The 288,358-nt window shown below is 38.3% G+C and overlaps 1 protein-coding gene across 1 annotated transcript; it reads right to left on the minus strand.

The window, feature by feature from the left end:
* Positions 1 to 9,713: 9,713 nt before the first annotated feature.
* Positions 9,714 to 214,582, minus strand: LOC5568187 (zinc finger protein 420). The gene is made up of 10 exons (XM_021848223.1): positions 214,175 to 214,582; positions 178,743 to 180,009; positions 161,883 to 162,222; positions 30,993 to 31,853; positions 30,453 to 30,933; positions 21,671 to 21,763; positions 21,273 to 21,602; positions 21,118 to 21,209; positions 11,089 to 11,493; positions 9,714 to 10,992 (listed from the first exon to the last, which is right to left on the minus strand). Exons 2-10 carry the CDS (start codon positions 178,748 to 178,750, stop codon positions 10,612 to 10,614), a joined length of 2,991 nt encoding a protein of 996 aa, XP_021703915.1. The 5' UTR covers positions 178,751 to 180,009; positions 214,175 to 214,582; the 3' UTR covers positions 9,714 to 10,611.
* Positions 214,583 to 288,358: the final 73,776 nt, after the last annotated feature.

Genomic DNA, 288,358 nt, shown 5'->3' on the forward strand with positions numbered 1-288,358 from the left:
TTTCGCCCCCTTGCACCTGAAAATCGCCCCCCGGGGGGCGAATTCGCCCACTTTGGGAATCACTGTTTTAAATCATTCCGTTGGTTAAGGTATGGGGCCGTAGCGATGAATAGCTGTGCTATTTTGCAAGATTAGAACATGGTTAGCGTCGTAGGTTCAAATCCCACCGGTAGAGTATTTTTCCAGGTTTGACATTTTCTTGACTTCCGCAAGGCTTAAAGTGTCTATGAGCAAAAATATGTTCTCAGTTAATAACTTGAACTGCTCATAAAAATATTAAGTTAAATAGCAAGCTTTTAGTTAGTTGGGACGCAACCCTACAAAAAAAGGGTAAAAGCTTGAGGTACTTAGGGTTTTAATTCATGTTTTAAAGTTTAATAATTCTCTTTGTATTAATTCAAGTTAGATGTCCAGAGAGTATAAACAGCTTTGGAAGAATACTATTTTTTTATAAATTATGGAACATTTTGAAATAAATAAAAGTCATTAGTCAGTCAAGTATTTCGTTTGAGCATTGAATAATGTTGGTTTCAAAAACAATAGTATAATTATATTTTGGAGACAAACCAGTCGTGGGCTGAAAATCTTCCTGATAAAGATAATAATAAAAATATACATTTTCGGCTCAATTAAGAATATTTCATACTGAGCATGAGCATGAGCATGAGCATGATTGACCGCCCGCAGATGCTACTCCGTTATTGCAAGAACAGCTGTACTTACACAGGGAACCAACAGACACTACTCGGGATCAGTAGCATCCTCAATGTGTAAGTACTGGTGCTCTCATTATTATAACAAACAATAACGGCGCCGGCTGCGTCCGAATGCAGGTCAATTTGGGGATGGGAGGGAAATGTTGACGTGTTACTTGCTTTATAGAAGCCGAGGAGTCCTCTGCACTTCCACAAGTAGACACTGGGAGTTTGGATATGGGAAAGGGTTGGGTAAAGGATTCGTTTTGGTAAACGATAAGTACATAATTTGAAATTAATACGCCTAACCGGATTCGCGATATTACTCAGTAAACGCATTGAACGCCGAACAAGTGTTCGTCGCCCGCCCCCATAGGAGCAAGCAACAAGATCAAAAGATCAAACACTACTAACGCGATCCGCGATACTATTCCACCGTGGTACGCTAACGACGCGCGACATGTTTGATCCTGCCCTCGTCGCGCGCCCTCGCAAGAGCAAGCAACCAGGTCGAAGGATCAAATAATACTCAATTAAGAATATTTCATACTGATATAATAAACACATTAACATTGATAAATTCATCAAAGCACGCAAATCGTTAGGTCGGCTTGAAATAGCGATAAAAACAGAAACATTGAAAAAGCAATAGAATGCTGAACAGATTTTACGATAGTGTTACGACTTTATCCCGATTTAGCTAAACGTATTTATTATTGGTCTTTGAAGTGATTTTCATCATAAATCATCACGTTATATATGTAACATTATCCGCATATCAAAACGATTTTGTTAGCTAGCTTTTCACATTAAGGTGTTTTGAAATTACAATTTTCTTCAACTTGCAACCACCAGGAAGATCTTTTTAGCAAACCAGTCAATCAAGTAGATGTTTAAAATCAAGGTAAAAGATATTGTGATACAAACCACAATATGTTTTTTTTTTCCTATATTACGTGAAATTGTGTGCATAAGTAGAAACATTGCAATAATAAACATATATTGTGAAGTTCAGTGAAATCAGTTATTATAATTTATAAAAAATGAATGTTAAGTGCGAAAATGAAGGGAAAAAGAGGAGAAATGTGATAAATCAAAATAATAATTCGAGTAACTACCCTACATGAGTTAAAGCAATCAGGTGGAGTTGGATATAAAAGAAGAAAATAAGAGAATGCCAAGACGCGAAGTTAAGTATTGCAAAGCATTCAATTATGAACAAAATAAATCTCTTTTCCCATTTACAGGTTTCATGCTTATGGAATCTATTTTACGCACTGAGCCTTTGAATCCACATCATATTAAGGTTTTGCGGTGTAGAACTATTTACATGAAGACCAAAAAATATGATGAAAAGAAGGAGTTGTACGATCGGGCACGTGCACAAGTTGGGTACTGATGACATCATTGTGAAGAAATTAGTTCCAGTATGGAAGGATTCTATTTCGATGCCGTTCATATCGTTCAAAGTTGGAATCAACGCACACCTAAAACGAACAGCATTACTCCCGTCCACATGGCCTTGCGGATTGCATTTTAGAGAGTTTCGCAACAACTATTGTTAACCTCTGCTCGCGCGAAAGGAATGAGATTTATATTTGTATCGATCAAATTTTGTGCTACGTATTTTGTGAACTTGTCATTTTGTAATTATGAATTCAAATGTGCTAATTTCGTAATTAGAGTTATTAAATGTATAATAGGTTATTGATAATTTAATTAGACCAGAAGAGTTCGTTGAATTTAAGTTAATAAAGTTGAGCATACTAGAACAAGAATGCTATTTGTAATGTCATAGATCATAGTAGCCAAGAAATATAAAAGCTCATGTTTTGATATTCGATTCAACTAGACAGACGTGTTTTTAATAACGCAATCCGACTCTACAAACATGTCTGGATCCGTGTTCACTGCCGCTTTTAAGACAACATTCGGGATACCATCGGGTCCCGGTGCCTTGTTTGACGCGAATGATTTCACGACTTCTGCCAGCTCTTCATTCGTCACTCTCGCTACTTCTTCTCCTTCATCTGCCGCATACAGCGCTGGGCGCCACGGGCTTACGGGATGGTTCGGGAAGAGTACATCGATTATCGATCGCAGCAACTCGGGCGACTTCTCTTGGGGCGCTATGGCACCTTTGGTCTTAGCCATTACCACTCTGTAGGCGTCACCCCATGGACTAGAATTGGCACTCTCGCATAGACTATCAAAGCATTCCCGTTTTCGACTCTTGATTGATTGGGTCCGATAGTAACACCACGTCAGTCTTGGTTTCCGAGACTGACTGCCAAAGCAGCTGCTGGGCTGCATCACAGTGTCCTTTGTTGCAAGTAAAAGTTGAAGTGAGTGGTAAAATTTATCGGGTGTTGTTAGGATAGTTCATTCAGGATCTTTTGTGGTACTCAAGGTACTCCGCCATTTTGAACTCCAACTAAAGTTGGTGAAGCACACGATTCGGCATAGTGGTCCTTAGTTGGCCATCACGCCTAATAATAAAACAATAACACCGCTCTGGTCTTGCGAGGCCATAACCATTAAGGAGGAATTCCTCGGACCCAAAGGTGCTCTAATCGTAAAGGAGGACCTCTCTCGGTAGAGTCAATCCGGCCTTGTCCTGGGCTCTGTCGATGCTTGACAAAGAGAGAAGTCACCAGGAAGACAAGTAGATCGCGCCATTCCGTCAAATCGATCTTCTCACCGATCCACCAAGTTGGTTTTTCGACTACCACCACCACCCTGCAGGGAAATCCACCGGAGGCCCATCCAGTCGGCCGCAGAAACATCGTCGGCGAGCGCTCGTCCATCGGCATCGAGACAGTACGGGTACGTTCCAAAGTTTTCAATAAATTACCTGCTTTACACCCACAATCATAATAGTTAATTCAATGAAGTCAACCCACACCACATAAGCAATAGTTTTACAATAAATTTCACATTATTTTTCATTTTAAATCACACATTTCACGTAACCCAAGTAAGGTGACAATATCGGCACGTTGTTCGCGAAGCCTCTCCGATTGCGGGTAGCCGACCTTGAGACCCAGCTCGAGGGGTCCCTTGCTACTGGAAGTTTACCGCGAGCTTTGCTAGGGTAAAATACTCTGCTTTTCTTTCTTCAGTCTTCAACGCCAGGTCTTGATCTATCTGGAGCGCAGCTAATCGTTTCTCAGCCAGAATTTTGTCTCATTCGATAGACGCCTTCAGTTCATCCTCCTCGATCTGCTCTTCCAACAAAAGAACCTTCAGTTGGCTGTCTGCTTTGCTGATACGAGAAGATAGGCTTTTTTTGAACGCTTTTCAAAATGAGCAGCCCCCTTCGAGATGCGAAAGCCAGAAACAGGATCGTTCTCCGCGCTATTTCCAATCGTGGCCGAGACAGTTTGCTGGATTGATTTGTTTGCTGCTGTTCCCGACCTGGGAGGGAGGCACAGATAATACACACAAAATTTGAAACAAAATTTTTCCAAACTGCAAGATAACTTCAGTTTGCCAACGACAATCAAGGCAGGCTTGGCGAAAATCGCTAGTTTTCATTTGTTGTGTACCTTCGATCTTTCTGGACAAACATTAAAAAAGGGCCACAGTTTTCTATACGTTTTTTTTCAGTTTTATTAAAAACAGTAAAACGAGCCTCATTCCAATACGTTATATTCAATTAGAATAAACGGTGCTCTAGTGAGGTTACTTTTGAATGTGCATGAATTGATTCTAATACGATTTTTGCTACTTTTGATGAAATGCAAAAATATGCATTGGCTAATTACGCGCTTTTATTATGTTTGTCCATTGTTTAAGATCCGGGCTCACATTGAAAGTTCGTGACAGAAAAATCTCGGCTCACTGTGACGTAGAGAAATTTTGTATTGGTTGCTCCCTCCCAGTTCCCGAATAGCTTAAGGTGATTATAGAACAAAGCCACACCTCAAATTTTCAAGAGCACAAGACTTGAGAACCTAACAGCGCTCTCCGTTGAAAATTTATCCCATTGGGTACCATCCATATCTCGATGTGTTTCTGTGTGTTTTTCGTTCTCAATTTTCTCTCCGTATGTCGATATGACCAATATCGAAGGTTACTAGACCAAAGTTTCATAATTCAAAACAAATTAGGAGCGCAAAATGACGTCTGTTTGTGTATTACTTTCTTGGCAACGGAGTGTTTTTGAATCCAGTATTCATCAAAAATTTGTTCTTTGTCTCGATCTCTCCCTATCTCGATGGTCCCTTCGATATCGAGATGTGGAGAGGCGACTGTAACATATTTTGTTATAAATACCGCTTTGGGTAAAAATCAATTGGAGTAAAAACCATGTATTTTACTCATTTTTTTGGGTAAATGTTTTTAAGTGTGTAAGTCTATTTTTGGAAAATGACAGAAATTAAAAAAAAAGTTTTTTATTGTTTTTAAAAAAACAAGTAATAAACCGAAATCAAACCGAGACATGTACTTAGCCACCGGAATGGACCTGACGCTCCTACCGTTAAGGCTATTGGTACACTGGAACTAAAGGGGGCCTTCGTGTCTGTGCTGTTAGTGTTACTAAGTCAAGGGGTGTAGATTCGATTCCCGCTTCAGCCCGGAAAACTTTTCGTCAGGAACGTATTTCGACTGTGCCACTGGGCGTTGCATGCTTTTCCGTTGTCTAGTGTGGATAGAAGATAGAAGACAGAAGATAGAAGATAGAAGATAGAAGATAGAAGATAGAAGATAGAAGATAGAAGATAGAAGATAGAAGATAGAAGATAGAAGATAGAAGATAGAAGATAGAAGATAGAAGATAGAAGATAGAAGATAGAAGATATAAGACAGAAGATAGATTTACCAGCTCTATTGTCATATCGAACAGTGAAGGCAAGAATTAAGCAAAATATTAACGGATCCTTGTTTTATAAGTATTCATCAACATATCATTGGGGACGGACCTGATGTAGGGGTTAGAACACAAGGCTCTAACGCCAAGGGCCTGGGATCGAATCCTATCCCCGAAATAGTCACTTATGGCAAAAAGGTTATAGTGATGACTTCCTTCGGAAGGGAAGTAAAGCCCAAGATGAACTAGCCCAGGGCTAAAACTTTTGTTAATATAGAAAAGACACACTATTTATCATCAAAAAAGTTTGAGCTAAATTTACGTTTTGCAGTAGCTATGTACATCGATAAGCGGGGTACATTGATTGGAATTTCCCTCCTAGGAAGAAGTTCGAATTATCATTTATCTATAGAATATGCTCAATGCATGAGTGGTGCTTCTCAATCTTATATTAATGTGCTAGCAAATATTAGGGTTTATGTGAAAATTATTTTTTGATTATTGGTAAATTTTTCAACTTTTCGAAGCGATGATTTCCATGAGTATGAATGACACTACCAAAGATTTATGTCTCATGTAAGTTCTGCAAATGATACAAGTAAGGAAAATGTGTTGTTTACCTAAAATAAAATCGAAAACGAATTCTGTTGTCAGAATTATCACAAGTATTTGCAATTCTGCCAAATTGACGTTTTACTATGATGAATAAAGAATCTCCTTAGGAAATTGCCTACCTTTAGGCGTATTCCGTGATTCGAGTTGATATTTATTTTAAAATTACTCAGAAAAATACGTAATTTCTTGAGAGAGTGCGGAATTTACATTCGGCTTTGGAAGCCATTATTTTAGTAAGTAATTGAAAATTGAAACATTTTCAATCTCACCGATCATTGCATGGGTGATCAATTTTATCCCATATCCTTCAAATGAAAAAAAATCACATAAAACATTTTTTTAAACATGCTTATAACTTTCAGAAAACAAAGTACGGTGTATAGTCACGAGCAATGGTTGCCAGTACTTGTTTAAAAAATATATAACTTGCGACATTTGTATATTTAAATGAAAATTCCAATAAGTATTCAAAAACTGATCATTCACACTTAGATTAAATTACTGGGGTCCGTAAAATTTTACTGGGTTTTGGAACTACTGAAAAAGTCAGCAAAACGAAAATTGTCGCCACGCGTAATTGAAAAGCAAATTTCACCATGTTTTATTTTTTATTGATATATGATATAAAAAGAAAGCTCTCTGCAAAATTTCAGTAAAAAAATCTCTGTTTTTCGATTTCTGACATATTCTTTAGTTTACTGACTTTTTCAATAGTTCCAAAACCCAGTTATTTTTACCGAACAGATTGAGTGTGTTGTTACCCCCGGATTACGGTAGGTTAAAAGCTCATATTGCAACAGATATTACTTTATTTTTTAAGGTGGGATTGCACTAACTTCATATTTTTCAACAACACGTTCTAAAATGGTTGTTTATTTATGAGCGCGAAGTGAAGGGGACGCATTTAAGGTGAAGGTTCATTGAGCACGTAAACATAATGTTGCCACCCACACGAGCCCCCCGCTAAAGCACCCTCTCGAGCCACCCAACAAGGTGGAGCACAATGTTATGTGCGTCGGCCAAAAATAAATCATCATGTTTAATGTATACCTCCACCAACAAAATTATGTAGGTAGTGTTACTTGCACTATTTGCATACGTTTCATACGAAGGTATTATTGTCGATATGAATTCATCAACAACTTCATAAAAACTCAAAATCACAATTTATTTCATTTGGTAGTGAAAACGTTTTTTGATCAAAATTATAAGCATTTTTCACACCATGCGTGTGTTGTTTACTATTTTTGGCAGTTTTCTCCTCTCTTCTCGCGCTTCTCACGGACGGAGAAAGTTGCCATCAGTATGCATTTGAATTCTACAGTCAATTGTACTGTATAATATCTTATATTCATTTTTGCTGTTAAATTGCGTCGTACATTGTTTTTCTCACGCATAAAAATGTTTTGCAACACTTGTGACATTGTACACCTTTTGAGTATTATGAAATTGTAAAATACGTGGTTGTAGCAAGTGTATGAATATCCAAACCATTCTAATTGCAAACATAAAAACTGGCATCACTTCCAATCAGTGAGAGCAGCGGCGCATCCGAATCATAAACAATGTTGGCTCAGTGAATTCGCGTTCCGGTGCTGTTTTCGAGCACAAATTGATCAATATAAGTGATTTATTGCTCCAAGGAGCATCGTGCGTGAATAATCAAAGTGTTTCAAGTATCGCATTAGATTTTTGAATTGCTACGGTGAGTAGAAATACGATTAAAAGTGATTTTTAGAACGGGCACCGAAAAGCCAGCAAACAATATCTCGGTGCGTGAAGAAGAAGTGATTGGTATTTTACAACACAAATCACAGCAATAACTACGTATTTGCATTCAAAAACTGGTGATTTGTGAAAAACATATTATGGAATGCTTTCAGTTAAGAAACCACCGTTCTACAATAAGGTTAGTAACTTCAAATAATCTTTATTTGTGATCGCTCTCCAAAACACTGAGAGAAGTGTGGGAGGAGGGAGCGGAAAGCGAAGGGGGGAGTAAGGGGCCATATTAGAGGCCATTTTGGTACTCATGGGGATATGTCCTTAAGCAAATATTGTGCTCTGCAAGATAAATCCACGTAATGCGATTATCTGAAAATGTCGATATAACGTCGCAGTGATAATGGAAATCACCAAATGTTTCAGATTTAGCAAATTTGAAACATTTGCGTCCTTGAAGAACGAAAAAATCCAAGCCTACTTGAATTTTGACGTTGCGTTTGAATTGCGCGCATATCTTCTGCGCGTTACCGCCGCCGCTGGATGTGGATTTAATATAAGCGCCGCAATATGCGATGTAAACAGGTGTTGGCTCGATAGTCGATATGGGATGGTAATGCTGTATAGGGTCAGAATTGGACTAAGACGGGGTTGGTGGTCTGATGGCTACCGCTTCTGCTTCATATGCAGAAGGTCATGGGTTCAATCCCAGGCCCGTCCCTTTCCTCGTACTTTGTTGTTGTGTATCTCTCACTTGCTTCTATCTTCCATTCTAAATATATCACACTCAAACTATTCGTTCATAGCAAACGCTAGAACCCGAGACGGACAAGAAACCGTTTCCCTAACGCTTCCTACTTCCACGCGCACGCCTTTCTTACGCCTGATACATAGGCAGTCTGCCATGCCTTTCCCCCAAGCCATACACTCCCGCATGAACTGGCGTGGATACAGTGGAATATACGGTCTACGTGGGAGCCAGTTCAATGCATCATCAATTCCTCCCCCTTCCCCTCATTGGTCTGCATTCTGACGTGGCAGGTGCCATTGTTGCCTAAAAATAGAAGATCACCAGCACTTATACACTGAGGATGCCTGTTAGTCCCAAGCAGTCATTCGGTTGGTTCCTTGTGTAAGTGCAGCTGATCTGGCGATACTGGAGTGCATCCACGGGCGGCCAATCAAGCTCAAGCTCAAGCTCAAGTATAGGGTCAGAATTGGACTATTCATAATTCAATTGTGTTTGGCACAAGCACAGAAGTCTCCAATCTGCAAATGTAGCTTGAATTATTTTTTTTCTTTATTTACCACACCTTTTATTCAGCTTGTTAACACATCACGTTGTAAATTTGTTTACCCGCAGAACTTCGTATCTGTATCGTCATTGCGTTGATCCACATACAAAAAGCAGCAGAACGAAAACCACCTACAGGCTTCCTACCGACAGTTTGAAATATTTTCGCCGCAATTTTTTTCGGTTGCTCTCACCTCCTCCTCCAGATCGCAATCGCTGCTCAACAGAACGACCAACTCTCGCAGCAAACACCGTACGATGGACAGACCGCGAGCGAAACCGGCCGCGCCGTCCGTAATTGATTGATATATGGGTTCATTCGCAACATTGCATTGCAAGTACTTACAGCGAAAGCAAGTGCACATTGCGTCGAAAAAAAAAACGAATCGAAAGAAATGCTACCACCAACAGGTGGCTGAACGAAAGTCCGCATGTGCCAACAGTTTTTTGTCTTGTTTTGTTTTATTGCTTATTAGATTTCAGTGAGAGGATAATCCTCGTGGGGTGAATCATTGATTTATATCGCTTTGATGGCTTTCAGCTGGCTTCGTTTCTTTCGCATTGAAAGTCGGGGTTCGTTACATTTCGTTTTATTGTAATAAATTAAAAGATTTCATAATTATTCTACACTTAGCCGTACTTTGGTTTAGTTCGCGGATTCACTTCTCTCTTTGTTCATCTTGGTTTCTAGGATACTAAAATTAGTTTAAAAGTCTTCAAATAAGGAACGATTCTTTTGTTTTCTTTTGCGCGGTATTCTTTTCTTTGACTTAGTTTACACTTGAATTGTAAAATTCTAACGGTTTTAATGTACAAAGTTTTATTTTTGTTTCACATCCATTCAACGATTTCTTGTTTTATCTTACTACTTTGGTTACTAGATCACTGCATTCGAAACTTGGAATCGCAAATTCATAGCACTCTTAGATTACTCTATACATTCAATACTGGTCTGGTTCTATTGTTATTAGGATTGGATTACACAGTGACAGATTTCGTCATTTTAGCGTTTTTAATGAATATCGTTTCAATACTTCTACATGCGTTTTGACATCTTTTCAAACGTTTAGTCAGTGAAGCCCTTCTTTTGAATTATTCTTTCTAAAAGTGAGAAAGCATATTTTTTGTTGGGCCTTTTCTTCACAAAAGTTGTAGAAAATGCTGTTTTGAACAACTTTGTCAAAGACACTAAGCTCATAGCTTAATTACTTTTAAATATATCATTTTTTTTAAATAATACAATCAACTCTCCATGACTAGAACTTGAGTTAGCCATGAAAACCTACTGCACTATGGTTCTTAAACTCTATATCAAGATACGAAATATCGAGTAAAGGAGTGCTGACTGTACCTTTAAAGTAACATATTTTCCAGAAAATACCATAATTCTTGAAGCATAACTAGGGCCCTATTCATTAAAAGCGCTAGAATCACGTTTTTTCCCACTGTGGATTGTTGAAATAACTACATGTCTAGTTTAAAATTTCCTCCGATTTCTGCGGATAGCTTTTTACAGTTTCTTGTCGGTTGACGTGCTGCTTCAGATGATACTTCAGTGCGTTCTTCTGGGCAAACGACCTTCCGCAAATGTCGCACTCGAACGGATGAACTCCGCTGTGGATCCTCCGGTGGACGATCAGATTGCTCACGCTCGAGTAGGTTTTCGAACAGGTCTCGCAAGGAACACGGATTTTCGAGTGGATCGATCGACTGTGTTCCTGCAGGGCCCGACTGTCGACAAATGCTTTGGAGCAGTCCTCATATGGGCACTTGTACGGTCGCTCGGAAGTGTGCCGCCTTCGGTGGATGACCAGATAGCTGGTGGTGCTGAAGTTTTTGCCGCAGATCTCGCACTAGAAAATTTCACACAATTCCTGGTTGATTAACATTCTCTCACAGTCAGGGCTTGAAATTTGCTGTTCTGTGCTAAAAGCAGATCAGTGGCTCACCTGGTACGGCCGTTCGCCGGAATGGGTCCTACGGTGCCGTGCCAGATATTCAGCCGACCGGAAGTGCTTGTTGCAGACCGGGCACTTGACGTGATCCGGTGTTGGTTTGGTGGTAGACGGTTCCGGACTGGTGGAGGATGCGGTGTTGGTGGATGGGGGATTCGATTGGTCCGATGAGTGTTCCGAGAAGGAACTTGAATCGATGGTTGACGTTTGCGGGTTGCCGGTGGTTGTGGGCAAATTGGCGGCGTCATGTTTCTTGAGGTGATACTTTAGAGCCGTCGATTGGGCGAAAGATTTTGGGCAGTAGTCGCATTTGTAGGGGTGTATGCCAAGATGGATTCGTCGATGAACTATGAGACCAGAACTGCTGGCGAAGGTTTTCAAACAGATGTCGCATGTTACCTACAAGCGAAAAGGGAAAAAAATCATAACATTGAATATTTTTCAAAACCTTATATGTTTTCAAAAGTAGCTTTAGATTTTTATCAAAATTAGGAATAAAATGTCAATGCCAGATCGGTTGTTGGTTTGTTTTTGGAATTCTTTACTATTGTTTGTCATTTTTGTGATAAATTTGAGTGTTGCCATGTTAAAACTGACTTTTACAAACTAATTTTATAATAAATTTCCGAGCTGTTTAGTGGAATACCTATAAATCTGAGAGAGAGGAGACAGCTGGCTTAGTTTGCGAGCTCCGAAAAGTCAAGGGAACCTGTCATCCACTGTCACGGGAAAACCGCACATTCGAAGGGCAGAGCGTGAAAAACCGTTAAAATTTGATCAAACTTAAACTGGATGTGATTGAATATTCAGGTTGTTTTTCTGTGCTCTCGCATATAGAATCGTTGATTATTTAAATATTGTCGATTGGACTCAAATTGCTATTGAAATTGTTTAATTTTATGATCTTTTTGATAAGAAATAGGATATGAAAATGGTTTTTGCCCAGTTTGTGCTCTCCGAACCATTGTGCGCAACCCAAACATGAGAAGAAGAAATCAAAGAAGCCAAGAAAACAAGCCAGTTGTCAGTGAGCTGTCTCCTCTCTCTCAGCTATAAATAAACGCAAAAGCACGTTTTTTGAATAAATATATATATTTTTATGTCGGAATTGCTTTGTTGATTTTCAACAATTTTGCCTCATTTCTTAAACTGCCCATATTCGCATATTTGTAACATTTGACAAAAGTATGTATTGAAAAAAATGGAGTACCAAGTGTGTATTTTTGTCAATACTGGAAGGAACTATTTTTCTATTACCTAGAGGAACAAGGGATAAGGGTGGTCTAAGCAATTGAATTCATGTGTCAAAATCAAGAATCAATTATGCCTTCATCGACGCAGCATGTTGTACAGGTGTTGTATTGTGGATTTCTTTCACTAATGGGCTAACTTATAAGTGCGAAAATTTGAAGAAGCGCGGGATTGCTTCGAATTATGTTGATGCCTTCTGTTGGAGCCACCCTAGAATTAAGAGCATAAGTATCTCCTACTCTCATATACTCTCACGTACTCACTGTTCTAAAATTATCAGTACCAATACCTATCTCATTTGTTCCTACTATAAGTGCATTATTATCAATCATTCTTCCTTATCACTAGCACTCTGCTAGCGAGAGAAAAGTGATTTCGATCTTCGGATAGGCCTTTTATCAGTTTCCCTTTTGGACTCAATTTATCATATATTGCGATATGAAAACTAGTACCAGTTAGTCAAATACAAACTACCGAACAGTGCGCATCTACAACAACACATTACAACTTTTATCATTTCCCGTCGAGAATAAATCTCTGTCCGTAGTTAGTCCGTATAGTAAACGTGACGTGTGTGCTTCGCGAAGTGAAAGAACAACTCCCGTTTAAAAAGGGTCTCCCAAAGTTCGCCGCGGTTACACCTTCTGACCACTTATTCGTTGGATTACGGAGAATAAACACCGACTCGATTAGCGTTTCCACACTTGTAAAAACTTGTGTGATAGGGTGATGTGCTAGTATCCATCGTATTAAGCATTGATCAGTGAGAACTGCAATTTTCCCAGTATTGCAGTGAATGATGCTGATACAAACCGATGCCAAACAATTCTTTCTCAAGACGGCTTTAGCATTGTACAGTAACATTTTGATAAATCTTGATCTCTTTTTGGAAATTTGGAGAATATGCATCTTACCGTATTCTCAATCCGTCGTATCGTTTTCAACTCCGTCGCAATCAGTTGCCAGATTCGTCCCACAACTTACGGCTCACTGTGATGTATTGAGTGGTTAAAACACAATATATCAACGCTATAATAAAATGTTTTACTAGAATATATAGATCTACGGGCATCTCCCTTTATTCCTTCAGCATGATGGAATATGCTAATTTCCTTTAAAATTCATTGTTCGTCATCAAAATTCAGCCCAAACATATGAACACAATTCCTTTTGACCGTACAATTATGGCATTTGCTCACAGTACAACGAAAACAACACAATCAAGGGAACCGTATTTTTACGTCGAGCGTCGCGCACACATTGATGCGCACAAGCTTCTTTTTCTCAGTACGACGGATTGAACTTTGTTTACATTCTCAATGATACGCGGCGGTTTGGGAAATTTCGTAAAATTTGGTGGTTTATTGAAGTTTTACGGCGTGTGATTGGAATGAAATCCTTCAGTGAAGAAGTACGAAGGTTTTCCATAGTAAGTATCGGCGAAGTAAGTCACCCACGGGGGCGGGAAGAAACTTGTGTTCGAAGGTGGTGTGACTGATGTCGATCGTTAAGCATTTCTCTCAAATCGTGTTCGTCCCTGCGATTTCGGTGAAAAAGTGAAAAGTGGATAATTGAACTGAAGTTATTTATCGAAATACAGTAGTTTCATTGCATTTTTGGTGTACAGGTGGACGAATCATAAAAGCTTTCACAAAATTACATTCGGAAAATGAATTTATGTTGCAGGTAAGTTGGAATACCCACCGTAGTGGAACATTTTAAGTTTGATACGACGAATAGTAGCTCTTACGACGAAGTAGAACGGTGAAAGAAATGCGCAATATTTGTAAAATATATTTATTTCATGAAGCTTGAAAAATTGATTTCTCATCACAACTATTTTTAGCGCATAACTATATCAATTCATTGTAATTATGAAAAGTATAATGTTTAATAAATTCAACAATGATTAATTATTGATGAATTCTACAATGATTGATTAACTTGACACAATACTATTTTGCAAAAATATGCGGATTTGGCTTGCATTTTTAACAAAATTAATTTCATTTTACTTCAATAATAAGGTATAACGGAGTTTCAACTTTCAAAATGATTGAGACATTTGATTTGGTATTAATTAGGGGTGGCGGTCTAACCCCATCAACAGTGATCGGTTTTACCGGTTTTTTTTTGCGCAATTTTCACAACTAGGGCCTTATTTCAAAGCTAATTATTTACAATTCATGTTTCACTTCACTGAAGTATATTCTAAATTTCTGGTAATGCATGGACGGGTAATTTGTAAAATTATGACAAAAAAAAAATCGCTTACGAAATACTTAAATGAGCATCTGTTTGATGTAAATAACACCCTTTATGCTTTGGAATGACAAAAATATTGTGCTTAAACAAAGTGCTTGGTGAACTTTAAAGAAAACCGCCATTTTCATGCCGAACTGAAGGTATCCGTCTTACACCGGCGGGCGTTCTCACCCCGTCTTCCCCTAGCATTCAATAAAAACATATTCGAGGCTGAATTTTTATACAGATTATATCGCATATATCCCATCTTTAGTCAAATGCACAAAAGCCAATGAGAATGTGTACTAAGGTGTGGATAAAAAAGCAATGGCCATGTATTAGTGAAGAAAAAACGTAAAAAAATAACTACGTCACTAATTTACATGGCTTCTTACGAGAGCTTACTCACTTGTAGTTGTGGAACATTTTGCACCGTACACCAAATGGAAAAGACTTCCACACCTCGGTATAAATTCTCATTGGACAAAAGCTCTAAAAATTCATCATTTGTTTATGAAGGATTTATACATTGTGTTCCAATGTTCGTTCTAAATATGAAATACGAACTCTAATTACAAAATGTTTCGTATAAAATAACAATTGTTATACTTGTTTTTAATTATGAATCGTGGTTTACGGCTAACCAGCCGAGTGGAAGTTTAACAACTACCGAAAAGTTAAACATTACATATAGTTTGCAATTGGATTAAATGGACAAATTGATGTGAAGTTTGGATTGGATATATATATACAGCCATTCCATGAAAAACCGATCTAGTGGGTCTCCGAATTCCGTGCAAATTTGCTATTTTGTTCCTTATCCGAAATAAGGATACACGTATTTTTGGATTTTTTGATTAGGGTGACCATTTTCGAAATAGGGTGACCAGAAAAATCGCGATTTTGAAGGCCTCGGGACCAAAGGGGCTATTGCTGCTCTCATTTTTTCTTAAAAGTTCAGAAAATTTTACGTAAACAGTCAAATTTTCAGCGATGTATGTTTTTTAGTTTTTGAGATATATTTTTTTGAAAATAAAAAATCAGTCATTTTTCATCGGCACACACTGTAGATCTCATCGCATTAGATTTGTAATGTTAAAAAAAATCATAACTTTTGAACAGCTCAAACGATTTCCAATCTTTTTTTATGGAATGAAAGCTTAAGGTCAAATATATATATATATATATATATATATATATATATATATATATATATATATATATATATATATATATATATATATATATATATATATATATATAATATATATATATATATATATATATATATATATATATATATATATATATATATATATATATATATATATATATATTTTTTTTTTTTTTTAGAAAGCGTTGTGTTTGGATGGGCATCTAATTCTTCCGAAAGAGGTGCACTTTGCGAAAAAGGACCACGTAATTATTGAGCTGAAATCGAATTCAGATTAACTTCTGCGTTCATGAGTCCTCTCATGGCGTAGGGGTTACGCGTCCTAACTAGAGATCAGGGAGTCGTGAGTTTGATTCTCACTGAGAAGACGTGTAACATTTTCGCAAAACTTCACATCAATTTGTCCATTTAATCCAATTGCAAACTATATGTAATGTTTAGCTTTTCGGTAGTTGTTAACAATTGTTAGTTTTTACCTTCAAGATTGAATTTTATTATGAAATTTTCGTTATGAAAATTTTGCGAAAATTTTCGGTTACAGAAAACAGTGAATGATCTCGTAATCGAAACGAACGATTTCATTATACAAAACGAAATTCATGTGTAGTGTAGGAAATATGATCTTGCTAGTGATTGCTTATTTCAATTGTAAATTGTGGTCACACTTGTAAGTTCTTTTCGAGCATAAAACTCAATGAAACATAGATAGATTTCTGTTATTAGATTACTTTCATCACCATACTTCAAGTAGACATGTGTATCCATCATTGCGTGGATTGTTCTTGGCATGGAAGAATTCCTTCTCAAGCTAGCGAAGAAAAACATTGCATCTGTATCGGTTCATGATCGGCCATGTTTAGCAAGTTGTAACAAGCTTGATGAACAGCAGCAAGAAGAAGAGACCCAAAGAGAGAGCGATGATAAAACCCATTTTTCTCGCTCATTTACCATTACCATACCTAAGCTTTACTCTACCAAGGTATGTGTTTTACTGTACTGGTATGATGAACTATCCCCTAACATCTATTAGGAACAGTGTCACCCCGATATAATCAGAGTTGTAGCAGTAGTAGGCTGTTTATAAACTCTCATGAAATTGATAAAATGCACTTCTTATCTAATGTTAATGAAATAGACTGAAACATAAACCGGACTCTTCTTGGAGGATGTCGGTCAAGATACAAGAGAAGATTTTTAATTCAAGATCTTTTGAATATGTGCACACTAGAGGGTGGTTGAAATCGCAAAAAAAACTGTCTTACAATACTCATGATGCCAATTGAGTACTGTCAAATTTTCATTCATTTTGATCAGGATTTCTAGGTGACCCAAAGGATTCTATAGCATTTCCCAGAAAACCGTTTCCCGTAATGCCGTTTCCTGGAATTATCTATTTCCCGGAAACCCAATTCCCGGAAACCCATTTCCCGGAAACCCATTTCCCGGAATGCCACTATCAAGAATGTATCAGAAGTAAATCTTCGCGGATTTTTTTTTGCGGTTTGAATGTCAGAACTGAATTCCGCTAGTAACGATCTTTTCGGGTTTTTCTTCTTCTTGGCATTAACGTCCCCACTGAGACAGAGCCGGCTACTCAGCTTAGTGTTCTTACGAGCACTTCCACAGTTATTAACTGAGAGCTTTCTTTGCCAGGTTACCATTTTCGCATTCGTATATCGTGTGGCAGGTACGATGATACTCTATGCCCAGGGAAGTCAAGGAAATTTCCTTTACGAAAAGATTCTGGACCGACCGGGATTCGAACCTTCAGTATAGATTTGCTTTGTAGCCGCGGACTCTAACCACGGACTAAGTAAAATTCTTATACTTTCGAGAGCATAGAATTTCCTTGTCAATTGTCGAAGAATATTCTCAGATAATCCTTGTGGGAGTGCTAATTTGAACATTGAACCGAGAAGCAGGCTCTGACTCAGTTGGAACATCATGCCAGAAAGAAAAAGACGATACCAATTAAGGTCCCTATTCTGTAGGGGAAGACAGGGTAAGACCGCCCGCCTAAGCAATTTAATTCATATGTCAAAATCAAGAATCAATATATCCTTTTTCGACGCAGCATGTCGTTTTTTAAGCCTTAGGCATGATCAAAAAATATCACAGGTGATGTATTTCTAAAATATATTTATTTTTTGAAGCTTTAAAAAAGTGATGTCTATTTTTAGCAACGGGGTAAAACCGCCCACCCACGGGGTAAGAGCGACCACCACGATTTTCGTTCACAATTTTGCGAAAAAATATATCAGTTCCCTGTGATTCTAAAAAAGTATAGTTTTTTATGAATTCTACATTGATTAACTTGGATATTACATCATTTTTAGGGTTAATTATTTCAAAAAAAAAAAAAAAAAATAAAAATATACTTATTATTTTTAAGGTAACCCATGTTTTGGAAAAAATATGCGGATTTGGCCTGTATTTTCACAAAATTGATTTAATTTTACTTGAATACAGTACTGACCCGATTTTGTCAGCCCCCGATTTTGTCTGCCCCCGATTTTGTCTACCCCCGATTTTGTCAGCTTTTCGACCCGATTTTGTCAGCCTATTTTAAATTTGTCAAAAAATTGTTATCGTCATGTTTTACCACGTTTACATTAAAATTAATGATGATGTTTGATGTCATGCACGCATGAGCGTAGCCAGAGGGGGCAATGGCAATGCTTTTTATTAAGTGTTAAAAATCTATATTACCAATATAAGGGAGGGGGGAGCCCCTGATAAAAAAACTGGCTACGCCCATGTCCATCGCCCTCCTAAAAGTCCATGTAACCATGTAACACGTCAAATTTTGAAAAACAGGACAAAATAAAATGACCCGATTTTGTCAGGTTCCCCATTTTGTCAGCCTAAAATTCATCGAGGGGCTGACAAAATCGGGTCCTTACTGTAGTAATGCACAACTTTTAAAATGGTTTATATAGTTATTTTGCATAAATTAGGGTTGGCGGTCTTACCCCGTCAACAATGGTCGGTTTTACCCCGCTTGCGCAATTTTCACAAATATGGCCTTATTTCAAAGCTTAATATTTACAATTCATACTTCACTTCACCGAAGCATATTTCACATTTCTGTTAAAACATGGACGGGCAATTTGTTATGTTTTTCTAAAAAAATCCCTTCCTAAATCCTTAAGTGAGCATCTGTTAAATTTAGATCAAATTCAATATCAACACGCAAAAACTTTGTTTTTGACATTTGTTATGAAAAATTTAATTTAAAAATATCATACTAAATGCTGCGGAATGTCAAAAATTTTTTGTTTATGGAAAGTGCATGATGAACTTTCAAGAAAATTGTCATTTTCATGCCAAACTGAAGGTGGTCCGTCTTACCCCGGCGGGCGCTTTTACCCCGTCTTCCCCTACATCGATCAGATTCATCAGACGAGTCACTCTCTGGAGTCACTGTCGATCAAAGTAAGCTTTCTTATTTCAGATGTCAACCATCGACCTCCATAGTAACTTCAGTCATATACACACCACGGCATAAAAAATTAAATTAGTTAATTTAGTACACCACTTAGATTTTTTCACGAGCTCGGCTGTGCGAATCTCGGTTTCCCGATTTTAAACGAGACTCAGCTAACAAATGGTCCAGTTGCTTAGCAACGAAGCACGATTTACTGATACTCGGCTTTTATTTGCTGAGATCCCAAGAAAGTTGTTTACCAACTACTCGGCTGTGCGGATCTCGGTTAGCCGCCAGTACCCAACGTTTTAAATATTCGTATGTTTCCAAATAATGTTTTTTCAGAAATGTGCCTTTTCAATGTGCTACTAAATTTATCAGTAAAACTACGTTTCAAATCAGAACAACAATTATAAAGTTGAAATCACGTTGTATTACTGTCGTGTTTGGGTTTGGGCCTAGGAGGTTGCTTTGACTGCCCTTTTCGATGCATCTCATGGCTAGCACGAACGACAGAAATCTAATAGGTATATGGCTATTTAAAAAGTTTTATTGAAACTAGCCACATTGTTTGCAAGATTCTGATATTACTTACTTAGTGGTCCAAAATCACTCTTATGGTCCAATGTCACCCCCAAACCACGGTACATCATTTGTTGAAAAGTTTTTTTGACGTTGATTATTTTAATTTTTCTTAAATGTCTTTCTGGGAAATGGGGACTCTGCACTGTTTTCAATATACATGGAATTTGGACGTTTATTGGCCTTATTGTTTACAAATTTTGTGAACGGGTGAAAGAGAGAGAGAGAGAGAAAGAATTTTATGCAGAACCCCATTCCGGGTAATGATTTTTCAGGAAATATGTCATTTCGGGAAATGAGGTATCCGGAAAATGGTATAGGACCGATTCAAAGACGATGAAGAATATGAAATATGAAAATTTATATGGAAGAACTAAAAATAAGTCTTCCAACACTAGTTATACTATCATACCTAAGTTAACGCTAGTATACAGGTCATATCAAGCCTCAATAAAGAAAGTTGCTCAAGAAAAAATCCACTTTGAGCTAATTTTGATTGGGGTTTTTGCAGAAGTTTACAGGACTACAATCTCATATGGAACAAAATAGTAACAAATAAATTGATGGATATCGGATTAGATTGCTTTTTTCAGCAACTTCCTTTATTATGGGTTGAGCTTCCAATTTGAGATGATAACGTGACCAGGGGATCACAAAAGAATTGTAACAGATGTTGTTACTCAGTTCGCATGTTTCTTTGAACAAAATATGCTATAATGTTGACCATGATATTCAAACAAATATGCCATAGTCTTAACGAATTTTTATAAAATTGTGATACAATTTTGTTGTAATCAACTGGTCGGGAAACATTAACATTTATATTTTTCCATAGTGATTGCCTTATAAATTTACATCGTTACTAAACAACTTTAAATTACAGGGCCCGTTCAATTTAAGCACGGTTCTATTTTAGCAAAACTGAAATGCATATACAAAAAATGAACCATGAGTCAGTAACCGATCCTATTAATCTCGATGTTTCTGTGGGATTTTTAAGGCTTACCATGTTCAAAATGAAAAAAAATCGTGGTTATTAAGGATTACAGGAAAGATATGGAATATTGTATTTCAAACCGTCTGAGTGTAGTCTGTAGACGTCTAGTTCAGTAATGTTAGTACAAAGTTATTATCTGAAGAGAAAATAACATACCAGAACACATTTATGAGTACATACAAAGAGACATTGTACTCTCGGAGATCGAGAATATTTACAGTCTCAAACTATCCTCAATCGGGCGTAATTCAAATTTGAAATTCTCGTAATGTCTTATACACCCACTCTCGCTGTTAAGACTCTTGAATCAATGAAATATTCTGAAAATAATTTGAAAACGTTACTTACCCTTTCACCTGTATGAAGCCTCGTGTGGACGGAGAGAGCTCTCGAATCTACGAATGCCTTCTCACAGTATTTGCATTTGAAAGGTCGTTCACCTGCAATAGAAAAAAAAAGTTATTAAATCCTAATCCGCCATACCCCAAATGTGTATTACATACCAGTATGCCTTCTTCTATGAATAATCAAATGCGACGACCGGGGAAAAACCTTGGAGCAAAATTCGCACTGATTCGGTCGATCCTTGCAGTGCTGATTTAGGTGGGTCTGAAGTTCCTCCGATGTCCCAAACGTTTTACCACATACGTTACATTTGTACTCGTGCGATCCAGGAGATCCCACCGAAGTGCCAGCTGGACTGTTCACCTCTCCACCACCCACACTGCTAGAATTAGAATTACTGTCCAACAGTGGATGTTGATCCGATTGAGGGTTTTCATGCTTCTTCATGTGGTGTTTCAGGTTGTTGTACTGCGGGAACGTTTTCTCACCTATTGCGAAACAGTTGATGTGTGATCTAAGATGTGACATATTTTTATCATATTGATTAGATACTTACAAACTTCACACTTGTACGGGTGGACTCCCGTGTGCAGTCGATTATGCACCGTCAGCGCTGAAGCGCTGGAGAAAGTTTTTTCACACTTCATGCCTGCGGAGTTGAAAATGAGAAATTGTGATGAAGTGTCTATTTGGTCTTAGAGTATGTAATCTAGATTGAATCTGGATTATTAAAGTATATTCTTCTTATGATCAATAACGATACATGTTCAATCATGTTCTATAAGTAGATGAAAAAACCGAATTTAGTACTATACCATTTAATTCTACTAGAGTTTGTATCCTTTGACAGATACGCGTATTCCGACCTCAACTGTAAGGCCTACTTCGAGTTTAGTACACGACACTGAAGACGGCCTTACATTTGAGATAGTGGAATTAAATGGTATAGTACTAAATTCGGTTTTTTCATCTCCTTATAGGTATTCTACTAAACAGCTCGAAGATTTATTATCATGTTCTATAAGCCATAGTAAATAAACTCGTCATTAAAAATAACTCATATGTATATAACATGTTTTAGGTCCGTCTGCTAACCAAGAGTTTAAATTAGATGATCTACTCGATCTACCAAGGCTCTAACTATTTTCTTTTCAAAAGTATAATTCCAACCACGTTCTGTGAGTCTATGTGCAGCCCTGACAATTTGTATTTTCACATACTTGATGTTCAAAGGTCTCTAAATCAACTAGAAGCTCTAATCATTTGTTCTTCTCAATTAACCATGACGTTGATGGTGTACTCGAAAACTGTAATTATTTAATCAATGCCTAGACGTATTTATATAATTTATTGTTTTGGACCGTTTCCATACGCTACACTCCATATTTGTATTTCGATATTAAAGTAGCCACTGAATCGGTACAGGGGATATATTCGGAACTACGGTAATTTCGAACTTTCGATTGCAGGAACAAGAAGGATTTTGTGGTTTGACGAAATTTCATATTGTTTAGCGATAATCTGTTCAATTTTCAAGTTTTCTAACAGTATTTGGAAGTAATATTTTCATGAAATAGAACAAAACAACAAATACAGTTTTGCATACATATTGTATAAGCACTAGACTGATGCAAATTTTGAAATTTTCGCTCCCCTATGCTTAAATGGTGTCAATTATAATAAAAATCATTCTCCCAAAATTTGAAGTGATCTGGAAGAAATTTGGTTGTGCACACGCCATTTGAAGTTTATATGTAAATTACCATGAAAAAGACAAAGCTTTTGTGTTCAGTCCTTCGACTGCTCGAAATAATAATCTATGAAAATGTGAACAAATTCTTCTTATGTGAAATCTTCCCAGCTACAACTTTGCCGAAGACCACATTTTGATGGGACGTAAGGAAAAATTTGTTATTATTGATAACAAAGTCTAAACCATGCTGAGATGATCATTCAATTATATTCAGAGCAACACTGCTTTTTTGCTGTAGAACATAGTAGCCTGGATTACTTTGATCTATTCTACCCACCAGGAGCACTACTGTTGCCTGCCGGGCAGTTAGTTCAGCATGCAAAATGCATACCGTTTTGTCTCATATTCCGATCACTCAGTTTTTGTATGGCGATTTGGTTGAAATGTTTCTCTGAAATATGTCATTGAATAACCAGGAAATGGCAGTCAATTGTAATTCAATTTTAGCGTCTTCTAATCTTTTTTATACATCACAGTGTTCGGCATTTGAATCAAAATGTTGTTCCATACTTTTACGTAAAATCAATACTAAACAAGTTTAAATAAATATTTTTATCAGCACACCACACAGCTAACAGTTAGGCTTTGCGGAGAAATTAAAAGTTTTACAAATATCAGCTAATGTATGCCTGCCAGAGTCATTTAAAGTCACTGTTGGCCTTAAGTGTTCGGAATTTGAGTCAAAACGGTACCCAGTTTATGATTATGAATAGCAATTTATCCTGACGTCCAATCAAAATGTGGCTTCGGCAAAGTTGTAGCTAAAAGGATTTCACATGAGAAGATTGTGTTCACTTTTCCATCAAACATCATGACGAAGGGATAGAGGGCTGAACATAAAAGCATGGCGTTTTCCATAGTAATCTCCATATAAAGCCTGTCCACGATAAATTTCGGACACGGATGGCGGGTGTACCACAGAAAGTTCGAGAATTTTACAGAAAGAAGGATTAACATCCTTGTCAACTGTTTATTTTGTAGATATAACTCTTTTATTCTGAAATAAACAATTGTTTTTGTTGAATTATGAATAACTTTTTTTTGCTGCCATTATTTGGGTGTCCGAAATTTAACGCGGACAGGCTTTAAACTTCAAATGGCCTGTGCACAGTCAAATTTATTCCGATACATTTCAAACTTTGGCAGGGTGCTATTAATCATAATATAAGTCGTTTAAGCATAGGGGAACAAAAATATCAAAATTTGCATCACTCTAATAAGCACGGCATAGCATAGCATAGTTATAGACTTATAGTACATGTAAATGATATTGAATTGCAAATCAATCAAAATGAATGACTTTCCGCTTATTTTCGAAGTGCAAATTTTATCAGCTCTGATATTATTGATCAATAACGGCGCCGGTCAAGTCCTAACAGTCAGTTGAAATGGGAAAGAAATATTAGTGTGTAATGATTGTTGCTTATAGAAACGGCGAATACCTTTGCACCTACAAAATAACCACGGGAAGGAGGCTTATTAGTGAGGGAGGAACAAGATCTGGGAGTCTTTGATTTTTATCTCGCGGTGAAAAGATACTGGTAGAAGATTAGAAGAAAGCACGTCGACATTCATAATGTCGAACTTTTAATTGTTATTTTTGAAAAAAAAAACCTGAATTTGAATAGCCGCCCGATTTTATGCAACTAGGGTTGTCATGTCTATTAAGGGTCAAACCAGCCGATGGTGTTTTGAAAAAAAAAACCGTTTTTTTTTTAAACACAGTCGGCTCAGTTAAGCCGTAATTGACATGACAACCCTTGGTTATTTTGATTATGACGGAAAAAGGTAAATGTATATTTCAATTATATTAAACAGAATTGATTGCTTATGCCGAAACTTTAGTGACGAACTATCCACAGTTTTTTTTTTAATTACAAAGATTTAACGTTGCCACGATAAAACTGTGTTATTATTATAATAGAACGAGCTCACCAGTGGGTAATCATCATCGACTGCACACGAATATATTTTCTTCTGATTCTGCCACCCACCTCACAGGACCATGCAAATTAATCCAAATGTCACACTGTTTTCGAATGCCCGCAAAAAAACAATCCCAGTAGATTGGGCCTTCGCAATAAACTCACAGTTTTGCATACATATTGTATGAAATGGAAATCTGCTAAACATTTTCATATTATCTCAAAACTTAGTTTTTGACGCTCAAACTACTTTGCTTCCAATCCAGAGTTAACTTCTGTTGCAACTATATTACACACCGTCACACGTAAGGTTACTGAAAGTGCTATTAGGAGCCCAGATATCCTATGAATGAATAATGCATGATAGGTTTTAAACTTTTTTATTCACTTGAATATTTTTTGTTACAGAGAAATACCTTTCAGTTCTTCATTGATCTCGTAAATCGAATAATCTGAACTCAAAGACAATTTGATACACTTTCTAAAAATTGGAAAAAGATTGAATAGTATGAACCCTTCAAAAGTGCCATGCTAATGCAGATTTTGAGGCTTATAGAGTATTCTTATGGCAAAGGGCATATATGAAAATTCCTTTCCTTATTATTACCTGTTTGCAATTACTTGGCCGGAGTCGGCATTGATCCAGTATAAATTGATATGATATGATTATGCACAGTGAAGAACAACATGGCCACTTCCAGCTTGATTTTTTGTTTATAGTCATTAAATCGATCAATTACGAAGTAGCAACTATAGACGTGTGCAGTATCTTATTTTCTTTAAAGTTATCAGAGTCAAAATTTTGTGTTCAAATCACATGAAACGATGAAAAGTTTGAATTTTAAATATTAAGATTTAAAGGTGGCACAAGCGACTCAAAAATAAATATTCAAGTTGTTTCGAACAATATTGTCATTTTTCATCCAGTTCCAAATGATTTAGAGAAAGTGTACCAATTTGGCCATAATTATAGGAAACTCTTCAATACTTCTGACCGTTTTAACATCAAGATATGTTTGATATCAAAGTACTATAACACACACAATGATTAAAATTTTGAAAACAGTTAAATTATCACGTATGGCGAAATAAAGAACCATAATGTCCATTAGGGTGGTTCAAAAATTGTTTTTGCTTCACACCGCTCATTCGATTCTAGATCGAATTTTAATTGTCCTCCCAAAATTTGAACTCATTTGGATAAAAATAGAGACTGCACAAGCCCTTCAATGTTTGTATGGAAATTACTATGGGAAAAGCAAGCTATTCATTCAATAGATCATACACACACTGAAAAAATCATGTGATTTTACGTCTTTTGGATGCACATAAAAGATGCGAGCCGAATGACGTGAATTTATGCACATTTCAAATACCATAGCGTTTGATTCTGGAAATGCCGATCATAGTGCCATCGTTTTAAAATTACATGTTTTGTTCAATACATCTTCAAGGACACATTTTTGTGTCGTTTTATCATTTACATCATGTGTCATTCATTAATACTATGAATAACGTCCACAGTAATTACCATTATTTTTAAAAGTGTAGTGTTTGCCAAGGGGCTCTTGAGGGTCGGTACAATGCAGATTTCGTTAGACAAATTCATCAGCTACAATTTTGCCAAAGATCGTTTCCAAATTGGACGTCACTATGACTTATTGAATGAATTACTCGCTTTTCCCACAGTAATTTCTATACATACTTTGGAGGGCTTATGCAGTAGAGTGCGTCCTAATTTTCGAAAGATCTCAAAAGCGAATATCCGTATACTTTTCTGAATTCACATCCCATAAGAGAGAAACCTCAATGTTTGAACCAAAAATATTGATATTTAGAGGTGGCGCAAGTGACTTGAAGATGAATTTTCAATTGTATCTTTGTTATTTACATTCTTTTCAAAATTGAATTCATTAAAAGTTTGTAGAATATAAAATTTGTCTAAAATAAAAACTAGTCTTAGTTGAAAAAACCTACTTTCAACTAAGACTAGTTTTTATTTTAGACAATTTTTTTTCTATTTTTTATTTTATTAAAAGCTCATCTTTGTTTGACCATAACTCTATGAATACTTAATCGATTTCAAACCTACTTTTATGCTTTTGAACTTAATTTTGTTGTTTTTGAATTGTGTATACAACACATTCAATAAAAAAATGATTTTGCCTATTTATTACCCAAAAACTGTTAAAATACACGATTTTTAGGTAAAAAATTCTTTGGGTTTTTTATTTTGTTTGTCGCCGGAAATTACATATTTACCATAAAACTTTATAATGCATCTTGTTATGAAAGCGTGTTCAATAGTGCTTATATTATTGAACACACGCAAAAATATATTTGTAATGAAAAAAAAAAATAAAAATTGTTGCTAACAGTGCTGGCAGTGGTCAGACAGTAAAGTAATAGTGACTGTAGTGACAATAATTACCAAAAAAGTTACTAAATAGTGACTGAAAAGTGACGTCATAACTGCAAACATTAGTCAAAATTAAAAGTTCTGAAATGAAAACATGGTCTCGAGAATATTAACAAGCCTACAAATTATGTAAAATTTAAAATAAAATTACAGAACTAGGTATAAAAAACAACTTTATATCTCGAATTTCAATTTCAAACAAATTTGTAAACAATTAGCCCATACGCCCATGTGTGTTTAAGCAACATCTGACATAACCAGGTCAAAACATTGTTCAACTTGATTTGTTATAAACACAATTGAAAAATTATTGAATAAGTTTTAAAGGCATATAAAAAATATTTGAAATCTGTTGAGTATTCATGAAGTTATGGTGAAACAAGGATGATTTTTCAGTAAAATAAAGAAAAGTTGAGGAGAAAACTACTTTAAACTAAGACTAGCTTTTATTTCAGACAAATTTGATGTTCCACAAACTTTTCATGAATTCAATTTTAGAAGAGAATTATGCTAAAGCTTTAAAATTGGTTAGTAAATAGCAAAATTTTGAAGTCTTTACTGAAGGTCATATTTTATAATCCGTAAATTCACCTTCAAGTCACTTGCAACATCCCTAAATATTAATATGTTTAGCTCAAACTTAGAGGTTTCTCATTTTATGTGAAGAGCACTCGAGTTTTCGTATTTGAGAACTGTTGAAAATTAAGCTGCACTTTGATGTGCAGTTTAAATTTGTATTCAAATGAGCTAATTTCAAAGCTCATTTAGGAGGACACCAATAATTTGATCGGTGTTGAGCAAAAACAAATGTTTGAACCACCTTAAGGTGAAACATCTCGGAATCCAAAGATGGCCGCCACAATGGCCGACTTGTGCCCCTACTCACGTTTTCAAAGGCAAAAAACTGGAAACATAGTTAGCAAACGTTTCTGATCTTCTTATTTTAAGCTAGCACTAGCTGAAAGTGCTCAAAGCCAAAATAAAAAGATCACTGTTGTTGGATGCTTTCTTCGCGAGATTTGTGCCTTTGAAGTTTCAGTATAATCTTAGAAAATGATTCCAAACTGTTTCACCTTAATGTCCATTGTAATGTACGACATCCAATTTGTCTAAAACTATGAATAGTATTGAAGGTTTAATATAAATATTTCCTCGTGACAAGAAACAAATAATCTTTTTTGATCATAACTTTTTCAAAACTCAAACGATTTTAAATTTATTTATATATCGTCTTGTTATAGCTGTTTTACATTAACTATCTAAAATTTTTCTTTTTATGAAAAAAATAAAACAAGTCCAAAAGAAATGTCAAGGGTTTTTTGGACCTGAAATTGCGTTTTTATTAAAGGCAGGCAGAAATATGTTTGTTTTAAAATGAATTAAACAAAATACAACATTGGCTTTTGTAAGTGCATCTTAATCAACGTTACAAATCGTATGGCGAGTTTCATAATTCTTAACACTTGTCATACGATTTGTAACTGTGCTGAAGATGGCCTAATCTCACGTTTTTACAAGCACTCAACTGAAAAAATAATGAGCAAACGAACCAAATCTTTTAATTTTAAGCTTTTGGGTGGTGCATAAAGTTAAAGCAAAAAATTTACTGCGCTTCGATGCCACCTTTGCGACATTTGTATTTTCAAAGTTTTGGTACATTATTGGATTTAGATTACAAGCTTTTTCGCCTTAATATTGAGCTTCACAAAATTGAAAAACATGTTGGTTTTTTGATGATGGTTGAATAAGTCAAAACAAATCAGTTTTTTATTCACATTAAGCAATAAAAATATTTTAAAATCATTGGTTTAGTGTTCATGAAGTTAAGATCAACGAAGATTCTTTTTTTGTAGAAAGAAAAAAATAAAAAAAAACTATTTTTAACTAATTTTGGTTGTATGGTTAGACAAGTTGACAGATGAGATGTTAAATCGGATGAACGCACGTGATCTGGCGGACCTGATGAACAGTGCTGCCGAATTATTAAAAATAACCACAATAACTTTTCATAAATTCTATTTTAAAGAGAATCGTACGAATAGATCCAAAATTGTTTGAAAATAAATTTTCTGAACTTCACTCTAGGTCATATTTTTCAACTTGAAAACTCACCTTTGAATAAACTATGCTACGTTTAGTTTGAACACACTTCCGTGAATCGCAAGTTACTCCCGTCTGTAAAAAGTAGGCATTGAGAAAATGGGCTGTGAAGTTTCCAAACTTGTTTTCCATACGATTATTCAAAAAATTCCAGAGAATTGGAACATGATCAAAACTTAATAAAACTTTCACAATTTGCTATTTACTACAATATCTTTCCGAGAAAAATATAAAGATGATCAAAAGACGGTTCATTGTTAAGTTATACGGTGCGGAAGTCTGTAGTGGGACTGATATTCGGTTACTTTTCATTATGGGACAATTTGACTTGCTGGTTTTTCCTATTTTTTTCTGAACAAAACATATTATCTCATTAGTGTAGCTAAAAGAGCATTGAAAGATATGTTGAAAACTGAGCTCAACTTATTTTCGACGAAAATGCAGATGGGACTGACTTGCGATTCAGGGCAGCACAGTGCACTAGTAATAATGGCCATGTTTTGATTCAGTATAGAACATCAATCAAGTCTTGGATGCAATGATAGATTGAATTAATGAACTCAATGAGAGTTTGGAAAACAAGTTTATTTAATTTCCGTCCATAAAGTAAATGCAAGCAGTTGTTTTAGAATTTTAAAAATCTTAACGTTTTATTTCTTGTGTGTTCTAGTAGATTAAAGGTTTTGAACTCCAGAACGATGAGAATAACCTGAAATATCATGATTTCATACTCTGTTCATGCGTTTGGAATGTAACATATGTTTCTTGTATTTAAATGGGTCTTCTTGGACATGCTTCGGAAAAGGGAAATTGTTTACCCATACTTTATTTATACTTATATTAACATCGATATATGATATATCTGAATAGAAACATTTCTCGCATAATCTGGGATAATGCCTAAATGCCATTGGTAACCACGTGTGTAGCTCGTTTGTTCTGAGCAAATGAATGAATAAGCATCCAAACCAACAACACTGGCAGGTAGAGAATGATCCTTTCTTCACAAAAGCGTTGTTGAATAACGTGTAAATCCATTCAACTTCTCAGAAACAACGAGTTACACACATGGGCGAGTGCATTCGTTGAATGTCTATAAAAAAGTTGCCCTAAAAAGTTTTAATGGTGAGGCCAAACTTACACTTTAACCGGCTGCCCGGCGTATGAAGCCGAGCATGCACCGACAGAGCTCGACTGTCCACAAAAGCCTTCCCGCAGGTCGTACACTTGAAGGGTCGCTCTCCGGTGTGCCTCCGCCGGTGAATCACCAGATAGCTACTGCCGGAGAAGTTCTTCCCGCAAATCTCGCACTTATTCGCCCGGATGCCCTCGTGCGCTCCCTTGATGTGGGCCTTGAGGTTCTTGTGGTTCCGATAGGATCGCTCGCAGATGTGACACTTGAATGGACGATCCGGTTGAGGCGCTGGGTCTGGTCCTTTGCTGGACGAATCACACCGGCCTTCTTCCTCGTGGGGGACTATGGAAGTGAAGGCGGCCGAAGACGAGGACACAATGGACGAGAACGACGGAAGGCCCACATTGGTGCTGGTGTCCACGATCGTTTCTTGGATTGGCAACTCGGTTTTGGCTTGCTCCTGGTTGGGCGATTTGGCATAGGGTTCCTGTAATTGAAACGTACAAATTAATATTAGGGGTTCGGTGGGTGCAAGGGCATATTTACTATTGGAACAATAGCTTCATCTTCTGACATCGATGAGTAGTCTTCGTCCTCGTATTGGTCGTATTGATGCAAGCTAGTTACATTTGATTCACTACTGACTTTGGCATTCTGGAGGTAAGATCCTCCCGTCGCTACGGCGGCTGCCATCTGCTGCAGCTCTACATTTCCCAAGACAAAGTAGGTCTTCCCGGGAAGCGCGACTTGCTGGGTGTCCAGCATCGGAGTCGATTCCTCCGTTAATAATTCACTAATACATTCGCTATCCGATCCGAACGGTTCAATACTGCTGAGGTCATGTTCCATTGGACTATCTACGACGGAAGCCTTACTACTACCGGTACCACTACTGTTGCTACCGTAGCTATTGGCTTCCGCCAGGGCAGGCCGTCCAACCTGCCCATAAAGCGTTGTTTCCGTCCCCACTCCCTCTCCCCCCACCACCGTCGTCGTCGTCGTCGTCGTTGATTGCACATAGTTTCGATTGCAGATATCACATTTGCTCCTCGCTTCCAGCCCGTTGATGCTGGACTCCGTTCTGGACGTCCCGTACTCTCGTCGACATTGCTCACACCGGTACACCTGAATGTCCGTACTGCCGCAGCGATGTCGATTGAAGCTCCCCTGGCTGGCGAATCCTTCTCCACAGAACTCGCACTGGAACACGTGGTCGCCCCCAACTCCTCCACCAGCGGAACTTACTCCGGCCGAGCCACTCAAACTGATCCGATTTGCCTGGAGGTACTCGCAGAATTCACACTTGCACGTCTGCTGCTGCTGTTGAGGCTGGGGCGTCATAGCAGGGGCCGCCACCTGTTTTACATAATCGCTGCCGGTCGCGGTCGGTGTCGTCGCCGTGGACTTCTGAAACAAATTGGGAGAAGAAAAAAAAACGTGATAAACACTTTTTTAATTTAATTTGCTTCAATCTGTTCGCGGCTTCGCGAACACAGCATGAATGTCGACAGTCGTCGTCAGCATCGTTTTGGAGGGATTTTTTTGGCCGTTTGGCTTCTGGCTCAATGAATCGGAGCCCTTGGGATGAGATGGGCACTATAGAGTGAAAGAGCGTTTCCCCACGAAAAAAAAACTGTGAAAAGTGAGTTTGTTTAACAAATAAACGTGGTTTGGGAGGTTTGGTACGGATCGGTCTCGTGGATGCAAGGCTTATTGAGAAATGGGGAAAGGGTGTGAAAAAAATGGACATCGGATGGAAGCAACAGTTTCCCAGTCGTCGATGAAGAAAAAAGTGTGAATGGAATTTTTATCGTTTACGCTTGAGAGGGAATTTGAGGAAGATTATCTTTGAAACAAATTTAACTTTTTACGCTTTTTCACAGTAGAGTCAATGACGAAATTTTTCTGAAGAGCAATATTCGCTTTTAGTCACATAATAATAGTAATCAAATTTTGAAATGGTTCGTGTGGAACAAAACTTTGATAATATCCATAGATCTTTCATCTCTTATGGCAATCAATCGAATTGGACCAACCACTTTCAATTTGTTTGAAGATAGAACTAACTCAAGTAAAAAGTGAATTTTATTTAAAAAACAGTGAAATCCGAATCTGGTTGAAAATTGAGTACAGTCAACTCTTCCTGTCACGGTTTGAGAAGACTTTTGAGTTAGAGAAGTATCAAAATTCAGAACACATTTTTTGAAGTTTTTGTTTATTTGAGAAATTTCATTCGAATACACGTTAAAATAATTCAACACATTGAAACTTTTAAGAAATATTGAGGTTGGAGAGTAAACTTGTATAGGAAACTGAAATAGATAACATAGAGTTAGGGAACATCGGTAATCAACATATAGAGGGGTCAAATAAAACTCTATTGAAGGGATTGACATTCTATAGAGCTAGGGGAAAAAGTGATTTACAGAATATCGAGTAATCAGTTGACTAACTGTATTGTTCTTGGCCGTTGGGTTTTTTGATGAGTTTTGGGAGTCCACCAAAGAAATTATCAGTGCGCAATATATCATGAGAGGAAACTGCTAAAAAAAGTATTACAACTTAAAAGATTCGAGCCAAATAACTGCCAAGTTAAGCATAAACATAAGCATTGATGACCGCACAATTCGTAGTTGCTACTTCGTGATTGACCGAAATAATCAAAATTGTACGGAGAATAAACAGATGCAGCTTAGGAGTACCATACCATCTTCAATGTAGAATTTCGAAAATAAAAACATAGTAATGTCAATAACAGCGCGGGCCACGTCCTCATGGTCATCTGAGAAGGAAAGAAATTTTAGTGTGACGTCCATTGTTACTAGAGACCGAGATCACCTCTGCATCTCCATGGTATTCACAGGAAGGAGTTTTGTTAGGAGTTATCTCAGCGGAGTTATACTCCGGCGACATAAGGCGAACCCGCTTGCTTGGGTTTCACCAAGCGCACGCGAAAACAAAACAAAATTCTTAAATCTCACCAAGCACACTCTTAAGCCAAAGATCTGCCATGCATTATCATAAAACACATTTGTCAAGGTTTTTTTTTTTTTGAGAATGTATCAAAGAATTTGATAAGATCCCCTAGGGCAGTGATTCCCAAAATGGGCGAATTCGCCCCCCTGGGGGCGATTTTCAGGTCCAGGGGGGCGAAAATTTGTAAAACTGAATTTGGGGGGCGAAAATGCTAGAAAGGGGGCGAAAGTTGAATCTATTGAAAAACAAAAATAGATTCAAAGTTTACAAGAAACATTCATATTTCAATGATAGCATATACATCTGAGGAAGAATTTATTTGAACCTTACCATTTCATCGGTTCTTTACTCTAAACGCGCTCGTTTTTGAATTATGATAGAAAAAAATGGCGAATTTGATTGTCATTTAGATCTAAATGGTTTTTGCTAAAAATAATATTGAATGGCATTTTGAAAGCAGAAACTTTTGGCGATGTATGAAATTTATTTCTAAGTAAAAGGAAAAGTTTGGCGACTTTTTGTTAGGAAATGTTAGAACAAGGACGATTAAGTTTCAATTGTTTCTCACACATTCGTTAATTTACTCATTTTGATATTTTGTTGACACGCATACTTATCAGTATTCATAGTACAAATTATTTTATAAATAAATTTATGTGACTTTGGTGGACAAAAATTGGGTTCCAATAAAAAAAAAAAAAAACTTAAAACTTAAACTTAAAAATAGGCCTGAGTGAAATTAAATTGCATGGATCAAAGCTTTAAAAAAATCTAAATTGAACGTTATATTTCAGTGAATGAAGAGTTGAAGAGTTTTTTTTTAAGATTTTGTATAAAGATTGGACTGTTTCCATAACAACCGGTAATGTATTATCCAAAATTTCGTAAATTTATTTCAACGAAGACAAAAGCAGAATGTGAGTCGAAATTTTTTGGATGGCGGTACATTAGCCAGGATAATAGATTTTTTAATAATGCATATGATAAATATTAGATATTATAGATATTAACTTTTTTAATGATATACAAGTAGAAGAAACTCTTTTTGAGGCTATTACACCCTTTAAATTTGACCAAATTTCGGTATACTTATGATGAGATATTGATCAATACTTCAACGTTAGATTAACGCTTAATACAAATGTTTAAATTTCATGCCAGGGGGGCGATTTCAAAAAATATTGGTGTCAAGGGGGCGAAAGTCAAAAAAGTTTGGGAAACACTGCCCTAGGGCCTAGGTGTTCTCTGGAAGATTTTTGTCCGCTCTTTAAGGATTTTTTTTGAATATCCATGTTGGAAATATCACAAAGCGTGGGTTCGATTTCCGCTCCAGATGGTGGAAACTTTTCGTCAAACGAAAGTGTTTCGTGTTGTCCGTTACCTGACGATAGTGATCGTTCAGTCTGTGCAGCCATTGACTGAAGACGATTTAAATTGTCTTTTATAAGTAATTCCTTCATTAGATATTTCTAGTGTTCTAGCGAAAAGCCTATTGAAAAATATAGGGTTTCCCTTAATTTGTTTAAGATGCATTCTTTTGCATATATATTTTTTATTCTTATTTTTCATTGATTCTTCTTAGGGCTTTATACGGATATTTTACAAATTCTGGTTTCTTAATTTTTAAAAAAAAATTCACCAAACTAAATTTCATGTTATGAATCTGAACAAACTACTGAGATTATCAAAGAATTCCTACAAGAATTATTCTGATTTTTTTTGAAGCATTCGATTCGGAATTGCTCTAGGAACCCCTTTAGGGTTTTCCTAAGAAGTTCCTCTAGGGATTCTTCAAAAATTGTTCTTCGAAACTATATAAATACCTTTTGAGTTTATTCAACAATAGTTGGTAAAGATCCAACAATTGTAATTTGTTTTATTATTTTTAGATATTTCCCTTATTATTTTACAAGATTTTTTTCCTGGAATTGATTAGAAATTACTCTAGGTATTGCATTAAAAATTGTAGCAATTTATGCAAAAAATTATCAAGCCAGTTCTATGGGATACCTTTTGATTTTTTACAAGAATATTATCTATGAAATGTCTTCAGCATTTCTCTCCTCATTTCTTGAGGAATTCTCAAAAAGTTCCCCGAAAATATTAAAGAAAATACCAAATCTTCCAAGAGTTTTTCCGGAAAAATAATTTGATTTTAAATAGGAGTTACATCTCTAAAACTAGCTATTGTATTGATTGGTCTAGGAATTTATCGTTTGGTTTTCCTAGGAACAAACTAATTATTTTTCTGAGGACTTCTCCAAATATTCAAACAGGATTTTTTCCAAACATACATTAGGAATTTTAAAGACTTGTTTCAGGATATCATCTTACGCTTACTACAGAATTAAAAATAAATATATCCTTGGACTCCATAAGCTTCTGCAAGGTGTATAAGAATCAAAAATCATGGGGAAATCCATAGAGGACTAAGAAGAAGAAAATGGATATATTTTTGATGAATTATTGTGACAATTAATGTATAAATCTCTGAATTATAAAAAAAAATATCTTGAAGATATCTCATAGCATTTTCCTGTGGAATTATCTGACGAGTTATTTTTAGGAATACTTGCTAGATGCCTAGAAAAATTCGGTAGTTTTTTCAGGATGAAATGCTGATGGAATTAATCTCAGGAAATTCTTAGGGAACTATATGACATTCTAATATTCCGTTTTGATAACTGGCAAGACTGAAATTTCCGGCCAAATAGAACTCTACCAACCGAAACTTTTTCAATCTTATATTTTACAAGGCGTTGAATGGCCAACAAAAGCAAAAGGAGGGAAGATATATTTCATATAACGTTTCTCACAGAAAATTATTGAATTATCTTTCTATCAGGGGGACTTCAACCCCTGATGCAAATCCTGGCTACGTTCATGAAGGCTTTCTTGATCAACATTGAAACTTCTGCAATTTTCTACTATGTCGAAGACACTTTTACGTGTTGAAGCTCTGGGAATAGGCCAAGGATCGTCGAGAATGAGAAGGTCCGGATTGTACTAACACACATTTTGAGATTTTCGAACTAGTTGAGCACAAACATATCATATGTTCAGGCGAAAGCTTAGGCCAAGGGGATTCAATTATAAACTGTAGTTTGTCCGCTGAAGCGGCAGTCGCAGCATAGACCTGTTCCTGAGAGCACGAGGTTGGGCATTTATCTTGATTTCATTCAAAATATACGGGCAATCAATACGCCCCTGAAGTACGTCCGATAACAGTAACGCTCTTGCCGTATCTCGACGAATCGATAGTGACTCCAGATCAATCAATTGGCAACGACTTTGGTAGCCAATCAGGCGAAAAGGATCCGACCAAGGTAATCGTCGCAGCGCATATCTCAAGAACCGTCGTTGAATAGACTCGATCCTTAAGACGCCGTTGTTGTAATGGGGAGTCCAAACAACCGAACAGTATTCCAGGATGGAGCGAGATAGAAAACAGTACAAAGATTTCAGACAGTAAATGTCCGTAAACTCCTTAGCTGTTCTGAAGATGAATCCAAGTACTCTGGAGGCTTTACCAACGGCGTAGTCCACATGTTGTTTGAACGATAGCTGTGCATCCAGGATCACTCCGAAATCCTTGCCTTGGCTGACACGTTTGATTTCTTCTCCTGACAATGTATAATTGTGCAATATGTGCTGCTTTTTGCGTGAAAACGAAACAACTAAGCACTTTGACGGGTTCACTTCCATCCGATTCAGATTACACCAATCCGCAAAGGCATGCAGCTCTTGGTGGAGAAAGTAACAGTCGTCGATGGAACGAATACGGAGGAACAGTTTGAGGTCATCTGCGTACGATAATCGTGGTCCTTCAATTACCAGGTTCACATCATTGAAGTAGATCAGGAAGATCAATGGTCCCAAGTGACTACCTTGCGGGATTCCCGATGCAGCAAACGGAGAGGAACAACAGTCTCCTATGTCTCCATGTATCCCAAGCCGATCAAGTTTAGCGACAGCAACGTTATGATTCAGCTTGTCGAAGGCTGCAGTCAAGTCTGTGTAAATTAAATCGGTTTGAATGCGTTTCGACATACTCTCGGTTATGTATGAAGTTAAACGTCACGAATCCATGCTGATCGACGCTAATGTAAGGTTTACAGTGAGCAAGTAACGGTTCCATCATAACGAGTTCGAATAGTTTTGCAACAGCGCAGAGCGAGGTAATACCGCGATAGTTGCCAACATCATGCTTGTTGCCGCTCTTGTGGACAGGGAACATATGTGCGAGCTTCCATGTGGATAGAAATATCCAAGGGTCAACGAAAGATGACAAACATGAAGCAGTAGTGAAATTAAGTCACGCATGTGCGTTTTGAGAAATGACGACGCACAGTTCGAATGAAACGTGTAAATTTCTGAGACATATAATGCACATAATTGGAGCGTGGAATATCATGGATATTTACATGATATGTCATGTAAACCAGCAGGATCCTGAGTGATTGCATGACATATAACACATTTTTACATGATTTCAGACTTAAATTTACATGACGTCATGTTTACATTGCATGAATGAAGTTTACATTACGTGTAATCCTCATTATTTTTAACTGTGCGGAATACCATCGGGTCCCGTCCCGTTTTCAGTTTCGAGGAGGCTCTGATGATCATATCTTTGTTAATGTCTACGCTGCTCAGGGTTTGGCCGAATTTTGGAACATTAGTGGCGGCGAGTGTGATATGTTCGTCGCTCAATATTTCATCATTGAAAACACTGGCGAATTTATCGGCGAATAGATTGCATATGTCCTGTGGTGAGGAGGCCACGTTTCCATTCAGCGACATACACGACGGCAGTCCAGCTTCACGTCGCTGTTCGTCAACATGCTTCCAAAATTGTTTGGGGCGGTACTTGAGCTTCGTTTGAATACCTCGCTGATATCGAAGAAAGCAATCTTTCGCGGCTTGTTTGTACTCGTTGTTGATCCTCGCGTAGTAGCGTTTAAGTAGCGGAGTGCGGTGTGTGGTGAATTTCTCGAGTGCAGCTCTCTTTTTTGATTTCAATCGGCGGAGCTCGCTGGTTTGCCACGGTGGACGGGAAGAATGATGTTGGACCTTTTTGGGAACATGTCTGTCTAATACGTATGAAAGAACGTTGGAGAAAGTTTGTGCTGCCTCTTCGATATCATCTGAGTCCAAGATTACGCTCTAATCAAAACCCGAGAGCAATTGAGCAATACCGCGATGATCGGCCTTACGAAAGTCGTAATAGACGAGGTGAAATGACATAATCGTGAAGCAGCTTAGAGTCGATGACTAGCAACAATGGTGGATAATGGAGGGTAAGTTTCACCAACGGAACAGGAGCCTCGCATAAAAAAGGAGCCGTGTCCTGTGCGCTCACGAAACAAAGATCTAGGCGGCGATTATTCTGATTAGTTACATGATTGATTTGAGAGAGTGTGACAGAACTATAGTTGTCCAAAAGAAAGGAAGCGTTGGAATGAATGACGGAATGACCGATATCTGGATAGAGGAAACCATTGCACAGTGATTTGTTTTGCCGATTTTGTGATCGAAATAGAATAGCGTCTAAACCGTTAGTTTTAGCGAAAAAGTTTGTTCCGGGAAGTTTCTGGATTTGTAAAAGCGCTTCTTTTGATACTAGCGGCCAGGTGATTAAATCACCTAAAAGTGAGATAAAAAATTTTTTTTTTTATCTGTTGAAGATAGACGGTCGGTGTCTTCAGCAAAGTTGTAGCACATGTTAATTCAAGACACTTTGTCGAAGACACCAAATTTCTATCTCTTACACATTACAAGATATCTCATTTTTTCTTAAAATAACCCTTTAAAATCAAAATTTGAGTACAACTTTTTTCTAACATTTTTGACATTTTTTGTGCCTTCTACAAAGTTGTTCAACTACCAAAACTACATGTTTTTGCTGAACATTGCAACTTGCTATCTCTTATGGTAAAATAGTTATTTCTAGATAATCGATTTTTATGGGGCTTTTTTGGACTAATAGCATTAGTTTGGACGCAGATTGACGCACTTGGCGATTTGTGATTTTGAAAGGGCTATTTCATGACTTTCAAATGACACCAAGAACTTTTGGCCAGAAGCGGTCTATTGATTGTTATGTTTTAACTAGTTAAACCATAAAAATGCATTTAATTGCGGTTTTACGACTTTTTTTTCTCATTTTCATTGCGTTATTTAATATGACACATGCTGCATTTGATACGTTATGGTCATATTCATTGTTTTTAATTTATTCCTTCTTCTACAGACTTCATTTAGCATGGACATGTTTTTCTTTTTTATTTTTGTTTGAGTCATAACGTTTCACCCAACTTTTGACTTTTCATAGAGCGTTACGTAATTTGTGAACGATGCCATTTGTTTGTCACGCAACTTTTATTTGTAAGTAGCTGAGCGTAACATATTTGCTCATTTCAAAATCTCGCGATACGCAACATGGTCAATAAACAATCCTTACTGCTTTCTTTTCCATGTTCCCTCCTACTTCAAGCATCGGTCTGTTTTGCCGGTAAACAAATTAAACAAACAAATAAAAATGATTAATCATTGTAATAAGGAATGGTACAACTAATTTAAAATAAAATTTATAGTTGTATTTGTTAAACTAGACATTTTGAACAGATCTCACTAAATTCACGGAGTTTTTAACAGTTATAACAGAATTCAAAAACATGCACTGAAGTTAAAGTTCTGATTCATGTGCAGTCGGCGCTCACTGGTACGGTTTTATTTTAAATCAGCAAATACTTTGTCTGCATTAGTATGAGTGAAATTTACTTTCACTATAGAAATGTCGGCACACATATTATTCACGATCAGTTTTGTTTAAATTTTGTTCATACATCATAGAAGAATTTGTATAATACGAAAACGATTTTTATTAGCTATGTCGCGTGTCGCGAGATTTCTGAAGGAACAAGGACATTACATAGTAGCAACAAAAATAAAAGTTGCGTGACAAACAAATGGCATCGTTCACAAATTACGTAACGCTCTATGGAGAGTAAAAAGTTGGGTCAAACGTTATGACCAAAACAAAAAAAATCCATGCTAAATGAAGTCTGTAGGTGAGGGAATAACTTAAAAACAATGAATATGACCATAACGTATCAAATGCAGCATGTGTCATATTAAATAACGCAATGAAAACGAGAAAAAAGTCGTAAAACCGCAATTAAATGCATTTTTATGGTTTAACTAGTTAAAACATAACAATCAATAGACCGCTTCTGGCCAAAAGTTCTTGGTGTCATTTGAAAGTCATGAAATAGCCCTTTCAAAATCACAAATCGCCAAGTGCGTCAATCTGCGTCCAAACTAATGCTATTAGTCCAAAAAAGCCCCATAAAAATCGATTATCTAGAAATAACTATTTTACCATAAGAGATAGCAAGTTGCAATGTTCAGCAAAAACATGTAATTTTGGTAGTTGAACAACTTTGTAGAAGGCACAAAAAATGTCAAAAATGTTAGAAAAAAGTTGTACTCAAATTTTGATTTTAAAGGGTTATTTTAAGAAAAAATGAGATATCTTGTAATGTGTAAGAGATAGAAATTTGGTGTCTTCGACAAAGTGTCTTGAATTAACATGTGCTACAACTTTGCTGAAGACACCGACCGTCTATCTTCAACAGATAAAAAAAAAAATTTTTATCTCACTTTTAGGTGATTTAATCACCTGGCCGCTAGTATCAAAAGAAGCGCTTTTACAAATCCAGAAACTTCCCGGAACAAACTTTTTCGCTAAAACCAACGGTTTAGACGCTATTCTATTTCGATCACAAAATCGGCAAAAAAAATCACTGTGCATTGCTTGATTTTTCCCACGAGATCCCCGGCATATTGAAGTCACCTAACACAATAACTTCGCCCTTTGCTTTGGTGGATTCCAATACGGAGTAGACCGACTGGCAATGCGTTTCGATGAGTTCGCGATCACGTATACGATCAGGAGCAATGTACAATGCACAGAGAAACCAGCTTCGATCACCGAGTTTAATCGAAGTCCAGACCTGCTCCAAGCAGACCCAAGAGGGACTTTCGACCTTTTTCGTTTTAAGTCGGCTAACTAATACGCCTCCACCTGTTGTTTTCCGGCTATTGTCAGCGTTCCTGTCGCAGCGGAAGACCTTGTAAGCGTTACCGTTAAATCCCAAATGAAGGATAGCAAAATGGAATACACGGTTTTTAACAGTAGTTTCAAAGTGGAGAAATGCTTGGTTCCTCTACTAAGATAACAGCTAATAGCCCACTCCCCTGTCATAGCTTATTTTTCCATATTCAAAAAAGGATCGTCTCGTCACAATATCTGTTCGAAACATCGGAACAACCATGTATTGCTGGGATTACTGCTAACCCTTTGGGAAATATGGAATATTGCGATCCTATGCGGAAGAGGCGTGTGTAACTGGAGTTGTCAGCAGAAACGCGAGGAACAACAGAATAACAGAAAAAATGGAATGAATACTATTGAAAAGACACGTTTATGGAGTTGCTAAAGTTTTCCAAATTTGCTAAATTTAATATTCTATATCCCATTAATGTAAGAGCGATAAGTGAAACCTAAGTTCTTATATAACTTATTAAGTTACATTTGAATTTGTTGAAATTACTGCTAAAATAATCCAGAATCGTATATTCCTACACGCAAGAAAAATGTGCGGTAAAACTACAATTTTAGGGGGTTAACTTAAGCGCTCGTACCGACAATTTTCAGCAGACCAGAAATGTACTTGATTTTACCATGTCTGTAGTCGAAATCAGATTGTTGTAAATTATTTCTGTCAAATGTACAAGTGATGTGGTAGGATGTACCGTAAACATAGTAAATTGGTCTGATATCCCATGGTAGTTTCATGAACGGGCGTAGTCAGCTAAAATAGTAATTTTTACCACAGATTTTTTTCGCTCAAAAAATTAATAACCTAAAATCACTAGTGACAAAGATTAAATCACAAGTCAATTACTAAGCAAGCTATTACAACTTCTAAATTGATTATATACTTGAAATAACCTAAAGATTGGAAAAAATACGACACTTGGTTTGAGCTGTAACTATTCTATCTCGAAAATCAATAGGGGTATTCACTTAAAGTTGCGTAAAACGTAAACTGCGTATTTAATACAATGAAACATTTCAAACGAAATATTGCTCTTGAACGCTGAAAATTGACACTTGAATATGCAATCTGGCTGTTTATTTCTGCTTGCTATTCTGTTTGTTTGCTGTTTTGTTCTCTACCACATTTGAGTAAATACAATGAAATTAATTGCATTACAATGTCCAATTTGATGTCCAATTTCAGAATTCACGGATTGACGGTGAAAAAATCTGCATAATTTGACTAGACGGGTGATGGTAGAATCTTTAAAAGAAGTCACAATAAAATAGCAGTGATATGAAGGGTTTTTTTTTTCGTGAAAATGATAATTACAAACCAGAGAGCTCATTGATGCTCGATGATTGCATTGAATACCGTTTTCCTGCTGAAAACATGCTTTGTTGAACGAGCCGCAAAGTCTATATTATCTTGTTTTCGTTTGCGCACTTTCCACCTAAAAGCAAAGGCTCTAGGTATGGTCTACAGTTCAATCGACAGTCAAATAAAAAAGAATTATTACAGACTTCCAAATTACTTAATAAGTAATTCAGTAGATATTCGTTTGTAGTTAAACTTGCCAATTTGGTATCTGAATTAAAAATTTGCTCCTGCTTCCACATAGCCTTTGCGAACAGGTCAACAGAATGCATACGACTACACCAAACGACTCAAGTTAATGAGCGAATTCCCGAAGTATTGGTTTATTCTCAAGCATTATCCATTACAGCAATAAATGTAGTACTAAACTGTGATTGCTGAATGTTTAAAATTTTAAAAGCATTTTCTCTTCTTTGCAATAACTGAAAACCAGAAAAAAGTTCGTGATTGTTTGTTGACATCAGTTGCCATCACCAAGGAGCTCAGAGGAGCTCTTGGATGTTGAAGTTCAACAATCAGAAATATTTCAGGCGTTGTCGTGAAATATTTAGGATTACCAGTTTAACACAATTTACGCTGGGATTTACGTTATTTAGTGAATACCCCTAATGAAATTTTGATTAATACTTGTTTAGAGTGTTATGTTTATGTGTGCAAAATTCCTGGTCCGTCGCACAAATGGATCGACAAAAGGCACCATTCTACATTGAAGATGTTCCAGAAGACGAAGACCATCGAAGAAGTGGCCGAAACCCGAAAATAGAATATCCAGAGAAGGCGCGGAAGATGAGGCAATACTTTAAGAATAACCCAAACCTTTCCACCCGAGACGTGGCCAGAAAGATCAATTCGTCGAAGAGGTTCGTCCAGCAGACCATGAAGCGGGCTGGGCTATGAGTTTTTAAGGTCAGGAAGGCGCCAAACCGGACTGACAAGGAAAACACGGTGGCCAAATTGCGTGCGCGGAAGCTGTACCGTGAGTGGCTGGTCAAGCCAGGCTGTCTGGGTGACGAGACATACATCAAGGTGGCCTCGAGATTTTTGTCGGTACGTCCCGCATGGAGGTTCCGAAAAAGTACCGGAAGAGAAAGATGAGCGAAGAAGTACCTGTTGTGGCAGGCAGTCTGCGAGTGCGGATGGTACAGCAAGCCGTTCGCTACAGCCGGCACCATAAGCGGGCAAATTTATCGAGAGGAATGCTTGCAGAAGCGCTTGCTGCCCTTTCTCTGCTCTCACTGTGGTCCCATGCTGTTCTGCCCAGATCTCGCTTTGTGCCATTAAGCCAAGCCTGTAATGGATTGGTACGAAGCGAAGGGCGTTAATGTGGCCCCGAAGAAGGCGAAACCGCCAAATACACCAGAATTTCGTCAGATCTATGTTTTGGGCGATAATGAAGAAAAAGTCTGTGAGCGTGAGAGGACGTGAAAAAATGTTGGCTGTTATTTTTTGTGCAGTGAAAGTTTTTAAAAAGAATTAATTTGGCCAGTATCTCTAAGTTTCTACTTTCTTTTGAGTGTGATTTGTGCTGAATGGTGTTATTGGTACAATTCAAGCTTTGTCTGCATCCTAAGCAGCGGATCTAATGGCGTTTGATTTTGATCCGGTGGCTTGGCTGGCAGTTCCACGTGATTACAATGTGCTGTGCTGGAATGCGGGTGTCCATTATATACAGCATAAGTATGTAAACTAGGCTTTATTTCTTAAAATAACATGCTGGTGATTTCAAGTAAGTATTTGTGAATATCCTTGATTGTTTAACTGTTTTGTCTTTTATTTGTACGTGATTTTATATCTCCTTTGTTACAACAATGCTGAAATAATCAGAATCAATAAAAAAAAAGAACCAGAGAGAAAAGTTATTATCTTTGCAGCTTCATCTAGAAGTAGCGAAGAAGTGCTTGAGGATTTATTCAATCATTTTTCGGTGCGTTCTTCCATTTTTCTAATTGACATTCATTGGTTTTATTAGTCGTTTTTTTTCTTTTCGTCCGCTTCAATTTGGCGTATTTTACTCGTTTTTTTTTTTTCTGGGAGATCAGTTTTTAATATTCTTTGGTTTTGTTGGCGTGGTTGGGAATAGCGATATCCATGATTTTAATATTCTTATTCAAGATTGGCCTTTGGAGCCGGCCTTCTGCTACCTGAAGGTATACTCCCCTGCCTTGTTCATGGGAGCAGCCTGGATGAGATTATTAAAACAGAAACATGAAACATGTTGCTAGTATCCAATCTACGAACTATACCGTAACTACGCTAACGTTAAGAAAGAAGAAGTTGAACAAAAGCAGAAAAACATTCTAAACCGATGAAGCTTTGAAGAAAAACTGGGAGAAATAGTTTAAGAAAGATGGGCAAATCCTCGACCAAGATCTCATGAGCAGTGTTAAGAGAAATGTATGAGCATTCAGCTTGGGGAAGGAAATTCAATAAATAAATAATGCCAAAACATAGCTAATATATAATTATTCAATCGCTGAAAATTTGATCCGATCCGATTTCCGACTTCCGATTTAAAATGAATTTTTGGTGGTAATTTTTGTATGTCTTATTTTTTCCGAGTCCAGTCTTTATTTACTTAGATTATTTCTTAAATCCTACGAACTCCACATAATGATTTTGAATAGAAGAAGATCAATGGAGATCTTTGTTTAGCTAGACTGTCGGCTTTTCGATTCCTTCAATGCCACAGTGGATGGGTACCCAGTATAGTATAACATCGTTCCTACAAGCCAGTTGTTTCAATGAATGAATAGATACACTCATACACTAGCTTTAATTTGAGCCTAACTTTTCTTAATCTCTAATTTTGATACCGAAAGGGATGTAGCAAACTTTCATACTAAGCTCTGGAATTGTACCATCAACGAATTCTAATGCTGATGTTGATCTCTATGAATGTTACTCAATCAGCTGATGCGTCAGCAGCTATACAACCTCATCATGAATGACGAAAGCTACGAGGGTTCAAATCGAGGGTTTTGGTCATTATCCAGTTACTTTTTTTTTTTCAACCAAAATAAGCAACGGCACGCCGCCACACGGGAGAGAAGTCACAGATGTATACTTTCGGCCGGTCGGCATCTGTTTAATATGACCAGTCGCGGAGGGTGCGAAATTTCCGTCTGCGAGAAACGTCCGAAGTCCTCGCATCCGCCGCCTGTCTGGGTTTGCGCTAAATTTGGTATTATGTTATTGGATCGGCGCGACGAAAACGACGGCAGTGTACTTCGCGTGTAGTGTTACTCAAGGGATACAGCGAGGGATAATGCGAAACTTTCCCCGAAAGCGAGGGTGTCAGACGAGAGCTCCCGTTAAAGGTCACGTCGCAGGTCACTAGAGCCCCACGCAGTCTGCCGGCGCAAAAGTTGGTCAAGTGTTTAAATGGGCGCACGCGGAAGAAAGTGCCGCTGCTCGTTTGGGCAATTTTCGCCTTACACCTTCTGACGTACGAAAGCGGTAGGTACAATGTACACGAAACGATGTGGATGTCAAAATTCCGTTGTTTGTTTTGGTTCCAATCGAATGCTGATGTAGGTCAAGGAAGCGGCGCAAATTAGCGAACGGAAGTGTTCTTGTTTTTGGGGGAAAGCGTAGGAAACACATTCTGCGGATGGGTGGTCCAGGATGTCAAATAATAAATGAACATGTGCTACTTTGTAGAGAAATTTTGTTTTGTACGAACTAAGGATATGTGCAAATTTTGGAATATTTTGAAAAATAGCTACTGACTACGCAGCCTGGTTCCGTGAACGTTCATGAGAACGTGACGGTAATTCACGTATTATAGAAAACGGTTTTGCGTTGGTAGAGTTTATCCAGGGTTTTTCAATTGAATTATTAAAGAAATTATTATACGTATCAAGCAAGCCTTAAAAACTTTTTTTTACCAGATATTGATATAGATTTTTTTTACCAGAGAACTATGTATCCTTGGGGGCAATAAAGAACCTCTTGCAAACCCTTTTAAAACTCTTTCTGTTGAACACTCCTAATAATCCCTGATAGTATCTGAGTTAACGCAGATTTGCTTCTCACATAGAAACAACCTGACTGGTGTGGTATCCAACACATTGTCACTAAATTTAGCCTCACCCAGAATGACCAATTTATTATTCAATTAATTGCTTCATTAAACCAATTTCAGAACCCATCGTCCGCAACAACAAACCGTCTCCTCATCCAAACGTGAACGGTTTTTTTTTTTTCAACCAAGCCTGTTGCTAAACATATTTCATCATATTTAGCTTACAGTAAATTAATACTCGCAAATCGAAACAAAAAACAACTCTCCCCAACAGGAAAATGTAAAACTATCATATTCGGTTCCCCTCCCAGCTGTTCGCAATGTTCCGTTGCACCATCAGCCCCATTATTCGCAATTCGGAATTAAATTGTTGCTAAATTTTCCAAAAACCCACACCGTCAGTGTGTCGTCCGTCGTTTGCTTTTTCGGCAGCAGGATTTCCTTTGGCACCATTCTCACATGTTTCGCGGTGGCGAACCGTCCATTCAATCGTCGTCAGAGTCGTCGTTTTTCGACAACTGTTGCACATTGGCGTCCAATATTCGTATGGGAAGGCTACAGAACGTTACGTGGTGCGGTGGGAATGACACACTTCCTTGCCTTCACGAGAAAGGCGAACGGTTCCGAGCTCAAGCTTGAGCCAATTTCGTTTGGGTTTGGGGCAGCCCTCACACTCAAATTGTGGCGTTGCTTCCGAAATGCATCTCGTTCTCAGTCAGTCATTAGGTCAAACGGGTTCTGGCGTTGTTTGCAAAATGTTTGAGCTGTTGTTGTTTTTGTGAAATTATTGAACCGCAAACAAACCGCGAGATAGTAGTCGAAAAGAAAGCTTTTAATCGCATTTAGTTTTGTTCACTGCGAAAAAAATAACATTTTTGCGAGTCTCAAGGTTTAAATTTTGTGTCTCTAGGTAAATTTGGATTGCTGAATCTGATGCCGTTCTCAGAAATGTTCCAGCTCGTCATAATGTTGTGCTACAGGTCGCCATAATTGTATAAAACACTGGTTTTATTGGTGTCCACAAGAAATTTTAAGTATGATTTATCCAACTTTCTAGTAATCTTATCCACCTTGTATGGAAGATAGAACTTCAACTTTCATTATAGTTTGGATGAAGTTGTACAATAAAATTTAAATTAAGTCGACATGCTTGCACAAAATTCATCAAGTCTCTCATATGGAAAAAGTATATTACTTTTCCTTTTCATCAACAAATAACTTTTGAGCAACAAAATGATTATGATTTTTGTTTGAGAAGTATCGTTTGACACATGAAGTATGAATTCTATGACAATGTACGCAATTTATTTGCTTGAATTGTCGGTAAATTTGCAAGCAAATTGACTAAAATCGTAGCTGTGGTAAAAATCTTTTGTTTTTAATAGTTTGTATGCTGCCCATAAAGGCATAACTGTCCCATATGGAAAAGGTAGACATTGAGAAATCTGCGCTCAAAGTTTAAAGTTTGTCTTCTCATACATATGTTCATAATTTTCTAGTACATTTATACATGCCATATTAAATAATATTAATAAATTATTAATAAATATTAAATAAACCGCACACATTACTCATTTTGTTTCCAATGATTAGCAAAAAATATAAACTTGAACACAATTCACGTTTTGCGGTTGCTATTTGGGTTGAAAGTTCACATAGAGACTGTTATGCCTTTATTTTTCAATATGGGACCAACTTCATATTTTTCAACAGCATTTTAGAACAAAGTATATTTATTTTTATATGCATAGTGAGGTATATATAAAACATGGATGTTGCAATGAAAAAAGGTGTTGGTTCGAAAATCTATATGGGACAGTTATGCTTTTATGGGCAGTATGTGAGTGTGTAATTTGTAATTGTAATTGATGTTTTATTGTTCACTCTGTTTTAAGCCATTCAATTAGACTTGAAGTCAGTTGAAATAAAAAAAAATAAACAAATAAACAAATGTTTTTGAGAACGGCAATGGATTCAACGGAATTTTTGTGCTTGAACAAAAAAAGTGTTCCGCAGTGTTGCATTTGGAATCATCCTGGCTGTAACTCGGCCATAGGGCCGATGTCTAGTAAGTGTCTAATATGTGGCAATCACCGTTCTTACGATTTCTTAGTGCTATCAATGAACCGCTGAAATTTAATGAGTTAATTCACTACAGACAAAACTTCAGGTTCTTTGTAGTTCGTCTTTCTAATTTCAGCCAATTCAGACTACTAGAAGCTGAGATAGATCCCTAATTTGTATGGAAAAGCAGCATATAGTTACTGACAGTTGTTACTGACTGCATTGCATAAAACCGAAGCGAAAAAACGTTTACCAGTAAGAGTATTGCTATAGTAACGAAACACAATATAATTTCTAATCCTTAGATGTAAGTGATTTTGAACTGATAAGGAAGAATCTAGTACCGTAATCCGGGGGCAAATTGATCACTGGGGTGAATTTGATCGGGTCGTTACCAAATAGCATTTCCTTTCAAGGATGCTTAATACTTCGTTTCCATCACAAACATTCCATATTTTCTAGTTTATAGATGTCTAATGATGGTTTTAAACTATTTCATTTTTTATTAAGGTCAGTTTTGCATAGAAATATTCACAGTTCTTGAAGGTGTTAGCAATACTGTTGGAAATATCGGCACTAAACAATCTGCTGGTGCTAAGGCTGCATGTAAACTTTGAGTGTTTAAATTGTTGTGTTAACTTCAGTGTGAACTGCTGAAATCATTTTTGAAATCGTTTAGCATTACAAGAATAGTTTTTTTTGCTCATAAAACCGTTTTTGTTGAATAAACTGCTTGTTTCAAGGGAAATTGCATACATTTAGGCGTATTATGCAGATTTACAAAGTTTAATTTTGCAATAAAATGATGACATACACGAGTTGTAAGAATTATGACACCATTTTCAGATTCAGGAGACCCAAATTTAGTAGATAGGGAAATTTTACTTTCTAAAATATGCTTTATTATATAGTGATCAATTTCAATGTGTCATTTTCAATTTTTACATTAAAACTAATTTTATGAAATGTTAAATTTTATTTCACAAAAAATCGATAACATAAATTGATAGAGATCAATGAAGTACTGATTTTACCGAAATAAATTTAGCAATTTTTGAATTCCGAAGAAAATCATGACAAAAAATTGTGAAAAAGTGATCAATTTGCCCCCCGGATTACGGTATTATGTAGGATTATGCTTTTTTTCCCCTAAAATCATTTCCCTTTCATCCGTTTCGCCGAACGACCCTCTTCCCCGATACCATTTCCCCGAATGACTCGTTTCCCCGAAAAATGCTGCAGTTCAAGAAAGAGCAAAAATTGTCTTCAGTGGCAGGGGGTGAACAAGAAAAAACGAGACTCGACTTCTAGTACACGGCACTGCCCAAACAACCAGAATGTACATATAACCAAATCACGTTTTGCGTTATGCGATGCTTATATGTGCAAAGTTTCACTTATAAGATGTTGCGAAAGGGCCTTATACGTACAAAAGTGGAAGCGATATACGTGCATAATTTATATGATGAAACATAACATGCAATGCGAGTGTGTAGATTTTCTTGCAAATTAATCTGTACTCTTATGCGACTTAATTTATGATAACAAAGATCATTTGACAGCTGCTACGGATTGGTCCGACTTACTTTGAACAAGTATACGGGATGAAATGGAATGTACATATAGCGTTTATGCGAAGAAACCCATCGATCAAACGATTGCATCCACCATGTAGTGCGGGAGTGATGCAGTTTGTACAAATAAACGACTTTGTTCGTATACTGTTATGTGACTTCTGGTTGTCTGGGTGAAGACGGCCTTACAGTTGAGGTCGAAATGCGCGTATCTGTCAAAGGATACAAACTCTAATGGAATTAAATAGTATGGCCCGGACAGACCGTTGTTATGAAAAGAAAAAAAAGTCCATCAAATCTGAGCAAAGGGCTCGATTCCTTAGGTCATTCTGCACCAATGAATCCATTTTTAAAAAATCCCTAGGAAGAATCTCGAGAAATCTTCTGACTTAAAATATCCATATAATCCTTATAAACATTTTGCAATAGCACTGAAAAAACTCTCAAAAGTTGGCCAAACTGTTCTCAACTAGAATAAAATTGTTACCGTTGTTATGATTAGAAAAAAATATAACTGACATAGTGGCTATCTTTTTTTTCATAGCTAAAACAAAGAATCTGGGAATAACTACCCGAGGAGGAACAAGTAACTCCCCAATGACTTATGGTATGCATAAGTAGGGGGATTAGGGGCATAATGAACATACGGGGCGAAATGGACACCCTCTCAATATCTGATAATACACATATTTCATCAAAAGTTCATTCACTGCATGACATCTGTAATGCATTTGAAATGCTTGGTGGTAAAACATTTTATTTTTTGCTTCAATTGTTCTTTAAAATTTGACTTAAAATTTTTCTCAGTTTCAAATTGGCATATAAGAAAGACCGTGGAAGAATCTAATTTTTGAGCAAAGTAACGAACCCAGAAAGGTTCTTTTTAGCTATTATGATTGAGGGAGAGTCCTTTTGCATATCGGAATGATTGACAGTAATTGAATATGTTGGAATAACTAAATTTCATACAGGTGTTCATTTCGCCCCGATACCTTTTTACCAGCCTTGTTTTCGACCCAATTTTCTATCTCGCTTTTCTGACATATGATATGATTTTTATCACTATGAATGAATGTGGCACGTCGTACTAACATCAAACTTGAAAACTAGCCGGGGGTAAATTAAAAACATTGCCATTTAAGGGTCTTAAAACGAACATTTGCTTAACGTGTCCATTATGCCCCTAATTCCCCTATCATACCAAAATTAGGTATTGTTGAGTTGTCAATACCTCAAATTGGTATTATAATGGTATTGGAAAACATCTTTGAAACAATTAAAAATACTTCAAGGGGGCAAATGCCCCGGCCCCCCCGATGAATGGAGCCCCCCGAGGAATCAAAATTAGGAACAAAAAACATTTTGATATAAGAGAAAGAACTACTAATTGAACTTAAACACTTAAGGAAAACAATAAAATACTAAAATCACTAGTAAGGCGAGCAAATACCTTTAATACCTGTGTGCATTTGAAACGCAAATATCAAATACGAGAAGAACAAAAGCGGTAAGATTTTTTTACAGGGAAGGAGAAGTCAAGGATTGCTTTTCTTTGCTTGCTTGGCGATGAATTTGATAATGGTTGTTAACTGAGAGAGACTCGCGAAGAGGAAAAATCTCAACGTCATATGCAGTCCAGATTTCGCTGTCACGAAACGTCAAAAGTAGCCCGTCGTTTTTATGGCTGAAAAAGTGAAAAGTATTGTATTCAAAATAAACTTTTATTAAAGCCCTCAGTCAGCGGAGCAGTTTTCTCCAAAGATACTGATAAATGTAAACACAAGACTTATTATTTCTAATGTCTGCCACGTTTGCTGGCATGGAATTTTACTTAAAAGGCCGTTTATGCTTCGGTGTGATGCAAACGCAATAGTTTTTTGCTGAGATGTTCATGTGAGAGTTTGAACGGCATGCGCATCATTGATGAAAACACTGAGTGGATTAAGAAAAAACTCAGCAGAAAAAGAAGACCGTCTCCGCGAGTTTCGTCTCAGGTTGTAAAGTGTCCTTTGATTATTTAAGGGGGCAGGATCCGTCATTGATTTCGGAATTTTCAAAAGCAGTTTTTTCGTTCAAAATCAACAAAATTTACAGGAAAATGTGTTCACTGTATTCTATTCTCCAACTAAAACACAGTGAACACATTTTCATCGAATAAGTTTTAGTTTTGTAGAGAAAAACTGCTTTTGAAGTTTCAGTGATGACGATGATTACGATGACAGAGCGTTGAACGTTAATGTTGCCGCATTTGGAACCCATTTGAAAAGGATTCACACATCAAGCCCAAACAGCAATATTGTACATCTAGCACTAAATTTCATTCATGTGATGATAATGTGCCGCACTGCGTGCGACAATGCAATTCCACAAAGCATAAACATTCACTAGTGCTTTGAGAAAATAACATCAAAATATGCATTTAGGATTGTTCATCTGCTCCTCCTAGAGGACGTGAAAGTGTCAACAATTTTGTCAGTTTTTGACACCCTCCTCTTCCGTGAGAAGATATTTTGTACAAAAATTTGTCTGACATGTAAGAAACAACTTCCTCTCCCCTCAGCATGACTTTCCCCTCCACATAACTTCTTACGTATTTAATGAGCGGCTTCTAATTACAAAAAGAATTTTTGATCATTGTAAGAAATGTACGCCCTAGTTTGAAATTCACGTGCTTGAGTAAAATGTTTTTGAAGTGTAGAGCAAGCAAACTAAAGGGTTCAGCACCGCCGTCCGTCACATTCGTTCTTGATTATGTCCTCTATGAAAAGCACCAAACAAAGCACATTGTGCTTTACTCTAGGAGTTTCAAAGAGTAGAGCTGGAGCTATATTTTGTCTCTCACACAGTTGCGGCAATACTCGCACCTTCTTTTCTGTCACTCAACAAAAGCAGGAGACGCACGCAACAGTCGGGTGCAGCACATGCATATTTTGCACCGCTCCGAGTTTTCTGCCGTTCTCTGCCTATCATTAGTACATATTATTAGCAAATTTTCATTTGGATTTCAATTAAGCTTACCAGCAATTATAATTTTAATTTTTGTGTTACTTATACTATTGTTGGATAATTCACAATTTCAAGGTTATATCTGAGAAGGACAAATTGGTTTAGATTGTACTTAATTTTGTATTAATTAAACCTTACCCTACAAATATTTCAAAAACTGATTGAAAACTAATTCAATATAATTTCAATTAGGCAGGGCAATACAATATTTTTAATAGGAATTAATCTGTTTTCATGTGCACATCACTTCTCTTGCTTCAAGGTTCTCACAATCGATACGGCATTCGTTGCTAGCATCTGATAGATGCAACTTTTTCTTTCGGCATTCGCACTAAATGACCAGCTCACTGAAGTTTGCCTGTTTTATTCGCTCAATAGTTTTCGCTCCTGTTTTCAAGTAAATTTACCTCGAGAGCCGGTGATAAGCGTTTTATACAAGGCAAATTGACAATGATGTTTCGTTGCGGTATGCTTGCTTCCATCGTTGCTCTCTTTGCATTTTTATTGAAAACTTATTTAGTTTTCGAAGCACTTTTCAGTGCTGTACGATAAAGGATCGCGAGGTTTTTCAGCGAAGTTGTTAACGAAATAATGGATGTATGAAAGGCCTTTCTGACGCCTTTATCAGTCAACAGTGTAGAAATGTGGTTTCCCTTTGCAAGTTGCGGGTCCCTAAGCTGGTTACGTAATACGGAAAAGGAGATATTCGCAACCAGAACACGTTTTTATACATCACGGGAAACATTATTATCATACGTCACAAGTGTTATATGGCTCTTCAACAAATTCATCTACATCTCCATCAAGCATTGCTTCAGCACCATCACATCTAAACCTGCCTCCTTCTCTACATGCAACCATATACGTTTGGGTAGAGTAAATGGCATTACAAGCTTATCCTAGTTGTCCATCTTTAACCCCTCTACCGGCAGCTTCATTTTTTACCACTAAAAAAATATTCAAATCGCGATAACTTTTTTGTTCCTCGATAGGTATTTTTGAACCACTTTTTCACAATATCTCAAAACACTCTTCTAATTTGAGAATTCATTTCAATATTACTCATTGGTGATCTAGTTTTGAAGATATTCCGATGTTCCTTGGGGGACCGACATCCTCCATACAAAATGGCTATAGCGACCATTTTGATTGATGGTCAATTTATCAAAAAAATAGAATGTGCACTATACAATGCCAGGTAATAAGGGGCAACTCTGAAAAAAATCATACAAATCGCTTCAATATTGTTGGAGAAATCTGAAAATAACGATATGAGGTTTTTAAGAGTTTTCAAGATCATTATTTGTCCAGCGTGGTACCAGAAACATAAATGTTCATTACTCAAAAACGGCTGCACCAAATTGCTTCTTTTTTTCACAACATACTCGCAATTGTGTATCATTCGAAGGGGTGAATATCCGAGTACGATTAAAATTCTGTAGCCTAAAATATTTACGTGGGTTATGGCTACGCGTCGGTCCCCCAAGGAATTTTGGATTATCTCCGGATCCACATGACCAATTATGAATATCGAAGTATATTCTGAAACTAGAAGAGTTTTTTGAGAGCTTGTGAAAAAATGGTACAAAAATTTCAAGAGTCAAGAAACAAAAATCGCGATTTGAATATTTTTTACCGGTAAAAAATGAAGCTGCCGGTAGAGGGGTTAAAATAGTGAAATCCTGCTTTACTGCACTGCGATAGAGCTACCATTGTAAATTGAAATTAGGGATACATCCCATAAAATTTTGTAAGTATGCCTTGACAAACAGTGACCATTCCAAAAATCCCATCCATCGCGAGAACTAGACATTAATGTGGCACAAAATTCAGATTTTTGCTCCAGTCCACTTTTTGGATTCCATTTTGGATTAATTTAGCGCCAGCTGTTCGAAGTTTACATTGGGGTTTAGTGAGCGGGAGCGTGATAATAGATAATCGTAAAATTCTTAGTTGCTATTCCGTGATTGACCAGAAAAATCAAAGTTTCACAGAGATATAATGAAGACGGAATCACAAATCGACCACGTTCGTCCGATGGGTGGCACTTCTCCGATATAACCGACGTCAGAACCTATCGGGGCGCTAACATTGACGTCATCAACAATGTACAGTATCGACGCCCGCCTCGGTATAATCTAGCGCGACTGGCCCAACCGAACGTTGCCGCCGCATACGCGCTGCATCTCAAGATAGCTTAACATACCCCGAACAGGCTTCGTGCCGAGAGCCGAAATGTGTAGGGATAAGGACGGAAGCATCTTGACGGACGGACGTGAGGTGATTGAAAGGTGGAAGCAGCACTACGATGAACACCTGAATGGCACGGAGAACACAGGCGCAGAGGGTCACGATAGTGGAGGAAGCGACTACATACTCACGGCGGATGAAGGAAACCAATATGTTCCCACATTGAGTGAAGTTAGGGATGCCATCAACTAGCTGAAGAACAACAAGGCAGCTGATAAGGATGGTATTGGAGCTGAACTCATCAAAGTGGGCCTGGAGAGGTTGACCGCCTGTCTGCACCACTGTCTGATGAGTTCGTCTACCTCGGAACCTTGTTAACGGCTGTTAACAACGTTAAGCTAAGTATGCTGTTTCGCTCAAGAAAAGTAAAGAAATTTCTTGACTGAAAGGGTCAAGAAATTTCCTACAGAGAGCCCCCTTTGAAGTGACATTTCTTCTCAACTGCGTACTGCGATCAGAAAAAAGTGATTTTCTCGACCATTTCTTGGGAGAAATTTTCCACGCATCGAGATAGGCGATTCCTTTTCTTGTCAGTAGCAAATCGGCCTTTAGTCGTGAAATATGAAGACGCATCATCAGTGGAAGTCGCGCCTACTATGAGCTCCAGAAAAGCTCCGATAGAGAAAGATTCACCATCTCACCAAATACACGTACAAAACGCTAATAAGGCCAGTGGTTCTCGGTGGTAATCAGTTGCGAGTCAATTACCGCAAGAAAGTTTGAGGTAAATTAACTTGCTGCCCAGTGTATTGAAAAAGCAAATATGCGGCTATGATAGTATGTTCATCAAGCCGTGTTTCAACAGAAACACCCAAAGTTTCAAAAACTTTGTTTTCAAATGATGAATAAAAGTTCTCGATTACTATGTCAAATCGACGTAAGTAATTTCAATACGATTTTGAGTAAATTTTTTTTAAAAGATTTACAATCTGTATTCTAAAAGTGTTTTAAAAACATTCCCTCTTTAATATTTTTAGCCGTGTGCATTGCCTAAATATTGCAAGCAATCAGCTCGCGTTAGAATATTAGGTAGTTTCAATTGCTAACCACAAAAATTGTATTACAAAATGGTATGATAGAATTACGATAAGCAAAAAAGTTCGGATCTCTTCAAAGGTCCAGGTTTCAAATAAGATTCAGTAATAACTGCTATATGTTAGAAAATACAACAGTACGTCCTCTTTGCCATACAAACAACGAGAATTACAATTGAAAATTTGTGATTAAGTATAAAAAACAGAGTGGATTGCAAGGTTTCTACACATTAAATTTGAATGTTTTTTATTGACTCAAAAAAAAACATCCTGCATCAACAGCCATTACAAATAGAGCAAGCCCACAGAAGTAAATCCCTAGAAAAAAAAAATATTTTTAGTTTTCCCATCTACAATTGGTCCGTCCCGAAAGCCCCGTCGGATAAAGGTTGGCAAGCGAGGGGAGCATTGAAATCCCGCCTTTTTCTTTTCTCGTTATTTTTTATCAGCGTCTGCCTCCGGTCTCAAATCACCGCAGCTTTTTTTACGTCCAGAGAAGCTCACCGCACATAAGACGAAACTTGAAGGCAAGGGTTGCGGGGAAAGCAGTTAGTGGGTGTAAAGTTTCAAAATTAAAAAGGGGGTGTTCTGCTGCTGGATCTAAATCTCGTCCTTGTGGAAATTTGAAAAACTCGCAAAAAATACTACGGAAGCGAAACGGAAGGAAGCTCAAGAAGAACGATAGCACTCCGCTCGGCTTTCCAACACACCAACTAGGGTTATATATCCGGGAATGGGCTCAAGTGAGAGTTTTCGCTCGACCGGACAAAAGTTGGGTGGAAAGAAGTGAAAAAAAAAACTCGTTTTCTATTTTAAAATTAAAATAACAGGAATGCCATTCACCGTGTCCGGGGGACGATGATAGTTTTCCGGGATTTTTAGATGAGTGGAAAAAAGGGTCGTTCGATGAGTGAGCAGGGCTGCAAAAAATCCCACTCTCCTCGCTGGCTTAGCCGAGTGCCGAGGGTTTTTATGGCCATTATATTACGCTCGTCGTGGGTCGAATCGTATAGTTTTATTGAATGGTTGGAAAGGTGGGTTACACTTTTACGGGACGGGTTTGGGGTGGATTACCCGGTCGTTCGGGTCTTTGTGTAGTGCTATGGCGGTAATGGCAGCGGGAAATGGGTATTTTGTGGAAGACAATAGATAAATTAAAATCGGCCGGAGTCCATCTGTTGTTTGTTTTTGCGCTATTCATTGGAAATCAATGTGAATGTCCTGTGTAAATGATTGGATATGACAAATTTTCCAATTTCATAGTTTATATTTAGTTTAAGAGTGAATCTTTGATAAATTCTTTGGAAAATTTGGTTCTTAGAATAAGGAAAATATATTTAGCTCGTAAACAAGTTGAAGAATATAATTGTTATACTACAAGCTGTCTGGTAGGACATTATTATCGCTAAAAATGCCAACTTAGTTTTATTTATGTATGATTTAATAAAATATGAGAAAACTGGGAAAAATGTGATATTTTTTTAATTTTTTGTCGGCAAAGTTGTGCAGTAACTCATTAACCGAATAGTTAAGTAAATGCAAATCAAATTTAACGATAAACCAATGAATTTCACTAGGCAAGTTTGTATGAAATTAGGATGATAGCGTTGCTTAGCACATAACACCTAGATATAAGAAATGAAAGTTGAAATCATACCTATAAAGAAAATAAAAACAAATACAAATTTTCTACACCTTGCTAGAAGTTTATTTATCAACCGAAACAATAGTTTCCCACCCATAATTGAAGGCATGATTGCCAAATTCCGTGCTCCAGTGAGAGTTTCAGTGAAGTTCTAAAACAACCGAACCTTGAACCATCCGGCGACGGTAGCAGTCGGTGCGAAACTAGTGGTTACCAACGCCACGCCAACTACGATCACCGAAAGGGATTGCTTTCTTCTGCTCGCTCCGGGAAAAATTTGTGCTGCAAAAAGTGGAAATTTTCCAACCTGAAAATTTTGATGTCGGGGAAAAATCCATGGCTCATGGTGCGAGTGTGAGTGGAGTAGTAATATCCTCCATACTTGTGGAAAACTTTTTCCCGGTTCTATCATTTCGAAATAACTCAAGGGAAAAATGAGCACGAATCGGGTTGAAATGTGACGCTGATGGGAGGGAAAGGTGGGTGGTATTTCCTCTCTTGGGATGGCGAAAAAGTTTGCGGCTTCATTGTGAAACTAAAATGAGTTTTCTTCTTTTCATCTGGCGCGGGTGGTGTCGAGTGGGAGGAGAGTAGGAGGGTAAGACGAACCCGTTGCTAAGGACTTTTTTCTCGCTCGTTGGGAAAGAGTATTGGGGGTACATTTCCACAGGGTTGCTGAGTTTCTGGAGTTTTCCCTCATTTTAGTTGGTGTGGATTGAACGCAGCTATCCCGTGCCAGCGATGGCATTGGAATGGGAAATTTCTATTCACACATTTTCATCAAAGTTTTGTCGTAGTTTAATTATATGTTCGGGGATCTCATGTCTGTTTCTTTTTTTTTGTGTAATTCTTATTGCCGGAGTGTTTTTTTTAGTAAATTTGAGTTCTAACAAATGAATGCAAAAATAAATGATGCCTTTAAGGTAGTAAACTCACCAATGGCAAAAATGTACTATAATATAATTTAAAAATAATATGATTTTTGCCATTTCCGTACATCATGGTGTACAAAAAATATAGTCCTTGCCTGGGGGGTGCGAACTAGATACCAACAAGCAGCCAGGCTGCTGTCAAGCTTAAATTTTCTTCAAAATGATCAGAGTATGCCTAGGAGTGTGCGACCTTCACTTCGTCACGCTAAAATCTGCTATTTATTTTATATGACACAAAACTGTCAAGTGTTGAAAAGACGTTTGCTTGGTCTTATTGATGCGTAATTTTTAAAGAAATTTTGAAAAGTATACTTTCAACTAACAAACGGTCAGAAACTATCTGATTCAGCTAATTTATTGAACTCATTGCCTGCATTAAACTGCAGAAGCTTTGTGTAAAGTATTGTAAGTGTGCATCTTGAAAATGGTTTCCTGCGAGACAAGCAAACAAACAACGGTTAGCACTGGTAGAAAAAAAATGTGTTCAATTGAACGACAAAAATGTTGGAGACTGCACCCCTCAGGTCCTCGCTCCAAAAATTTATGATAAATTATCAAGTCACTCATATAATTTGATGAATTGAGATGATGTCTGTATGTGTTTGTAGGGGATTTTTTTTTATTATCGTACAAATCGGGCCGAAGGGTCCCAGATTTTCATGAAACTTTTTCCACAGGCAGGGCTCATGGATATATGATTAAAAAAAATTGATAAAAATTCAGGGTCGCCTATTTTTCCGGAAGACTCAGGTGGATTTTTTTTGTTTTCCCTTGACACTACTTACTTTGAAAAATCATAACTCAAGAACGAAGCATCGTAGAAACAAAGTTTTTATATGAAAAAAAATATGAACTGGAAAAAGTTTTCCACAAAATTTTCCACCGTTGGGAAAATTCGTAAAGAAAAGCCGGAAAAACTATGCCCGATTTCGTGGAAAATTTTCAAAAAAATATTTTCGAGAAGGTAACTGATGGCGACAAAAGATTGAAAATCCGTTTGCGCCTTTCGGAGATATCGGCATTTGAAAACAATCATTTTTTCAAAGAAAATTTCTGATAACTCTAAGAGATAGAACAGTAGTTCCTTCGGCAAAAAGTTGCGCAATCAAAAGTTCTAAAAGTCCTCGGAACAAAGTTTTATGCGAGAAATTATGGTATAAAAAGTTATCAAGAAAAAACTGATTATTCAGTACCACCCTAACCTTTTTGTTAAAAAAAATCATAACTCGCGAACCATAAGAGATAGAAATTTTAGTTCTTGGGCAAAGTTGCTCCAAATCGGTTGTTCTAAAACATTGTAGAACATTGTGTAGTCCTAAATGCGTCAGCAAAAAAGTTTATGTGCTGATCTCGTAAACCATGTGAGCCACCCTAATTTCACATCTCTGAAAAAAATGTCTGAAAAATATGGAGAAACTTTGCCGAAGACACCATATATCTAAAATTGACGGTTTAGGCGCAATCATTTTTGTCTTCCTAGATATGGCTTTGGGACCAATGTGCAGTCGATGCAGACAAGCGACCAACCTGTCCGGGCCCATCTTGATGAGTTTGGCTCCGATACCATCCTTGCCAGCGGTTTTGTTGTTCTTGAGCTGTTGAATGGCATCCTTAACTTCCCCCATCGTGGGAGCTGGTTGGTTTCCGATGTCCGCTGTGCTGACGTAGCCATCGCTTTCGCTGTCCTGACCTTCTGTGCCTGTGTTCTCTGCGCCATTCAGGTGTTCATCGTGGTGCTGCTTCCACCTTTCGATCACCTCGCGTCCGTCCGTTAAGATGCTCCCATCCTTATCCCGGCACATCTCAGCTCGCGGCACGAAGCCTTTACGGGATGTGTTGAGCTTCTGATAGAACTTCCGCGTAGAGTTACTGTGCACGTGCTGTAGCCTTAGGTGCAGGAGCCTCATTGCTTGCAAGTCGGAGAAGTGCCGTCCATCGATCAAAACGTGGTCGACTTTCGATTCTGTCTGCTGAGGTGATCTCCAGGTGTACCGATACGGGAGGCTGTGCTGGAATGGCTATGTTCTTGGAGGCGGCAAAATCTATCAGTCGTAGGCCGTTCTCGTTCGTCAGCCGGTGGGCGCTGAACTTTCCAATCGTCGGTCTAAACTTCTCCTGGCCAACCTGAGCGTTCAAATCTCCTATGATGATCTTGACGTCGTGGCTGAAATAGATCAGTGCTTCCTGAGTGTGGGCTATGCACGTTGAATATGCTGAAGTTAAATAATCGGCCTTTGATTCTTAACTTGCACATTCGTTCATTGATCGGTCACAACCCGATCACGCGACTTTGCATATCACCCATCACTATGAAAGCTGTTCCCAGTTCGCGTGTGTTGCCGCAGCTCTGGTAGATGGTATGATTACCTCTAAACGTTCGCACCAATGCTCCTGTCCAGCACATCTCCTGCAGCGCTACGATGTCGAAACCGTGGGTCTTCAGTACATCGGAGAGTATGCGAGTACTTCCAATGAAGTTGAGAGATTTGCAGTTCCACGTACCGATTTTCCAATCGCTAGTCCTTTTTCGTCGCTGTGGTCTTTGCCGATTGTTCCGGTCCGTATTCTCTCGTTGATGTTCCTGTGCTGATGTGTTTTTCCGGAGGACCATTAAGATGGTTAAGATGTTCGCTTCGAATCCGGTCGGAACAAGAAAGCGTGGGGCCCAGCGAGCCAGATGGATTGACTAGGTGCACCACGACATGGAAAGCGTGGGTCAAAGTTGAGAGGCGGCCATGAATCGAGTGAATTGGCGAAATATTGTTGGGGTGGTTTTATCTAGATCTAGATTGATGTAGAAGCAAATAAATAAAATAAAATATTGGTAAACATTAGATAATGTTTGAGGCCCGATTCATTTAATCAGAACTGACAGCGTAAAACATGTGTTTCGCTTTTCCAAACGCAATACTTATCACGACTTTGGTTACCACCCGATATAGTTACCATCAATATGTAATGTTATCTCAATGACTCCCTTAAGCGATGGGCTCTTTCGGTAACAATAGAGCAGTGTTGCCGTCTAAAGCCAGAACTTGAAAACATCAATGGCCATTTTGGATAGTTCTCATACTATGCTTTTATTTTTTATTATTATCTTTTATTATCTTGTATCAGTATTCTGACACCATGTCGTTGATAGGATTTTCAACCACTGTTTCATTTCACAACCCCCAATAACAGTTGTATATTAAGATTTGAGTGTATTTTCTTCTGAGGTCACCAACAGAACCATGAATGCAAATCCACTCTGATAGTTAGTTCATAAATGAGTGTAGGAACGATTGCGCTATAAACAAAGCATAACGAGTGAGCTTACTATTACATGTATCCTGCAAGTAACAAAAAATTGGAACACTTGATAGAATTTTCCCTTACGAAAGTTTGACCGTTTCGGTTGCTTTATGCTGAAGTTTGATCTGAGCTATTAAAATTGTAGTCACTATCCAAACTAGGTAGGATTTTGGCCTATTCAGCACAAAAGAGAACAAAATCGAAAAAATCGGATTGGTATCTATTATAGAGCCGTTAAAGGCGTAAAAGCACAAAATATACTGTGACATATAGGGTAAAAGCACCGGTTTTGGCCAGCCTAAGAGAAAATGTCAATAAAAATTATATTGGAAGCTGTATTCATACTACAAATATGTCAAATGCAATGCTCAATTCATATTATGTGTGTAAAATATCAAAACTGAGCTATAATCATTTTTTCGCTTTCAAAATTCGGCCAGAGATTTGACTTCGGTTCCTAAATTGACCAATCGTATTGATTTCTCATGAGAGTGGCCAAATTAGGTGTATGGGAGTTAAAATTATGAGAAAATGAATTGTGTTTTCTTATGTTTTGAATCAATTTGGACGAGTAAATGAATGTAGCTCTATCATGAGAATGTGATCTACTGAACACAAAAGGTTTCATGCTGATGGCCAAAACCGGTGCTTCTACCCAAATACGGAACATTCTACTCTTCTTTTTTGAAACAGGCCCGATGTGATATCCACCTCAGTTTTTTTTTTGCGGTTTTTATTTGCAGTCTATAAAAAAATTATAGTGGCCTATTTTCCCGGAAAACTCTAGATGAATTTTCACGATTTTTCTATATACCTCAAACTTTGAAAATTCATATCTCCTGAACTATGCATCGTAGAACAAAAGTTTTTTAGTGAAATCGAAAGAAAATTTTCTCGGCAATCTATTAAAAATATAAAAAGAAAAACATTTCTCGGAAAATGTTTTACCATGGAGAAAATTGTCGGAAAAATAGCGAAAAAACTATCGTTTGTATCATGAAAAATTTTCAAAGAAATATTGTTTGTTCCATCAATCCATACTCTAACTTTCGTCAATAGACGCCCAAGTGGTATCTTTTACCGTTTAGGCGACGTAGGCTATAGAACATTCAATGATAGCTGAACCGTCCTAGGCGGAGTGTAGCATGAAAGCGTCGAAACCGATTGTGTAAAAGCGACAATCGGAAGGAACGCGAAGAGAAGTGAATACCAATACACTTGTATCTGCGAGGCACGAATTAATGCACTTAGCATCCATTCGCCGAATGCATTGAACTGACTGAGAGGATTCCTACTCACTGAATCATTCCGTGGTGTGGACTGCCAGTCAGTTAACGCTCATTAGCACTCAAACCCGAATGCCATTCGAACGGAATCAGAATGTAAACAATCATTCCTGGACAAACATTTCAAAAGGGCACATCGACATTGGTAAACATTCGCTTTGCAAGCCGCTGTTGAACCCAATTCAACTCGATCACGCTCACCAATACCACTATCAGGAAGAGCTAACACCAATCTTTCTGATAGTGGGGTTAGTTTGCGTGGGCGGGCTAAAAAGGGCTCAACAGCAACGTTTCTGAAAAAAGGATCAAGACCTCTTGGGCCCTTTTCAAATTTTTGTCCTTTGTCCGAATTTTGGTATTGCATTCGACTTATCAGATGCCGTTTTTTGTTTCGCTTAGTGCTTGCCGAAGAAGCAGAATGGGCACAGGAAATTGAAACGTTCGGCTTGGTTAAAAAAAAAACGACTTGTCGGAGATGAACCAGCCAAGGGCTGAAAATCTCCCTAATAAAGATAAATAATAATATTAAAAAAACCACTTTCTCGCTCCCGACTGTGCGTGGAAGCGAGTGAGGGAAACACAATAACTGAGTGAGTGTTTCCCATGCTTGACCCTCAGTATCATATAGTTGCCAAGCAAAAAGAATATTTATGCATACATAAAGTGGAATTTGTAATTTTCTTGCTTTTTTCAAATTTTGTTCAATTTATCAACTGATTAGATAATTAACTAAAAGCGCGCGAATAAATTTTCAGTTTTGTTTTCTATACAAAGTGATATATTTGATACAAATTCTGATTGTTCCTTGGAAGAATATAGTATAGTATTTGCATGTATATAATATCAATCAACTGTATAACACTCAGGGACGCTATCTATTGTTCCATTGATGACTGCTGTGGAATATTCCACTGCCAGTCACAGGCATTGCAGGATTCGCTCTCATTTGAGTATGAAGCACGATCAAAGCAAGCAAAGAAAAACATCCCATCTGTTGCGGTCCACGATCGTCATTGTATCTCAAGGTGTAACAAGTCTGATAAATGGAAGCAGCGAGCGCGAGCCCCAAAGAGAGAGCAATGATAAAATCCATTTGTCTCGCTTGTTTACCGTTGGGGGTAGGTGTTTTTGTTTACTGGCACGATAAACAATCCACGAACTTCCAATAGCAATAGTGTCCCCCAGGCTTGGAGCATGGTTAGCGGGGTTTTATCATACACTACTATCCCCCAATCTGATCAAAGTTGTAGCAGTATACAATAAACAGTCTCTCATAATGTGCAGTATGTTATGATAGTTACAGAGAGCGATACGTGAGAGATTCTCTCATTTTTCTCAGGATTCAATCCCTGGCCAGTCAGCGTGCAGCCTCTACAGTTGGCGCCAACCCAACAGCGCGCCAAACTGTATTGAGAAGCGTACGCGCGTAATGAATAATTACCTATTGTATGTTTTGTCTGGCCGTATCGTGCGCCTATATAAGGCGCACCCATTGAATTTGTAAGAATGTAGTTTCTTTCGTTTCTCCACCGAGTAGGCATGCTGCCTCTCAGTGGTAATAAATCTGTTAAAGTAAAGCCGTTCGCTTGATTTGCCGTCCATTGTATCGTATAAGACACAACGTAGGAAAGACGTCCTGGCCAAAACAACATATTAATAATATATTCATAAGTTTTCAAAGAAAGTGGATCTTGAGATTTAATCCTTCAAACGTTACCATAATGATTGATTGTAACAAGAACTTCCCGTGCGGCTTTCATTGAGGCTGTTAGCTTTAATACTAAATAACGTTGCTGATGAAGGGCACACAAAACATCCAACTGACCAATGGAGAGTAGTTTGATTGACGAAAAGCTTCTTCTGACTGGAAAGGAAAGCATGGTTTACTGTGTTACGCTTACAATGCGTGTAAATTACTGCCACCGTTAGCGCACGGCTATGAGGCCCACAATAGAACACATTTTCCTATTGGAAGTGTGCGGGTGGTCATCGGTTTTTCAGTTCTGTCACCTAAACGGTAATAGATACCACTTTGGCGTCTATGGACGAAAGTTAGAGTATGGATTGATAAAACAAAAAATATTTTTCATGATACAGACGATAGTTTTTTTTCGCTATTTTCCGACAATTTTCTCCATGGTGAAAAATTTTCCGAGAAATGTTTTTCTTTTTATATTTTTTAATAGATTGCTGAAAAAAAAATCCTTTCGATTTCACTAAAAAACTTCTGTTCTACGATGCATAGTTCCGGAGATATGAATTTTCAAAGTTTGAGGTATATAGAGAAATCGTGAAAATTCATCTAGAGTTTTCCGGGAAAATAGGCCACTATATTTTTTTTTGAATTTCGCTTTTGGTCATGTATCCACGAGCAGTGCTGGAAAAGATCGCATCACGAAGCAGCTCACGAGTGTATACCAACGCATAACAAACATCACGGACTCGCGAACTGGCTAGGTGTGAGTAAGTCCGCACCCGCCTGCTCGGAAGAACATGTCAAAAGAAGTAGCAACAAGCTCGGGAACGTTTACTCGCGAGTAACCGAGCAAGTTGTGTTTTATTATGCTTCTACATACATAACCACCAAATCAACAGTAAACTACTAGTTTGTAGTCAAAAACCCTTGGAAACCATAAATCTTGGAGGGGAAGCAGCTTTTTTCCCAAAAACACAATTTGACTCTGAACAGCTCCGAACAGGTTCGCGAATCACTTTTAGCTTCGGTTACTCGGGCGCACGACGGATGCGAGTAAACCAGCGCTCTGACGCTCGGGAGCGTTTGGTTTTGTTTTTGTTCCAGTTCAGCAGAAATGTTCGCCACTTTCCATCACTGTCCACGAGCTCTACCTCTGGTGAAAATTTCATGTAAATCGGAGAACCTCCGGCCCAAACATGTCCGATAATTTAAAAAAATGCCCTTCATTAAAATGCAATCTGTTCTAGAAACTTCTTTATGCCTAACGTATTTATGCGAAATGGGTCATCCTCATTTTTGTTGGGCCTATATTGGCTTATATTAAGAAATCCAGCTGAGCTAGTGTAGTACAAACAATTTCAGTAAGAAATTGACATACCAAAAAAAATATTCCCCACTGAAATAGATTACTTCTCTCTACACACAAAATGACCTCAAAGCAACAGCAGCAATCAACAAGTGCCTCGTCTATTTTTTTTTTTCGAATAAACCACTTCTGTGAATACGAAAATACCACCGGTTCCCCCCGAAATCCATCCGCTGAAAGCTAATATTCGACCAAACGTGTTGGATATGTCGCTTTTTTTTGCTGCTGTTACTACTGCTCACTCACTTGACTGTGTCGTCCTTTTGGTCATCACATCACGTCCGAACTGACTGGGTTAGTGAAACCGCGAACGTTAGGCCAGCGCCAAAGTGGTGGGAGTTTAGCTAAACGCAGCGTAAAAAAAATCCAATCCCCGGTGAATGCCCAGCTTCCTCGTTTCGTTCCGGTATCGTTCTAACTGTGTGGAATCGCCACACTCCCGTAGAAGGTATGAGCTAATTGTTTCACTTTGGTCATCGTTGAGAATGGCCATTCGCACGTTTTTTCCTACGTTGAATGGATTTTTTCGTTGGATGCCTTTTTTAACCACCGTGATGATGGTCACTTTGGGAAATCGCAGACAAAAAATGCAAACTGTCGTAATCTCTCACCGTTGCGCAGAGGAGTGACAAGAACAAATTCGTGGCTAGGAGCTCACCAATTTGTATCAAACAAAACTATTCACATCTGTTGCAAAAATATTCGAACGATTGGTGATCAAAAACTACTTGTCTGTAACGGCATGTTTTTCGATGCAATTACTCACTGACAGGAGGTTTGGTGTCCTGCGACGGTTTGAAATCAATTCACCTAAGCTGCAACCGTTTTAAATTAATGTTAGGGCGTAGGAAGATCATTGAAGATTGAAGATTTTGGCAAGGACTGATCAAAATGACTCCTATGTGTGTCCCCATCCTTACACTTCTTTCCACCATAGTTGCTATCCAGAGCGGACTCCCTTCGAATGTATCTACTCTTGCCGTGTCGTGAAGTTCCGATTTTCGCTTCGTCCTTTGCTGCAACAAAAACTGCTGTCGAAGCCTCATCCCCAACCAGGTTCGTTTCTTTTTTTTCGTGGTTTTCTGGAGGTTTGGTTGGGTTCCCTGGTTCGAGCATCTGTTATGGGACTAAACAAGGCCACAACATCGAATCGGGTCCCCGTTGTGCCGATCACAAGATTCCCATGGAGAAGAAAAACGACTCTTTGGGGACTTTTTGTTTTTTGGTTGGATTTGTTTTCCGGTGGTTTTTGGAAACGGACAGAAACATTGATTTTGTATCTGTTTCAATTGAATGAGCGGTATTGGAGCTTTGGTTGGCAATTCAACGTCGTAATTCATTATCCGATGTGGGTAATTTGCTCGAATGCCAAGACGACACGCAGGCTTTGTCCTCTGGCGCAGAGGCCTGTGTCATCCACTGAAAAAAGATTTTTGACATCGCTGAGGCAACTCAAGTAAGTCAGATGTGAAAATATTGTATAATATTGGTCCCAAAATGCTGCCTTAAGGCTGCCAGCTCTTACAGCGAGTCTTTCAGATTGGGTTCTGATTATTAACCTGAAGTGTACGATTTGACAGATAACTTTGGGTTATTCTAACAAAGTATGTTGGTAAATTAAAGTTTTGTAATTTTACAATCAAGCCTTTGCTTTTCCTATGTCAAGAAGAGCAATACCAGTAGAATAGCCTTAAAATTTATTGGAACGTATCAAATTCGTTACACGTAAAAGTTGATGTGAGGTCTAATGTCCATGTCGAAATCCGAATTGTTCATTGGCAAAAATTGAACTTTCGTTGATGTTTATTCTGTTCAAAATGACCTTTTCAAAATGTTTACTGATTGGCTCACCATAGTAAAGCTTGCTTCAGATAGAATTGGAACAAAAAAAATGCCTGTATTTCCGTTATTTATTATTGAATTCAAGATCTTTTTTACAAATGTAGCGTTTTTTTCATACTTTTAAGAAAAAATACGGATAACATTATTCGTCGTGGTTTCGAAGGAATTCTCGATTTTTTCCTGTAACAGGGCTCATTAGGCGGCGCACACCATCTTCGTCCATCGTTTTAGCTATCTTATTCCACCAGGTCTTCATCTGATTTATGTCTTTAACAACCTTTCTCTTTGCCTTGAGTCTTTTCTTCATGATTGCCCAGTATTTCTCAAAAGGGCGGAACTGGGGGAAGTTGGGTGGGTTAAGGTTTTTCGGAACAAACTGTACTCCTTTCTCTGCATACCGTTTTTGAACGACTTTGCTGTAATGACAGCTTGCCAAATCTGGCCAAAACATTACGGGATGGTCGGGGGATCGAATGAACGGCAATTTTTTTTTTTTTTTTGAGGACACTCTATTTGGTATAGTTTTGACGTCATTGTCTTATTTGTAAAAAAAAACTTTCGTTTTTTGCCACAGCTGCAAATGCTTTGCCAAATCATAAATTCTCGTGCAAATCTGTCGGCAAGAACAAATTTAAATTTGGCTGGAACATCCCCCCCGAGCCGTTGCCAAGAAAAATTGTGACCTGGGATTTGCCCGAAGTCAGCCCTGACATGGGTTTCATCGTCCATCAGAAGACACCCGTCGAACTTGGTCAGCACCTGGTCGTATAGCTTCCGAGCACGGATTTTGGCCACACTGTTCTGTTTTATGGTCAGATTTGACACATTCCACGCACATCTACGCCAGGATATCAAAAATTCAAACTCTGAAATATTTCCAAAGCTATGCAGAACATGGAAGACAATATGTTGAATTGTATAAAAAACATAAATTTGATTGAAAATACAGTGAAAAACATACCTGAAAAGTTATATAAAGTTTATATAATTTATTGGTGAGAAATTGAGACATTAAACAACTTTTTCATAATAGCCCTGTATCATAGTTTATCAAGTGTAATATGATTGTCTTATCCGTTAACTAGAAGGGTATTAGATGACATTGTTATGGGCGGGTTTAATTTTTTCAAACAAATTATGGGTTCTTTGAAAACGTATTTTTTCAAATAGTCACATTATTATGGTGTCGCGTTACGAAAATAGCCTTATTTTTGACATTGTTAAATAAATACTTCTTATAAAACTCTTATATTTTGGATTCTCTTCCTACTCGTCAAGATACGTGTTTCCATAAAAAAAAGATTTAAAATCGGACCATTCTTCGAAAAGTTACACTAGGTGCAAAGTTTTGGTGTAAATTTTCAGGATGAAACTACAAATTTCAAAATGCTCGTTCTCAGCAATGCTACAACCGATTTTCGAAATTTTTGATTTTTAGTAGATGGAAATAGTTATACTAGCTTCCAGCGTTGGTGCCACCCCACTAAAACCCTCCCCGTTTTTGTAAAATGTGGGTATGTCTATTTTCTCTCGTTTTTTACTGAAATTTGATCAAGTAGCTCTGGTTTTTAATGGCTAGTGACCCAAATCTTATCAGACAGGTGCCGTTTAGTGCAGGAATAGTCTTTTACATGTTGTGAAATACTTGGCTTCGATGGTAAACAAGGTGGTTCTCCATCGGATAATCCGGAATATCCGTAAAAATGGTCAATTCATGAAAATAATCTAAGGCAGTTTTTGTTTTTTGCAAACTCACCAGAACTCCTTATTATAAAACGCAATAGATTATTTGAATTGTTCATGGACCTAGGTGGTCACAATAAGGAACTCCGGAGGATCCGGAACATCCGTAAACATGGTCATTTCGTGAAAATCATCCTGGATCACTGCGCTTTTTTCAAAACATATCAGAAATCAATTACTAAACATAACGGATGATTGAGATTGTTCTTGGATATAGGTGGCCATTATAAAGCTCTTGAGAGGATCTGCAGCAACCGTAAAAAATGGTCATCTCGTAGAAATCAACTTAGACACGTAGTATGTTTTTTTAATCTTCTGGATGTCTTGTCATGACATTTATCTATGTTGACATTCATCCTTTACGTTGTATAATAATTAATTTGATTAATTTTGCAATAAACTTCGGTGATCAAGGTGGTGTTTAATTTCAATACAAATTATACTTCTTCTTCTTCCTGGCGTTACGTCCTCACTGGGACAGAGCCTGCTTCTCAGTTTAGTGTTTTTATGATACTTCCACAGTTGTTAATTGAGAGCTTTCTTTGCCAAAGTTGTAATTTTCACATTCATCGTGTGGCAGGTACGATTATACTCTATGCACAGGGAAGTCAAGTAAATTTGCTTTACGAAAAGATCCTGGACCGACCGGGAATCGAACCCAGACATGACTTTGCTTTGTAGCCGCGGGCTCTAACCACTCGGCTAAGAAATGCCCCCAATTATACGTGTATTACAAATTTTATATGTTCTATAATTATGATTTTTTACGTGTTAAAAAAACGCGCAGTGGTCTAGGATGATTTTTACGACCAGTTTTGTGGATTTTACAAAGGGAGTTGTAGTGGCCCATGGCAGCCCTGATTGGATGATTTTATAAATTGATAATTTTCATGAATATTAACCAACCATTCTTAAAACCAGACCTAAAACCAGAGCTTTGTGCAAAAAAGAAAAAAAGAAACATAGGTATTTACCTCTCACTAAAACGTGGAAGGTTTCAGAAGAATTGCGCCAACGCTTAAATCTGGTACAACTATTTCCTTTCAATGAAAGCTCAAACAGAGGGCCCAGATAGCCGTAGCGGTAAACGCGCAGCTATTCAGTAAGACCAAGCTGAGGGTCGTGGGTTCGAATCCCACTGGTCGAGGATCTTTTCGGGTTGGAAATTTTCTCGACTTCCCAGGGCATAGAGTATCTTCGTACCTGCCACACGATATACACATGCAAAAATGGTCATTGGCATAGTAAGCTCTCAGTTAATAACTGTGGAAGTGCTCATAAAAAAACACTAAGCTGAGAAGCAGGTTCTGTCCCAGTGGAGACGTAACGCCAGAAAGAAGAAGAAGAAAGCTCAAACAATTGGTTGAATAATTGAGGAACTGAATTTTATGAGTTAAAATGTATTCACAGTTTCGCCTAATAATCTGATTTAATAATTCTTCTGTGCGGTAGAATTCCATGATATTCAGATCACTTTTTTGAGACCATAAACGTTCTTGGCAATTTTGCTAAAACATGATCCTCAAAATACTACATGGCTACGTTGAAATTTTATTGGCCCAATACCTGGTTCAATTACACCCCTGTGCCACAAAATTCTGTATCCTTCAGACCACCATTAGTAAATCATAAACACTTGCACACGGTATGTCTGAACCAGCCGATTATAAAAATCGAATGTACATCGGATATTCTCATCATCTTCAAAGATCAAAGGAACGGTTAAAAAATTTAACCCAAAAAAAGTGCAATTACCCTTACTGTACAGCAGCTTTACATATTTTTCGTCCCATCATTGGGAAGCTTTTATGATCGTCTACAAATTTCTGAAACAATATTCTCAAAATAATTTATTGAATCTTTTTAATAATTTTACCCATTTATCAGATCCATTAACTCCACTGTGTTATTGAATTTCGGATAGTTCCGACAATCATAAATGTCTGCTTGTCGACTTTGCCGAAAGCATACTTTTAAAAGTACATCGTTTAAAGGTTTACATAACTTTATTTTACAATCAAATTCAATCATTCTAACATGTATCAAAGCTCAAGATTATTCACGCCGCCATCCGAAAGCACTGTACCGGAAACATTCTTAAAAAATCACAGAAATATCTTAACATTATTGCAAAGAATTTAGTCAAATTTATATGGTGACCACAAGTGCCATCTACGCTTTTACAAAGCACGACATTCTCAAAAGGTTTCACAGAAACATTAAATTAATTTTAACCAGTGTCGGATCAAATTACCCCACTGTGAGGCAGAATGTCGAATGTATTAAACAAATAACAATACTAGATATACATTTTTTCTGAAACCCGAAAGCAAATTACCGATTTTATCAATAAAAATAAAAAATGCTTTTTGCGTAACGCGACACCATTTGCAGAACCCTGTTGAAAGATAAACGTAACGCGGCGCTCATAAAATGAAATCAATGATTTCTGCAATTATTCAATATTTCCTTCCAGTTTGAAGTCACACTCTGATTCTTATCAATACATAGAAGGATTGCCTAGAACAAACCCGGATTGTAAAAATTATAGCAGAGCAGATATAGGCAATTAGAGAGTGACGTTTAAAAAAGTGCATTTCAGCGATGGTGTCGCGTTACGAAATGCAACTGCTTTTAATCACCATATATGCAGTGTTATGTTTCAAAATGAATGTCACAACATCAAGTACATTTAATATGCATGATATAAAACCTGTTTTATCACATGGTCACTAGGCATATTTCTGAGAACATGCCTAATTTGATAATGAAAGTCGGTTCCTCGTGGTGTCGCGTTACGCTGGAATGTATCATTTGGCTGTTGGCTAGCTCGATACGACTTGATTCTTTCCCGGAGTCGAGTTATCCTCACGGTACTATGGGCAGCACCGAATTTTCTGGCCAAATCACGGTCCGACAGATTGGGCTTCCTCTTAATCGTCTTCAAAATCTTACCACGCAGTTTTCAGTCGACAGTTCCACTCCGACGATTGGTTTGAGGCTTCCGAATCGTCGTCAATGTTTCCTTATACCGTTTGATAACGCGCCATACGGTATTTCTGGGCAATTTCAGCTGTTTAGATAGCCTAGATGTACACACTTAAATTATTTCACCGACCTCAGTAAAATTTTTCGCCGAGAACCCAACAGCTGAGAATTCGGTAATTTTTAACGCCGAATCTCGGTACTTATTTTACCGAGATTTCGGCAATCCGAATTTTTTGCCGAGATCTCGGCAAACGTTACCGAGATTCGGTAAACGTTTACCGAGATCTCGGTAAAAGTTTTACCGAGAATCGTCAAATTATTACCGAGATATCAGCTGTTGGGTTCTCGGCGAAACCTTTTGAGTGTGTAGACCACAATGGATTTTCCAAATAACTGTGCACAATTTTTCCTTCTTTCGGCTTCCATGTTGATTGTTTACAAAGTACAGCCACAATATGAGCAAAAGTTTGTTCCAATTCTAAATGAAGCAAGCTTCAGCATGCTGGAAAGAATTTGAAACTATTGAGAACCAGAACTACAGGTCCAAAGCCCTGATAAAGGTGGATGGTTGTGATGGCTATGACCGTGGTCATCGTGTAAAGTACAAACGGACAATGTTGTATCGTGTCAGCACCGAGGAGGCAGCCCCTCTAGCACGATGTAGGTAGCGCAACTTTGGTTAGGTGGCCAATCAAAAACTCTTCACCAACCAAGAAAGGCAAAAGTAGAGCAAACGGATTGATTTTACGGCAACAGACCCGGCAACGAACAAAGGACAACGATTGAAAAGTTGGATCTTGGAACGTGAGAACTTTGAATGAACCCGCACATGTTGGGCTCCTGGCTTGTGAACTGCGGAATGTCGGCGTGAACGTGGCAGCTATCCAGGAAATACGCTGGCCGAGAACCGGAGAACGCGAATTCCGCGCGGTGGACCCCATCGCCAACACTTCATTCAAGTACCACATCTACTACAGCGGTGGCGACAGAGCAGAACGTGGAGTTGGCTTCATAGTGATTGGGAACCAGATGAAGCGAATTATTTGGTGGAAAACGGTGAGAGACCGAATCTGTGTGTTGAGAATGAATGACAAGTTCTTCAACTACAGCCTGATCAGCATACACGGATGATTTTTATGAGAGCCTGGATAAGACCTACGGAGAGTGCCTAAAACAAGACGTCAAAATAGTCATCGGCGACGAAAATGCGCAGATTGGGAAAAAAGATTTCTTCCAGCCACTCATTGGAACAGAATGCCTTCAATCCGTTACCAATAATAATGCCCTGCGGCTAGTAACCTTCGCTGCTTCTAGGGATGGGAATCAGCAGTTCCTATTTCGCACGAAAGAATATATGCAAATACACCTGACGACACCCGAGTGGCGATGCCTGCTCCCAAACACGCTAGTTGATGGGTGACATTTCTCAGATATCATGGATGTCAGGACCTTCCGATGCCCTAATATCGACTCGGATCATTATCTCGTTGTAGCTAAAATTCTGGCGCGGTTATCCAGCGTCAAGAGTTCCACAACAAACAGTACGCTGCGCTTCAATATTCAACGCTTGTCGACTGATGGGGTAGCTGCACAGTACCGCCAGCAGCTACACGAGCAGTTAGGAAGAATCAACGTTGCAGGAGATGTCGATAGCCTGTGGGACCCTATCCACGAAGCTGTGTCAACAACGTTGGCACTGGTCAACGACGAAGACGAAACCACTGGTTCGATGAAGAGTGCCAGAGAGTGACACACATGAAGAATGTCGCCCGAAGCCGTATGCTTGTGGTCGGTACCCGACAGAACAGAGAGCGGTACAGGGCAGCGAGAGCCGAAGAAAAGCGAATCCACCGCAAAAACGAAAGGCAGCACGAAGAAAGTGTGATAGCTGACGCTCAAGAAAGCATGAACCGGAATGATATGTGGAGATTCTATGCAACGGTCAATGGTGCGCGGCACAATACCGTACCAATGCCCGCCATGTGCAATGATCGAGAAGGGAATTTGCTGATCGCTAAAACGGCGGTGGCTGCCAGGTGGAAGGATCACTTTCAGCAATTGTTGAACGGTGTAAATGGAAATGTAGCTAGGAACAGGATGAACATTGATGATGATGATCAAGCTGTGGACCAACCGACCATAGGAGAGGTTAAAAAGGTTATAAGCAAGCTGAAGAAGTGTAAGGCTGCTGGGAAGGACGAGATCCCGGTCGACCTTCTCAAGTACGGAAGTGAGCAGCTTTATCAGACGATCCAACGAGTACTTCTGAAGGTATGGGAGGACGAAGAATTGCCCACTGGCTGGTTGGATGGCTTCATACGCCCAATCTACAAGAAAGGGCACAGACTGGAGTGTGCCAATTACAGAGAAATTACCCTGCTGAATTCGGCGTACATGTTTAACAGCATCATGTTTAACAGACTGAGACCCGCAGCTTGCAAACGGAAACAAAATTCTCCCTGTATAAAACATTGATTCTTCCGGTGGCTCTCTACGGGCACGAAGCGTGAACGTGGAAAAGGCAGACCGGAAAGCTTTCGGTGTTTTCGAGCGTAAAGTGCTGGGGACAATACTCGGTGGGAAACTCGAAAATTGTGTGTGGCGCAGACGCATGAATCACGAGTTGTATCAAGTGTACAAAGATGCGAATATAATCAAGCGTGTAAAATACGGCAGACTTCAGTGGGCTGGTCACTTAGTGCGAATGTCGAAAGAAAGAATTGCGATAATATTCAGCAAGGAACCAGGTAGAGGTCGGCGGCTTCGGGGAAGACTACGAATACGCTGGCTGTACGTAGTGGAAGAGGACCTGTCGATCCTGAACATTCGGGGCAACTGGAGAAGTTTCGCCTAAGACCGACAAAGATGGAGCTCTACAATACGCCCGGCAATGGCGTGATGCTACGCTGTAGCCATTAAGGTAACAAGGTAGGTATCATTCAAGAATGATAAGCAACTCTCTGGTAGTTTCATGTAGATGTAGGATGTAGAAAATTCCATCGACATTCGCATTTCTTCCACATCAGTCTCCCACAAATTTTCGGATAAGTTCTCTTGACTGAGAATGCTTTCGAAAGCGTGAGTAACTTGATTTTCTATTGGACTAGTGAGTCCTAAATTAAAATTATGTGCGCTTTCAAACTGCATACCAAGTTTTTAAGCTTTTTCGCATTTAGTTAGTAATACATTGTTAACCTCTTTCAATGTCAGAATTGACTTCTGAGGTTGTTTTCAATGTTTTAGATAATTTTCAAACGGGCTTAAAGCCAGGGTCCAATTGAGAAAAGTTTTTTTTTCAACATTTTTGTTTCCTAATTGAGAAAACGTTTTTTTATTTTTTTTCTGCAGATCCTGCCATATAATTTCAAAAGCTGAATCGCGAGTGCGTTGAAATTGCCTTCTACGTTACGTTTTTAAGACGAATCAAGAGTTTAAGATCGTCGTCTATAATCATGGATTCCAATTTTATTTCACATCTATGCATCTCAAAGCTCCTAGCTTCAACAATTGAATTTGTTAACGTGTCAAAAGCATTATCTATATCAAGATGTTAACATCAAGATTACAATCAATGTATGTTTCATATGTATTCCAATCGGCTCGAAAATAATTGTATTTGGAGTTAGTAGGATTGAGAATTGCTTCATGGGATATTTGAAATGTAACAGGGAATCAAAATCAGCGCGAGTAATAAGTTGGCACAAAAGTGACTACAGCCAGTTAAACCCAAATCAATTGTAGAAGGGAAAAAATAAGTAGAGCTACCAGGGTATTGAATTGGAAAATTCCCTGAAGAGCACTCATCAAAGAAAATTTTGCCGTTGGAATCGTTTTGCAATTTATTCCAAAACTTTCAAAAACTTCGGTTTCATATGATGAAAAAAGTTGATATTTTATACGACTATGAATGGTAACAGTAACTCCATCATATGCTACATCCAGTCGATCATTACAAGAAACAAAAAAGTTTGGATCTCTTTCGAGTTTGAATCTAGGTTTTAAATAAATTTCAGTAGTAACTGATACATGCAAGTTATTAGTTGTTAGAAAACATAAAGGATATCGTTTGTTTTGCGATTTCTTGGCCATCGTGAAAATTTCCATGTCTGATAAGGTTTTATGATCCCCACATTAAAGATAGTTTATAAAAACGCATTACAGCCCCAAATTGAATTTTAAATCCAATCCTCTTTCAGAGATAAACCCCAATATTCTTCCGTATTAGTCCCATTAACCGTAAGTCATGTGTGGTGGCCGCATCGGACGTCGTCCGCAGTTCTGCATCTATTTCGCCCCCTCATCAGTGCAAAGAAAGCATTTTAATGAACAAACCGCCTCTCGGAACCCTCCGTACCAGATTTTCCTGGAGGGAACCTTACGATATGGATGCATGCTGCATGCAGTTAGCTAACATCCCGTCTCAACCAAAAGCCAGAGAAGAATAAGAAGGGTCGGTCGTCTGTAAAAGCCATCATCGCACAGCCAACTTCTTCACGTCTTCAGCAAACGTCAACCGACGACCGCAGCAGCTCAACGAAATGGGCTCTTTTCTACGGATGAGTCCCCCTAGCTAATCGCAATAGGCTCCGTGAGTGGGCGTCTCAGGCACGGGGCACGGAAGTGAGAGTCACGGTGAGAGGCGCAGACTGTATTTAATACTGTTTGTTCCGTGTCGTTTCGTGAGCCAAAATGCATTTTTACTCTGCTAGGGACAACGTTTGGGATATGCGTGAGCGCCGGTGCAACGTGAGTGTGCGGTTTCGGCACGGGAGTGTGGGTGGGTGAGCTCCTCAAGCAACCTCCACTCACTTTCTTCCTGTCCGGTCAGGACATTGTGGCAAAACGAGATGCGATGATGGCAGCGGCGGCGATGCACACAAAAATGCACGATTTCTATGAAACAAAAATGCATCCCGAGCTCTCTTCCCCGAGGGGAACCAGACCGACGATGCACCGGCGATGCTGCACTGCTATTTCCTGCACACAGAGACATAGAGGGAGATATCGGAGCCGTGTGTCTCTGTGGTGTACAATTGAGTTAGAGGTTTCCAAGGTGGTCGGTCGGGCCAAGTGAGGTGCACCACTGTCCTGGCTCATGACTCGGGCACTTTGTCCTCCAGTTTTGTTGACCGAGGGAGCCTGTTGTCCAATCCGTTGTGGTGACGATGACGACGAGTCGATGAGATTCGCTTCGGTTGCACTGAGGATTATTTTTCTGAGGTTTTTGATAATTATGTTTGTGCTTTTCATTACGTAATCTTTTTAGTGAAAACCAAGAAGAATTTTTCTTTTAGATTAAAACAAAATTGTCGAAAAGTAAAAAATTGTGAGATACATAAATCTATAAAAACTATAGTATTTAGCTTCATGTTCGTTAATTATAAGTTATCAAAAACTATAAAAAATTGATGTTAAGCTTTGAATTCGTTAATTCTAATTTGAACACTGCGAAACATTGTTGTTTTAAATATGCCCCATTTTTAATTTTCCAAATAAATGGTGTTTTATATTGTATTGGGATTTTATAAAGTTGTTTCATGGCTCTTCAGAGATGGAAATAAAATATTTTTTGACGGCGTTCTCAGGGATCATTTCAATAAAATCATGAATATTATCGAAACCAACTGATACATTAGTGAGAATTAAAAAAAAAAAACTGTTCAGTAATGATCACCGAATCAACGAGTAATCAATTTAAGGTGCAGATGCATCGAAGCCAAACCTCGAATTATCAAGAACACAAATTTAGAGAACCAGATAACTGGTTGTGCAGAAAATTTAACTCATTGGTCACCACAAGAAATTTTAAACATATGTCTGGTTCCCTAGATTTGTGCTTTTGAAAATTCTAGGTTTGGCTTCGATGCATTTTTACCTTAAATTTAAAGTCAAAGAATATTTATAAAACAATAGATAACACAGCGTAACAAAATTAACATTTTTGCTTGTCTTAAGGACCAATTCATGTCTCTAGTAAATTTGGGATTGCTGAATCTAATGCCGTGCTAAGAAACATTCTAGCACGTCACAATTTTGAGTTACAGGTCACCAAAGCTATATAAAACTCTGGTTTTATTGATGTTTACATGATATTTAAACTATGATTTATCAAACTTTGCAGTTATCTAATCCACCAAGCATGCAAAATATGACTTCGACTTTCATTTGATATGAAATTTGGTTTAATTTGATCGATCAAATTTAGATTAAATCGACTTTTTCGACAATCTTCATACTTCATCATAATTCTATATTGCTCTTATATGGCAAAACAGAATACTTTTCTAAAACATATAGAGTATCGAAGGTTTTATGAACTTCGTTCATAAGTATTGTTTAACACTTAAAGTTTGAATATGCTAACTAAGCTTATAAATTGCTATACAAGATGGTAAACGGTGGGCTTCGTAGCCGTGCGGTTAGTGTTACCAAGCATTTAGTCGCATCGTGCTAAGGGGTATGGGTTTGATTCCCGTCTCAGGCCGGAAAACTTTTCGAGAGGAATGTTTTCCGACTGTGCCACTGGGCGTTGCATGATAGTCCGTTGTCTAGTGTGGTGCTTCCTTCAAAGGGCAAATAGCCCACTGGAAGCATTAACGTGTAGTGTCTCGTTTAAACTTGCATGCTTACTTACTTACTTATTTTGGTTTACGTCAATTATCTTGATAAAGCCTCGCCAATTCACTCGGTTCATGGCCGCTTCTCTCCATCCTCGACTGTGACCCACGCTCTCCAGGTCCTGGTGCACCTGGTCAATCCACCTAGTTCGCTGCGCCCCACGCCTTCTTGTTCCGACCGGATTCATAGCGAACACCATCTTTACAGGGTTGTTGTCCGGCATTCTTGCAACATGCCCTGCCCAGCGTATCCTTCCAGCTTTAGCTGCCTTCACGATACTGGGTTCGCCGTAGAGTTGAGCGAGCTCGTGGTTCATCCTTCGCCGCCACACGCCGTTCTCCAGTACGCCGACGAAGATCGTCCTTAGCGCTCGGCGTTTTAAAACCCCAAGAGCTTGCAAGTGCTTTCCTGCTTCTCATGCCCGACTCTTGTTGCTTCGCGTTTTAGGCGGGTAAACAAATCTGCCACCGTTTCAAATTTTCTCCCAATAATATCTATGTCGTCCGCGAAGCAAACAAATTGTCCGGATCTCGTAAAAATCGTGCCTCGACTGTTGAGTCCGGCTCTCCACATGACACCTTCAAACGCAATATTGATCAACAGGCATGAAAGTCCGTCGGCCTGTCGTAGACTGCCGAGACTCGAACGAACTGGAGTATTCGCCCGAGATCTTCACGCAGTTTTGCACACCGTCCATCGTTGCTCTGATCAATCTTGTGAGCTTCCCGGGAAAGCTTCTTCTTCTTCTTTCTGGCGTTACGTCCCCACTGGGACAGAGCCTGCTTCTCAGCTTAGTGTTCTTATGAGCACTTCCACAGTTATTAACTGAGAGCTTACTATGCCAATGACCATTTTTGCATGTGTATATCGTGTGGCAAATACGAAGATACTCTATGCCCTGGGAAGTCGAGAAAATTTCCAATCCGGAAAAGATCCTCGACCGGTGGGATTCGAACCCACGACCCTCAGCTTGGTCATGCTGAATAGCTGCGCGTTTACCGCTACGGCTATCTGGGCGGGAAAGCTGTTCTCGTCCATTATCTTCCATAGCTCTACACGGTCAATACTGTCGTATGCCGCCTTGAAATCGATGAACAAATGGTGCGTAGGGACCTGGTACTCACGGCATTTCTGGAGGATTTGCCGCACGGAAAAGATCTGGTCCGTTGTCGAGCGGCCGTCGATGAAACCTGCTTGATAACTTCCCACGAACTCGTTTGCTATAGGTGATAGACGACGGAAGAGAATCTGGGATAGCACTTTGTAGGCGGCGTTTAGGATGGTGATTGCACGATAATTTTCACACTCCAGTTTGCCGCCCTTTTTGTAGATAGGGCATATAACGCCTTGCTTCCACTCCTCCGGTATCTCTTCCTCTTCCCAGATTCTGACTATCAGCCGATGCAGACAAGCGGACAACCTGTCCGGGCCCATCTTGATGAGTTCGATACCATCCTTGCCAGCGGCCTTGTTGTTCTTGAGCTGCTAAATGGCATCCTTAACTTCCCCCATCGCGGGAGCGCTTTCCTGACCTTCTGTGCCTGCATGCAAACTGGCTGAAATCGTCAAATTTTGTATTTTCAACAGTTGTTGCCACATCACTCGGAGAGATGGCATCCCTGCCATCGAATGCAGTAGTGTGTGACTAAAGGATTTGACTGATGTCAAAATAGATTACTTTCAATTTTGAAGTGCTTTGCGACAGAAGTTAACCCATTGAATTTATTGGATTTATATAGAATTTATTATTATTTCAATTTCCCTTTATTACCGAATTACTAGAAGTAAGGCTACGTTAGTGCTATCAAAGGTATGCAGCATAAGTCTGTGGGTTATGGTATATTAGAGCTGATTTCATTTGCAGGAACTAAATACTCGCTGAGCGTATTGAATTTGTGGATCGCGGTAGATACGGGATTATTATTGGCAGGTGAAATATATCCAAATTGTAATTAAATGTATGCCAATATGTATAACTAGAATGTCGCTTTACACAGAATTTTAGTTGCGAACGGGCTATTGAACAACAGTAACGCAAGATCATGCATGTATGGTCTCACTGAATTGTAGGTTATACTACTATGGATTAAAATTACCATGAACTAATTTGTTAATCTTTTTTCTAGTTTGAAGCATAAAATAAACGGCTATCAATATCAGTGGAAGATACAGTTCGTTTTTGTTCTCGTTTGCAACAACAGTCAATATCTCAAAACCTGAACGTGCTATGATATTTTTAACACGACAATGGATACAGCAACCCTTCAATTAGTAAATAGCAGTATTTTGGAGCCAGAGACTAAAAAAGTGTTCCGCAATGTAATCAATGTCGATGTACGTTTTTAATGCAGTGTCCGTTAGATTTTGGCAACATGTCAAAAAATGTCATGTTGTTCATATAGAGCCGTACGAAATCGAACGGTTGTTTTCATTACAACTTTTGTCACCGTAACAATGACCACGAAATAAATAAATACCTATCTAAAGTTACTAAAATCGAACTGTGCCAAAATTGAACGTGCCAAAAACGAATGGGCACTGTATGTGTTTACAAAAAAATGAATTTTTAATGATTTCAAAATGTTTGCTCGTACTGAAAAAATGAAATTGATTTTTTGGGAAACGTTATTTCTTAGATCTGGTAATCGTTTTCCAGATATTTTTCTCTAAATTTTGAAAGAGGTGAATCCCAATGATCTATTGATGTTTGAGGTTATATATAGGATTTTGGCATCAAAAAAGGCTGACAATAAATATTTATTCGGTTCAAATCCAGTGTGTTTGAAGGACATTTCTCTTCCGTCGTAAAGCACGAAAAATTATGTTATCTATGACCGTTTAACACATTTGGATAGGTTTTGAAAATATTTGACAAAGGAAATCTGTTAAATTTATTGCCTATGAATATAATAGGTCAAGATGTTAAACTACCCAGACAATCAAAATGTACGTAAAACGAAATCACCTGGAGGCCTTGTTTGTGCAACGTTTCACTTATAAGATGTCGCGAAATGGCCTTCAACGTACAAAAGTGGAGGCGATATGCGTGCATATATTATGTGATGAATAATAACATACAATGCGAGTGTATAAATATTCTACAGAACTAACCTGTGATCTTATGCGACTTAGCTTATGATAACAAATGATGATTTGACAGCTGCTACGAATTGATTCGACTTACTTTGTACCCCAGTAAACACATGATCGTATATGATGAGATATAAGAGTACAAAGGTGGAGGCGATATACGTACATTTTGCATGCAGCCTTATAGCGCATGTACGTATATCGCCTCCACTTATGTACTCTTATGCGCTACCATATACGAGTTTGTGTTTACTGGGACGAGTGTACGAGACGAAACAAAATGTACAAATGAACTCAGAAAAGAAGTGTTTTATGCGAGGAAGTTCATCAATCTGACGAGTTTATCTACGGTGTTTTGCGGGTTTGATGTAATTAGTATGAATAAACCAGTTGTAACGTGAACTTTCATGCGATTTCTGGTTGTCTGGGTATGTAGGAATGCTCATTTTGTTCATCTTGGTTATGTAGAGGCATGCCTTCAGAAGGGAAATTTCCATTTCCATCGTACCCGGACACCTTCAGCATGGCTTTGCTTTGTAGCCGCGGACTCTAACCACTCGGCTAAGGAAGACCCCAAAAAATGTAAGCTGTCGATGTTTTTGCCTATTGAACTGCTACTCGATAATTTAAACAAAACTATCTTATAGCATTAAATAAACATGATAAATAACGTTGGATAATAAGGATAAGGATGGATAATGTGGTATATTAGAAAAAAAAAATATTTATAAAAACCATCAATGTCAGTGTTTCACTCGAGCAAAATTTTCAGCAAAAAAATCATTTACAGAAAAATAAAACTTCATAGATTGCATTGAAAACGGTAAAATTTTCACATATTTTTGTTATTTTTTGCAAACTATAACATCACTCATACATTGCTACAAAATATTCTGAACTGCACTTTTTAACATGACGACGGCAAGACGACAAATTAATTCAGTGTATTCTTGATATTTTTGCTTATATGATGCTTTGAAAATGATACATTGCAGTTTACGCAAAATAGTTGCAAATTTAAACAATGTTACCTTGATTTATTATGAGAATTCGCGAAATTTAGATTATTACCTTGAAATTCCTTAGTGAACCGTCACGCAACCTTAACCCACCTAAATATCAAAGGATTCAGAATTATATCCATATTTGGTTGTTTGCTCTACGAAACATTACTTTGAAGGGAAAAAATGAAACAAATTGTTTAAATCATTTTTGAGTAATTAACATTTATGTTTCTGGTACCACTCTGGTCGTGTAATGATCTTTAAAACGACAATAAACAGCATTTTGTAATCTTCAGATTTCTTGCAGGCAATTTAACATGTTTCCAGGTATTTTTTATATAATCTCTTGTTTACCTGACAAAGCTCAAACATTTTGTTATAAGAATTTACTAGAAACGAAATGGAGATAGTAAAAATTGCATATCGGAAGTTTAGATCTCCAAAGAACATAGAATTATCTCCTAGACCTGGTGACCAATGATCAAAATCGACACATATTCTGAAATCAGAATAGTGTTTTGGGAACATGTAGAAAAAATTGTATGAAAGATGGTAAAAAATAAGTTGGGGTTGAATTCTTTGAATTGAGCATCTTTCACTTATCGCTCTCTGTAACTATCATGATCCACTACACATCATGAAAGTTTGTTTATCGTCTACTGCTGCAGCTCTGATTTCATCGGAGGGATAACAGTGCATGATAAAACACATTTGATCAACAATGTTCGGGGATTGTTTATCATGCCAGTAGAGTAAAACACCTATACCCATTAGGAAACAAGCGAGAAAAATGGGGTTTACCATTGCCATCTCTTTGGCGCTTTCCTTCGCTGCTGCTGTTCATTAAGCTTGTTACAACTTGTTAAATATTACAGATCATGATACGATACGATACGATACAGATACAAAGATTTTCTTCGCTTGCTTTGATCATGCTTCGAAATAAATTCAGAACGAATTCTGCAATGCTTGAGCATTCATGTGGTACTCGTTTACATTTGAATGAAATTAGTAATATTAGTAACAGTCGAGTGGAAGTTTTGATAGCTAACGAATATCTATACATAACATTACGTTGGAATTTGTTTAAATGCACAAATTGAAGTGAAATTTGCGAAACAGTTACACGTCAAACACAACGAATCTATTGTATTGTAGCTACTGCATATGTACACAATAGACAGCGTTGTGTTAAGATGGGCATCTAATTCTTCCGAAAGTAGATGTGATTGAGTTGAAATCAAATTCAGGTTTCCTTTTACGTTAATGGGTCATCTCGTGGCGTAGTTGGTAGCACGTCTGTCAAGCAAATTGTGAGTTATATTCTCACCGAAAAAGACGTGTATATTATATTCGCTAATTTCGCTTCAATTTATCCAATTAATAGAATTTCATAGTAATTGATAATATTTACAGTTTTTTCAGGTTATTATTATAACAACTACCGAAAAATTAAACGTTACATACTTACTTGATACTTGATGGGCTACAATCCGCTACGTTGAATCTACGCCGAATGGATAATTCTTCTCCACTGGGCTCGGTCCTGAGCCAATCGCTTCCAGTCGCCCTGAACGTTAAGTGCCCTTAAGTCCTCTTCAACTGCAAAAAGCCAACGTGTGCGCGGCCTACCACGAAGCCGACGGCCTCGTCCGGGTTCTCTACTGAATATTATTTTTGCTTGTCGTTCTTCCGGCATTCGTACCACGTGACCAGCCCAACGCAACCTGCCGTGTTTTATGAGCTTGATAATATCCACTTCTTTATATACTTGGTACAACTCATGATTCATGCGACGCCGCCAGATGCCATTTTCTTGTTTACCGCCGAGTATTGTTCGCAGCACTTTACGCTCAAAAACTCCAAATGCTTTCCGGTCGACCTCTTTTAACGTCCAGGATTCATGGCCGTATAGAGCAACCGGAAGGATAAGAGTCTTATATAGCGCGAATTTTGTTTTCGTCTGCAGGCTACGGGACTTAAGCTGGTTACGGAGCCCGTAAAAAGCCCTATTCGCAGCTGCAAGACGCCTTTTCACCTCGCGGGTAACATCATTATCGCAAGTCACTAAAGTACCAAGATACACAAATTCTTCCACTACTTCAAATTTTTCACCACCTAGCACCACTTCACTACCAACGTCACGATTGGAACCACGCTGTCTACCAGCGATCATGTACTTAGTTTTGCTGGTGTTGACGGTAAGTCCAATCCTCGCTGTCTCGCTTTGAAAAGGCACGAATGCCTCTTCTACGGCTCGACGATCAATTCCGATTATATCGATATCGTCCGCAAAACCCAGGAGCATATGCGACCGGGTGACGATGGTACCGCTTCTTTGCACGCCCGCTCTCCTTATAGCTCCTTCGAGAGCAATGTTGAACAAAAGATTCGAAAACGCATCTCCTTGCTTCAATCCATCTAAGGTTACGAAAGAGGTTGAAGTCTCATCCGCAACCCGCACACTTGATTTCGATCCATCCAACGTTGCACGAATCAGTCTAATCAGTTTCGCCGGAAAACCGTGTTCTACCATTATCTGCCATAACTCATTTCTCTTTATTGAATCGTACGCCGCCTTGAAATCAATGAACAGATGATGTGTCTGCAAGTTGTATTCCCGGAACTTATCAAGGATTTGTCGCAAGGTAAACATTTGATCTGTCGTTGATCGGCCCTCACGAAAACCAGCTTGGTATTCGCCGACGAAGGACTTCCTCCAGCGGTCTCAATCTGTTGAACAGAACACGTGACATTATTTTGTACGCCGAATTGAGGAGCGTTATTCCTCGGTAATTGGCGCACTCCAATCTGTGGCCCTTCTTATACAGAGGGCAGATGAGGCCCTCCAGCCAGCTAGTAGGCAATTCTTCTTCCTCCCATATCCTTAACAGAGTACGGTGCAGCATTTCGTACAGCTGCTCACTACCGTGCTTGAAAAGTTCGGCCGGGAGCTCGTCTTTTCCAGCAGCCTTACAGTTCTTCAATTCCTTAATCGCTCTTCTAACCTCATCTAGCGTCGGGGGCTCCACAGCTTGTCCATCATTGCTGATGATTAATCTGTTCTCAGACGCGCTCGAATCCTCTCCATTCAACAATTGCTCGAAGTGTTCTTTCCACCTGGCAGCCACCAAGATTTTGTCTGTCAGCAAGTTACCTTCGCGGTCATTGCACATGACGGGAGACGGCGCAGTTTTTCTCCGTACGCCATTGACAGTTTCGTAAAATCTCCGCATATCGTTTTGTTCGATGCTGTTTTGCGCCTCAGTAATGATGTCTTCTTCATACTGCCTTTTCTTTCTGCGGTGAATTCGTTTCTCGGCTGCTCTAGCTTCCTTGTACCGCTCTCTATTCTGCCGGGTACCAGACACTAACATCCGACTTCTGGCAACATTCTTCTCATCCGTCACATTCTGGCACTCCTCATCAAACCAACCGTTTCTGGGTCGTCTCTGAGCAGTACCTATCACCTCTCGCGCTGCTGTGCTCATCGCACCGTGGATAGACTCCCACAGATTGTTGAGGTTTTCGCCTACGTTGTATTCCCTTATCCGCTCATCAAGCTTCCGGCGGTACTCGTCTGCTACACCTTCTGTTGATAAGCGCTGGGTATTGAAACGCAACGGTCGCTGTGTTCTTGTGTTCGCCACGGTAGACAACCGTGCACGAATTTTACTTACAACGAGATAGTGATCAGAGTCGATGTTTGGGCCTCTAAAGGTCCTCACATCGATGACATCCGAGAAATGCCGACCGTCCACCAAAACGTGGTCTATTTGGTTGCATAGCTCGCCATTTGGGAACGTTACATATAATTTGCAATTGGATGAAACGGACAAATTAAAGAGAAGTTAGCGAATAAATTACACGTCTTCTCAGTGAGAATCGAACTCACGACTTCCTGTTCACTAGATAGGCCACGTTATCCCTACGCCGAGCTACGGACTCATGTTCTATAGCCAGTCGTTTTGGAACGTCGCAACCCATGGGGAGCCACGCACTATACAAATCACGTCCAACACGTCGTTGACTAGCATTATGTGGTCTTTTAATTCTAATAAATGATGTCCTCTCGCCTAGACATTGCATATACAATGGACGGTATAAATAAAATGCAGTAAAGTTGAGCTCAATTCATCCTCGGTAGTAAATGTTACATGTAAAACACGATTGGAACATGGTTTTGTCATTTTACTTTATTACACTTTTCGAACATACTACAAACAACGCGTTGGTATGACTGAAGATAGCATTTACTACAAAGCTACTGGTAGTTAGCTTCATAGGCTGCTATACAGTATGGCCCATAAAAAAATGCGAAAATCGTCATATCATGTTTTATGGTAGTTTTTACATAGAAAATATGAATGAAACATAAATATTAATCATTACTTGTATTGTTTAATCTATTTAGACACAGTTTTTCGCTTTGGATATGATTTTTATCAGTTACTTTCACCTTACCAGAGAGGAATTGGAAGCATACCTTCACATTTTATCATGCGGACGCGAGTTTAATATCTGTGTGATGAAAGCTTCTAAAACATCAACGATGGCGTGAGATTCTTCACATGCCTTGTCCCCAGCATACGCCCATATCAAATGATAGAGTTGGTCCATACCTGGGTAATTGGAGACATAAACATATTTTCGAAAAACGGCTCATTTTGCAGAGCTTTGATTGGACCTTCATATAAGTGTGATAAGCGGCTCCGTTTTGCTCAAAACCTATAAGCTAGTGTTGATATAAGTTGTCTCTAACCAATGGAACAAATTTCATCCTCAAAAATCTATTATAGGCCTCTGTATTTATTTTTTATTCAACCTTAACAAAAAATAAAGACATATCAAACCTATAAGACGCAAATGCCCTCAAAACTATGACCCTGACAAAATATTTTATTGTTATCATGAAAAACACGTTCTCTAAGAACTCCTCCTACCTCTGATACCAAACAAACTTAAATTTTCAACATTAAAGTGTGATTTTTGATGGTGGAAAGTTTATCACCAGAGTAAACGACAATCAGACGCTGTTCCTAGCTTTGGGCGGACAAAACCTTTTAACTTATTTGCTTTATAACATTATTTAGGACAGTTAGAAAAATATGATAAAAATTGTCCTGGATAGCGAAGTTATGTCAGAATATATTACTTCAGTCAGAAATTACATTCACTATCAAAAACAATGGAAATAACGCTTCTTCTTCTTCTTTCTGGCGTTACGTCCCAACTGGGACAGAGCCTGCTTCTCAGATTAGTGTTCTTATGAGCACTTCCACAGTTATTTACTGAGAGCTTTCTTTGCCGATTGACCATTTTTGCATGTGTATATCGTATGGCAGGTACGAAGATACTCTATGCCCTGGGAATCGAGAAAATTTCCTTTACGAAAAGATCCTCGACCAGCGGGATTCGAACCCACGACCCTCAGCATGGTCATGCTGAATAGCTGCGCGTTTACCGCTACGGCTATCTGGGCCCCTAACGCTAACGCTTGTGGATGCTATATTTACGTTCAAACAATTTTCGCATTTTTTTATGGGCCATACTGTACATGCTTCGAGATTGCGGAATTGAATGAGATAATATTTTTTTTAAATAAAAAACATCGGAAAACGATGTGAGTATTGATATTTCTTAAGATATATTGAGATTTCCATAGGAATTCTGAGGTTTCGAAAAGAATTCTGAGAGTCGGTAAGATTACCGACCGGCACTACGATATTTATGTTGTTTCCTAGGCAGAATTATTACGGATTATGGAAGGAATTCAGATGTTTATAAAGTAATTCTGAATATTACGTGTGAATTCTGGCATCTCGGATTCTTTGATTTTCTTTGGTATTCCGGAATCCCTGTAGGAATTTTGGGATTCCGATAGGCTCTCTAGATTTGTTATAATTCTGGAATTTCGGAAACCATTCTAGGAATATTCTGGAAATATTAGAACTGGGTCAAACTTTAGAATTTGGATGGGACTGGGATTTTGGTTATTAATCTTTTGGAATTCTGTGGATATCTTTGAGACAGTATTTCTGCAAGATTCTATGAGATTTCGGTGTGATTCTTGCGAGTTATGGTGTTAATCTTTGAAATTCTGAAGTAAATCTTTGGAATTCTCGTTGAAACCTATCAGCCTATGAGATTCCGTAGATGCCTAGGATTTCAAAGCAAAACTTCAATATACAACTTTTGAATGTCGGTGAACATCTTCTGGATTCCGAAGGGATTTTTTGTGATATCGATAAGAATCATAATAATTTCGAAAAGAACCCTGGTGATTCTAACGAATACTATTGGTGTCACTACAATTCCCATAAAAATCTCGACATTTCCTCCTGGATTTTAGAATTCCCAGCGGATCGAATTAACTACACGATTTCAACATTTCTAGTGAAATACAAGATTTAAACAAAAATTCAGCAATTTTACTGGACTCAAGGATTTTTACTAGAATTCGAAAAAAAAATCTTTCCTTAATTCACTATTGTGATACTGATTTTTAATGTTAGGAATTTTAAGGCTACTCTAAGAAACCTACCGGAGTAAAGAGAATATCACAGAAATATTTGGAATTTCTGGAATTTGTCATGTTGTTGAGGAAACGCACAGGGAGCCTCATAATTATATCGTATTTTAACTGGATCTCTGAACTGGTCTCAAAAATGCAAAGAATTATGTTATTGCTAGTTGGAATACTTGTCACAAGATTTCTTCATAGGACACAGATTTCAAGCTAAAATTCCAAAATTCGTTACTTAAACACTGGCGTTGTCGAAGACCAAAACCATCCAGAAAAATCATTGATGTAAAATCATCCATGATTTTAGCACATAAAAAGAATGACAGATTTATTGCAAAATTATACTATAAATCTTGTTGCACATTCGAATTTGCCGATAAATATGCGACAAATCTGACATTTCGTTTATGTGCATGAATCCCTGCTGTATTTTACATGGATTTTTCTTTATGTGCAGCATTAGCTGACAGTTCACTGCTACCCGCATAAAGTAAACGCTCATGTTCGGAAATAGTAGATGCTACAAGCGGTAAACTAAAGTGATTTTTATTTATATCACCCAATCGAAAGCGTTGTGTTTGGATGGGCATCTAATCCTTCCGAAAAGGGTGTGCTTTGCGAAAAGGACCTCGTGATTATTGAGTTGAAATCGAATTCTGGTTAACATCGTCGTCCATAGGTCCTCTCGTGGCGTAATGATTCCTCTCCATTCAAAAGATGAAGAAAAGTCTTGTAATACATTTCTCATATTCTTATGAAGCATATTTACTCTGATAGATTCATTTGTTTTTTTTATATATATATATTTTACAAAGGAGCAAAAATATAATTAAGTCGGTCATGTTCTTCAAATTGCTCTAAAAAAAAAATAATATCCACACAATATTTATGAAATTTTGGAAAAAAGACTTCAATTACCGTTTAAAAGTACAAAAATATTTTGGGAATAAATAGTGAGTGTAATTTTTTTTTCGAATATTTTCTGCCCTTGCATCACTGTGCGTAGAGCTAAAGCGCTCTATCTAACGATATCTAATTGATATCATCTAACGAACAGAGAGTCGTGAGCTCGAACTTTTTCGCAAATTTTGCTTCGATTTGTCCATTTCATTCTACTGCAAAGCATATTAATGTTTAGTTTTTCGGTAGTTGTTAAAAGTTCCATTCCATTAGCCGTAAACTATAGGTCATAATTCAAAAGGGTAAGAAATGCTTTAAATCTCTTATTTGGTAGTACAACATGATTCTTCCCCGTTTCCATTATGTTCCACGTTTTACATTCTCTTGGAAGGTTCAGGGGAAGTTTATAAGTGTCCGAGAGGTACCCCTAAAAGGACGAACTTTGAATTGAAGTATCATTTGAGGAATTTTTTGGGGGTATACCAGATTCCAGTAGGGGCGTAATGGGGGAACTAGATGATATGCTTTGATCAAATTACAGGACTCCTAATAAAAATCATTCCTTTTCTTTCACCCAACCTCGAAATTTTTAAACAACAAATCTTTTATGATGTCGAGTTCTCTCTAAAAAGTATAATCAATTCTCTATTGCAACGAATTTTTTTTCCCTCGGTGTACTCCCTCGTAGTCCTGACAGAAAAATAGGCTCGCCATAAATTTTTCATCCGAGAGCTGTTCGCTGGCCAATGCACTGGGTGATCGGTAGCAGAGGTAGGTGCACTCAACATGGCAATTGCTTTGCTCGTATATATGCAGTGCACACTCGAGGCTGTGTCCCTGCCACCTGACTCTGGCCAATCCCAACCACTCCGATTCCGGGACCCGGGATCTACATTCTAGTTACCGAGATATATAAAACTGCAAAAACCTGCGTTCGCCTGTTTGCTCGCCAATGTCCGGGGCTTTTTGAAAAACGTATAATAATTGATTTTTCTTCGCCCCTCGTCGGACCTCGCATCTTGCAAGAACATGGACCGGTTTTTCACGCGAATCGCCAATGGATGCGTTTCGACTGCAGCGAGCTGTTGTTGTGTCCTTCTGTGTGCAGATCCAGGGGTGATTTCGCCGCCGAACTGTGCAACCAGTGCCGTAGCGTGCGGTTGGCCAGGTTGCGCTTCGCTAAGGGCGCTAGAATCTAGGGGGCGTAAAAAGCAGAAAGAATGCAGAAGGATTCTAATAAATTGGGCAGATGAAGTTGAGTGTCTAAGGCTTATGCTAGATAAAAATTTAACTTTGATACATCACATAAAATGTGATGTAATATATAAAATGTCTTTATCCACTTATAGAAATATTACAATATTTCTACAAGTATACAAATATACAGGCCAACCAGGTTGTATGCTGTAGCAATATGAACTAACTGTTGTAATATCAAGAAGAAATCACTGCAAAACATTCAATCATTCTGAAGCTCCCTCCCTGGTATAGTACTAATGAGTTACATAGAATATCCAATATTGTAACATTGGAACAAATTTCAAATAATATTATTAATAATTTAAGACAAAAATCGTTGCAATTCTCTATTGCCACGATTATTGCGATACGAGAACGGATTTTTCTGTGCAGTTCGACAAGGGCGCCATAAGGCCACGCTACGGCTCTGTGTGCAACCCTCAGGATCAAGATCAGGATGCACCAGCAACGGCCGAGTGGGAGCATTCGGGGACCCCCCGACTCATGCACGCACTCACTCACTTTCGCCGGTGCACTCACGCACTCCCACAAGTTAGATACGATTTCGAGCGGCCTACTCGGATCGAATCGGTGAAAAAGCGGGAGTTTTTCTCCGAAGCATCAAACGGCGGCGGTGGCGATAGCATTATTTTTTCCGGGTAAATTCCCCTCCCACTGACATATCCAGACTCGCTGCAAGCTCATCATCGTCATGAATTCATGATGATCATCATCATCATGACCGTCATCGGAGTGGGAGGCGGGAAAAAAGAGGGCACGCATCGTTGCATATGTAGAAAAGTCTGCACTTTTCAGTGTTTTTGTGCGTTGCCAGGGAAAAGTATGTGGATATGGTTTCACTCACGCACGTTCCCATCCCATCCCATTCCGTTCCTCGTGCGTGATCCTGGCTTCGTCTTCGTCCGCACGGCACGGCAGATCCCATGGCGGCGAAGGGTTTCCACATAGAGGTCCATATCGACGGTTGGCGTTCGATGCGAAGATTGGTCGGAACTGACAGCTAGAAAATATAGCTGCTGCTCGGGACGGGTTTCCGACACGGTTAGACAATTTATTGAACACATGCAATATAATGCGATTGAGGCGGTAACGCTGCTGCAATTGGTATTGTTCTTTCTAACTATCATGTCACAATGTTTTTCGAGGCAGGGTAAAACTTGTATTGTTTTTTTGTATACATATACACTCAAATTGAATTACCGCTGATTCTTGATAATAATTTACAAAATTTTATTTATTTTTTGGTGTATTGCAATATCGACATTTATTAATGTATTGAAATATCTTAACAATACATTATGAATTTCCTCAATAATTGGTAAACTCTTACATTTCTGAGGTTGTTTTATACGGTGGTAGGTCATTTGGCATAAAGTCGTTTGGCATAAAGCCGTTTGGCATAAGGTCATTTGGCATAATGGTCATTTGGCATAAAGTCGTTTGGCATAATGGTTGTTTGGCATAATGGTCGTTTGGCATAATAGTCGTTTGGCATAATGAATCTGAAACCAAAAATTTCTTAAGATGACATTCGTTTTTACGTTTCAATTGAATCTTTCTGATGACATCAGACTTGTTGAGGGTCAAATGATACAAAATGTCACTTTATTCAACAATCGCATGCTCTTGAATAAACTAGAGCATGTTAGCAATGTTATCGCCAATATTATTTTATTATTTATCCAGAAAATACCCTTCTTTCAAATATTTATTCTTTTTTTGAGTTCCGCTATTGAAATAGATTTTTGCACAGAAGATTTTGATATATTAAGTACAAATTTACCCTTCTTTCAAACATTTTTTTTTTCTAAATATGATGTAACCATAATTATAGGTATGACTTGAAATTTAAATAAATTTCACCTTTTTTCAACATAGACTGTTCTTTGGAGCTATATTTTTTAGATATTTTTTGCTTCCATCTGACAGAAGCGCGGCAATGGATAACATTGATCTACTCAAGTTATCAGCGAAAAGAGAAAGCGATTACTACAGTTAGTTCGATGGGTTGTGCTACTTTTCCCAGAATGTCGGTTCATCGAATGTCAGTTCCCAGAATAGCCTACTTCCCCGAAAAGTTTATGGCACTCATAATTGTCGTAACTTTATACATTTCAGGGTGGTGAACGAACTGGCCATCTGATATGCACCCTTCTTTATTTAATTGGCGGTTCTTTCGAGTTTAACCGTCCTCAGCATTTTTGCCAACATGTGTATAGCCGAAAATGACAGAATACCTCCTTCTATTGATTGCTTATCGTTCTTTCTCGTTCACCATCCAGCCATTGAAGGCTTTTATAGCACCTATTTAAACTGCACCACTTTTTGGGGAAAGGGTCATTCGGGGAACCGGCATTCGGAGAAACGACATTCAGGGAAAAGTAGCAAAATCACTTCGATGATTCTTAACGCAATTATAATTCATTTTATTATGCCGCAATAATTTTTGGCGTTCAATCTTCTATTGGTTTAATCATCAATTTTGCCTTCTTTTAATAATAGGCTGTTCTTTATGTTCATACTGTTTTAAATTTTATTATTTAGTTAAACAAATGTTAACCATTTTTATTTTTGGTTGTTTATCAATTCTTGCAAGACGTGCTGTTTTAATGATAGTTACTTTAGAGCCTGCCAATATTCATCATTTATTTTTTTTTTGCAAACTCTCCTTTTGAGATATGCTGGAAAAAAAAATATTTCAATCACAAATTTTTCCTTCTTTCGATAATAAACAGTGTTTTTGATGTACACTTTCAAAATTAAATTTTAAAGTGAATCGTTCAAAAGTTTTGCCACAAATATTTTTTTGTTAAATATGTGTTGTTTGTTTGAGTTATGTTGTGAGAAGATATTTTGCGTTAGAATCTTAAATATTTTAAACGAAAAATGCTCTCATATTTAGGCTATTTTTGCAGTATGCTGCAATAATAGATCTATGGATAAGAGCTTTTAATATCTTGAAAATAAATTTTACCTTCTTTTATCAACTTATTTTCATCGAGTGTTACGTCCTAACTCAGACAGAGCTGGATCTGCAGAGAAATATTATATGCTCGTTCCCTTTAATAAACTGCGAACTTTCTTTGTCAATTTACTATGTTCAAATATGTGTATCACAACAAGCTCAACAATACTCTTTGTCAGAACATGGGATGTTGGGGATGTTGAGAAAATCATTATTCTGAAAAGATCTTCCACCAGACCCGTCACGAGTTTTATTTAGCTATGCTCTCTACAATTTTTGACATTCATAGCTTGGAATATCCCTGATCGACCACCACGCTTATTGAGAGCCTACGAAAAATTTTTGCTCTGAGGTCAGTGGTGTTGATCTCGGTAAAAGCTTCGAAAATGCCGATATTCATTCTAAGTCAATCATTATGCCAAACGGCCATTATGCCAAATGACCATTATGCCAAATGGCCATTATGCCAAACGACCATTATGCCAAACGACTTTATTCCAAACGGCTTTATGCCAAACGACCTTATGCCAAACGACTTTATGCCAAACGGGGTACAATCGTTTTATACAACATTCAACCACCATAATAATTCAAAGTCTTGACATTGCTTGTACCTGCATTACTGAGCAATATCAATATAGGAGGGGTTAAGTGACGTTCCAGCTCGGATTGCCATCAACTGGACGACAAAAAAGTGAAGATCAATTGCTCCGTAGGTTATCATTGAATTCTTCAAACAATGTCTGAGGCATCATATTTAAAAAAAAAAGCGTTGTGATAATCATTTTGTATAATATACACGTAATTTCAAACTTCTGCCAAAGATCTTTCCAGAAATCATTCAATTATTTGGGCGCTATCTACCCTCTTGGACGATAAAAAACAGCTACGGAAATTATTCTCATGTTTGAATTTTTCATAGATTATGGCCAGCTTGCGTAATATCCCACCACAATCAGACTCCTGTAACAAATTTAACAGAAATCAACCAATGTTTTTATCCGCGATGGATCTTGCGAGGAATCTTCCAAAAATCAGATGGTTTTTGCCAAGGATCTATCAAGTTATCTTATAATAGATTCAGTCACCCGTTTTTCAAATGATTCGTCAAGGAAATTGATAATGGATAGCAAGATAGATACTTCCCAGAAATTCCTCCTGAGATTTCTCTTCATTTTCCTCTAGGTTTAGGGTTCAGTTCAGAAATTGTTCCTGGGAGTACCTTCCTAGTCCTCAGCAATAGCTCCAGAAGTTCATTTATGAATTGCTGCCAGAATTTCTATGAAATTCCTTCATAAATATCATCTGAATTTATCCTTAGACATAACAATGAATTAATATTTGGAATCCTTACAGGACTTTCTTCCAAGCACAAGGAATTGTTTCATAATGTTTTTAGAAATTCTAGCGAAGAAAATACCTTCGGGCATACCTCTGAATGTTTTCGAAATTGGGAAGGGGTGTTCTACCCGACCAGTGGATTACAATAAAGTTGTATCATAATTATATCAACATTCATTACAAATAACATATAATGTTTTGTTTTTGTTAGAAGCTCTCTGAGTTGGTTTAGGAAGTTATAATCCTGTAGTTACACGTGTGGTTGCAACGGTATGACAAACTAGAATAATTTATTACAGCTAACATAATTCAAGGGTTACTATGATTAACATCCCCTCTTAATCCTGAATTCAATAAACTCCAAATAAACGCCTTGCTTCCTGAAGTTTCGCAAATTGACTCTTATTTTGTAAGGGCATCTGCCAATTGTTGATCGGAAGAAACATGTTGAAGGACAATAGTTTTCTGCTCCAACTGCTCCTTGATAAAATTATGACGCAGATTAATGTGTTTGGTCCGCGCCGAGTATCCTACTTCTTTTTCAGCTAAACAGATTGCGCTCCTATTATCGCAACTGATTTGGACAGACGTGCGATAGCCATATACTCCGTTTCTGTTGTGGATAGAGCCACTGTTGGTTGTCTTCTGCAACTCCATGCAACTGCTCCGCCCGCATGCAGAAACACGTATCCTGTTACGGATCGCCTGGTTTCCGAATCGATTCCCTAATCTGCATCCGAGTACCCGTGGAACTGTTCTACGTTGTCGCTATCATATACGAGTTTCATATCTTTTGTTCCTTTTAGATACCTGAGTATGCATTTGGCTACCGTCCAATGGGCTTTCCCCGGGTTGCTATTGAAGCTGCTGATTGCTTTGACCGCGAATGATACGTCTGGTCGTGTGCATTGTGCAAGGAACTGTAGCCCACCAACAAGCTCTCGGAACGGTACCTTTGACATCCTTTCAGCTTCATCGGACGATTTCGGGCACATTTCCTTTGTCAACTTCTGGCATGAATCGAACGGTGTTGAAACGGGATTGCAGTTGACCATTCCAAACCGTTCCAACAGCTGCTCGATGTACTTCTCCTGGTCCAAGGTAATCCTTCCATCGGCTTGCGTAACGCGCATTCCTAGAACCTGCTCCACATACCCCAGATCCTTCATCTGAAATTGTGCCATCAGCTGCTCCTTCAACGCTGTCACCATGTCGTCATCGTTGGCGAACACCAATAAATCGCCCACGTACACGGCCACGATGAGAATCTTGTCGCCTTGGATCAAGTAGTAGACGCACGTGTCCATCTTCGACCTTTGCAGGCCAATGTTGCGCAGCATCGTGTCGAGTTTAGTGTTCCATACGCGGCTTGCTTGCTTCAGTCCGTACAGTGCTTTCTTCAGACGGCATACCTTGCCGCCGGGGGCGAAGAAACCTTCTGGTTGCTCCATGTAGATTTCTTCATCCGCAAAGTCACCTTGAAGAAAAGCCGTCACCGCATCGAGTTGGTGTATCTTCAGTCCCAGCCTCGCTGCTACCGCCATCAGATAACGGACCGTTGCATATCGAACGACAGGCTAGTACGTCTCGCCGTAATCGACTCCTTTAATCTGGGAGAATCCCGCAGTGGTTTATGTTCCGAACAGAAAAAAAAATCCCTTAATAACGGATATCTGCCGCTGTCACCCGAAATTGCAGCGTATCTGGTCGCTCTTCGTCGCTGTTCTCATTTATGAAGACAACATCACGGCTCACGAAAACCTTTTTGGTCCTCGGATTGTAGATTCGGTACCCTTTGGATCCTGCAGCATACCCAACGAAAACACCATCCTCGGATTTTGGGTCCCATTTATTCCGCCGTAGTTTTGGTATGTGCGTCATCACTCTGGTACCGAACACGTGCAGATTGGACAGGACCGGCTTCGTTCCGAAAAACCGCTCTTCTGGTGTCACTTGCAGGACCTTTGTTGGTGACCGGTTGATCAGGTAGCAGGCTGTTCCAACCGCTTCCGCCCAGAACGATTTATCCAATCCAGCATCAAACAGAAGACACCGGGCACGCTCCACGATGGTCCGGTTCATGCGTTCGGCCAGACCATTTTGCTCGGGATTATACGGCATACTGGTTTCATGGTGGATTCCACATTGCCGCAAGTAACGCTTCATCTCTTTGTTGATGTACTCCATCCCGTTGTCACGCTTGACTCGCTTACCAGTTTGGGTTTCCACATACGCCAAGAAATCCTTGAAACACTCTAGCACTTCCGTCTTCTCTTGAATGAAGTAGATGAAGCACTTCCTACTAGCATCATCGATAAAGGTGAGAAAGTATTTGCTTCCACCATTGGATGTCGTTTTCATGGGACCGCACAAATCACTGTGGACGACTTGCTGCTCTGGCCCCTTTGAACTTGAAAGGCTGGCGTTGATGTTTCCCTTCCAAGCACGGAATGCACGCCGGTAATTCTCCATCGCCAAATTGCACACCATGGACCATACCACGGAGCCGCTTCAAGCTGTGCGCATTCAAGTGCCCCATACGACGGTGCCATAATCCGATGTCTTCCTTCGGCGCGGTCATGCATGAAACATTTCTTCCACTCTGGCGAAGCCGATAAAGTCCGCCTTGTTGCTCTCCAACAGCCACCACATGGCCGCTGCGGTCGATGACTTTACACACGTCGTTGGTGAATACCACACGATGGCCACGGCTGCAAATCTTGTGCACTGACAGCAAATTTATGGCCAGGTCGGGGTCCGAAACGTCAAGCATTTCAGTTGCTCCGCCTACGTTTGCTTTGATCGTTACGTTGCCCTTGGAAACTACAGGCGTCTCCATGCTGTTTGCTACTACAACATTGTCACTCACCTCTTTTGCTTCTTTCAGGATCGCCTTTTCCCGGCACATGTGTGATGACGTACCAGAATAGAAGATCCACTCGTTCGCATTGCAGCGACCGTGCTGCACCATGAATGCCGTGTGCCTATCGAACTTCTTCGACGTCTGCTGGCTACCTCTACGTTGCCCCTTCGACTCTGACTTGGCTTCTCGCTGGCACTCGGAGGCATAATGACCAGGTTATTGGTTGCACCGGAAACACCTCAGATGGGATTTATCCGTTTTGGAAGGCTTCGATTTCCCTTTTGGCTGCCCATAGAACATCCGTCCCGAATCGCTTCCTGTAGAGTCGTCGGGCCATTTCACGTCCTGGAGAATCTTCGCTCTGATCGTGTCCGCTCGCATCTGGATTCCTGATGCTTCCAGGCTCATAATCATGGGCTCGTATCGTTTCGGCAGACCCATCAGCAAGATGCTTGACATTCATCGATCGTTCACATCGAAGCCAATCTGCGCTAGTTTGTGCCTGGTGGACATCAACTGGTTCACATAGTCTTCCACCGTGGCACAATCAACTAGCTTTACTCCGGTTAACTGCCGAAGCAGTCCAAACTCCCGGATGTATCCACTGTTTTGGGATGCTGCCTTTAAGCTGTCCCATGCTTCCTTAGCCGTCGTTGCATTCTGGATAAGGCTGTAGTTCGTCGGATCGATGCTCAAGCAATTGGTTGCGTGGGCACGCTCCGACAGCTCCTCAGTCGGGTTCTCCATCCTGATGGCCGCCCACGTACCTTCTCTGATCATCACCATCTTGATCGCAAAGGCCCAGGAACTGTAGTTTTCCTGGCCTCGTAACCGCTCCGTCAATGGCAGAGAAATGCTTCCTTCCGCCGGAAGGATTCTTGAATTCGTCGCCGCCGGTGCTCCTCCGGCCAAATCTGCATGCTGCTGGATTCCATTTCCTACCGCTACTCCGACCGGATCTCCGGCTCCTGGATTGCTTCCTTCTGGATTTCCGTTCATGATTCGTACTGGAGTTCTCTGCAGCGACATCAAATTCTTCGGAATTCTTCAGTTTTCACTTCTTGGTTCTTGACGTGGGTGAAAAAAATTTTCTTCAATTGTTTGTCCGTTGCTATGGTGCCAGCGCCGTCTCCCGCCATGTGCAACGACCGCGAAGGAAACTTGCTGACGGATAAGACAATGGTGGCCGCCAGGTGGAAAGAGTACTTTGAGTCATTGTTGAATGGAAATAATGGAAGTGGATCTGGTAGCAGAATTCAAATCGATGACGATGGACAGGCTGTGGAACCTCCAACGCTAGATGAGGTAAAAAAAGCTATCAATGGGCTGAAGAACAACAAGGCTGCTGGGAAGGACGAGCTCCCGGCCGAACTTCTCAAACACGGAAGCGAGCAGCTGCACGAACTCCTTCACCGTATCATATCGAGGATATGGGAGGAAGAACAAATGCCTACTAGTTGGTTGGAAGGTCTCATTTCCCCTTTGTACAAGAAAGGGCATCGACTGGAGTGCGCCAATTACCGAGGGATAACACTCCTTAATTCGGCGTACAAAATCATGTCTGGAGTTCTGTTCAACAGATTGAGACCGTATGAGGAGTCCTTTGTCGGCGAATACCAAGCTGGTTTTCGAGAGGGCCGATCAACGACGGATCAAATGTTTACCCTGCGTCAAATCCTAGATAAATTTCGGGAGTACAACTTGCAGACTCATCATCTGTTTGTAGATTTCAAAGCAGCGTACGATTCAGTGAAGAGAAACGAGTTGTGGCAAATTATGTCCGAACATGGCTTTCCGGCGAAGCTGATTAGACTGATTCGTGCAACGCTTGATGGATCAAAATCAAGTGTGCGGGTGGTGGACGAGATTTCATCATCGTTCGTAACCTTAGATGGATTGAAACAGGGTGACGCTCTTTCTAACTTGCTGTTTAACATAGCGCTCGAAGGTGCTATCAGGAGAGCCGGTGTGCAGAGAAGCGGTACCATTATCACACGTTCTCATATGTTCCTTGGCTTCGCGGACGATATCGACATCATCGGGATTGACCGTCGGGCAGTGGAAGAGGTGTTCGTGCCTTTCAAGAGGGAGACAGCGAGAATCGGGCTCACGATCAACACCACAAAAACGAAGTACATGATAGCTGGTGGTAAACGTGGGTCCGGACGTGTTAGTGGTAGCGAAATGGTGCTAGGTGGTGATAAGTTTGAAGTGGTGGAAGAATTTGTGTATCTTGGAACACTAGTGACATGCGATAATGATGTTACCCGCGAGGTGAAAAGACGTATTGCAGCTGCGAGTCGGGCTTTCTACGGGCTCCGTAACCAGCTGAAGTCCCGTAGCCTGCAAACGAAAACAAAACTCGCGTTATACAAGACACTGATCCTTCCGGTTGTCCTTTATGGCCATGAATCATGGACATTGAAGGAAGTCGACCGGAGAGCTTTCGGGGTGTTTGAACGTAAAGTGCTGCGAACAATACTCGGCGGTAAACTAGAAAACGGCATCTGGCGGCGTCGCATGAATCACGAGTTGTACCAAGTGTATAAAGAGGTGGATATTGTCAAGCGCATAAAACACGGCAGGCTGCGTTGGGCTGGTCACGTTGCCCGTATGCCGGAAGAACGACAAGCAAAGATAATATTCAACAGAGAACCCGGACGAGGCCGCCGACTTCGTGGTAGGCCGCGCACACGATGGCTTTTTGCGGTTGAGGAGGACTTAAGGGCACTTAACGTTCAGGGCGACTGGAAGCGATTGGCCCAGGACCGAGCCCAGTGGAGAAGACTCATCCATTCGGCGCAGATTCATCGTAGCGAATTGTAGCCCATCAAGTATCAAGTAAGTATGGTGCCACACTTACGGCCCATAACCTAAAGGAAAACACGTGTGGTTGCAACGGTATGACAAACTAGAATAATTTATTACAGCTAACATAATTCAAGGGTTACTATGATTAACAAAAACACAATTGAAACAATAACAATTATAATAGCAAAGGCTGCTTTGAATTTGTTTTAATTATAATCATAATTATAACACAATTTGTTATGAAGTATCCTATCTAAGTAACAAACTCTGTAATAATTCAGTTGTAATCCACTGTGGCTAGAAGTAGGAAAATCACATTCACGTAACATCTCTTTTTTTCGATTTTATCTTTTACTCACTGCGCTTGTATCAATATTTTGGGAGTACACTGTGACTGGTTCTGTTGAGCTTTGTGTATAAGCTTAGTTTGTAATTGAACTTTTATAGTTTTAACTTTTTCTTCACCTGCGCTTTTTATCGACACTTTCTGAATTAGGGTTTCAATGCTAGTAATGGACCCCTTAGTAGCTGAAATTCATTCTAGACACTTATCCGCAATGATATCTCAGACGCATATACGTTTTCTGGAGTCTAACAACAAATTCAATGTCTTTATTTCATAGTACGTCTATGAAACATACAAAATCATTCGATTTTTCCAGCGAAATATGCATTTGAAAAACTGTTGTCCGAATGCCTATTATGGACCCTCCCGGGGTCCATAATAGGATTGTTTACAAATTTGACGTTGCGTATTATGGACCCTCCATTTGATTCCCATGTAATCCGGCTCGCTGCCGACGAGCCTATTATGGACCCACCTGGAAATGCGTATTATGGACCCTCTTGTGTGGTTTCATTTACAAAACTGTTCAAATATCTGTATTTATGCGTCTCAAACCAAATATTTTGCCTGAAACTGCTGACTAACAATGTAATAGAAGTTCCCCCGGTGGATTTTCATAGGAATAAAGTTGCTTTGAGTGTTAATTTTATGTTTTTCTGTAGGGGGTCCATAATACGCAAAGGGTCCATAGCCGGCATCGGCTCCCTATATTGGTTTATACTGATGTGAAACTTATTGTGTGTGTGGAGTAGTAGATGATACGACCCATATGTATGTGACTAGAACGTTAATATTAAGAATTTGTATCGGTGTTCAAAATTGTTGTTGTACAGACACAACAAGATAAATGTTTGGTGGTAAACATGAAGCAAAAACTGACAGTAACAAACCATGATTGGCAAATTTTAGTGTGTGTGAAAATTAATCGAAGCATACTAAGACGTCCAGGACAGAGCGGAACGAATAATCTTGAAAATATGATTGGATTGTTTGTTGAAAAATATTGCAGAGAGCGTTTGTATATTATTTGAGCATTGGTATTGTATTCGGGTCAATACGGATGCTTCGGCATGACGAGTAAAGAGTGAGAGTTTTGACGCGAAATTATCCGGTGTTTCGCCTCGGATGATTGGCAATGGCACTATGTTTAGGTAAGGTAAGGTAGCAAAAGAGAGCGTACGAACTGCATCGTACTGATGAGGGTTATGTGAGAACGCATGCGCAGATGTGTTCATGAAGTTCGCTTCGTCAGCGAGAGCGAATGTCGAGAATGTGGTGGAAACAGAGAGCGTTCAAACTGCGACCTCCTCGTGTTGGAGAGAAATCAGATAAGCTTCGGAAGATTGACTCTGAAAACGAGAGAAAAATGAACGCGTTAATCGGGAGTACCCAAAAAAAAGGTTCGAAGGTACTACCACGGCACGGGAAGATCATTCTGTTGACGATCGGACGTGCTTTGTTCGATATCGAGGTTTTTCGGCATAAATTAAGCGATGGCGAAAAGTGAAATTTGATTTCGAAAAAAAAGTAGTTACGACAGTGTCGTTAACATGTTCAGTATTTGAGTTTGTATTTTCTATTTTGTTTTTCGCGAGTTGATAATCAGCACCGAAGTTTGTTTTCTTTGGGTTGATTCAAATATAACGAAACGTAAAATTTGCCAATTTTAGACTCCCTCTCTTTTCCACATAACAGCTTTTGTATGAAATATTTAAAATTTTTGTATGGAACGTAACACTACGGAAGACCCCCTTCCTCCCTCTGTTGTGTTACTTAATATTTGAACGATCCCTTTGTAGTCATGAATTTTTTGTCAGCGTGCAGTGTTATGAAGATATCCACAGTGTAGTATATCGCCTAGACCGGCTCACTACTAACGCTAGGTCTTTCAAAATATTCAAATTTATGCTCATTCGAAGGCTCTGTCGAATTAGTGAAGAAACTGCATTCGGTTGGTCAAATTGATGAACCCCTCGATAGTTATGATCAAAAAAGTTTTTGAGGAACTTGATTTTTTGTCAATTCTTGGCTCACTCAAACTGCCATGACACAGAAATTTGTTCAACAACCCCTACACAACAACATGGTTTCGGAAACCACGAGATATTATAAACATTGAAGCTATAGGGGGGGGGGAGGAAAGGGAGGTGATCAATATAGGAAAGTCTATTGTAATGATCATTCATTTCGATATCGGATAAACATACTATGTTGTTCTCGGTCTAGATACTTCATAGGAGTCACCCGCTAAGCATGTCCGCTCCAGAGGGTGGCGGAGGTCAGGTAGAGCGAGCATTAAAAAATCTTAGGTACCAACACCATGTAAATTCAGTTTTTTTTATAAAATTCAATTTGGCGGCCAAATTTAATATTACCGTCAGATATTTTAGTTTAGCAAATGAAGCTACTACTGAGGGGTACATCAATTTGACCAACCAAATGCAGTTTCTGTACTTACACGACAGGAGCTTTCGGATGAGCATATATCATATATATTGTGGATGTTTTTTAACCGTTCGATGACCCTGGAGGGATCGATTCTGCTTTTCGTATAATTTTGAGCAGAAAAACCGACTGTGTTATCCTAGGGTGTTTAGTTCGAACGCGCTTCCTTTCGTTTTTCGATTATCTAAAAATACAGTACCACCCAGTACAGTTTTTCAATGGGCACAGTACAGTTTTTCAATAGGCGTGATTTTTTTTTTTTTTTTACGCGTATCGTTATTTTATACAATCCGATGACCCTGGAGGGTTTTGCTTTTTACTGGTTATTGAGCAAAAATATTACTGCACAATCGACAAGCATTTCGCGAAATACTATTTATACTATAAATAAGCTATTGTTTTCTCTTTTGATTGCCGGCATTCAAAAGATTAATTTGAAAACGCTTAAACAACAAATATTTATGGTCTATCGCCAGCTTTCTAGGCGAATCCTGACAATATACCTTCCCCAACCTCCAACTCCGTAGCACTTATGAGGGTGTCGCTGAGTCGGTGGCCTCTCATTAAGTAAGTGCTACATCAACATTTCCTTCCCCTATCCCAAGTTACGGTAAAGATGGGCGTGGCCGGGAATAGCGATATTCATGCTTTTAGTATTCTTGTTTATGATTTGAACAAGGTATACTCCCCTGCCTTGTTCTTGAAAGTAGTCAGGATGAGATTATTAAAAAAAAACATGAATGTTGCTAGTATCCAATCTACGAAGTATACCGTAACTACGCTAACGCTAACGCTAACGCTAACGCTAACACGACAGGAGCTTTCGGATGAGCATATATTTAAGCATTTTGAAAGACCAAGTATAAATAGTGGACTGATCTCAGCAACTCTCATATGATGTCTGGTTTTCTAGGTTTAGAGTGGCATCTCATTCAAATTTCAAATGGGCCAACGACTTGCTTTGTAATCGAGAATGACTAGATAGCTTAAAAACAAACTGTTGTTTCACAAGTTCTAACCGTTCAGCATAGTATGAGATAAGAAGAGTTTACTATAAAATGAATCCAGAAACCATATTGAAGTTAGGAAGGATAAGGAAGATTTCTTTTTAATAAGAAAAGAATATCGAGCTAGAGAGATTAATGTTTAAACCTAGTGAGAAGAAGACAATCAAATTCGCCCGTATTTAGCTGATGTTTGAAAATATCATTAGAGAGCTTTAATTGAATTCAGGCATAACAAAACTGTATGAATTTTCATATTTCCTAGTGCAAGACAATTTATATAATTAGAAAACACCCTTACATATGACTCAAACCAGCCACCATATAAATCTTACCATAAGCAGTTAACTGCTTAAATTGCACAAAAAAGTGAATAATTACCCTCGGAATTGCCACCCTCATATCCAACCGCAGAGGGACCAAAACGAGCAAGAGAGTTACATAAAAATTACCTCCTAAATAGAAGCAATCAGTGTACACTGTGCGGAACTCCCCCCACCGAAATCAACGGAGGACGAGCAAAATGAATGAATTGCCCGCTTATTTTTTGTGTCGTTCGGCAAAAGGTGGAGCAGAAAAAAAAACTGTATGCTGCAAACCAGAACTGCAAAGGACCATTTCCGCGGTAATAACATGGTGTTTTTTCCATATCCCACACTGGCGCGTGGTGTTTCTGCTGAATGGGAGCTGGTCTCATAACGAGAACCGATTCTTCGATTGTTCGGTTACTAGGGTAGTGCAAATTTAGTGTGATTTTAAATGATCAGTTGAACTTTTTATGACTTGAGTTTATATTGTGATTCCTAAGTTCTCGAATAACAATTAGTTTAAAAGTTGAACTTGTTCAAACACCATATAACCACATTGGTCCCAAAGCCATATCTAGGAAGACAAAAATGATTGCACCTAAGCCGCCAATTTTAGATATATGGTGTCTTGGGCAAAGTTTCTCCATATTTTTCAGACATTTTTTTCAGAGATGTGAAATTAGGGTGGCCCACATGGTTTACGAGATCAGCACATAAACTTTTTTGCTGACGCATTTAAGACTACACAATGTTCTACAATGTTTTAGAACAACCGATTTAGAGCAACTTTGCCGAAGAACCCAAATTTCTATCTCTTATGGTTCGCGAGTTATGATTTTTTTTAACAAAAAAGTTAGGGTGGTACTGAAAAATCAGTTTTTTCTTGATAACTTTTTATACGATAATTTCTCGCAAAAACTTTGTTCCGAGCACTTTTAGAACTTTTGATTGCGCAACTTTTTGCCGAAGAAACTACTGTTCTATCTCTTATGGTTACAGAGTTATCAGAAATTTTCTTCGAAAAAATGGTTGTTTTCAAATGCCGATATCTCCGAAAGGCGCAAACGGATTTTCAATCTTTTATCGGCATTAGAAAGATTATTTCTCTCTCTGTTTATGGTGAAAAAAACTGTAAGGATGTTTTTTGTTTGAAAAGATTGACAAAATTTTGAAAATAATAAGTTTTTATCCGAAAATTGTCTATAACTTGAAAAATATTCGAGATAGCTCTTTGGTGCCTTCTGCAAAAATGTGCAAAATTGAAAGTTCTGATAGTGCTTCATACAAGGTATTCATAGAAAATCAACGCTTACATAAATATATTCACCATAAACCGAATTATATATGTAAAAGAAAGCGAAAAAAGAGATATTTGCTAGAACAATCGAAATAACTGTATGTATGTCATTTAAAATTGAATACACATGTATTGATATCGATCATAGTAAGCGGAATCTAAGGAGTTGAAAAAAGGAAAATTATTTGCCGAAGCAGTTTTAAAGTGATCAAGGCCCACCTTCTGGTTCGTTACCTTAGACAGATATTTGGGATTTATATCTGGTTCTTGTTCAAGATTCATGCATTCTTCAACAGGCGAATGCTGCCCTGACTTATTCGTTGTGGCAGATTTATTGGATTTGATTGAATTGAATGGGATAAGTTGGATGCCCGGATAGAATAATTGCAGATACTTCTATATTTCTATGGGAGGATATCACGGAAAGTAAGGTTTTGGTAATTTGAAGGAATTCTTCAAAGTATACGTTTTGTTATCGTTTGGGGTTGATAATATAATAAACGGAACCGGTATTGAACGCATTCTGCTTAGTAAGCCGAAGCGGTAGCAATTTATAACCAACCACTGCATAGGTTAGCTGGACAAACATTATGTTGCGTGAAATAACAAGACACCGTTTATGGATCAATGTTCCATGGATCACTGTTAAAATTGCTTCAGCAACTAACTTTCCCTAACTCCAAACATTTCGCTTACTGTGATCGATCTTATTTCATTACATATATTTTCAATTTTAAATGACTTTACATACAGTTATTCCGGTTGTTCCAGAAAATATATCTTTTTTTCGCTTTCTTTACCATACAAAATTCGGTTTATGGTGAATATATCTTAAAGCAATGATTTTTATGAATACTTTGTATGAAGCACTCAGAACTTTCAATTTTGCACATTTTTGCTGAAGGCACCAAAGAGCTATCTCGAATATTTTTCAAGTTATGGACAATTTTCGGTTGAAAAACATATCATTTTCAAAATTTTGTCAATCTTTTCAAACAAAAAACATCCTCACAGTTTTTTTCACCATAAACAGAGAAAGAAATAATCTTTCTAATGCCGATAAAAGATTGAAAATCCGTTTGCGCCTTTCGGAGATATCGGCATTTGAAAACAACCATTTTTTCGAAGAAAATTTCTGATAACTTTGTAACCATAAGAGATAGAACAGTAGTTTCTTCGGCAAAAAGTTGCGCAATCAAAAGTTCTAAAAGTGCTTGGAACAAAGTTTTTGCGAGAAAAACCCTAACTTTTTTGTTAAAAAAATCATAACTCGCGAACCATAAGAGATAGAAATTTGAGTTCCTCAGCAAAGTTGCTCTAAATCGGTTGTTCTAAAACATTGTAGAACATTGTGTAGTCCTAAATGCGTCAGCAAAAAAGTTTATGTGCTGAACTCGTAAACCATGTGGGCCACCCTAATTTCACATCTCTGAAAAATATGTCTGAAAAATATGGAGAAACTTTGCCGAAGACACCATATATCTAAAATTGACGGTTTAGGCACAATCATTTTTGTCTTCCTAGATATGGCTCTGGGACCAATGTGCAATGATGTACAATAGAAACTTTTTTTATTCATTGTTGAATGTTTCAACAAGATTCAATTATTTATTGTTTGTACTGTTTTCCTGAACTTTTTATTATTAGGTAGCTGGATCATCAAACTTCAGTTTTGTCTTGCTATAAGCAAATTAGGAAAAGTGCATTCAAAATTAGCGCATTTTTGATGATCTTTTGAATTCCAAGAAGTAATTTTAACAAAAAAAAAAGTTGGAAGTCATCAGGAGGTGGCGTCCTGCTAGCCGTAAGTCGAAAATTAACAGCTAATCCAATCGAAAACGATTCATGGACCTACTTGGAACAAGTTTGGATATCCATCAATTTAGCAGACCGCACGCTGTTTATTTGTTGTATACATGTCACCAGATCGCGTACGTGGCAATGATCTCATAAAAACTCATTGTCGATCAGTTCTGGCGGTTGCAGAAAATTCTTCTGCTTTTTATAGAGCGCAATGGGCGACTTCTGGCGATTTTGCTTTGCAAAAGTAAATTTTCCCATAGTAAATCCCATACAAACTTTGAACGGCTGGCGCTAAAATATAGTTTCATGGATCAAGCTGAAATTTTGCACAGTTGTTATGGGACCTAAATGCAATCCAAAAAGTGGAATGGAGCGAGAATCTAAATTTTGTCCCACACTAATGACCAATGAGCTTCGGCGACTGAAAACTACAAAACGAGCCGCCTTACGACAATAAACCAAGCATCGCACTCCTCAGCTAAACTGCCGGTACCTCAGATTGAACAAGGAGTATAAGCGCGTGAGTCAACGCTTCTACTCACTTTATCAACGAAAACTGAGTGCTAATCCGAAATCTATTTGGAATTTTGTGAATGAGCAGCGTAAAGAGTCTGGCTTGACCTCATCAATGTTATACAATGGCCGATCGGGATCAACAATTTCTGTCAACTCTTCGGTGCCAAATTCGCCGAAGTGTTTTCCACCGAAACGTTGAATGCGGACCAAGTCAACCTTGCCTATATTTAGTCATGCACCTTCCTTGTTGATGTCGATGATACCCGATGCTGCTTTCCAACTTAAAACATCATTCAATCCAGGACCTGACGGTGTACCCCCAGATTTTCTTAAGGCTAATATCGATCACCTACTGCGCCCTCTTTGTCGGCCGTTCGAATTGTCATTCAATATCATGCAGAATTTTCCCTTCGCTCTTGAAGAAAGCACATATGTTCGCGGTTTATGAGAACGTGCAAACGAGACGTCAATAATTATCGTGGAATCACATCGCTGAGTGCAGTACCGAAGTTATTCGAACTAGTAGTCATGGGACCACTACTTTCCCACTGCAAACAGTATTTGAGCGATGATCAGCACGGGTTCATCGCTGGTCGCTCTACATCCACCAAGCTAAGACCACGATTGTCTTACGCGGACGATCTCAAAATATTTCTCTGCATACGCTCCTTCGACGATTGCCGTTTTCTTCAACAGCAAATTGACGCTTTTGCCAACTGGTGCAGTGTGAATCGTATGGTAGTCAACCCTGACAAGAGCTCTGTGATAACCTTCTCAAGGAAAAAGCAACCGTTTGTCTATCAGTACACTTTGCGTGGAACGGACATAGAACGAGTAGAGCATGTTAAGGACTTGGGATTAATTTTGGATGCCCAACTCACGTACAAATAGCATATTTCGTACGTGGTAGACAAGGCATCCAGAACCCTTGGGTTGATTTTTCGCTGTGCCGGCGTTCATTGTCTGAAGGCACTTTACGCTTCCTTAGTCCGTTCTTCGCTAGAATATTGCTCAACCGAATGGAGCCCATCCTAATGGGGCTGGAAGAATCGAATCTGTTCAACGGCATTTCCTTCGATATGCCCTTCGAAGACTACCCTGGAATAATCCTTTTCGTCTGCCCAGCTATGAGAGCCAATGTCATCTGATTCGTTTGGAGCCACTTTCATCCAGAGGGGATACTGCTAAGACTCTTCTGATCGCTGATGCACTGGGTAACCAGTTTGACTGCCCATATATATTGAAACAGATAAACGTCAACGTTCAACCTCGGGGTTTGTGTAATAGTACAATACTGCGACTGCCATATCGTAGCACGAACTACGCAATGCATTGAGCTATCAATGGACTCCAACGAACCTACAACCGAGTTTCTTCACTCTTTGACTATCACTGTCTCGCGAAGTACTTCATAGTAGATTCTTAGAATATTTTTGTTGATAGTTGTATTTAAATGTCTGTTCTTGCTTTAATTTATTTGTAAATTTTGTTCGCTTTTATTGTTTGATCAGTGACGTTTCAGTACTTATATTTTTATCATCATTTGGGCAACTCAAATGAACAATGCAATGAATAAAGTAATAATTTTGATCGTAATCGTTTTGTAAATACCCATTGGAGTTAAAATAAATAAAAATCCTTATGTACAGGGTGTTCAATAAGTTCGAATTTGTTGTTTGTTTACCGCGCACGTTGAAAGAGTACCGTGACAACGTACTTCTGATAGTTTTTATCGACGTAAACTATCAAAATTACCCAAGTTGTACAGTAAAACATGATTTTGGTTTTCGTGATTGCGACCAGTTGCACCAACTCAAATGCGAATCCGTTACGTCGAAGGTCGATTAAACGAATGCATCGAATTAGGCCCAGATCAATACCAATAGTTATGCAATATTCATTCGATCTCGATCTCTCGAATCCTGAGAATATTTAGCACTTACAACAGCTATGCTATATAAACCATTTGATTTCATTATTGTCCAGTGCTGACGGAAAATTATACGTTCAAGTTTCATTAATTTTATCTCTTTATAGTTTCTGAACATTTCATTGTTTTGAATCAAAGATTCAATATCATTCAAGGGCACGCAGAAAGTAATTTTTAACGTGGACAAGATAGAATTTTTTTGGCATGGTAAATGGTTGGGCATGGCGTACCATTACAAAATAAAAACCTGGAAGCTTTCCTTTGCATCAGAAACGATGAATTTATCATCTTATCGAACTCGGGTTCCATTCGGGTTTTTCTCAGAAAATATTTCGGGTTTCGGGTCGGGTTCAGGCTTGAACAGCGAAAATTTTTCGGTTTCGGGTTGGGTCCGGGTTTTTTTTTTAAGGGTCCGGGTTTGCTTTTCAATTTTTGTCTCGGGTTCGGGTCGGGTCCGGGTTTGAAGGAATAAAATAAGTCGGGTACGGGTCGGGTTCGGGTTTGAAAAATGTGAAACTCGACCATCTCTAGACCTTAGCATCTTTCCTAGCAACTCCTATTCCTACCTCCTTGTGGTACTGACTGGGGTACGAGTAACCTTAGGGAAGATCGGGTAACCAACCCCGGTGGGAACTTTGGTCGTATGCTGACAGGAAAGGGGGGTTTGCTTTGGCTTTTGCTTCAGCAAATCTAGAGCGTATGTACTCCATATTAGGAGCGGCTCACAACAGCGTCTGTTCCCCATGTCAGGGGTGGCTGATCATCGTCCGAGCTGCGGCAACACACTTGAGCTGGGAATAGCTTTTATAGTGATGGGTGACATGCAAAGGCGCGTGATCGGGTGGTGGCCGATCAAATGCAGGTTCCTCAACTTCAACATAATAAACGTGCACAGCTCTCACTCCGGAAGCACTGACGATGATAAAGACGCTTTTTACGCGCAGCTCGAACGCAAGTACGACAGCTGTTCAAGCCACGACATCAAAATCATCATAGGAGATCTAAATGCTCAAGTTGGCCTGGAGGAGGATTTCAGACCGACTATTGGAAAGTTCAGCGCCCATCGGCTGACGAACGAGAACGGCATACGGCCGCCTCCAAGAATATGGCCATTCGTAGCACCAACATCCAGCACAGCCATTCATAGCAATACACCTGGAGATCCCCACAGCAGACAGAATCACAATTGATGGATGGCACTTCTCCGACATTATCGACGTCAGGATCTAACGTGGTGCTAACATCGCCTCTGACCACTATCTGGTGATGGTTGAACTGCGCCCAAAACTCTCCGTCGTTCACAACGTACGGTACCGACGGCCGCCCCGGTATGGCTTAGAGCGGCTTAAGCAACCGGATTTCGCAATTGCAAACCCGTAGCACATCGAGACTGCATTACCGGAAAAGGGTGAGCTGAATGAAGCCCCTCTTGAGGACTGCTGGAGAACAGTGAAAGCAGCCATGTAGGCAGATTCTGGAGTATAAGAATACAGCGCGGGCGGTCATGCTGCAGCAAGGGACCCGAAAGAGCGTGCAACGTTATAGACGGAAGCGGCAACAGTAGATCCGCCTCTTTCGGGAGATACAAACGCCTCCTGGAGGAGACGGATTGCGAGGAGATGGAACAGCTGTGCCGGTCCCAAGAATGACGTAAGTTCTGTCAGAAGCTCAACGCATCCCGCAACGGCTTCGTGCCGCGAGCCGATATGTGCAGGGACAAGGATGGGAGCATTTTGACGGACGAGCGTGAGGTGATCGAAAGGTGGAAGCAGCACTTCGATGAACACCTGAATGGTGCTGAGAGCACAGGGAAATGAAGGACGGGACAACGGAGGAAATGCCTTCGTCAGTACTGCGGGCGATGGAAACCAACCAGCCCCCACTTTGAGGGAGGTTAAGGATGCTATTCTCAAGCTCAAGATCAATAAAGCTGCTGTAAGGATGGTATTGGAGCTGAACTCATAAAGATAGGCCTGGAGAGGCTGGCCATTTGTCTGCACCGGCTGAAAGGCACAATCTGGGAAACAGAACAGCTGCCGGAGAAGTGGAAGGAAGGGGTGATATGCCCCATCCACAAGAAAGGCGACATGTTAGATTGTCAGAATTTTCGAGCGATCACCATTCTAAATGCGGCTTACAAAGTATTATCCCAGATCATCTTTCGTCGTCTGTCACCTGTAGTCAACGAGTTCGTGGGATGTTATAAAGCCGATCGACAACGGATCAGATCTTTACTGTACGGTAAATCCTCCAAAAATGTCGTGAATACCAGGTCCCAACGCATCACCTTTTTATGGATTTCAAGGCGGCATACAAAAGTATCGACCGCGTAGATCTATGGAAAATCATGGACGAGAACAGCTTTTCCGGGAAGCTCACGAAACTGATAAGAGCGACGATGGAAGGTGTGCAAAATTGTGTGAAGGTTTCAGGCGAACACTCTAGTTCGTTTGGATCCCACCGGGGATTACGACAAGGTGATGGACTTTCGTGTCTGTTGTTCTATATTGCGCTAGAAGGTGTTATGCGGAGAGCCGGGCTTAACAGTCGGGGTACGATTTTTACGAGATCCAGTCAATTTGTGTGTGTGTGTGTGGCGAAAGCTGGAAGGATACGATGGGCAGCGCATGTTGCAAGAATGCCGGACAACAACCCTGAGAAGATGGTATTCGCTTCGAATCTGGTCGGTACAAGAGAGCGTGAAGCGCAACAAGCTATGAGGACGGAACAAGTGTGCAGTGATTTGGCGAGCGTGGGACAGAACCGAGGATAGAGAAATACGGCCACGAAACGAACTGTTTAGATGTTAACTTAATATAGGAATATTCTGTAGTTAAACCTTAGATTTACGGTATTAAAGCATTTTCATTTTCATTTTCATTTTCATTTTGCAGCGTTTGGTGGGGCAATGAGAGCGCAAGTCAGTCCAAAGCCGGGGGAAGGGATAGGTAATGGCCGTAATAGTCTATGCGGACCACTTGAACACCATCGGAAAGGATAAGAAGGGTTGGGGTAGGGTATAGGGAATGGAGAAGACTTGACACAGTAATGCGATTAATGCTGCAAAATGTAAATGTGCTGAGAGCAATTAAATTTGAGTTTTGAAGTTAGATTTGACTTATTAAAATTCCAAATAGATCGGCCATTGTACAAGTAAGAAAGAATATGCTGATCGCTTTCCAGAAATTTTATAAACAACAAAATAATAACAATATGAGGGCTGCTGATGGCACAATGCGACGCTTTAGGAGATTTTGATACTGATTGAACATTACTATACAGAGCGCAATTCAATCGATGGTGATAACTTTACAAACTTTATCTGTTTTTGCACTGATTGACGATACTGATTCAAATAAAAATATTTTAAAAATATTTGATATTATTAGTTCATTTGTTTGTGTGATCTAAGTGTTAATAATGGAAAAACATACATACCCTTAATAATAATACTTCCCTGATCAGAAATATTATATTTTGAGCGCCCTTTTCGAAGCTATTCTATCCAGGTATCCATGTACTGCTTTCAATCCTGAAATTATTCTTATTGTGCATGCTCATGCGTTATATTAGTGATGCTCATAATCATGCAACAGATAAGAAGGAGAGAAAAAGAGAATATAGAAACAGTGATTAGTAATGAGTTAATTATGTAGTTTTGTTAGAATTATAAACAATTAAACAGTAGTAATGAATAGCTTTTAAAATGACTTTGCAGCATAGCTGAGCCTTTCGGATCGTAAGACCGATGTATAAAAATAATTTGTTTCGAAATTGTCCGCGTGGTCTTCTAGTGCCCCTATTAGATAAGAATCAATCATAGACGTACATACCGAATGCTCGCCATGACCCTATGACCAACATTTGTATATGTATAGCCTTAGCTGATGTGGCTTTTCTAATAGGTAGTTCTTTCACTCATTGATTGTCTTCAAAACCTTGTCAAGTATAGAAAATTGATTTTATTTCATTTATTACTATATTGAAGCTACATTGTACTTATCAAGTATTAGGTATTATTTTATGTTTTTATCACTATTGTTATTATCAAGGCCAAAATTCCCAGTGAGTGAAGAATTTTATAGTACTAGAACACCATAGAAGATCGCTAAACATTACCTAATCATCGAACGGCTTTTTGTTCTATTATTTTAGGTAGATGCTATTGATCTCCCTTTGCTCCTATCCGCAACCCGGTGCACGCGCCCTGTTGGTTTTCGAAAACCTCGTAGAAGATTACAAACCGTCAATGGCATTCCCAATTACTACCCCACATTGCACATTCAAGGGTCTAATTGTGCTCCTAACCCACCCTCAGTTCGTAATCTTCTCGCCAGTTTGAAATTATATTTTCCCGAAGTGAAAGTAATTTTGATGAGTGATAGCCTAGTGCAGCCCAACTGCATAGTACAGTAGTTTAACCAGAATTTTAGGTCAGAAGATAAAATCTAAATTTTGTAATAAAAAGGTTGCCATTGCTTTGAAATTCACCCAACATCTAATCAAAACTACTAACAACAGCGATCAATTATCAAAATTCATCGCTCCCTGGAAAATATAATCCCAAGCCCAGGGTGATTTACGGTATTAAAGCATTTTACAACGATATTAATATTTGTAAGATTTTCATTCATTTGAATTGAAACATTGTAGTCACCCTAATGAAGCAATTGCTACAATCTTCCTTCAACCCCAACCCCACCCTCAATATAAGTCAACCCCTATGGCGGAGATAGAAGAGGGCCATTCGTTTCAGCAGTTTTGTGTAACCATATGTGAAGAGTTTCATTTTTTTATGATTCCCCAAACTACCATCTCTTCCTGCTCGGACACCAAGTGGATCCATTTAGCCTTCTGTCTACCTTGTGCAACACCGTCGGCGGAGCGTAAGTAAATTTTTCTCCGCTTTTCCAGACTCATTTTATGGCTTTGAATGAGTTAATTTTGTTTTCTTTCGCTTTTGGCATTTTACGGGTAGAACCTCGCAAAAAAAGTAGGTACTGCAAGCGAGTAAGTTAAAGCAAACAACCGAGTGAATGAGCAGACTCCAGCGAGGGAAGAAAAAGTTACCATCGGTGGTGAACAAATTGGTCGCCGTTTTCGCTTTCGGTGAATGGAACGGAAGAAAAATATTTTGGTTTTAACACCTGAAAACCGAATGACGATAGCAATGTCGCAAAAAGTGGCGGTTTTTTTTTTGTTGCCTCCGTCCCGAGAGCAGTTCGTGTTTTTATTGGCGTGGTACTTGCTCCCCGTTTTTTATGCGAGTGCTATCGACGAAATTTCGATTCAGTTAATTGATAAAGTGGATTCGCTGGTCGACGAGAAGTTAATCCGTGTTGTTGTTTGATCGTAATTGGTGCAATTAAATGGTATTTAGTTTCGCAGGTGTTTGATTTTTTTGGGAATTGTTCTGTTCATTGTGGAATTTGCTGAGGGGACATTATACGGATTTTCGTCACTTAGAAAAAATACTGGCTTCTGGGACTAGATATTCTCAAGTTTGTTTTGACTGACTAGCAAATGTAACGAGCGAACTCAAAATTAGTGACCAGTAAAAATTAGGGGTTAAACTTAGTTTTATACGGTATAATTTTATGAAGAAATCGTACAATGTATCCAATGATATTAAGGAGTTTGTCCAGCATTACTTCCAGGGTTTTTTCAAGAAAATCTTCTCTCCTCGGATATTCGTCAAGTTTTTCCACAGGTTTCCTCCGATTTAGTGGAGGGAAATGTTTTGTGACAGATGTTGGTTCAACATGGTTTTCCGGCGAAATTAATAAGGCTGATACTGGCAATGCTGGATGCATCGCAATCAAGTGTTAGAATTGCAGACTTGAGGTGTCAACGTTTGCTATAATAGTCGATTAGACGTATACCATTGCACTAGCGATCAGTGAAAGGTCTCTTTTATCTCTTTTTTAACCTTCCAGTCGTCGCGCGGTTTGCCATCGTCAGAACCACCACGCTGTTGTGAACGAAAAGCGAGGTTTTTTCAACTGTGTTGTACAAAATACATCAGCGCGACGACTGAAGTGTTAAGCAAAAAAAAAACTTTTAGTTCAATCATTATGTAATAATAATAATAATTAGTAATAATAATTACTAATATATCGAAATCATTGATTTATCAGAGAGAAGGATATACACAGAAATAGTATATTTCTTTGTTATTGAGCAGCCAAAAACCAAATTAATACTTATTGAAGTCCATCAGGGGTGACGAAATACCAGTCAACACCCCAATATAGTTTACCAAGCCACACTATATCCATTATATATCAAAGCACGTGTGCTTGAGGAGAAAACCTCCCTACAATCGTCCCCACCATCAACCGGCTGAAACAAGAAAAACAGAGCTTTCACTTTCATTTTGCCCAAATCCTGGTGATCATCATCTGGAAGCTTTAGCAGTGAGTGCCTCTTCTTTCAGATGTCGTCATCGTCCCGGCATTGGTATTCTATGCATGCATCTTTCCACTGAATGGTCTAATACATATTCTCCTTGCCGAGCTGCCTACATGTATGAACTCGTTCCCTTCCCTTTCGAAGAAGAAGCAACATCCACATCAGACGGTAAAATCCAAAGTCAAACGAACCTTCCCCCCTAAATATTGCCGCTGGAAAACTACGAAGCCAAGCCCTTACAAGAGGGAGGCCAGAATCCTTTCAAAATTGAAACCACTTTTGGGGCTTGCATGAGTCCTCCCCCATCCCCCAACCGAATGGAGAAGTTGATGCTTCTCCGAACCGAACCCAAGGGGTGGGATTCCGTATGTAAGAGAGGAGCATGTGTCGGAATGGGAAACTTCCGGTCGGAGGCGGAACGGGGATGTGATGCGATTCATAAGCGACGACCAAGGAGAGTGAAATGTGTTAAAAATTGATTTTGTTTGTTTCTCTCGTTCACGTTTTTCCTTTGGTTTTTCCTAAATTTCTGAACATTTTTCTCTCGGCATGTGTTGTCGGCGTCAATTTGAATTGGTGAAAAAGCTGTGCGGCACACTCACACACATTTCAATAGTGGGTGATAGTGTCGTTGAATGTATGATTTAGGATTCTAATAACAGGTTATAGGAGAGTTGACTTGTGTTGGTGAACCAGATAATTTCGATTGAACCATGACAAATGCAAATAGCTGAGATTTTGGGGGTGATAACTATACACGGACATCTAGCCATTTGCGAACTATGAGGAATGAAGAGCACATAGTAAACACAGTAATAACTAATAAAAATCAAGTTTAGCTGAGTGGTTCAATCTGGAGTCAATAGGCACTGCGAGACCAGTTACGATGAGCGGACAAAGACTAATAAGCAGGAAATATTTATCGTTCTTTCGTTGAATCGGTTTCTTGCGATGGTACGAGAAGAGTTGTCGACGGATTATCGTAAATCGCCAGAAATGATGTGTTTTGGATCTTTTTCAGTCGGTTTTTTTTACGATTTCATGCCTTCGTGCCATAAACCGGATCCGCAAATTTATTGTGACATGTACTATGAAATCTGATTAATTGTATTAGAGTAAGTGTACCACTATTCTTTAGCTGTGCTACTTTTCCCCGGACTCTACTCCATTATCCCGAATGCCATCTCCCAGAATGTCACTACTCCGAATGTACCATTACCCCGAATTCCATAACCCAGAATGCAGTTTCCCTGAATGTACAATTACCTTGAATGTCATTGCCCCGTGATTTCGGAATTCAGGGTAAAGTCATTCGCGGTATTGGGTCGTTCGGGGATATGGAATTCGGGGCGGTAGCATTCGGGGTGATGACACTCGGGGAATAGAATCTTTCCCCGAATGTCATTTTCCCGATCGCCAGTTCCCTGAATGTCCCATTTCTCCGAATAGCCCGTTTCCCAGAAAAGTTTTTGGCACTCATTTTTATCATAACAATATACATTTCAAGGTGGTGAACGAACCGGTCTGATGATGACGCACCTTTCTTTATTTGATAAGCAATTCTTTCGAATCTTACCTTTGTTGTTGTTGTTTGAGAGAGACTTTAACCCGAAGGTCATTCGTCCCTTATCGCAGGCCGAATCTTACCGTTTTCGGTAATTTTTGAAATTACGTGTTTACGAGAATGATCTAATATATCCTTGTTGGATTGATTATCACTCTTTCTAGTTCAGGGTGGTGAACACTTTTTTTGTATCTGTTGAAAAGGGATTTTTTTCGGGGAAATGGATTACTCGAGGTAATGGCATTCGGGAAAATGTATTATTTGAGGGACTGGCATTCTAAGAAAGAACACTCGGAGAAAAGACATTTAAAGAATTCGTATTCGCCATCCTAAGGAAAACTATGTTTCATAAATCAATCAAAAAAACTTTGAATATTGTTGATTTGTTAAACTAAAGCATAGACTGAAATTTCCGGAAGTACCTAGTACGTGACTGACCAAATAAGACTATTGCGGTTTTTGGCGATTTTGGTCTTGAAATCTTGAATAAAAGCCCGTTCGATGAATTTGATACAGTAATTAGTGTTTCAGCCAACCAAAGCATTCAGACAAAATGTGTCAATGTAAATGAGACGTATGTAGATTATTGTAAAATCCTCTAATCAAAATAAATTCGCCAAATGTCAACTGGTATTTCAGCATGGCGGATGCAGTATTATGACAGATTGATCTACCTTCCTTATGCTTCGTCTTGCCATCTAGTAGCCAGTTGTAAAACGTCATGTCATCCCGCATATAAAACGACATACTAGTGTTCTCCCGTTTTCCCGATAATTCCGGAGACTTTCCAAAACGTTTCCTAGCACTATCACGTCGCATTCCTTGTCAAGTTATACTGTGAAAACCTTAAGTTAATACGTTCATCCCAGGGGGGCATCAAAAGACGATTTCCCCGTAGCTTACAAAAAAAAACACGTTGAAAATAGTTTCTCCTTTTATTTAGTGGCTTACACAATTGTTTACTCATTTACTTGCGTATTTCAAGCAATCGTGTTATTTTTGATCAATAGCACACTAAAATCACACTAAAAGTCATTATGCACCTTACCCAGCTTAAACCCAGTACACTGAAATGAATTTAATTGTAGAAACTACTGAATCCATGGTAAAATTAAGAACTGCACCAACGATTTTCAACCGACTACATTAATCTGTTAACTCTACCAAAACATAGTCAACATCACTACACAAAAAAATTTCTTCTGTTAATTTAACCAGAGTTGTAGTATTTATGACTAGAAACATTCTAGATTTGAGAAGTTTAGCATCATATGTTTGACCACACTTTGTTGTACGGTGGGTGTCACGGATTGAAATACAAATCTTTGTAGTGGATGCTATTATGGACATAGTAAAATTTACTGCACTACTCAGTGATTTTCACCAGATTATAGTAAACTTAACAGATTTTTGTAGTCCGTTGAAAATCGTTGGTGCAGTTCTCAATTCTACCATGGATTCGGTAGATTATACAAGAAAATTTGTTTGCGTGTAGTTAACATGAACAGCCCAAAAGTGCCAGATTCCCAAAAATGTCAAAATCATGTTAGCCACGGTTCATATATATGTGGTTGACAAGCTTGAAGGGCTCGTGGTTCATCCACGTTCATCTTAGAAATCCTTTATAAGAGAGATCGGCGGAAGCTGACATTTCTGTCAAAGTGTGAGCCAATCGAGCTGCGAGAGCTGTCGAAGTGTGAGCCAAACGAACATGCGTTATGTTTGTTTTGAACTTTTCTTGGGGTGTAATGTAATCCGCTTGAAATTATTTCAGTAAAAGTAATTTTGCATGAAGCAAAAAAATTAAATGTTTTACTTTTTTGAATTTTTGTCTATGCAATTTTTAGTTTTTGATTTTTTCGGCTGTTTGTTAGTTTTGATATGTAGCTCAAAGATCTATAACGAAACAAAATACACTTTATGGCAATGAGGAAGTACACTTTATGATGCCGAGCAAGATCAGCACTGCTGGTCTGTTGCCAAATCATTCCATTTTACTTCCGCTTATCTCTCTATAAAGGATCACCAGTTCATCTCTATAAGAATTCCTCCATAGCAGTGGGATGGATCGCAGTAGCCAGCGCGCGTCAACGAAGGTGTGAAAATTTGATCTGTCACGTTTTTTTTTTCGTCTCCGCGAATTATAAGATTCGGCCGGTGTAAAGGCTGGTGCAGTTTTTGAAAAAAAAAGTGGCGGAAATAAGTCGGTTTATTTTGCACACGTTCTGCTGGGCAGTGTTTCGTTAAAGCCCAAGCCGGACTCAAATTTTCAAGAGCGTGGGTCTGGATCGGATCGGGCTGGGGGCTTGGTCAATTGATCCCTCGCTGGTGGTGCCAATCGATCAAGTTATCGGCTTGAGCCGCTGTCTGATTTTCTAGATTTGTGCTCTTTCGGGTTTGAAATTTGGCTTCTTTCATCTTCACCAGAAAAATCGTTTATTTTTTGCGTCGCTGCCGAAGCTTTTTTTGTTTTAGCTTGGACGTGTTCTGTATGCAATCGAGTTTATGTTTTCGCGGCGCCATAGTGATATTTTGCTTTCGTGAAATGAGTATGCTGATTAAAGTAGCCAAACCAAACAGGTGACCTTGTGTTTCTCCGAGATAATTGGCTGCCCTTCTTCAGTCTCATGCTTGAGGCTAAATAAGGGGGGATTATTATTACGTCGTAATTTAGTTTAAATTTTCACCTTTATGATTTCGCATTATGCGTTTTACATAGTGTATTCAGTGCTTCTCGTACCGACATAAGGAGCATCCGATGCAATGTTTGTCGTGGGACAAAGAGTTTATCGGATGTTGTTACAAGTAGCGATCAACTTGAATCATGGCACATTTGCGCTATTATTTTTCGTTAAAACCATGCCCGAATAATTTTAGAATCACAAACAATATATCCGAATGGAAATCAGCAGATAAAAATGTAACAATCCTTAGAATGATAAAACTATGGTTCGCGAACACTTAATCGCTAGCCCACATGCAGAACGAGGCATTAATCGCGGAGCGTAGTTTGTTGTCATGTCTTAGCGACAAAAGGTTAATCGTTGTTGCTATGATCGCACGATAAAGAACAACCGCGATGCATCGTGGATTTTGTCATGATCACTAGATTTCCATCCTTGGTTATAACTTATTTTCGCTGCTGGCCTTTTTCATGCTGTGATTTTCTAGACAAACATTTCAAGAGGGCACATCGACATTGGTAAACAATGGCTTTGCAAAACGCTGTTGAGCCCAATTAAACTCGATTACGCTCACCAATATCACGATCAGGAAGAGCTAACACCAATCTCTCTGATAGTGGTATTGGTTTGCGTGGGCGGGCTGAAATGGGCTCAACAGCAACATTTCTGGAAAAGGGCTCAAGACCTCTTGGGTCCTTTTCAAATATTTGTCCAGAATTCTGTCTAGTTTGGGTAGTGGCTACGGTTAGGGTAGCTTCGATCGTGAATGTTGTGTTGTTCTTACGTTAGCACAAATCACATAAATTTATAGCTTAGATCTATCTTCAGCATAAAAGATCAGCAACGATAAATCTTCGTGGGCTCATGCAAAATGGTACAACCCAAATGGCTTTAGTTCAAATACCTTACTTTTGTGAAGGAAACTTTTATCTAGGTTACCTTGTGGACCCAGTTTTTGCAACTTTCAGAAACATGAAATGGCAAACTCGCGTGCCATGCCTCGTGTTGTGTTGCTACACTCATTTCTGAGTTAACAACCAGAGATGTATGTGCTGTCACAATTGATATTTCTGTTGGTGACCTAATAAGAAATACGTCTTTCGTTTTTTGGTGTATTTACAACATGATGAACCATCCCCAACGGATGATTTCAAACGAGTTGTCGTACACCTATGAAAAGGCTTTCTGCTTGATTGAGGGTATTGATGCCAACATCATGTGTAGCAGCTCAGATATTAATTTGAGAAGCTCCAGTATGATGGACTGCTTAAGATGTTCAAATCTTAGATTACCTTGGAGCTAGTGTGTAAGTTTTTAGATATGGAAAATATAAAATAGAGCATGCTGACCATGATGCTGACACTTGGAGCGACGAACAATTCATTGTTTTTGAATAAATCCATAACCTTAACATTCATACTGTTGTCCCGACAAAAACGTAAATTATCAGATTTTACTAATTAGACATAGAAGCATGAAAGGAGCTCACCTATTGATATTCCATCGTTGAAAGGCAGAAACTTTCAATTTTGTCATCAACATGCCCAACACAATTAATACAACAACACCGCGACGCAAAACCCGCCTTGATGGCTCGTGCCATATCAAAGCACTGCCCGGCAAATTTATGTGCAATCCGAGAACAGAAAAAAAACACGATACGCGAAAACTAACTCATTTACTTGGGCCTTCTCGAAGCATTCTCGCAGATTTTGCATTTTTAATACTCCACAAACTGGGAACCAAAGGCCTTTGAATATGTACATATCACAGCAAAAATATAAGAAACTGATCAGAAAATAGAGTAAGCAGTTAGAAACTGGAGCGAATTCTGAGGTACCAGTAACATTATGGAACTATTTTTCAATGCAATTCCTGAATTCGCTATTAGTTTGTATAGGAAGTTTCTCCATAAAGTTTCGTGTAAACCGACATTTCTTCAGATATTCATTGTTAAACCATCCAATATTTCTACAAACATACATCCTAATTTACCTTCGGGTGTCCTTCTGAAAATCATCAACATATTTATTTGGATTTTTGTGGGAATTCGTATGAGATTACGCTAAAGATTTCAGCAACATCTTTAAATAAGAATACACATCCTGAGATTTCTCCAAAATTTTGAGAATCCGTTCAGGAATTCCTTCATATTGCTTCCCATTATTATGCAAAGATGCTTAATTATAGTTAGAGACAGTAGCTACAGTGAGTTTATTGATCCGATGAATCTATTATATCTTGCACTGCATAATTAAACCTTCAAGATACTTTCAAAAGACAACATGCTTCTTTATTTATTTCCTGACAATCAATATCAGTTTTCCAGATACATATCTTTTAAATGTCTTGAATAGAAACAATTTTGCCAAACCTCAATTTTGCCGAAACGTTCCTAAATGGGTCATATAGTCGAAAACGTCAAATACAGTGAGGATGTTAGTAACGAATTCCCAACATGCATATAGAAAAAATGCCTATTCGAAAAGAAAAATCTCAATTAAGAGAAGATCGAAAGCATTGTTGGATCAAAACATTAGAATCTGTAGTGTTCGTTCTTACAATGACATTTGAAGTGATAGTATATAATTACCAAAAAAATCTAATTAAAGTTTCAGTAGCTCTGTTAATTTTTATTGATATATTTATCTATAAGGAACAGCCTTCTAATAAAAAAGGGCAGGTTTCTGATGAAATCAGTAGTAACTACAAGAAGAAAAGTTAAAGCTTAAAAGCTTAAAAGATCACATCTACGATGATAAGATGGCGAGACTAGCTTTAAAATTATCAACTATTTTGATGCTAATGATTATTACACCAGTAATAAAGGGAAGAAGGGCTATTTATAAAATTGAAAACAAGTCTTTTTACGTTTTCAATAATTGATATAATTATCGTAGTTAAAAAAATAACCATCTGCTTATGTTTTACGGAACACAAACTACTAACGCGGAAGTAAGGTTCCGGGTCATTTGGCCGAATGCCATTTGGGCGAAAGGGTCATTTGGCCAAATGCCATTTGGCCGAATGCCGTTTGGCTGAAATAGGAAATAATAGTGAATTACAGTTAGCATATTATTGTAGTGAGTTTCGAAGGCTCTTTGATATTCGTGGGCTTCGTGGCCGTGCGGTTAGTGTCGTCAAGGCAATGAGCGAGTGTCATCGTGTCATGAAGTGTGGGTTCGATTCCCGCTGCAGCCATTGAAACTTTTCGTCAGGAATGTTTCTCGGCTGTACCATTGGAGCATGCTTGTCCGTTGTCTAGTGTTAAGTTACAGTCTGTGCAGCTAAATGGCTGAAGACGGTGTACGTATCTTTTTAACAAGCAGTCAGTGCTGAAAGAAGAACATCCTTAATGTAAGCAAATATTCACTCCGCTGCTAGTGGTAATAGCTGCCAGCAGAAGCTTTTGCATTGTGTTTGTAGTCAGCTTTTGACAGTAAGTAAAACGGTTCACAAATTATCAGTATTGCTGCAGGACTGGATTGCTTCGATCCCTCGAATCGTATTAAGTAAATTATTTCATAATGCTACACGCTATGTCCGAATCAGGCGATCATAAAAATAGAATGTACATTAGATTTTTTCTCGCTAATATATAGTATTTGGTCTATATTTCTAATCGGAAAGTTTAAAAATATTTTATTTGTGAAATTTTTTCCATATATTTTGTATGGGCTGAAATGCGTCGGAAAACGTGTTTTTCATGGGTTGTAGTATGAGAAATAGCTAAAAAGTGGAAAAATCAAGATTTCACCGATAGAATATTTTAAAACCTCTTGATTATGACAATAGAACCCAAATACTGAAGTCTGGTGAGATAAATCTCGATGTACATTCGATTTTTGTAATCGTCTGGTTCGGACACAGCGTGTGCTAGTAACCGCAAATTTTGGCTTCTTCTTTTCACAAAGGAGAAACTGTGAGCTTTTTCCATGTAATTGTCAATCGAGTCAATCGATTTACTGCTATACGCAAACAATGGTGCAGAGCTCAGTTCACAAGTTGCAATCTCAATATTGGAAGAGAAACAGAAAGAACATCCTATGATCAAAAGAAGGAAAAATCTCTTATGAAAATTTGAGCAAGTGCTATGCAAACAATTTTTATATTAGTATAACTACAAAGAAGTGCCGATGATTTAAAGTAGCTAAAATTCCCAATTAGCATATAAGCTGAATTATTGCCAACAGTAACGAAACCAATATAACTCGAAAGAATAGCCTATGCATAAAAGAAGGAAAAACTTCTAATGAAATCATTAAAATAAATTGGAACCCTAGCATACCATTGGTAGCCCCAGATGAAACAACCATGAGCTTTGAGTCTTGAGTCTTGCAATGATTGAAGTTCACAATTTCGTCCTAAATTAGCGGATCAATTTTATCATTCTCTTGGAGCACTTATAAAGTGACAAACATGACGCTCCGTCACATCATTAAAGTCAATTAATTAGCTGATCAATTATTGGGCAACACCTAAGAATCTTACACATAAGTGTTGTAGTAATTTGATATTTTTTGTTCGTAATTCGGCCAAACTGCATTCGGCCAACCGACCCGTTCGGCCAAATGACATTCGGCCAAACGGCCGGACACCCGGAAGTAATGATCAAAAAATAGCCTGAACACGGTGTGCTGAACTATCAGATGCGTCCCAAATCAACTAAGTGACTCATTAATCTCTCTATGGTTTCATACAGTGAATATTTCATTTGGGTCATGTCATAATAAAATTAAAATACCGAACTCAATTTCTTAACATATTTTTAAAAGCAGACCGATCAGTAAAAACTGTCATTGATTTCCAATCCAAATATCTAATCTTTCGTTTTTCGATTCAAATAATTCATACGAGAATCATTTGTTTGAAGCGAATATTGCTGAGTATTGTTTATTACACCGCTAATTAAAAATAAATGAATACCCAAGTAACCATAAGCATTAATAATAAGCCCTTAATCAGCATCCTAGATGCGTACATGCATTATAATAGCACTACAGATGCCTACACACCTTATAACAGCACTTCCGCTGCATAGGAACCCTATTACAGTATCATTAATGCTTCTAATCCTGATGCATACAGGCATTGAATAAGCACTATATTGGCTTTATATTCGCATACAGGGCATGTTTAAATGCCATCCAGTGTTTTGACAGATATACCACGTGCTTTGTGTTTGCATATAGTGGTAAGAGGGAGTTAAACATAAATCTTCTCACTACTACAATTGCAGCTTTTATGACGGGGAAAAGTGATGGTTTAAATTGGTCACTTTTCTTTCCAATACTATTCATCTTATGTGGCCGTAGGAGCAATGGAGCAGGACTTCAACAACTCAACAATACGGGTGTCGCAGGTTCGAGGCGCAAAATGAGGAATATCATCATCAAACGAGGATCAAAATTCATTCATTTATTTACCTCGTGTACCAGTTGCTTGGCCGCATACGCGAAAGCTCTCTGGCTGCGTACGCGAAAGCACAAAATATTCGCCCTAAAAACCTGGCGAACTGACGCTTCTCACATGGTCTTATATCAGCATTAGTGGTGCAGAGAAGCACGGTTATATCTTTGCACTATTATGGCACGCTATTTCGCCTTTTCTGGCGTTATAATAGCATTATACTGCCCATAAAAGCATAACTGTCCTATATGGATTTTTGAACCAACAACTTTTTTCGTCGCAACATCCATGTTTTAATATGTATTTTACTATGCACATAAAAATTTACACACTTTGTTTAAAAATGTTGTGGAAAAATATGATGTTGGTGCAGTCCCATATTGAAAAATAAAGGCATAACAGTCTCTATATGAACTTTCAACCAAAATAGCAACCGCCATTCACGAATTGTGTTCAAGTTTATATTTTTTGATGATCAATAGAAGCAAAATGAGTTACCTGTGAGGTTGTGCTGAATGAATATAGCAAGTAGAAATGTACTAGAAAGTCATGCACATTTGTATGAGAAGTCAAACTTCAAACTTTGAGCGGTGTTTTCTCAATGCCTACTTTTTCAATATGGGACAGTTATGCCTTTATGGGCAGTATATGCGTATATAAAACTGACATGCATCAAATGATTACCCTATATGCGCATATAATGCTGTTACCGTGCCGCATTATCGTGCTTACTGGTTACTTGGGTAAATTAATAATTTCTTTTAAAAAATCATTCGAGGAAACAGTACATTCGAAGAAATGGTTTTCGTGAAAAAATCCTTCGGGAAAAAACCGTTCAGGGAAATGTCGGAAAATCTAGCAGAATATGGCATCTTGCTAAGTCTGGAAATAAAAAAAACTGTTGTACTTAGTTTGTGTTGTATTTTCGTGCTGTGCGTATACGAATTCGCTCTGCTCTTGGAAGTCTTTTTGAACTACCTGAAGCAATAAAACAGTACTTTTCAGTGCTAAAATTAAAAACGGTACTTTTCAGTGCTACTAAAACAGTACTTTTCAGTACTATTTTTTCTACTATTGATCCCTTTACGATCCTTGTTTGGACCCGTGCCTTCGATTTTTCGTTGGACCCGTTGGCGAAAACTAGCGGTGGTAATCCTTCTTGGACACCGTCTTGGGAAAAAACCTCTTAGGAGGTCTCGTCTTCTTTCGTTTATTCACTAAACATGGTTGCAACTACAAACAAAAGGAAGGGTGAATCTCTAATCTCACAACTTTCTTCCAAAAAAGTGGGATTTAAAACTGTCACTAAACGTGGCAAGAATGGAAGAATGGACGTTTCTCCGGATTGCGCGCTTTCTTCCAAGGGTGGAATGGATAATGTTGATAAATGCATCGAAATGAGCAATCAGTTCGATGTTCTTGACAAATTTTTCGAACACCAAATCGATGCAGCCTCTAGCCCAGGCTCTTTGATTCAAGTGAGGAAGCAAAGAGTGCCGCTTATCAGTTGTGATCAGTTGTTCTGAATTTGGGGGATTTTGGCAGGAGATCTTGAACTCCATTAGGGCAATCAAGGTCTCCTTCCAAATCGCAAAGTAAGGAGACTGTCGCGTTTTGCCGGAAATTCTTAAAGATCGCGATCCTTTTCTCGAACATCTTGAAAAGAAGAAGCACAAACTTTCACTTATGACGACAAAACTGAACGTTTGTTCAAAGTCGTCTGAAAAAGTCTATCAAGTGACTATAAGTCACCAGATCAAAAATGGAATAAATGATGTACTTGGATTTTCCCCTGTCCAATTAATTATTATGAAAAAGAGAACCCAATCTGGCGTTCTTCGGAAAGGGCTTTCTCAAGAATATTATTTAGTTCACTTTAACAAAAGTGATCTAAATGATATTGAAGCTTTAGAAAAAGCATTCCCATTCCATTTCTTTCTAAAATACAAATATTTTTTTTCTACGTAAATATTGTGGACACACTTTGCCATAACAACAAAAATCAATCAATTTCCGCTATATTTTTCCGCAACGGTTCATCAAACGGCCCCAAATCGATGAGCAAACATTGTACTATATTGAAACACACAATACGAGCAGCTCCAATGCACGAAACGCAAAATTTCGCGATCGCTCATTGATGCAATTTGTTTTCTCGTTGATTGATTAGATTACTTTCCGCAGAATCGCACCAAGGCTTCACTCCCCACCAGGTGATTTCTCCGCGTGCTCCCAGTTCCCATTTTGCGTGTTCAGGTTTCTGCACACATTTTCACGGTTTGCACTCATTCACGAAAGTGCCAAACACGCAAAATTGCCCCATCCGCGATAGCGGCCAACAAAATGCTCAAAACTCTGTTCCACAGTTTGTGCAACGTTTTGTTGTGTGTAGTTGGATAATTTTTCGCTAATCCATCATCAAAGCCCGCCGATGCGAGTGTCAGGTATCGAATGAAACAAATAAAACGCTGCTACTTCAGTGGCAATCGAAACGCATAAAAAATGTACACGCGCTTCATCAGGAAAAGCCCCACCCCTTCGCGGGCTGATTGAAAGTGCAGAAAAACTCACGAACGGAAAGAATGCAGAGGTTTAGGAGGACTTGGAGAACCCGCAAACGGCAGCTCGGTAATCAAAAGCTACACCCACACGCACCAAGCGAAGCGAAGCCACTGACGATGACGATGATGCCAATGATGAGTCCGGGAAAAAAGCGTTCGAACGTCAGTGTCGAAGCTGCCAACTTCATTCCCCGGCCAGCTCGAGTCATTTTGTACCCCATTCTCCCCCTCGTGACATGACACAGTGCACATACGACAAATTTCAAGGCCAAAATGCTTAAAGACGTTGGGGCCTTCCTTAGTCGAGTGGTTAGAGTCCACGGCTACAAAGCAAAGCCATGCTGAAGGTGTTTGGGTTCGATTCCCGGTCGGTCCAGGATCTTTTCGTAATTGAAATTTCCTTGACTTCCCTGGGCATAGAGTATCATCGTACCTGCCACACGATATACGAATGCAAAAATGGGAACTTTGGTAAAGGAAGCTCTCAGTTAATAACTGTGGAAGTGCTCGTAAGAACACTAAGCTGAGAAGCCGGCTCTGTTCCCAGTGAGGACGTTAATGCCATGAAGAAGAAGAAGAAGAAGAAGAAGAAGAAGCTTAAATACGTTTAAATGACCTGTGATATTTGGATATATTTAAGTGGTATCATAGATTGTATTGGTTTGAACACATTTTAAATTAGAAGTTGCCATGATTTTTCATCGTGGATCATTAATCATTAATCTAAAGATGCTTATTAACTTTTATGAAGAAAACAAGTGTGATCTGATCTTAACTCTTAACCTTTCAAATAGACAGTCAAAGACCGCGAATCAATTGAAATCATATGAAAACAAAACCTTAAAACCATTTTTAATTTATTGATCGAATTCGAAATTATTTCACAACATGTAGTACTTTCTAAACTTGTCAATCTGCTCATAACATTTTAACAGCGACTTATTTGTATCTTGTTGAATCTCTTATAAAAATTTGCAAGCGGTTAAAAGGGATGGGCTTTTGGCGATCAAATGTTATTTACCTAATCCACATATCCGGGTGTTGAGTCAAGTAAACGACACAACATCGAGCAACTGTATCAGGAAAGCTATCCATTTAATTTCAATAATTTATAATATAGCTTCTTAATGTAGCATACCTTCAAATATCTTATAAAGAGAAAAAGGCATAAAAAATCCTCAAAGGAAAATTTTGTCCTATGACCAGTAATTTAGCCCAGTTATTCCCAATGTGCGGCAGGCGTCGTCAAGTGCACCCATTTCCCGGCTTGTGTCAGTGGTGACTAGATTTGTTCCTAGAGTTGCACTTTTTTGCACCATCCAGGCACGAACCTCTACCAATGATGGTTGGGTGAAATGGCTTGCAGTAGGCCGGAGGAAATCGGCCGACCAAATCCTAACCGGAAGGGGTAGTGTGGGAAGGGAAAAGAAGTAGAAAATTGCAATGCGCGCATCTCTTGCATATATGCACGGGGGTTGGGGTGGCTGCACGCATAAATTTTATTTATTCATTTGTTTATTTTCGCCTTTGCATACAGAACGGAGCGAGTGGGTTTTAGCGATACTTTTTTACATTATTGAAACCAATGGATGCGTCAGTCGGTAAAAGTGGATGAGAAAATCTCAGGAGAAAGTAGGGAGAAGTTTGAGGAGGATTACACAGCGTAACAAAAATGACATTTCTGCGTGTCTCAAGGATCAAATCATGTGTCTCTAATAGATTTGGGGTTGCTATATTTGATGCCGTTCTTAGAAATGGTCCGGCACGTAACAGTTTTTATCTACAGGTCACCAAAGTTGTAAAAAAACACTGTTTTCATTGATGTTTATATCAAATAACTTTAACTTTCATTTCAGATATAATTTGGTTGACATTGCACGATTAAATTTAGATTGAATCGATTTATCCAACATGCCTGCAGTCTCATACAGAATTCATTTTTTTCACTTATAGTCAAATTTTGCATTTTCAACAGTCAATATCTCAAAACCTAGACGTGCTATGATATTTTTGAAAACTACAATGGATTCAGCAACCCTTAATATGGTAAATATCGATATTTTGATGCTTGAGACAACAAAGTGTTCTGCAGTGTTATTGGAGGATTACTAGACACCGTTATCTTTGGGTAAAAGTGTAGAAGGACGTGCAGTCTAATGTACCGGTAGTAGCGTCACCCCAAGTAACATTGATAGCTGAATAACAGCTTATTAAGCTAGAAAGCGGTTTATACAGCCTCTTTTCAGTTGAATAAACTATTATTCAGTTACCAATGTTACCTGGGACTGAATCAGTTAGGACCGTTGAACAGGTTTTTGAAATAAACCCTTTTGTGTTGAAAATCGACTTCAGTGCATATTTTCTGTCCGATTTTGTGGAATTCTATCGTTAAATTTTAGGTTTGACGCTACTTTAGATGGAATGTAATAAACAAAGTCAGTTAGTCAGACAGTTAATGGTTCTACTATTATTTTCTTGGTTGATAACTTCAACATATAATTTAACGATTTCTTCAGGAACTGTTCTTGATATTGACTACACATTTTCCAGGGAAAGTCCACAGGATGCCCTCTACATTGCTTTACTGATATCTTCTTCTTCTGGGCATTAACGTCCCCACTGGGACAAAGCCGGCTTCTCAGCTTAGTGTTCTTATTATTGGAGTTGCAACGCAGCTCATTTATGTATCGAAGCAATCGTTGACTTCCTTGATTATTGTTAAAAAAGTTTTCACAGAAATAAATCATTCCTATCCACCTCTCAGTTAAGAACAGATGTCTCTATTTATTCGTACCCGGTACGAGTTACTTCCCAAGAGTGCCAATAGGTTATGGCAGAGGTTCCCAAACTTTTGACGATCGTGGCGCCCTTAGAAATTTTCTGAGAATGACGCGGCGTACCGGAATAAAAAAACTGTAGGACGAAAACTTTCCTAAACAAAAGTTTTTTTTATCTTTGTATGCTTGATTTTTAAAAGTTTTCAATATGGACTAAACGAGACAATAACTTGAAGAGAAGTATCACAAAGAACGAAAAATGCATTGCGATGAATGCTTTCTGTACTTGGCACAAATCTATACGTTCAAAATTGTTTTTGAAATCAATGTCGGGTTTTTATCGATCATAGGAAATTTAAATTTATTCGTAAATCATTTCATAGAATGATATGATGAGTTATAAAAGAGTGCACTCGTGGAGCTTATGTTTTCAAAGGCGAAAATCCTATTACAAAACTTAACTAATTGTATGTTTTACTTTCGCGTTACAAGCAATCCACAGAAAGTCAAACTCCGCAGTTTTTTTTTTAGATTGTGAACAACTTTTTTGTTTTTTATTATTTCTTAACTCTTAAAATTATCTTGGCCATTTAATGGTTTTCTTGGAAAAATAATCATTTTTAACAATTATTGATGCTAATACAACTTTTTGATATGCACTTTTAATTGTTTGTGAAAAATGTATGAATGCGAGACATGAAACATGAATAATTAAAAAAAACTTCGTTGAATATTGATTTAAAAACATGATTGGACTTCACAATATTGAAAAACTCGGAAATGATTTGGTGATGGTAGTTATTTGAAGAAATGTTTCTAATTTTGATGCTAGATTTGCCGGTCACTGGTTTTTAATTCTACTTGAAAGATGGACTTTGAACTAACTTTTCTTGCTTGCTTTCAAAAATATCTGTTTACTACCAAAAAAGATGTTTATGAAAGTCAGCTATTAACTATTGCATATTTACATGAAAACAAATAAATCTAGATTTTCAAAAGGACTCTCAATTAAACAAAAAGTATGAGCAAAAAAATAGTCTCAATCGCTGTTCTTTTATTGCGCTACTCAAACAAATCTTGTCTATGGAGCAGATACATTTCTTATAGTGACTTTTCGCCCTCGGCAAGCAACAAACATAGCCAATTAAAGGTGATTAGACAATTTGTAAAATTTTCTAGGATCAAGCGCTGATTTTCAAATTCAGTACTAATCAACTTGCGGCGCCCCAGGAAAAGTGCTACGGCGCACCAGGGCCCAGCATCCGAATCGATACCGGCGAAGTCTGAAGAAATTTTTTTTCAACTGAAGAACGAAAATGGAGAAGTCATTTGCGAAACTGAACGGGTCCAATTACGACAACTGGAGTTTTCGTATGAAGCTGCTTTTGGTCAAGGAAGGAAGTTGGACCGCCGTGAAGGATAAAAAGCCCGAACCCGAAACGACAGCCTGGAAATCGAAGGACGATCAAGCGTTGGCGACAATCAGACTGGCCGTGGAAGACAACCAGTTGGTACACATCAGGAAGGCCAAATCTGCTGCCGAAGCTTGGGAAAATCTCGAGAAGTTCCACGTCAAGAAAACGCTCACCACGAAGGTATCCGTGATGTGCAAGATTTTTCGTTTGCGGCTAGAAAAGAACGGTGACATGGAAGCTCTCATTTCGACCCTAACGGAGCTGTTTGAAAAACTGAACGATCTGCAACCCAAAAATGTTCTCGATGACCAGTGGCTGGTGTCTATCCTGCTGAGCAGCCTGCCGGAAGAATACGAAACCCTCGTTACCGCTCTGCAGGCAAGACCGGAAGAAGATCTAACGTTGTACCTGGTGAAGGGAAAACTGATCGATGAATGGCAGAAGCGGGAAAGCCGTAGCAAGATGGACGATGGGACCGAAAGCGCGTTGCAAGTAGGATCAAAGGCGGATTCCGACCGCTGTTTCTTTTGCAAGAAATCGGGACACCTGAAAGCGAACTGTGAAAAATTCAAGGCCTGGAAAGCAGAGAAGAAGAAACATTCGAAGGTAACCAAGCAACAGAAGGTGAACAGCGTGGTGCAAAATGACAACGAACCGGGAAACTGGGTGTTCTGTACCGGAAATGCGTCGCGGCGTGAGGATCATTGGATCTTAGATTCCAGGGCAACGTGCCACATCTCAAATCGGCGTGAAATCTTTGACCACTTGGACGAGACGATTCTGGAAGCAGTTTGGGTTGCCGACGGAATGAAGACGCAATCAAGAGGTCGCGGATCTGGTGAAATGGTAGTGCTGGATGGAGCAGGCAATCGCCGAGTGATAACACTGGAAGCGGTGCTGTATGTTCCGGAGATGAAGTCCAACCTTCTCTCTGTCAAGCGGTTGGTGAAGAAAGGTTTCACCGTGACGTTTGATGAAAGTGGCGCAAAAATTTCCAGAAGCGGAACGATTGGTGCAGCTGCTGAGCTTGTAGGAGGTTTGTTCGTGGTGCGACAATGCAGAGAGTCTGCATCCTTGGTGACATCGGCCAGCGAGTGTGTTCATGTCTGGCATAGGCGGCTCGGCCATCGAGATTGTGACGCTGTGATGAAGCTCAAAGATTTTGCCCAAGGAGTGCACGTCAAGGGATGCAGCTGCAAGGAGCTATGTGAGGCATGTATTCAAGGTAAAATGCATCGGAAACAATTCCCGAAAATGTCCGAATCCAAGACGTCGGAGGTGATGGATCTAGTGCATACCGACATTTGTGGACCGATGAGGACTAAAACCATTGGAGGACGGAGGTACTTCTTGACGTTTATTGACGACTACAGCAAATATACGGTCGTCTACATAATACGAAACAAATTTGAAGCCCTGGAGAAGTTGGAAGAGTACGTTGAGATGGCAAAAACGCAGTTCAACAAGAAACCGAAAATCCTGCGGTCCGATAATGGAGGTGAGTACACTGGCAAGCGCGTTAGAGCGTATCTGAAGCGAAACGGGATCATCGGCCAATTCACTACTTCATATACTCCGCAACAAAACGGGGTGGCCGAGCGGAAAAACCGATACCTGGTGGAAATGGCCCGTTGTATGCTGCTTGACGCTAACATGGATCACCGGTTCTGGGGAGAAGCAGTGGTGACCGCAAATTATCTACAAAACCGCCTGCCCTCTCGTTCAATCCCTTCAACACCGTACGAGCGATGGTTCAAGAAGAAGCCCAACCTTGGACATGTTCAACAATTTGGAGTGGATGCGTACTGTCATGTTCCGACCGAAAAACGTGGGAAGCTGGACAGCAAAGCAATCAAGCTCAAGTTCGTTGGGTACAGTGAAGTCTCGAAGGCCTATCGTTTGTTGGATCCAAGAAGCGGAAAAATAACCGTGAGCCGTGACGTCAAGTTCCTGGGTAGCTGCCAACCTGTGGATGAAATTAGAATGGAAGAGTTGGTGATTTCTTCAAGTAATATTCCTCTGGAGCAGATTGAAGAACGTGACGAACCAACCGAACCATGTGATGACCAATCCGATGACGATGAAGTTTGGGAGGATCCAGAAACTTATAACGAGCAAGCCAGACGAGCAAGTAGATGAACCGAATGACGAGCAAGTAGATGAACCTGAAGTTCGCAGATCTACCAGGACAAATCAAGGTAAACCACCAGAAGGTACGTGTGCGCTGCTGGACCTGTGATTCAGGAGGAGCCAAAGACTTTCAAGGAAGCAATGGCCAGTTCCCAACGCAACCAGTGGAAACAAGCGATGGCGGAGGAACTGGATTCGATCAATTCCAACGAAACGTGGGACCAGGTTGACCTGCCCGCTGGAAGACGTGCTGTTGGTTGTAAATGGGTCTACAAGCTGAAGCGGGACCAAAACGGTGAAGTTACCCGGTACAAGGCGAGGCTGGTTGCTCAAGGTTTTAGCCAGCGCTATGGGACCGACTATGACGAAGTGTTCGCACCTGTGGTCCGGCAAACAACATTCCGTACCCTGATGTCTGTAGCGGCGAAGCGACGAATGGTGGTGAAGCAGTACGATGTGAAGACGGCGTTTCTCCATGGCAACCTTGAGGAGGAGATTTTTATGAAACAACCCCCTGGATTTGCAATTGCTGGAATGGAAAACAAGGTCTGCCGATGAAAGAAAAGCCTATACGGTTTGAAACAGGCTGCACGCTCGTGGAACCAAAGACTTAACGAGGTACTGGAGCAAGCTGGTTTCCGACGGTGCGAATCGGATCCTTGCTTGTATCGAAGAAAGGTTCACGGAAGATGGTGCTACGTCCTCGTTTACGTTGATGACTTGATTGTAGCAAGCGAGGATGAGCAGATCATCAAACCATTGGAACAAGCCCTCAAGCGAAACTTTGAAATCAGCAGCCTTGGGGATGTCCAGTATTACCTGGGCATTGAAGTATTACGAGATGAAGCAGGAGATTTTCACCTAAGCCAACGAAAATACATCGATGAAGTGGTGAAGTCTGTTGGTCTGGAAGAAGCAAGAATGTCTAAAATTCCGTTGGACACTGGCTATTAGAGTGGTTCAAAAAATCGTTTTTGCTCCACACCGCTCATTCGATTCTAAATAAAATTCTGAGTGTCCTCCCAAAATTGGAGCTAATTTGGATGAAAACTGAGACTGCACAAGCCCTTTGAAGTTTATATGGGAATTACTATGGGAAAAGCAACCAACTCATTCAATCGTTCATAGTGTTTGCCCATGTGCTCATGGAGATTAGAATCACGTTGATACTGTAAGATACATTCATCAGCTACAACTTTGTCGAAGACCGGATCGGACGCCTCAGTAATTAGTTATTGATTTATATCCAGTCACAAATTCTTCAGCAGTGTTCATTTAACTTCTGAACAGGCAACATTGCTGCACCTGGCGCGAAAGATAGCACGTACAAATCATGGCTACTATGTTTTACTGCATATATCCAGTGATGCCTGCAGAACAATCCAATAATTATAGCTAAAGTTTTACAACTCATTCAAAAGTCAATAACTAATTACTGGGGCGTCCGATTTGAAAACGGTCTTCGGCAAAGTTGTAGCTGATTATTGTATCTCACAGTATCATCGTAGTTCTAGTCTTCAAGAGCACATGGGCAAACACTATGACCGATTGAATGAATTGGTTGCTTTTCTCATAGTAATTCCCATATAAACTTTAAAGGGCTTGTGCAGTCTCAGTTTTCATCCAAATTAGCTCCAATTTTGGGAGGACACTCAGAATTTGACCTAGAATCGAATGAGCGGTGTGGAGCAGAATCGATTTTTTGAACCACTCTACTGGCTATGGTAAGCAAACTGATAATCCAATTCCTCTCCCAGACAACAAGCAGTATCAGAAGCTAGTAGGCAACTCTTGTACATCGCGGTGAACACTCGGCCTGATATAGCTGCACCGATTGCCATTTTGAGTCGGAAGATAACGTGTCCCACCCAGCTATATTGGACGGAGCTGAAGCGTATGGTCCGGTACTTGAAGGGAACTATCAACCTGAAGCTGAGACTGAGCCACCACGAGGACCGTTCGGGACTGATTGGATACGTGGATGCAGACTGGGCGGAAGACCGAGATGATCGCAAGTCGAACAGTGGATTCGTTTTCAAGTTCAACGGCGGAGAATCTCCTGGGCGTGCCGCAAGCAGACGTGCGTCTCACTATCAACAGCACTATCGGAGGCCTCGCAGGAAGCACTCTGGCTGCAGCGGTTGCTGGCGGACCTCGGAGAAGATGAACCAACCGTTACCATACACGAGGATAATCAAAGCTGCCTTAAAATGCTGGATTCGGAGAAGAAGAAGAAGCCAAGAATTTGAAGCAGACTGGAGCCATCAACTACGTTTATTGTCCAACCGAACTGATGTTGGCTGACCTTCTGACCAAGCCATTATCTCGAGTCAAGATTCAGCAGCTACGGAAGCAGTGCGGATTGGAGTAGCAGCATTGAGGAGGAGTATTGGAGTTGCAACGCAGCTCATTTATGTATCGAAGCAATCGTTGACTTCCTTGATTATTGTTAAATAAGTTTTCACAGAAATAAATCATTCCTATCCACCTCTCAGTTAAGAACAGACGTCTCTATTTATTCGTACCCGGTACGAGTTACTTCCCAAGAGTGCCAATACTTATGAGCACTTCCACATTAATTAACTGAGAGCTTTCTTTTCCAAAGTTTGCCATTTTCGCATTCGTATATCGTGTGGCAGGTACGATGATACTCTATGCCCAGGGAAGTCTAGGAAATTTCCATTACGAAAAGATCCTGGACCGACCGGGAATCGAACCCAGACACCTTCAGCATGGCTTTGCTTTGTAGCAGCGGACTCTAACCATTCGGCTAAGGCTTCAGATATCTTTCAGCCAGAAGTCACTTATGGTCAGTATGGTTAGTATAAACGACTATTCATCTTTATGAATAAGTAGTTCTGTTAGAAGTGTAACTTTCAAAGAGGCACGGAATCGCACACTGAAATTTCACACTTTACAAATAAATTTAGGAAATATCTTCAATATACCGTGATGCATCAATACCCGGACGCTTAAGACGACCGCAATATTCAAACACAATTTACTACATGTTCTAGATCAGTTTTTAAAAAGTTTTGCTTTGGAACTAATCAATTGAGATCTAAGTTTGATGAATGTAAAACATTAATTATTACGATTTATTCACCAAAACACTTGAATTTACATTGCTCGTCGTGTTTTTAAATCCGGACAGATGTTCAATCATGGGCTCAATAACCGGACACGCTGGAATCGAAATCCGGACATTTTCAATATTAGCACATTTACAAGAAGTTTGTAGTATATATTAACCGAAAACCTGCAAATTCACACTTATTTATCCTATATCTCGTAATTTCTGTCTCAATAAAATAAAAAAGAGCGCAAACTACTTTGCTAAACTTGCTATTAATTACCGTCAAACGGGGTAACTTGCAACAGGGGTGAAACTTGCAACACTTGGACATGTAACCGAATTGTCGTTTCGTTCAGCATTGAGTTGAATTTTTATAATTTATTCCGCCATTTAGTGACTTCAGATATACAACGGAAGATTTAGGCGAGGGTTTCGGGTATTGTTTCTTTTTTGCTTGGTTTGCTGGAGGTGAAAATCATATAAAATGTTGGATTGCATGAAATTTATGCTGAAAAACGTTCCTCGTACCACACAAACGGTAGAAATATGTCATTCGAGGCATTTGCTATCAGTTACAGTACTCAGTAGTGTACTAATTGAGAATATAAAAGTTTTGATAATTTGATGCATAAACACTATAAAAATTCAAAAATGTTTTTGACTACCCTTGTGGGGTAACTTGCAACAGCTATTTTGGTCTCAATTGTTTGATATTTCTTGCCGTTTATCATCGAAAACACATGAAAAGGCAAAATTGAACATAAATTTATTCAATGACTTTAAAATGTGTGTATCGCAATTAATTCAAAACACGTTTGGTAATAAATATTGAAAATATTACATGAACCGTAATATTATAAGATATAGATATTTTTTTTCATCATGAAAAATTTTGAAAATCTATTAAAAAAAATGACTTGCAGATCTGCCATTGGGAATTTTTTGCATGAAGTATGATAAAAAATGTGTCAGAACACCAACTGAGACCATTTTAATACATACAAATCAATATGTGATACGTCGCTTTGATTTGAATTTGTAAAAAAAATAAGTTATGTGAAGCAAAACCTAAAGTACAATTGTATTTGTAAACGTTTTAATGACTTTCCAATAACTGTCAATACTAATGGTATGTAAGAATTTCCCCGTGTAAACACCCTGTGCAATATCAATGAAGTTTTCAATCAAATTGATTCAGTACTCATAATAACAATTAGTTTTCTAAGAGTACAGTAGCTGTTTCTGATTATTGTCATACTATTACTGTAGAAAATTATTAAATGACCATAATAACACGATATAGGTAAGGTTTTCAATAGTGTACTACAGGTAGCACTGTGTGTTGCATGTTACCCCACATCAGGGGTAGCATGAAAAATGTATATTTTTCGTCTCTCCTGATCCCAGAAAACCAAATACTGATAAAATTAATACCGCGTGGTATTCTTCACGTGGCGATTAGGGTACTAGATGGTTTTTGTCTCATCTGAATTCTCAAAATGTTCATCCATATAGCTTTGAAGTTGAAAATTGTTGCAAGTTACCCCGTTTGACGGTACCTGAATCTGTTTTGCAATGTGACTTTGACTGCATTACCGTTGTTGGTGTTCTAACCAACAGAGTACTGGCACCGTGGGGTTAACTTCCGTGATTATAACCACCGCCAAATAAAACGCAGAAATTGATTGTGGTAATGCGGCAGGTTATAATTATCCTGATCGGAGATAATGAATTTATGATTATGTTTAGAATTTAAGATCAAATACATTGTTTTGTCGCAAGACCATGGTCGTGTTAGTACATATCTGTATGTTTAGTCTAGTCAATAGTTTGTCGACTTACGTTTAGTCCCTATGGTTGGATCGTTTGGTCTTCGATGTCGGTCTGGACAACAGCCTAGTCTAGTACATAATTGAATGTTTATAAATGTTTAGTTTCAATTTACCGATAGTTTCTTACCGTTGGGAAGCAAATACTTATTATAAAGTGCCACGGTATTTAGGGTTAAGTGATGATAGTTCGAGCTCTGAATCCGCCTAGTATGTAAGTTCACAATTCATATTATTTCATAAGTAGTATGATTTTAAGAAAAAATACTTTACTTTAAGAATGCAATCCACTTTTTACACGGTTCTAGTAATAGTAGTAATTTTAATAGTTCACAAGAATGCGGTATACGCTTTAGAATAAGGAATAGCTTTAGAATTTTCTGTCAACTCATCTAACTAGTTGTCGTTTTTGTTTTTGTCCTGTCTTCTACTCACCGTTTGATGCTTTTAGGTTTACCTGTCATCCAGTTCAAGCTATTGGTATGTGTGACCCAAGGCCGCCGAATGAACGTACGTGCTGGCAATGAAGGGTTGCCAACAACCGTAATTGGAGGAAAATCCGCAGATGTTTTACTTAATTCCACTTTCTGTTCACTATTTATACTTTATGTGTATTTATTTTTCTTCTGAATTTTACGTTTGAACACAGTTTCTCATTAACAATATTAAGTGCAATCACTATTCGTCCGGAATTAAAAACAGTGCTTCTATCTCCCGGACAGTTATTTATACACATAAAATAACACAAGTTTGAAATTGTTATGACATCCTTGAAGCCTTTTACTGCTGTGTATAAAGTAGAGCACAATATCAACGTAAAATTACACTTTTTTCTTTTATTTCAATGTTTAAAGTATGTTCACACGTTGGGTACTGATTTTGCTAAAGAAGTGCGAAAGAACTGATGAAAAACGACTGCTGAAGGGGGCAAGCTTGTCATTTTTATTTTCTGTTTTATTACAAGGATTACTAGATTGATTTTAAAGGGAATATGAAATTCTTGTAACAAAACGCTCAGTTTTGAACAAAATGTTAGTTTTGCTTTTCAAGGACCTGGCCACAATGGAATCGGTACCGGAAGTTTTGGATTATGGTTCCATGGGGTCGTGATGTACATCGGAACGCCCAATAATACTTTATAATTCCAATGGCCACAATGAAACCGGTTCCGGATGTTCCAGATTATGGGTCACACTTTGACAGAAATGTCTGTTTACGCGAATCTCTTATAAAGGATCACTAGTTTCTAAGTAATTTCAAATATGACCAACATCCGGAAGGGGTTCCTTGGGGTTATAGGAAGTATAAAATATGTTTTTGTCGTTCCAATGAACATATTTCATTGCATAGATGTGAATTGATACGTTCTTCTTAGTAACATCAAACACGACCCCATGGAACTATAATCCGGAACTTCCGGTACCGGTTCCATTGTGGCTAGGCCCTCAAAAGGCAAAACTCACATTTTGTTCAAAATCCCTCTCTAAACGGATTCTAAGTTTGTGACTAGAATATCTAAGATAAACAATTGGAATCTGAATAATACCCTCGTGTCCACGCTTTTTTCGTTTCCCGGATAATGGGGAGCGATTTGGAGGATGTCCCACCCAAGGATTTTAAGATCAACTAACCGCATCAACTTTAGAATTTATTTCAAATTGATTGATCTAGTGGCCTTCAAATCGGGGCCATTTTAAAATTTAAGGTACGTCCCGGGATTTTCAGGGTTAACTTAATTTATTTTCAATTGAACTTCATGTCACGTTCATATCGGCCCGCGATATTTTTCAATTCAGCCGCGGAAAACAGAATCGGCTGATATTGGTTTAGGTAAACTTAGGTTCAGACTGTTCAAAACATAGAAAAAGCGGTTGCTACACAATTTGTGATGTTTATTTGATAGTTGAAGATTACTTCAAAAAAGTGATTCATTGTGTGATTTTCGATTCACCACGGAGAAAAATCTTGAAAGATTGACGTAACTTTTTCGATAGTTGTTTTAATATGCCTGGATACAATCGTTACAAGCATATTGTCGATACTTTCAAACTGACAGTATAGATTGCCCAATCGCTTTTGCTTTTTTTCTCTATCTTCCATCACATGAATATTTCAATTATATTATTGTTAAATTAGCTTTCTACACCTTATTACCTTGAAACGTTATGAGCTGTACAGCAAAAAACCATTGTTTATCAACATGCAAAGTTGGAGTAGGTGTAAGATAATAAGCTCTCACTCTCAAGATCGTGGTTTGTATTCCTTCTCCCATATTCGTTTACATTTTGTCGCATTTTTACAATGTCGATAAAGAAGATTCGTGCCCGTTTTGACAACACAATATCAACAATAATAACATTGTCATGATTGTATATTAATATTGAGTCGTTCACATCTATCTTTAGAACTATGGAAATTCCTTGTAAAAAAATCAATTGTAAGAAATGAAATCATGTTACACATTGGTCAATTTCACTCAATTCAACGGTACTTGATCGGCCAGCGAAATATAATATAGAATAAAAATTGTCCACAATGAGCGCATAGGGAAACAAATCTCTTATAGAACGAGCTCACGAGCAATGTTTGGTAAACGATCTGACTGAACAAATGTCGAATAGTTTATTGGATCATTGAATAATGCAAAAATCGGTACATAATATTGTCTAACTATTAAAGAATTATTTTCCTGAACAATAAAGAAACATACTTACAGTTTCAATCTGACAACCACCCCCTTCATTTTAAACGTCTGCTAACAAAGTGATAAAAATGACACTCTTTCTCCATCGACGGTTCCACAAATATCATCACCCAATTTGCTGAGCGTCAATCCGAGTTGAGTAACGCAATAGAACGAAATTGTCTCGCTTCCCTGTCTTTCTATTATCATATACATATTTTTCCTTCCCTGGCCAGTAGAAAATTAAAATAACCGTCATCATATGAAAACATAATTTAATATTAACTACAGAGTGCTCGGCCAAACAAAAAAAAAATCCACCACCACCCAGCATCATTGCGACATTCCATCAGGGCGGCAGTCAGTCAGCCGGGTGAGTCCATATTTACCAAACAAATAATATAAATGTAAAAATGTGTTCCCTCCAGCTGGAGCACCTTTTCCTAGAATGCACAGCAAAAATAATTTAATATATGCCGATCTTTGGCCCTGCACCAATAATCGGACGAAGGTGAATTTGATCACATCCATTTTGCAAAACGTACTCGGATTCAATCGACGAAAATGCAAAAAAAATTTTTTTTTTTTTTTGAATAGCAAAACAACATTTGTAACAAATCTAACATGGTGACATAACAGTGGGTTATCGGATGTGTCTCTCATTCGTTACACCTGAACTCAAATCCCGTTGAACCCTTCACATCTCTTTGTTACCTAAACCGCTTAAATCGGTTTTCTACAGTCGCTGGCAAGTTTTATACGTTTAAGAAATGTATTTGTATGATATTACAAAATATGTTTTGCTGTGTAGACAAATCGCATGCGGTACGATTGGGTTGATTCCGGGGCGTACCAGAGCAGAAAATAAATTTAAAAAATATATTCCAGTGTGTATGCACAAGGAAAAAGGATCACTTCCACCAGCCAAAACCTCTTAGAGCTGGTATTTTTTTTCACTTAGCCTTGGCATCCCATTCGAAAGCGGTGAAGGCAGTCAAGGAACAACACGACGGTGATGGATTTTTTTACTCCTAGCTATCCTTCGTCCCAAAAAAAAGAACGAAAATCTAGGGGTTCACAGCAAGCCATGGAGTGGAAACACGCGTTTTAACGCAATCAGGGCCTGCTTCGGTCGACGACTCACCCAAGAGGACGGTCAACAAATGACGACGGCAAGCAGATAGGATTTATAAAAATGTATAAACTCGTATAAAAGTTTTTATTGAAATTAAAGGATTTGCGCGCGGTGGTGAGACGACGGTCTGTGGATGAGCTGTCGCAGAGTGGATGGTCTTCTACCGGCGCTGGCGAAGGTGGGTCACTTTCACATAATTTTTATTCAATTTTGTGTACGCTTTTTTATGAATCTTCCCATTTTTCCGAAATTAATTGAATTTTTCGCTCAAGAACGTCCAAGGGAAGAGTTTTTCCATTCTCGGGGCCTTTGTGAGTGATGGAATGGACCGTAAAATGAGCCCTGGATGAATGGAAGGAAAATTGGGAAAACCAAGTAATTATATTATCTGCACTTTTTGTTTACAGCCATTCGTCGGTTGAGGAATTCAAGCTGCGGGAGTGATCCTATTTGTCTCAAGCTTATTTTCTGTGGAATTTTCACTAGTTTTAACGGCAGGGAATCTGTCGTTTATCAAGACTTAAAGACATATGTGTAAGAATCCAGGTCTGGTCAATGATCACCATAGGTTGAACGAACTTTTTCTTCACACATAAGTCGAGATCAATTTGAGATTATGTTGCATTACCATCCACCGATATGCAGCTTACAATTCATTTGTGGTTGTAGTTCATACACTCAAATTAGCAGTGCACATATAAATAGACTCTTTATGATTCTGACGTTTCTAATTGTCAAAGCTGTTTTCCGTCTCTTGTTTGGAAGAACACTATGAATAGTTCTTCGAAAAAAAAGACCAAAATTTTGAAAACTAAATCAATAAGAAGCTCAAGGGCTACAAAGAACGAACGAGAAGACTAGAGAGACCAATAGAGAGACGCCAAAAACCAAAAAGCACAGAATACACTGTTGAAAACGAATGGTGTGAAATCATATAAGTTGTTTATGAGGTTCTTCTTCCAATGCTCATTTTTACGTTACATTTCTACTGAGAAATAGTCAGCTCTTCAGTTTGGTGTTTGAACTATTACATAATTATTTACCTACTGAGAGCTTTATTTGCCAATTTACCATTTTAGCATGTGCATTAGGCTGACGTAAATTTGAAGTTTTTGCTCCCCTATGCTAAAACGGTGTCAATTATGATGAAAATCATTCTCTCAAAATTTGAAGTCATGATTAAACATAATGACGGTCAAAAAATATGTCCTCAATTCAGTGCAAATGAAATAAATGAAATTGAGTTGACAAATGGCGTTAAAAGTGTCGATGGCTTGTTTCATTTGACAAAATAGATTTATTTGTAAGTAAAAACCGGATTTAGTAGTACAGCATTTAATTCCACTTAAGTTTGTGTTCTTTGACAGATATGTGTATTTTTATCATAAATGTAAGGCCGTTTCAGTGCCTTATACTCGACTCGACATTTCAGTGTCTTTTACTAGACTCGACTTTTTGACTATTTTTAATTTATAGATAATCCACAAAAAAGCTCGAAGATTTATAATCATCATAAATTTATTACTAGATTTAACTAGATGGTAATAAACAACGACCGCTTTAAAAATCCATAAAACAATCAAATTTGGCACTGCTACTTAAAAATATCCTCTACATTATTTTTTTAGTAATTAAACACCACCTCCAATTATAAAAAAGCAATATTCTACACAATTTCCTCTCTATACAGGCCTTCAGCATTTCATTCCATTACCAGATTAGTTCAAGATCCTCACCCCACTCCTTTTCCATTCCGCAGTGTTCTTCCGCTTTTCGACATCAATCACGAATCGCAGCTTCCTGCATTTTTCGCTCTCTTTCTAGCGGTTTCAGTGCATAACGCCTTCCCCGTCAGGATCTTCACCAATCCCCAAACCGCAGCTCCCACATCACATACATATTATCCGCTGAGAATCGATCGCAACTCGCCGATATCCTCGCACGCACCAAAACACACCCATTCCGCTTCCTCTCCCCTCTTGGGGGTCCTCCTGCCCACACCTGCCCAGCATTTCCACCACCCACTACCAACGGCAAGAGTGCCCGGGAGTGCGTGTGTCATGTGTGGATTCCGCGCATAGAAAAAGAGAGAAAAGAAATAGTTTTTCCATCACCACCAGTCGCCGCCAACTCCGCTGACTGCAATTTTTCGCAATCGCAAACTCGGATCGGAGCCCTGCAGCCTGCAGCCAGGGTTGCCATCAAGCCAGATTAATTTAGCGCAGTCAGTAATATAGTAAGTGAATATTTCTAATCCAGCCAGACTTTCGTTTGTGACGTTAGACGGATTGAAGCAGACGCCTTTTCGAATTTACTTTTCAACATTGCACTCGAGGGTACTATTAGGAGATCTGGCGTGCAGAGAAACGGTCGCTCCTTGGCTTTGCGGACGATATCGACCTTAATGGAATCGATCGCAGGTAGTGTAGGTGCTGAGGTAGTATTTGAAAGGGATGTGTTTGAAGTTGCTAAAGAAATTGTTTACTTTGAAACACTTGTGACATGTGCAACAACGTTTCCCGCGAAATTAAAAGACGTGTTGCAGCTGCGAATAGGGCCTTTTACGGACTATGCAACCAGCTTAGCTCCAGCGATTTACAACCGGAAACAAAATTCGACCTGTATTAAACATTGATTTTCAGTATTTTCGAGCGTAAAGTGCTGCGGAAAATACTCGGTGGGAAACTACAAAACGGGGTGTGGCGTAGACGCATCACGAGTTATACCAAGTGTATAACAATGCGAATAAAATACGGCAGATTCCAGTGGGCTGGTCGCCTAGTGCGAATGTCGCAAGAAAGGATTGCGAAAATGTTGTTAAGCAGGGAACCAGTTAGAGGTAGGCGACTACGTGGAAGATCACAAATTCGCTGGCTGAATGCAGTGGAAGAGGACCTGGCGACCCTAAACGTTCGGGGTAACTGGAGAAGTATCACCTATGACCGACGAAGTTGGAGCTCTAAAATACGCCCGGCAATAGCGTGACGCTATGCTGTAGCCATCAAGGTACAAGATAGGTAGGTGTCTACAAAAGTGGTTGTACATATGTACAAAACATAAGGCTGATACAATTATATAAATATCGGAATGATATATCAATATATCATATATCAGGTTATCAAAAAATCCACTACATTGCTTAGGACTCTAGAGCGTCCCAGAAAGTATGTGCACGACTTTACCATAGTGCCACTTCAAAAGTAGTGCAGATAAAAATCTGATTTTCACACATTTTATTTTTGCACTTAACAAGAGCAGATTTTGAATTTTTAACGATTTTTGTTGCTATCAATAAACAGACTGATGGTGATACATTTATACAAGCTTTTCTTATCAGTTTTGCACAAATCGCGTTATATCTGAGAAACTTAGTTGTACGAAATTTGTAGTAGGCCATAAAGTACGTATAAAAAAAACTGAAAAAAATGTATTGTATCTTATCTTAAGACTTATTTTAATGAAAATTATAAACTTAAATGGGGAAAGTGTACCAGTTATGGCTATAGTGGTTCCTTATTTGGCTAATATTATCGAAAGCTTTCACATCTATCTTCTATATAAATAAAAATGGAATGGTGTTTGTATGTTACGAAATAACTTACGAACGAGTCAACGGATTTAAATGATTCTTTCTCCGTTTTGTTCTTCAAGGGTTCCGACGTGTTTCTGTGTATGAAAATCCCAGGATATTAACCGGGAAACTTGAAAAACGAGAGTGCACGGAACTGTCATTTTGTATGGAATGATCTATAGCGTTTTTCAACAGCCTACTTGATGGCAAAACAAAGTTTGTCGAGACCACTAGTTTCGAATATTTTTGAATGTTTTAACATCAAGATATATTTGATATCAAACTACTTAAATGCACATAATGATTGAAAATTATAAGAAAATCAAATTATCATGTATGGCGAAATAGGGAACTATTATGTCCATAACTGGATATGCCTACCAAAGGGGTGTAAGTGACATTTTAATCGATTATGAATTGAGGAAATTTTACTGTTTCCAAGCGTTCTAACTATATTTTCAGGTGACTTTTCCGCTCCACAGAAGAAATAACATAATTCTTAAAAGACTGGCTTGCTTCCCTTGATTCTCATACAAATTGTATACAATGAAAAAATGCTGAAAAGCTTCAAAGTAGTTTTTCCAAAACTAGTTTTTTTTCACTTACACCTTTTGTTGCTACACCCTCACATCTACCATTTGTTTCTAACCCTTTCATTTCCATGCCAGTCGTTACGACAAAACTAAGAAAGCTTTCTGTATTTACAGGGCTGGTAGTGACTAAGTGTCTTAAAAATAGAAGAACAGAAAGAGGCCGAAAAGAGACCAAACTGGAAACAAAAAAAAAAAAACAGAAAATCGTCATACTATAAAAACTATAAATATTTTTATGAAGCATGTCATATATATCAGTGGGAGTTTGATCAAATCATTTTTCAGGAACTAACTGCGGGAGTTCTATAGAAGTTACCTTGCAAATCATCAAGAATTTCAGCAATACTTTGATAGATTATATCAAGAGTGATCGCACTTTCAGAAATCGCTAGCACCATCACACTCGTGCTGTGTATAATACGATGGAACTGGTCTTAGATTAAACCGTTACTTCATCCAAATTACTATGGAAGTTCCAGAAACTTCTCAAGAACTACTTCCAGGAACGCTCAAGGCAATTTGTCCCATAACAGTTACAGGTTTGTCCATAGATATTTTTAAGAAACCATCCACTGATTCATTCATAAATGCAATAGAAGATTGCTCCATTTATTTAACAGATCAAGCGTGTGCTAAAATTTGTGCGAATGTAACATGATTTTTTTTTAAAGACACGGACACGTTAATGCTTCCAGTGGACGGTTATGTCCTTTGAAGGAAGTACCACACTAGACAACGGACTAGCATGTAACGCACAGTGGCACAGTCGAAAAACGTTCCTGACGAAAAGTTTTCTGCACTGAAACGGGAATCAAACCCACACTCCTTGACTCGATGCGGCTAAATGCTTGGTATTAAACATTTACCGCACGGCCACGAAGCCCACAAATTCTCTTCATCGATCCTCTTTACCATGAATAAAGATGACAAGATGAATATTTGTTGACATGTTTCCACATCAGGATGCAATATTACTTCGCTGGTTAACGTCCTGAAGTGCTAAGAATCTTGCATCTTGTCACCTTTATTTGCAGAAGAGTGGATCGATGAAGAGAAATCAACTATGTTACTTACGCCATTCTAGCACACGCTTGAGATGATAAATAGTTTAATTCAAGCGTGTACTAGAATAAGGACGTAAGTCATATGATCGATTTCTCTTCATCGATACTCTCTTCTGTAAATAAAGATGACAAGATGCAAGCTTGTCAGCATTTTTTCACCTCTGATCGCAAGATTGCATCGCTGCTAAGTGATCTGAAGCAAAAAAAATGCTAACAAACTTGCATCTTGTCACCTTTATTCACAAAAAAGAATTGCTCAAGCAAAGTGCATAGGCTGGTTTTAGCGGGTCGTCGTTGGTGCGTCATCCCCGCATTCCCTGAGTTAGGCTTATGGACAAAAGGTCGAAAGACAAACCGTCGAAAGGACAAAAGGTCGAAAGACAAAAGGTCGAAAGAACAAAAGGTCGAAAATAATTTGCTTGGTGGAAATTTTTCCTTCTTTGAAACAAGATTTTCGACCATTTGTCCCTTCTTTTTCGTTGTTCGACCTTTTGTCATAGATTCCGATGAAATGAAATCGATCATGCGACTTACGCCCTTATTCTAGCACACGCTTGAATTTATGTTTCAAGCTTTCTGCAGATTTTGTATTTCTCTTATGTTGAATCATGGGTAGTGCAATCCATTGACCCAGGTGTTATTGTAGGTAGTATAAGTTCTACCCCCTTCCCATGCCACTGATGAATGGAAATTGAAGCCCAATTTAAGCTGTGCTCGATTAATAGAAAGATCAAAACCAAGTCCTTGTAATAACGTTAGAACATGTGTAAATCCATTTTTTTGTTGCCTGTTTATAGGTATAAATAAAGCTATGATTTTGCTAAGTAATCTTATGTAGAAAGAAGAACTAGTGATCTAGCATTTTGTCACATGTTTTCTAACAAAGCCAAATCAAATTTTATACAAAAATTCTTGTGTAACATCTTAGATACAATGTACTTGAACTCATCACATTGAAGGATTTTGAAAGAAATGTTATCTATAGTTTAGTGTCAACAAAACACAAAAGTAGGGTCTGTGCTGGCTAGATAAGAATTGTTTTTTTTTTTTTTGGTTGGTGGTCTACTGGCTATCGCTTCTGCTTCATAAGCAGAAGATCATGGGTTCAATCCCAGACCCCCCCCCCTTTCATCGTACTTTGTAGTTGTATATCACTTGCTTCTATCTACCACTCTTAATCTATCACCTTTGATGTATCTATCACAGTTCATAGCATTTGCTAGAACCCGAGACGGACAGAAATAAACCGTGTCCCTACGCTTCTATTCGTTCATCATTATACACCCCAACCTCTTTTTCCGACCGTTATCGGGGGGTCGTAAAAAAAATCGGTCGTAAAAAAAATCAGGGTTATAATTATGTTTTTGAAAAATTGCCATGTCTAGATGCGGAAATACTGATTTGACATATTCGGCAAAGTTGAAGCATGGGTTGAGAACTTTCCAAAATGGCCGTTCAAGTTTTCATATTTTGCTAAAACGATGGCAACACTGCTCGATTGTTATCAAAAGAGCCAATTTTATGGGGGTGTGATTTGCAAATACCCAAAAAAATTAAAGATAATGATACCGAATGTTCACCAGTCGAAGGAAGTGTTGCGTGCCATACAATCACCCGAATCACAAATGTTCATGTGGCTGGCAACACTGTTTAAGAAGAATAAAGTAAAGATCATAACCATCAAACTTGAGCGGAACAGAAAAATATAATGCTTAGCAACATAGCAATACTCTTCAACTGTAATCCAGTTTTTCATGAAGGGTTCAAATTTTTTTTCGTAGCTGGCAACACTGCTTAAGTGAAATTGCGCCACCAGGCAGTACAAGTGTGCATGCAACTATTGTTTTGCGGATATCTCAGGATCCTGGCCATTAAGAAAGATGGCGCCTTCGGCAAAGTTGTTCAGTAGCTCAAGGACTACCATTTTAAACGCTATGAGGTTCAAAATTTTGCCACCAAGCGGCGCAAGTGAGCATATAATTTTTGTATTCCGAATAGCTCAGGATCCTGACCACTTAGAAAGATGGTGTCTTCCGCAAAGTTGTTCAGTAGCTCAAGGACTATCATTATAAACGCTATGAGGTTCAAAATTTTGCCACCAGGCGGCGCTAGTCAGCATGAATTTTTCGTTTTGCGGATATCTCAGGATCCTGGCCATTAAGAAAGATGGCGCCTTCGGCAAAGTTGTTCAGTAGCTCAAGGACTACCATTTTAAACGCTATGAGGTTCAAAATTTTGCCACCAGGCGGCGCTAGTGAGCATATAATTTTTATTTTCCGGATAGCTCGGATCCTGACCACTTAGAGAGATGGCGTCTTCGGCAAAGTTGTTCAGTAGCTCAAGACTATCATTATAAACGCTATGAGGTTCAAAATTTTGCCACCAGGCGGCGCTAGTCAGCATGAATTTTTCGTTTTGCGGATATGTCAGGATCTTGGCCATTAAGAAAGATGGCGCCTTCGGCAAAGTTGTTCAGTAGCTCAAGGACTACCATTTTAAACGCTATGAGGTTCAAAATTTTGCCACCAGGCGGCGCAAGTGAGCATATAATTTTTCGTTTTGCGGATATCTCAGGATCCTGGCCATTAAGAAAGATGGCGCCTTCGGCAAAGTTGTTCAGTAGCTCAAGGACTACCATTTTAAACGCTATGAGGTTCAAAATTTTGCCACCAAGCGGCGCAAGTGAGCATATAATTTTTGTATTCCGAATAGCTCAGGATCCTGACCACTTAGAGAGATGGCGTCTTCGGCAAAGTTGTTCAGTAGCTCAAGACTATCATTATAAACGCTATGAGGTTCAAAATTTTGCCACCAGGCGGCGCTAGTCAGCATGAATTTTTCGTTTTGCGGATATGTCAGGATCTTGGCCATTAAGAAAGATGGCGCCTTCGGCAAAGTTGTTCAGTAGCTCAAGGACTACCATTTTAAACGCTATGAGGTTCAAAATTTTGCCACCAGGCGGCGCTACCCGACCAGATGGAAGAAACAAGATTATAACATAATGTGTTCCTCTGATATGATTTTTTTATATCACCAGTTGTTATAAAACATGTACCGTTAGAAGTTAAAATAACAAAAATTCTATCAAAATTTGCACCAAATTGAACTAAAATATAACAAACCCTGTTATAATTATATCAAAGTTATTACAGAATGTGTTGCAAGGATGTTACAAAATAACAAAATTATTGCAAGCTATGTTACTGTTTATGACATCGGATGTTATTTGCAACAAACTTATAAAAGCGATGTCAAAAATATAACAAATGTTGTTATAAATGGGTTACTAAGCATATAACAAATTGAGAACAAAGCCATCTTGATAACAAAATTATATCAACTTCTGTTATTTTTAACTGCTGCTGATAGGAATGTGTTAAAATCTTGTTATGCGGTTCTGGTCGGGTAGTGAGCATATAATTTTTATTTTCCGGATAGCTCGGATCCTGACCACTTAGAGAGATGGCGTCTTCGGCAAAGTTGTTCAGTAGCTCAAGGACTATCATTATAAACGCTATGAGGTTCAAAATTTTGCCACCAGGCGGCGCTAGTGAGCATGAAACTTTTGTGTTGCGGATATCTCAGGATCCTGGCCATTTAAAAAGATGGAGCCTTCGGCAGTCGCCTTTCTAAGTGGCCAGGATCCTGAGATATCCGCAAAACAAAAGTTTCATGCTCACTAGCGCCGCCTAGTGGCAGAATTCCGCAATTCAATGACCACCATATGTTAGCCCTTGGTTTTTAAGATAATAATAATTTATAAAACCGGTCGTTAATCTGAGTTTCGGTCGTAAAAATGTGGTCGGAAAAAGAACCGTCGGTAAAAAAACGGTCGTAAAAAGAGGTTGGAGTGTACCAAGTTTGGGTGGCCATTTTTTCTAAGTTATTGCGATTTGATATGATGCTTTCTGGATTGATATATGATCTGTCAGTTTATACATCTTAACGCGATTCTACGTTGCACTATTTACGACATGTTTTGCTGTCAACACAGATTGTCGTTAATGAATCGTATTGGGGATTTATATACAACTTGTGTTGACATTGATAACGCTTAATTTGGCATCTTTTACGATTCTGATTTTGAACGCACGAATATGTGATTTTGGATGCACATTCTTATACGATACGTGGTTCACTGGGTAGTTCTTTATGAGAAATTTCGTCGAAAAAGTATGGTGCTACTTTTCCCCGAATGTCATTTCCCCGAACGCCAGTTCTCCGAATTACCCGTTTTCCCAAATAATGATGCGATTCAAAAATGTACCAGAATAGTCTTCAAGGGAATGGTGGCAAACAAGAAAGCAATCAAAAGAAGGAAATATTTGCTCATTCTCGACTAAACTGATATGGTCAATGATGCCGATGACGGGGGAACTCAAATAAAATTAAGAATGATGCATATCAGATGGACGGTTCAGAGCGAATTTAATGGGAACCAAAAAAAAAACACAATTCATAGAAGATTAGCTTGTTTTTTTTTTGGTTCCGATACAATTCGTATGAAATGAAAAATTTCTGCAAAAACTTCAAGTCTTTTTTCTCAAAACTAGGATTTTGTTACTTATACTCCTTTGCTTTCTAACTCCCTCAATTGTCTTCAACATTTCATGGCTCTGCAAGCAGAAATAGCAGAACAAAACTTGAATTATGAAAAATATATTAGGACACCTCAAAAGCGTCTCAAATTCAGAACATGTCCTGCTATATCAGGACGAACAGTAATCCTAATTGTGTGTTTTGTTAAAAAAAAATACTTCGTAATAGTCAAATGGTGCGGAAGTCATAAATTACGTTATTTAGATTTTAGGAATCTATGACATTAGGTCGAATGATGTTTGGTTGAATGACGTTTCGTCGAAAGTACATTTGGTGGAATGGACATTTTGTCGATTGGACATTTGGTAGAAAAGAATTTAATTGATTTAAAAAGTCCACGACATTTGGTTGAAAGGAAAGTTAGTACAGAATTTAGTCGAATGTGGATTTTTCAAATTATTGAACAGATTCACATTTTGTCGTTACTACAGTGATTGACATGGAGAGAGCGTATATGGTACTGCTAGAACAACATGATAGAGTGCAAGAAGTCAGGTACTTCTGAAACTTATTGAATGAACTTCAAGCCTTCATTATGCGACGAGCGATATTTCGTGCATTCAATTGATCAGACTCTCCCACAACACCGATTGACTCCTCGCGTTTTTTCTCATTAAGGCTTATTCTGCCATTCGGATGCATCGCGACGAGAAGATCTTATAAGGAAGAAGTCTACTTCTGTCACCTCAGTCGATTCAATTCTCTTAACCCGGTACACAGAATAAACTGGACTATCTTGTTCTATGATTTTGATTGAATTATTTATCAACTTATTATCAAACAATGCCATCGACACCGTCATACAAGCCTCAAGGAATGTAATATAACTGGAAGTCACAAAAACTTATTCGCCATGAGTAAGACAATGACAATTCGAGGTGACCAAATAGTTTAATAATGCTCAACCGTTTCATATCTGATTCCCACATTTAAAATGCTCTAGTCCAAAGACCGGGCTTTAAGAACCAAAACCAAAATTATTTCTAGCAATGAAAACACTGAAAACTGTAATTGGATAAAGATCAGCAGTTATGTATAAAGAACGATGACATTTTTAAAAGAATAATAAATTCTATAGAGCTTGAAACTTCAATAACTAAGCAACGTATTTGCGTGGCATTTTTTCCAAGAATGATGATATTGTGGAAGAATAATAACTTCAACATATTTTCATGTAGCCAACGTTGAAGAACTCTTGTTAAAAAATATATATATATATATATAGTAGGAAGGAAGGAAAACTATTTCTATAGCATTTGACACAATTCCCTTTAGGGTTCTACAAAAATTGGTAAAATAAAACGTCTTCAAATCCAAAAACGGCTGAAGAATAAAATAATTAACAAGAATAGTTAATCATATATAGACATTAGCATATATTCTAACAACGTATTAAAGCGTAGACGTATTATTGACTTCTTAAGATCCAATTTCAATTTATTGTGAAAAAAATCCACTTTGGTTCTACATCTGTTGAACAAAATACATTCCCAATAAACCATTACAAACTATTTTTTCCACCAAATGTCCAGTCGAAAAATGTCATTTGACTAGACCTTCCAAAGGCATTCGACCAAATGTCCGTTCGGCCAAATGTACTTTCGACCAAACGTCATTCGACCAAATGTCCTTTAGCCAGATTTCAGACAACTTGCAATTTTTTTTCACGAGACAATACATGGCTGGCCAAAAATGGTTTCCAAACATGTATGCAAAAACTAGTACACCTCAAAGCATTCTTATGATAGACCTAGCAAGGCCCTTATATAGAAATTGAATAATATTTTATTTTTATTTTGTTCCATGCTATGAAAGTTCGATTTAGAGTGAGAGGTTATTACTTAAAAAGCGTTTGAACAGCTATGACATTTGTAACATTTGTTTTAAATTAAGCTAGAAATCCTAAACTTAAACTTTTTTCATTCGAACTTTTATCCAATTTTATTCTATTTATCTATAACTACCGTCGAAATTTGAATCTTCAAAATTTGAGTCAAGGGTACCTGTCAGATTTTGCAAGACTTCTTGTTTTGTATTTACCAGACATTTTCCATACTGAACTGGCAACTCTGGCTGCAGCAGCACGCCACGGTGGCGAGGCGATGACTCTTCGGCTCTGCAGCAGCACCGCCAACTTGGACGGGTTCGAGGCCCCGTTTCCGGGAGAGTGCGATAGAGATAGCGTGTAGTGCGAGATTTTCTAATTTTTCCGCCCAGTTTTTCCTAGCATTGCCTAGCCTAGAGTGGCAGCGCAGCAGCATAGGCCTAGGGAAAAACTAGCACTAGGAAACGATACACGCAGCATCCGATTCGAGTTTTTTTTTTCGTTTCTCGTTTCGTATTTTTGCGTTCGTGTGCTCGTCTCGCTTGAGAGCGCAGGACGATTTTTTCCTCCAAGTGTATGCAACTCGCGCGAATCCGAACCGCCGCCTGCTTGGATAGACGGTTGCTTGGCACTTTTCGGGGGTAAGGGTAATCGTGGGTCACGGGCGCGCTAGCTCTCTCCGTGTCTTACCCGCGGATGTTTCCACCTGTCTGGCAAGATGGGATGCATTTTGCGGGGACTTTTTCGCATATATAAGCTTTTTTCTCTACATGCCTTTGTTTTAGACAAGAACATTAATTTTTCCACATATGATGGATTGTGTTCATACATAACCCCCTAATATCATATAAACACATTGCAACAGGTCGTTGCCCTTGGAAAACTGCATTATCCGTTTGCTGAAACAATCTGTTACAATTTTACCGAACCGAAAACCAAGTGTGAAAAATTTCAAATCTTTTAAGCACATCGAACAATTTTAAGATGGTGGCAGCAGGCCATGAGCATCGGAACCACCCCCCATGAGGGAGACGAATGCGCAAAAGGAAAATCTTAAAACTTTACATATTTCTCCCTCGTCGTCGTATCGCATAGCCATCATCTCCGGTGTACAGTGGCCGCACTTCTTACGAATGATGACGAAAATTACGAAGCTCAAATCGTTTAAAATTCCTAAGTCATTGAAAAAACATGATTTTTGTGGGCAATTTGATAAAAAAAATATTGAAACAAAATACCACTCTTTTTTTGCATCACATGGATGATCTAGTCATAAATAATTGTTCAATCGGCTTTCCACACATTACTTATATTTTGCCAAACTGTTGCAGCATCGATAAAGAATATTTGTACAGGGTTGTGTTGCCAAATCAACATCATCAACAAAAATACCATCAATAACACTGCGGAACACGGTTTTGTCTCAAGAACCAAAATACCGCTATTTACTAAATTAAGGGAAATATCATGGCACGTCTAGTTTTTGAGATATTGACTGTTGAAAATGCTAAATTTGACTGTTTCAGCCAACTTGTACGGCAATTTGTTTGCTCAATTTGTCACAGAATTCAAATTTTATGTATAGAACAATAATTATCAACGAAGTTCATAATACTTTCGATAGTAAAATGTTATTTTTTGGTGGTTCAGAAAAGTATTGTGCCATATAAGAGAAACGAAGGATTTTATATGAAGACTGCAAAAATGTTGAAAAAAATCGATTTAACCTAAATTTTATCGTAAAATTTCAACTGATTTGTATCTAAATTGATAGTTCAAGTCCTATTTAGCATGTTTGGTAGATTATATCACAAAAATGTTTGATATATCATACTTTAAATTTCATGTAAACATCAATTAAACCAGTGTTTTATACAACTTTGGCGACCTGTAGCTAAAAATTGTGACGTGCTGGAATATTTCTGAGAACGGCATCAGATTTAGCGACCCAAAATCTACTAGAAACACATGGTTTGATCCTTGAGACACGCGAAAGTGTCATTTTTGTTACGCTGTGTAATCGGTCAAAAGATAAGCAATTTGACGGAATAAAAAATTGCAATACTCAAATCTGTTTTTTGTTTGTTTAAGTTTCTTGCATTTTCTTCAATCCGTATCGTATAACGAATTCAAAAAAAATTAATGCATGAATGAAAAATATAACTCATTTGTGATTTTTCCTGGGAATCTCATCAAAATCAATCGAAAGATGGCGAAGATACAAAGAAAATTTTGAAACTTTGATGTCGGCAGTATTGTGAAGTTTAATGACAGGGAAGGGTTAATTTCAGCTGGCATCTTCATAGCTCACATGTTTTAAAAATCAAAATATACATCATCGATCTTAGACTTTGAGGAGAAACACCAAAAAAGCAAGGAAAATTTTCAGTGATAGAATTTGCACACTTCAATTATCTGTCTTTTGCCCAACTTTGGACCACTGTGCGCCGTGCAGCATCCTGCGATGATTGCAAGTACATGTTGCCATGGCCGACGAAGAGCAAAGCACTACGTACATACATAGAAGATGGGGGATGCAAAACTCACCCATTCCACAAGGCAACGCATGGACCGGGACCGGCTTCGTCCTCTCGAAGTGCGCAGTGGGTGGTAACGATGGCAGTAGGCCGAGGGTTGGAAAGCCTTTCTTCTTTTCTTCGCCTGCCACGTGTGTTGTGCCCTCTTTTCTTGATTCTTCTTTGCACATACAATCGCCAATACACAGCTGCACCGCGAGCGAGCGAGCGAGAGAGAGGGAGCATGTGTGAGTTTATGCGTGCAACGGTGCATGTGTTGCACCCATACAATCAAGGCACAAAGTGCACTCCGAAGTGCATCGCCTCTGATGTCCTGCGATGGATGCAGTAGGCGAGTGAGAGTGCAGTGCCTACTATGTGGCGAGTTTTGCATCATTCCGATCCGTTGTTTACCGATCTGATTGATTGTGTTGGTTGCTTGGATGGTTAGTTGGATAGTCAGCCGTCGTCGTCATCGGTCAGTGCGTAGAAATCGTCACTTCCTGGCTCTGGCTTAGTGGGGGGAGGGATGACTGGATGGGTAACGGTATGCAGCGCTTCGTTTTCTCATTACGTGCGTTGCCTTGACATTAGGGTGAACGGAGGGAGATTATCCTTTATTTCGAATGTGGATAGTAATAAAAGTTCAAGCATTTAACCTTCGTAAATTGAAAACTTTAGTTAATTATTTCGTCATTGCATTATAACAAGATTTTAGTTTTTAAATCGTGTCTAAGATATGTACACTTCATTGCACAATTTTCCAATTCGTTAACCATTTTTTCGTTTAAATCTTATCCAGAAAACATCAACTTCAGATTCCCTCCTTCCAGAGATTACAAAAGGAGTTTTTTGAATGATTTCTTCTATGATTCCTACGGCAATTTATCCAGGAATTCATCATTTAGTACCTGCATGAAATCTCCAGGCAATTTTTCTACAGATTATTATATACACTTTTCTAGGAATTACTAAATGAATTTATCTAGAAAGTTCTCTAGGAGACTAATAAGAAAAAACAAAACAGTTCTGAAAAAATGCGGAATGACCAAATTAAAAATATGTTCAGGATCCCATTCTAGAGTTTCATATCTTCAATTTAAAGGAAAAAGAATATAATTCGGTACAAAATATATTTTTGAAAGCGTTTCAACTTCATTGCACGCAGGGCGAATTAAAGTGCTATTTGTTTACTTTGGAATGTGCCACTTGTTTAACTCTCTTTCACGCAATCTCGATTTAGTGAATGGGGATTTTTCATTCCTTCCACTATTTGTACTCACCAATCAACTCATTACACTCTACTGCCCAACCGAAATAATTACAATTTCCCAGCGCCTACTAATTCTTTTCACTCACCTGTTCAACAGCACATTTTAGTTGCTGCGGCAACGATCCCGCAGCCAACTGAGTTGACAACGCCAGCTGATCGCCATCCACTAGCGATGCCACTGTCGCCCCTTGCTGTTGCGGTTGCTGTTCCGAAGGTGCCGACGGTGGATAGAACAGCTGCGAAGTGCCCGCAAAACTGTGAAGAAAGTCCTGCCCCATGCCCATCATCATCATGTGCTCGTCGCCCCCCACCAGTGCTTCGTCGATGAAATCCAGCCCCGGATCGAGGAACACGCTGGACAGCATCGTGTCCGGGTTGAAGTCCGCTGCCGCCTCGTCGAACACGATGTCCACCATGGATGAGTTTCTGGAATAGAAAAGAAGGTCGTTCAAATCAACCATTGTGCCAATTACAAAAAAAAGAGTTAAATCATTATTTTCTTAAATTTTCAAGACACATGTTCGATCATGGGTCATAAACAACGAATGAATCCTTTTCTAGGTTCAAAGTTAGTTTCTTCGTACAAATAGCTATCACTTCATTGAAAACAGGTTACTTGCAAATAGGTTACAGAAAATATTTGCTAAAAAAAAACAGTTCGTTTATTTTTTGTAATCTTCAAAAGCAATTGTAAAGATGACAGAACTTGTATTTAATTGTGGCTTTTGGCTTTACTTCCGCATTGTGGATTATTTTGGCTTTATGTCCCAACTGGGACAAAGCCTGCTTCTCAGCTTCCAGAGTTTTTAACTGAGACCTTTCTATGTCAATTGACCATTTTTGCATGTGTATAGCGTATGGTAGGTACATATAGAGTAAAATTTTCCTTTATAAGAAAAAAAATACCTAGGTGAAGAACTACTCATACGTCAATGTGCAAAAATTCCTTCTACAGGCAGCATCTATTTTAACCACAAAAAATTTTGAATCGCGACAACTTTTTCGATATAATTGCTCCGTTTTTTCACAAGTTCTCAAAAAACTCTTCTATTTTTGGAATCTGTCTTGGTAATGATCATTGGTTTCTAGGTTTTAAAGACACTCCAAAATTCTTTGAAGGACCGACATTTGCACATAAACACCTCCTTAGGCCGCCATTTTGTTTTAACTCAATTTATCAAAAAATAAAGTATGGGCTAAACAATGTCAACGCTTCAAAGCAATCAAAAAGCTTCAACACCAGTCAAAAAGCTTAGGCTTAGATTTAGATTATACAGTGCCTTCCTGATTTTTCGACCCCCGTTGCTGTCTACTCCCGATTTTGACAATTTCCGTATCAACAATTTCTTCTCGAATTTGGCAACAATTACAAAATTCATTTTCATGAATTCTAATGGATTCTTATGAATTAAATTAAAACTAAAGCGTGCGATGAAATGTAATCAGTTGCTCAATACTCTGACAAAATATTTGCATTGTGCTGTAATTATTGAACTTATTGAACTTCGAATGAAATCATCTAGTATAGAGGATGTCTACTTTTTCAATCCTCATTGAAATTTGTGGAAACGTCCACAGCCCTGGAGTTATTCCAGTGGGTCACTGGGCTGACTCCAACTCAGCTTGTGTTTATAGTTTCGTTTCGACTACGGACGTCATGTGGGAACCAAATTAGTCATTGAGACCAGATTTGGCCTTGGGCATTTTTTTTTTCGATTGTTTGTGGGACCTTCTTAGAACCGACCGAAAATAGGTCAATTTCATTTTTCTTCTTAACCGTCGAAATTTGGTTGTTGACAAGTCCAGTTTAGATGTTTAGATTGACTTAGGTTTTTAACGGCCTTTCTTAGCCGAGTGGTTAGAGTTCGCGGTTACAAAGCAAAGCCATGCTGAAGGTGTGTGGGTTTTTAAATATAATTATCAATGGAAGTTAATCATCAATGGAGTAGGTTTGTTATCAATTAGTTGGGTTAAAGTTGATCGAACAGGAAATTTGCGTCATTTTTATTCGACTTGACCCCGTGACACATCAGAATAACTCCAAACCGGTGGATATTTCCAAGCATTTTAATGATGATTGAAAAACTAGACATCCAGACGATTCCGTTCGAACTAAAAGGGAGGCAATCCGTGAAGAATTGCTGAAGTGGCAGCAATTTGAGTTTTCATCAATTTGCGGAGGGAATACGGATTAAACATCTGTATCATATTGGGTCCTAGAATTTTTAATAAAATCTTATTTTTATTTAACAACACGAAAGAGCATGGTACTTCAACTACTTAAGCAATTTTTCCTGCTCAAATATAGGCTATATCATGTTTAAACTTTAATGTCAAAATTGGGTGCATAAATGAACCTTGACACTTGTGATCATATTTGACGTTCGCTTAATCGACAAAAACACCACAGGGGTTTTAGGTTTTAGTGGGGTTGTTCCTGTCTGACATTTCGAAAGAGACACCGAAAGCAAAATACACCCAAAATTTGAGTTTAAGGCAAGGGATGTGACAAAATCTAAAAAAAAAAACATAAAAAAATGTTTCTTGAACTTAAACCAACGGAAAACATTATAAAATTGAGTAAACATGTGTTTTTTGGCCTAAACTTAAACGTTTGGCACTAAGTCAGGACAGGGCTTTAGGACCCTATTGTGTGAGTTCTTGCCTTATCTTTACAAGGCCAAAACATCATCTAGTTCGATCTGTCTGAATTGACCAATTGTACCTCATATTTGAGGTTTTGCACCGTGCAAAATCGAAGGCAAAGATTGTTTAGACAATCATTAATGCTACAATTATACGGAGCCTGATTCGGACAAACCTTGAGTCATGCAATTTGACCCCTCATATCCGTAGCCCCTGAAAAAATCTCGAAACAACAAATCAGTAAAAAAGATATGCGGAACATATTTGTTTTTGGCAAGCACATTGGACGGATTGTACGACATTTCCCAGAATGACGTTCCCCAGAACGACATTCCCCAGAACGCCATTCCCCAGAATTGGACATTCCCCAGAAATCCATTCCCCAGAATGGGACATTCCCCAGAAAAAAAAAATAACAAGAGATTTTTGAGGTGTTCAAATCCAGGAAAATGGCGAATAGTAAATAGTGAATGCATCTAACTGGAAAATTCGAGGAAAACTATAATTTTCATAGGTTAAACATTTTCGTATTGTTTTTTTTTTTTGTTTCCCCGAATAGCCTAGCTTCCGAAAAGTTTTTAGCTCTTATAATTATCATAACTTGTGTGTTTCGAGGTGGTAACGAACCGGTCGTCTAATATGCACCCTTCTTCACTTGATTGGCGGTTCTTTCGAGTTTCACCATCATTGGCATTTTTGGCAAGATATATTTAGTCGAGGATGACGTTCAAATCTATATTATCCTTCTTCTTTTAATTGCTAATCATTCATTCTAGTTCAGCACCCAGTCCTTAAAGACTATTCTTGCACCTGTTTGAACTGCATCACTATTCGGGAAAACGGGTCATTTGGTGAGGTGGCATTCAGGGAAATGATATTCAGGGAAACGACAGTAGCACAATTATGAAATTATTTGAGGCACTCCCTTCTATAGAAGACCAAGTGATTTATGGACGGCAGCTCAAACAGACGGCAGAAGCAAACACTCGCCGTTCAAAAGATTTTTTAACTCAATTCCGATTTTATTCGCATGAGATCCATAATAATGAATTTGACAAAATAATATTTTGGGTGAATTGACGTCTGTGTCCGGAATTCGAAGCTTCTGCCCAAGCAGCACATATTGTTACAAGTAGCTTACAGCAACGGCTACTTCACATATTCAATAGTTACAATATGATACATTTGCAACATGAAAAAATACTGCTATGTAACCGAAAAAGCGCAAAAAGTCGAGCCTTATGTAACTTGTTTGTTCGTTACATAAGAAGTTTACAGGCGACTGCTATGTAATTTGTTGATTACGCATGGGTTTTCCTGCGACAAAATAAATGAAACGGCGTTGAAGTTGTTGTTACTTTCTGACAGTTTTGAAACCGAACAACCATTTAAGAATTCAATGTCAATAAAAGTAATACGTATGATTTTCGAACGCGTAATTATTCACAAGTACATTATAGATTTAACATGCCGATTTGAATTTGTGGTGAAATCAATCATTTTACTTGCTCAAAATTGACGCGCTCATAAAATAGATAATAATTTTATATTGAATAACACATGATACCTGAATTGTTGAGATATTATTCCTTTAGAACTGACACAAAAAATGGAAATTGACACTGTTACTCAAATCAGCTGTGTTTTTGATTTTAATTTAATTGTTTGTGAAGATTGTGATTCCAAAATCACGTTGTTCCGTGTCCCACAATTGGATTTTCTGGGTTGCCTATCATAAATCGCCATTTAATTTCATCTTGCTGCAGATACACTTCCGAATAACTGTTTGAGGACAGCCAATCTAACATGATGACAACTATTAAAAAGCTGTTAGAGAGGCTGCAAATTGTAAATTCAACAATTTTAATTAATCACTGGAAAAATATCTATGAAAACAATAACTAGTCCTAAAATAGTAAAGTTCTTAGGGCCCATTCACAAATTTCATAACGCTTGAGGGGGTGGGTGGGTGTCCTAACGTTGTTACGGCTCATACAAAAATTGTAGAGTATCAATACAAAAAGCGTCACGAGGGGGTGGGTGGGTGTCCAAAATAGCCAAATTAAGCGTTATGAAATAAATGAACAAGCCCTTATATCAAAATTAACAATACATATGAAAACTTTTGACATGTAGTGTTAACCACTGTCAGCAAGTTACTCGTTTGTTACACATTAGTTACCCAGAAATCTTAGGTTATTTTGAAACTGATGTGTAACTATACTGAAACTGCCAATAAATTACACTGCTGTCAATAGGGGAAGGGGTATTAAAATGAACACCTAAACGATATCGTCTTGCTTTTAATGGGAAAAACGATGAATTTGCGATAAATCATCAAATAATGTGCAAAAATCCCCTAAGCCAATTGACTGGAACCTTACAAAAGTATGAAAATTAAATGCTCCGTCCAAGTAAGCACATGTTTTGTGACGTGCTCAAATGGCTCAAATAGCTCGAAAGAAGGCAAATTCAAGCGTGTGCTATAATAAGGGCGCAAGTCGCATGATCGAATTCTCTTCATCGATCCTCTCTTCTGTGAATAAAGGTGACAAAATGCGGGTTTGTTAACACTAAAATACGCTAGGAAGTAATGCAATCTTGCGTCCTGAGGTGAAACAACGAATTGAATTTAGAAATTAATCAATTCTCGCATAACCTGTTATCTCGCCCTAAAGCCATTGGTAACCGAGTGTGTAGCTCCTTGTTTCTAAGCAAATGAATGGCCCAATAATGAAACTATCACCACTGGGAGATAGAGGAGGATCTTCTTTTCATTATACCATTGTTGAATAACGTGTAAATCCATTCGTTTGCTCGGTAACAACAAGCTACACACTCGGTTACCAATGGCTTTTAGGGCGAGATCACAGGTTATGCGAGAATTTATGCCAATATTAGGGACTGAGGGTAATATGGCCATGATAAGGAAAATAGCGATTTAGATATGAAAAACATGCTTTTTATTATAATCGGATATAAAAATATGTTCTCTATCAAATAGTAGAAACAACATCCATCCATTTGAGTATTTCTAGAGTTAATAAATCAATCAAAAAAATGCGTGCTTATCGGTCATCCATAAACCACGTAGTCATTTATTGGGGGAAGGGAGAAATTCTGCCCAATGACCACGATCCATACAAATTGTAAATTTTGTGTATGGACAAATGACTACTAGGGGGAAGGTGGGTCTAAAATTGGGAAAAAATAACCGCGTTACTAATGGCAGCCCCTTGTGCATTTCTGTGCTGTCACTTCAATAGGGCCTAACTAACATGAGTGATTTCTTTTCATCGATTCTGTATATATAATGCATACCTACAGGCGTTTGTTCTGATGTTATTGTTCAATAATAGATACATGCTGATGCGAAAGATTTACATTTGTAAGGTTCTAATTTGCGCGTTACTTCAGCGTGGCATTACATTTGGTAGAATTTGAATTCAACAGCTATTTTGGTAAACTGACACTTATATTGAGCTGTTCGGTAATCCAATCCGCATGGTTATTAAATTAATTAACTCATTACGCGTGGTAAAGATGGACAAATTGTCCATCTTTACCACGCGTAATGAGTTAATTAATTTAATAACCATGCGGATTGGATTACCGAACAGCTCAATATAAGTGTCAGTTTATATTAGAGTGTACTGCCTCTCTGTAGTAGTCATGTCGTCACTTGAGTGAGAACGACACGTTGATAGCCTTCCCACATCTTTACTCTTCCACAATACAGTTGTTGTGGAAGCGATGTAGGTACGATAGGCAAACAGTTTCAACACTAAATAAATCGCACTCGCTCGCTCCGCGTGTGTAGGAACAAGAGATGGATGGATATTGGTTATGAAAGGGGTCCGCGTGGTCTGTAGGGATTTGAATTCTAAACTTGTAACCAACTCAGTTATTGGGTCACCAAGTGGCTCGGTAGCTTAGTTGGTAAAGCGCTCGTCTAGCATACAAGAGTCCTGGGTTCAAATCCCAGCCGAGCACGTGGATTTTTTTCATAATTTCACCCATAATTTGTCCATCTTTACCACGCGTAATGAGTTAATTAATTTAGCTATTTTGGTGTTATGAGGGGGGGTGGGGGTTTTGCCCCCACGAGTTGATTAAAGTTTAGGTCCTTCGATAAGTTTTTCAAGGACAAATTTAACATATTTATTGCACGTAATACAAACTATGACAGTGCATAAGTGGACCCTGTGGGAGTTGGAATCCCAGAACAAATTTCAACAAAGAAGACAGCCACTGACTGCTTTCGTCTTAAAGTAATTAAGCTTAACAAAACACAATAATTTACGGGATTGACTGTTTAACGAGAAACTTGCAACGATCGACGCGCCACAATAATTCGTGGACGGAGGGTATTAGAACTAAGTTGGAGATGTTGATTTCGATATTTTGTAGTAAACAACACCTCCAAACACTAGCGATTTTCCGGTGAAATGTTGACGTTTGATTACGAATTGTCTAGAGGATCCAAACACTTTAACGTTCAAGGATCCATCATCGTAATCATCGAAACTTCAACAGCAACTTTCTGTTCAAAACTGACTTTCGAAAATGTGTTCACTGTGTTTCGGTTGGAGAATAAAATACAGTGCACACATGAATATATTCATGATTTTGAACGAAAAAACTGCTATTGGAAATTATCGAGTTGATGACGGATCCTGACCCCTTAAACGAATTCTCGTCATTCCGTGTCAGCTCAAAGATTGGCGTTCCCCACAAAAGTAGTAAAGAGAACACTACAAATGTAACTCGATGTTCTGTGATATGTCTACTCGCAGAAATTGTTCTTCATTTATCAATTTGTTTATTAATTATAACTAGTTCTATCGCACAACATCAAAAATAGAGATGTTAATTAACGCAGCGATACGAATTAAGACTAAGACAGCTAAATTTTCACATACTTTCATCGTCGTTATATTATGGAAATGTTCATTTTATGTTTGTGGTAAAACACACGAGCAAAACAAACATTTTCGATATTTTTTCAATAGTCCTAAAAAAACATCTATGAGTCATTATAATCCCTTCGAAAACAGTTCTAAAGGTTTCTGCTTCGACATCATATCATTACGATATTCACCTCATTGAAAAACCTCAACATCTCTGTGCCTAAAATTATATTAGTTTTAATTTCTGAACGTGGTTCTGACTTCAATTTATCTCTGTATCAACAAAAACACTCTTATTTGTGTTCTAAATCATCCGTGCGTAATAAAAATAATTGAAATTTGTTGTTCATGCGTAACAAGTTCGGTGTTCATTTTACCATCCTGTTCATTTTTTCACCCCTTCCCCTATGACAAATGGTAAACAAACTTCATGCTGTTACACACATGTGACTTAGCAATCTGTTTGTAACCTAGCATGTTATTTGTTTCATTCCAATGTAACTTATTAATTTTGACAGCTCTAGGTTAAGTTACATGCAAGTAAAAATGCAACACCTATGTAATGTAAACAAAGCGTAAGTTACAATGTAATAGTTTAGTAACCAAAATTGAAATTCATCAATAAGATATGCTACAAATTATCTGAAATGCAACGGCAATGTAATTTGTTTTATTTTTCTAAAATATTGCATTTGTTACCAGTGCTACTTGGGTACTTGGGTGGGAATTCGAATCAATTCAGTAGGTACATTTCTTAACGACAAAAAAACTAAACTACCAATTTTTTTCCACTCTTTACAAACGTATAAAACCCATTCTGGGAAATGTCGTACAATCCATCAATTTTCGGAAATTGCAGTACAATGGTGCATCCTGATATAATTTTAGATAACCTCAAGTGGTCTTCTACGAAATTGCAAAAAAACAGTACGGTAAAATCGTTCGGATAAAAATCCACCGAAATCAGTTAAATTCCGACGGAACTGCTGTGTTTTATTTTACCGAACTGTTCAACTGTTGAGATCACGCTGAAATTCACTGATTCCGGTTTATCAGCCATATAAATTGTAGAAGTTCATCAGTTGCGGGCTAAAACGAGCAGTGAAACAATAAATATCAGGTATTAGGTATACAGAAAGCCGGTTCCAAAGACACATTTCGATCGTAAATTTTATGAAATACATTAAAAGAAATATTTTCGAAAAACAATTAATTTTAAACTGTGTCAACTATTTTTGATATCTTAAGAAAAAAACATCTTTGAATGAACATTAGAATTCAATGATTCAATCATTACTCAATCTTCCTTGGGCCTACTTTTCCTTCTTCCAAACGTTTCATAACTACTAGAACAGCGTACAATTACGCCTTTTCAGATATTATCTGACCAATTTAAGCTAATTGTACAATTATTGCATTCATTTCAACTCGGCAATCTTTTGCTGAGTGTTAAATGTTGCTGAGTTGAACAAACCAATTAAATGCCTTTGAATTGAACTGCTTGTTCATGCGTCGCGCTCGGTTCCGCCTATCAGCATGTATTTTGGTTTTGACGCATTCACCACCTGGCCGACTTTTGTCGCTTCACGTTTCAGGCGGGTGTACAGGTCTGTCACTGTTCCAAATGTTCTGCCGACAATAGCCATATCATCCGCGAAGCAAACAAATTGGCTGGATCTTGTGAAAATCGTACCTCGGTTATTGAACCCGGCTCTCCGCATGACACCTTCTAGCGCGATGTTTAACAGCAGGCACGAAAGTCCATGACCCTGTCCCTGTCCCTGTCCCCGGCGGGATTCGAACGAACTGGAATGTTCGCCCGAAAACTTCACGCTATTCTGCACACCGTCCATCGTTGCTCTTATTAGTCTCGTGAGCTTCCCGGGAAAGCTGTACTCGTCCATGATTTTCCGTAGCTCTTCGCGGTTGATGCTATCATAAGCCGCTTTGAAATCGATGAGCAGGTGATGCGTTGGGATTTGGTATTCACGGCATTTCTGGATTGCCGTACAGTGAAGATTTGGTCCGTTGTCGAGCGGACGTTGATGAAACCAGCTTGATAACTTCCTACAAACTCATTTGTTATTGGTGATAGATTCTGACAATCAGCCGGTGCAGACAAGCGGCCAACCTCTCCGGGCCCATTTTGATGAGTTCAGCTCCAATACCATCCTTACCAGCGGCCTTGTTATTCTTAAGCTGGTTGATGACTAGCGTTGGGCAAAATTGTCCATAACATCGATGTTACTGAATCGATTCAGATTTGAACTGCTGAATCGATTCACCGATTTAATCGAATCTCTTGAATCGATGTTTTTTGAATCGATTCGAATCGAATTCAAATTCAAAATATAGTTTGAAATGAGACCAAATGCAATTACATTCAATTTTAGTATACCTCAATTAAATCAGTTCTGAAACTCAATAGAACAGATTTACTATTGCAAAAGGCTTATTAAAAATTTGATTTATTTTTCATCATGCCATTGAGAAATATTCATAATTTTCAACAAAATGAATCGAATCAAAAAAATCGAATAAAAAGAATCGATTCACTCGATTCCAGATGCTCCAAACATCGATTCAAAAAATCGATTAATCGGAATGAAAACATCGATTTTCGGAACATCGATTCAAAATCGCCCATCGCTATTGATGACATCCTTAACTTCCCTCAATGTGGGGGCAGGTAGGTTTCCTGCATCCGCCGTGCTGACGTAGTCACTTCCTCCACTGTTGTGACCTCCGGCGCCTGTGTTCTCCGTGCCATTCAAGTGTTCATCGTAGTGCTGCTTCCACCTTTCAATCACCTCACGTCCGTCCGTCAAGATAGTACTGTCCTTATCCCTACACATTTCGGCTCGCGGCACGAAGCCTTTTCGGGATGCGTTAAGCTTCTCGTAGAACTTTCGCGTTTCTTGTGAACGATGCAGCTGTTCCAATTCTTCACATTCTGCTTCTTCCAAGAGGCGCTTTTTAACCCGGAATAGGCGGGTTTGCTGCTTTCGTTTTCTTTTAAATCGCTCCACGTTTTGTCGCGTTCCTTGCATCCTTGCCAGTCGCGCTAGGTTACACCGAGGCGGGCGTCGATACCGTACATTGTTGATGACGGATAGTTTTTGGCGCAGTTTCACCATCACTAGGTAGTGATCAGAGTCAATGTTAGCGCCACGATAGGTTCTGACGTCGGTAATATCGGAGAAGTGCCGTCCATCGATCAAAACGTGGTCGATTTGTGATTCCGTCTGCAGTGGTGATCTCCAGGTGTATCGATACTGGAGGCTGTGCTGGAAGTAGGTGCTGCTAATGGCCATATTCTTGGAGGCGGCAAAATCTATCAGTCGTAGACCGTTCTCGTTCGTCAGCCGGTGGGCGCTGAACTTTCCAATCGTCGGTCTGAACTCCTCCTCCTGGCCAACCTGAGCGTTCAAATCTCCTATGATGATCTTGACGTCGTGGCTTGGGCAGCGGTCGTACTCGCGTTCGAGCTGCGCGTAAAATGCGTCCTTGTCATCATCAGTGCTTCCGGAGTGTTGGCTATGCACGTTGTTAAAGAATCGGCCTTTGATTCTTAACTTGCACATTCGTTCCTCCTGCAGCGCTACGATGTCGAAACCGCGGGTCTTCAGTACATCGGAGAGTATGCGAGTACTTCCAATGAAGTTGAGAGATTTGCAGTTCCATGATCCGAGTTTCCAATCGCTAGTCCTTTTTCGTCGCTGTGGTCTATGCCGATTGTTCCGGTCCGTATTCTCTCGTGGACGTTCCTGTGCTGATGTGTTTTTACGGTTGGCTTGCCGGGCCTGACACCAACCCCCTAGATTTCCGGAGGGCCATTCCCCCTAAATGTTCGGAGGGCCATAGTGCGCAGTTTAGCTTAGAGTCCTTCTCTGGCACTCGGACGATGATCAGCCGCCCCTGACATGGGGAACAGACGCTGTTGTGAGCCGTTCCTAACGTGGAGTACAGACGCTCCAGGTTTGCAAAAGCAAACCCCCCCTCTCCCCGTTCAGCATACGACCAAAGTTCCCTACGGGGGTTGGTTACCCGATCTTCCCCAAGATTACTCGTACCCTGGCCAGTACCACGAGGAGGTAGGGATAGGAGTTGCTGGGCAAGAGGCTAAGGACCGCACAAAGGGGTCTATTTTATTCCTGCAGGTACGCGAGGTACCAATGGTACGCCATGCCCAGCCATTTACCGCGCCAAAGAATTTGTTTCATATATTTAATTAAATATGCGTACTAGTGCAACCTAGTGGCAAAATTATGAACTAAAAAAATTGATATTTGGATGTCCTTTACTTTATTTCTGTTCTTTACTTGCTGAAGACTCGAACTTTCTATCTCTTGTGGATCACAAGCTAGAACTAGTTCAAAATGTTCAGTTTTACATGCTCACTAGCGCCACCTAGCGGAAAATCTCGAACCAAACTATCTGTCTTCCGGATGTCCTTGACCATCTGAACAACTTTGCCGAAGACTCGAACTTTCTATCTCTTGTGGATCACAAGCTGGAACTTGTTTAAAATGCTCAAAATTACATGCTCACTAGCGCCACCTAACGGCAAAATCTACAACCTAACTGTTTGTCTTCCAGATGTCCATGACCTTCTGAACAACTTTGCCGAAGATTCAAACTTTCTATCTCTTGTGGATCATAAGCTAGAACTAGTTTGAAATGCTCAATTTTGCATGCTCAATTTTGCATGCTCACTAGCGCCACCTAACGGCGAAATCGACAACCCAACTGTTTGTCTTCCGGATGTACTTGGCCTTCTGAACAACTTCTCCGAAGACTCGAACTTTCTATCTCTTATGGATCACAAGCTAGAACTAGTTTAAAATGCTCAGCTTTACATGCTCACTAGCGCTACCTAGCGGCAAAATCGCGAACCATACTGTTTGCTTTCCGGATGTCCTTGATCCCCTGAACAACTTTGCTGAAGATCGCTTCTTTGCAAGTCGTAAGGATCTCGAGATATAGCAATGTGAATTAACCTGTTTTGAGGTGATGCTAAACTTTTTGGGGGTGATTCATTATTTAGCTGAGTGTTGCAATACTTATTTTAGTGAGTCCGTATTTATGACGGGTAGTGTATCTACAGCAGCTATGGAGAGGATTATTATGACTGTAAAGAGTACGATGCGTTGGTAGATAAAATAACGTGATCATTGACCCCGAACCTTTGACTCCCCCGAACCTTTGAACCCCCATCCTCGTTCATGACGTAATCCGCCACATCAAGGCCATTCATGGCCGCCCATTCGTGTAGTTTTGCGAAGCCCTGGTGGTGACTAGCGGCACTACCTTCGTCCTGATATAGGGTGGAACAATGTTGGCTGCATTCGTAGGAGCTATCTTCTACGTTTTCTTTTTGCTTTATACACTACCCACCATAGGTATGGACTCGTTACAATACTGAGTATTGCCGCACTTTTAAGTTTAGCATCACCCAAAATCCAGTGATAAACGTTTTTTCAACAAAAATAAAAAATCGCAGGGGCTCAAAGACGTATTTTTTAAGACGACCTCAAAAATACATTGATCTAGCACTTCAGAATCATGAGATAATATTCGTTTTAGGTGATGCTAAACTTTTCAAGGTGCTGCAATATTCAGAATGAGTGTTGCAATACGCGATTCCATACTTAAGGTGGGTAGTGTACATAATTTACTAAACTACACACGACAAATCTCACCAACTCTAGATATCCCATGGTTACATTGATGAAACAAAATAGTTAAAAATGTATTTTTTACTTATTCAAAGAAATTTTTACTCTTCAAAAATATTGAATTCCTTTATACAAACGTTGCAAGTCTAATATTTTCAAACAAGTAGTGATCTATAAAAACAATTACAAATCGAAAATCGAAAACGTGCTAAAAAATATTTTGACCAGAATTTCAATTTTATTGTTTTTTTGTAACTAATCGCCCACATATAAACATTCCGAAATTTTTCAGAAATTTTGACAATGCCATTACTAGAGATGGGCAAAGAGAATCGGAGCCGTTCCAAAGATCCGGATCATTCAAAAGAACGAGAGATCCGTTGCTCTTTTTTGGCGAGAGTCGGTTTATTTGATCAGCATGGATCAGACAAAAAGTGAGTCGAAAAAAAACGAATCAATTATTTTTACCTATTTTTCTTCGTTCGTTTCTTGGCTTTATTATAACGCTTGACACGTGCCTTGTTTTGCGCGCCACGATACACATGCAAACACAGTTTGCAGCAACTCCGCACTCTCAGCATACACAACCAAACAACTAATTGGCCCGCCCACTTCCATACAGGCAGATGACAGATAGAGAGAAAAAGTTCTCACTTGGATAGCAATGGATATTTTGCTTCTTCCTTTTGCTTCGGGTAGGGGAAATCAGACGAGTAGGGTAAGAATGTACGGAAGGTACGACGCATGTCGCGCAACATGGAGTGAACCGCTCTTTATGCTGTTCGCTCGGATCGGTTCGCTCTTTTTTTGCTAGCCGATGAGTCACTGAACCATTCAACAAATTCACTAAAATGAATGATTCGGATTGTTGTGACCTCCGGAAATAGCCTTCTTGAAAATAATCCGAGCTGTATTACTTTTGCTAGTTCAACAAATCGAGTCGTTCCTCTAGTTTAAGAGTGGGTAGAATTCACGGGCTTGAATGTTTTCATTTCTTCTAACAGATAGTTACTGCAGCAACCACACACAGCATTTCGAGCTGATTTAATTTATTCACTTCATACACACTCTTTACATTTACACATTTCATTGGACAATTAACGTAACGTTTTATTTTAATGTTCTTACACTATAAATATATTCTACTAACTACTTCTTACAAATCGCTAGCCGGCTGGGCTATACAATTAATCAACTTAGGATCTAAAATGGATGGTGGGGCTTTTAAATTATAACGATTGGCAAAAAGGAACGGTCGCTTCGTAATCATTCGGACGTCGGCATTTTTTGGAAGCTTTCTAAGTAGAATTCAGCCTAGGTTACACTTTTGCTTCTAGTACTTCAATCAACCTAATTCGCCTACCATAGCCTTTTTCGTCCAACACGGATTGAATCCGATCACTGTGATGAACCGTTTTACCCATCTCTAGCCGTTACAAACTGAATTCATGGCTTCCAAAGCGGATGGTGAATCCGGTATTCGCAAACAAATCAACATGCTGGATGATAAAACATATTGTTACATAATGATATCACTTTTTATGAGCATTTTTGTACGAAATTTTTAGAGTGATTTTTGAAGAGATTTTCATTAGAGTCTCTGGAAAAAATCCAGTGCAATTCCGGTTGAAGTTCTCAGAGAATAGAATCCTGAATTTTTATCTCAAATTTTTTACCATTCGCTTAATTTTATGCCTGAAACACATGATAACTTAGTTTTAAAGGTTTTTTGATTAGTTGTAGTCAAAAAAAATGTTTTCCTGTCTTTGTCACACCCCTAAACTCAAATTTTGGATGAATTTTGTTTTCCGTGTACGTACCGAAATATCACATAGGAGCAACCCCAGAGCTTTGTTGACCCTGAACCGTTCTGTGGTGTTCCTGAGTGCACTCTCAAGATGAAACTGAAAAATTGGGAAATGTCCTTGGTATAATCTAATTGGAACGCAACGGATACATTCAAGCAAGCGAGAAGATTCATAAAACCTAGTCTAGCAAAAGCCCGGGCTATAGTGAATCTTAATAAAGCAAATCTAAGGGTAATAACTGGCCTGATGACCTGGTCACTGCCCTTCATCTTAAAAATATAGGAAAAATCCAATCCTCTGAATGTCGTTTTTGTCAAGCTGAAAACGAAACTGCTGATCATTTACTCTGCAACTGCGGAACATTGCTTAATCAAAGAATGTTAACATTTGGAAAAGGGTTATTAGAGCGCTTGGAAATTTGGCAAGGTAGTCCTAATAGGGTAATAGACTCTACAAAACGAGTTATGCTCAGTTGGAACAGTGTGACACATCAACCAATGTCTATCACATCTCAATTGTGAAAGGATATGTTATTAACACCAAATAAAATATGGGTCATACCACAATATTCCTAAATAATAAAAGCAGTGATCAAAAGTCTCTACAGATGAGGAAAAAAACAATGTTAAAAAGTAAAATCCTGTGATAAAAAGTGCCAAAGTTGAGATATCGGTCCATTTTAAAATTGATGTCTAAACATAATACAGTTATTTCAGTGGTAAAAAGCCAAAATAGTGTTAATAAGGGAAAAAAAGATAAAATCGATAATTTAAGGACCCTATTATTCTCATCTGAGTAAACCCAAAGATTCCCATCACAAGAAACAAAAATGTGTTTGTTTGCCTAGTGAAATAATCAGAGGAACTCTCGAAAGATTATTCTACTGAAGTACCAGCTGATTTATATTCAAAACTTTTCGAATGAAATCCATTGAAGACTATGAATATTTCTTTTAATCATAATCACAATTCGAAACGATACAAGCTCTACATAAATCGAAAAAAATTTAATTTTATATATCAAAGCGGAACAAATTAAAGCTTTTCGAGTTTCTCAAGAATCAATAAATTGGGTCCAGTAAATCCAACGATGATCCAATCTAACCCTTTTTAGGGATGACATTGGGTAAAATAAACTAGAATTGGTTCACAATAAAAACAAATCAAGAGCCTTTCGTTCAAGTTTTTTTTAAGCTTTCCAATAACAATTAATGTGTTGGACATGCATGTGAGATTTTATTCATCCACCAAAATCTAGGATTCGTTACAAAACCTCAAAAACGACAGTTTTATGGGGACTTTGAATTTATTAAAATTTTTATTAAAAATTAACCATTGCCTTCTGAAATCTGAGTTTTTGATTGTAGTTGTTCATGATTGCTATGAACACCTCAATAAGTTTTTAAATCAATTTTCCCTATATTTGTTGTGATATTTCCGAAAGGACCTTCTTTAATAACGAAAGTATAACAAACTATATCGATTCTATAGCACCTGAAAAACTGTTTTCTGTAGTCCATTAAGCACATCAAGCAACATACAGGCTGGTAAACTTGTAAACAAATTGACCAAAATCGATAAATAACGGATTTTTAACCGCACGGATTTTTTTATAGCAAAACAACTGACGTGCTATGCCATTTTCGAAATTTATTATTCAGCGACCAAAAATTAGGTAATTTTTTTTTGTTTTTGAGATCAAAACTTGTTGTGCTGTGTAATGTAATGCAATAAAAATTGATACCGGCTACGTGATTATTTTAATAGAAACAATTTCTTCTCAATTTAATATTCCAGCTCAAAAAATTCCAGCTTTAAAATTCTAAGAAAATGCAGTTGGGACTGATATGCGTTTCACCCATCCGATAATGGCCCGATTGTTTTGCTTCAAGAAGATCTACTTACTCTTTCATTTTTGGACGGCCGAAGACGTTCTCCGCCTGACTCGTGCCTGACCGGTATCGATTGGATAAGATGGGGCGGTATTCCTTAGCTTGACCACCACCACCCCCCTGGACCCGACGATGTCTTGCGTCTTCAAGACGAAGGAAAAGCTAAAATCCTCCTAAGGAGCTTATGCGGCGATTGAGTGAGATGCACACAGCAACAGAAGAGCCCCAAAACGCACTGCGGATCGGAAGTGTATGCGTTGGGTGCTTTTGTGTTGGTCGCTCGGTAGCTCCTTTAAGACATTTGCCTTCTCCTGGTTCTTTCTTGGGAGGAGGTCTTGAGATTTCAATCCTTTTTCTTCTCCATCATTGGAAGGAATTCTTTATTGCACTTTTTTGTGAAAAAAGATATTTTTTTCTTTTTAGAGGTTTTAATCTTTTTGATTATTTGGTTTACAGATTGCAAAGGATTGTTTTTGTTTACATATATTTGTTCAGTTTTAAGGATATTAAACTACTTATATACAATTTTACTGAATTTATCAATCACTTGAAAGCTTTCCTACTTTGATAATACTTTCGTTTCAGTACTCACTAATTTCACTTATTGACACGACGTTTTCACTTTAAAACTCTTCAGTCTTCAGTTCATCACTCTTTGCTTTTTTAAAATTTCCTCCATCTTAAAAATTTGCCACCCCAAGTGCGCAAAGCTCCTTACGGGATTCTTCCCCATCTAGGAGTACACGAACAATCTCACAGGACCACCGATTGTCCCCCTCGCGCCACGTGCCACCACTACGGAGTCTCCACGCGAGCCGAAATATATCCCAAAAACGACCACCTTGCGCACTGCCACGGCACCAACCAATGTCTTAGACGAACGAGAACCGTTTGAGCCTGGCCGTTTGCATCTTCTTGCTTCTTAGCTAGCAAAGTTCATGGTGTTTCCGAGTCGCCTCATCCCTCGACATGGCGCACATTTCTTCGCACGCCACCCTCGCAGCCTTGCCACCACCTGCTAGTTTAGTACATAAGGACACTCCGCCGTAATGACCCACGACGAACGGCAGGAGCAGGAGTCAAGTTCGCAGTCAGTGGCCGCCGTCGTCGCGATGCGAGAGCGAGAGAATTTGCGACAACCACTGCTCTCACCAATACACCGTCCAACGGCAGCACAAACCATGAGTCTCACTATTTTGGATGCTAGTTCGCCTACTAGGATGGATCAGCGCTTTCAGTTCCTTGCCAGCATCACCGCGGTCCAATCATAGTTGCAGCGCCTGGAATTAGACAATAAGCAAACATTGTCTCAGTTCGGCTAGTTTACAACAGGTGCCACTAGTTATGATTTGAACCGGAACGACTTCCACGGAGCCTACCACGAACGGGGACAAGTTACTCGCACGTTATTCCAACTGGAAATAAAAATCCAGAGATTCACCCCCATCCAAGCAGGCTCATCGAGGACCCATGGACTCGAAGAAGACGCCGGGAGTTGACCGCGTGGTAGCTCCTCAAACCTCCAGCCGGCAACGACCGGCACACTCAGTAGCCTGTCTCCTTGAAGCACGTGGAGGGATGCAATATACATATGATAATAACCCTTCACGGTGCGTTTGTATATATGCCTGGCCTGCCTGACTGCCGTTATTGTGTTGTACATGTACGTACGTATGTATCGTACATCCCCCAATAATGGCAAGCGGAAAAGTGCATCGCATTTGGATAGAGCACACTCGCTTATAATAAAATGCAATTTTACCTTTCTCCCACATGGCCCACCTTACACGCGGCATCGTCGTCTTGGGAAAAACACTGGAAACTGGCTGACGCTGAATTCAGTGGAGTTTAGGGATGGCTTCATGGCGAAACTGCGATGTGCATTTGGATATTTGAAACTAAGTATATTATCATACAACAAAGTATGCAATTACTTTCAAGAGTATTTTAGAAATCCTCGCAGATCTGTCCAAGATGCATTTTTGTTCATAGGGATTTATTGATGTCTTTTGTCTGCTAAATCAAGAGAAAATATCCAGTAAAAAATGTACTCGCACATACTTAATTTAGAATGGCTAATTTTAACCGAGATACGCACAGCCGAGTAATTGTTTGTTAGCTGAGTCCCGGTTAAAATTGGAAAACCGAGATTTACACAGCCGAGCTTGTGAAAAAAATAACCCGTGAAAGTGTGCATAACTGTCACCGTTATGGACATTCATATGCCATAATATTAGTTGCAGCATTGTTTTCCTTAACTTTTGATTATCTACAATTGCTATTGATATCTTGTGTATGGAAACCAAAGAAAATTTGAGCATCAATTTTGTCAATGTATATTTTTATTATTAGACAGATATACGAGTATGGACAGTAGACTGATGCAAATTTTGAAGTTTTTGCTCCCGTATGCTTAAACAATGTCAATTATGATGAAAATTATTCTCCCAAAATTTGAAGTGATTTGGAAGAAATTTGATTGTGCACACGCTATTTGATGTTTATATGGAAATTACTATGGAAAACGCTGAACTTTTGCGTTCAGTCCTGTAACTGCTCGTCATAATAATCTATGGAAAAGTGAACAAACTCTTCTCATGTGAAATCTTTCCACCTACAATTTTGTCGAAGACCAAATTTTGATGGGACGTACAGATAATTTGATAACAAAACCTAAATCATGCTGAAATGATCATTCCATTACTTTCAGTGCAACACTGCTTTTTTGCTGTAGAACATAGTAGCCTGGATTACTTTGATCTATTCTTCCCACCAGAAGCTCCACTGTTGCCTGCCGAACAATTGGTGGAGCATGCTACATGCAAACCCACTTTTTTAACAATCTATCCTGAAGTCCAATCAAAATGTGGTCTCCAGCCAAGTTGAAGCTGGAAGGATTTCACATGAGAAGAGTTTGATCACATTTCCATAATTTTTTTTTCATAATCACTTCAATTTTTGAGAATATGCAATTTACCATAATAAAAATCGTTTGAGCATAGGGGAGCTGAAATTTAAAAATTTGCATCACTCTAATGGACAGTGTATTATAAAATACATTATTTTAGTAAATTTTAATTATTATGCAATGAGTTAAACGAAACATACATCGGTGGAAACTTTTCGTCAAACGAAAAATTCATCGCTGGGCTACTGGGTGTTTCGTGTTGTCCGTTGCCTAATGTTAGTGATCGTTCAGTCTGTGCAGCCTATGAGCTGAAGACGGTGTAAATTGTCTTTTTTTATTCAATTCATAGTGAGGAAAATCGACCCAAAAAAGTAACATTTCACACCGCCTGATTTCAGCCTATTGAGATATGCATTAATAATGACATTTTTAGCTACTGTCATTACTTCAATCCCAAACACTGAATTTTGTAGTTACCCAAGTAACCATAAGCACTAATAATGAGCCCTTAATTAGCATCATAGATGCGTACATGCATTATAATAGCACTACAAATGCTTACACACCTTATAACAGCACTTCCGTTCAATAGAAACCCTATTACTGCATCATTAATGTTTCTAATTCTGATGCATACAGGCATTAAATAGGCACTATATTGGCTCTTTATTCGCATACAGAGCATGTTTAAATGCCATCCAGTGTTTTGACAGAAATATAACGTACTTTGTGTTTGCATATAGTGGTAAGAGGGAGTCAAACATAAATCTTCTCACTACTACAATTGCAGGTTTTATGACGGGAAAAAATGATGGTTTAAATTATTCACTTTTCTTTCCAATACTATTCACTTTATGTGACCGAAAGAGTAATGGAGCAGGACTCCAACAACTCAACAATACGGGTGTCGCAGGTTCGAGACGCAAAATGAGAAATTTCATCATCATAAAACGAGGATCAAAATGTGGCAATTCCAAGCCCTCAAATGGATGAAAACCACCAACATGAATAAGTCTGATACGGAGAAGTACTATCTGTATCATTTTATTACATTTTTGCATACTATTCGAGGTTTTCGTTTGCATTCATTCATTTATTTACCTCGTGTATCAGCTGCTTGGCCACAAATGCGAAAGCTCTCTGGCTGCGTACGCGAAAACACCAAATATTCGCCCTAAAAATGGGGTGGGTAATGTCTGGGAGGGAGGCACCGATACTACACACGAAATATAGAATAATGTTTGTTTGAACTGCAAGATAACTCCAGCTTGCCAACAACAATCAAGGCAGGCTTGGGGAAAATCGCTAGTTTTCTTTTGTTGTGTACTTTCGATTTTACCTGACAAACATGGAAAAAGGGCCACAGTTTTCTATGCACTAAATATTCATTTTCATTGGAAAAAGTAAAACGATACGTTTTTCAATGCTTTATATTCAATCAGATTGAAAGGTGCTCACGTGACATTACTTGCATTGTGTGCATGAATTCGATTTTCATTCGATTTTTGTCCCTTTTGATGAAATGCGAAAATGTGTTTTAATCAGTTACGCGCTTTTTCCATGTTAGTCCAATGTATGAGATCTGGGCTCACAGTGACAGTTCGTGACAGCGGAATCCCGGCTCACTATGACGTACAGAAATTTTGTATTGGTTTCTCCCTCCCAGGGTAATGTCTGTTACATTACCGCGGGGTTGACGTAGAACTACTATGGACACAACTTCGATCAATTCTGGGTCAGGCACTAACTACCGGAAACTGAATGCGTTTGCATTTGATTATGCCGCTCAGTTTGATACTGAAATAATAACTTTCTATACAGAAGCGATATTGGAATTTCAAAACCAAGAGTGTAACGTTGGCATGAAATATTTTAAATTCTTTCTGCTGGCTTAAGGTAAAGATGAATCGAAGCCAAACTTCAAAATTTTCAAGAGCACGGATCTGAAGAACCAAACATCCGTTTAATCTGAAAACTCAATCGATTGGTCACTCGCTGGTGTGTTCGTTCACCAGATTTGTGCTCTTGAAAATTTGAGGTTTGGCTTCGATTCATCTTCACCTTAACGAAATTCCTTGATTAGCACCTCAATCAAAAGACTATGCATAAAAGGGTCATGTCGTTTCCTTACTGGAGCAAAGTTTACATCATTTGCTTTTTACTCTCCGCTTGGATCGCATTTCAGCAGGCAACATATCAGCTTGCTCTGACCGGGCGTGCTTCTCAGGCACAGACATCGATAGCCAAGGACCCCCCCGTTTGTCTTGCTTCGCTCAAATCAAACTGACCGAGAGAAGATGCCGTTCACCGCTGCCGCTGCCAAGAAGAAAAAGAGGATGCAGTCCACAGGAGAATGATATGGTTGTGGCCGCTATCGCAGTCCTATACTGTGGCTGTGGGTGGCATCCGAGAAGGAGGAGGAGAAAAAGAAGTTCCTAAGCAAAACCCCACCCAAAGACTGACGCGATTAAGAAACCAGTGCGCCGTCACAAACCAGATGCTGGATTGGCAGCTTGAAGATTAACAGCTCAGCAGGTTTCTAGCAGCGAGGTACTTCTCGCTAAGCAAGTTCGGAGGAGCTCTTACCAGCTCGAAAGCGAAAATAGAATGAAACTGAATCCGACGAAGGAAGCATGTTTTATAACCTTAGAATAGCAAATGATGCTCCTCCTTTTTGTGCTCTTCGCTTTCTGATCGACCAACCTGGGAAATGGGTATGCGCAAATAATGCGTTGGGCTTAGAATTACTTGAAAATTGCGGAGAATGCTAATGCGTAAGAAACTGGTCGAACATGAGTTGTTGGAAGGGTTGACATTCCCTAAATATTCAATACGAGCTATTGATAATCAACAGTTTTCTTTATTATGAAGGTAAATTTCTGATCCATGGGTGCCAAAATTATTACAATTGTTCAATGGGAATGTCTTCTCAAAAGCATGTCGCAATTTTGTTACATGTGATAATATTCCCAATCAAAGTGTTCACATAAAATATGGAACATCAAAGACGCTGTTGGAAATGCCAATCTATTTTACAATCGTTGTGAAATGTCGAGCACTCACCCCGACGGCACTGCAGATGCGCCCGCGAGTACAGTCTCAAATTGTTGAGTCATAAATTATTCATGACAAATGAAATTTTGTATGAAACTGTGAAATTGATTTAGGAATAAATTAAGTCAGAAATATTTCTCTTTTAACTCTTCCACTAATTTGATGGCCCTGAAAAGGGCCGATGGATTTGTTAGTTTCGATGCTCTTACATATAAATAATACTGCGGGATGTTATCAGTTGATTGTCATAGTCAAACGTGGAATCCTTAACTCAAATGTATAAATTTGAGCAAGTTATTTGCTTATACGACGAACCAGCTGAATGTTTCGTGGCGTGGATTCACAGCAAAAAAAAAACTCAAATTTACATGGCACTTAATTGTTTATGATAATCATGTAAGAGGAGTTGCAATTGAACATTCAACGATAATTAATGTAAACTGTCTTATTGCATTCGAAAATGCTTGCAATCTTGAGTGAAATTGAAACATTTCATGATCTTGCATCCAACATTCGCCAATATAGCATGCATTCTTGCACCTTGAAAGTGAAATTGCAACCAAGAATGCTCGGTTTACATGATTCTACGCTGAATATTCTGTCAAAAATAATGCACATAGATGGATCGACGGCTTGTCAGGTGATGTGCATTATTTATGATTGGATTTTCAGCGTGATAATCATGTAAACCGAGCCGTTTTGCATGCAACATTCTTCGAGAGAAGACGTTTCGCGTTCAATACTAAGAATTCTGGTAACAATGTTGTATATAATAGATGTGTTTATAGGTTTTATCATTGAATAATACATGATAAATGGCTTTGCATGATTGAGGCTAAAATTACGTTACGTGTAAATCTAAGATTTTTTTGGTGTGTGGGGTCGAAATCTGGAAACGTTGCTCCCGCTTGAAATCTTGAGCGATTTCACTAGTCCAACGCTCGATTAGCAGCTCCTCGGACCAGCAAAACTCAGGGGGCTTCTGGTATTTGTTCCTAACGTGATTTCATCACGAGTCGAAATCTTGAAGCGCGGGTCAACAGCTCCTCGGCCGATGAAATTTGCGGCGGCGATGACGATGGCTGGGTGAACGCAAACAAGCGGTGAACCACAAAGCGAGAATAACTCGCTCGACCGTGTTCACAGTTCGACTGCAAATTCTCCTGTGGACTGCTCCCTCTTCTTCTTCTTGGCGGTGGCAGCGGTGATGGCTTTGGCTACGGACGGCATCTTCTCTCGCTTGCTCGACAGTTTGATTTGAGCGAAGCAAGAGAAACAGGAGGGTCCTTCGCAATCGATGTCTGTGCCTGAGAAGCACGCCCGGTCAGAGCAAGCCGATCTGTTGCCTGCTGAGATGCGATCTAAGTAGAGAGTGAAAAGCAAATGACGTCAACTTTTCTCTAGCACCCCTATTTATAGATTTGCTTGAAATCAACGTTCTCTTTTGAAACAGTTATTAAACTTTTTGGACAGGTATGTGGGATTCAGTAAGTGAACGACATGAACCTTTGATGTCTTGTCTTGCGATTGAGGTGCAAATTAAGGAATCTCGTTAAACCAGCAAAAAGTTATAAACATTTAAAATATTTCATGACAACGTAACGCTCTTGGTTTTGAAATTCCAATTTCACTCCTGTATAGAAAAGAAAGACGTAGTTCTACGTCAAAAATCTGGCGAAAACAACTGATGTTTCACACGTGGTCTTATATCAGCAAGAGTGGTGCAGAGAAGCACGGTTATAACTTTGCATTATAATGGCACGCTATTTCGCCTTTTCTGGCATTATAATAGTATTATATGCATATATAAAACTGACATGTATCAAATGATTACCCTATATGCGCATATTATGCTGTTACCGTGCCGCATTATCGTGCTTACTGGTTACTTGAGTATATACGAAAAAAGAAATGATTCCCAAGTCATGAAATTCATAAATTGGTTAGATCCACATATCAGCAGTGTTGTGAAAAACTAAATTTATCATAACTCACGCTTGAGATTTTTCATGCGTAAGTTGTCAATCACGCAACTCAGCAGTCAAAAAATCACGGATGACTTGGCTCACCTTTTTAACTCATTGTCTCGTATTTCCACAGTTTACTCACAAACAGCAATAATTTCTTGTTAGTCTGGTAAAATTATAGTAATCCTTTCTAACGTAAACAACGACATTCGGGTTTCACAAGTTTTTGACGGGTTTTGCGACTGAGTTTGAGTTGATTGAGTGATTTTGCATCAAAATCTCAGCCGCAAGATTTTCGAATCAGATCTCTAATGAGTTTGCTCTCACGGGAGAGCGTATTGATTGAGATTTGACTGGACACTGCATATCAGGACCACAAATCATGGTTCCTGGAGTCATAGCCATGATTATTCATAAGCGTAGCATCCAGAGAGGTAACACTAAGTAGAGCGTCTTACTTCATTTCATTCGTATCGATTACCCTCTAACACTGCGGAACACGTTTTTGTCTCAAGCATTAAAATACCTCTATTAACTGAATTCAGGGTTGCTGAATCCATTGCCCTTATAAAAAAAATCAGATACAGTGGGATTCCGTTTTTGGCAACAAAGTTGAAATTTTCAGTTGCCAAAAACGGAAACGTGCCAAAATCGCCAACCCATATTTCAAATTTTATTTTTCAACTATTGGTTTTGAAAGCATCATTACAATGTTAATACATCATTTTTATGAAATCATAAGGCGTTGAGACTTCGAAAAGGTTCACTTCGAAGCATTTTCCCGAAGGGTTATACTATGCTATGAATCTATAGCTCCGTAATATTAAATCTGGCAAACAATTTTCTGGTCGCGTTTTACGCCTCAACGTTTTCAATTATTTTTTAGAAGCTTTATGCATAATTTTTGTATAAGAGGGCCTTGTAAAGCCAATAATCGCATAAGTGACTTTTATTGAAGAACTGGACATTTTCTAAAAACTATGAGAGAAAACGAAAACAAAAATGTTTTCTTTAAAAGACGTATTTGCGAATCAAAAGCGCTAGGTATTGCAAAACGGCATGACCTTTTTTTCTAATTTAACATTTAAAATCAGTTTAACTTTTGGACCTTAGCATAAAATCTGAAAAATTCGGTAAGTTTAGAATTGCTCCTTCAATTTTTGTTTCTGATAAAGTAAAGCATTTAATAATGAATGGTTGACTGTATCATAAGGGCAAACATAAACATGAGAAGATGCATAAATGTCTTGTAATTGTGTAGAATTTAATTTTTACTTGAAATAATTTTCAATTCAGCTTGATATATGTTTTACACCTGCCTTATGAAATCAACTGAAATTGACAGGATCCTGTTATGAAACCTCAAGAACCTTATAGGAATCTTCAGGTTCTCATAAGAAATCTACAGAAAAAAACGCTTGAGCTCTGAAGCATCTTGCCAAGCATCCGTAGGATCTCGCATAGAGTTCTCAGGATCTTGCTAAGGATTTTGCTATGAGTTACCATCTTGGAATTCCGCTGCGATGTTGCCGTAAATTCTCAAGTCTCCGATGAAAAAAAAAAATAAAAGTTTATTATTATTAGGCTACCACTAGCACACCTCAAATTCCTCTGGGAACCTTTTCAAAATCCTCAAGCTTTCGCCGAATATATTAAAAATATTACTAGAAATTCACATTATCCCGGTTTAAATTTACAAGACGCCCTAGAGTTTATTAGGAATCACCAGATTTTGGACATAATCCTCCATAACCAGTTAAACACTCTAACGATCCCTCAAGAAGCTCTCAGTGTCTACTTGGAATCTGCAGATATCCTCATGAATTCGTTAAAACTTCTTAAAAGTCCCACAAGAACGAAGAATCCCTTAAGGATTCTCCAGGGTACAGTTAGGAAACTCATAGACTCAGCTCGTAAGGAACATTTGGATTATGTTGAGACCCGTATCCTTGATTAACAATCTTGTACAGAATTCTGGATCGTCTCTTAACAAATCTAACGCCTTATAGAGTTTATAGAAAAGAGAGAACGTAGCTTTAAATACTTGACGCAGAAAAATCAATATACACATTAATACCACAGACAAAAAGTAAAAACACTCTCAGTCGTATATATCGCACGCTCCAATGGTATTATTGAAAATAAATTGTAGTTTGGACTGTAGTCGCATTTGTCATGTTATTTAATGAAATTTTAAAAAAAGTTATGATACACGCCATTTTGCTGTACATATTTGTATCTATTATTGCGGTGTGTTTTTACATACGCAATGTATAAAAATCCATAATAATAAAGACAGCGAGACAAAATTTATGATTGTATCTCTGTGTGAGTCATAGATTTTTTGTTTCTCTTATGTCGGTGCTGGTGCTTTGTTCGAAAAAGCTGTTCCAAATCTGAAGAACAGTGTTTTTTTATTGTATCACCTACACAGTTAAAAACAATGAAGATTACACGTCATGTAAACTTTATTTATGCGATGTAAACACGACGTCATGTAAATTTAAGTCTTGAATCATGTAAATTTATGTTATATGTCACGTAACCACATAGAATCCTGCCGGATTACATGACATATAATTGAAGTTTACATGACATACCATGTAAATGTCCATTTTATACCACGCTCCGATTATGTGCATTATATGTCTCAGAAATTTACACGTTTTGTTCGAACTGTGTACTGGCAGACTCAAATGGGCTGGTCACTCAATATGAATGCCTTTGAAAAAAGAATGGTCTTGAGTTGAGATACTGGTGGAGATTATTGGTCTCATGAAACGTTGCCTATGTATGACCAATGACCATACTGAAGTAAATAAGCGCGTACGCTAGTTCTTAGTAGTTGGTGAGATTTGGGGAAACATCGACGAAAATGGAGATCTGGAATGTAATCGGTGTGGAGTTGACATGCTATTCAAGTGACTAAAGCAACAGACACGATAATATTTACCAAAATTTACAAATTTTAATGGTATTGAAAAATGTTGCCAAAAACGGATCCATTTTGTTGCCAAAATCGGGGGGTGCCAAAATCGGAGCATGCCAAAAACGGAGCATGCCAAAAACGGAATCCCACTGTATTGGCTGTTGACAATGCAGAATTTGACGATTGTATAAAACTTGTATGCAAGTTTACCAGCTGGTATGGCAATTAACTTGCTTAATTGGCGACAGAATTCAAATTTCATGATTTAAACAATACTTAACAACTTTGTTCATCATACTTTCGATGCTCTAAAGTTTTTTTTCTGAATGGTTTAGAAAAGTGTTGTATTTTTCCATACAAGAGAAACAAACAAATTAGGATGGAGAGCGCATGCATGTTGAAAAAGTCGATAAAATATAAATTAAATCGTGAAATTTAAACCAAATTGTATTTAAACTAAAAAGTTGAAGTCCTATTTTACATGATGGGTGGTTTAGGTCTGAGACGAGACTTGCGAAGACGGTCTTCTTTTTCTGTGATTGCTGAGTTTCTTTCTTATTCCACTTTGTGTTTATACTAATTATGCGCATGCTGTTCAAATCCTCACATGAACCTCTCAGCAAAAAATGATTGAGTTTGCATCACATCGAATCATAAATAGCCGTTTGAGTGAAATTTCATGCCAGCAAACGTAGCAGACATTAGAAATAATTAATCTTCTGCTTAGATTTATCAGCAACTTTGGAAAAAACTGCTCCACCGACTAAGGTTTTTAATAACAGCTCACTTTGAACACAATACTTTTCACTTTTTCAGCCATAAAAACTGTGGGCTGCATTTGACGTTTCGTGAGAGGGGAATCTGGGCTGCATATGACGTTGATATTTTTCCTCTTCGCGAGTCTCTCTCAGGTTTAGGTAACTAGAAAGTTTGATAAATAATATCAAATACATCAATGAAACTAGTATTTTATACAACACTGGAGACCTGTAGCTCGGAATTTTATCGTGATTCCAAGCATGCAGTAACAAAAACAAAAACATGCTGAAAGTATGCTGATGCTTTTTTCGGATGCATCCGTGCGATACCAACTTTTTTTCATTATTTCGACATTGTGACATGATTGATCAACAATCATCAAAGACGCGTACAAATTTCAATGACGGCCTACTGCGCGTTGGCCACTAAATTCATAATTAAAAATATTGATTTTGTATGATCTTGTTACCCATTTATGATCGATATTATCATGTTTGTAGCATACAGAAACAAATTTGAAAATATAAATATGTATGTGGACATTATATTTTAATGATGTATTCTACCATCGAAATGACCAACCATGAAAAGTGGCTTCCAATACCGGACACAATCTGGAAATGCCTCGCTTTCTGTAAATTTATTCAACATCGAATGTTTTCACTCAAGGAATAGAATAGCTTCATAGCCAATTGAATGTGTTTGCAACCTTTACGAGAAGAATTTGAGTTTTACTTAGTTTTACTGCTCCGAAAAATAATTTTCCTACTTCCAACTCCATAGATTCCGCTTACTGTGGTCGATTTAATATCAATACATGTATATTCACTTTTTGATGACTTTACATACAATTATGTGGGTTGTTCTAATATCACATCACTGAAAAATACGGAGAAACTTTGCTGAAGACACCATATGTCTAAAATTGACGGTTTAGACGCAATCATTTTTGTCAAAAAAGTGTTTTGAGAATGTCTTTCGTTTGAGGCAAAAATATCGGTTCTAACTCTGCAAAATTCAGAGATATTGATTTCTAACAAAAACATAGTAATATCACAATCGGTCGGACAAACTCGTTCAAAAAACTCGTTTGCCATGAATACTCATCCCACCATCAATATAATCTTTCTTCAGAGGCAAATAGATCGTTTCTATCTCAGCGGAGTCTATGGATATAAATTCATAAATATCTAATTCCCATCAAATATAGGGTAAAATGACCTTAATTTGGTCAGAACCGTGCGAAAAAATAACGTGCAGTGAACACTTACCTCAATATCGATTCGCCCATGAAAAAATCTCTCTTTTACGTTAAAAAGATCGATTTTATTTCAGCTGCATCGAAAGATGATGAATTTAAAGACATTTTTTTTGCAAAAAGTCCATTGTGCATTTGTGGCTGCCCTCTTCTGCAAACTTTTAGAAATTTGATCAACTTTGACGGAGACACTTTTGATCTAACTCTTCATTTGAGCTAAGCAGAGCTGGGAAAAGTTCTGAAATTCACACTACAGTAGGCAAGCGTAGCAAATCACAGTCAGCGGAGCCAGTGAAACTCACGCGTATCGCTGCTGTAGGCAAAATGCATTGAAAATAGCAAAGCACCCGTTGCTAAGGGCAATCCAAAACTACTGTAGAAAAATGTTCTATTTCCCGTTGCATTTCCCGCATTTGCAGCCTTCAATGACACTACTGAATTAGAAAATTCATGTAACCAACATAGTCTACTTGATGAGTTTCACAGTTTTGAACTACTCAGGCTGGATGGATTGGTCGCAACAGAGGACGGGATCTATCGGGAACGTAGGCGATACAGGACACTGGATGGCAGCTGACTGGACAAAGGAGCTCGTGTGACAGGATCGAAGTCAGGAGAAGCTCGGATGAAGGACGGAGCATGTACGAAGATCGGAACGATGAGGAGTTTCGAGACAGGAGGAGACGATCGTGAGTCGAGGTTGCGACCCTAAGGAGGAGTGTTAGAATAGAGGTAGTGTCGCACCTCAGGTAGAAGAATCGTGTCGGTTGAGAAAGTAGAAGCATTAACCTAAGAATGCTAATGTCGCTTCTGTTCGTGTTACCAACATCTAGTTTGCCACGCGCTGACAGCTTGAGTACCGGTCCTCAAAGTGTCAAATAAATTTTAAAATCATCCATTATAACATGGCATCAAACAAACAATGAAAATATACAGTTGAAGGTGATAATAAACAAATTCAGTTTTGTGAGAACAGCGCCATTAGCGTTCTACTACTAATATTTCTATTGTTGAGAAGCATGCGTCGTCGTAGGTTAAAGTGTAGAAGATTTGTTGAGAGAGGTATGATATTTGTGTAGAATGTTGAATTGTAAATCTATACTTGGTTTGAATAAAGAGAATTGCAGGTGCTGATTGAAGTATCAGTCAGTAGCTGCCCAATTGAAGGAAACATCTACTGTATTGTATTTCTATATGATTTACAATCGAATGTGGACGGGCTATTTATTTATTAATTTTTTGTAAGAAGTTTAATTCCAACTTTCCGACACCGTCAATCGATGTAAATGTTGAAAACATCGTTCAAATTGCTTCAACATTGATGTAATACCACCAAAACTACTTGAACTTGTCTCACTTGAACCAATAATTGCGGTAAAGTGTTCTTAAAATGGAGGATCCCATTAGAAAACAACGGATACCGCAACTATAGGAACACAAATAAAACATATACCTCTACTAAACAGTGTACCAATAGTGGAGCTATTATTTTTCGCTGACATGCCGTTGGTTACTGCGAAGGAATCAATTTTCTCATCCTTATTGCTCTACCGATACACCGTCGCAGCTACTGGTGAATAAAATCCAAACAGAACATTACTCATGCAAGAAACTTTATCTATCACGTACCTATCTTCACGTCTGGTAAGTTCCAACTCGTTTAAAAATCCAATCTCGAAGTAATCAAACGAGAATCAAAAATTAGCTCGCAACTATTTCCACGCTATAATAGTTGAATTTTGCCGCTTTATCTGCTCAGTGCCACTCGGAAAACTTTCATAATTAGCCATCCTTCACGTGAATAATTAAAAACGGGCCAGCATCCAGCGTTGCCAGGCAGCGCGCATTCCACGGAAAACGGTCCTCGCCTACTGATGCTGCAGCCAGCCACCAAGTCTCACATTTGCCAAGTGGAAATATGAAAACTTTGTTGGCATGGCAATTAAAAAATAGGAACCGCTATTCCTAACGAAACATTGAACAGTGCGCGTCACTCTTCGTCGCCTACTACGACTCCTGGGACGATGAAATGTGGTAAAAACTAAAAATGGCGTCACGATTTTTCTCGCGAAGATTCCTCCTGCAATGTTAAGGATATTTTCCACGGAAGTCAATGACAGGCAACAAGGAGAGAAGCATTTTTCCGAAATGGATTGAACATCACCACCAAAGCACAACGATGCAGGGAGAATTTCAAAAGCGACAGCCTTCCCGTGAAAGAATCGGGAAGAAGAAAGTGGGTTAGGTTTGAGGTGCACCATCCAACCACCCACACCCACCACGGGCAGCAGTTGCATTACTTTTTACTGTCCCGATTGGCACGGCAGAGAACCGTCATGGGTCACGTACGGGAGAGATGCATTAATGGCAAAGCCATCCACTTTTCGAACCCAGAATTGGAATGAGGTTTTCATGGGTGGTGGTGGGTGGTTTTCTATTATCAAACATCCTCTGGGGGATGGCCAACGGCGATGGATTCCAGAGAAAGAGAGGGTTTATGGATGGGAAGTTTTCTGTAGGAAGTCGAAAAAATAACTCAACTATATAGAAAATTGTATTTAATTGTGGATGCAGTGTTATCTGTTTGGATGTTAATTAACTAATGAATATAGAAAGTTGTACTTGATTGATATTTTGATTAAATTTGTCAAAATTATCAGAATCTTCAATTTGGATTGAATTCAGGCCTCATTAAAAGTCACTCTTGAATCAAAACGATCGCATTACATATGTTAAACACTTAATCTACCATATCGGGGAAAGATGTGGAAAATTTGTTCCAAATCAAGGATGGTCAAGTTTGGAGACTGACCGATCTGGTATTGAATTCGTCTTAACAACGAAACGATATTTTTAAACACAGTTCTATACAAATTCACAAACCATTTATATTTCACCCGGAAAAGCGGAAAGACTCGCAAACAGAGAGAGCGAAAGATCCTCACCGGGCCGGAAAGATGAAGACGAAGCAGGCGGTGAAAGTGGTCCAAGAGTGGCCCCACCCACCCATCCACTCATGAGTGTGCAGGAGCAGGAGTAATTGTGTTCGATGACGATAATGACTGCGATGACGGTGTGATGATAACGACGATAATGACGATGTATGTGTGTGTGTGTGTGTGTGTGTGGAAAAAGTGCAATAATTGATGAGATGGCAGGCAGTGCAGCAGCTGAGATGTGAACAGACGACCATCAGCAAAGCAACAACAGCAACAGCAGCATCCAGTCAAAGTGTCAAGGGAAAAAGTAGAAAGGAAAGGAATAGAATACCCGAGCAGGGAATGAGAACTATGTAATTGGAAACTTATTTTGTTAGTATATGAAAACCCAATCTTGAAATATAAAAGATCAAAATGTTGTATAAATATAAGCAGAATAATAATACATTTTGATGGCACTGCTTCAAACCGAAAACTTTTTTAGTTGTTTGATTTTTTTATCAAGAACTTCTTTGATTATTTATTATATTGTGACATTTCAAAATATGAAATCAAAAGCGTCAAAGGACAAAAACTCTAGTGTGATTAAATGATATAGCACTAAATTCGGTTTCCATTGATTTTTAATGGAGGCCAAAATAAATAAAACGCGTTACATCTTAATGAATTGACAACTATATATGTATCAGTTTGATATCAATTGTTGAAAAATGCTACTTGCAATTGATTCTTTAAATGGTGTACTTATGAGGGACATAATTTTAAGCAAAATTTGATATCATTTTGATGAGGTTCTGAAATCAGATTCTGCTCGGGTAAGCCTCGGTGCAAAAACGTTTCTCTCGGTGGAAAAAATCACACATGGAAAGAGGATGGGAACGAAGAAGCAAGGTGTGCAACCGTTTGCCCCCATCCCCATCCTCTCTTCGAGGAAAAGTGGGGGTCGCTGACTTTCAAAACGGCGATGTTGAGGGTGGCGGATCTTTTGAAACCCTGACGGGATGTTTTTAGTCGGGGAGAAGGTAACACATGCGGTGGTGCAATGTGATGTGATCGCAGTGATGGGTGCACTGCTCTATTCCATTTGACGAGATGGAGGAGAGTGATAAACGAGCGTGTGGCGAAACGAATGGTTTGTATAAACGTGGTCGTACATAGAGTCTATAGTATGCAGCAGTGCTCGCAGCATCAGCTAATGCATAATTAAAAATTTAATTATATTTATTTCAGTAAATTAAAATACTTGCAGAAAGAACTATGCATTCAAAAATCTTGTGTTTACTATGTAGTTTTCGTCAAACTATACACACTCAATCACGATTTGCTTGTTCGGTACCGTAAAATGGGGTGTTAAGGACTCGTGGGGTGTTAAGGGATTGAACTTCTTCATCAAGTTTGACAAGTCACTAAAACGTCGAAAGTCGATATATCAGTCATCTGAAATGCTTGATTTGTTCGGAGGGTTGTGAGCTGCATTATGTGATAGGAGATGTCTATTAAAATAAAGTATTGTGGAGTCTAGATATTGAAAACGATTCAGAACAGTTTTGTTTGAATTTTATAGGCTAAATACATTCAACTACAACACTATGAAACAATATTAAGAAAAATATGTGAGTTTCTTAGAATTTAAGTATATTCAATTGAGATCACAACGAAGACAATAAGATTTGAAAATTTTATTTAGATTTCGACTTTTGATATTTCTTATGGAAAAAGTCTCTTATTTTTTAAATAAGTGGGGTATAAGGGGATTATCTTTTCTACTTTTGACAAGTTACTAAACTCATTCGATTTATGACGTAATATATTCTAATATACTTTTAGCTTGTTCCATGAAGTAAAACTGCATTGTAAAAGTTAAGGGGTCTATTTTGTTAGTCCTCAATATTACCAAAAATGACTTATCTCTGAAATCGGTGAAATTGGTACGACAATCTTAATAACCACGTATCAAAGTAAATATAAAATTTTTCTTGATACTATTTTCAAAACTTGTTCGAACACACTGGCAAAATGTTTGGAAAGTTTGAATGATTCTCTAATTTGGAAATGGTTTTGAAGCCATTGATCCTTTTAGTGGTAATCGTATGAAGTGGTAAATATGAATAATATTTTGTCAATTCTCAGAGTCTATAAATGAAGAGTTTCGCGAAAAGTGAAACCAAATCTGCCTATCGAACAGATAAGCAAAACAAATAGGGGCTATTTTCGAAGACGAAGGAGAGCAATCATTCAAAGAAGCCTTTTCGCGTAACTCTCTGTATAACTGTCTGTCATTTCTGAGCTCTTTTTGAGAAACTTCGCGGCCTCGTTGGGCACTAAACGCATCGCATATTGGTCCCAAAGCCATATCTAGGAAGACAAAAATGATTGAGCCTAAACCGTCAATTTTAGATATATGGTGTCTTCGGCAAAGTTTCTCCATGCTTTTCAGACATTTTTTCAGAGATGTGAAATTAGGGTGGCCCACATGGTTTACGAGATCAGCACATAAACTTTTTTGCTGACGCATTTAGGACTACATAATGTTCTACAATGTTTTAGAACAACCGATTTGGAGCAACTTTGCCGAAGAACCTAAATTTCTATCTCTTATGGTTCGCGAGTTATGATTTTTTTAACAAAAAAGCTAGGGTGGTACTGAAAACTCTGTTTTTTCTCGATAACTTTTTATACGATAATTTCTCGCAAAAACTTTGTTCGAGGCACTTTTAGAACTTTTGATTGCGCAACTTTTCGCAGAAGAAACTACTGTTCTATCTCTTATGGTTACAGAATTATCAGAAATTTTCTTCGAAAAAATGGTTGTTTTCAAATGCCGATATCTCCGAAAGGCGCAAACGGATTTTCAAACTTTTGTCGGCATTAGAAAGATTATTTCTTTCTCTGTTTATGGTGAAAAAAACTGTGAGGACGTTTTTTGTTTGGAAAGATTGACAAAATTTTGAAAATGATATGTTTTTCAACAGAAAATTGTCCATAACTTGAAAAATAATTGAGATAGCTCTTTGGTGCCTTCATCAAAAAATGTGCAAAATTGAAAGTTCTGAAAGTGCTTCATACAAAATATTCATAAAAAAATCATTGCTTTAAGATATATTCACCATAAACCGAATTTTGTATGGTAAAGAAAGCGAAAAAAGAGATATTTGCTGGAACAACCGGAATAACTGTATGCAAAGTCATTTAAAATTGAAAATATATGTAATGAATTAAGATCGATCTCAGTAAGCGAAATGTTTGGAGTTAGGGAAAGTTATTTGCTGAAGCAGTTTTAACCGTGATCCATGGAACATTATTTAATAAACGGTGTCTTGTTATTTCACGCAACATAATGATTGTCCAGCTAACCTATGCCGTGGTTGGTTATAAATTGCTACCGCTTCGGCTTACGAAGCAGAAGGTCATGCGTTCAATGCCGGTTCCGTTTATTATATTATCAACCCCAAACGATAACAAAACGTATACTTTGAAGAATTCCTTCAAATTACCAAAACCTTACTTCCCGTGATATCCTCCCGTAGAAATATAGAAGTATCTGCAATCATTCTATCTGGGCATCCAACTTATCCCATTCAATTCAATCAAATCCAATAAATCTGCCCCAACGAATTAGTCAGGGCAGCATTCGCCTGTTGAAGAATGCATGAATCTTGAACAAGGGCCAGATATAAATCTCAAATATCTGTCTAAGGTAACGAACCAGAAGGTGGGCCAAGTGATCAATGAAAACTGCTTCAGCAAATAATTTTCCTTTTTTCAACTCCTTAGATTCCGCTTACTATGATCGATATCAATACATGTGTATTCAATTTTAAATGACATACATACAGTTATTTCGATTGTTCTAGCCAATATATCTTTTTTCGCTTTCTTTACCATATCAAATTCGGTTTATGGTGAATATATGTGTAAGCGTTGATTTTTTATGAATACCTTTATCAGAACTTTCAATTTTGCACATTTTTGCTGAAGGCACCAAAGAGCTATCTTGAATATTTTTCAAGTTATAGACAATTTTCGGTTAAAAACATATTATTTTCAAAATTTTGTCAATCTTTTCAAACAAAAAACGTCCTCACCGTTTTTTCACCATAAACAGAGAAAGAAATAATCTTTCTAATGCTGACAAAAGATTGAAAATCCGTTTGCGCCTTTCGGAGATATCGGCATTTGAAAACAACCATTTTTTCGAAGAAAATTTCTGATAACTCTGTAACCATAAGAGATAGAACAGTAGTTTCTTCGGCCAAAAGTTGCGTAATCAAAAGTTCTAAAAGTGCTTGGAACAAAGTTTTTGCGAGAAATTATGGTATAAAAAGTTATCAAGAAAAAAACTGATTTTTCAGTACCACCCCAACTTTTTTGTTGAAAAAAATCATAACTCGCGAACCATAAGAGATAGAAATTTAGGTTTTTCGGCAAAGTTGCTCCAAATCGGTTGTTCTAAAACATTGTAGAACATTGTGTAGTCCTAAATGCGTCAGCAAAAAAGTTTATGTGCTGATCTCGTAAACCATGTGGGCCACCCTAATTTCACATCTCTGAAAAAAATGTCCATATTTTTATATGGAGAAACTTTGCCGAAGACACCATATATCTAAAATTGACGGTTTAGGCGCAATCATTTTTGTCTTCTTAGATATGGCTTTGGGACCAATGTGCATTGTGTTATGCCATTGGGAGTTTCATGCAAATACTTTGTTAAGTGTAGTGTTTTATTTATAGGGCAAATAGGCCATTTCCACCAGTAAAATTTAAAGCTTGTAAAAATTGTAGTGATAGTTTCCAAAAAGGATTAAGAACTATGAAAGATTTAGCAGTTAAAATAAAACGTTTTGCATTTGCAGGAGTTCCAAGTTCAATAATATTGATGTATTGCTCGATTAAGGTTGAACGTAACTTATGAAATTGAATGAAAGCATCAAAGTTATTGACCAAAAAGATTATGTATTGTTGTTGACGAAATATGGTTTTATTTACGAAACTCAAATTCCTCAACACCCCATTTTGCATTTCCGTCAAAAATCACACATTTTCATGATTATCTCAGAAATCTGTTATAGAATCATCATAATTGTATTTGGCTTTTGATATACACGACGAGAGAATGGTAGGGCTGTATTTTGTTCAATTATTGACATACTAGAAGTTGTTTGAAATTCGAGTCGAATTTTTTTTTTTTTCATCCCTTAACACCTCATTTTACGATATTTTTTTAAACTGGGTTTGAATTGTTAATCATAAAATATATTGAACATTCAGCTTTTTGAATCAAAACTTCTGAAGTTCAGTAATAATTTTTACTTTGTACCGAACTACGGTAGCCCTCTGACCCATTTCGACTCTGATATTTATTGGAGTCGGTAATCTGAAATGGCTGTGTACATCACATTAAGATGAAAAGGTTTAGCATTGTACAGCCTAGAGTCATGAATTAAATTTGTTAATCTAAATTACGGCATTTTTTAATTGAATTAGTTTCATAACTCTATGCACTGATTTCTCTACTAATGCTGAACTAAATAAGGTCTTATATGAACTATAGAAACAAAGAGAGACAACTTACAACGTATTCAGCCAAAGGCTGCTTAATATTTTTTGCAATTTCTCATCGTAATAGACTGTTTTACATCACGCCAATCTGTCATGATACGGCCTACTTTCCTGCACTGAAGTATGCGGTGCGGGAATTTTCATTACGCAACTGAAACCAGTGCTGTAATGATTCATTACGCAACGCTTTCTCATTACGCAACTGTTTTAAGTTGCGTAATGAATCATTACCCAACTATTTTCAGAAATTGCAAAATAATGGTGCAAGCATCCAGATGTGATTTCTGATTTCTGATGGTGTTCTACGCAATTGCAAAAAATGTTGTACGCAACTCGTTGCAGAACTCGATTTTTACAGCACTCGTCGTAGTTATCCAACTCGGCAAGCCTCGTTGGACAAATGTACGACTCGTGCTGTAAAAATCGTCATTCTGCAACTTGTTACGTAAACTACTAATGCGCAATCATGAGAGAGAGTCTTAATCATGCTAATCGATCGGGATACGTATTGAAACCAAACCATTAATAGCCAAATGGTAACGTCCATGGCTTCAAAGCAAACCCATACTGAAGGTGCCTGAGGTCCTGATCGGCTCAGGATTTTTTCACAATGGGAATTTCCTAGACTATTCTGCGCAGAGTAGGGAAAAGTTCTGAGATTCACACTACAGTAGGCAAGCGTAGCGAATCACAGTCACCAGAGCCAGTGAAACTCACGCGTATCGCTGCTGTAGGCAAATGGCTTGAAAATAGCAAAACACCCGTTGTTAAGGGCAACCCAAAACTACTGTAGAAAAATGTTCTATTTCCCGTTGCATTTCCCGCATTTGCAGCCTTCAATGACACTCTTGATTTAGAAAATTCATGTACCCAACATAGGCTACTTGATGAGATTCACAACTTTGAACTACTGTATTAGGAGAGCCACGTGATTTTCGCAAAAACTCAAGCCTACTACTATTACTATTCCCAGCACTGATTCTGCGTACAGAGTATTATCATACCAGCCACACGATATACAAATCCGTTTGTATAGAGAAAAAAAATTTTCGGCTACATTTTGTAATCGATAAAACTATTTTGTTAGTGACTTGAATATTCATCTACCATTAGAGAAGAGACTGCCCGGCAAAAAAACCGGAAGTCTTTTCGTTCAGAAAAAAATGTTATAGCTAGAGAAATATTAATTCCGTTTTCCTCCGGGGTGAAACGGGCAAAATGAGTCAAAATCTGGCATTTTCAGAAGTTTGCTCTAGATGAGATTTTCACCAAACGAGTGTTTACAAAATCTACAATATTGGACAAACTATTTGTTGAAGGTTTTATTGGAATATATATAAAAAACTATTTGAGTTCTAACACTCAAAAATTCGATATTTTTTCGACTTCCACACAAAATGATCAACTTTCAACTTAATTGAATCAAAATGAATGGAATTTTTACAAAACATTAGATGTTAATGTAATTTCAGTAAAAAAAAATAGTATTTTCTCTTTCACTGGTTTGAAAGTAATAACGAATTGAACACACAGATTATTTCTCTAAATTTATGAGTTTACAAAAGTAAAAATATTTAAACTATATCTTCAGCAGGTATATGTTGCCAGATAAGATTAAAATTTCGCCTTAATTTTGCCTAACATGAAATTGCATCATGGTAAAAACGCTGTAGAAAATTAAACATTGTGTGTCTTCTCATGAAAATTAGGATAGAAATAGTTTAGAGTGTACTGTTGTTTTTTTCAATTTTCAACTTGCAATAGATTATCACAGAAAATAAATCTTTTCTAATATTTTATTTAAGTTAAAATTGCTAATAAGTGCTCTATTTTATTTGAATTTTGATCAAATTCAGTTAAAATATGTAATAAATGGAAAGGCACGTAAAACTGCCATGCATCAGATTAATCTATTAAGGTCGAATCTGATAGAGTATACTGGCTGAATCAAAAAAGCAGTTTTTTTTCCGAAAAAACAACGAATCTTGAACAACTAAATCGTCCGTTCCTTCATTCCGTCAAACGGCCCGTCTTGTTTTTCGTTATGCTTTTTCAGTTTTGTCAAATTCTAGATTCTCACTAGAACAGTAAGAATCCCTCCGATTTCTCAGTTCGTGAATCTTATTTCTTACAACATACAAACGCAAAAGTTGATCAATTGAGATAAAAAAAAACTTCTCGTTAAAGTGATCGAACCTGAGAAGCAGGCTGATGAAATGCAAAAATATGTGTTGAACAATTACGCGCTTTGATCATGTTAGTCCACTGTTTAAGATCCGGGCTCACAGTGACAGTTCGTGACAGCATCATCTCGGCTCACCTTGACGTACATAAATTTCGTATCGGTTTCTCCCTCCCAGGTCCCGGCAAACTTCGTCTTGCCATCAAGTAGGCTGCTGAAAAACGTTACGGATCATCCCATGCAACATGACAGTTCCGTTCACTATCGTTTTTCCAACTTTCCCGGAGAATCACCCTCATTCCCGTTTACGGCGGATCCAACTTTCGATCGAATCCATGGCCCACTTGATATTGCTGGCGTAAAAGGGAATGCAATACGGTTTTCGATCGAATTTTCAACCGAAACAATAATAGGGGTGAATATCCTAGAATTTTTTACACACAACAAACACGTCGGAACTCTTCACGAACAAAACGGTGAAATAACCAAACAAACCCGTTGACCCGTTCGTAAGCCATTTCGTGCCATACAAACATCATTCCACTATTTTTACCAATTCATTTATTTGAAGCTCAATCGATTCCATTTTTATTAATACTGTATTTCACCATGTCGAAATTTCAAAACAATGTACTTAAAAAAACTTAAAATTAAAAAAAAAATGTTCTGGATTCCTAGGTGGATTTTTTTTGATTACTTGAAACTTATATTGTTGAAGGGCAAAAATTTTTTCAATGCCTTTTCTGTGATAATATTGTTCTACCAGACACGCCGTCATTTTCAATCTAATATCACGTGAATTTGACATTTGAATATCACTCTTCCCCGTTAAATATGATCATTGGAAAATGCAAGTTTCTATAAACAATTCTGGACTAGTTGATGCCATATGTGCTAATAGCATGAGATATATCGAATGATTCCGTCATATACCGCACGAAACGAAATACCGCGGAATTCCATGGAATCTAATAAGACAGAATTTTTTTTTGTGGTTTTGAAAAATTGAAAAAAAAATCGTCGAAATTTTCCAATAACAAACAGAATAAAACGGAATTTCGCGAAATATCGAGCTTATTCCGTTAGCAAAAACTAAGGTTTAAAAATCCTATAATATGAAAACCTAGACGGTCTATGCTACATTCATATGGTATATGAAAAAAATAATAAAGGGTCATGAATATTTCATTGTGACTTAGAATAAGTATAACCATTTTGTTAGGAACGTCATGAGTTCAATCAAAGATGAGAGATATGATGAAAAAAGTCCAAATGTATCCTATGGCCAACGATTAACTTCTAAATGGCTGTGATTTATGTAAAAGGGTGTTGTAGATTCAAAAAGAGAATACAAATGATAATATTTTCGGAACCGTTTTTGAAGATATGGCCATTTCTCCCTCGAGATTTAACAGACTTTGCTCTACTTAGCAATTTATTTATTAGTTCTTCCGTATTTATTAATAAAAATACCAACAATAAACTAAACCATAAGTGATAAAAAATGAAATTATTTCTAAAATTTCTTCAGAGATTACTCCAACTTTTTCTGAAGAGTTCTTTTGGAATTCTTGTTGGTAATTATTTACGGAACCTTATGTTACGCTTAAAGTTATCATTTAGAATTTCCAAAAGATTTCGATACTAAATTAATCTGTGGTATCTAGGCCAATGCCTAGATGTGTTTCCAGAAATCCCTTTTGAAATTTATCTAGAAATTCTTACAATAATTGTACTATTCGTATTTTTTTAAATTTATATCAACATCGAAAAAATTAAGTACAGTGCCTTTTTGTAGGGACTGACGATATAACTGAGCAAAATCGAATTGTAAACATCTGATCTGAGAAAAACTTACTTGTACTGAGTTTAAGAACAACTAACCTTGTTTTTGTACAAAATAATAAATGCAGTAGGTTTTTTTTTAGGTATTTTTGAAGCATAAAAAAACAAAAGAGCAGAACGCAGCCAAAAACTGAATCCATGATTGAATAGATCGATTTACTCAGTAGTCAGGATGACATTATGTTTCCTTCGATTACTGATTAATTGATCATTTTAATAACTATTGGATATTTAAATTTATCTGGATATCTCGGTTAGATTTTTTGATCCCAGACAATCAATACATGTGGCAGTTATTGAATGGCTCTTTTATGGATATACGTGCAGAGAACATTTTTTATACATAAATGCTCAAAATCACACATAAAAACATTTTTATCACAATTAAACACCTTTTCAATTTGACTAACTCTGTACGCTTGTGATGAGACTTTCATTAAAACATTAGCGCAGTATAACGCTCAATACAAACGTTTGAAGTACATATATTGGTCTTAAGTGGGCGAAAGTCAAAAAATGGGAAACGCTGCTCTTGATTTGTTCAAGCAATCCTTGAAGAACCTCCGGTAGAATCCCAGGGATTTTTAAGGGAAGAATCAGATAAATTAGTAGAATAATTGCCCAGGCATATCGTTCTAGAAACCCGAATTAAGCCTTTTGTCTGCTGCAATACTTCATAGAGAAAAAACTGGAGGAATTATTAAATATCAGAAAAAAATTCAGGAAAAGCTTCTAGAAGAAATAAATGAAAACTCGAATTTTGTTCCATACCATTTAATTCGACTAGAGTTTGTATCCTTTGACAGATACGCGTATTTCGATCGCAACTGTAAGGCTGTCTTCAGTGTCGTGCACTAGAATCGACTGCAGACGGCCTTACAGTTGAGATCGAAATACGCGTACAAAGGATACAAACTCTAGTCGACTTGAATGGTATAGTACTGCATTCGGGTTTCCATTTATTTATAATATTCCACTAAACAGCTCCAAGATTCTGAAGGATTTAAGGAACAAACTGGAAGTATACTTTAAGAATAAGTAGTGCCCTTATATACCAACTGCACATATAATGCTCATCATAATCATGAGTTTGCCACATCTCAGATAGGTCGAAACCAAGACCACAAAAAGAAACCAGGAGACAGATGTTTTCTAGAGTTTTTTTTAATTCGCCTAGACATTGCTCTTATGATATTCCTAACAGTTTTTTGGAATCCCACGTCACGTTACGACAAGATAAATTTTTGCAAGGAATATTATCGGAAATTAAATCAGGTATTTGTTCAAAGCTTCCTTCAGATATTACTCAGAAGATTTCTTCAGGAATTCATATAGTGATTTTAACTAACTTCCCAAAATAATTCTCTAAAAATTGTGCTCTACATACCTACAAGAATTTAATCTTCAATTTTGCTAAATAGCACCCTATCTAAGGGCATTATTCCAGAGTATGCATAAGGATTTTTGTCAGCAAACTCTTTGAAATTTCATAAATTTCTCTTGGAAGATCTAAGTTTTTCAGGAACTAATCTATTGATAATTCAATCGGTTTTCCTAAGATTTCCTCAAAAATTCCTTTCGATTTTTTTTTATTTTTGTCATCAATTTCATCAATTTTTAAGAATGTTACGCTTGTTTGATTTTTTACAAAATTTTACCTATCTGAACCTTTTTGTCAGCCAATGATGATAATGGTCAGATTCACGAAAGATGAACATACCAAATTCTTTTAAGACACGGACTAAAATTCTTAGAGACCTTAATGATGGGAAGCTTCCAAATAAAACCTTAACAGGATACTGGCCACAAATGTAATGCCAATGGAGTTTTGTGAATGTTATTTGTCATTTCGGGTTTCAAGTTTAAATTGCAAATTGAATTACTTTTACACATTTGTACAATGTGGGGCATTTTCTTAGACGTTTGGAAATGCGGGATCATTTTTTTCTGATCTGTCCCGCACACTTTATTTTGGAATAAAATTTGATCAAAAACACCGTTCTGAAGCCTTTTTTGCTCAAACTAAAATAAATTTACACATTTAGAAAAAAAACGTTGTAATTTACTTCATACATGTACGACAAGTTAAATGACGTAAATTTTCGTCAGATTGAATTGAATATTGCTCGAATCACGAATACTTTCAGTTCCATTGGACGTAATTTTACAAGAATGGTGTATATTTTAATTTAAAAAGCATTAAATTTAGGTCATTTAATTTTCTTCTTCGAGTATTTTGCTTACCATGAAATTTACGTCACATGTAATAATAGTTTTTTTCTTACTGTGTGTTATTTATTTGGTACTACATCAATCAACTTGATAACACTAACAATATATCGCCAATACTTTGTATATTAAAAATGATTTCCGATTTGGCTCATAATTCCATACCGGAAGAAATGTTTCGTTATATAGTTATATATTTTTATGTCTTCTGGAAAAAGTCGGAAATCATCATAAATAAAAAAAATAAAGTTTATTCCGCGGAACAAAATTTTGAAATTCGTTTCGTTTTGAAAAATTTCGTGTTGTATTGGATTTTGTATTGAGTTTCACGAAACATTATGACATTTTGTTTCGTTTCGTCAATATCACTGCAAGAAATTCTGCATATCGTTCCGTTTCGTATCGACATGAAAAAAAAATCCATATCGCTTATCCTTGATACGATAACTTGAATCTAATGAACTTCACTTTTGCAGTTTTAAACTTATATATAATTTTAATTAATATGAGCATTATATTTCTCCAATTTTTTCAAAACTATTTGATAACTTTAAAGCTATATTACTGGTTATCATTTAAGGTCCAGATAATCATAGACTGAATTTTCAGTATTTTTGGGTGTAAATGTTACACAATTCTGCGAGATTGATTTAAAGAAAGTTTTATGTTGGGTTTTACAGATTATGACAGAAGATTCACAAAACAAAACATGTGAAAGACTTTCACAATATTTTTAGGGAAAGTGTACCGGTATTCGCCATGTACTAGTTATTCGCCACCCCAGATTATATACCGTTTTACGACATATATGGATGCCAATTGTTTAGTGCTCGCTAAATTGATTTAAGATGATACGAAAACATTCTTAGAAACCGCAAAATTTTCTTAGAAAATAATAGAAAAAAATCATTTTCATTAAAATTTTTGCTCCTTTGCACCTATTTTTTGCCACCTATTCCTGATTCACCACCCTCCATAAGAAATCAACGTAAGTGGCAAGTTCAGGAACAGAAATTAAAATCGTGGCGAATACTGATGCAAGTGGTCCAGTATTCGCCACCACCATTTTTAATACAAAAACAAAGTTTCTGATTAGTTTTTATATTTTCCCTGCTGAGCATGAATTGAAAGTTTTCGTTTGACGTATTGACAGTAACCAAAGGTATTTTGATTTATGTATAAACAATATTTTTCCTTAGGGTGGCCAAAACTGGTACACCTACCCTATCTGGATTCCGAGATTCTGACCAAATTCAAGGCACGACTCATTAAGACTTCTGCATAAGATTCTTGAAAAATATTCGTTAAGGTTTTTAAAAAAAACTCTGGGTGGGATTTTCTAATAGCACTGGAAGAACCCTTTGTAAATTTCAGATCGAACTCTAAGTAAGATTTTTATGGAATCATCGATATTATTTTCGCAGGATCAACGAAGTAATATAGATTTTGACGTAATCGTACTCATAATTCTCAGATTTCGGGCCAAAAAATGGTATTGAAATTTGAGATGGCTTTCTTCAGAATAATAAGCAAGTGCTTGTCAGAATTTACCTATTCTCAGCCCTGTCGTCGTAAAATTTGAGCTACTTAGTCGTATTTCTTTTGGAGGGCGTTACTATAGATCAGAGGGCCGTACTACTCCCAGGCGTTCATGACGTCGTTTATAATATCCAATACCAGATCAAGAAACATGAAGGCTTCTACGTGACCGGAGTTCACTAATCAAAACGTGGTTGGTTGAACTTGTTAAACATAACTAGAACTGATTATAACATCATTATGTACTTTTATGCTTTCTCTGATAGGTTGTAGGACATTTCCCAGAATGGCATTCCCCAGAACGCCATTCCCCAGATTGACGTTCCCAGAATGAGACATTCCCCAGAAATCCGTTCCCCAGAATGGGACATTCCCCCAGAAAACCATTCCCCCGAATAGGACATTCCCCAGAATTGTTTTAATACATTTTTAAAGAGCGGGAAGAAATAAATTTGGTTTTATTTAGCCTTTTGTCGTTAAAAAAATGTACTTACCGAATTGATTTGAATTCCCAGACGCTTCGAATCCCGGACATCGATATCAATTCACCCAAAATATTATTTGATTAAAATCATCATTATGGATCTCAAGCGAATACAAGTTGAGTCCAAAAAAACCTTTTAAGTGTTTACTTGTCTCAGGCAAACCATCTAAGAAGCCGCCCATAAATTACTTGGTCATATATGGGGTGGGAAGGTTTTGGCCAAAGTTTACGGCCCAAAAGATAAGCGAGAATGAAGTGGTCTTGAAGATATAAAATAAATGACTACGTGATTCATGGCCAGACCCGACCAAAATCTTAAGGAGAATATGCTGTTTAAAAGTTGTCTAACATGATTGTGTTACTTTTCCCCAAATGCCAGCTCTCAGAATGACCCGTTTCACCGAAAGCCATTTCCCCGAATGACCCGTTGCTTCGAAAAGCGATGCAGTTTAAACAGGTACCAGAATAGACTTTAGGGACTGGGTTCTGAACTAACAAGAATGATAAGCATTCAAAAGAAGGAGATTTGATAGATTATAATATCATTGCTAAAAATGCCAAGGACGGTTAAACTCGGAAGAATCACCAATCAAGTAAAGAAGGGTGCATATCAGATGACCGGTTCATTCATCACCTTGAAGGACAAAAAGTTATGACAATTATGAGAGCTAAAAACTTTTTGGGGAATTGGGCTATTCGGGAAAACGGGGTATTTGGGGGATTGGCGTTCGGGAGAACAGACATTCTTGGAAAAGTAGCAAAACTGTTTAGATAAACTGCTCTTACATATATCATACTATGTTTCATGATCACACTCTACCCAAGCTATTCAAAAATTATTTGTTTAGTATTCATAGTTATTCTGCTTTCTTTTCAAATTGGCTGTTCTATCTTATTGTATATTAGGTGATTTGTATTACTGTAATATTCTTTATATTCACGAAATAAATTGACGAAATTTGTATTTATTTTTTGCTTTCATGGCATATTCTCCCTTCTTTTGAACATTAGCTGTTCTTCCTAGGTTTATTGTCTTCGTAATTATGAAGAATAATGAAACATAAATACACTAGATAATTTCCTTTGTCTTTGGTGATTCCTTTTTACAGCAAACTATTCTAATCAATTAGAGGATGGATGCGGAGCAGCATTCCATCAACTTTGAAGAGGGGTTTTTACGAGCTTGAAGTTTGTAAGGAGAAAGTCATTCAAATATATGAAACCAAACGGTTCTAATAATATTTCCGACCATAGGTGGCGCTGTGATGAACTGGAATTTCTTCATTAATAATTTGAAGTTTCTTCATTTAGTTAATCTGGGGAATGGGTTTCTGGGAAATGTCGTACAATCTTCTGATAGCATTAAACAAAATTCTAAACTGGTAAACAACAAACAAAATTTGATTAAAGTTATACTGGGTTCCGATTCATTCCGATATCTTATTATACTAATTTTCTTGACTTTATCACTTACAAGTATGATCGAGATAATGAAAAGAACCGAAAAAAATCTGAACGAGGCTTGTGGGTTTTTTTTTAATTTCTGTACAAAGGCCATGCCAAACGGAATCGCAACGTAATGCTCCTATTTATGTTTCCATGATGGAAGAAATAGCATTTGCCAATAAAATAAAATGAAAATTGTGCCTCCGCCATGTTGATTTCTACTAGCTTGTGAAATTTTTAGTATTTCTAAATTGGGTTGTTTAACAAAGAAAAATTCACAGTTTTTCATAGCTTGATCGAAAGAGCACATTTTTCTAAGTATAACACGATTAAATTGCATTTCAAAATCTTAATGTTGATATTATAAATGGTTAAACAAGTTTTCAATCCGTTGACTCAATGACATTTCAATTCACATAATGACAGCTCGTTCCGAAGTAAAATTTGCCGAGGGGTGATTCAAAAGTGATTTCCATACTAATTTCAAACGTGTTTTAAAAATAGTTCCAGGTCACGGAAAATTGCAAAATTTTGGATTCTAGCTCAATTTTTGACGTAGATTCCGAATATGCATGAAACTGAATACCCCTAAACAAGCCAATTATGCCTCTGAATTATTTTTTCCATACAATTCTATGATAGGCTGATCCAGTGGTAGTGTGTGTACCAATAATAGTGGTAGTGTGGTTTTAAACGTTTTATAGGCAATTTATATTTGTATGTGTATTTTTTTAACATGGCCCTTGTTAAAATAATATGAATGCGTATAAAAAAATCTTGGATATCAGTAAGAAAATAGTAGACAACAATTAAAAACCTAAACTTTTTTGCTCCTTTGCACCAATAATAGTGGGACGTTCCTATAATAGTGAGTCTCAACGGGAAATCAATGTAAACCACTATTATAGGAACACAAGTTAGCAAATACCACTGTTCCAGTAATGGAGGAAATGGTATTTTAGAAGATTCAATGATTTAATCAATGTCTACAGGGGGTTGTGATGCAGTTAAGCTACGTGGGATAAGCTCAAATTACTCCAGGGCGTTAATATAGCTTATAATTTTCATCTGATGTCCTTCAAGGCGTCAAAACGCGCCAGATCGTCGTGGGATAAGGTCAAATTACTCCTGATTACTGTATTACTCCATTGTTGATACAACTTGATCTATTTAGGATAAATTACTCCAAGACGTTGATACAGCTTTCATTTTTTTCAATTAATGTCCTCAGGGGGTTAAGATGCATCTGATCTACATGAGTCGAAATAAAATTACTCCAGGGCGTTTATACAGCTTTGAAATTTCGATTGATTTCATACAGGGCGTTAGGTACACTTGGGCTTTGTGGAATAAGGTCAAATAACTCCAGGACGTTGATACAACTTATAATGTTCAACTGATGCTCTACAGGGCGGCAAGTTACTTGTGATCTACAAAGGATAAAACCAAATGACTCAAGGGCGTTGATACAAGTAGGAATTTTCAAGTAACGTCCTCAGTGCGTTGAGGAGCATCTGACCTAAGTGATGTCTGGTCAAATTATTCCATAACTGACGTCTTACAGGGCGTTCAGATGCATCTGGTCTACGTAGGTTAAATTTAAATTACCCCAGGGCGTTAAAATATCACATATTTTTAATTTGACGTCCTACAGGGCGTTAATACAGCTAAATCTAAGTTGATGGCTAACAGGACATTAAGATGCACCTAATCTTAGGACAAATTGCTGCATAGCGTTGATACAGCTTGAAACTTGCTATCGTTGTCTTCAGGAGGTCAAGGGGAGAAAAGGTCAACTTACTTCAGGGCGTGGAAAGAACTAGGAAATTACCATTTATGTCATACAGGGGGTTATTAACACCTGGTCTACATGGGATAAGGTTGGGAAACTCTAGGGCGTTCATGCACCTTATGATTTTGATCTGATGTCGAGCAGGGCGTCAAGATGCACCTGATATACGAAGGATAAGGCCGAATAACTCCAGGGCATTGATACAGCTTAGAATTTTCAATAGTTGCCCTCAGGACGACAAGGTGTACCTGATCTACTTAAGATAAGGTCAAATTACTACAGGGCGTTGATACAGCTTAGAATTTTCAATAGTTGCCCTCAGGGCGACAAGGTGTACTTGATCTACTTAAGATAAGGTCAAATTACTACAGGGCGTTGATACAACTTGGACATTCAATTAATGTCTTCGAGGGGTTGAGATGCAGCTGAATTTCGTAGAATAAGGTGAAATTACTGATACAGCTTATAATTTGCAACTGATGCACTACAGGGCGTCAAGATGTATCAGATCTTGGTGGGATAATGTACAATTACTCTAGAGCGTTGAAACAGCTTGGAATGTTCTATTGATGTCTTACAGGGCGTTAAGATGCACCTGATCAACTGAGGATTAATTACTTTTGGGCGTTGATACAGCTTGCAATTTCCAATTAATGTGTTCAGGGGATTGAGATGCACCTGATCTACGTGAGACAAAGTCAAATTACTCCAGGGCGTTGATTTCGATTGATGTCATACAGGGCATTAAATACATATGGTCTTCTTGAGATAAGGTCGAATTACTTTTGGGCGTTTATACAGCTTATAATTTCATTGATATCTTAAAAGACGTCAAAATGCACCTAATCTACGAAGGGTTAGCTTGAATTATTCTCGGGCGTTGATACAGCATAAAATTTTAAACTGATGTTCTACAGGGCGCCCTGATTCACCTGATCTACGAAGGAGAAGGTCAGATAACTGCAGGGCGTTCATACATCTTGAAATTGTCAAATAATGTCCTTAGGGCGTTGAAGTGCATCTTATCACGTATATAGTCAGCTTTTTCCAGGGCTAATGTATTACAGGTCGACGTATAATAAAGTCAAATTACTCCAGGGCGTTGATGCAGCTTGAAAATGTCTATTGATGCCTTAGGGCGTAGGGATGCAAATGATCTCGCAATGATTTATCAATCTTCCTATATTTTTCATGAATCAGGGCGAAAATTGTAAAAAAAATCTGAGATAAGCTTCTTAGTCGTCGACTAAGCGCGACTAAGCAGGACAACAGGGCTGCCTATTATACAACTTACAACGCCGCCCAAAATTGTTGCTTAGATTTGGCCCACGATCTGAGCAGGCTTGTTCTACATACAAAAATCATAAAATTTAACCCAAGATCAGATGCATGCATGCATAATGAAGAAAGCCCACTCGTTATACACAGAATGAGCATGATGATGCTGGCGATGGCCTTTGACGACCAATCTTGAAAATATAAAAGTATATTAAAGTAACTAACGGGGGCCCAGTTAGCCGTAGCGGTAAACGCGCAGCTAATCAGCAAGACCAAGCTGAGGGTCGTGGGTTCGAATCCCACCGGTCGAGGGTTTTTTCGGGTTGGAAATATTCTCGACTTCCCAGGGCATAGAGTATCTTCGTACCTGCCACACAATATACGCATGCATTGGTCATTGGCACAATAAGCTCTCAGTTAATAACTGTGGAAGTGCTCTTAAGAACACTAAGCTGTGAAGCAGGCTCTGTTCCAGTGGGGACATAATCCCAGAAAGAAGAAGATTAAAGTAACTACGATTGTAAATCCCAAAAAAGTACAAAACCCCACTACCCTTTGCACTGTATTTGCGAAGATGCGAAGATTCTGTTTTTCATATGGATGGTGCCATTTGCCGTCAGCATTGTGGTCGCTCAACAAATAGGAAATGTAGATCAAAATGATAATATTGTTGTACGTATGGTACATGCTTGGTAGTACAGTCAACTCTTTCTTACACGATATTCGGTAGGGAAAGTGTACCAGTTATGGCCATAGTGGTTCCCTATTTGGCCATATGTGAAATTTCGATTACTTTCACAATTTTAATCTTTTTGAATGTTTTAACATCAAGATATATCCTATATCTTACTGCTAAAACACACAAAACTTTTCAAAATGTGGAGACATTTAAGTTATCACCTATAGCGAAATAGGGAACCACTATGGCCATAACTGGTACACCTACCCTATATCGATATTGAGTTACAAAACCATAGCACAAGTTGGTTTTCATGGCTACTTTGATGGTCCCTTGGATCGCGTTGCCCTGGTTTTGTGTTCTATGTATAACTCGATCCCTTTTTAACTAGATGGTCTTTTCAATACCGAGTTATGGAGAGTTTACTGTAATAAACAAATTCTACTATGTATTGTAACAAATAACAAACAAAACAGATGCATTTGTTCAATTCAAGTCATTTTAAATTTAGCTGAAAATAATAACCGACGGCAAAACTTTTACCTCTGATTTTATGATTAAGAATTCAAATAAGATATAATATAAAGAATTTGCTCACATTGTGTTGCTCTATAGACTCATCTAGCATTTGCACCTTTATCACAAATTTTCTAACGATCAGTCATATCCTTAGGTCTTCTCTATTCATATGTAGCACATTTTCAAAACAAATCAAAATACACACCACCACTCATCATTTAAATCTTCCACTAAACCAGTTTTCTTCGCACAATTACACCCAATCGCACCAGTTTCCAAACATCTTCCAACACAGCATTTGATCCTGAACTTTCTTCACTGCTATAACTAGAATTTTTCCTCCAACAATTGCCACCAAGACGTTGGGAACCGGTTTCCAATTCCGGACTTGTTCCTCCAACAAGAACTGACTCGCGACTGCAAAACGGACAAGATTCAGGTTTTTCTCGAGACGCACCACTTTTCTTCACCATCTTCGTCGGTTATATCCTTGCGAAGCGCGAAGAGCAACAACAACAACAACAATAAGAAAGAAAAAAAGGTCCTCACCCACTTTCCCGCTTTTCCGCTCTTCCGGCGCACGCGAGCTGCTGGCACACACAGACAGCCAAATCTTATGTGCGCTCCGATCCGACCCTCCCGTTACGTTGCTACCTTCCACCGCTCGCTATCATCGCGCTCTGCTAGACCTGACTGGCCGCCTCTCGACTCATACCTCGCTCGCTATTTCGATGTCCACCGAGCGAGCGAACGCGGCGCAACGAAACGATCGGGGTGCAAAAGAAAATTACAAACGTCTCCAGAATATTTACATACTTTCTCATTATGGTTCAGGAACTCAATCCCGCTCGCTCGCTCACTCACCGTTACTGAGCCGAGAATCAGGCACTCAGCTAATGAGATTGTTTTTATTGGGAGTCCGCTTTGCGTAGGTATTCTTTCATATCACCATCCGAAGCGAAAGGATGTCTTTCAACCACCACAATAATGGCAATGGAAAAGGAACCCGAAAGGAGGCAAACGATGGATGAAAAGGTGCTCACTCTCTCGCATCCTTTTTTTCCTGTGCATTGAAGAATTTGAACTTTCTCTTTGAGTTGATATTGTTACTTGAGAAATAAGATAACATGTAACTCTACTCGATGGTGAATGCGATTGGTAGATTTTTCAATATGATATATTTAAATACAAAGATATCGACCGTGATAATTTTATTGTGAATTTGTTTATCGGCATATCGGTCCATTTTGCTCGAAGTAAGAGGGAGCATGGAGAAGAAAGCAATGAATACTAGATGGATAGGTACCGTAAGGGAACGGTGAGAGAAATTGGATTAGATGTTGAAGAGGGCATATCATATTAAACAGTATTACTTGAAACGTCACTTCCTTGTGGCTAACGTCCCCTATGGGAACGGCTTGGGTGTGTTTTGAGAATGACACTACCAAGACAGCCAAGACAGTTAGCCACAAGGAAGTGACGTTTCAAGTAATACTGTTTAATATGGTATGCCCTCTTCAACATCTAATCCAATTTCTCTCGCCGTTCCCTTACGGTACCTATCCATCTAGTATTCATTGCTTTCTTCTCCATGCTCCCTCTTACTTCGAGCAAAATGGACCGATATGCCGATAAACAAATTCACGATATATTTAAATTAGTGATTATATTCACAGCGTTTTTAATTGAAAGTTCAAGCAAAGCCCTAATAAAATAACGTACGATAAATTGGCATTTTTCGTCGTATAAGGACTGTTTATTTTATAAAGTAGACGCCTTATTTAAGACATATCGTTCTTTTTCTTAATGAAATCGTGAATGGATTTTCTTTACATCTTTCAACTAGTATTATAAAATATAATAATAACATAGGGGAAGAGGTGGTAAAATGAGCACCTTAAGGATATTATCTTGTTTCGGATAAAATAACGAAGTATTTTTATAGTTCTATCGCATAACATCAAAAAATAGGGATGTTATCTATAGCAACGCCACGAATTCATACTGAAATAGCTAAATTTTCACATATATTTATCGCTAGTAAAAACGATGCATATGTTCATTTTACCTGCGCTATGTGGGTTAAATGAATAGCTATATCCGATTAATGCAATGATCCATTAATGAGTGTAACCTATTCAAACAAATCTAATGGACCGATGCACGAGTTCACTAATTTGACGTTTGAGCGGTACCGAATTCACTAGTTTCCTTGGTCACATAAATAACACGGCACCGCTTAAACGTCAAATAGTGAACCCGTGCATAGGTCCATGGTATAAGATTTGACATCATTTCATAACGATATTCACCGGAAAGAAGGTGTTCGTTGAGTAATTCTACTTTCTCAAATAATGAATAAAAAGAAAATAACAGCAAATAATGAAATTGTTCTTCCTAAAGAAGAAATGATATTTCAGCCTAAACGAATGTTGGGTTCTCCAGATTTGTGCTGAAGAAAATTTGTGGGTTGGCTTTGATTCATCGTCAGAATCAGAGCGTGGGAAAAATTGACTTATAATACTTAAAGAAGTATATTGGTATAACGAAAAGCAAATTCAAATACGCAAATTTACTTATCTTCACAAATCTATGATCGTTTTTCTGCACCCCTTCGGAGCGTATTTTGTAAATATAATATGTAATTGAAAGAAAACAAAAAATGCGATTTCATTGTAACAGCGAAGAATGAAGATTCTCCATTGTGTTTTGAAGAGGACGTTAGAAAATAACGCTTTTTTCTTCTACAATAGTAGCAGGAGTAGTAAATCAACAGCACACTGAAGACGGAGGTTGTTTCTTATATCAATACAATATAAGTACTTCCTTCAGGACATAATTTAAGTCACATTTCATTAATAATTTTCTCTCAAAAGATGGGTTTGAATGATATCTTGAAAACTAATAGGGAAAGACGGGGTTAGAGCGTCCTTCGAGGTAACACGGGCCACCTGCTGTATGGCCAGAGCCGGATTTGGGCTTCGGGGGGCCCGGGTCTCATGAAGGGGGCCCCTTTATTCAAAATTCAGCACGTTTTGGGATTCCACAAACTAACGCATTGAATATGAATTTTGAACGAGATGTTCGGTCCAAACATATGAGGGGTACATATTCAAAGTAGTGTAAGTCACAATTTCGTTTGTTAGCTATGTACATTGAAAAATTCGACTGGTTTTGAGCTTTCCAATAATGTTTTGATGTGATTTTTGCGTCCAAAGGGAAAATATATCAATTACTAGGAGATTGGATTCTATATAATTTGTTTGGAGTTAAATATCTCTTAACATCTTCAAAGCCGTTTTTTTCCAAAGCTCCTTTTGATTCTAATCAGAACAAGTTTCCAGTTTTTCTTTGGTTGCCGCATTCTCTGAAATAAAAAGTATTTACAGTAGGGGAAAAGCACCAATTTTTGGCCCATTCATTTTGACCTACTTTGAATGAAAGTCCGAAATTTGGCACAGATATCCTGTAGGTCGAAAATTAATGATTTTCCGCTACTAGCAAAAATAAGGTATCGAGTTACAGAATACAAAACCAGTGCAACTGCGATCCAAAGGACCATCAAGTTAGCCATGAAAAAAAAAACTTTTACTATGGTTCTCTAACTCGATATCGAGATACGGAATATCGAGTAAGGCAGAGTTAACTGTAGCTTCAAATAAGATTTGTAAATTAATTCTCAAATACTATGCAAATAGGGTAGGTGTACCAGTTATGGACATAGTGGTTCCCTATTCCGCCATACGTAATTACTTCAATGTTTTCAAATTTTGAAAATTTTTGTGTTTTGTTAGTTAGATTTAAGATATATCTTGATGTTTAAACATTCAAAAAGTTTTAAAATGTGAAAGTTATCAAAGTTTTACATATGGCCAAATAGGGAACCGCTATGGCCATAACTGGTACACTTTCCCTATGTCTAAGTACTTAAACTCCACCCATTTTAAAAAAAACGTCAAAATTTTGATACTCTGATATTTTGTACACAGAAAACATGCCTTTTGCTAAATGTTCACATTTCAAAAATATTAAAATTTGAAAATTATGACATTTTTTCAAAATAATATTTTTTTATTAGCTTCCAAACTCTTGAATAGAATTTCATAAATTTTCTATTAATTAAATTTCAAGTTATTTATGAGACGTAGTGCACGTTAGAAGCTTTTATACAGTTCACTAAACTTGACCATTTTTGTATGTAAATATTAATTGTATTCAAATTTTACTCTAAGCCTTTACTGAATTCTAAGAAAACTTCATCAACTACGGAATAAAAAAAGTATTTAAAATAAGAATTTTTCTAACGCTTCAAGTTTCTGATAGAAATGCAAATATGTTCAAATTTTAAAGTTCTGATAGGAACCAGATAAACTCTATGAATTGAGCAATGCTTTACAGGGTTAGCCGTATTTCTTCAGATCCTGCAAAAACGTTAAGCGCATTTTCAATTCAAAATTTTTTTGAAAACTAATTAGAGTAGTATTCAGAAGATTTTGGCCTAATATTCATATTTTTTGTAATATATTGAAGCATGATAATTGAGCAAACCATGCTGTGAGATTAGGCAGAGAAAAACAAATTACTCAAGTATTGGAAAGTTAACTTTACGTTAGAATAATATGTCAAAACGAATAAAGAGAAAATATTGTAAGGTGTTTCAAAATGTTTTTTGTTCTTAATTTTGATTCCTCGGGGGGCCCCCTTCATCGGGGGGCCCGGGGCATTTGCCCCCTTGGTACCCCTCCCAAATCCGGGCCTGTGGTGGTTTTCTTGAAAGTGTACCAAGTACGTTACTTAAACAAAATATTTTTTCGGAGCATTTAAGGTGATATTTATAACAAATTTTCCATGAAAAATATTAAAATGGTCAATGGTTTCGCTCATAGATTTTTGATCTCAATTTACCAGATGCTGACTTAAGGATTTCGCAAGGGAAATGTTTGTAAATCGCCACAAATTACCCGTTAATAAATTAACAGAAATGTAAAATATGCTTCAGTGGAGTGAAATATCAATTGTAAATGTTTAGATTTGAAATAAGTCTCTAATTGAGAAAATTGCGCAAGTGGGGTAAAACCTGGGAGGGAGGCACCGATATTACACACGAAATATGACACAAAGTTATTTAGAATTGCAAGAAAACTCCAGCTTGCCAACGACACTCAAGGCAGACTTGATGAAAATCGCTAGTTTTCTTTAGTTGTGTTCCTTCGATCGCTCTGGACAAACATGGAAAAAGGGCCAAAGTTTTCTGTGCATTTAATTTTCGTTTTTATTGGAAAAAGTAATATAATGCGTATTTGAACACTTTATATTCAATCAGGATAAAAGGTGCTATTGTGACATTACTTTTGAATTAGCATTAATAGCTTTTCAATCGATTTTTTGTCACATTTGATAAAATGCAAAAATACGTTTTAATCAATTACGCGCTTTTATCATGTTTGTCCATTGTTTTACATCTGGGCTCACAGTGACAGTTCATGACAGCAGAATCTCACCTTGACGTACATAAATTTCGTATTGGTTTCTTCCTCCCAGGGTAAAACCAACCACCGTTGTTGGAATAATTTCACCACGCCTAATTCATTCCAAAAATAGGTTTATCCAGCTGTTCACGCGTGCCATAAAACGATGAGGGTTAATTTAATTTTGACATTTCTTGCCAACAGATTTTATAGTTTAATCTTAGTAGACTCAAATATAAGATTGTTGATTTAAATGTCAAAAATTTTCACTACGTTTGTTTTGCAGCAAGTATTGACTACAACAGTTGTTGCTCAGAGTTATTAATCGGGTTCGAAAATTTGATTTTTTTTTCAGGTTCAGGTTCGGGTCGGACTTGTGGGCTTGATATGGGTGAGAATTGTGAACAGATTAACAACCTGAAGGAAAGCTTTAGATGCATCAGAAACGATGAATTCGTCATCTTTTCAAATTCTGGTTTTATTCGGTTTTTCTTACAATTTTTTTTCCGGTTTTTCGTTCAAAATTTTTTCGGGTCCTAGGTCGGGTCCGGGTTTGCTTTTCAATGTTTTTCCGCGTTAGAAGATATCCAGCTTTTTACGCTCGCCATAAAAATAACATGCTATAAAATTTTTGGCAGATGCTGACTATCAGCACTGAACTGAAGCTTGGAAATATATCCTCAGCATGCCTTGACGAACCGTCAAATTTCATTGTTTTTCTTTCTGTCAATCAAACGAAATAATCAAGGTATATTGAAGAAAGGTACAGTAATCTAAGCAGTCAGTGGATGCGGGAAGTGCTGAACAGCGAGGGGAGGAAAACGACGGCTGGCGAGTCGGCGAGCTGGCCAGTTTGTTGATGCATTTTTCCCCTCCAATGGTTGCTATCGTATCCATGGGGCCGTAATGTTTATTATTACGGATTGAAAAATGTAAAGGAAAATTTTCTGCTGATTCCAACGACACTTTCAGGATACAGGTGCAAAATAAATGTACATATTTTTAGATTGGGTCTTCATTATCAGTTGTTCTGTTTCAGGATGCTGTTGTTCCACAATGGGAGAAAATATTCGAAATAAAACGAAATCCTAAAGTGATGGTGATACAGACGATTGCGTAGCGCAACTCAAGACCGTGGTGCCTTCCTTTTGGTCTCTAGGACAGTTTCAATTATGGAGTTCATTATGTACTACACAAAACTAAGTGAATTTATCAATTTCAAATACTTTTGCATAACGCTTTGATATCATGTAGGATTGTGGTACGTCCGTGAAATTCTAGTGATAGTCATAAATTGTGTTTATAGTTTACGAATAAAAAAATATGATCGGAAAGAAATTTGAAGTTATCAGAATTGTGTGAAAGAGATTTACTTTAATTTTCTTTAAAAGCAAGGGGTTGATAAAAGATCCTTATTTCCTTTACGTCCTTTTTAGCGGTATGAATGACAAAGGGACAGCTGTAAGAATGTCGGATGTGACTTTCTAGCCACTTTTTCGGCGTAATTATCATGTTGTCACCGTAATCTATTATTTCTTTGTTTTATTTAACGGGTCAACTGGTTCAATATCATTTGAATAAAACCAATAGAAAGCATCAAGTTTTCTTCTTGGTTGTTAAATGACGTTTACGAAACAAAATAAAAAGTGAGGGGAAAAAGTTGCTAGGATCTCAAGGCTTGCTGATCTGATGGAGTAACACAAACTTGCCAGCTGTCAAATGTTTTGCCAATATGGCGGATTGCTTTAAATGACACATTGATTTACCTCCCTTATAGATACCTTGGAAATAATCTTATTCGTTATTGGCCTTGTCTTTTGTACAGAAATAAGTATGGGCGCGTTCTGCCAACTCGGTCGAGGCAAATTTCTTATGTGAACAAGTTACAACATGGACGTTCTAAACAGCCAGAATGAAATGTTGTGCTTGTGGGGAGCACTTGAAGATGGAACGGAAGGTCATTACTTCGCGTTTCTGTTTTACTTCTGCTTATCTAAAAGTTATATACAATAACCGACCCTTAGCTTAACTTTCTAAATTAACAGTTGCAAATACAATAATCGTTCTGAACTTACTAACATGTCGTCGCGTTGATTGATTGATTGACTCTTTATTGAGGGGAAATTCAGCCCGAGACTGGTTCATCCCCGCAAGGTAGAAGTCGTCGCGTTAATTCTGTCACAATGATCTTTTATCTACATCAGTCGAACCATTCTGAATGGCCGTTGTGAGAATATCACCAAGAACTTCTCACATGGATTGTCCTTTATTGAAACATCAAGGTTTTTCGCTCTTTCGGATTCATTTTTTGTTGTTTATCATTAGTTTCAGGGATTGTTATCGTGGGAATTCAAAGAGCGAATTTTGTATGACTTCAATGTAGGCCAATACTGCAATAAAGCCTGTAATCTATCGGGAAGCTGGCGGAAATGGCGAATAAAATGATGGATTCTCCAACAAATCAAGTTTCCGCTACTGCAAGTAACAAGAAATCGGAATTAGATTTTAATTTGAGTGACAGAAAAGCAACGAAAATTATTTCAGTGAGTGATGGGATACTAAGGATTTATTTTCGAGTTTTAGTTCAGTGGTGATAGTCAGCTTCTGTCGAAGATTTTATAGCATGGCTAGCGTAAAAAGCTGGATAAGATAAGTCGGTCTCTAGTATAGATCTGAGACGAGACTCGCGAAGACGGTCTTCTTTTTCTGTGATTGCTGAGTTTTTTCTTATTCCACTCTGTGTTTATACCAATTATGCACATGCTGTTCAAATCCTCACATGAACCTCTCAGCAAAAAATGATTGAGTTTGCATCACAACGAATCATAAATAGCCGTTTGAGTGAAATTTCATGCCAGCAAACGTAGCAGACATTAGAAATAATCAGGGATTGAATCCTGAGAAAATTGACAGAATCTCTCACGTATCGCTCTCTGTAACTATCATAACATGCTGCACATTATGAGAGACTGTTTATCGTATACTGCTACAAGTTTGATCAGATTGGGGGGATAGTAGTGCATGATAAAACCCCTCTAAACATGCTCCAAGCCTTGGGGACACTGTTGTTATTGGAAGTTCGTGGATTGTTGATCGTGCCAGTAAAGAAAAACACCTATCCCCAACGGTAAACAAGCGAGAAAAATGGATTTTATTATCGCTCTCTCGTTGGGGCTCTCGCTCGCTGCTTCCATTTATCAGACTTGTTACACCTTGCGATACAATGACGATCGTGGATCGCAACAGATGGGATGTTTTTCTTTGCTTGCTTTGATCGTGCTTCATTCTCAAATGAGAGCGAATTCTGCAACGCCTGGAAATAATTAATCTTCTGCTTAGATTTATCAGCAACTTTGGAAAAAACTGCTCCGCCGACTGAGGTTTTTAATAACAGTTTACTTTGAACACAATACTTTTCACTTTTTCAGCCATAAAAACGGTGGGCTGCATTTGACGTTTCGTGAGAGGGGAATCTGGGCTGCACATGACGTTGATATTTTTCCTCTTCGCGAGTCTCTCTCAGGTATAGATATCTTTCGTCCCATGAAACGACTTCGTAATAAAGTCATCTGAAGCTAAGCGGTAAAATATACAGTGCCAGGCCAACTCAAGACGCAAGATCTCTCCGGCAATCCCAGGGTCGGCTAGCTACTGGGTAATCAAGGGCTTTTCGCGATACAAAAACTAACTCACGGGAACTTTCACGTTACTTATGCATTTTTATTAAAATTCCTATTTGTGTCGTGTGCGTGTTGTTGTGTGTTTTCAATTGCAGTGATAATTTGTTAAGTGTGAACTAGTTCTAATGCTTGTACCGGTACATACCGCTGCCGTTGGTTGGTGGATGATGAATGGCCGACACAGCGACTCAATCCTGCTGTGCGGCCGGAACTCTCGCCGGAATGGCGAAGCGGGCGGATGTACGGAAGGGTTCGCAGGTCTGTTGACGGGCCAGCGGGCATTGCTGGACTAGGTGGGCAGGCGTCTTCCCTCTTAGGCGCAATCGGCCGGCCGTGGCATGGCCACCTTGGACGGCCGAGAGGGGAAATCTCCTTTTCGTTTAGGGCCAGTGGTCCGAGATAACGATCCTCTTAGGATCCACAATCTTTTACGATTAGGCTCGGAAACCGTTCCCGGCTTCGCGGGCCGAACCGTGTGCTGGACGGAACAATGGCAAAACAAGAACAAGAGGTCCTGAGCTAGGTTTCTTCCCTTGCACCCACTTAGCTCCTGCTAAGGGCTTAGGGGGGGGTATATCCCGAAATAAAATCACTGCACTTAAAACCACGTCTTGAGCACACGGACGCCTGATATTAAAAGAGGCCAGCTATTGGCAATGGCCGTTCTTTCTAATTTCAGTTTTCCCACTTTCCGTCATTCCAATCATTTTTAGCTTTAGCCATCCTTTCTGCCATACTGCAGCATTGGTAGCAAATAAACCTATTTGCAGCGGTACTGAACCCTATCACTCCTGTGGTATTTCTTCTGTTCTTGCACAAGAAACGTGAAGGGTCCAACAAACAACAATATAAATAAAAACAAAAATCCACAATTTGTAACCAACCGGTTACACATCATAAAACACAACCTGCGGTCTCTGGACTGATCAGCGGAACTATGCACTAAAAACAATTTTCCAACTCTTTTTACAAACCAGAGCTCTCGCAGTAGATGCCTACTTCTTTTAAGTTGTTAGATCTTTGGTGAAACCAGATTCTAGCTCAGTTGAAAGCCACGCGTATAACTTCTTCAAAATAGATTCGTATCCTAGCCATACGCTTCCTGCCTGTCAATCTAAAATACGACACCAATCAGAATAAAAAGGGGAATTTTAAATAAGATCGATTTTCATTTCCAAAACTATAAGGGTACATCCCTATGGGGTTGTACGAACTGGTGACGTAGGACCACGATGGTTAATTTAACTGAATTTGATGTCGTTCTTGTTGCTCGTTTTGACTTCATACTGTTTTCAGTGCTCGAAACTTTCGTAAATATTTATGCATATAACGATTTGCAGCCAAGTACGTTTAATCATGTCCCAAATATACATTATCTTTATCCGATGAATTCGTCATATTTATCTATGAAAATGTGAAATTTCACTTCAGGTTTTATGATCATTTTGAAATTATATTAGTAACCTCCTATGAAATATAAGGTAGCATTGGAAAGAACAGTAGTGATTGAGGCTTGTTCAGCATGCTGAAGCAAAACCAAAGTAATTCTAATTAAAGAATATTTAACAGCAATGTGTCTATAGGAAGTTATTCGAGGATTATAATGAAAGCTTCAGTCATCGCTTTGTTGATCCTATGGTTTGAGAGAAATATTATTCATCGCTTGGCAATGTGATAAATAAAGTCTGAAATATTACTCTGTTAACTCTCTTACACACATTTGGTGGCCCTGAAAAGAGCCAAAGGCTTTGTTAGCTCGGATGCTGTCATAGATGAATCGCACTACAGGATGTTATCAGTTGATTGCCATGGTTAAACGAAGAATCCCCAACGCAAGTGTAGAAATTTGTATAAGTTCTCTGCTTATAAGACGAACCAGATGAATGTTTCGTGGTGTGGATGGCACACATCAGCAACAGGTATTACATCACACGGCTGAAGTCGAAATCTGAAAACGTAGCTTAAGTTTGAAATCTTGTGCGATACCACAAGCCGAAAGCTCGATTTGTCTAATAATAGTAGTAATGATGCCTAACGGGCTTGATTCTTGACTGCACCACAGATGAGTTTATCACGAGCCGAAATCTCATAAACCAGATGCTGATCAACAGCTCAGCAGGCTTCTGGCTACGAGGTGCTCCTCGCTAAGCAGGTTCGGAGAAGCTCTTACCAGCTCGAAAGCAAAAATGGAATGAAACCGAATCCGGCGAAGGAAGCATGCTATATACCCTTAGATTAGCAGATGATGCTCCTCCCATTCATGCTCTTCTCTTCTAGTCGACCAATCTGGAAAATGGGTATGTGCCAATAATGTTTTGGGCTTAGAATTACTTGATAATTGCGAAAAATGATAATGCGTGAGAAATTGATCAAACATGAATAGTTGGAATGCTTGACATTTACTAAATATTCTCTAGTTAGCTATTGATAATCAATAGTTTTCTTTGGTATGAAAGTGAATTTCTGATTAATGGGTACCAAAATGATGAAAATTGTTCAATCAGAATTTCTCTTGAAAACCATTCTAAATATGTCGCAATTTTGTTACATGTGATCATTTTCATAATCGAAATGCTCGGCAAATCAAAGACACTGTTGGAAATGCCACTCTAGTTTACAATCGTTGTGAAATGTTGAGCACTCACCCCAACGGCACAGCAGCAGCGTCCACGAATAGTCTCAAATTGACGTGCCATCAATTATTCATAACAAATTAAATTTTGTACGAAGCTGCGAGATTGATTGAGGAATATAAGATGTAATAAGGTTGGAAATATTATTCCTTCAACTCTTTTCCACAAATATTATGGCCCTGACCAGGGCCGATGGCTTTCTTAGCCTCGATACGGTTACAGATAAATAGCACTACGGGATGTTATCAGTTGATTGCCATGGTCAAACGGGGAATTTGCTTATACGACGAACCAGCTGAATGGTTCGTGACGTGGATGGCGCACAACAGCAACGGGTATTGGATCCCCGGGCACAAGTCGAAATCAGGAAACGATGCTCACTCTTGAAAGCTTGAGCGATTTCACCAGTCCGACGCTCGATTAGCAGCATCTCCTCGGATCAGCAACTCTGGGGGCTGATTGACGAATAAAAGATGAAATAAGGTCGGAAATATTAATCTTTCAACTCTTTTCCACAAATTTGATGGCCCTGACAAGGGCCGATGGCTTTCTTAGCCTCGATGCGGTCACAGATAAATAGCACTGCGGGATTGATCAGTTGATTGCCATGGTCCGTGGATGGCGCACAACAGCAACGGGTAGTGGATCACCGGGCACAAGGCGAAATCTGGAAACGATGCTCACTCTTGAAATCTTGAGCGATTTCATAAGTCCGACGCTCGATTCGCTGCTCTTTTCTCTTCGGATCAGCTTCTGGAATTTAGCTCCTAACGGGCTTGCTTCTTGACCACCGACCACCAGACGCTGGATCGCTAGCTTGGAGGTTAGCAGGTGCGGACGTCGCTGCACAGGATCGGAGGAGCTCGCAGTGTTGCCACATTTCTATCTGTACCGAAGGCTCGAAAATCTTTTTTATCTGTACCATAGATTCCAAAAATCTGTACCAAAAATCTGTACCACATCCAATAGAAATTATTGAAAAAACTCCTAAAATCCTAATGAACTTGGAAGTTAACATTGTTTTTATTGAAATAATTTCGCTTGTAATATAATTATTATTCAATTCTATGGAAATTGTATCTTTCAATTGTAGCTTTGTGAAAATTAGTTCCATATTTCAAGATTTTTTTTGGATTTTGCGTCACAAAATTACCCATTCCAAAAATCTTTACCAATCTGTACTTTTTCCTGAAAATCTGTAATCTGTACCGTACAGAATCTGTACCAAAAACTATCAAAAAATCTGTACCTTTCCAGATAAATCTGTACTTGTGGCAACATTGGGAGCTCGTGCCAGCTCGGAAGTCGAAACGGAATGAAACCGAATCCAACGAAGGGAGCATGCTATATACCCTTAGATTAGCAGATTATGCTCCTCCCCTTCGTGCTCTTCTCTTTCTAATCAACCAATCTGGGAAATGCATATGTGCCAATAATGAGTTGGACTTAGAATTACTTGATAATTGCGAAAAATGATAATGCGTGAGAAATTGGTCGAACATGAATGAAAGGGTTGACAATTACTAAATATTCAATAGTTCACTATTGATAATCAATAGTTTTCTTTAATATGAAAGTAAATTTCTGATCCATGGTGCCAAAATTATGAAAATTGTTCAATGGGAATTTCTTTTCAAAAGCATTCTAAACATGTCGCAATTTTGTTACATGTGATCATTTTCGTAATCGAAGTGTTCTCATTAAATATGGCAAATCAAAGACACTGTCGGAAATTCCACTCTAGTTTACAATCGTTATGAAATTTTGAGCACTCACCCCGACGGCACTGCAGCAGCGTCCACGAATAGTCTCAAATTGACGTGCCATCAATTATTCATAACAAATTAAATTTTGTACGAAGCTGCGAGATTGATTGAGGAATATAAGATGTAATAAGGTTGGAAATATTATTCCTTCAACTCTTTTCCACAAATATTATGGCCCTGACCAGGGCCGATGGCTTTCTTAGCCTCGATACGGTTACAGATAAATAGCACTACGGGATGTTATCAGTTGATTGCCATGGTCAAACGGGGAATTTGCTTATACGACGAACCAGCTGAATGGTTCGTGACGTGGATGGCGCACAACAGCAACGGGTATTGGATCCCCGGGCACAAGTCGAAATCAGGAAACGATGCTCACTCTTGAAAGCTTGAGCGATTTCACCAGTCCGACGCTCGATTAGCAGCATCTCCTCGGATCAGCAACTCTGGGGGCTTCTGGTGGTTCCTAACGGGCTTGCTTCTGGACCACCGATCACGAGTCGAAATCTGGGAGCGCGGATAAATTTGCAGCGGCGATGACGATGGCTTGGACGCTTCTCCGAGCAGCAGTAGTTTGCCGCTCGGAGAAGCGCCCAAGCCATCGTCATCACCGCCGCAAATCAATCTTGCGTCTTCCTCTTCCGACGACACAAATTGGACTGTGACGCGGGTGCAAAAGCAAAGCGAGAATGACTCGCCCGACCGTGTTCACAGTCCGACCGCAAAAAGAAGACTGAGGGAAGAAGCAGGGACCCGTTTGCTTTTATAGTGGGAAGCGACACCGTCGAAAAGTGCTCGAACGTGATTGGTTGGATAAGAAAGGGGTCAACATTTATCAAATTTTCAATAGTTAAACAACAAAATTCACTTATCGGATATATTACTAACGATGCGTAGATACATTTCTGATCGAATGATACTAAAATCGTAATAATTGGTTCATAAACAACTGAGTTATTAACGTTCAAAATCTCCCCTAATTTCGTTACATGTCTCATTTTCCGTACTTTTAAAGTGCACCCCAATATAGAAAACAAAGACGTAGTCCTACGTCAAAAACACAAGACTTGACTTCTCTATGTCAACATAACTATTGTTTACCACCACAAAACTTGCTTTGATCAAGCAATAAAAATTATTATAGTGTTTGCAAGAAATGTCAGAAGGGGGTGATTAAAAATTTATGACATGCTAGCGAAAAAAGCTGGGTAAACAATTTTAAAATATATATCTACATAGTACATTAATTTTCAAGTGAAATAAAGCCAATTTTGTTAAAAATGCATGCCAAATCCAAATATTGTTTTCACAATAATGGTGTCGCAAAAATAACTAAGATTTAAGAATCAGATTACCGAAAAAAAATTCAACATCTAGGTTTATTAGAATCACAGAGAATTATTGTTTTTTTTCGCAAGATTTTGCATAAAAATCGTGGTGGTCGCTGAACCCTGCTTGTACATACATCAAACGAGCTTCAGAAAACCTATTGGAATATCATGAATAAGTTAAAAATCGATTAAGCATACATGAGGTGTCAACTTTATAAAATGAACAGTCATGGAACAGTTGAAAGACAATAATTCTAGCACAAATCTCAACAGAAATCTCGAAATAAAATAATGCGGAATTCCTTGGACGAATTTATTTTGCAATCATTACGGTAGTCTATTGGCATTTAGCATTCATATTCCCCATTATTGCTTAGTCAGATTATGTTTTGATCCATTGTCACTCCCAACAACAATAACTTTAAAATCTAAGGACCTACACATGAAATCTTTTAAAGACCTAAGCTAAATACGAAGAAATGTCCCATCAAGCCAAATTAACATTCTTCCTTTAGTTAGGTAGCTGTTGAAATCCCAAAAACTTTATTTTCTGTTATCGTCTCCAGCCTCACTCGGATTTAGCACCCCAACAAGTAATTTTACGATTTCCAATGGTTTGGTCATACAAAAAAAAACCTTTCTTAATTCAACGTCTTTCCTTCACTCACGACTTGTGAGATCCATCCTCTCTCTCTCAACTACTCTCCAACACTACAAACTCTACCCATGTAGTATGTAAATTCCCATCTATACGTGTATATAAATCATTATGCTCTCTTATGCTCCTTTCGTTCCGTTTCCCATTCCGTCCCTATGCTGCAATCGCCTTCTCCGTATCCTTACGCAATCCGTTGGTGCGCACCTTAGCCTTCGCCGTCGTCGTCGTCGTCGTTAAAGTGCTCATTCCACCCGACCCAAGTCCTTGCAGCACGAACACTCCTCGTCATTCCCATCACTGTATTGTACCGCAGCGGACATCTTCGCCTTGGCCGGGGCTGCTAGGACACCGCACTTAGGGAGCAGCTTCCGCTTCGCTATTTTTCTCCGACGAAAATTAAAAAAAAAAACGCCACGAAAGAACTCGGCACCACGGCTCTTTCGCCGTGCTGGAGGAAAGGAGCGTGGCCCATAACTGTGTGTAGGTGTTGAGGCACCGGATCGTTGCGCGGATTCCTTCGAGTCGTCGTCGACGTTCTCGTCCTTGTCGTCGTCGTCGTCGGGGGCGACGACGCTGGCTGGTGTTGGTATTGGTGCTTTCTTATAAAAATAAGCCAGAGCATGGCCTCGGTGTGTTTAAAATCAGTATAAACGAAAAAACGAGAATCGAAAGATATGATACTCTGGCATGCTCTAAGTGAACTCGAAAATGTTTCCTCGAGGGAAGTGAAAGTGAAATAGTGATTTGAAGATTTGAAACAATTTTCAAGAGAAAATTAGCTTGTGGATGAGCATCATGATAATAATCATAAGCAAGCGATCGTGAACTGAAAAATGAGAAATATTCGAGATTTTGCCTGGGGCAGTTTGCGAGAAAGGCAATCCCAAAAGTTAGACTTATGGTTGCTCCCGCAAGTTGCGCATACAAACTGTTTGGTATCTTCCTTAACAGGACAGACGTCCTTAGCGTGGGAAGAACCTTCGCAAATCATGCATTCAGCATCCATGTGGCAATGTTTGGTATCATGACCCCTCTTTTGACACCGACGGCACTGAGTGGGGTTCTGGAAATTTCCCCCAAGTTTCTGGAAATATACCCACGTCACACGGACGTCGAACATAAGTCTAGCTTTTTCTTGAGCTTCAATATTGTTTAGATCACTTTAGTTAAAGTGAACTAAGCAATATTCTTGAGAAAGCCCTTTCCGAAGAATGCCAGATTGGGTTCTAATGATTACTTCGACTGAGGAAAATTCAAGTAAATCATTTATTCCATTTTTGATCTCTTCAGGTGACTTACACTCACTTAAGACTCCTTTCAAGGTGACTTTGAACAAACGTTCAGCGTTATCGTCATAAGTAAAAAAAATGTGCTTCTTTTCTTCAAGATGTTTAAGAAGAAGTCCGCGATCTTCAACAGTTTCCGGCAAAACGCGTTAGTGTCCATCCTTTTCGATTTGGAAGAAAACCTCAATTCCCCTAATGCAGTTCAAGATCTCCTGCCTAAATCCTCCAAATTCGGAACAACTGACCACGATTGGCGGCACCCTTTGTTTCCTCACTTGAATCAAAGAACCTGGGCTAGATGCTGTTTCGATTTGACGCTGGGAAAGTTTGTCCCTCGATAATTTTCTTTCAAATTCACGTAGAGAATGTTGAGGTACCAATTTTCAATAGGTGAGCGAAAAATGGACGATATTTTTTTCGCTAATATAGGTTTTAGACACACCATGATGGCCCCTGTGTTTGTTCGCATCCATCGGTCGGTTGGTGGGGGAGAGAAATTTCTTATCTACCCTCCTTCCACCTCATTTTGGCGATGGTGGTAGAAATGTGAGCGTGTGTAAGTCGGGCGAAAGCAGCGAGTGTCCCAGTAAGATGGGGGAATTTAGCGAATTCGAAGAAGATTCGCTCTCTCCCCATCGTCGTCAGCATTGGACCGTCCCCAAGAAGCGGAGTCCCTTTCGTGGAGTGTGTAGTGGGTATTTCTCTTTTATGTTCGTCGACTTTTTTTCTCGCTGTTGGTGGCGAAGCAATAGTCTGTAATATAAAGAGTTCCCATTGCCACACGGGAAGGACGACGATTCTAGAGTGAGAAAAGAGCTATGTTTTGTGGTAGTGCGCGCGCGAAAATATGGAAATTCCTTCGGCGATAAAAGAAGAGCAAATATATTTCGAAACTACATAGAAGGCATCCTCTTCGAGTCGTGGTGGTGATGGTCGTCGTCATAGTGCCTCCAACGTGGACGGATTCTTTTATGGAGAGGATGTGGAAGATCGCTGAAGAAAGGATATTTTTCTCGGGAACATCGGAACGGAACTGTGAAATGGTGTGAATTCGGAAGCATATTTTCGTTGGAACTTAGTAGTTAGTTGAATTTCGCTCAACTCGAATCGAATAAATGTTTTCTAATAGAATTTGAACATTTATCAAATGATTACGAATCCAGAAATTTACAATTGGCACACAAAGCTCTCAATTGGTCGCTGTTAAGACAGAGGTATTAAGTGCAAAACTTCCTTTCATAGCCGAGTGGTTAGAGTCCGCGGCTACAAAGCAAAACCATGCTGAAGGTGTCTGGGTTCGATTCCCGGTCGGTCCAGGATCTTCTCGTAATGGAAATTTCCTTGACATTCCTGGGCATAGAGCATCATCGTACCTGCCACACGATATACGTATGCGAAAATGGCAACTCCTCCCAGTTAATAACTGTAAAAGTGCTCATAAGAACACTAAGCGGAGAAGCCGGCTCTGTCCCAGTGGGGACGTTAATGCCAAGAAGAAGAAGAAGAAGAAAAAGAAATACAAAACTTGAAAAAAAATGATTATTTTTTCATTTGATGCAAAAATACCTTACCTCCATTTCACTTTGATCAGATTTTATGATTGCTGTGAACTGCAAGTGATATGTAATAAATTTACTTTGGATGATCAATAAAAATCGATGAAGGTATGCAGTCAGACTAGACCAAGTTCTTATTACCAAAACAGCAAAAATGATCAGCGAGCAAAGAAATGCAAGGAAATGAAAACCATTTCAAGAGAATTGTCAGATTTTTCGACATTGAATGATTCTTCTTCTCATTTATTTTAGATATTCATAAATATTAATTATTTCGATGTAGTCGATTTTGATTTTTGATCATATACCATATTTGGATATGTGGTCAGTAATTGCCTCAATTTCTGTGCAAACAGAGCTAACCAAGTGTTGGAAATCAATAGACTTATTGAATAATTGTTCGATCAGAGTGAACCAACTCACTGAACGGTGGTCCTTAGTTCAGTCAGAGTGGACCAAGTGCAGATAAACTATCAAAAAATCGTTAAATTCCAATCAGAGGTTTGGATTATGATTTTTCATGATTATCACTTCACATTATAATGTATTGAAAGTAGCACTAAGATCTGTAGAAATATATAACAAAAAATTTAACGATAATTTAATTAATTTAACGATTTAGCCCATTTTTGTCAAAATATGAAAAATGTCATTTGGTCCACTTGGATTTAACGCCGACCAATTTATAACTGTGGAAGTGGAAGTCAACAACAAGAAGAAGGAGAAGAAAAGTTCAAAAAACTTTTAGCTGTTCAACATAAATTATAAAAAAAATTATGTGAAATCATAAGGTTATGAAAAATTTTGAACCTGATTCGGATTCCCAATTTTCCATGGCTTTCCGGAAAACATGAATGAAATTATGATTTTCCCGAGAAATTCATAAAAACGTTTAAACACAGTTAATTTAACGCAAACTTGTTTTTAAAAAAATGGTCATATTCTATCTACGTTATATGAATTTCATCATTGGCGTAGCTAGGATTTTTTTCTGGAGGAGGCCTAGGGGGGGCCTAGCAAACTCATGGTTTACAGAAGTAATGTCGGTCGCAATAATCACGATTTTCACAAACTTCGTGATTTGCTTAGATTTGTATTGATTATATTTGTTTGTGATTTTGTCTCATATCGCTGCACAATGATTCAATTTTCACTACGGAAAACATTCGTTTTTTGTCTAATCCAGTAGAAAAAATCCTTCGAAAATTCTTCTAAACAACACATGAGGAATATCCCTTAATGGAAGAATATTTTTTTCAGGTATCGGAGATTTCTTCATGAATGGTTTCCGTACTTTTCCAATGCATTTTCCAAGAATTCCATTACCTGTTTTCACTGAGTTATTCCTGGGATTCCCACTGGAAATCATTTCTGGGATTAATAGTTATTATTGGATAGATTTTTTTTTCCTGAAGTTTCTTTATGCTTTCTGATATTACCACAAAATTTCTTGAAGCATCTGTATCAAATTGCTTAAAAGAATCTCTTGTAGAATTCAGAATTTAAATCATTTTTCCATGAAGGTCCTCTACGTACTTATTGCACATAAATTCTAATTGTTAGTTTAAAACATCATTCAGTTGTTCATTAATGATTAAATAATCATCAAAACCGTATTCAAGATCATCAAGTAAGGATTCTTTCCACGAATTCTTCACCAACAGTTTTTCCAACTATGCCTTTGAGATTCTTCCTTAAGTCTCTCTTCATATTCCTTAAACAAATCGTCCAGCAAATCTCTTTAGCCACGTTACTCTAAGGATTCCTCCTATAATTTTACAAGAATTTCTTAAACAATAAAATAAGATTCAACTGGGAAAATATTTTTCGAGATACCTCAAAAAAGTTCTCCACAGAACTATCTGCAGTTTTTCACGGAAAATTTTTCTAAGTGTTTCATTAAATTAATCCAAAAATCAATTCAAACTTCACGCATTCCTTCAAAATTTTCTTTCGAAAATTTCTTCAAAAATAACTAAGAAAAATTTTCAATATTAAAACATCCATATAAAGTTTCTAGTGAAATTTATGTATTCTATCAGAAATTCTTCCGCGAAATTTGTGATTTGTATAGAGATTATTTCGGAGAATTATATTATTGTTTCTCTGGAATGTCGTCCTTCTTCCAGAAATAATATCAAGGAATCCACTCCCAATATTTAGTTCAAAAACTACTCCAACAATACCTAATTTCTATAGGGATTTCTTCACAAATTACTCTACGAATCACTTTCAATATTCGATTTGGAAAGCCATTTTTTGATTGATAATTTCAGCTTAAGGTGAAGATGAATCGAAGCCAAACAACAAATTTTCAAGAGCACGGATCTGGGGAACCAAACATCCGTTTAAGCTGAAAACTTAATCGATTGGTCACTAGCTGGTGGTGACCAATCGATTAGGTTTTCAGCTCAAACAGATGATTGGTTCTCCAGATCCGTGCTCTTGAAAATTTGAACTATGGCTTCGATTCACCTTCACCTTAAATCAAATCTGGAAAAAACACTAAATTACTTTCGAAAAATTCAAGGTTCAACGTAGAATTTCTGAATCTCTTTAACGAAATTCTTAACGGTGTACTTCACAGAAAAGCTTAGTTGGTTTTTATGAGATTTTCTACATTTTTTTGTTTATATTTACCAGTCTTTTTTAAATCCAAACTAATTAACGTTAAAAAGGATGGAATTTTTACTGAAAGTATTTGTACCTATTTCATGATATTATGGCGAACACATTGATGTAAAAACCGTTTCTTCCTACTTGCAGAAATTCCGAATAAACTTTTTTTGGAGGAACTAACTACTGTGGTACAACTGCAGAAGTTTAACGTTAGTATACTGTCAAAGATGTCTTATGGTAAAATTTGTAATGTAAGATTTTACCTAATATATATTTTGGAGGAATTTTTTGTATTATGTACTTTAAAAATTTGTTGAGGAATTCCTGATGGACTTTCAGAAATCGGTAACCATACGTATAAAAATTCTGCAATTTTTTACAATTTCTTCTTTAAAATGTTGCTTTTTAGAGTATAAAAAAAAATTGTTTAACGAAGTTGTTCAAGACAGCGTCATGTGGAAGGAAAAGTGACGACAAAATTTCGAAACAGGTAGAAACAGCAGATGGATGGCGGAACAATTAAAGATATGTGATTATTTATATTCTTCCTTCTAGAAATGGATACATACAAGATAGATGAAACCTCTCTAATGAGTTGAAAAAAAACTTCATCAGAATCTTTTTGAAAAATTTTCCTTGAAATCTAGCAGGATTTTTTCTTCGATTTCTGGATTCCCCAGAATTCTGCCAGAAAGCCTTTTGGAATTCCGTAAAAAAAATGCACATGAATTCAATTCCAGAAAATTTATGATTGGCACAATTGATAAAACTTTTTATAAAGACATGTTTTAGGGAAGATCATTACAAGTTTCTTTATAAATTTCTTAAGGTGAAGGTATAACGAAATCATAGATCAAGTTTTCAAGAGCAGAAATCTAGAGAACTAGACGATGCTTTGAGATGCAAACTTGATCGATTGGTCATCACCAACAATGACCAATCGATCAAGTGTTCAGCTTGAACGGTTCCAGATATTTTGCTAAATGTTGGTCAGCAGATTTCTTTACCGCTATGCTAATTTTGGAAGCAAAAGTATGCCTGGGGTTTACCAACAAATTTCCTCTGAAGATTCGAAGGCAAAAGACATTCCAAAAATACTTTTCGTATATAATTCCTTTATAATCCGGTTATTTGAAGTAGAATTTACAGGAAAGAAACATAGTACAATTTGTGGTGTATTTTAAAAATTTATGAAGGACTTTTGATAAACTTTGCGATATAATTTTCAATATATGGTTTTGTGAAACCATATGGAATAAAACGACAGAATCAATTAATTTTTGGAGGAATTTCAAAGGAAAAGTTTGATCTATTAAGACCACAGTTTTTTTAGTCATATCCGGGAACAAATTCTGGAATCAATTTGTGGATAAAAAGTAGACATAGGAGGTATGGTTATGCTCCAGGAGGAATTCATGTTGAAAGTATGAACTAATCGCACATTATTATTTGACTTATTTCCGACAGATTTGTAGCAAAAGCTATGAATCCACTCTTCGATATTCCATGAGAAATTTGATTATAGTAATTTTTTGAGGATATAAAACTTGTTTATTGGAAAAACGCAGCCAAGAGTTTAAGCAATAAGTTTATTCATGAGAAATTATTTTAAAAAATTGATACGAAATCCAAGAAAGAATTTAGCGGTGGATGAAAAAATGACTTGTTTTGTTGGACTTTTCTAAAAGTCTTGGCTAGGTTGGAATTCCTTGAAAAGATCTGTAACGAATACGCCAAAAATTCCAGATATCTTTTGACAAAGAAGCTCCTTTAGTAATTTTGCTTATTTTTCAATTAATTTTATCGAGCATTAGGGTAGTGATTTTAGTTTTTTGTCCCAATTAATTAATTGCACAGCGTAACCAAGTTAAAGAACATGTCAAAATGTAGAGAAAAACTTCATCTACGAGATAAAAAAAAGCCCATACGGTCATGTAGTATCCAAAAAAAACTTTGAAAATAATTGAATTGTGAAGCACTGTTTTCCATTATTTTGGACACACCACTACATTTTGGACCCTCAAAGTATATATTTTGGACCCCCGGCATTTTTTATCGTTTGGCGACAAATTCCATGACACTGGTTGTATAGTATGCTTGCTCATAGTCTAATTAATCGATTGGCAATGGAAAACCGAAGAAATTCTACGTTTTTAGTCCAGAAATTTGAAAAAAGTTGCATGGATGAACCGATTTTATTTAATTACTTTCAGATAAAATAAACACATTTTCTTTATACAAACGGTTGATGCAAGTGCAGAACAGCCCTATCTTTCCAAATGGCATGCGAATTGAGTTGGTCTTTTGATTTAAACTGGGGAATTTGTACTAAAATAGCCCAGGAGGTTCAAAATATATTGGGGTCCAAAATATGTTGGTTACCCTATACGAGTTGTATACGAATGTCCAGGATACTGACGCATTTTAGTATAACAGCAATTTTTGCAATGGAGATGTCTAAAATTGCGTTTATCGCACACAACGTTCTATCGGTACCAATTAAGCGCAACCGGATGGTTAATATTTCGGTTGTTGTGCGATTCACCGAAGTCAGAACCGCCACACTGTTGCTGTGTACGACAAGCGAGGTTCTCCCACTATTGATGTACAAAATAAAAGAACATAACAACTGAAGAAAATTTATTCATTAATTATAAAAGTTGTTCTTCACGATAGAATCACGTTAGTTATTTATTTTTAATTTTCATATATATTATCATCCAAAATTTCTGGGGGGGGGGGTCTGGATTTTTCTGGAAGGGGCCTGGCCCCCCTGGCCCCCCTGTTCCTACGCCAATGAATTTCATTTCAGTAAAACTGTTTATTCTCATATAGTTTCTTCTACAACTTTTATATTGACTTCATTCTTAACGCTAGTCAAAAAATCAGATCAGCAAATTTGGAGAGAAATCATTCAATGAAAACATCAAGGGAGATCATAGTTGATTACTCAAAACTAAACTAATTCAACACTTTGCCCCGACACCGGTCGGCATTCAAGCGGAATAATAACTGGTCATTTATTATATTTAAGCAATCTATTCAATTTTTTCTTGAAAATTAGGAATGTTCAATGCTTGATTCCAACAATCGGTCACCCTAGCAACCTTTTTTTATCCTTCTTCTGGATCGCGTCACTATTGTCGTTCTCATCGTCATGGATGCGAACAATATCCTTTTTTTCATGGTTTACTTCGCTTGCTTTTCGATATGTATGTTTGTCACTAATCTGTAATAATATATAGGTGATACTGTATGGAATATATCCAGTACATTTTAGCTTTGATTAGATCTGCAGTAGATTCAAGCGGATATCTTTGAATTCGATTCTAGATCCTCTGTAATATCCTTTAAAAAACAAAAGATTTGCGGGCGAAAAAAAAACTTAGTGATAGCAAATTTTTATAGGATTAATAGTGGTCCTGGCAAACTTCATCTTTCCTTCAAGTAGGCTGTTGGAAAACGTCATGTAATCTCCAACCAAAAAGACACATTAGTTTTTTCCCGATTTCTAGATTATTTCGGAGATTTACCCGAACTTTTTTCTTCGCACTAGCACTTCGCATCCTCTGTCGGGTGCAACAGTGTAAAACTTACGTCAATTCGTTGATCCATTCTCTAGCCATTTTGTGATATGCAAACACCACTCCATTTTTAATTATATAGATCTAAAAGTGATGTCAAATCCATATGATGTTGTTACCCTGGAAATTCAAACGCTTGGCCTTGTTATGGTTTATGTCCGTTGGAGCCTATAGATTATATATATATTTATTTATTTATTTATTATTATTACTGTCAACAGGTTAAAATTATACACCCCAATGACATGCTTAACGGCTATAAAATACACCTTAAAACTAACTAAGAATTCTCTTAAATCTACTCTTGTTCACATTGCGGGAAACATGAAAATCAAATCCTTTGAAACATTTATTAAAAGTACGACACATATTACGCAGTGGTTCATTTAAGCCATAATTTGTTCTTGCGGCATTTAAATGCAGAAAAGAGTGTGATCGTAGGTTACGGCTTCGAATATTAATATCTAACCTGGCGAGTGAAGCAGGACAATCTATTTGATTTTGAAGTAGATCACTGATGAAACAAGCTTTTGAAACACCTCGCCTTGCGTGAGGATACTCCAAGTTAATCAGCATACAGCGGCTCTCATAGCTTGGTAAATTCGAGGGATTTCTCCAGTAGAGATTACAAAGAGCGAAGCGAACAAACTTGCGCTGGATTTTTACAATTCGTTGAACCTCATTTTGGTAGTATGGGGACCAAACTATGGCTGAATATTCCAGTATAGGTCGAACTAAGGAACAATACAAAGCTTTCAGGCAATATATGTCCTTAAATTGTTTCGCGAATCGTAAAACAAAACCTAACTGTGAAGAGGCTTTACACACAATGTAGGAAACGTGATTTTTAAAAGTTAATTTAGTATCTAATAAAATGCCTAGATCCTTATCTGTCGTTTCTCGTTGCAATTTAGTATTATTTAAGTAATAATCTTGCACTAATAATGAGTGTTTTCGGCCGAAAGATATCACCGAGCATTTCGATACATTCAGTAGCATCCGATTACGTCGACACCAATCAGCGAAAACTTGAAGCTGTTGCTGCAAGAACACAACGTCGTTCTTGTGTTTGATTACATAATACAGCTTCAAATCATCAGCGTATGATAGACTTAGGCAGTTCAAAATTAAATTGACATCATTCATGTATAATAAAAATAGAAACGGCCCGAGATGGCTGCCTTGAGGTACGCCAGAAGTAACCGGAAAAGGTGATGAAATATGGTCGCCGATTTTTACGGACATGCTGCGGCCGATCAGATATGAGCGTAACCATTTGAGTGAGTTGTTTTTGAATCCTAACTTATCGAATTTAGCAAGTGCGATTTCATGATTCATTTTGTCGAATGCAGCCGACAGATCAGTGTAAATGGCATCTACTTGGTGACCTTTTTGTATCTCGCGAATTACGAAGGTAGTTAGAACAGTTAAATTTGTGGCTGTTGATCGTTTGGGCATGAAGCCTTGTTGGTTAGGCGAGATATAATGTGCACATGTTTGAACAAGTTTATCGAGAACGATTAGCTCAAAAAGTTTAGAGATTGCATTTAATGCAGCTATTCCCCGATAATTCCCAACGTTTTGTCTGCAACCCTTCTTGTATACGGGAAAAACAAATGAATCCTTCCAACAAGCCGGAAATTCGCCAGTAAGCAGAGACGTATTGAAAATTTTAGCTAAAGGTAACGCCAGAGAACTAGCGCATTTTTTAAGAAGAACTGATGGGATGAAATCTGGACCGTATCCTTTCGAAGACTTTAGTTTGTCCAAAGCGCTGATCACCATGTTGGAAGTAACTGATACAGGAAGACCTGGATTCAACAGCTGTGGTACCGTCAAACGGGGCTTCTTTTGACATTATTTTCACATTTTTCAACTTTGAAGTTTTGTAACTCTTAGAATTATGAATAGATATTGATAATTCTTGCATATATTTTAGTTGTATATGTACGTAACAAATGTGCAAAATATGAGGCAAATCCATGAAGAAATAAGAAAAATGCTAGAATAGTGAAAAAAGTGTGTCCTTCAAGACAAAAAAGGGGCTACTTTGGACATTTTCACAATTTGATAATGAAATGATTCTTCCTTATATATTTCAAACTGATTCTATAGATAATCGTCCATTGCGATGTTGTTGAACGTTTTTTCATTAATGTACATAGTATAGAAAATTGCGAAGCTCGAAATAATTACACAAATATAACAAATTTCAGCGAAACGTGATATTCACTTTTTTCAGCTTGCAGAATGAAACATAAACTTTCAACTTCCTCGTAAATGGAAATATCAGTTACGAATGCTTGATTTTTAAGTTGACATAAACGAACGATGTAACTACTGAAGGATCACATCAATATCTGTCGCTAGAAGTAATTTTCATTAAAAACGCAATATATTAAATAAAGTTTTGCAATATGATAAAGAAGTAAAAGTTTGCTTTTGTAATATGCTTTAAGCTTCTTAGCAGTTTAGAGCTGGCTTAAGATTAGTTTATTTTAGCAATTGAAGGATGCAATTGTTTTGTACTGAAAATGAATGTAAAACATGACGGAAAATATATTTTTTAAAGATTGTGTTATGAACTTGTCATTGGTACGGATTGAGATATGTGTGTTTTATGTCTATTCATTTTTCCAAATATTTGTTTTAAAATTTTTATGTTGTAAAATATACAAACCAAAACATTATAATAAAATAAAAGTCGCAAAAATAAGACCTTTGATCAATTATTTTATAAAAACAACCATTTAAAGCAAAAAAAATCTCAATGTTTTTATGAAACACGACGATTCGATAGTTTTGTGATGCTCCCAATAACTTTCCACGACATGGGAAAAATTCAAACAATGTTTGCATAGTCAATGTTTTATACCTTGTGGATATTTACTAAGACTTTTTTAAATGTTTTCTTGTTTATCCTGTTATTGTTGATGTTGTTCCAAAAAAAAAATCATGCCTAGTGGTAGAGCATACATTGGTTAATAAAAGTGCGGAAGACACAAAACAGCTCAGATTAATATTAATGCTATAAGTAAATATAAAAGGTGAGTGTCCAAAGTAGCCCCTGGAATCAAAAGTAGCCCCGTCCGACGGTACATTGCGAGTAGTTGTACTGATGTCCTCAGCGGTGAGTATTTCGTCGGTGAATACACTGCTGAACTGAGCTCGTAACAATTCTGCAGTTTCTGTTGATGAGTTGGCTTCCAAATCAGCTCCCTTCGTCATTGAAGATGGTAGACCTGTTTGGTTCCGCTGGTCACTGACATGACGCCAAAAGCTTTTGGGGTCGGACTTGAGGCGATCTTGAATCTGCACTAGATGCGCACGGTAAAGACGTTCATTGAGATTGGTATACAGTGCGTTTGATTCGGAATAAGCAGCTCTGGTGGTGTCGGTGCGGTGCTTGCTGTGCTTTCTGAGTGCTGCTCTTTTCAAACGTTTTAGATGCTTCAGATGTGAATTAGACCAAGCGGGTCTGACTGGTTCACGAGGTGTTTTCAGTGGCACAAACTGATCAATAGTGTAGAGTAGAATACTAGTCAACGATGAAGCAGCTTCATTAGCATCATCTTCGTTAAGAATCTGCCCAAGTAACCACAAGCATTAAATCATTGCATTAAATTATTGCATTAATAATGTTATCATGTTTTGTAGCATTATTTTAATATAGCATTATGCTAAGCGTTTAGAGTGAATATACAGTTATGCTGTCATACAAGATTGCATAACCTCATTAAACGCACTTGAATCTGTAATAAATAAGTAAGACGATCGAGCACGTTCGCACTCGCTCATTACGTTTTGTGGGATATGGAAGAATAATGAAATGACTTTCTTTCATCTCGAACCCCCATTTCATGATCTAAGGATATATGTATTCAATCAGAATTGTTGTATTTTATCTATGAGACTCTTTTACTCGTAAGGAGCGAGAAGAAATGTCGATCAATTTCTCTCCCCTGAAATCTTTTTAATGCGCTAGGGCTTTGTTTTGTGGGTTAAGCTCTGTTATTTCTTCTACGAGAAAGAATGGTGATCAAATTCTTTCTATTGATGTTTCATTCGGTGAGGAAAGGAAATCAATCGCCGTAGAGAATTCTTTCTATTCGCAATAACTGGGCGAATAGTAATGTTAACACACACAGTGGCTTCGTTTATAAGGAACTTTTATCCTACCTTATTACATCAGCAGCTTTAGCACAGGACACCAACGCGCCAGGCATCCAGCACACCATCATCCTAGTTGTGGGTTCGAATCCTGATTCCAACAAATAAAAATCATTAAGCTGGTAAAGAAAACCATTGAAATGTAGTCAATGGATTCATTGTTCTGTTTATTTTTAACGCAAGCCCTAAACATACATTATTTTAAGCTTATATACATCATGAACCCTAAATATACAAACAAAAGTGCTTTAGTAGGGCTTGTGCATTAAAACTGCTTTACCAAGTATTGCATTAATTTGGTTGTTGTGGGGCCCTTTCCCACTTTAATTATGCTTTATAAAGCTCTTAAAGGTTATGTCACTTTAAATAAAATCTGATAGCACACTATAGAGCAAACATAAAGTATGCATATATAGCTTCGTGGTTACTTGGGTGGTTCCAATCTACATTTCTGAGAAAGACATTCATTCCGCAAAAATCGGCCTTCGAAAAATCGTAGAAAACACTTGAAGCACTGTCAACGTAGTGCAGCTGAGGCGCTCTTCTCATGGTAATAAGCAGTGGAGGGTGATGCCGACAGTTTTTTACTAAAGGCGAAGGCGCGCGCATGACAGAGCAATCAAGACACAAATCCTCGCTAGCAAAACACAGATCAAGTGATCGATTGTTCTCGTTCAAGACAGAACTCAACTGCTTGAGTCCGACAGTACTGTAAGCATCCAGCAACTCTCGCGTTGCCAGCGACATAGATGAACAAGTTGAATCTGGGAAAAGAGTTCCGATCGAGTCGCGTTGCCAAGTAATGCCGCGCAGATTGAAATCGCCCAGACTAATGATGTTATCCTTGACGCCCATTTTCGAGACAATCCAATCAAGTGATGCCAAATGCTTGTCGATTAACGCGTCATTGTTAACCATATCATGTCGTAGCAGCCGTCGCTACACGCTAGCTTATAGTCTGATATGGGGCTCTGCACAAAAATCATCCTCTCTCTTTCACTCAACCATGAAATTAGTAAACAACAAGGCCAGTAAACGGCAAAATCCCATATATAATCAAAACAGTGCAGAGCCCCATGGAGCTATTTATAACACCGACATTTTGATAGTAGATCAGGACGTCTGAAGAGGCTTCCGAGTTGGTAACGATTTTCTGGTGAGTTTGGGACTGAGTAGAACATCCAGAGGCAATACTGATAGCCGGTTCTGTTTGAGATGATGTCCGTTGGTGGAGTTGATGATACATGGGGCTGGAAGCGGTAGAATTTACTGCAAACGTATTAGATTGGCGGTGTGCGTACTTGCCTGCAATGTGCGTCCGGAAGACCCCTTCTTCTTGCTCGTACACAGGACCGGGATGGCTGCAGGTCGCTGGCAGGAATGGCTCGATTGTGACGAGGGAATTGGGGCCTTCCTTAGAGCTAGCAGGCGTGCATCCCGGTGTAGAAAGTTGAGAGCTGTGGTGCGATTCATGATAGCTGCGGGCAGGAGTGATATCAGAGCGGATAGTGTTCTTATGTTGCTGGTACTTACCTGATAGCACGGACTGGAAAACCCTTTCGCCAGACCCATACACAGGGCCGGAACGACTGCTGAACGCTGGCTGGATGGGCTCGACTGTGATGGGGGCTCCAAGGCTTCCAATGTGCAAGATGATAACGTGCGTTCCGGCTGTTGCTGAAAATCTGTAGCTCCAGTAATGGCTGTAGTAAATGATGATTGGGAAATTCTAGATACGCTGCGGGAGGGAGCGTCTTCAGAAGAGGTAATGTCCTTATTTGCTTCGTACTTGCCTGAGTGCACAGACTGGAAGACCCCTTCGACCATCCCAAACATAGGACTGGGACGACTGATGTGCGCTGGCTGGATGCTCTCGACTATGATGGGTGGCGAAGAGGCTTCCAAAGTGCTTGATGTTGTGCGTCCCAGGTATGGTGAATCAGGATCAGATTCTGCAGTGGTTATTTTGTCATTCATGACGAGTTCTGAAGACGTACGGCCGTTTCGTTTTTTGAGTTGGCTTCAAACGGACGAACAGAGATTCCATCCGGCCAATACCAGACATCGCTAACAACTTTCGAATAGGTTTTACAAATAGTTATCTTGAAGGACACGAATGAAAGATCCGCAAGACTTCTTCCACGTGGAACTAATTTCGTCACTTTTATCAAGGACGGATGAGCATTAGTGATGTCGGCAACGAACGATTTTACTTCCTCTTCACTTTGCTCAGGTTCAAAAGGGGTTGCGTAGAAAGCCTCAACATCGTTCGAGTGTTGGACTCTGCTTGCGACTTTTAGAGCTTTATTCGGTCTAGCTGCGCCCTCTGTACGTGTAGGAGAAACCGATGCATCCAGAATATTTCTGTATATGAATATTATAACGTTTTGGAAAAGATGAACAGGTTTTGTGCCTCTTTGAGAAAGATTTCTATAGAAATCACTCAAAGGGGTTTTTTCCTCTTCCAATTTTTTGTTAAACAGCTGTTGTTGACACTCGGCTGCCGGCTGCACGGCTCGGAAAATGAGGGGTGGTTGGATGGAATGTTTATCAAAGTATGTTTCACTAAACAAAATTAACCTTGTGATAAATGTTTCTAATGCTCAAAATACAGGTTCAATGAATCAATTCAATAAGTGGCAATAGTTTATTGCGCGTAAGGTATGTATAGTTATCCTAATTATATGTTTCAACAACATTGCCAACATTGTTTCATCTGGATGGAATACATTGAGATTCCCCTCGATTTCCGACGACTGTTTTGAACAGTCTTCTAAATAGACGGGATAATCCAACATTGAAGTGGATATACAATAACTATTCAAAAAACGCAAATTTGTAGAAGACGAAACTTCACCTCATGCAAAACCACACAGTGTATTGAATTCGCCTGTGTTTATGTTTATCAAAGTGATGGGCGCATCTGAAATCGAAATCAAAACACGGCGAGAGTAAACGGCGACACTACCAACAAAACATAAACAAGGCGTACATGGCGGGCTTAATTGAAACCAGAATGAAAACACGGCGCAAAAGTAATAGGCGATACTGAAAATAATGTCGATCACAGGCTCATAACATTGGGCGATATGCCAGTCTTGAGTGCGTTTAAGACGAAACTTTATAATATTTTTTTATTACGAAATAGCTAGGAAAATTTAAGGAGATGTGTGTGGTATTGATGGGGATATTGGAACTAGGTTTATGAAATGTGTATTAAAGTAAAATAGTTAAAGTTGGAGTGTATTTTCTCCAGTTGGGATTAAAAATTGCACATGAAAATTTCATTGGTTATTTTCTCATTGTTATTGATTTGTCAGATAGGCCCTTATCGCGAATCCCTCTCGAACTGAACTATGGAACCTGGAGTTCTTTCAAGGACGCCTGCATGAGTTCATAAGGAATTTCTGCGGAAGTTTCATCATTCCTTTAGGAGAACTTCATAGAATTGTTTCAGAGAAGTTACAACAACAATGCTGAAAATATCTCTAGATACATCCTTTGATAAGTTCTTTGAGAACTGTAAAATTTATTGAAGAATTTTCGAAAGAATTTCTGCAATTTTAGGAGGAATCTCCGGAGTAATTTCTGAATGTATTCATTGAGTACTCAATTATCCACGGATTTATATTTATTGCTCCTACATGCTCTCTTAACACACAAGACCATCTAAGCCTGAATGTAGGACGATATTTATCATTAATTGCCAAAAAAAAACTAATTTCAATTGTCTATGGCTAGCAGTCTATTCTGTTAATGTTAATGGAAATTAACGGCAGGTTTTCTTTTTTGTTATTTGAAACTTCGTGCAGGAATTGGTGGCTCCATCGTCAATAATAGTGCCCAAACGCAACATTTGTAAGAATAGAAAAAAAGAACAATGTAATATTGAACTCTGGGAGGGCTTTCTTTGCCAAACCTATCACAAATGTGTGGAAGTTGGCGCTATGTGTTTAGGTCGTCTGATAACGTAGACTAAGGTCGTAAGCATATAGACAAGCGCTTCCCATGAAAAACGAAAATCGGCGGACAATTTGGTTGCCAGCTTAGAGTGCATTACTTCCATAGAAAAGCGCTCAATATCCACATTCACCAATTAACACGATTATCCAAAAATTGTCTGGAAATTCGTTCACACCAGATGAGTTGCGACGGATCCTAATCATTGATTTCCTAAAATCATACAAAATTATTGAAGATTAGAAGAAAATGGGATATGTAAATATAAAAAGTTGAATACGAAATGTGTAGCTGCAAAACAAATCAAGCGAAAAAATTTGACAGTTCCTTCAACAGAATAAAATCATTGCCAAGTCTCAGCAGACTTTACTATAAAATCTGTACGCAAGACATGTCAAAATTTAATCACCCCTTGTTGATTTATAGCTAGCGTAAAAAACTGGATAGCCGCATATTTCATGCAAGATACTAGACAGATCATTCATGATCAACTCAACGAAATTCTTTCAAAATCATAGGCAGATAAACATGGCGTATTTCAATCTTAATGTCATAAAACGAAACCACACCTCAAATTTTCAAGAGCACAAGACTTGAGAATCAAATAGCGCTCCGCGTTGAAGATTTATCCGATTTGTCACCACCAGCAAGCAAGCGATTTGATTGATTTGTAACGCGAACTGTTGTCAGATTCTCCAGTCTTGTGCTCTTGGAAATTCGAAGTTTGGCTTCGTTTTATAATCACCTTAATGGATTCCAGATACTATAAAATCTTTGGTGGACTACTGATTAAATCCTTAGCGTGTTTTTGAAAAGGATATATATGAATTGAGAGTGTTGTTAGGGAATTCTTATCTTTTTTTTAGGTGGACTTTTTATAAGATATCGATAAATTTGAGATTGGATCGATTCATAACAGGGCCTCTGACAGATCATTGGCAAGATTCACTGTTGGAACTCATATCTTAAGCGTAATATACACAAGATCTCCTTCTGCGTTTTAGCAAGTGTTTCGATAAATGCTTTGCGAGAGGTAGATCCTTATCTTTAGCTGATTGTTTAAATTTCAAGATTTTCTGGTCCCAGGAGGAATCTATTGGAATTCTTTTTAAAATTGCTCCAAACATCCCTTCAGAAATTAAATGTTTATTTTAGAAATCCGTCATTTCCGTAAAAAACATTCATCGGAATCCGTTAGAGATTTTTCGAAGAACCACCACAGTCTTGTACTACTGAACACCCGCCAACTATAAATCAATAAAAGTAATCAGCAGTGATCGAAAGTGGCGAACATGTTTTCTGAAGTGGAACAAACAAAAACAAAAACGCATCTGTTGTGCTCGCGAGCTGCTCGTGAGCGTGTTCAGAGCTGTTCCAGAGTCAATTGCTGTTTTGGGAAAAACAAAAAACTAATTCCCGTCCGCAATTTGTGGTTCTTTTATACTACAAACTGGCATTAGCCTGGCAAACCCATAATACATCACATCTATTTCTTTTGGTATGCTCTCCCGAGCAGGCGGATGCAAAAGTATACACCAAGCTTGTTCGCAAGTCTGTCATGTTTATTTTGCATATGTTTACACTCGTGAGTTGCTTCGTGCTGCAAATATTTCCACCACTGGTAATCAGTAGGCACAAGTAGATTAGTAACCCATCGAAATCTGAGAAATAAATCTATATAGGGAGCCGGATCCTATTCTTGGCACTTTTGATTTACTTCGGCAGTTGGGATTGTTTTAAAGCTACTGCGTTCATATTTGGACCCAATATACGTCGTATTAAAGTGCTTCTTACTACACAGTTACCAACAGTTTGGCCGAGAAAAACCCCCCATGCCGAAGTGAATCATGGAAGCGTCTAAGAAGCTCTGCACCCTATAAATTTTTGAATCAAACAAAATTCGAAAGAAGAGTTCAAAACCAAATTATCAGGTCTCCTATGTCAATATTGACAATTATTAGAAAAAGAAAAAAAAATACAACCCGAACAGAAATGTACGACGAGCTAGAATGAAGTGCGTCTAGAAAAAACCTCTAGAATGATTCGCGAATCAGGCGAAGCTGACAAAATGTACACAATTTAAGAAAATATAGCGTTGGAATTGTAGCTCGATTGTCTATTCACTGCACTTGAACTTTTCCCCTATCGATAATTTAACTATTCAAAAAACGCAAATTTGTAGAAGACGAAACTTCACCTCATGCCAAACCACACACTTTATTGATTACGCCTGTGTTTTTGTTTATCAAAGTGATGGGCGCATCTGAAATCGAAATCAAAACACGGCGAGAGTAAACGGCGACACTGCAAACAAAAAATAAACAAGGCGTACATGGCGGGCTTAATTGAAACCAGAATGTAAACACGGCGCAAAAGTAATAGGCGACACTGAAAATAATATCGATTACAGGCTCATAACATTGGGCGATACTGGCATTCTTGAGTGCGTTTAAGGCGAAACCTTATAATATTTTTTTAGTACGAAATAGCTAGGAAAATTGTAGGAGATGTGTGTGGTATTGATGAGGATTTTAAAACTAAGTTAATAAAATGTGTATTAAAGTGAAAAGGTTAAAGTTTGAGTATATTTTCTCTAATTGGGATTAAAAATTGCACATGAGAATTTCATTGGTTATTTTCTCATTGTTATTGAATTGTCAGATAGGCCCTTATCGCGAATCCCTCTCGACCTGTATAAAAATTCTATTGTTTATGTTAGGGATGAACCAGTGTGAAAAGTTTTTTTTACCTTTTGTGGTACAGTCGGCTCTCCACCTCTCGATATTGAAGGGACCATCGAGACAGGAAGAGATTAAGACAAAGAACGCACCTTCAATGAATACTAGATTGAAGACCACTCCGTTATCAGGAAAATGATAAACAAAAAAACGTCACTTCGTGTTTCCGAACTGGTTTGAATCAATGCAAACGGGTCTAGTAAACTTTGATAATGGCATATCCACATACGGAGAGGGAATAGGAAATGAAAATCAACTACCGTTTTGATTCATATTACGGACACTTAAGACCTCAGTGAAGTATAACTTATCAGAAAGGATATTAAGGTTATTATAGAACGAAGCCACACCTCAATATTTCAAGAGCACAAGACTTGAAAACCAAACAGCGCTCCGCGTTGAAAATTTATCCCATTGGTCACCACCAGCAGGCAAGCAGTTTGATTGATTTTTAACGCGAACTGTTGTCAGATTCTCCAGTCTTGTGCACATGAAAATTCAAAGTTTGGCTTCGGTTTATAATCACCTTAAATGAATTATTCTGTATGATTCCTCCGCGTCATCGAGTCTTTAAACAAATTCACTTTCGAATGGTGGATAAAGATTTTGATTCCGCAACATGAATAATTTTATATAAATAGAAATGTGTGGACTTTTCTTGATTCTTATTCCGGACGCTTCCCTACTTTTGCCTCATATTCCGGACACTTTGATTCGAATTCCGGACAGCTCATGAAAATCATAGATAGAAAAGTCAAATAATTAATTGAGATCGGCAAACCACTAAAGAAGCGTCTAAGGTAGCTGAGCATTACAAACTTTCATAGATATATATGGAAAATGTTGACTAAAAATACGGAATATCGAGTGAGGGATATCTGGCGAGGCCGTAATATTTTCCATACTTGTTTATATGGAGGACTTGAATTTCACAAGAATTGATTGAAGAATGAAAAATCATTGTTTAAGGTCAAGTGTTTGGAATGTGAGTCATGTTCGTTATTTGAGACAAAACAGAAGTCGTTTTTTGAAGCAAATACTGTGGCACCATTTCTTTCATAGTTGTAACTTCAACCACTGCGACCAATATTTGATCTATTGTTGTATTTCCTGTGTCCTTTGGATAGTACTAGTACATCTCGTGTTACTTAGTCATTATCGAGATGTGATAAAATATTCGATTATAATTATCTTAAAGTTATTATTCCTAACTTGATCGCAGGAACGGATTCTAATTGAAAGGTTCTGCTATTTATACCCTTTGAACAGTGTAAACAACCGCACTTTTATCAGTCAAAATTGATGAAGTCGAGAAATGACACCGATATTAGCCATGCATCAGAATCCCAGTCCTTACTACTTCAAATTTCAGAATTAAATAAATGAAAGATAAAAAAACAATTGTTGAATTCCAACTCAAATTTCCTTTGGCGGTAAGCGGGAAAACCAAGACTTGACACTTCTAACAAAGTTCAAAATATTACAAGGACTAATAAGTATTTCTTTGATTACTGAAACATTATTTTCTATTTGTTTGAAACAATCAGGACTAGGGCTGATCTTTACCCCATAACGCACCACAAAAATGTGATCTATCCGCGTTATCTTACCCGCCATTAAACTCTCAGAAGCGCGTCTTATTTTCAGGTTAGGCCAATATGCTGGTTGATGTTAACGATTTAACCATACATCGGTACACGAATCAAATTATTACTTCTACTTATAAGGCCCAAAGTATTATTATTTTTACTGTGAATAGGCCCTTTCGCATCAAACATTTTGGTTTCTTATATGAAAGTTATTTTAGGATTTGGAATCTCTTCTTATTTAAATGGATGGGGCGGTCTACTAGGACAAATTTTGCGGATTTTCAACCCCCTTCCCCCATAAACCTCTTCGTAATTAATGCATAGCCCCGAAGCACTTGAACTCGGGAAGAACTGGAAACCAGATCAGATGCTAATTGAGTCATTTTTTTACATTTCGACCTCCTAATTAGCTACGATAAATAGGTGGGCCTTAGTGACTTGTTAATCTCTTTTACTCTTCCGACCGTAACTTCTAAGTACAGTTAACTCTCCCTTACACGATATTCCGTATCTCGATATCGAGTTAAGGAACCATAGTAAAAATGGTTTTCATGGCTACCTCGATGGTCCCTTGGATCGCAGTTGCACTGGTTTTGTGTTCTGTAACTCGATACCTCCCTTACTCGATGGTCCCTTCAATATCGAGTAAGGGAGAGTTAACTGTATAAACATGAAAGAGTTGTCTACCTGCATTACGGGTATAAGAATTCTAAAAAGCATGACAAACCAACCCTAGTCTACGGCTTCTTATTTTTCCATCCCACCCACCGCTTTCCACCACAATGAGCAGAAAGAAAGAAAGGCCATAAGCATTTTTCCTCTTCTGAGGCCAACACCAAGATCCTCCATTCGCTCTCCATCTCCACAGCATCCGGCGTCGTGGTGTTGTAGTAACTGCTCCTTGTATCCTTGCGCACACGGCAAGAGACTATGTAAAAGTTCCACGCCAGTATCGCACCGTCTACAACCATCCACCGAAGGCAAAGCGACCGACCAAGCAATCGTAGGTTTTCTACACCACATCCGAGGTACAAAAGATGCTACATAGCAGTCCGTGGAAAAAAATATCCCGCTCGCGAATCTTACCATCTCAGTAGCCTGATCCTTGTCGTTGTCGTCCTCCTTCTCCAGACCAAAGAGGCAACATCAGCGCCTGCTGCGACGCTGCTCTCGAGAGTTAATAAATTAAATATTATAGTGCCGCACTTTTAATGTTTTATGAAGGCGTGGCTTATTTTTTCCTTCGCCGAGTAAAAGGGTGTTGAGTTTTTTTTCTGTGTTTCTCCTTTTTCGCTTCTTCCACTTCCGTCCGCGCCACAACCGCACACTCTTCGCTGCTAGTTGGCCCTATCCTAGAACGGTGCCTCAGCGCCAGCAAGGATATCTCTACCATCGAATACATACATCCCGAGAAGCACGCACACACTACCTCTCTTCGGCTGACTGGCAAATTGAAGAAGGGACGACGAATCCCAGGACGGGACGGAACGAAACGGGGACCAGCCAGCCAACCAACCGTCCGACCGAACAGCAAGCAGCAAGGCGAGAACAGCACACCGTGAGTTGAACTCATTTTTTCTCGTCGTCCTCGTCGTCGGTTTCTCGTTATATCCTCCCATCCCAGTCGCAGCTATAGGTACTTATACACCCGTGCAAAAGTTTGGGATTACCCCCTAAAACATGCAAAAATGTGACCATATCTTTGATTACTTACTGATCAGATTTTTCATTTTTTTATTCGATTTTCAAGTTTTCAGATTTTTGAAAGTGCGTTTTAAAGATTATGAGATAACGGTTCTAATGCTGTATTGGTTTAAAATTTGGATTGACCAATTGCTAAGATATTTAGCTCCGTTTTTTCAGTATAACTTTTGAAAAATGTCACAATTTTAAGTAAAAATTTAGTAAACAAAACAGAGCACTTTTGTGTGTTTTTTAGAAAGTGACCCCAAACTTTTGCACGGGAGTGTACCAAAGGCAAGGCGAATGGCGAAAGCATCATCGCCGTACTCACTATACAGTCTTCCGTCACAAAGGAAAAGTTGTGTGAACGTTTTTGGGAGAGGGAGGATGAGAACTCGGCTCAGCATCCAGAGTACGAGAGGAGGAAGTGGGCAAGGTTCCTCGGTTTTCTTCGGGATGCTAAAGGGGGTGATTTTTCCCAGCACTTTATTCCTTCAAAACTCATTCGAAAAAAGCAAAATTTAAGAATTAAAATAAACTTTGCACACTGCATCGAAGACACCATCAGGTTATGGTTTTGAGCCTAAAAAGCAGTCAAAAGAGGGAAAACAAAGTTTCACAGTCACATCAAATTTTATTTTGGGCAGATATTTTTTCAACTAAAACTAAACTAAGTTTGGAGGTGCTCGTTGTACACTAAGCTGAGAAACGGGATCTGTCCCAGCGGGGACGTAATGCAAGGAAAAGTCGCAACGGAAATTAACCATTAATGGCGAAGATCTTACCAGTAATCATATATTTATAAAAATTCTTGCATCATAGCAGATTTCTTGAAGAACTCTTGTAGTTCTCTTCCTTACAATATTATCAGAAATCATTCGATATTTTATCAACAGCCCAAGTAACCACTAGCCCGCTAATTCGCCTATTCGGTCTTATAGGACTAAATAAGGCTAAAATAGAACTTGTCAGCTGTAAAATAGATCTAAAAAACATTCAACCTGGAGATCTATTCAAGGACCATTTCATACATTCCTTCTGAAAATTCTCGTTGGATAGCCCTCTTTTTTTATTAGACATTTCCTGGATTTCTGTAGTAATAACTGCAGGCATTATTCTTGAAATAATTTCTGAGAGATTCTTGAGTTTATCAAGGGATTGCTTAGCAAAAGCTTAAGGTATTTTATTGCAACTAGAATTTGTATCCTTTGACAAATATCTGTGTTTCAACCTCAACTATAATACCGTCTTCGATATCGTGCATTACTCGATTCTAGTACAATACACTTAGATCTGCATTACAGTTGAAGTCGAAATACACGTATCTGTCAAAGGCTACGTGACTTACCATACTGCGATCTACAAAACCAGAGCAATAGTTTATTTAATTATATTCTTCTGAGTTGTGACTTTTTTATTAATGGACTCCGAAGTTTCTTAAAAAATATTTTTTTGACTTTTACTCATACTGTCACGGTGCTCCCCTGACTGTTATTATCAGAAAATAAAATCTCCATCAAATCTATGCTCACCGGTCATTTTCCTATATATAAGCTGCATGTCTTGGCAAAATTTCAAAAAAATCGTTGGGCCCGTTTTGAAGTTACGCCCTTTTGATTGTTTAAGTACACAAATTCTAAGGAAATCTGAGATATTTAAACGGATTTGTGTTGGCCGTAATTATCAGAAGAAATAGACCATCAAAATTTGATTCAAAGTAGGTGTTTTAGTTATTTGTAACCTCTGGGCGTAGTTTTGAATGAGAAGGTCGTCGAAATTTTGAGTTACGCCCTTTTTGAAGTGTTACTATTAAAATTACTAATTTCAAATAGATTAATTAGGCATTCTTATATCGGTAAGCATGTTCAAATGTTTTCAATGACACATTGTACTTACATGCCGTCAATGTCTTTCACAATTGACTGCTTTTCTCATAGGCTCAAGCGATATAAGGCATTACGGAACCAATTTTATATTGTTATTATTAGTCATAAAATATTGTTATAACCCAGCAAGCTGCCCCCGGCTGTTCTGGCTTACTTTGTACAAACTGTGGCATTCTAGACCACTATCATTACTTTTGTGATCATTTGTAGCATATATTACAACATTTAGATTTTTCACATATCTATAAATACTCGGTCTTTTCGATCTCACAAACACGTAAGAATTCTGAATAAATACAGTAGTGAAAGAATTGTATAAATCAATCAACCCATTCTCAAGCCAACTCATGAAGAGTAAGCCTCAATACTTAAAATACGTTTAAGAAAAGTAAGAAATATTCGGTATTGTTTGGATTCATTGATTTTAAAATCATAACACTTGCAAGAACTTAATTTCACATGTCTTCCTTAAAAATCAATACTCAAATCAAATATATCTTGAAAAAAATCCACCCCATAATTTAATTTCCCCAAATGCTATTCACCGTGAGTCATCAACATGAACTCACCATTATGTTGAATGCTATTGTCCCGAATTTATATTTACCTTGAATGACATTGCCCCGTGATAATGGAATTCGAAATAAAGCCATTCTAGGAACTGGAACTCGAGGTTATGATCTTATGGTTCATGCTATTTGGGGTAATGGAATTCAGCTGGGTTTCAAAAAGACTTAATCTCCAGTTTTTGTGACCGAAAAATCTTTAATTGTTCTGTAGTCGTGTTAGTCACCTGTTAATCTATCTACCATAACAGAGTATAAATCCTACACAAATTTATGTTTTATTTATAAACTAAAGACTCACCCGCTGCTATTACGAAAATAAATCATGATTTGCTTAACAAAATTTTCATAGGTGACAAAGACAAACATCTAAAATTAAGCTCTGTAAGTATGACGATTTCAAATTCCATTAAAGAAAATAATAACGGATGTTCTATACTTTGCATTATTTTTATACATTTTGTATCGTTGCTTCCTACATCGTTAATTTCATTTTATTCCATACCCTGCTACTGAAAACCGCAAATTCAAGTCCAAAAGTATTCTTTAACATCAACTTGCGCTTCGATATACAACATGAATTGTATATTAAATAATCTGTATCGTGAGTTCATTGCTTCACCAAACTATCCGGAATATTGTTGTATAAAAACTAATTTGGTAACATGCTGAAATTGGCTCCGTAATGCCTTATATCTCTTGAGCCTATGAAAAATCAGTCAACTGTGAAGGACATTAACGGCATGTTAGTGCAATGTGTCAATGAAAACATTTGAACATGCTTACCGGTATTAGAAAGCCTAATTAATCTATTTGAAATTGGTGATTTTAATAGTTTTACTTCAAAAAAAAGCGTAACTCAAAATTTCGACGATCTTCTCCTTCAAAACTTCGCCCAGAGGTTACAAATAACTACAAACACCTATTTTGAACCAAATTTTGGTGGTTTATTTCTTTTGATAATCACGGCCAATAAAAAACCGTTTAAATATCTCAGATTTTCTTTGAATTTGTGGACTTAAACAATCAAAAGGGCGTAACTTGAAAACGGGCTCTACGATTTTTTTTTAATCTTGCCCAGACATGCAGCTTAGCTATGAAAAACGACTGGTGAGCACAGATTTGCTGGAGTTTTTTTTTCTGATAATAACGGTCAGGGGAGCACCGTGACTGTAGGCTTTTAACGAGAATTTTTCTATTTTCTTATGTTTTCATGTTTTGTTTTGTTATTTATTCGTCAATCATTTGTAGACTACATTGATCGACATAGAAGTAGATATATTGGGAATCTTGACAGTTTATTTATGTTATCCCTAAGCTTCAACAATGTTTCAATAAAAAGCATTGACCAAAATTTACGGCCTCCAGGGCACGTGATTTGTTGAAGAAATATCTCTTTTGGTTTTCAATGATTACGAATGTAACCCTAGTCCTAGAAAACCTCAAAGGGGATGGTGGTTCCGTTCCTAAGCTGAAAAATCACAAGTCGACACTGTTCTTTCATAAGGATTTAACTGATATGAGCGGTTGAACTGTTGATACTAGCAAAAGAAGTTGAAGTTGAAGTGAACCGTTTGGGCTACAAGAAAAAGTAAACACTAAAACTTAAATTCTAAATTATACAAAAACCCTAATTTTGGTATTTTTTAAATTGTTACCATAAAATCTTGATAGGAGGATGTTTGAGGCAAAGTTTAAAGATGGTGAAATTATTTTTAAAAAAAATTTTCCTAAGAACAACCTTTGATCGATTTTTTTTATTGTCAAAATAGCTTTGTTCTGATGATAAAATAAGTATCTTGAAATTATTTTAAACCATTCATTATGGTTCATCATGATCATTTCTCTAGAAATAGCCAGTTTTTCAAAGGTATATTCTTTAAGAGAAACTAAAAAGAAGATTGGAGTACCTTGTAGCTTTAAATTCCGCCTTGAATGCTTATCTATGACAGATACGCGTATTTCGACTACCATTTGTAGCCTTCTTTAGTGTCAGTTACTCGTATCCACTACAGAAAACTGCAAGTGGTAGTCAAAATACGCGTATCCGTCAAAGATTAGCATTTAGGACGGAATTAAAAGGTACTCCAATCTACTTCTGTATAGGTATCTTTATTGAGATTTTGCTGAGAGAATTCGAATACATTAAATCGAATATTCTTCCATAAAGTTGAAGATACAATGATACGGAATATATTTAACACAAAAAATATTGTTATTTAAACACCAAGAAACAAAAAATATTATTTTCAATGCCATGTGCTCTATGTAACAGTTGTCAATTCAGCGCCATTTTCAACATGCATTATAAATTGTGACACTCGCAAAATATAATTGTTTTATGAATCGAATCACCATCAGTAAGCTACAATTTTATACGATTATAATAAGCTGCTTACAGGTATTTCGTTTTCAATATATTTGTATATGGTCTAACTTACTGCAAAATATCTTCAAACCCAGGGTAAGTGGAACCTATCGAAACAAGTACCAGAAGTAAAACTTTTCCTACACGTTTCAAACATTTTCCTAGTGTAGCACTAGGACATACGAACAAACGATTTTTTATTTCAAAAAAAAAAAAAGATCAGCCCTATATTACGTTATTGTTCAAGAGAGAGATAAAATTTTTTTTTTTGGGTTTTATTTTGTAAATATGAAATTGAAATTGAACAAAGGCAGAGAAATTGGATTGCATCATGAGAACGATTACTTTTCTATTTTTATTGAACTTTATTTGTTACTAGTGGCCCTGGCAAACTTGGTCTTGCCATCAAGTTGGCTATTGGAAAACAATGTGAAAGCTAAGTAGCCTATCATTCGTTTTGGCAGCCATTTTGATATTGTACAGTCGCCTCTCCACATCTCGATATCAAAGGGACCATCAAGATAGGGAGAGATCGTGACATAGAATAATTTTGTAAGGAATACTAGATTGAAAATCACTCCGTTACCAGGAAAACTATAAACAAACAGATGTCATTTCGTCTTCGCAAATTGTTTTGAATCTCTAAAATCTAGTCTAGTAACCTTTGATAATGGGCATATCGACAAACAGAGAGAAAATTGGGAACGAAAATCACATCGAGATAGGGAGATATCGAGATTAGGAGGATATCGAGATATGGAGTGAGAAAATGTATGCAGACTGAAGGGACCGAGAAAATCATCGACATAAGGAGAAATATCGAGATGTAGAACATCGAGATGGGGAGAGTCGACTGTAGCTCGAAATTTCAAAGTAATAAAACTCAGTCCTCATAGTAGGTTTTGATAGGGAAAAGTATTAGGGCCCATTCACAAATTTCATAACGCTGAAGGGGGTGGGTGAGTTTCCTCGTAATGTTACAACTTATATTGCTGTTTGCATTTGTGATGTAAATCCTGACTAAACGTTCTCCAAATGCGGTAACACAAAACTATCAAAGGACACTTAGCAACGATTACATAAATCACCGCCGCCCTAGCAAGTAAAATCTAGCTTTGACATCGCATTTCTTGTGAAAAATCTTACCGCGTTTGGTGTTCCCGCATTTGAAATTTGCATTTCAAACGCACAAGAACATTCATACAAAAAAGCGTTACGAGGGGGTTGGTGGGCGTCAAAAAAATGGCCAATTTCAGCGTTATGAAATTTGTGAATAAACCCTTACTATGTGTGCTTACATGCAGAAAGTATGCTGATACTTTTTCAGCTACATCACTCCAATACCAACGGATTTTCGTCAATTCACAATTCTGACATTATTAGGAAACAACCGTCAACGACGTGTACACATTTCAATGACGGCCTACTTCGCCTGAATCGTCCCATACGAAATGACAGTTCCGTTCACGCTCGTTTTTCCGACTTTCTCGGTAAATATCCTGAGATTTTTATACAAATAAACACTGTAACAATTTTACAAGAGATAACAATCCAGCTTTTTACGCTCGCCATAAAAACGATATGCTATAAAATATTTGACAGAAGCTTGCAACCACCACTGAATGAGCCTATGCATGCTATAAAACGTTTGACTTTTAGTGTGCGCCCTGTTTTCAAGTTGCCCGTGAGAGAGATCGAGACAGCACCAACACACGGCGCACAGTAAAAGTCATGAGAATAAAAGAATTTATGGCACGTACAGAGGCTCATTGTAACTTGGAAATATGTCCTCAGCAAGCCATGACAAACAGTTAATTTTTATAGTCTTCATTTTTTTTCTGTCAGTTTACTTCCGCATGCTCGCTTCGTCCAATAGACCAATGCACGAGTTCACTAATTTGACGTTTGAGCGGTGCCGAATTCACTCGGCACATAAATAATACGGCACCGCTCAAACGTCAGATAGTGAACTCGTGCATTGGTCCATTGCTTCATTTAGAATTTGTCCTAGTCGTTCCTGTGCATGACCAGGTCTAAAAGCATGCTGTCGACGATTAATGCTTTTGTGAGTTTCGAGCAACCCGGGAGCATCATGAAAGCTGCAGTACAACGACAGTGTACCGAAAAATTTTGGTCCGTGGTACTGTCAAACTCAATGAAATTATGGAGTGCACGCGAAAAAGGACGTAAATTAGAATAATGCTCAATGAAAATGAAGGTTTACAGTTTTTGTTTGGCATTTGAAATATCATTATAAACAAGTGACCATCAAACTGTGACCGTCGGGAAGGTTTTGTGCGGATCTCGGGAAGATTTTAAGCCCCGCGAGCGGGTTTTGAATAGTTATGTGTTGTGCTCCACATGTTGTAAGCAGTGATGCATTTTGAACTGAACGCGAGCCAAAAGTGAACTGAACGCGTTCTAATTTTGCACGAGAACCTAATAAACATTGAACTCTTGTTATTATGAAAATTTATTGGCTTTTTTCGGTGAATGCAATAAGCCATTTTACGAGACGTTCGAATGACGTTTTCTGGCGGGCCGCTCATTGTTGTTGTTCAAAAAACTAGCATGATATCTGAATGGCGCTGGTCACATTTTTGTTGCCGATGACTTCCCCGTCTCTTTCAGCGCATGTTTCTGCCCGGTTTACATGTATTACAGGTAACGTAGATGAAAAATATCTTCCTTGCTTACTGATTTAAATTTTACATGCGAACATTAAAAACTGTGTTGCATTTCCACCAGCGCCATTATTGAATATGCTCCTTCCAAATGTAGCGCTAGAAGAAACGTAAATAAATCGGCCCGCCAGAAACTTTCAAAGCTGGTAAACAAACGGAAACCATATGATTCGAAACGTCTCATAAAATGGCTTATACCTATACTCAGAGTGAAAGGGAGTAACGAAAGTAATGAAATGATACGATGGATAGAATCGCAAGCGAGCGACGAGAGAAATGAATAGAAGTTGAAAATTTGTTTTAACAGAGGGCCATACTGCCCATAAACGCATATGTCAGTCCCATGTTTGCTGGATTTCCTATTCACATGGGACAATTATGCGTTTATGGGCAGCATATGTGTGAACAACACAATCGAAACGACAAATCGTTGCCTAACGTCCCGGTCTCGAACGGCTAGATGTTGTAGTGTTGGTCACTACTAACACTAGACAGGCAAAAATTTGTCGCCTCGACCTGTTAACTATATTGTTCGGCGTATGTAACAGTTCTATCGATCGTTGGCATATTTTCAACTTCTATTCATCTCTCTCGTCGCTCGCTTGCGATTCTATCCATCTTATCATTTCATTACTTTCGTTACTCCCTTTCACTCTGAGTATTGGTATTGCATTCACCGAAAAAAGCCAATAAATTTTCATAATAATAAAGTCATGCGGTGATTAAACCTTATAAATGTCTTATAAATATTGAACTCTTGTGCAAGATTCTGAACCTCAAACCATGAACTTCAAAATGCACATTGAAGCTAATAACCGAAAAAAAACTATATCAGTACATATTAAATTCCTATTATTGCAAATACATGGAACCTTAAATATTTATTAACCCGTATGGGCCTGAGTGAAACAAAAATTACTAAAACTCTCACCGCTCAGCGAATACTTAACGGATTTCAATTATTTTTTGTCAGTATACTTGTACACATATCTAGTTTCTAAAAGTGGTCAAATAATCTCGGGAATGTTCATGTGGCTGGAGTTATTGCGGTGGATCACTGGGTCAGGTCGGGTGACAAGGGTTCCGTGCTCCTGTGCCCCTGGAGGTAGGCAAATTTCAAGTCACAGATAATTTTCAGAATCGGCTATAATGTGGCCACTATATCAAGGAGTTTTAAGGAAAACGAATCAGCGTAAACCTTCTGATAATCGATTAAATTGAATAATTATGTCAACTGCATTTGATTGATCCTACAAATGACCATTCTCGGGTCCCCGGGATGCCTCAAATTTATGATAAAGTACACAATTTGTATCTGAACATCTGTGACAAGCTTATGGGAATGCATTTAATGAAACTATTATGTTCGATCTATACTTTTAGAGATTTAAAACGGTTTAGTACCTCACAAATCTTGAACCGGATCTTCAGGGCATTAAGTCCGAGTGGCTGCATTTGGTGCAAAACTATTTATAATTTATAATGTTGAATATCAGATCTTAATGATTTATGCAAATAAAATGATTGTCATTGGAAATAACTAAAGATAACTTGGCATGACCCAAAAAATCGCCTTTTTCTACCCGACTTGACCCAGTAACCCATCGCAATAACTCCGGCTACAGGAGTATTCCCGAGTTCCTCTGGCCACTTCTACAAACTAAATATGTGGTCCAGTATACTGCCAAAAAAAATATTTGAATGCGTTAAGTATTCGCTGAGTGGTAAAGGTTTTAGTATTTTTGCTTCCACTCAGGCCTATACGGGTTAACATATTTGCAAAACTTCCGCATTGAATATGTCGTGTGCTTGCCATGCCATGACAATTTTCATTCCGTGTTCAATTTTCAGCTCGCACGGGTTCAATTTTTTGAACTACTCAATGTTCAAGCCTACTTGATCGCTCGTTCAAAGGTTTGAACTGGAACGCAAACTGAACGTGTTCAAATGCAACACTGGTTGTAAGTTCCTTATGGTAATCAATCTTAGAATTTTTGAATACTTGGTCATTCAAAACTTGCTCGATATTTATGAATAGTAGGAGATGGACACATTGAGCAAATGCCTATTTTAAGACCATATAATGGCTTTTTTTTTGTTACCCTCGGCGTTCTTCCAAGTTTGTAATCAGTACGACGTGCTACATTTATTCATGGTGAGAAAACTCATATCAAGTGTCAGGAAAACGAGATAGAATACAAGGCTAGAAAAAAGATATCGGGTCAAAATGAACACTTTCGTGAAATTTAGTGAAAACTTTATTATTATTGGCTGTTAAACCTATTAGAAGGTGAAAGGGAGTCCCATCTATCACAATAGCAAAAACAAATTTTCTGTGTAAATTACTTTGCTCAAAAATTAGAATCTTCCACCGCCTTGCTGAAGCTGAGAAAAAAAGTCAAATTTCAGAGGATAATTGAAGCAAACCAAAAACTTTTATACCGTCAAACAGTTCATACAAATTTCATACTATGAATAAAAATTTAATGTAATATTCATGTTCTCAGAGAATAAAGGGGTGTTCATTTCGCCTCGCGTGTTCATTATGCTCCTAATCCCTCTAATTTATGAAAAATTGATTATAGTTATCAGCTTGAAATGAGTCTGAGATCATATTCAGCTTTTTACAAGCGCTTATACCACCGAAAAATAGCTCATTGTCTTTTAGGGATCTCTCGATCTGACGTTTGACTTGGGTCGTTTAATAGTGAACGGACCCAAGCCAAACATCAAACCACATCAAACTGTTGGATCTCTATTAGAAAATGAGCTTACATTTGACGCCCATTACCGCTCGTAAATCGTTCATCCAATATAATTATTTGATAGAAATTTAGACATCTGGTGGTGAGTGTGAGAAAAAAGTATTCAAATTCGCAAAAAAGTGCTGCGAGCACAAAAATAAAAAGCGCCACATAGAAAACTTGCACGTCTTTCAATTTTCGGCTTGTAGTCAAACAAACGATCCATAATCTGAAAGAAAAAAAGTTCTCTTTCCGATGCACCAAGTTTCACTTACAATTTATGCGATTATATTGAGTGATTCTTGTTGTGTTCTCCGGAGCGGAAATCTTCCGGATTTATTGTTAGTTGTTTAATTTTATATCTGTTGGCAAGAATAGCAAGAATGAGATTAGTAGTTATTGCTAATAAAAAATATTAACACACAAAACAAAAACCGTGTTATTTTGAGAAGGAGGATAAAAACATGTAATCCATCTATTTTAATGACGTTTCTGGTTATCCTATCTAACGCTTCACTACGGACGATTTTAGCAGGCCAAAAGGTTTCAAAATTTACTTGAATCTCCAGATATCTTAGCTACGTTATAGTTTTATTACAGACAACCAGACGTAACACTCTAATTATTTTCATCGCACAGCAGAATAGCGCCCAATTTTAATATATGGTAGTTGCCAAACGGGCCAAACTCGCACCTTCTTCTGAGGGCTTCAAAATCCATAACATTACTGCGTCAAGCCATAAAATGGTCAAACAAGCGATAATACTTTATTAAACAGCAATACTCGTGGAAAGTTGGTATGTTTTACAGAGTAGTCCAATATCAGAAGTCACACAAATCTGCAGAACGCACCAACTTTCCACGACTTACCGTTTTCGAATTAAATTGAAAAGTCTCTTGGTTACTTACTTTTGTCTTTGAACAACCCTCTGAAACTCTGTGTAAAATGACTGCAATGTAATCATTCCCTTACAGGAAAATTTTCAAGTTATTTATAGTTCATCATCCAAATTTCATCCAATTCGGACTACCAGAAGCTGAGATACAGCACCCCAAACTTGGGCATTTTGTATGGGAAAACAGCGTTTGGTTACTAACTTATGTCTCTGACTGTATGTATAGAAATTGAATTTTGAAATACGTTGGATCGACTACTTCTTAGACTACGAAAGAGCAGAGAGAAAAAAAATTATATTGACTGTTTAACGATAATTGCGACGATCGACGCGCCACCATATTTTATATAACGGAGGGTATTAGAACTAAATTGGAGGTGATGCTTTGGAGGTTATTTGGCAATTTGGAGGTCAAAATCCCCTCCAAACACTAGCGATTTTGCGATGGGATGTTCACGTTTGATGACGAATAATGAGATGATATTTGTATTCGAGCACTTTTAGCCGATCGCAACACCATGGGTGGCGAAAATTTGAAACATCCATTTTTAACGGATCGCGAAGCAGATCACATCGCTCCGATCCTAAAAATAGGCAGTATTACCAATGGATTAGAGAAAAAAAAAATATATGCTATATTTAGATGCATGTTATTTTTAGATTGTATGTGAGACCTTCGAAACGATTTCGTGAAGGACAAAATTTGAAGGCCATCTTATTTTATCAAATTATCGTTCTTTCTTGATTCGAACGGCATAGTGATCGGGTGTAGTCCCAAAGTTAGTGGAAGTCATAGTTTGAGTATCTCGTGGAACACATGCCTCTCACGCTGACAGTCAAGTATCGAATCACATCATTGTTAAGTTCCAAAAAACATTTTTTTAATATTCAGGTTGTTTTTTCCATGCAGAATTAAATATTCCACGAATTATGTGAAAATATCTCGAAGTATTCGCATAGATATAATTTTATCTTAGCTGAATTGAATTAGGCCAGATCAAGTTTCATCGAGTGTAAAAAGTTTGTTATTCTAACCTCAAAATCCCCCTCCATATCAACATGGTTCCACATATGACGCAGAAGAGACCTAACAAACAGTATCAATTCCATTAAAATAAACTGCGGTCAATTTGTTATAAACTGTTAATCGTTCATTTAGCATAATAATAGCAATTACCGTAAATTAGCTTCCTCGTAAATGCGTTCTCCTGCAGTATCTATTTATTTTTAAAGGCCTGACCTTCATCTTCAACTATGCATCGCCAAAAAGTCACATTTGTCCAGCGAGAACAACTTTCTTTCGACATTTCACCCATCTAGATTGGATAGAGGTAATTTGTACTTTGCTCCAATGAACGCATCTGTTCCCCTCAATGTTGCACGCGTGCCCTCGACTTATGTCGCGATGCAATCCAACTCGGAATGAAGTACACCCTCTTCTGGTCCAGTCAATTGTCGAAAAATTCGGAGGGGCGCGTGTCCACTTTCTATTCGTTTTTTTTTTCGGTGAAAATAAAACAGGCAATGAATTCATTCACCTTCGAGACAATTGGTCATGTCTTAAAGGACGCAAAAAAGTGAAAAATATCAAATCGCAGTAGATATCGATACCAATTTGATTAACTAACTGTTTTATGTTGTTCTTTATCTTGGCATTACGTCCCCAATGGGAAAGCGCCTGCTTCTCAGCTCAGTGTCCTAAGACCTTTTCCACAATTATAGCCTGGGAGCTTTCTTTTCCTGAGTTGCCATTTTTCGCATTCGTATATCGTGTGGCAAGATGTTACTCTATGTCTAGGAAAGTCAAATTCCAATACGAAAAGATCCTGGATAGACCGGGAACCGAACCCAGACACCATCAGCATGACTTTGCTTTGAAGCTGCGAACGTTACCACTGGTTTAAGGAAAATCCCTCAAATTTAGGATGTTACACGAACAAGTTACTTTTCTGTAGAGAGGTTTGCATGTCATAAAGAGGCAACATGCTATTCGACGATGAATGGGGAGAATATGTTCTGTGCGTCGTTTTCGGGGGTTTTCCGCGTGGTTCCTCATGTGTGGGAATATAAATTATCCAGGTCAAAGGACGCTGACCGCGTTTTTCGGCCTTCGAACGAGGGGGAGTCGTGTTTTGTTCGTTCGTACTTTCCGTGGGTATCCAGTTGTTGCCCTCTTGTGTAGTAACGGCATTTCCCTGACCGTGGCAGATAGCAGATTAGCTCGCACTTGGATTTATCAATTAGGAAAGGTCATGAATGGAGCTTAGCAGCTGCGGTGTCGAACAAGACGGTTGACAAGTGAACGAATCTCGGCCGACGGCTTTCGGGAAGAGCGACCACCGACCGACGGCACCCAAAACCGACCAACAGGGACAGAGGCAGGATACAAATCTGAATTAATGCCTCATTTGCATAACCGTTCATATCGGGTTTTGGGCGCACCGCAGTCAGCCCTTCCTCCGAGACGTTGGATGGTACGAATAAGAATTGGTTACCTTTAGCGTTGGGCAAAATTGTCTATAACATCTTATTGTTACTGAATCGATTCACATTTGAACTGCTGATTCGATTCACCGATTTAATCGAATCTCTTGAATCGATGTTTTTGAATCGATTCGAATCGAATTCAAATTTAAAATATAGTTTGAAATGAGACCAAATGCAATTACATTCAATTTTAATATACAGGTATGTTCCGTTTTTATCACGTTCCGATTTCGTCAACAAATTATTCCGTTTTTATCAACACACAAAAATTGATTTTTATTAACCCACCGTCGGTCGCCCTAGTGTACTGAGTACACGCACTTTGCGAAAAGTCGAAAAACACGTTGAAAATCGCTTCAAATTGATCCGGGTGTTGGTCCTATTTCAAGATCTACTCTTCTTCTTGCTTGTAGAGTAGAAATTTTTCGAAAAAATCAACGAAAAGTATTCGAAAACATCATGTTTTTAATCTAAGTTTTTACGCGTGTACTGAGTACACCAGTGCGACCGCTCGTGTAACTTTTTTTACCGGGCCCGTCACACGAGCGGTCGATTGTACATCCAAAGCTAGGCAAGATAGAATATGGATGTCTTCGGCAAATTTCTTCACTCCAACGGTACCAATTGGTCAGTGGACAAAAAACACTTTGGAAACATCCTCATCTTCCTGTGGCCATCGGATTGTGCCCCGGGGGAACCGATGTAGTGGACATTTCGCAATGGAACATCTCGAACACAAATATCTCAGGATCTAGATTTTTTAGCAAGATGGTATCTTCGGCAAAGTTGTTCAATAGGTCAAGGGCTAACATGTGATAGGCTGCTTGTTTCGAAATTCTGCCACCAGATGGTGCTAGTGAGCATTTAATTTTTCAAGCACCGATATCTCAAGACCCTGATTACCTAGAAAGATGATGTCTTCGACAAAGTTGTTTAGTAGGTCAAGGACTAACATATGATAAGCTACCTAACAAGAAAAACTGCCACAAGATGGCGCTAGTGAGCATGCAATATTTTAATCACGAATATCTCAGGATCCCGATATTTCAGAAAGATGGTGTTTTCGGCAAAGTTGTTCAGTAGTTCAAGGGCTACTATGTGATGATCTTCTTGATTCGAAATTCTATCAATAGATGGCGCTAGTGGGCATGATATTTTTCGAACACAGATATCTCAGGATCCTGATTACCTATAACGTCTTCGACAAAAGTGTTGAATAGGTCAAGGTCTAGCATGTAATAAGCCACCCATCTTGAAATTCTACCAAAAGATGGCGTATTTTAATCGCGAATATCTCAGGACGACGATATTTTAGCAAGATGGTGTTTTCGGCAAAGGTGTTTAGTAGATTAAGGACTAAACATGTGATGCGCCGTTTGATTCGGATTTCTTCCACAAAACGACGCTAAAGATGTTATTTTTAGAACGCAGATATTTTTGGATCCTGATCGCTTAGAAAAATGATCCTGAGATATTTTCATTACTAAGAAATATTACCCCTTCGAAAAGGTTGTTCATAAGATGAAGGCCTAAATGCAAGGAACCTCAAGTTTTAAAATTATTTCAACTGGTAGCGCTAGTGAACATGTATATCATGATTGCCCAAGTAACATTTTTAGTTTTTTCATTTACTACAAGCTGTTGTTACCACCATATCGTTAAAACTCACTTTAGAACTTATAAGTCTTAATAACCTTAATGAACCTTTGAAAAAACTCCGTTAAGCCCGAAAAGGCCCACACTACAGGAGGTTGTTAAGACTATACCTTAAAATCGTTTGGCACTTTGCAATGCTTTATTAAATCTGTTAGGAATGAATACATCTCTAATAAAACCTCCATAAATAACATCTAAGATCAAAAAGCACTGAAATTGTTACTTGGGTGCTAATATCTGAGGATCCCGATTACATCTATATAAATAAAAATGGAATGGTGTTTGTATGTCACGAAATAACTTACGAACGGGTCTACGGATTTGGATGATTTTTTCTCCGCTTCGTTCGACAAGGGTTCCGACGTGTTTGTTTGCATCAAAATCCAAGGATATTCACCAGAAAAGTTAAAAAAAACGAGAGTTAACGGACCTGTCATTTTGTATGAGGTGATTCGTTTTCCAACAGTCTACTTGATGGCAAGACGAAGTTTGCCGGGACCACTAGTCCAAATATAAACTGCTCGGCTCAAAAGTTCAGTAAGTCAAGTACAAACTTGTGATGGGCCACACTTGTTTGGGAATTCTTCCACTAGATGGTGCTACTGAGTATGCTATATTTTCAACACAAATATCTAGGATTGTGATTGCTCAATCATGAAAATGACGTCTTCAACTAAGTTGTTTATTCTGTCCAAGACTGAAGCATGTTTAACATGTAATAAACCGTTTGATTCGAAAACGGTGCTTTTCAGCATGAAAATCCCATCAGAATGTACTTCAGAATTTCAAGTACAGTCAAATTTTCAGTCGATACTCATAAGATCAACAATGTACGGTACCGACGCCCGCCCCGGTACAATCTCGAGCGGCTAAAACAACCGGATGTCGCCAATGCGTACGCGCAGCATCTTGAGGCAGCGTTGCCGGATGAGGGCGAGCTCGATAGGGCCCCTCTTGAGGACTGCTGGAGGACAGTCAAAGCAGCCATTAACGACGCTGCCGAAAACGTTGTCGGATATGTGGAACGGAGCTCAAGAAACGATTGGTTCGACGAGGAGTGCCAGGAGGTTTTATAGGAGAAGAATGCAGCGCGGGCTGCAATGCTGCAGCATGGTACGCGGCAAAACGTGGAACGATACAGACTGAAGCGGAAACAGCAAACCCGCCTATTCCGGGACAAAAAGCGCCGCCTGGAAGAGGTGGAATGCCAAGAGATGGAGTTGCTGTACCGTTCTCAAGAAACGCGGAAGTTCTATCAGAAGCTCAACACATCCCGCAAAGGCTTCGTGCCGCGAGCTGAGATGTGCCGGGATAAGGATGGGAGCATCTTGACGGACGGACGCGAGGTGATCGAAAGGTGGAAGCAGCACTACGATGAACACCTGAATGGCGCAGAGAACACAGGCACAGAAGGTCAGGACAGCGAAGGCGATGGCTACGTCAGCACAGCGGACAGCGGAAATCAACCATCTCCCACGATGGGGGAAGTTAAGGATGCCATTCAACAGCTCAAGAACAACAAGGCCGCTGGCAAGGATGGTATCGGAGCCGAACTCATCAAGATGGGCCCGGACAGGTTGGCCGCTTGTCTGCATCGGCTGATAGTCAGAATCTGGGAAACGGAACAGCTACCGGAGGAGTGGAAGCAAGGCGTTATATGCCCTATCTACAAAAAGGGCGACAAACTAGAGTGTGAAAATTATCGTGCAATCACCATCCTAAACGCCGCCTATAAAGTGCTATCCCAGATTCTCTTCCGTCGTCTATCACCTATAGCAAACGAGTTCGTGGGAAGTTATCACGCAGGTTTCATCGACGGCCGCTCGACAACGGACCAGATCTTTTCCGTGCGGCAAATCCTCCAGAAATGCCGTGAGTACCAGGTCCCTACGCACCATTTGTTCATCGATTTCAAGGCGGCATACGATAGTATCGACCGCATTGAGCTATGGAAAATCATGGACGAGAACAGCTTTCCCGGGAAGCTCACAAGATTGATCAGAGCAACGATGGACGGTGTGCAAAACTGCGTGAAGATCTCGGGCGAACACTCCAGTTCGTTCGAGTCTCGGCGGGGACTACGACAGGGCGACGGACTTTCGTGCCTGTTGTTCAATATTGCGCTTGAAGGTGTCATGCGGAGAGCCGGACTTAACAGTCGAGGCACGATTTTCACGAGATCCGGACAATTTGTTTGCTTCGCGGACGACATGGATATTATTGGGAGAAAATTTGAAACGGTGGCAGATTTGTTCACCCGCCTGAAACGCGAAGCAACAAGAGTCGGGCTAATGGTGAATGCGTCGAAAACAAAGTACATGCTGGTTGGCGGAACTGAGCGTGACAGGGCCCGCCTAGGAAGCAGTGTTACGATAGACGGGGATACCTTCGAGGTGGTGGACGAGTTCGTCTACCTTGGATCCTTGTTGACGGCTGACAACAATGTTAGTCGGGAAATACGAAGGCGCATCATCAGCGGAAGTCGTGCCTACTATGGGCTCCAGAAGAAACTGCGGTCAAGAAAGATTCACCCCCGCACCAAATGCACGATGTACAAAACGCTCATAAGACCGGTAGTCCTCTATGGGCATGAGGCGTGGACTATGCTCGAGGAGGACTTGCAAGCTCTTGGGGTTTTCGAACGCCGAGTGCTAAGGACGATCTTCGGCGGCGTGCAGGAGAACGGCGTGTGGCGGCGAAGGATGAACCACGAGCTCGCTCAACTCTACGGCGAACCCAGTATCGTGAAGGTAGCTAAAGCTGGAAGGATACGCTGGGCAGGGCATGTTGCAAGAATGCCGGACAACAACCCTGTAAAGATGGTGTTCGCCACGAATCCGGTCGGAACAAGAAGGCGTGGGGCGCAGCGAGCTAGGTGGATGGACCAAGTACACCAGGACCTGGAGAGCGTGGGTCACAGTCGAGGATGGAGAGAAGCGGCCATGAACCGAGGGAATTGGCGAAATATTGTTGGCGAGGCTTTATCAAGATAATTGATGTAAAGCCAAATAAGTAAGTAAGTAGTCATAAGATCATCGACTCATGGCACAGATATTCTTTAGAAAGCTGATAAAAGGTAGCATTATAGTAATTATGATTTTTTGTTTGAAGTATGGTTTCATGAGTCGATATCGAATTATGGAAAATCGACTAATACTGGTTTAACTATATTATGGCGATCAAAATCATTGCCACGAAAACGTGTAAGCCCAATGCTAAAATAATTTTGTTTGGCCGATGGGCCAACAGGTGGCGGTAGTGTGTAAACGTCAAACACGAATGAAAACGACGCCTGCGGTTGGTCGCATATATACGAATCGGTCGTTAAAAAAATGATCGATGGAGACCGATGAGAGTGTGACGCCTGTTTGTCTGTTCTTAAATCAAAGAACTGTCAATGGAGGTTACAATTGAGAAATAGGCCTTTTCACGAGGAGTCTCAAATCAGCTGTTTTGGAAGGTCTTTGACAGTACGTCAATGCAAATGCCGAGATGGTTCTAAAAGGTAAACAATAAAACAATATAACGATCATATAATGATGAAGGCGCAACCGGTTTTCTAGAAAACATCTATTCTGTGTATTCAACTGAATTTTCTGATAAAATTGTCAATAGCATACTGCAGTATCACGTAGTATTTTTCTGTTTTCAAACAGTATATTTCAAGCACATTGATTGGTTTAAATAATGCGAATAATAGCCGTAAACTGGTGCTAAACTTAGGCTTTTAGGCCCATTCATAAATTTCATGACGCTGGAGGGGGTAGTTGGGTGTCCTCATGATATTACGGATCATACAAAATTTGAAAAATATGCATACAAAAAGAAATTTGTGAATAAACCCTTTCAATTTAACTTCCATTTGACAGTCGGAACGAATACAACATGGACCTGTCCCATGAAAAGGCTTATCTAATATCTAATGGGCGGTAGAAAGCTGTTACACAAAAGATGGAAGTGTGTTAGCGCAAAGTGATATGAGAAACTCGGTCTCTCATGGCGACTAACGGGATGGCACGCACACTCCAACATTGTTCGAATCACCTCGAATGTGATAGTCATTGCCTGTGTTTTTTACAAATCAATTCAAAGTGCTCTTTGTGCTAGTATAACCATATTATGATTATACTAGCACAAAGAACATTTTGAATTTATTTGTCAACAACCAGGGAGTGAAATTATCGGTCACGGCGATAATCATAAGCCTATCGCTCAAGCTTATTTTCCGGAGGAAAAAGACGTCCCATAATATCAAACCAGATCTGTACTGTGAGAGTGTGCTCTCACGAAATGTGCAGCAACGAATTAAGATTATTGCCTGTCTCAAGATAAATTCAATTATCGCGGTTATCTGCCCATGTCTCCAAATATGAGCGCAGCGGTCACTGATCATACAGAACCTTCAACTTCGAAACACACTACATAGAATCGACAACAAGCGCACTCATCGTGTTCAGTGACTCCTGATATAAATCATTAATACACAGATACAGTGCTGTCATTCTGCGAAAACCACGTGCTTTCAATTTAGGCGGGAAAGTTTTTCCATTCATTCCACACTGCGGGTGTCAGTTCGCTTTAACGGCTGCGGGCGTACGACCGCCGCCGGACCCTAAAAAACATAAGATGATCAATACCACCAGCAACGAGAAGTTTGCGTCCTACTTTTATACTAAATATAAAAATAATATTGTTCATTTTAAATCTAGCATTTTAAGTATAATGAACCCTACATCTTTAATTTTATTTTGTGCTTATCTATTAATTTAGTGTTAGTGAAATGTTTTAACATTTGACAAAAGGTGTATTGATGAGCCCAAATGATCAGTATCATAAGATGTTCAGAAAATTAAATGCTCCCTGACGCCAAATATAATAGCCAATAACATGTGAGCACTTTCCTTACCTAATAAATTTGATGAAGACGTCAAGTTTCAAAATAATCGGGAACTTGAGATTCTGTATTTGAAAAAAAATCGAACCAGGAGCTCTTTCTCTAGCCTAATGGAAGTATTTGAAATCTAGCAGCCCATTGCATTTTGAATTGAATGTGGAAGAATTTTGGGTAGGTATATTTTACACTTAACTCGTTGGCCTGTGATATACTGCCCATAAACGCATGTCAGTCCCATGTTTGCTGGATTTTATATTCACATGGGACAATTATGTATTTCCGGGCAGTATACAGAACAACTTCATCAAAGACACCATCTTTGTAATGTAATTTAATTTTCCTAATAAGGTTCTTGAAATACCTGCATTCGAAAATTTCGTCTTGTGGAAGAATTCCGAATCAAACTGTATATCACATGTTTAGTCCTTGATGTACTAAACATCTTTGCTGAAAACACCATCTTGCTAAAATATCATTTTCTTAAGATAGCCGCGATCAAAATACAGCATGATCACTAGTGCCATATGGTGGTAGAATTTCAAGTTGGGTTGCATATTACATGCTAGACCTTGACCTATTCAACACTTTTGTCGAAGACGTCAACATTATAAATAACCAGGATCCTGAGATATCTGTGTTCGAAAAATATCATGCCCATTAGAGCCATCATTGAAAGAATTTCGAATCAAGAAGATCATCACATAGTAGCTCTTGAACTACTGAACAACTTTGCCGAAAACACCATCTTTCTGAAATATCGGGATCCTGAGATATTCGTGATTAAAATATTGCATGCTCACTAGCGCCATCTTGTGGCAGTTTTTCTTGTTAGGTAGCTTATCATATGTTAGTCCTTGACCTACTAAACAACTTTGTCGAAGACATCATCTTTCTAGGTAATCAGGGTCTTGAGATATCGGTGTTTGAAAAATTAAATGCTCACTAGCACCATCTGGTGGCAGAATTTCGAAACAAGCAGCCTATCACATGTTAGCCCTTGACCTATTGAACAACTTTGCCGAAGATACCATCTTGCTAAAAAATCTAGATCCTGAGATATTTGTGTTCGAGATGTTGCATTGCGAAATGTCCAATCCGATGGCCACAGGAAGATGAGGATGTTTCCAAAGTGTTTTTTGTCCACTGACCAATTGGTACCGTTGGAGTGAAGAAATTTGCCGAAGACATCCATATTCTATCTTGCCTAGCTTTGGATGTACAATCAAAATTGCTCCGCGTGTACTCAGTACACGATGCGACCGCTGGTGTAACTTTTTTTTGAGCGACCGACGGAAGGTTAAATTTTCGAAATGTTTAGAATATGAAATATATGCATATTTGAAGCAATTTTAATGCTTTTCAAAAGCCTCGGAGTTAATGTTGAGCAGATACGATACATGGTAGGTGTCAAACCATACAGATTCAATAAGGTTTGAGTGTTTCCTATCCACTAATCAATTGGAGTTTTCAAACTTAGCATGGTCTGTTGGATAAGATTTTCCCGTCCTTCAACAATCGAGTGTTGCTCTGGCCACGTCCTAGCAACAACTGGAATTTGTGATTAGTTGAATACGTACCTAAGAGAGTTGAAGAAACCTCTCCTTTTTCTTATATAACATGGCATCAAATAGTTTTCTATGTAAATTTGATAGACATGGGGGCTGTCCATCAATTATGGATGAAAATTTTGTCGTTTTTTCGACCCCCTGCCCCTCTGATATGATTTTTTGCATGAAAATAAAAAACAATTTGTATGGCACGTAAGATATCTCAAACTCCTCCTCCCCCATAACCCCTTACGTGATTGATTGACAATCCCATATATGTTCAGTTCTTTTATATTAGAAATGCACTTCGGAAGAGCTCATGAATATTTACCCAGTGAACCACGTATCGTATAAGAATGTGCATACAAAATCACATATTCATGCGTCCAAAATCAGAATTGCACAAGATGCCATATTAAGCGTTATCAATGTCAATACAAGTTGTATATAAATCCCCAATACAATTCATAAACAACAATCTGTGTTGACAACAAAACATGTCGTAAATAGTGCAACATAGAATCACGTTATGTTATATAATTTGACAGATCATATATCAATCCAGTAAGTATCGTATGAAATCGCAATAACTTAGCAAAAATTGCCACCCAAACTTTGTCTATCTGCTGAAGATGGGCCTCAAAGAACAACAAAGTATGTGTCGCTGTACATGAAACATGTATTAAAATTGGCAAATAATCGCTCTTCGGAAAAGTAACCCTTGGTGGTACAGTGGTAAGGTGAACGATTCCGGATCCAGACGTCACGTGTTCGAGATCCCCTGATCGCAGACAGTCCGAAAAAGTCGTGCCAAGTACGCATATAGCCTCCACTTTGGTAGGTATATAGCCTTTTCGTGCATTCTATACGATTGAATTGATTCGTATAGAATGATGTATGACAAAAGTTATACCAACCAAAATGTTCACTGGGTAAGCAACGGTAAGAGACATGATCGAGTTTATTTTATTTTTGATAAGACTGTCGACTCCGTCATATTTTGGACATTATCCCTTAAACTCGATAGCATTGCACAAATAATAGCAAACAGTCATTGATCCTGTTCCAAGTGGTAGGAAAAGAGGTCCAGCAAAACTAAGCAATCTAAAGAAAATTTTGGAATCTTCATATAATAAGTTTGCTTGAGCTTGAGCTTGAGCTTGATTGGCCGCCCGTGGATGCACTCCAGTATCGCCAGATCAGCTGCACTTACACAAGGAACCAACCGAATGACTGCTTGGGACTAACAGGCATCCTCAGTGTATAAGTGCTGGTGATCATCTATTTTTAAGCAACAATGGCACCTGCCACGTCAGAATGCTGACCAATGGGGGAAGGGGGAGGAAATGATGATGCATTGAACTGACTCCCACGTAGACCGTATATTCCACTGCATCCACGTCAGTTCATGCGGGAGTGTATGGATTGGGGGAAAGGCATGGCAGAGAGGTTTGCTTTTGTGGTTAGCAGACTGCCTATGTATCAGGCGTAAGAAAGGCGTGCGCGTGGAAGTAGGAAGCGTTAGGGAAACGGTTTCTTGTCCGAATCTGGTTCTAGCGTTTGCTATGAACGAGTAGTTTGAGTGTGATATATTTAGAATGGAAGATAGAAGCAAAGTGAGAGATATACAACTACAAAGTACGAGGAAAGGGACGGGCCTGGGATTGAACCCATGACCTTCTGCATATGAAGCAGAAGCGGTAGCCATCAGACCACCAACCCCGTCATTCATATAATAAGTTTGCTTCGAAGAAGGGAGTAAATGTCTGAAATGGCTGACAATTTGAGAAACCACTGGGGTACCACTTCTAGTACTGCATTCGGTCCCTCGGTAATGCAAAAGGTACCCAAGTTTGACAGATCGCAGTACACTTTGAACGGCATTCTAGATTACCTTATGAGCCATAAAATTTTGGGCAACTGCAAAGGACATGGGGGTCTTTAATTTGTCTTTGTACTGGACGTTCTCACGTCACGCACGTTGCCATCCCAAATTTACTGGGATCTTGATCTTTCAGCATATATTGCCTATATTGAGAATGAAAGGTTAATTGGGAGTCTTATACCAACAGCCATACGCTTATTCATAAAACTTAACAAAAGAGTTTCTTACCAAAAAGTTCTAATTTGGTGATACTTGTTCTAGAGTTTATACACTTTTGTGTTTTTGATGAACTTCTATACATAAATAAATTATGATGGTGTTCGTATGTCACGAAATGGCTTAAGACTAATTGACTTACATGATCATTTCACTGTTGCATTGGTCAGGTGTTCCGACGTGTTTGAGTGAAGGAAACGATTTGGGAAATTCTCTGGAATAACTGTAAAAACAACTGAAAACTAATCTGTCGTTTTGTATGGACCAATGCACGGGTTCACTAATTTGACGTTTGAGCGGTGACGAATGCACTGGTTTCCATGGCCACGTAGATAACACGGCACCGCTCAAACGTCAATGAATGAGCTCGTGCATCGGTCCATAGAACATTGCATGCCAGTTTTCAGCAGCCTACTTGATGGCAAAACGAAGTTTGACTGAACCACTAGTATTTACAGTCGACTCCCCATATCTCGATATTCTACATCTCAATATCTCTCCATATGTCGACGATTTTCTCGGTCCCTTCATTCGCGGTTTACAATATTGAGAAGGTTATATATTCCGAGAACTGACAGCTACTTGACGACGTCATTCCTATCTACCTCGAACACATTTGTAAAAAAAATGATTTAGTGATACGATAGGAATGACGTCACATGTTTTCAATCAAATTTTATGTTACACTAGTAAAGAGCCTGCCTTGTTTATATTTATGCCATGCCTTAATTCGGCATACATTTTCACTCCCCACATCTCGATATCCTCCTTAACAAGAATCTTTCTTTCTCGATGTAACTTTCATTCCAAATTTTCTCTCCGTATGTCGATATGCCCATTATCAAAGGTAACTAGACTAGATTTGAGGGATTCAAAACAATTGGTGAAAACGAAATGACGTCGGTTTGTTTTTATTTTTTCTTGGTAACGGAGTGATTTCCAATCTAGTATTAATTAAACATTTGTTCTATGTCTCGATCTCTCCCTATCTCGATGGTCCCTTTGATATTGAGATGTGGGGAGTCGACTGTGATATTATTTTTACTTAACAAAAATTAGAACTTTAGGTAAGTTTATTGCCAGTCTATTCGTGATCAAACGCAAAGCTATAAGGCGATGGTGGCGCTGTTCTAGATTGGCGGCTAGTGCATCCCTGTCGAAGGTGATAGTATGTAATAACTTTAGAAGAAAGGTCACCACTTATCTGTAAAATAAGATTTTGGAAATTCAAAGCACAGGAAACCGTGAATATTCATTTCAGTTGCAAAGCTTTCGCAATATAACTCCACATTTAAGGCACATTTAAAAACTATTAATGATGTATTACAAAATCATATAATTCATATCAACTTCTGATAGTTGACTGCAATCAACTTTCATTGCGAACCTATAAGAATGAACAATCTAAATGCTCTAACAGCTCGTTTCTGTACATTTATATGATGAAAATGTGTATTATCCTGACAAAACTGCAATTTTCTGTTCAAATTTGTAAAATATTTTGTCTAAAAAAATTATTTCGTTTTCGTCACTGTTCCGTTTTTGTCAACTGAAAATTGCCGATCGTGTTGATAAAAACGGAACATACCTGTACCTCAATTAAATCAGCTCTGAAAGTCAATAGAACAGATTTACTATTGCAAAAGGCTTATTAAAAATTTGATTTATTTTTCATCAGTCCATTGAGAAATATTCATAATTTTCAACAAAACGAATCGAATCTAAAATCGAATAAAGAGAATGGATTCACTCGATTTCAGATGCCCCAAACATCGATTCAAAAAATCGATTAATCGGAATGAAAACATCGATTTTCGGAACATCGATTCAAAATCGCCCATCGCTAGTTACCTTTACTACTCGTGCCATTTACTCAGAAACGGGCTCCATGGCCGAACGGTTAGTTTCATCGGGCTGTGATCACAAGGGCGTGAGTTTGATTTCCGTTTCAGCCATTGAAACTTTTTGGAAGGAATGTTTCTCATAGCTGTACCATTGGAGCATGCTTGTCCGTTATCTAGTGTTGAATTACAGTCTGTGAAGCTAAATGGCTGATGTGTTTCGTGTCTTTTTTCAAATCCACAAAGTTTTTTACACTTTTAGTATGAATAAAATCAACTTTCGAGCATGTAGTACATGAGCTTTTACTACATACGTGTAGTAAACCGGGGGCTTACGTTATGAACTTCATTTCATTTGCATTTATTTAGTTAACATCCGTCCACCTAGCTCGCTGGGCTCCACGCTTTCTTGTACCAATCGGATCCGAAGCGAACACCATCTTTGCAGGGTTGCTTTCCAGCATTCTTACAACATGCCCTGCCCATCGTATCCTTCCAGCTTTGGCCACATTCCGGATACTGGGTTCGCCGTAGAGTTGGGTAAGCTCGTGGTTCATCCTTCGTCGCCACAAGCCGTTTTCCTGCACACCGACAAAGATCGTCCTAAGCACCCGACGTTCGAAGACTCCAAGTGCTTGCAGGTCCTCCTCGAGCATCGTCCACGCTTCATGCCCGTAGAGAATTACCGGTCTCATAAGCGTCTTGTACATGATACATTTGGTGCGGGGTGAATCTTTTTTGACCGCAGCTTCTTGTGGAGGCCATGGTAGGCCCGACTTCCACTGATGATGCGCCTCCGTATTATACGGCTAACATTGTTATCAGCCGTCAGCAAGGATTCAAGGTAGACGAAATCGTCGACCACCTCGAACGTATCCCTGTCTATCGTAACTCTGCTACCTAGGCGAGCCCTGTCACGCTCGGCCCCACCAGCTAACATGTACTTTGTCTTGGACGCATTCACCACCAGTCCAACTTTTGGTGGCTCGCGTTTTAGGCGGGTGTACAGGTCTGCCACCTTCAAATGATCGGCTGACAATATCCAAATCATCCGCCAAGCAATCAAATCTGCGCTTTCCGCTCCACGGTCGTCTCGCCACTCACTTACCTCTTATTTCATATTTGAATACACAAAGTTTATGCACTTTAACATTCCGAAAGATGGAAGAAGTGTCGGACAGCTTATCCAGGACAAAAATTAAACAGACTGCTGAAACTTATTGCTTTATTGGATATACATTTTTTCGCTTTTATTCCATGGACTTATGTAATTTTAAAATACCATTCCATCTTCAATCCATCCAACCCTATCAAAGTCTTACTTCGTATGCTGCTTTTATTGTTGAGAGACATCCTGAGCTGAAATAAGCAATTAGTCAACGATAACGAACGGAATAATGTTTAATTAGCACTATGGCTTAGTTATTATATCCAGTGGCGCGGGAAGTGGGTAGGACAGGTAGGACATGTACTACGCACAAAAACACCTAGGTAGGCCAGTCAAAGGATTGTCCTACCCACGATTGAACAAAAAAAAAAACGAAGAAAGCTTGAAAAATTAATTGAACTATTTATCATCTGTTCAATATACAGTTGTGTTCAGAATAATAGTAGTGAAAGCCGATTTTCATACAAAATGCTCAACTTTGGCATGCTGTAACTTTGTTTCCATATGAGCAATCGGCATGAAATTTTGGCAGTGAACTACAAATATGCTCAAATTCATTATCACAAAATTTGAAAATTTTCACACTACCGGCTAAAAAGTTAAGCACCAGGTGAAATCGCTCAAAATAATAGTAGTTTTAATAATTTAAATATCTGCTGTATTTTGAGTTTTAGAATTTTTCTTTACACATCGTTTCAACCCTTTCCACCCAAGCTTTAAATGTATAGACAATAAAATTTTTTACTAAATTGTTGCTGAACAAAAATTTACAAAAGAAAAACTACTATTATTTTGAGCGATTTCACCTGGTGCTTAACTTTTTAGCCGGTAGTGTGAAAATTTTCAAATTTTGTGATAATGAATTTGAGCATATTTGTAGTTCACTGCCAAAATTTCATGCCGATTGCTCATATGGAAACAAAGTTACATCACGCCAAAATTGAGCATTTTGTATGAAAATCGGCTTTCACTACTATTATTCTGAACACAACTGTACATACAAACTCGATCAACTTCGCAGTTATTCTTATGGAGAATGAAAGACACTCACAGTCATTCTATTTACAGTCTGGCAAATATAAAATTCCAATAACTGGCAACGCGATAATCTCACTTAAATCGCTGGCAATTTAACAAAATGTTTTATTCTTCAAGTGACCTTTTTGTTTGAACAATGACAAAATAATATTTTTCTCGTTCAACCAATGTGTTTCATTAAGGTCAAATTGCGCCAAATATTTTTGAACTGCACTTTGTTTCAATACCAATAAAGTTTTGTCAATTTTTCATATAATTTCTTATATTTTGTTGGTTGTCACAATACTGCTCACCGATTCAAGCACTCCCTACATGTCATATTCGATTGGCTCCGATCCGATTGGATCCGACAGTTTTATGTACCAGACTGTGAATAGAGAGACTATAGTATTTTCCTGCCTAGTAATGCGTGACATGGTTTGTGCATGACCTCCGCAAAATTCCGGCTCGTGAGAAGAACTATTGAGAATACACCATTTTACGAGACGTTTTTGAACAGCATATCGCTTATTTTATGAATGGAATTTTGACAGGAGGCGGTGTCGTAACGTGTGAAAGTAACAGCAATATCATCAGTGTTGCCGTAGAAATATATGAGGACATTAGAACAACATCTCGGGTTGTAAAGACAAGCAGTTTGGTCTATTTTTGTCAAATTTGTTTGAAATAATACATAAAAATAATATAAATATAAAAGACATTCATATTTTCCAATATGAATGATGACAAAACTTGATCCAATGAATGATCCTAACGACAGGACTGGTTTCTTTACAGAGATTTGGTCTCCATTTTAATGCAAGTGACTAAAAAGTGCCTATTTTAATTTTATTTTAATGAAAAATTATCTGTTTTTTCCTTATTCTGCTTGCATTGAATTCTGATGCAAAATAGTACAGGCTTTAACAAAACTTTAGTGACTATAACGGGTCCAAGAGCATCTTCAATAAATTCGTCCCCGAGGAAAAATTTCAAGAGTTATCATAGTCATTTTATTCCAAATACGTTCTCCTACCGGGATCTCTCCAGAAAGTCCTCTAAAGATTTCTCTACCAATTCTCCCATAAACTCTTCCAGCGATTTTTCAAAGGATGGTTGTAAAAATTTCTTCAGAATTCGCTCCAAAAATCTTTGAAAACTCCAAAGCTACTATCTCTAGTTATTTCCTCAGGTATTACTTATCCTAGAATATCCTCCATATATTGTTCACTAATTTTTCAACCAAATTCTCCAAGTTGTTGCTCTTGGGGATCTTCAGAAGAGTTCTACAGAGTTTCTTCCGAGGAAATCCACAAATGTTTATTCCTGAGTTTCATGGAAAGAATACCTTAAGAGTTTTTTTTTTGCAAGAAACTCTACAAGAATTTCTACAAATTTTCATTTGGATTTTTTCAAGAATTCATCCACGTTTCTCCCAGAAACCAAAATTCTTTGGGGGGTTCTTCGGACAAATTTTTTTTTGTAGGAATGTTTCCAACATTTCATCCAAGTCTGATTCCGGCAGTATTGCCAAACATTTTTTTAAAAGTATCTCAAAAAATTCCCATGCTATCTTCAAAAGTTTATTTATGTTTTCACACCAGTTTATACTACAAAAAAATTTCCAATTTTTCCTCCAACCATTCTTACACAAAATTTCTGTAGAGAATGATGTGGAATGCTATTACTTGAGAAAATCTCAAAGAACTACTGAGAGAGTTTCTGTAGAAATCTTAGAAGGAATCTTTGGACCAATTACTGAAGATATCTTTAGTCTGAAAGACAATTTAAAAGGGAACCCCTAGAATTTTCTGAATAAAAAAATGATAGAATTTTAGAGAACATTTTGGCCGAGAGTCTTGGAGGATATCATAAGGAAATCGATGAATAAATTACTGGAAGAGTTAGGACCTTCTTGAAAAACTTATCAAAGAATTTGTGAAGGAATTCAGATGGTTTCTGAAACAAACGTTGACGAATTCTGTGGATTTTCTTGGGATTGAGTTGATCTTTTCAGGTATCCTAAAAAAATCTTGAAGAAAAACGTAAAAAAAGTCTTGAAGAAATCCCTTTGGAAACAATCACTAAATGATTTAATAAATAAATTTCTGCTGAAACTCCTAGAGAAAATCATGTAAAACACGAGCAACACCTTGTCGTAATATTACAAAGAATTCTCAAAAACAGTGTTCTGCTCTAATGCTATGAAGAATTAAACTTATCTCTTGACACTTATTAGGTTTTTTTTTGTTTCGGTTTAGTCTCTTTTCGGCCTCTTATCGGTTCCTTTTGGGGCTCTTTATGTCTCTTATATTTTGGAAAGAGGTCTTTCAATTTTCAATTCAAAATCTTTTTCAAGGCACTTAGCCGCTACCAGCCCTTTAAAAGGGAAAAGCTTTCTTAATCTTGTGGTAACGACTTGCATGAAAATGTAGCTGTTAGCAACAAAGGCATGTCAGTGATAGAAACCTAGTTTTGAGAAAATTTCCTTTAATTTTTTTCAGTATTTTCTTATTCTATATAGATTGTATGGGAGTCACAAAAGAAACTCCTAAGATTTATGTCATTTTTGTTGTTGAGCGAAACAATCTCCTGAAAATATTGTTAGAGCGCTTGGAAACTGTAGAATTTCCTCAACTCATTGAAAACCCGTCCAAAATGACACATACACTCCTTATAGTAACTTTCAATTTCCAGTCCAGAGTTAACATTGTTCTTAGCTTCATTGTTCATAAAACATTTCACAATGTTTGTCCTACCCATGGTTAGGAACGTGGCCGCGCCTCTGATTATATCATCCATGGTTCTTTCTTGAAGCGCGATTAGTTCCACGTTTTCAGATACCTAAAATAGCGTAAAGGAAATGGGATTACTTAGAAAAAACGATAAATATTATAATAATTCTTCGATCTGTTTAGTAGAATACCTATAATTAAATGAAAAAAACGAATTTAGTACTATACCATTTAATTCCACTAGAGCTTGTATCCTTTGACAGATACGCGTATTTCGACCTCAGCTGTAAGGCCGTCTTCAGTGTCGTGTACTAGACTCGACTAGTACAGGACACTGAAGACGACCTTACAGTTGAGGTCAAAATACGCGTATCTGTCAAAGGATACAAACTCTAGTGGAATTCAATGGTATAGTACTAAATTCGGTTTTTTCATCTACTGATAAATATTTGGGAATAGATTCTCTAACATAACGTCTAGCTGCAAAACAAGTAGTGAAAAAAATTGGCATTTCAATCAACAATTTCAAATTACAGCACACTTGGACCATACTATAAAATCAGCAGGCAAGAAACGTCAAGTTTTATAGCTAGCGTAAAAAACTGGATAAGGATCATAACAAAAATCCCTGGTTATCTAACGTCAACACTGCGGTCGTGTCTTGCACACAATACCTCCAACTTTTTTCATTTGACTCCACAATCTCAAAGCATAGCAACCTCTAAGGCAAACTTTTTGTAGTTTCATAATAAATTCTACATAAATTGATAGCAAGTAGTGTTTGATCAGTTGACCGTATTATCGGTATCGGTCATCCATGTATTGTCGGCGCGTTAGAAATAATTCCTCACTGAAGTTGGTTTATTCTCAAAATCTATGTTCGCAACTGGATGCGCTCTGTTGCACCCTACTTCAGTAGTAGGATATATTGTAGGGCAACTGAGAAAACTCAACGGTGAATGGCATTTTCTAATGATTGACTGAACTGACAGAAATGTTCACATATTCATTTCATGTTATATTTATATTTATCGTCTAGCAAAACGAATCCTTTCTTATATTCAAACTCCCAGTGTTTTCTCGTGGAAGTGCCGAGGACTCCTCGGCCTTCATAAACCAAGTATCATATCAACATTTCCCACCCATCTCCAAATTGACCTGCATTCGGCCGCAGCTGACGCCGTTATTGTTTGTTATGATAATGAGCACATCAGTACTTACACATTGAGGATACTACTAATAGCTCAATTCTGTTGTTTGTAGTATGTTTGAAAGTTGTTTGTTCTGTTCATTTACTACTGCTTATGTAATTAATTTAACTTGACTACTTTTTATTCATACCACCCATTGAGTCGAGACCGGTCATCGTCCTTTCCGAAGAAAGGATCGCCGTTAATCGAAAAGCACCCGCTATTTGCAGGTGGCTCGTATGTAAAGTTTTCGACACGGAATCTGGGCCAGTCGGAGCATCATCGTCATCAGCTGACATGGTTGTGCAAAATTTTGGCTACGGTCCGTCCTCACACACAAAACCCACCCGACCAGACGATGGTCCATCCTTGTCGTCCGTCTGTCAATCTGATATACGTATTAAAGTCACCGAAAATTGCGAGCTCGGGTTGGTGAAACCTACATACATATCCTCTCGTGTGATGTTTGCCAATGAATTTGTGGCACCAAAAGCCAACAAGGCCAAATCGCACGAGATTCTCTCGAGATGTCTACATTATCTTTCACTTTCAACGGGAGCCCTCCGATGGCATTGGCAGAGCCTTTGTGTCGTAGAGTAGATCTAGTGCTAGAACCGCAGCCAGCATGCAACATGGGAAAAGGGTGCATTGCACCAGACCGAGTGTGCGATATCTGCTGATGCTAACTAGCTATACCGATGCATAGTATTATTCCACACGCTTCTAATTCATTGATAAGTTTTGTAGATACTCACACACGATCTCACACAAACACACGCTCGAGACATACATTTTCCACTCCCGTACGGCGTCGAGGAAAACTACCTAGCATCCATAACTCTAATGGAACGAAATCTGTTAAAGCTCCGACGATTCATTCATAGAGCAACAAAAGAGCTTGAAGATTTTAAAGATTGAATAAACGAATAGGGTCCGAATGAAATTTTGGTCCAAGCATTGCTTTTACTATAAGAGTATTAAGTAGATGTCGATTGAGATAAAAAAGATTTTAAATATTTTAGGATATTTCACAGGTTTGGGGCATTGTTTTGAAAGATACAAATGTCATTACTCTGTTCAGTTTTTCTCAAAAACTTAAATATCTCGATTTTTTAGAAACAATTATGCATTTTTAACTTACTTTTTGAGCAATAAGAAAAAAATAAAAATATTTGACATGCCAAGAACAGCCATAATACGTTTGCAAAGGTTCTTTTAAATCTAAATTATTAAAATTTTGGATTTTTTGTGACACAGATTTTCACCAAGATTTTTTAAGGTTGACTTAAGATAAAAAAGATATTTTCAGCCAAAAACACAGATGAGATTCGGAAAAAATGTGGCAACACTGATTTAGTACTATACAATTTAATTCCACTAGAGGGAGAACGCAGCAGGCTTTGTCACGAACGGTTGTGTTTTATTTTGCTCTGCGTGCTTTTTTTCGTATTCCCGTTTTTCACGATTCTACCGATATTGGCTGATGCTACGCCATCCGGATTTTAGTATGAGAGTGAATCACCGAGAACCCCCCGGAGTTTAACGTTGAAATTCGTCTTCTTTTATAATGTTCTACGGCTATTTTCAAATGATAAAATTTGTTTCCGAAATTTGGGTTTTACTGCCAGTACTACGCCATCCGCTGTTTGTCAAAAAAAATTGGTAATAGATCGCCAAAAGCCTGTTTCTGGCAAAAGGAACAAATACCGCGTTATGTAATTCGGTTTGTTGGAAAAGTGCTTTGATATGAATCCAAAATGGTGTGAAATTCAAGACATTGAAAAGACGAATGCGAAAGGGGAAGAAAAGTCGATCCTGAAGCTGGTTGAGTCGAAGGTTTCCATGGTGACGGGAATGCCATCTTAGAATTTAGTACTATACCATTAAATTCCACTAGATTGTGTATCTTTTGACAGATATGCGTATTTTGACCTCAACTGTAAGGCCGTCTTCAGTGTCGTGTACTAGACTCGACTTCTCTCCAGCCATTCTGAAATAGGTCACTAGATCTGCAATACAGCTATCACCTTCTAACTCGTTGGTTTACTATCTTTTGCAATGTTAAGCATACCATTCAACCCCAACATAATGATGTTTTTGACAAATTTTGTGTGGGAATTTCAAAGCTATCAAAATATCAGCGGTTTCTGTAAGAAGTGTTATCAGCATTCATACGCTCACACAGATGATTAAACTAAAATATTATGGCATAAAATTACATCGCTTTGATTTAGTATGGTTTCATCCTTGGACAATATTTAACTTGATTGTTGATTCTTCCTAACAGTTACCTATGCGAAGAGTGGCCAATATGTTATCACATCAATCGAAAAACATAAAACATTACATAATCCTCATACGACCACTCTCAATTTCAATTCAGAGAAAACTTGCTCAAAACAGAACCCTGACCTCTTCGTCTATATGCCATCGAGCATCTATCAAAAAACCGGCCACACATTTCGGGAAATTTTCCCCGGCCATCCGATTCCCTCCCATCCTGTAGTCATTTCCTCCCAAAGTTTTCAACACAACTGGGCCAACCGGTTCTAATAGAGTGATTGAGCGTCCTTCCAGTTCGGCCACCTAAATTTAAACGTCGTTCCCTGTTCGTACGTAGGTACGTGACTTCTAAGTGAATTGTTGTGCACAGAGCTAAACGTATGTAGGTATATCTGCATATGTGCCCCGAATGGAAAGCCAGAAGGACCTTAACCGGTTCGCACCCTTCCACACCACTGCTATACCGCCTAATATTCGTCATATGTTTGAACTTGTCGCCCTCCCTCCTGCTTCCGATCTGAAGTCTGAGCCTTCAAGTCTCGATGTCCATGTGTTTGAGTCGATACTCGGTGCTGAATTTTGTATACTAAATTATATGTAGGTAGCTGCCGGCTCCATACGCAAACGACCACCAACAACTCGGATAGAACCGGATCAAGTTTTCCCAGACAGCTACCAGTGGAAACCAGCTGCTTAGTGCGGGACTCACGAAGACAAATCATCGCAGCGGCAATCAGTGAAGGATATATGAGAACGTTTTACTGCAAAATTCAAAACAAAACAAATGATAAAGAAAGACATCCGACTCGCAACTAAACTATTAGAATAGTTTTGATGGAACCTCAAAAATGAACAAACCATTTTCATACGAAAAAATCTTAAATTTACAGCGATGAATTCTACAAATTTAACTCATTTTGTGGGATTTCTAAATTTCGCGGATTTCGTTGCTTTCCGGAAATCGCGAATTTCCATTGTACCTAGTCATGTTCTGAAAAGTTGCCATTTGTGATACACTGTTTCATTACATTCTGTTGAATCTTTATAAATTGGAGCCTCAACAAGATATGTTTAATTGTAATACATAACCCAGAGGAAAAAAATGTTCTTTTCGCTTGTCTCAATCAGTGTTGGGAAACTCGTGAGTACTCACTGAAAACTGCTAACTCACTCGCGAGTATGAGTTGTACAGCTTGAACTCTCGCGTGAGTATACTCAAGCGTGAGTTTCAGTTGTACAGCTCATACTCGTGAGTGGGTTTTCGACTAACACTTACTCACTCGTGTGTAATTTTACTCACTTGAAATATCGTAAATATTCTAAAAGCTTGCGAATGGCCCAAATAAATAATAACTGATAAGTGAAGCTATTCTTGGGGAACCTTATTCAAACAATAAGATAAAAAAAATATTCTGAAAAGTATTTAATGCTCGCAAAACGTTATTATAATATGGATTCTTAACACAAATTGTAAATTAT

This window comes from Aedes aegypti, chromosome 2 (assembly GCF_002204515.2).
Source record: "Aedes aegypti strain LVP_AGWG chromosome 2, AaegL5.0 Primary Assembly, whole genome shotgun sequence".
Lineage (NCBI taxonomy): Eukaryota > Metazoa > Arthropoda > Insecta > Diptera > Culicidae > Aedes > Aedes aegypti.

Coding starts and splice junctions, on each gene's coding strand:
- LOC5568187 (XM_021848223.1), bottom strand. Junction 21,210..21,272: donor TCATAGAAGAAGGCATACTG/GTATGTAATACA, acceptor TTTCTATTGCAG/GTGAACGACCTTTCAAATGC. Junction 11,494..21,117: donor GGCTTCATACAGGTGAAAGG/GTAAGTAACGTT, acceptor TTTCGCTTGTAG/GTAACATGCGACATCTGTTT.